The sequence below is a fragment of the Oxyura jamaicensis genome, chromosome 5 (genome assembly GCF_011077185.1).
Source record: "Oxyura jamaicensis isolate SHBP4307 breed ruddy duck chromosome 5, BPBGC_Ojam_1.0, whole genome shotgun sequence".
Classification (NCBI taxonomy): domain Eukaryota; kingdom Metazoa; phylum Chordata; class Aves; order Anseriformes; family Anatidae; genus Oxyura; species Oxyura jamaicensis.
The window spans coordinates 57,550,001-57,838,358 of NC_048897.1; the positions used below are offsets into that span (position 1 = coordinate 57,550,001).

The 288,358-nt window shown below is 37.2% G+C and overlaps 2 protein-coding genes and 1 long non-coding RNA gene across 3 annotated transcripts; 1 reads left to right on the forward strand and 2 right to left on the reverse strand.

Moving 5' to 3' along the window:
* Positions 1-44,062: 44,062 nt before the first annotated feature.
* Positions 44,063-79,594, reverse strand: LOC118168547. The gene is made up of 5 exons (XR_004751642.1): positions 79,536-79,594; positions 62,617-62,763; positions 60,382-60,484; positions 59,581-59,709; positions 44,063-44,168 (listed from the first exon to the last, which is right to left on the reverse strand). It is a non-coding gene; the product is annotated as an uncharacterized LOC118168547 (long non-coding RNA).
* Positions 79,595-88,219: 8,625 nt separating this feature from the next.
* METTL15 (methyltransferase like 15) lies at positions 88,220-186,227 on the reverse strand (the record flags this gene model as incomplete). The annotated part of the gene is made up of 6 exons (XM_035328627.1): positions 88,220-92,439; positions 101,192-101,370; positions 103,696-103,887; positions 145,691-145,827; positions 184,711-184,990; positions 186,106-186,227. Coding segments are annotated over 6 exons (1,356 nt in total), but the record flags the coding sequence as incomplete, so codon positions are not given.
* A 226-nt stretch (positions 186,228-186,453) lies between these two features.
* KIF18A (kinesin family member 18A) lies at positions 186,454-226,824 on the forward strand. The gene is made up of 16 exons (XM_035328908.1): positions 186,454-186,820; positions 187,560-187,717; positions 188,814-188,918; positions 189,839-189,949; positions 195,543-195,740; positions 200,309-200,485; positions 201,357-201,431; positions 201,695-201,804; positions 204,811-204,973; positions 208,481-208,645; positions 209,795-209,916; positions 211,301-211,539; positions 221,937-222,417; positions 222,752-222,856; positions 224,890-224,999; positions 226,555-226,824. The coding sequence occupies exons 1-16, from the start codon at positions 186,493-186,495 to the stop codon at positions 226,701-226,703; spliced, it is 2,796 nt and encodes a 931-aa protein (XP_035184799.1). The 5' UTR covers positions 186,454-186,492; the 3' UTR covers positions 226,704-226,824.
* Positions 226,825-288,358: the final 61,534 nt, after the last annotated feature.

Here is a 288,358-nt window from a genome sequence, read left to right on the forward strand (position 1 = left end):
TTCACTTTTATTAATTAGATATGGACAGTTTCATTTAAATGTTGCTCTTTGCTCCTCACAATTTAGAAGCGGTCAACTAATTTGCAAAGTATTTTATCATCAGTTAACAAACAGTGAACTGTAAAGGACAAATTTTAACACTCCCTTATCTGCATGACTGCTTTTGTTCATGTGCCTAACAAGTTATTGCCTGAAGAAAATCCATTCCTCATAGTTCAGTCAAAAAAAAAAAAAAGGAAAAAGAAAAAAAAAACACCACTGTTCAGATTGTGAGGAGAGATGCTGGCCCTTTCTGTGGTGAGAATAGCTGAACTATTCATACTGTCATCATACTATTAACACCTGCATGAAAAGCTGGCTGTACATTTACTTGATAACTAGAAGGGCGGTAAGCTTCTGGGGAGGGCAGTATTCAGCTGCTACAGATCAACTCACTACTCATAATTCTCCAAAGTTTTCTTTATCTAATCTTATCTACTTTGGCTGCGAAAACTGTATCAGATCATGCTTTTGAACAATTACGTTTAAGCACATGGCTGCCAAGTTTTACTACCACACTGGACAGGATGGTGGTAAGAAGATTCTAGAAAAAATACTATGTAATGACTCACGTGGAGTTGCTAATAATATGGAGGTCAAAATTAGGTCAACGGTCTCATCACAAGCCCTTTAAATCTCATTTTCTTTTTCAGGTAATATATATTCCAGCATTGGGTTAAAGGCGCTCAGCCTTCACTCTGTTACATTTCCTTGTGGTTGGTTGGTTTTTGTTTCTGAATTGAAAAGACTAAAGAAGACTCCATTTATTCGGGATGTAATTCTGAACAAGATCTTGCAAACTGGCGGTGGCACATTCCCTTCTAGAAGGTAGGGAAAAGCACAGCTGACAAGAATGTTTGTCAGCAAGTACCATAGACACGGAACAATATCAATTATAAACTTTTATTACGTGCTTTTTCAAGTACCCACAGCAGGCACCACAGCAAAACCAGTTTTGTTGAGATGGCCACAGATCTCAATAGCAGTAATACCTTTGCCTGTTTTGTTAACCATGTCCCAGTCATCTAGTGACTAATCCTTTTGTTTTGATATTTTGTCAATGTCCAGAAGCTCTACGAAAGCTTACAATAAAATACAAATAAAAAATAAAAATAAAATTTAAAAAGCCTGTTTTCACTGTGCTTTTTTTTCTAGCTGGATTGTAGATTATGGCTGTATTGTACAAGTTGTTCTCACTATTCTCCCCACCACCAAAAAAAAAAAAAAAAAGGAAGAAAATGAAAACAAATACTGCTTAGCCAACAAAAAATACCTACTTATTCTCCCCCTGTGCCACAGAAGTCTTTGTACCCAGCATGTGTCGCACAGTGTAATAAAACCACAGAGTTAACTTCTTGCCAGAAAAGAGCTATGAGTGTCTGGGCTGTGTGTGAGTCACGGCACGATTTCCGCCCCCCCGGTTTGACCTAGGCTATGGAGTCCTCCACGCTGACTCAGCAGCATCGACCAAGGTATTGAAGAACTGGAAAGAAAAGAACTTGTGTCGCCCTGTTCTCATCCAACTACTACCTGCAACACAGATTGACACGTAAGGAACACTTTATCCTTAAAGAATCCTCTTGGGAGTTGGTACACGAGCGTGAAGTGCTTTCCTGGTAGGCACTGAGAGCTACCATTGTTGGACAGACTACTCAGACCTCCAATTACTTCTGTCTGTACTTTGACATTGGGTCATGAGATGAACTTAAAGAGAGAAAGTTTTATTGGTGGGAAAGGACCCAGAGAACGCGTTTCCTAGCAGGGCTCTTTCAATCTCTCCAGGCAGCAAACCTAGGTGCTGGAGGTGCCATAACTCTGTCCCTAACAAGGCACAATTGACACATGATATTAGAGACATAAACAATTCTAGGAACCTTACTTTGAACAGGTAAATGATGGACAGTGACCTATTCCTTGAAGTCCTCTTTTTTTTCTTCTGGTAATCATCTGTAGTTTGCTGTTTGTAACTGTTACATTTTGCATTCATAATCATTATAATAACATATTTTTTTTATCTTGAAATCCAATCAGTTTCCTACATTACAGTATGTAAACATACCTGTTTATACAGTCACACAAAATTACAGAAATTAGAAGCTGTTAATAACTTCCAATTAACTGTAATTGATATTATCACCATTTTCCCATCTTACATAAAATTATTCTGCATCAGAAAATACAGAAAGAATAATTTAGATGAGAGGAATATGTTGTCTTGAAATGACAATTGAAATCGATGAGATACTAAGCTTTAGCAAGTGCATTGAGTGTTTTTCCCCCATATACAAAATATGAACACTATTCAAACCCTATGAAAACCTAACGTAATAAATTTCCATCATTTTAGCTGATAATTCCGTAACAACATATAAAATGAACAAGATTGGTGAATGATCCTAACAACAAAGGAGGGGAAAGAGCCTTTTAAGTATTATTATATCATTTGACTAATAATGTTTCCATATGGAAAGTGTCTCCACACTTAGAAAATACTTGAAGACAAATACTGTCAGATAAACAGTACTTGAGAAAGGAATCCTGACATCTTCCATGGTACCCTGCAGAAAAGTCCTGAAAAGCTCATTCCTGAAAACCATTTCAACAGAGCACAAATGTGATACTGACACCAGTTTAGCAGAGACAGCGCGGAGAACAAAAACCTGGGTTACTGAGAGGGCTTTGTGAACTTGTATGACGCCGTAGATTTCACAGAATCATCTTGAAAAGGTGACGAATACTCAGTCTGTCACCATGCAAACTCTATGGCATATGGTCAATAGATTGTTAGTAAATATTTAATAACATGAAACATTAGCCTCTGACACAAAGCCTCTAGTATTACAAAGAAGCAAAGGTACAGCAACAAAGCACGTGCTCTTTCTTGACAATGGTGCTGTGTTTCAGGTTGCCCCTACCTACAGACTAAAATTAAAACTCAGTCTGTTACCACAGTGTAACACAACTCAGCAAAAGAGGCCTCTGTAGAGTTGCTTTTTAGTTAAACCTGGCTTCTATGCTTCAACAGCTTGACGGCAGTGTAAGAGTATATTGTTTTTGCTGGAACATCTGTCCTTCAAGAAACAATTATTCCTACTTTAAAATCTTTGCGGTAAAGCCATTAGAGTTGGGGTGTGTTTGGCTTTTTTTTTATTTCTCTTTGATTATCTTCTAGTTTGTGGCAGGTGTCAGATGGACATGTAAAGCAGGATTGGTGCTTCTGTGTTAACAGAAAGGTATAAAACATCTGAATTTCCTAGTCACAACTGCTGGACTTTATAAAGGACTAATTAACTTTTTCTTTTGGAGCTGCGACTTAAAATCAGAATCACGAGTAAAAATAGGTTTGGCAGCTTCGATTCCAGTGGAACTCCATCAGTAGAAAATAACATTTTTGGAAGCTCTGTTTGCTGGAATGCAAAATGCCCACATTCAGATATACCGTGCCAGAGTTATGTGTGATATTGCCAGTGCTGCCAATCCAAATCCCAAAATCCTTGATGCATTTAAAAATCTTTACTTTTAAGAACAATGAACATGGAGTGTTTTTTTCTCATGTTTTCCTATTATTTTTTTTTATATATGTAGGGTCACACTCGTTTTGACCCATTCTAATTTAGCACCAAAAGGCTAAAAATATAATTTCTTCAGTGAAAACCAAAACATGAATGTCATTTCCTGATATCCACAGCTGAGGTTTTAAGATACCAAGTTCCTTAACAAAAAGTGGTAGAAGATAAAAAATACAAGAGGCATTATGAAGACTGACAAAGCCACATTGTACGTGGACAGCATATGCCTGCCAAATTTCTGTGATGGAATTAACCAGCCATCAGAAACCTTTATCTCAGCCCATTTGCTACAACCACTCCACTTCCCTCTAGAAGCAGGAACCTACTGCTGTACAGACTTACTACAGAGTGGATGCATATGAGGATGGATAAGCTGGATAAATTAGTTTTTCTGACTGGCTAACGACCGGTGGAGTTCAGAACATATGCCTCAAAAGCTGTTATCCAATAACACTTCTTTTTTTCTTTTTTTTTTTTTTTGCCAAATTAAATTAAGCAAGGGACCACACATTTAATATCAGCATTTTAGATTAAACATTTCTGAAATCTTAAAACTCTCCTTGTCCAAAGAAGAGGCAGAGTTTTTATTCCCAATAAAACAATTAAAAAAAATAAAATAAAAAAAAAAAAAACAGAACCCAGCCTTTTTAAAACTAAATTCACCCTGCACTTCAACAACGTTTCTTTAGGACAGTCAAATCCCCGAACTGTAATTATGCCTCTTTACGTAACATTATAATCCTTAAACACTTCACCCAGTGTTATCTTGCTGTAAGTTATTTTCTGGTCAGCTTACTTATTTCAGTGCTTCATTATTCATAGTCAAAATTTCAGCCAAACTAAGAACAAACACATATGTAATACTGAAAAAAAACCCTGGCATCCACTCAAATTAGTAATAACATTTTGAACATTTGTTATTTAAGTTTGTTTAATTCGTTCCTTCTTAAAGTGTGTAACAAGGCAACTTGTCCTGTGCATCATCATGAGATCTTCCATTACCCAATCACCTACCAAGAAAACATGAAGAAGTCATGCTGGAATAGCATCTGTTAGAATGGTGAAAGTTCTGCTGTAATTAAAGCTGAGACTGAGCACAAATAAAGCCCACTAGAGGGCATAAAGCAATAGATATCGTGATAAAAATCATAATGAAAACACTTTGTCATGACACTTATTGATTTCTTTTATGATAAAAAATACAGTGAGAGGACAAATTTATGTTTACTGGAACATTAAGAAATATTAATAATTGCTTGCCTTCTACAACAAAAATACTATCAATGGAACTGCTGAGGACACAAGCTTACATACGGAAAAGTCAGGTAATATAATGAAGTCAGGTAATAAAGATTATAAATACAACCTTAACTCTGCTCTTTTCCTTCTCAAAGAAATAGAGTGAGAGAAAGATAAGAGAAAGAGAAAAGTAACAATTTTCTACTTTTTAATATTCAAAGTGACTATGCCTCATTTTTGTTAACAACCATTAACAAGACATCATCTTTAAGAAGGAGACCTGGCCTGGAAAATTTCATCTGGAAAAGTGAGTACTTTGGTAAATTATGGGTACTTCTGAAAGGTAGGTTTAAAAATGCGTGCATGTTTTTAATCATAACAGTCATGAGTACTGTAACCTTTACATAGAGGCTATTGCATGTTTCCTGCATGTAAAAGAACACTATTTAATTCTTCTCCACAGCTCTGTTTGAGAAGCACAATACAAATACTCAGTGGTTTAATTTTTTGAACAGCTTTGCTGTATTGGTTTGTGTTCCCTACTTGACAAACGTGGAAACTGAGAGAACGAACTGTTAAATGACTTTGATTCATGGTCATGCAAGAGAAGACAAGAGAATTTCAATACAAGAATTTCGGAGTCATCCATCTACTTGCCTTTATGCTAGGTGTACGGCAGACTTCAGTGTTCTCAGAGAAGACAATAAACATGTCTTGGGTATTTATGAAAGCCTCATTTTAAATTCACAAAGGACATTTATATCTTCCAAGGCCCTGCATGCATTGCTTTCTTCTAACATTCACTCAAATACATGTATTCAGTTACTAGATTCTAAATAACTTAAAAAACGTCCAGGTTCTTCATTTACTTGCATTACTTGAATTTAAATGCAAAATCAAGTGAAAGATACAGTCCCACTGGAGAGTGTCAGGTAGTTGTGAGGGGAGGCAGAAGTTTTACACCTCAGGGAGGCAAAGAGTAACCAAACAGTTAGGTGCAGAAAAAGGACTCCATGTATAACTAAAAGTCACTTGCATACATTTTTTTTTCTCAAATTAAGAGAGAAGAAACATTCTCTTATATAGGCAAAGAAGAGAATGCACTTCTGGTTTTAAGACAAAAATTAAGAGCAAAAGCTGGGCTCTGACTACCACTTCGATATAAGAAAAGCAACATGTGAGCTGAATCACAGAGTGGCTAAGGGTGGAAGTGGCCTCTGGAAGTCACCTACAGCAAGTCCCTGCTACAGCAGGTGGCTGAGGGCTGTGTCTGGTTGGGTCTGGAATCCCCAGAGATGGAGACAACACTCCCTCCGGGCAACCTGTTACATTGTCTGACTGCCCTGAGCAAAAAAAGTTTTTTTCATGTGCTTAAACAGAATTTCCTGCATTTCATTCAGTCTGAGACCATTACCTTTTGTCCTCTCACTGGGCACCAACCAGAAAAGTTTTCCTCCGTCTTCTTTGTTCCACCAATCAAGTATTTGTATGCACTGGGAACACCTCGCACAAGCCGCATCATTTGCAGGGGGAACAGTCCCAGCTCCTTCAGCCTCTCCTTATGACAGACGCTACAGTCCACCTCTCCTCATGATGCTCCAATCCCTTAAATCATCATTATGGCCCACCCTGGATTTGCTCATCCGTGTCTTCCTTAGGGAGGCCCAGAACTGGACTCAGCACTCCAGCTGTGTCACACCACTGCTGAATAAAGAAGAATCATCTTCCCTGACCTGCTGGCAATGCTCTTCCTAATGCAGCCCAGGAGGCTGCCAGGCTTCTTTGCTGCAAGGAGATATTGCAGCAAATCATGGTCAGACTGTTGTCTGCCTGGACCTTCAGACTTTTTCTGCAAAGCTGCTCTCCGGCTGGTTGGCCCCTAGGCTGTACAGGTGCATGGTTGTGTTTCTTCAGGCGCAGGATTTTTCATTTCCCTTTGCTGACCTTCATGAGATTGCTCTTTGTCCATTTCCCACAGGCTGATGAGGTCCCTCTGACCAGCAACACATCCATCTGGTCTATCAAGTGCTCCTCCCAGTTTTGTATCATCTCCAAACTTGCTGAGAGTGCACTCTGTTCCATCGCCCATGTATTTATCTGCTTCTGGATGCACAAGAGGAAACAAAGGCCAGGAAATTGATTTACAATCCAAAAAGATGTCATTTGCAGACAGTCGGATAAAGCTTTCTGCATTAAGGAAGGCTATGAAGCAGGTCATTTGTCCTCAGCGTAGTGTTGATATATATTGATAGTTATTCTCTTCAGCTTTCCAGCCAGACTGTTCCACAAATGGGAACTTATCTCTTTGTGGTAGCCAACAGACCCAAGCATTAGATGTTAATTATTGGTAGCAGTCAAATTGCTACAGGATTTCAGACAGAAAGTAGTCTAACAAAAGATCATCTATGTCTTTGTTTCTTCTGCTGTCATGTTTCTAGCTGTGTAGATGCAGCAAGCTTTGCATGTTGTCCTTCGCTGCTGTTTAATTAGCTATTCCATGTACCCTGCGAAGCCATTCCCTGCGTGCTTTCTCTGCATGCTTTTGCGTGCTTGCTCCTTACTTACCTGATGTTGAAGTGTTCTTTAACATCTTACGTAAGACATTTCAGCAAAGGGATACTGAAGATGTGACAACAGGATGACTTTCTTTGTGGATAATGAGTCAGATTTGGTACCTTTGCATTAGTCATTCAGGCTTAGTTTTCATAAGTGCCCCAGTCACCAGGATAGCTTATTTTTGTTCAGTACTTTCTTGATGTGCTTTTACACAACTTCAAAATTAATTTGAGCTTCTGAGAAGCATCAGTCTCTTTGACGACTTAAATTAAAGCCTATTTGAAATGGAGTATTCTTGGGCCATAAACATTTTTTAGCTAATTATTATTACAAAAATAACATATGGCTGAGCTGCCATTTTGCCTCTAATGCGCTGACCTCAAAGATTGTGCCTAGAAAGCAAATTATGTAATGATACATGGCCTTTCATGACTGCTGTCCATAAGCCAGTCCAGTTAGGAGCAGCAGTGGGACATCTATTTAGGAAGCATAAAAATGCTAAAATGTGTACATACCTATTCCTTCTAATACAATTTTAAAACAAAAGTTGCTTCGGTTAGTTGAATGGTAAGGAAAAAGCAGATGTTACTTTACTCATTTTAATCCTTACTGAGAAACATGTTATCTTATTAAAATCCTATTGGAACACTAGATGATACTCATTCTGTCTGTACTCATATCCCACAATAGCCTGAAGTTGTTTCAAGGGTTTGGTTTGATTTGATTGTATATTTTAATGCTTAAGCAGCAGGCTTATTTGTTCGTGTAAAAAACATGTTTGGCATTCCAACTTTAAAATTAAAATTCCCTCTGATACAACTTGAATGCTGAGTTTCAAGCATGAGGAGGCCAAAAATAATATTTAAGCATTCCTATAAAAGACAGGTTACATGGAGAAGCCAAAAGCTTACTAAGTTCAATCATTTCTACGCTATCCTAACTAGTAACACAAGGATGAGAGAGAGTGTAAGAGAATGCCAGTCTTTTTCTGTCTCTTTATAAAAATGAGGATCAATGATACAATTAAAAAAGCCCCTTGAAAAGTCAGGTATCTGTTATGTACACATGCCTACCATTAAGAATAAAGGTTTTATTCTCTGCCAGAACAGAATACCTTTAAACGTAAGCTTATGGCTTTGATAAATTAGGCTACAACAGTAAAGTTGGTCATAAAACAGAATTCCATACCTATCAGAAATTCTGAAATACTTTTCAAGCTTGTTAAAAAGAATCTCTCTCTCTCCCTCTTTTTAATTTTAATCGGGAAAGGACTTTTAACAAATGTTCCTAAAGCTTCTGGAAGCAACAAGTCGACTTCAAGAGCCTGCACGCTGGGAAGCCTGGAATCTGAGAAAGCTGAAGACAATGTGGTCTTCCTACAGGCTTCCCTGAAACCTCATTATCACTTAGCAATTTTTGTGAGGTATTCCATGCAAAGATCACAGTGGATCAGTTTCAGTACTGAAACTACAGAGTCTACTATAAGACTTTTTTTTTTTTTTTTTTTTTTAAGTATTTTTAAGATCTACCTCTTTAAGGTATTCTAACATGTCAAAATGAAAGTTTCTCTAAGTTCACTTAGATAGCAAAGAAACAGAAGGAAGAGTTAATATTCCTAACAGAAAATATCCTTCCCTATCTTGTTGCTGGACAGTGCAAATGTCAGAACATGAAAACAATCTGTATAAAATTGGTAACAGTTATTTGATCTTCTCAATTATTCTGGCCAAAGATCAAGCATTACAAAGGACTGCTGGAAAACAGAAGATGCACTACAGCTTAGCAAAAACCATTGGTATCTATCACATTGATGAACTACTTTCAGTCAGGGACTAAATTGAACACTCAGTCGCTACAGAAGTTGAAGATACTAATGAAGTACCAAGTCATTGCAGCATTAAAACTCGGAGATCTCGTCCACATCTATGATGAAAGCTATCCTGTTCTTAATAACCACAGATTACATTCTCAAGGGTACCTTTGTTGAAATCTCCCTTCTGAGAACAGTTTTTAAAATCACTCTGTAGAACTCTTCATTTCAGTCAGCACCCATCAGCGGCAGCTGAAGTATCTCACCGTAAGTATTTACTAAGTTCTTGGATTAGACAACTGCTTGCTAAAAGGTGGAAATCGTATCTCATGAAACGACGTTGTGGAAACAGAGAATAGCAGTATTTGTTTACACTTGCTACAAACCATTTTGTTAATCTTAAGCAAATATTGTTCCTAACATGATCAGAGCCTGCCAAATGAAGCCCTTCATCCAGCCTCATTAGGTAAAACCCAGCTTCTTCAGGCAGTTCAACGAACAACTTCATTTGTTGCCAGGTTACTCCAGCTCTAATTTCATTTGCCAAAGGAAGGTCGGAATCGGCATGTATCTGAAGATGCCACAATGAAAATGAGCTGGCACTTTTTACTAAGAAATTACTCCCATTTGATGATGAATTTACAAGACAACACAATGAGTAGTGGCCTGAAATCAGTTTGGGACATAAATCAGCCCGTGACTAACATGGGGTTTCTCAGGATACTCTGAGAAACAGCCCCACCAAAGTGCGTGCTTTAAGAAGAGAGGAGAATACAGATGATCTTCTGAGCTTTCAATTTAATTGCTGCCACCAAATTGATAAGATTAATTAAGAAAACTAATTCTGAATTTCCACCTTCCGTGTCAGAACAGAATTCTGGTCAAGTCATAAAAGATCCAGTCTGTGCCAGGGGTATTAGTGGTACTAGAAAAGCATCTTTGAAAACTATTACTTTCCAAGTATGTTGTAACTCTAGAAAAGTATGTAAAACTTTGGATTGAAAGGCAATCTTGGGTAAAATGTTACATTTTATTCTGACTCTATTTTTCTACTGACACTATTTTTGGTACAAAGAGTTCTTTCTATTGCAGAAAATATATTTCAGACCCTTTGTCCTTGCCAGACAGCAGTAGAGCAAACAGCTCCCCACCACCACCTTTTTTTTTCTTTTTTCTTTTTTTTTTTTTTAAAAAACTTAGCAAACTAGGAACATACAGCAGGGAGATGAGTAAGCAGGCAACAAAGGTATGTTTTCAACTTCCCAAAGATATAGCAACTAAATCTACTTCATTAAAAGAGAGCTGTTCCTTTATATTCTTCCTCCCTATCCTGGCCACTGGCAAAGTTGCATTATTATCCTATGAGTCATTCCTTCTTCAAAATCTCTCTCTGGGTAGTACTTGTTAATTAAACTTTCTCATCCTCTCTTTCTCTCTTACAGTTGTTGGCAACAGTCTTGTATCCTCTCTTTTGAATAGCCGTCTATATGTAATCTCCCCTTATTAGAGTGGTAGGAAGGAACTGACTATCTTTTACCATGTGTGCCTGTTGAGCATACAGTTACTAATTATATCAAGTATGCCTCGTGAGTGCTACTGGTGATTTAAATAGTACATTTTCTTCATCTCTTTAGGACAATGTCATCTATTGTACGATGTTTCTATCTGATTCTTTGGTGGCATTTTAGCTACTGAACTTGAAAAGTTCTTCAGTTGCATAAAGAAAAATGTGGAACATCTGTCCCTTTTCTGTGGATGTGACTCTGCAGTAGCAAAAGCAGCCTGCTGTTCAGAAATGCAGAGTAGGAAATTAAATGTCATTTGAATACGTGTGGTAACAGTAGCCTGGTGGCAGTGCCACAGCCAAAACCAATACTCATCAGTGTTGTATCTAGTAAAATTATATATACTGATTTCTTATTTCAATTTTATGAAATGACAGCAAAATATTTTTCACTAAAACTAGGTTTCACTCCCAGCCATACAAACATACATAGCTATTTCATGATGTCTCTGTCCTATAAAATATATGGAGAAGTAACTGAGCGTGAACGAATAACCTGGGTACGAGTGAAAGGATAATATAGCTGTTATTTATACTCAGTGAAACAAATTCACAGGCTGGCTCTGTAGATGTCCAAGAAAGTAGAGCTTGTATCTTTATCCAGGCATTTACTGCATTGCTCTGTACAGAGTAACAGCTCTAGCTCTATGAATATGGCAGGGTAGGAAAAGTTAAAAACAACTGAAAAATAGCTGATTAATTGGAAGAGCAAGGTAAACAGAGAAGTAAAAAGGCCAGAATGAAGCCGAAAGATCATCAACTGAAACCAGACCTCCACTTGGAGGCTACTGTAGAAAGGAATAATTAGAGAGAATGTGAAATCTGAATTGGAAGGTATAAAAATTTAGCGGTAGTGATTTAACCTAGGCCAAGGAAATCCTGGAGCAAAACCAGGGCAAGAATCTACCTCTTGGAAAAATCAGTCCAGATCTCATCCAGAAAACCATCCTCTTCATAAGCAGAGACAAAACAACACAGATTTCTGCACCCTGGGTTGCTATGAATCTGCCTTAACGCTGATCTGGTAAATCCTTGAAGGTCCCTTTGAGGCCTTCGTTTCTATGGATTTAACAGGAAGATAAAGATAAGGAGAATGGGCCATTATATGTGTGATGTTTGATCTTTTTATTTCTGTCATGTATGAACATCAAAAGCATTTGTTGGGACTGCAGTTGTCAAATTGTAAGCCAGCATGTGAAAACAGCTGTCTATCCTCAGCACCAACAAACATGAATAGATCTGTCATCATAATTACAGCTCAGAGCTGGATTGTCTTCAAATACCAACAACAGTCTGCACTGTGAGCGATGTCAAATAAGCCTGACTCAACTGGTTTAGGATCCATTTTTCTAGAAAACGTAATGACATTCTCTTCTACAAAAGGTTGCAAAAGTTTCTGTGTAACAAGGTCTGTTCTGTCTGTTAGTCTCTCGTGCTAAATGTTTCATGACCTGCTATAAGAAGTCATTCTAGAAATCATAAAATGATTTACACATTTAATAAAACAATTATGCAGTTTATTTATGTGCACATAATTTTAACTTGATTACACTCCAACAGTATTATTTCCATATTACAGCAGTAACTGTCTTCTGATATTACTCTACGGATCTCTTACAAATGTGTATTTCTACGGATACAGCAGCTGAAGGGGGTTATAACAGAATACTGAGACTCTCATCCCAGAAAAGCTCTACTTTGGCAAGAAGTGACTGAGAGGTGTCTGAAAGTATCTTGTGACTTAGCAGCGACCTAGGCAAAACTGAATTGGGAATCCTAGGAACAATAAAGTTCTGCAATGTAAATATCACACTGTCAACACAGCTGGTCAGCAGACGTATCGTGAATATTATGCTTCTTAGTGACAGGATGAGGCAGAAATAGGCTTATTCCAGGTAAACTGCTAGAGTCAGTCATTTCTCTTGGGACACAGGAGAAGAAGGAACCAAAAGTATGACTGTGTGAATCAGTTACCATTTGCTGTTCTGAACCAAACCTATGTGACAGGCCTGCATACTGACTTTCCTCGGGAAAGCAGATTACAGTTTTCAGATGTGCAGATTATAACCGGACATCCTGAAATTACAACTTCTAATATCTGTTTCATTGCTCAATAACAAGCAAGCTAGGATACTCTGCTTCCCAGCACACATTACTCCTACATTCCTGAATTATTTCGATTATCATAACAACCTACCATACAGTTAAAGTGTAAAAGCATTCCAGTGAAGTGAAACTACTAACAACTGGAATTACAGGTCACTAATATTATTATCCATATAAATCAGTCTGGCTGTACAGAGACAGCAAAGACTTCTGCTTCTCAGTCTTCTAGCCTGGGGAGTTGCACATATTTGACGTGAAGTTTTGTCAATTGTGCACTTTCATGGCAAGGGGTAGTATTTTCCATGTGGAAAGTAAACTTTTCTTGAATTACTATATGGGGACATATTTTTAGAAGAAATAGACATATTTCTAAAAGAAGCAAACAGGGAAGAGGGAGAAGAATTCAAAAAAATGGAAAAGGAGGGACTCTCTATGGTTGGCTGGTAATTTACTAAAAGGATAAACTAAGAGAACTCAAGTCCATTGTCACAGGATCTAGATATTAAACCCCTTGCTTGGTTTGACTGTATACGTGAGGTTAACTATATAAAAAACATGCAGGCACAGAATCTTAGAATCATTCAGGTTAGAAGGGAGTCCAGCAGCTCTTTTAGTCTATCCTTCTGCTCAAAATCCAGGGAGCATCTCTTAGTTTGATTCTATTTTTAATATGTGTATGTGTTCCTGGAAATATGAAGTATGTTCTGTTGAATTTTTTAATTAGAAAATACATAGTCATTGTTTTATGAAGACTTCTCAACTTAAATTAGTCCTAAGCAGCTCTCGGAAAAAATTGTAAAGGTCTTAAAAATCGGTAACTATTTTAAAGCTCTCCCATCCCTAGAGGGTCAACGAGGTCACAATTTTTAAAAATGAAACTCTGGATTTTGGCTCTGTCATTAAATGTAGGCGCATTGTATAGCACTTACTCATGTAAACCGAATAGCTGGAGAGCTATGACTTGTAAACTTGCCTACTGCAATAAATAACAAAACTCAGGCACAAAATTAAAAGAATGGTTGAGCCCTTTCTGAAAGCCTGTTTACCGAAACTTAAGCCAGGTTGTAATTTAGGCAAATACTAATGGTATTATCTAATGGTATAAGAAATTAAATAGTTTTAGCTAGATAAAAAATACCTGCATTTGAATACACGCATTTTCCATCAGATATTTTAAAACCAAACAACAACAGTTTGAACTTGACATTCATTCAGGAACTCAGCCTGCTCAAGCTTAATTGAGGTTGTAATGATACAACCTAGGATGACAAAATATATGAGGTTTTACGAAGACTAATTCATACCAGACTTTGTGCATTAACACACTTAAATTAGAAAAGCAGTGCTATCAAACTGATAGTTACCAATGGCATAAATGAGGGAAACTGACTGAAATAATATCTGGTGATGACTGCTCTCTAAGCTGCAGCTTGCACTGTATGAGTTCCAGCCTAACTTCCATATTACTGTTATTTTTTTTTCCATCCCTCTCCCCAGCAAGCCCAGCTATATATATGCCCTTGTTCACTACATATGGGAACCAAAGACAAGTAAGGAAAGCTGTTGCCCATTTCATTTCATTTGTATGATACAGGTAGAGGGTTTCTCCCTCTGCCCCAGGACTCTCAGAATAGATTGTGCACATTTTGGTGTTTATAAACGCAAATATAACCATGCACACACCAAGACATGCACACACCTTATGTTGCATAATGTAACAGCAAATGTGGCATTAGCTTAGATTCAGATGAGCACTGAAGATGCGAGTGTACATTAAGCAAGGATGTGCATCTAAAGAGAGCTCACTGGTGCTCTTTGGGAGTGATTTCCACAGATTTTTGTAGTTGCTGTATATACACCTTGTAGATTGCGTCAAAGAATTAACTGGAGCTTCTAAACACTTAGAAGACAATGCAGTAATGTTATACAAGAAGGAATAGAAGCAATGTAGGACTGTACACATCTGTTGGCCTTCTGAAAAATGAAACAATTTATTAATTACTAGCTCTTGTTTAAGCTGCCATCACTCTACAGAGATGATCAGTGAGATGACAGGAGTTAATTCACGTTCCTAAAGGCCTTTTTGTTGTCATTGTTTTTGTTTCTGGGACACAAGATCTCAGAAAGATAAAAACAATGTAAACTCAGCATAAGTTTACACAGTTGTTTGTTTTTGTTTTTGTTTTTGTTTTTGTTTTTCCTTAATTTTTAGGTTACAAACAGTAAATCAATTTGTACCAGTTCAAGATCTACTGCCAAACGATGATGCAAAGCCATCTCAAAGGCACCTGTATGCAACGTATGACATGCTCATTTTTTGTATTTGAAAAACTCAAGTAATGAATCCATGACAGAACTGAAAAGTCTGATCGGTTTAGTCAGAAGCTTGGAAACTCAGAAAAGGGGAAAATGAGGTTTTCTATGAAATATTAAATTCCTGTGTACCTTTAGAGTACTCTAGAACCACAGTGACTGAGGGAAGGTGATTACTTCGTAGGCCTGTAATCCAGAAAAGAGAACTTGCATTTCAAAGAGGCATTCTCGTATAATACGGTATTGTTCCCCATGACTAAGATTTGCAGAATTCTTTTCAGATTTCTCACAGACATATGTGAGCAATGTGCAAAGAACAAAGAACAAAATACGCTATCAAATCTGCTAGTGATGATCTCAAAGTCAACAGGTATCACATTACTTGTAGGTATGAAGCTGAGCTAAGGGAAGACCTTTGAAAAAATCAAAGAAACCTATTGTCTGTGATATAATAGGGCACAATCATCTTTGGACTACGCAACATAGCAAGAATAAATAGATATCCCTAAGAAAGAGCTCCTGAAACTCACTCATCTTTTCTGTGAGCCTGTAGAGGGAAAGAAAGAGAGGATATGTTTCAATTCCACCCTGACTAAATGGAAATACTTCTGTAACAGTCACTAATGTTTCTTAGATATTCTCTTTAATCACACACACAATAATGTAATTAAAGGTGCAAAACACTGAAAAATTAAAGGCTTGTCTAAAGAAATGGTGATTCACAAAGAATTGAATATACAAAACTTGGTTTGAGTCTGAGTCATGTGGAGCTCAGTGTACTACTGATTTTTGCCAAAGGCAGTTGTAATAATGTTGAAAAAGATTAAAATTTTAAATATGATTAAACTCATTAAGAACTTGTTTTGAAGCTTAAGTGGATATGGCAGTAGAGGAGAGGCTTGGATGCAACTGTGAATCATGCCAATTTCACTTTGAAAAACTGCTCTCCAAACACTTGAGTTGTATTCTGGTGTTAGGAAAATGAGCTAAACCAGTTTCCCAATGTAGTATGCCTGTAAAAGTGAGAAAGTTCACTGACCCATAAATACTGTTTGCTATAGCGCCTTTTCAAGTCCTCTCTCCTGCCAATCATGTAATAACCTGAGACTATATTTGCAACTGGTAGGGAATGAAACTAAGGAGCAATGGTTGAACAAATTAAATAAGAAGTTTTTCAGTTTAGAAAGTTGTCAGGAGCTTGTAAACAGGTATTAAAGATGTGGTATGAGCCACATTCTGGAAATGCCATTTTCTCATTACCTTCTATACAGCTTATTTAGATTATACAATTTCTAGACAATTAGATACAGATACAAGGATTCCCATTTCAATGAAAAAAAATAATTACAAAATTAGAGAAATTGATTATTATGTATACGAAACACCATTATGATTCTCTAACAGTTTCTACTTCCCTTGATAAAATTAATGAGCACTTCAACTAAAAAAAATATCTATTTTTCCTGCTTTTTTGTATTACAAGTGAACTATTCAGAATGATTCTTTTCGTACTGCTGCTAAAGGAGTAGAAGCAACAAGTTGTCCATAGCAATGATAACCTGCTTTTGCCTTTAATAATTACAACTGCATTTGAGGCTTCCATTAAAAATGCTGGTCACTGTCATTTACTTCCAAAACAATAAGTATTTCCTTAAACAACTGAAAAAGGAAACCTTTTAAACAAAGGTTAGAAATAACCAATTACTTTCCTAAGTCAAACACAGTAAAAGAGAACAAGGCAAAGAGAACAAGGGAGGTCGTACTGGAGCTGGATGACAGCCCCAAGGTTTAACTTTTCAAACTCAGGCATTCACATCTAAGAATGACACTTGGGAAATTTTACTGCACATGAACAAGTTTCTGTGTTCAAATTAGCAACTACTTTTGCTTCCCAAAATTGGCTTTTGCTCCCAGAAATATAGGCTTAAAACCCATCATTTGTATTTTTACGTTTGAAATAAAAACATTTGTCCAGAGACTAAGATAAATATTCAATGAAGCTGTAGTCAAAACATATCCACCTGGATACCAGAACAGTCTTGTGGAATTTTTTATCTTGTGTAACGAAAATAAAAAGTCAGAAATGTAATATAGAAATAATCGTGTGTCTGCCCAGGAAGATCTCTTTCCAATGTAGTTCCCATTGCAGATGAAGAATCAAAAGAACATCACACACTTTTCAAATTATATGCTTAAACTATCCTTCCTGTGAGCTTCTTTTTATACTTCAACAAAATATCACAAAGACTACAATCTCTTTGTTATTTTCAGAAATACAGGGAATGATTGAGGTCTCCAACAAGCGGTGATGTGTTTCTGTTTTTTTTCCTCTTTTTTTTTTTTTTAAGTGATTCAATTAGAAGAAGTATTCAAGATGACTTTATTAGAAGTCCTCAGAAGTTATCTGCTTTCAATTGATCCTATTTGTGCCACAAATAACACAATCCTTTCCAAACAACTTCCAGGATATATCAAATGAAATCATTTTGCTACATCTTTAGATAACTGTTAAAAAGGAACATCATTTTTTGTAGAGCTTTGTTTGCTGAGGAAACTGAAATTTCAGGAGATTCAACAGTTTCTTTGGAATGCTCATTATTTTTTCATTACTTAAAAATGAAGGAAAATATACAGATCAGCAAAGTTCATCAAAACCTCAAAAAAATGAGTTTGTTTTTTAGATAACGTAACTTTGACTAGGAAGAAAATCAGAAGATATGCATTGCTTCTCACATTTAATGTGTTGAAATACCAATATACCTGCAAGCTACTTATTCTGACCTTTCTAGTTTTTAATAACTATTATTAATAGGAAGTACCCCTTATTTTCACTAAGTGTATTAAGGAATGTATCTTAGTAGACGAAATCCCCTTTTCAGAAGCCCAGATTGAGTTATATGAACCATTCAAACCACACTTAAATTCAAAGGGTTGTGGTTTTTTTGGTTTGTTTGTTTTGTTGTTGTTGTTGTTGTTGGTTGGTTGGTTGTTTTTAAATGAACCTTAAAGAAGTAGGGAAACTATGCCACAGGTTTATAGAGCCAAAACTTTGGGCTCGCATTGAACTGAAATATACACATTTCATACCAAGCTTTTTTTTTTCCAAGGCAAAATTGATTTAAATGTTGAACTCTGAGACTTTTTGAATTCTAAAGAGTACCTGTAATTTCTTATTTATACCATTCATAAAGGAAAGAGTTCTGACCTTGCAAACCATGCCTTTAAAAGTGGACAGTTTTGCATAACATTAGGGAAACTTTTGTGTGAAATTGTATAGGTTTGGGTCTAATTAATGGCTATCTTCTCATGGTTTTCATTGGAAATCAGATGAACACTCATCAGGACAAAAGAGCAAATCCAGCAATTATATATCCAGTTAATTTCAAATGACAAAACGTAGGGTAGAACAGAATATTACTAGTATTGTAGTTGACTTTTTCTAGCTCAGTTCAACTCTACCTGTACCCAGCAGAAAGTGTCCCATGCGTTTGAATGTGTTACATTGAACTTTCAGTGAAGGAATGAAATGTGATTAACTGTAAACATGTATTACTGAATTGGGGCCTGAAAATAAAAATAAAAGATGCTCAATTTTCTCAGTGATAGTAGTTTGAGGAAAAAAATGTTAAACCATTTTAACTGAATAACTCCCTATTTAATTTCTAATAAACAACAATTTGGTATATGGAATAGACCTCGAAAGAGAGCCATTATGCTAATGCCAAGCAAGCTGTGCACACCTGCAAAAGTAGTTTCCACTTTCATACATAGCTCTACTCAGTATCTTAAAACTGTTCTGATGCAAATGCACATCTTTCCCTGAGCCTCAACTAGCTCTGTAGCAAGCTGCAGGTTTCCTAAATGCCTTCAGGTAAAAACAAACAAGCAAAGTACAGAAAAAAATAAAAAACACATAATCTTGCCAATAGATGTTAAAATGATAATGCTTCTTTTTTTTTAAAAAAAATGGGATAAATAAGTGCTAAGAAAGATGATTATTTCTGAATCACAGAATACTGTAGCAACAACATGCTTATCCAGAATACACTATTTATTTCCCCCTCAAGAAGTTTCCTTTGGTAACGTGAAGTTTTAAAATGGAAGTATTCTCTTCACCTTCCCAGATGAGTTCCTACACCTGCCTTTTCCTCCCAAACTAAAGATACTACTGTGCAATTACTCAGTATTCTTCTGCATTTTACCAGAAAGAAGTCTGGAAATAGAAGACAATGCATGGAGTGAAACCGTTTCTGTGCAGTTACATGTAAGTATAAAATAAATCCTGAACTGCCCAGTTTGAAGAGCTGTATGTGCCTAAATCTAACCTGTGTTCAGAAACAACACATTCATGTATGCCAGGCCTCTGAAGAGCCAGGGCCTGCTAGCTTGGGGTGGTTCACTTTTCCTCTGTGTAAAATGTATCCAAAATAGTAATAATGAAAACAAATAACTTGGGATACCACAGCACTGAGGTACACCTTGCCTACAGAGGTTTTCTATTCATTGTTCCTAGGACTGTCGTTGTATTTAGGCAAATCCTGCTTAACGTCACTAGAGAATTTGTTCTGGAAGCTGATATCGCACCCAGACTCCTTTCTCCAAGTGAATGTCCTTAACACCGCACTAAGCAGTCTCCGTTTTGAATACTTACTCTCTCTCATTTCTTCTCAAAGCCAAACAGATCTAAAATTGTAGGTCATTAGCATGATGCAGAAGAGCTCTATTGTCCAAAACAGATGATGACCAAGTTCTGACTGCCTGCTTACCAGAAGCTGGACATCCATGCATCTTTCCACCTGAATGAGTGCACCAAACAATGGACTTGTTTATAGGAGAGAATCATTAATTTAAAAGGAGGAAAAGCTGTGAAAAGGGTTCAGTTCTCTGAGAGTAAAATGGTCAGTGTTTTACTTTTGGAACAAATTTACAATACATGGATTCCTCCTAGAAGTCCTGAGAGAAGAGGAGAATTCAGAGCCTACAATGTCTTCCATATTTCCTTTACAAGCTGAAGCAGGTCCCACACTGGGATTCTGCCTAATCTCCTTCTTGTACTACTATGCCAAATTTAACATTCTGCATACCATTTATACCTAAAGGCTAGGGGCTGCAGTCATTAAATGCTTAAATCTCTATTTCAGTTGCCATTTGTAAAAAAAAAAACTATTTTCCTTTTACTTTTTATCTTCTCTGATGCTACCTATGAAATTTCTTGGGGTCAGCCATTGCCCATTACTACACGCTCATTGCAATGCATTTGTAGGTACAGTCACATTACAGATAAATAAAATAATAAATAGTTGTCAGTAAACAAATGGTGGTCCATATTGATGTCAAAGACTACCTGATCAGGCAGAAAGCCTGAATCACCTTCATATTAAATATGACATTCTCTTCCTCGTTGTAGCAAAGGATTCATTTTCCTTACCTGCTCTCCAGTCCAACAGAGAATTTAGGAAGGGTATGCAGCACATGATAACATAATAGAAATAAAAAGGCAGAATATATCAATGAAACCAGAAGCAAAAGCAATTCATGATGTAGACTCCTTCATACTTGCCAACAACTCAAAAAAGTTGCAGTATATGAGTTTGTAAAAGAAAAAAAAAAAAAAAAGTTGTCTATTCCACAAGCTGTTTTGGCCCCTGCCTCGTGGCTGCCTGACAGTAATTTAGTAATTCTTGATGTGAAAGTTTGTCAGATGCATATTCCAGGCAATACCTCCTCCCCCTCGTTGAATCATACAGGCTGTGTCCTAATCAAATTATATTTTTGAAGTGTTTCCTCACTGAATCCCACAAGATTGTTTCTCATATTTTCCCCCACACCTGCTTTTTAAACTAACTATCCTGAGGCTGCCAGCAGAGCCTCCTTTCTTCTCTCTCTCTCCCCCCAGCCCCCACTTTCCTTTTTTTGGAGGGGGGGGGGGGGGGGGGGAGGCAGGAAGAGAGTCACGTAGTTATGTTCGTCATTTTTCAGTCCTGCACAATCTGCCCTGTCAGCTGATAATATCTAAAAATATCACAAAGACCAGGACTTATTTCTGTCCTTTCACGTTTGTACCCGTGCTTTCTATATGGCTGAGAAGGAGGAGATGCTATCTATTGATGGCAGGAAAACACTTGTGTTTAGATCTATTGTACCCTGCCAGTTGGACTGTCACTGACATTCCCTAGCACTCATGAGGAGGCTCCTTGATCTCTTCCAGCAAATACAACTGGATGGCTTCTGGGAGAAGCAGAAGCTCCCCCTCACAGGCCAGGGACAGAAGGCTTGCTGGAGAGCAGCACAGCAGGGACACAGAATGCTGACTGAGGTCAGACATGTGGCAAGCAACCTGTCTTTCGCCCACGCTGCAGCCGTTTGCTTCCTCATCATTGCCCAGTGCTTATACACAAGGACAAAGCATCCCATCCTTGGCTGCCCACTGGGCACCTTTGCCTTTCCCTAGCTTACCACAAGCTGGTTGCATCATACCTGGTTTTTCATTTACAATGGACTCGTCGTCGTCTTTTGAACTGTGCATTGTAATAACCACGTGCCACCTGTTTCCTCACAAACTGACTTGCCAGGGCACATCTGTTTCACTTGTGCCCAATCATTTGCTGCAGCAGGCCCTATTTCTGGGCTACAGCCTAGTGCTTTTCAGAACTTTTTCCAGCGCTCTGGCAGCATGAAGCAGCTGATAACAGCTGGTTGTCCCGATTTGCACCCACAGTCCTTCCGTAGATCCCGACACAAAAGCACAAGGGGAGACAGGCTCAGAGGAGAGGTGATTAGGGAAGGAAGGCTGAAGTGGAGCTGTGGGGGTAACAGTCTTGTGGGGTTCAGTGTGCAAGCACTTGGGTGTGTAACTCGAGTAGGACACGTCCAGCACGTTGAGCACAGTGGGCAGAAGGTATTGCCAAGCCTCTAACTGTGCAGCATAGGGAACGGGTGACCTAAGTACAAATCAAAGCAAAGTTAAGATTGCCTTCAGTAACCCTTGGGCTTGAACTATTTGCCACACACCCTGAGATAAATCAAAGGCAGACGGTTTCCATTGACTACTTCCCTAGCATAGGGCTGGTCACAGTCTCTCAGTAAACATGCCTAAAACACCTACCAGTTCTGAGGGCTGCTCTGCAGCTGCCACTTCAGCTCAGGCTGGTTCCAGCTCCTTCTCTTTCTTCTCACAAATTAGTATTACTGAGCAGAAACATGCCATACAAGAGATAGATTATCAGTTGATAGATCATATCATGCCAAGGAAACATTAAATCTCAGTTCCTGCACCTAGACCCTTAGAAATAATAGGGTGTCAGAGACAAGCTGAAAAAAACACATTTCTTTCCTAAGCAGAAATACCAGTGAATTATCTGAAAATCCTGATTGTCATGGATCCCAGGAACACAGTCCCATTCTATTGGTGGAAATAAACTACCTCTCCGCAGCAAAGACAATGCAAACAAAGGAAGACAGACATGCATCGCATTAAAGACTCCAAAGATGGACTAGCGGCTTCACTGAAAACTTTGCATATTCTTTATCAGCTACTTAAAAACAAGCTGTACGCAAACTGAAGCAACCTGGAGCTTTAACTGTCACATTTATTTTTAAAAGAATCTCCATCTAAGATGACATGAGACACAACACAGCATCAATCTTTATCTCAAACCAAAGGAACTAGATTTTAATAGGAATTGGCCAGGAGAAAATGGAAAGGAATTTTGAACAGATTCTGAAGCCTTTTCACAACATGTATATAGCAAAAGGCATAAAACAAATCTATAAATGGGTATATTCATTCTCATTCTGAATATTGACTCCAGGTCAAAATCTGCAGTGGCCTGTATTGGGTGCTTTTCTCTTCCTTTGTGTTCTACAGGTCTGGGTTTACGACTGAGGGATGCAATTTTACAGGGCCTACTAAATCTGCTTCACCATGGGATGTACACCAATAATAATGATGGTTCTGGCTTCACACTTAGGGGATAGCCTGATGGTGGACAACTGGTTTTCTTTAATTAAGGATTCTTTAGGAAGCAAAGCCCACTGTGTCAGGACCACACAACTGTCAGGAATAAGCAGAGTGCACGTTTCATAAAAGTTTTTTTAGCCTTTGCACTTCAAAAAGCGTTAGGCACATTTCTAGAGCTTGTTTGAAAGTTACACTCTTGAGAAAAAGCCTTATGGGCTTGCCAAGTACTGAAGATGAACTGCCAGAACTTCTAGAGGCTCTATTTTCTGATCTAGCAGTCAGCAGTGAACCCAGCTATGCTGTCCTGATTACTGGTAGAGAAACAGAGTAAACAGGTCAATGAAAATTTGTCATGCCAAATGTTTGTCTGGACATGATGGATGGTACTTGGGAAACCTCAGCTAGACTTGTGGGCTGCCATATAGCCTTGGCAACAAATTCACTCCAGCCAGAGCACTACCTGAATCTATCTGTACAAGAGGGTAACAGCATTTTTCTCCTTCTCCAAAGATTTTTAGAGATAAAAATCCAAAACCAGTACTAAGTTCCTATGATAAGTCAATAAGTACTGCATATATGATAGCGTTAGATATGTAACAGCTGGACTTTCACCCTAGTTCAGCAGCCTAAACTGAGATTAAATGTCTGAACATTCTTCCATTTCATTTACCATGTCTTCAGGATCACCATGTTTGGTAGGCATTTAGAGTTACACACGGACAGAGGCCATCACACAGCCTCTGTCACAAACATACACAATTTATCCTCATACCAGTAATAACTCTGTGCCCTTTGATTTCATTGAGTTTTGGTGCATCTCTATCCCAGGACATATCTACTTCATGCCTGAGTCCCACCAGGGACATCTGTTTTTCCAGTTAAACACAGAGTGGGATAAGCCCTCCCAAAAATTCCAGGCACAGTCACAATTAGCGTTGTGCATATAAGAAAAAAACACAGATATGCCCCAAACATTCATCCTGATTGTCGGTTAACACACTGACATTGAAGAAAAGGGAAAGTTGGTGAGACTGGTTGGTTTGTCAGCTACTTTTCACTGGAAGGGTTCCTAAGCAGCTGAAATAGGGACCAGCAAGAAAGCAGCATCAGGGATATTAGGTGGGTGCTAAAGAGCCAGTTAGGCCCATCTAGCCTGTACAGAGTCTGTGGGAGGATCCAACAGCAGTTGTAGCATGGACAGAAGCTGAGTAGAGGGGAATAGGAAAGAAAGAGGCCAGACATGGAAGGGAAACTAGCTGTTCGAATTACTGTTCATTGTGTGTAATAGGAAACACATCATCTGGCCTGGTGAAGCTGCACCACAACTAAGAAACAACCAAATAATTTGGAGAGATTGACAGCATGTGGATGGTCCAGCTTGGGGAAAAATCTGTGCATGTCCTAAAAAGAAAAAATATCTTACGACGAAAGGATTCAGAGGCCTAGCTTCATTAACAGAAGACAAGACTCCCTGAAGACTGGAGTATACCCAATAACAGAAAGTAATGACTAGAGCATCAACTTGACCAAGAAAAAAAGAAAAAAATGATAAGGAAAACAAAACAAACCAACCAAAAAAAACCACAACATTTAATCCTTATATAGTTTTTTCTTCCTCCACTGCTACTGCCCACCTCCCTACAACCACTAGTCACTACAGATGTCATCATTTTTTCTTGACTGTACCACATTAAGTTACAAGTATATATGAAATATACTACATACACTGTCCATCTGAATAAACACGTCCAGCCAAAACTAGAATAGAAAACAAGGTAGGGGAAATATTGAGAAATACCAGCTATAAATCAGGTTTATATACTATGTGTTCTTGTCTCACAGCTGCCATCCCCAGTCCACTCCACTATGCTGCCTCACTGAGTTATTACATCATTCTATCAACCCTTGAGTCAAGTTACCTCATTGAGTTAACATTTGCATATTTATATCTCATCTAAAAATACCTGTAAACATATGTATATAAATACTGTATCCCACCTGCCCATCAGCCCCAGTCACCTCCCACCTCCTGCTCACTAATAGCACAGTCCTGCATCACCTCCCACTCAGCCAAGCAATCCTGTGCTAGCTGCTTTCGACATACTCACAGCTATATATATTTATGAGCATGATAAAATCCTTCTGCAAAGATAACATTTTTTGCAAGAGTTACAATGCATTTTAGAGTCACTGTGATGCTATTTTTTTTACACCTTATTATGTGATACATTTACATATATACGTGTCTTAATAATTCATCTAGTTATGAAAAAATATACCACAAACTATAAAAGTCAGCTATATTTATGTAGGCAAAACTATATATCACAATAATTAAATTCTTAATTTTGAATTACCAGTAGATCTTAGGAAGAAATGAAAACAATGATTATTGTATTTCTAGGAGCAATTATATTCTGGTGTGGAAAGACACTCTTCTGATTACTTGCATTTGACATATTCTGTATCAGAGCCTAAATGAAACCATGAATTCCTAGTGTTACTATGCCATCTATCCATTCCTAGTACAGTGCAGGTATTTTCCAAACCTATCATAGAATGATTTTCTCATGATGCAAATATTCAGTTTTCTCCTGCGTTTATTGTGAGGCTCTTCAATTGCATAGTACTTGATTTCACTATAAAGAATATTTCAGGACTCAAGCTGATTTTTGTTGCTTCATTTCATCCTGTTACACTATACCAATCATTCTAAAATAAAAATTCCCCTGTTTTGGTATTTACTTTTTCAAGTGCATGTTAAGAAAATATCTTTTTGCTCCATTATTTTAATTTGGTGAAGTTAGACATAGCAGCTTATTTCCACGGTCAGTCAATTCCTTCTCTCTGGTGAGCTGAATCAGGGTCTAATGCATCAAGGTTTAGAAGCTACTCCCATCCTTCCACTTAAAGAAGCAAGTACTCCCAAACCTTATGAACTTAAAAGATGTTCATAGTTCATACGGGTAATAGCTACACACATGAAAAGTTCATCAAATTCTCAGCGCGAGGTAGACGTGAGAGTCTCTCAGAACAGTTTGCAAATACATGTGGGCTACAACATGGCTGGTTAATGTGGATTTACTTGGTACAAAATTGTGCTGTTTATAGGGAGTTTAACACTCCGCGCTTGATAGAACATCAGTTGCTACTTGCCTGACTGTCAGATGAACATGTAAATATATAAAATACATGAAATATAGATATTATATATATATATATTTACATATATGAAGCGCCTATCACCATATTGATAAACACTCTTTGGAACCACTCTGATGGAAGGGGTAAGCACAGTAGTTGGCCTGTTAGTACCTCAGTATTTGTGTTTCCAACCAATTTAAAAACAAACAAACAAAAAGCCACAAGACTTTGCCGTGGTCTCACGCTCACTGAAGTCTGGAACATCTCTTCTGGATCCCTGCAGTACCTATGGAGTACCCAGAAAATGTCTGGAGGTTCAAAATTCAATTCATGCAGCATATTCTAGGCAGGAATGACTCCTTAAAAGATCTATTTTGTCTTACAAAGAGAAGTTTACAGAAACTTTTGAAGCACTATAACTAATAACTTGAAAACACCTAGATGTTTTCTGAGAACAAGGCTGGGGCCAGTCTCTCTCCACCCCTGAAGAGTCAGCAGCACTGTTCAACTGAACATTAGACACCTAGATTTTCAAAACCACCACTTATTAGCTGCGTTCTCATACTACACACCAAAAGCTGGTTACCAGCCAGAGAGCCTCTAATAAAGTTTTTGTTTGGAATGTTTAGCTTCTAGATATTAGAAATTACCAAGAAAGCAAGCAAAAATGTAATGTGATAGTAACATGTATGGTAATACTGTAACTATCTCCAGTAAAAGAAGAAAAAAAATATCCATTCAGGTCCTTATTTTAATCCTCTTCCCTTCTTCTCCTTAGAGCTCAACTAGATTCCATTTGTAGGGGTCCAAGTATAGGTCTACAGGATACCAAAACCGATGAAACCAATGTCGTGGGATGCTTTTTTTTTTTTTCTTTTTGTTTTTTCTTTTTCCCCCGAAGATCTGAGCCTGAATCTTAATACAGATTGTCTTCCAAAGTGGCATGAAAACAAAGTACACATTCCAACGTAGGAGGCAAAAAAAAAATCTAGGAAAGCATTTTAATTATGTTTATGCTTTTCAGTGAGCATAATAATAAGTACAGACAAGCAAGTAGGCAGCAACAAAACTCATGGGGATTATTTGTAAACTGCTGTAAAGTTAAACTAATTAATTAAGTGCAATTGATATTCAGTTGCATTATCCTCAATAGGCTAGAAGCAGGATTTAGCTAACATGGACATTTGTTTGAAATGTATTTCTTTACTATATCAAAGGATCAAGACCTCTCTTAAAAATTAAAAGTCATCGTTTCTCTGCACCATGGAGGTATTGCAATATAAAATAGTAAATAATGGCACTTAGTTCATTTTTAGGCAAGTATGTTTGCTCAGTTTTAGGCAAAGGAAAAATTGTTTAAATAAGTGAACCCAGATTTCAATAGCTATAAAATCAAAAGGCAGAAAAGGCAGGTTTCACAAATTATAGCTGAAGACAAAACCAAGGAAACCCATTCTGTTAAAGGGGGATCCTTCATTTTGCCACAGTGCAAAACAGCCTATTTTCTGTTGTAACATTTTGCACCTTCTCTTGGCACCACAAAGTTCTTGTACATCCCAGAACATTCTACAATCACAGCAGATGACCAGAAACGCTGCGTTGTATAGCAGCACATTCCCCAGAGGTACTACAAAATGTAGAATTCAGTGTACCAGACCTAGTTTAAGAACGTACATCATCCTTGAGGTTTTTCAACAGCCAAATGTTAACATTAACTAATGAATTCTCCCAACACAGGGAGAGAACCATGATCGCCACTTCACTTTGCAAAAAACAAAGGTGCCACACTCGCAGTCAAGAATAAGTCACTCAAAGTTAATGGAAGCCTACGCTTACCAAGTGACAATAAATTTACAGACTTTCTCATTTCTTTATCAGGCCATATTTATACCTGCTGTTCTGAACGCCACATTATGCCCACTTTTGCTTTTCTTGGTTGCCATCCTTTAAAAGGCTCACTGAATGCCAAACTTAAGCTTATACATATCAAGAAATTCTGTCCATAAAGGATAGTGGGAGTTCCATCTGTAAGTCTTCACTAACTACTGTGGTAATCATTGCTAATCACCCATGTTTCCAATGTAGTCAATATAAATAATTCCACAAACAACATTTGCAAAGTTCTGACATGTGGCAAATGTTCAGTAGCTATGTTTAGCACATGCTGGATAATCCAAGTTCTTCATACACATTAAATTAGCAATTTTGACTCATGATAAAAAGAAAAAAAAAATAAGATTTTTAGAATCTCTTTCAACTATAAGAGGAAAAATGTGTGTCATGCAAAAGCGATAATACTTGCAGGAAGAGGTGCCTCTTTAATATAACAAGGAAGATACTTTTTCTAGTTTTGTACAACCAGTGTTATCACTAAAGCTATTCTGTTGTTCAGCAAAGAGGAATCCTTTGGTAGCATATAGCTGCTACAGTTGTTCCTACATCATCTCCTCAGCTAATATTCTGAATACGGAAACAGTAGAAAGGAAACTTGTAAGTTGATATCCAACTGTCAGAATAGTCCCTTAGGGAAAGAGCAGACATGCTTAATGTTATTCCTTATGAAGGCTTCCATACTTTTTCCAAACTTCTGCAGCTTTTATTAGCAGAAATTCTGGTATTCGCTCCCTTTGGGGAGGAAATGCTCAGTTGTTTCTCTTAGAGAAAGTATCATAGTTATATTTATCTTCTGTGGAGAAAGTAGAGTGGCTGGAAAATGGAACGTCTTCCTACTAAAACCTCAAATTTTGTCACATAAATTTGAATATTTTATTTGCTAATGCTACTACAGTGCCTTATGCTTCCCAGCTCGGATATTCTCTCCTTTTACGCAACACGGCCACTCTCAAACACTAGAAGACCGGCGTATGATGAGAACTGTCACCTACCAAGGATCATAGGAAACGTAGTTCAAGGAAAACTTCACTAAGGGCAGCAACCATCTCCTCAGTGACACTACGGCAGAAGAGTCACATAAAAATTAAAAAAGACCACAACCAAAGTGTTTGGCTGAAATACGATGGGTATTAGTATGTTTTTCGTTTTTTCATTTGTTTTTGTCTGCAAAAGAAAACTAAAGAGTGCAGAGGGACTTTTGAAACTGTAGAAATCTAAGAGGTGAAAATAACTTTCTTATTTTAAGACTCAGGTCCTTATCTTTGTGATTACTAACATGGCATTTGACAAAATAAGAGACCGAGTAACTAAGAAGAGTACTTCCTCAGGGTCAACCACTGAAGCAGTGACTAAACGGAAAGCTGAATCAAGTTAGAACATCGTCAGAAGCACAGAAGAGGGATGGAGGGTTGGGGAGAGGAGAGGATTGTGTGAGCCACAGCTCTGATTGACCTTAAACAGCCACAAAAACACATCATAAACTTCACCTCTAGAAAGAGCCACCTTACCTCTGCTCGGACTGTGGCAACTTTCCTTGCTGTTGTCACTTTTTACTCCCAAATACATTTCTTCTGAAAGAAGAAGCAGCATTATGCCTAGAGTGTCCTTATTCCTCCAAAAAGCTTTTGTCTTGATCTTTCTTTTGTCCAGCTTCTACACAGCTATTTAGATGAACACAAGTGCTCAACAGAGTTGCAAAGCATACAAGATTAGCATTCCTCATCATTATATACATACCTATTATCACAAGACTCTTTCTAGATGACAACAAAGAGGCAGAAGAAACGCTAGGTCATACTACATCAAGATAACTTGTTCTGCAGTGGGGCAACTGAAATGTTCTATAAAAGACTCGCTTTCCTTTACATATTATTTGGATACTGGTTCAGTTCCTTGTGTCTGATAAAATGCAGATTCATTCCAGGGGTATTCAGCTGTGGAAGAAATTCCACAGATTCCCCTCTCTTGCAGGATCTCAGAGTGTTAGTAAACATAACAGACAACCAATCAGTCAGGCTACAGTAACACAGGCATCTCCAGAAGGCAGTGAGAAAGCCTTAAATAAAACATAGTACCAGCCTTCAGTAGAGTGCATTGAGACAAATGCCAGGGATGTGAAAGGTGGCGCTGGGATTACCAATGACGTGCTAATGGCTGTTCAAGCAATCTCTGTGCCTCCTTCTCTCTGACTCACTGTCTCCCTTTGGAGGCTCCTCTCACGTCATTAAGGGACTGCGGGTTATTCACAGATCACTGACTAAACGCAAGCTTTAGCTTCCCGCCTGCATTCCCCTGGTCATATGAAAAGGACTGAGGTCACTGCCAAGCAGCCTTTGAGCTTTTTATCAATAGACCAAATTGAAAAAAAGAAAAAAAAAAAAAGAAAAAGAAAAAACACAACAAAAAACCAACAAACAAAACAAAAAACCCACACACAACAACAACAACTTGAGTACCTTCTGCTCTCTTGTTTATCTTTTCTCCCCCTGAAAGCAGGACTTGTCTTTCTGTATTGTACTGTTTTCCCCAAAGGGTTAAAAATTCTCCTGATCATGGCAAAAGTTGTTTTATGTTTTCTAACTCTTTCCAGAGGCTTCTGACTAATAATGCAAGATGAAATGCATACGTATATATAAAACTCCTAAGTTTTATATGAGAATCCAGTTTCAGGAAAGTTATTAGAGAAATCTTTCGTTACGATTAGAAACAAATGAACCACAAGTCAACCTAAACATTTTTCTTGTACTTACACACCTGCTTCCAATTACTTTTTACAGGGTGCAGTGATGCCTTCTCACATGCTTTTTGTACTACCACTTCAGTAGGAAGCGCTGCAGGCACTGCCAGCGCAATGCCTTTCACTCAAGCCCCTTCCAAGTCTCTATTATCACTCGCTTAAGTGTTATACTGTTACTGATTTTTTTAAATTGGATTCCAGGAGTTAGTCATCATTTCTCTTATAACTGTTAGGTGAAGGCATTACATCCCTGAATGAGACAGGCACAACACAGTACTGCCCCAGTGCAGATACTGCAGTATTGCTTTAATGGTCGCTTACATCGCCCACGGTGCCTTTTCTCCTTTCCACGTGGGAATAGTCTGTACTACAAAAAGTATGTTTGTACTAAGTTAACTGCAAGAGTATTATGAGAATGGAATTTGTAAGAGTATTATGGAATGGAATTTGTAAGAGTATTATGAGAATGGAATGAGTACAATTAGAATCTACACAGCAAAGGGGTGTAACATTTGAGTGCAGAGAAAGCAGCAGAAAGAAACAACTATTTTATAGAGGATGAGGGAAATGAAGGACTCAGACCCCATGTTTCAGCTACCAAACCAGTTCAGCACATACAAGCAGCAGGTCACAGGTGCAGGAGTGTGACCCACTCCTAGGGCTTTTACATATCATCTTCCTGACAGCTTCAAGGGTAGTTGTCCCAGATCACCTTCTCCCCATACACATGCTCCTTCTGTTGCTTTTATCCAGGTACCAGTTTTTCACCAGTAATCCTCACCAGATGTTGCACCATTCCAGAAGTCAAGATGGCACCTTTTTCTGCCTACAGCCCTCTTAAACAGAAGTGAAGAAGCACATTCACTCCATCACCCTCTGGTATTCCCCGACTGCTCAGCTAATTCATCAGAAAAACCTATCCCATCACACTTGGTATCACAAAACAAGATTATAATTTTCCTCCAGAGATACTTTCTGCTGGTTGCCAGGAACCAAGTTCAGGAGGCTCAAGCCTCTATTGTGCATAAGCACCTCACATCGTAACGGCAAAAAGGGTTGGAACGAGGCTGTATCAACCCCAAAATCAGGGAGAGCCTGGGAAGTAGGAAGTGTAAGGGTAGTAACAGACTTAATCTCCTTAAGCTTTTCTGTCTGCTAACACTGAAATGGAGACGGTAACCTAGAGATGAGACAGTCAGCAGAAAACACACTCGGGACTACAACATGTTAAACCACTCGAGCAACATTTTCCAGACCGTATTTCTTCGCACCCCAGCACAGCCCATTAAACGTAGTCGTGGCAATGAAGCAGACTGGGGAGGATTCTATTTTTCATCTCCTCCCCAGCACTCTGCGGAAGGAAATACCGTGCCAAGTTCTCAGTTTACATTTTGTGACAGGGTGATGCTCTTAAAAATTAGCTGTACCCTCCACTGAAAGTATAGTTTTCTGCTGTCATGACTAAATCTCCTGAAATAACAAGTCAGTTTATTTTCACACCCCACAGTTCTCCGTGGTAAAGAAACTCCAATTTATTTTTGTCTCTCTTCTGCCTATTTTCAACATTTGTGACACTTTTACTTTATAAGATAAACATTTGAAAAGGAAGACGTCGCTGCACTACAGAAATGCACTTTTATCACATTGGCTTTTAAAAGAAAAGTTCAGTTCTGAAAGGGGGGGGGGGGAATCACATCATCAGAAAAATGACTTTGGATAGTTCTGTGTATGAATTATTCATATTCTACTTTATAGTCCCCTTTATTCTCCAAGAAATATCAAATGATTCAGCAAGCCTATGATTTTCTGTTAATCAGATGTCTGACACTATACTCAGGCCTGACGATGGGCCAAAAGAGAAAGAACTTCTGTGTGTGAGCTAACTGCAAAGACACCCGACAAATCCCACTCAGTTGCACGTCTTCATGTAATAAGACGTCCAAATGCAGCCTAATTATAATAGTGAAAATGTTGAATTCCATCTACTGATTTATAGCATGACCAGTAAGACATCAAGAAGACATCATGGCTGCTATTTTGCTATTTCCACCAGAACCACTATGTACAAAATGAACTACAGGTGGGGAAAGGGCAGGTAACAGGACTGACAGGAGATGTTCTTCTTTCATTCAAACCCATGAATGCAGCTTACATGCCCTATAGTTTATTTTTCCAATGCATTTCACATATCATCATTGTTTGTGGTAAAAGATATAGATACACAAATGCTCCTTTTATAGGCACATATTTGGAAATAAAATGCTTAGCTTATCTTTCTCATGCTTCAGAAAAACAACCTAGACAGCTTTCTCTTTAGTTTGATGAGGGTTCCATAATGTGATGTTTTACAAAATCGTCAGTAATACAGAAATGGAGAAAAATACAGCATATTTGTCTGGGTCAACACAGAAAAACTGTAGCATGGCCAACACTGCGTCACTTCCAAACCCTCTAGTCTTAGGACCATTCTTTCTCTCTCATTTTGGCAGCTACAAGAAACTGTATTACCACCTCTGCCAATACCTTTTACTAATTCTTTAGCTCTGTTAGTAACAAGTTGTAAGCAATATTGGACCTTAAACTACTGAGGACGAATTTCTATTCTTACCAACAGAAGCACACAATCAGATAAAAACTATAATTCTGACCAGGGATTGTTTTTTTCTGTGCCACACAGGAAGGTTTCTGATTAACGAGCAGAATGAAACCAGCACCCCCACGTTAGAGTAAGAACGTTCCATGTTAAAATTCAACTCATCTAAAGCTCACTGTGTTTAAGGAACAATATTCTTCTCCAGCCCGGTTCTCCCCATGCACTTCTCTTGTTTTCCTTCCACCTGATCAAGCAGCAGCCAGGTGAGCCCACTCACCGTTTTGATAACAGCACAGTTTTACATTAGCTCAGCTGTAGCACAAAACTGTAACCTTGAGTAGGTCTACACAGGAAGGTAGACTCCATGAAAGTGTTTAATCAGCTTAAAACTAGTGGTCTAGGTTTTATATAAATAAAAACATGTCCTTATATAAACAGGGTGCTTTTCTAATATTGCTGTCAAATTTAACATTTTTACATGGTGAAAACTCTGACATATGTATGACAGATCGTACACATTTTGAAACCGTGACGAAAAAAAAATGTATCTCCCTTTGATCTGAATTTAACCCAAGTGCTGCAATATTTGAAGTTTCCCACATTCTATGTGAGATAAAACAGTAATATAATAACCTTGCTATATTTGAAAAATAAAAACTAAAATGATGTATTACTGCAAGGGAAAAACAAACAAACAAACAAACAAACAACAAAACAAAAAACTATCCAGTGAGATTATCAAGTAGGGTTTTGTTGTTGCTGCAGTATTTGCTGGCTATTGCTAATAATTGTTGTGATTACATTTATGTTTTTTTAGCATTAAGATTTAGACTATAAAATACAAGATTATAACAAATAAAACGTGTTTTCCATTATTTTCAATTAACATAGGCTCTTCAAACTTTCAGGGCCTCCATGCAGATTCTATTTGATTTTATCATTGTGATCTTTGTGTACCATCAATGTGCTTAGGAAACTAAAAAGTACCAAAGTAAATCACCATATTAAATTTCTAACCTAACCCTTAAAATCTGACTAACCATAAAACAGGATTATGGGGAGCAATGTAAGGTAGACATACGGACTGTCTGAACTAGACAGATTATACACCCACATACAAGGGGTGGAAGAGGAAGACATGGAATATAACGTGGCAAGAATAAGCTACAATAAAATAGACTCTACTGTGCATACCTCAACTGTAGCATTCTTACTTGTTTTGCATCTGAGATACTACTCCAGGAATGAGAAGAGCAGGAAAATCAGGCACTCTAAGAATAAGAACCAACCCATAATAAATTTTGTACATTAATTTTTGAATCTGCACCTTCTTCCTGTTCGGTGGCTCAGCTCTGCACACAGCAGCTGTCCCAGGACCATCCTAAATTGCAAGCCTCCTATCACAGGCAGAGCACAGAGAACAGGGAACTAAAACAGTCAAAACCAATCACTTCCTTGCTTAACTCGCAAAGTTGGTACAACGGTTGCTGGCTGATTCATTGCTGGCTGGAGGGCATCATGGTCTGGGCTAAAGCTGACAGAACAACAGACAAGTATGCTGTAGAACAAAAGTTTGTGTTAGTGGCTGGTGAGCGTGCCTCCCAGCATTAATTGCCTTTCAGTAGTTTGTTATAGATGAAGAGGATGCACAGCATAGCATCATGATAGCATCATCAGTGATGAGCAAATCAAACAGATGATAACAAGTGGCAGTTGTGAAGGAGAATAATGAGAACACGAGATATGTATACAATATTTATTTTCTGTGAGCTTTTAAAACAATCACTTTTCTCCAATACTAGCTATATTATGTTAATTAATGTTACTAGAGCTCACAGCTACGGCTTTTCTTGGCAAATTGTATGAAACAGATGTCTAAGCCTGAAGACACTGGCTTCTATTTTTCCCCCAAATAGTGAGCTGTTAGCATTCTTTCTGCTACTAACATATTGAAATCTGCTGCCATTTTCTCTCCTGTTGTCTACTGTTAAATCAGAAAATACATTGTTGGTTGGGTGAGAGGGGGTAGATATGTTAGTCCAAATTGAGAAGAGATTTTTTTTTTTTTTTTATAAAAAAAAAGAATAGATTCTATTTCACAGCATTGCCACCTCCAAAAGAATACACCGTGGGAGAGGATGCTGAAAGTATTTTCAGCAATCAATGAGCAAAAAAGGATAGTGCGTAGTAAGCGCATGTAATAGGGTCAGGAACACGTCAAAAGAGATGTTCTGTTCCATGTCTTGTTAGTTTCTTTTGTTACTGCTAAAGCTAGTTAGAAATTGAAAGCCTGTATTCCAAAATTTTGTTGTTAAAGGTTTCTATTAGGAGTATCCTAAGGAAATCTTTTGATATTTTTCCAAATAATAATGATTTCTCCCCCCTCCCTTTTTTTAATGTTCAGAAAACTGTATTTACTGGACATTAATTCTGTTTATTGAGATTTGGTATATACAACAAAAGCAAAACATGACAATTTAAATTTGTATATTAATTCTAATAATGGTAAACCCATGGTTCTCTTCTGAAAGCTTAGGAACTGTGAAAAACGAGTTTACAGAATGCTTTGAAAGTAAGGGCAGAGGGAGTGTAGATGATTTGAAGATAAAAACAGCTAGGTAGTATACATTAAATCCTCTGCACTATAATATAAATAATGTTAATTTTTTAATATTATTTAAATATATATATATTTTTTTTATTGACCGATAGCATTTCTCCAAGCAAAATCAACAGTTGCCAATGAAATGTCTGTTTTATGAAACGTCTCTCAAGCTGGGAGGACTAAATCACAGTGAGAATTAACCTCAGAAACAGTTAATTCTGTAACCACTACCCTTATCCAGGTGGCAGTAGCAGTAACTGTCCCTTATTGCCACTACCTCATCAGGTCTGTAAATTCAGGCCATCACTCCTTGATGAAAAGCATGTTCAACAACTTCACACACTGTTCAACTGAGGGGATCAAGCACAACATGGAAAAAACACAAAATGACAATAAAAGAGCCAAACCTGAAGAGACGTCACTCAGCTCAGCTTTTTCCTAGGTCAGGTCTGAAGAAATTCAGCACACAAACTGGGTTCTCAGTATACATTCCCAATTCAATTTTTATCCAGCTTTTCCAGATAGAATAATAAACATGATGTTCGTAAGCCCGTACTTCTCCATCAGTTACCACAGAAAGAACATGCATAACGCTGCCTATTTGTTATTGAAATTACATCCTCAGATGTGTTTAATGAGGAATTTTTTATGTGTCTCAAAATCCAGTGGCAGACAAGCGATGATACAGATCACCATGTCCCAGAACGCATTGGCATCCTGCAAGAAAAGCCTAACAAACTAAATACATCAGCAAAACAAGACACATGAGGAGTACTGAATAGGTGCTTTCAACTATGTTGGCCAAAAAAAACAGAGGAAATACGTTTGTTTTTAAAAGTCTGCAAACTTGACATGCTAGTTTTATAACACTAAGCTGTTTGGAATCATGCTGCATTATTTTAGCTTAGATTTGCCTTACTGGTCTTTACAAGGCAGAGAAATATTTGCAAAGAGAAATATTTTCAGTTACAGAATACGTGAGAAAATGGTTACTTGGAAAAACTGAAGTTAGTTGTTTTGTGGAACTTTGGCAGACTGACACTGCATTCAATTCTGGGAATTTGGAATTAGAAAGATAAAGAAAGATATGATGAACTCAGAGAAGAGCCGCTGGTAGAGAAAGGGAAAAAAATAAAAGAAAAAACTCAACAAGTACAGTTTGGTGAACAATACAGGGAGATTTTAAAAAAGTATGTTATCTGATAAGTGGTTTCAGATGCTTGACTGTTCTAGTCAATGAGTAGGGCTATTTACTATTGGGAATTGCATAATTCACAGTAATCTGGTGAAATTTATAAATCCCAGAAGAGGCAACAGATTAGAGAAAAAAAAAAAATCTATTAGACAAATCCTCCCAGGTCAGCTGACTTCAGTTAATTTAAAGACAGGTTTCTAGGCTAGGCACAAGGCTAGAACACAGCAGTTTTGGACTCCCTTACCAGGTCTGCTATAGATATCACATCAGCGTGCCCCGAAGTGGCTCATCTCTCCTTGCTCCAGTTGTGCTTTACTAAAACAGGGATAGTGGTACAGCCACTTTCTCATTCTTTGTTTCATCTATTTAAACCATAAACCGTTTAGGGGTAAAATTACTTCTTGCTATATGTTCATAGAAAACCTTGCACAGTGGGACCCTAATTTCAGTTGAGCTCTCCAATTGCTGCCATAATACAAATAATAAATGATAATGTATTAGACCACCAACAAACAGCCCTCCAGTTTAATCAATGTAAATCCTCACTTGAGATAGTTAAATCTACTTCGGACTTTAAAAATATATTTCAAGGAATAATCCTGTACCAGTAGGGGCATAGCTGACCTATTTTTATCTCTATCTCCATGAATCACAGAAGTTAAAATGGACGTATTACAGTATCAAATGTCTATTTTGAATGATATAATAGAAGGAGAAATCTTTTGAAGTTCCTTTTCTTTCAGGCACAGCTCTACATATTAAGCACAATGTTAAGGCGCTTATCTTTGAAATATGGAATAAAAGCTGTTGACCTTTTAAACACGAAATCTTGGGGAGCTTTGTTATGGCTTGGTCTAATTATATTACAATGGTTAGAAGGTAATCTCTTATGTATGCTGTCTAGACACATCATCTCTTATCAGAAATCTCAGGGAAAAAATTGCACCTATAGCAAAGCAGTGATGTAGCAATCTTTGTTGAAAGACCAGGATACCATGGCTTCACGACAGACAACAAGAGATGCATGACATTGCTAAGCAACGCTATGAGCTAGGGAGGTTTTCTCTGGCTTCATACGGTGTGGTAGTTAAGGAAGAAAGAGCAAAGAAAAAAAGGACAAAAACAACCAAATGAGGTGAATAGTGTAAGAAAGAAAGCAAAATAACAAATGGGGGAAAAGGCAAGAAAAATAAGTGTAAATTAGTAAAGTAATTGTATAGTATCAAAACTGTTTTTCTGGGAAAGCCACAATGTTATCGCTTTCTAATTAAGAAGTCATAAAAATCAATATGTTCACCAATGGATCATTCCAGCTAAACTTTTATCATCCTGTTTTCCTCTAAAGTTTATAATCACATATGGATTGGACAATGCTTCTTAAAGTAAACTATGCTTTAAAGGAAATCACCATTTCTTAAAGCTCTTCTCCTGCAGGTAGGCTACAGAATATTTGAAAACTAAACAAGTGGGCTCAAAAGTGATTGACAAAGGTTTAAGCAATCTGATAAATGGTGAAAATGTTCTCTTCTGCAGCTCGACACGTTATTTGCACTTTTCATTTTGTCCCCATCTTTTCCCTGTTTAAGGTTAATTCTCAGATGATGATAACAGGTTTGTGTCTGTGAATAGACACTCCCAAGTTTTGTTCTTCTTTTAATAGAAATGTTTGCTACTGCTAGTTTAATCTCCATGCAGTCAGTGCTGTTAAAAGTCTTCCCACCAAAACAAAAATCCAGCAAATAACTTTTGAAAGTATGGCTTGAATTGTTCCTAAATATAATCAAATGCATGTTCACTTGCAAGAGAATCTATTTTAGAGCAAAGTTATTATACCATCGTGCTTTCAACTGAATTATAACAGTGCAGAAATTTAATTTTCCAGATCAAATCTTCCAAATCCCTTCCCCCACTCAGATTATTCTTCACTTCTTTCTAAGATCCCTAGTTCTTGTGCAATTTTTGTTTTCTGCCAAAGAAATGGCATTTGGCAAAAGATTAATGAACAATTCCAGTCAACGTTTCTCTCTTATTCAACACTGAGCAGGTCCATTGTCACTTTCTGTACATACAACTCCTTTCAGGAAAGTTGTATTTCAGGAGTTGAAAAAGAGTGGATACTCCAGATTTACCTTCAGACCTGATTTTCCATTGACTAATTCCCAAATAAACTAAAGCTAGCACACAGACTACAGAATTGTGATCTCTTAACTCCTTTACAATAACTTGATAATATTATGCAAAAACTGATGAATGGTATTTCCCACTGTGATCTATAATTTTTTAGAGGACTATCCAAATTAAACTATTTAAGATGTAGTTATAAATATATATACCAGACAAAACAGAACCTTGTCTTGCAATTGCTCCCCCAGCTGACAAACATTTTTCAATAAATAAACAACTTAGCCATTTAAAAATAGAAACCACAGACTAGAAAGCAAAATATCTATTTGACACAGGAGTTCATGCCTTCCTATGCTATTTTAATTCAAGTAAGTCTAGAGTTTCTAGTTTTGTAGTGTTTTGTAAACATGGGATAAGAACCACACAAAATTAACTTCCTCAAGGAAGAGTATCAAGTACAGACTAAATAAACCCCAATTTCAATGTCACTATACTTGCTTTTTGTCTGATTCATTAATAGGAGCAAAAGTAATCTTGGTAAACAAGCAACAACTATAAGCAGACTCTAGGCTTCAAACCTGTAAAATAATACTACTGATGAAATTGTCACTTCCTGACTATTATTTTTGTGTGGGAAGACTGTTTTTATCCACAGTTTTCTAAGAATTATCAGTCTTTATTAAGTGCCTACAATGAGTAGCTTATTTTGCAGTGTCTGTCAGCCCAGAAGTTGTTTAAATACTCTTTCCATTTTAATGAAAACATGCTTCTTATCTTGTTGTTAATGGCCAAGAAGCATGTTCTGTTAGACTGAAGACTCTCCACTTACGTATCTGGCATCGTTATGCAGGATTTTAAATATGATAAATTAGACAAGCTTCCGCATTATAGTCAGAATTGTCAGTCCTCTCCCTCTTTCTGCCATGCTTCTAAACCTCTCCTTCCCCTAATACTGTGGGACATCAGGAAGTTACTCCTGAAGTCCAAGAATTACATAAGAACCTTGCAAAATATTGTAGCAACTTTGTTAAAGGTACTCCGATTCAGTTTTGTGAATGAGAAGTGGCTTTCGACCACACGAGGGAGCTCATATTGTTCTGTTATGTGCAACTGCAACTGTGGAGGCTCACGAGATAATTGGCTTTAAATCCATTTGGTATAGAAACGAGAAAGGTCATCAGATATATTTTAATAGCCAAGTACAAATGCGAGTTTAAATTTAAATCAGTCTTAATTAAAGAATTTTTCAATTGTTCCAGATTTTGTTCAACAAAACAAAATGCCACATTTTAACTCTATTTTTGATAGGAAAAAGATTTATGGTTTATATCTGCTGCTCTTCTATGAGTAACTCTATAGTTTCAGTGGGACTGTTAATGGAATGGTAGATCTCTATTGTTATGAATAATGGCTGTGAAATTCATCCTAGCTCTATACATAATAATAATATACAAATGCTAATGTTCCTAGAAGAAATCTCAGACTCCCCATCAAGCTCTACCTTGTACTAAATGCAGAAGTAGTGACAGAGTTCTTTGAAGGCTTAGAATACTCTGGAGCCTCTTACCACCAAAATGGAAAAAAATAACCAAAAGAGCAATGTGAAGAAGACAAATGAGCTTGGTCTTAAGACGGAAGGCATCAGTTGCTGTGTCTGCAGCCAAAAAAAAGACCTACAATTGCAAAACCCAAAACAGAGAAGCTCCAGGAAACTGAAGCAAAGATGCTGGGAACACAAGATGTTAGTTATATTACCAGAATGTGTCCTCCATGACTGGACTGTTTCCTGAAGTCTTTTTACTAATACTTATACCTGTTGGGTTCTAAATGTCCTGAACTATGTGGCATTCATCAGTTCCAATGTTCTTCAACTCCATTGTTTAAAACTTCTGAGATATTTTTTTCTGGAACTCAGTCTTTTTTTTTTTTTTTTTTTTTTTTTTTTTTTTTTCTTTCCATTTTCATCTCTTTACTTACAGGCTCTATATCTTGACAAACAATCCCTCTCACTTCTTACTGCTTACCTCTTTCAAATAGTAAGCCTTGTTATTTTATCTATGCACATCCACACAAAAATATACACACACACACACTTGAGGGGCCCTGGAGCTGACAATTATAGCCAGACATTATAGCCATGAAATGTCAAGAAACTGATTCAAGCACAAAATTAAGTAGTGGAGGTGGTTTTTTGCTGTTTGTTTGTTTGTTTTGTTGTTGTTGTTGTTTGTTTGTGGTTTTATTTGTTTGTGGTTTTCGTTTGGTTTCTGCAGGTTGTTTATTATTATTATTATTTTGGTGAAAGAAAGGATTTCATGGATGGCTTGAGATTAAAAACTTTAAAATTTTATCTGAGATCTCAAGCACGGCTTATGTTTCACTGGCAATAGTTCCCCATGAAATATAACCAGTTGCATATGTGTTCAGAACAAAAGTGCAAACATGTATCCTTTATATCAATATATTTTAGATACTTGCCTGTAACTACTCATTTCTCGTGGCTATTTCAACCACTACTAGAGTTTTCAACAGGAAAATTTATAAAGAAGAAAAAATATCAGAAATATTGTTTCCTGTGCAGATGTCTTTCAATGTTATTTAAACATTTTTGTATTGATGTATGCTTTACTTTGAAAAACAGAGAAAAATAACAAGACTGCGGTCTACTGTACACACAGGTTTAGCCACAAGTTGTTCCAACAACTTGCTGTAACATAACAAACTTTCCTGAAGCATGTATGTAGATCATTAGGGGTTTAAACTAAGTGCTGTTTATTGATTTTAAAGACCAATCCTTTCTGCACACAGCTCTTGGCATATTCAACCACAATCCATTTTATCCCTGATAACTTCCCTGAAGAAAAGTGTACCACCTCCAAATTTGTACTATTACCATTACTGAATTGAAAAAATTATTAAAGACACGAAGATATGTAACTCCATGCAGATGACTTTGTGTGCATCGAATTTGTCCAGAACATTTTGCTACATTGCAAATCTATACACGTTACTTGGTTTTATTGTGATACAAATGCCATTAAACCCCTCAGCATATTTCTCCATGTTTTGTGCTAATTTACATTTCAATTCTGTTGATGTGTTCTCAGTAAACTGCAGAAAATCAGATTTGCTTTTGTTTTAAAACAATGTAAAATATCATTGGTAACTTAATAAAAGTGATGCATACATTAAAAAAAAAAAAAAAAAAGAAAAAAAAAAAAGGAAGGAGTAAACTAGCAAAGAAGTCTCCACTTTCTTTTCACTCCAAATTAAAACAGTAGTTGAGGAGGAAAAAGAAAAATCTTATTAAGGTTAATGCTATACACATTTATGTAATAAAAGCATAGCTGACCTTTTCAAAGTCCCCAAAACTGCCAGCTACTGTAAGGCTTTCCATAAAGTGCCTGCCAAATTGACAGAAAAACTGGCCACCTTCCTACAGTTCACATCTGTGTTCAGTTTGCACGCAGCAAGAAGAACGTAAGACATCAAGTATATTTGATTTGCACCAATCTGTAACATTATTTCTGATGAGAAACCTACTTTATCATGGGAAAGCAACATAACAGGGGACCAGTATTCTTAGCTGTTAAGGAATATTTTATGAATAGTAGTGCAGTTGAAAATAGAACTCACTTCTGCATATTAAAGTCAGTTAAATCACTTAATGTCTGACACAAATATTTCCAGTATAGCAACACTAGAGAGAAAGTACCACCTCCAGTTTTTTACTGTCCTGCGGCTTGAAACCCAGTCCAAACATGGAAAACACTTGCAAGACATGGATTCATTATTAATTATCATTTAATGACACAAGCAAACCACAGCATGAGCTGGCAAAAGAGAAAGCCTTCTAAAGAAAGGAACAATAATACAGTAGTCTACTTTGGAGTATGAATTTTGCAGTTTCTGTGTGAGATCTTCATTACAAGGCGTGATCTTGAAAAAATCCTGATTTTTTAATGAATGCATTTGTGTTAGCCCACCAGACCTTTTCCTACAGCTACACAGCAGCAAAGAATCAGTTCAACCCAGCGCCTAAAGCTGCCGTAATATTCCTGATTTACTCTGAGACACAGCTGTTTCAAACGACTGCCATGACAGCCCTTTATGTCCTCTCAGAGTTCCCAATTCAAATCCATCTACATAGACAGTCTCAGGACTCCCTCATCCTCAGCACATCTGACTTGAAATGTGAGTTTACTTTCTTGCAAAAGGAAAAATGCTTGTTGAATTTTGGTAAATGCTGACTCAGGATGAAGAAGTTGTGTCATCGGTGTCATGCAAAGACGATTTAAATACATGATTCAAAACCCTTCTTATAGCCCAAAGAGTTGTATAAGAACATTTAAAACATTATTTTACATGTTTTAATGGTCTTAACTATTGCTATCTCTACAAAGTCCATGTTTACTCTAAAATGTTTTCTATATCTAAAAGAGTGCTCAAAGCTTGACCAGCAGTAATACAAGTTTACAAGCAATGTAGAGTTGCTGACTCTTGATTGTTTTGACACAACCTGATGTTTACTACAGTCAAGATTGACAAAGAATTGTCAATTGCTTTAAGATAGAGGGTTAATAAATAAATCAGCATATGAAGCCCTTACCTTCCCTGCCCTAGAGACACTCCATGCCACGTGTAACTTCAGTACTCTAATCCTAGATGTCTTTGGCAAAGCTGAAGAAGTTGCCCTCTTCCTTTTGGGTCTCTACTGTCACCTGGAGAGATAGACATAAAATGAAAAAGTATTTCTGATTGTGGGTTTTCCACCTGGGACATCCTAAACAAAATTTCCCATTATTAGGTAGGAAATCACCACTTTTTGAAAAATGAACTTCTCTTTCCATTTCCCAAACTGAATACATTTACACTCACTAATTCCACATTTGGAGTCTAGCCACCACTGCCAATGCTAGTGTTTAAATACAAGTATAACGCTTTATTTATTTAGGTTTATCATGAGAATTAAATTTTCTATCTTTAGTGAAGTGGTTGAAATATAAAAGTTCCAATTGCATTAGGCAAATAACCATGAAATATAAACAATGTAAATCTATCTCGATACCAGCCTTGACAATTGAAAACTTGAAAGATTTGCTTCGATGGTAATTTCTTGCCCTTCATTTAAAAACTTGAACAGGATACATTCTGCTCTTGAAAACCATTCTTAAAAGATTTAACAACAACAAATGGAAAAGCACTAAATTAAAAATCAAGTATTTTCCTGAAATCTGTGTGTTTTGTTACTGCATCAAAAATGAATTAAGGATAACCCTTATCTGAGGAAAGTACAAAAAAAAATCAGTAAATTTTCATTGGAAAATAATTCAAACAGGAACTGGTCTGTATGTAAATAAGGGCTTTCACTGAACACTTTTTTTTTTTTTTTTTAAATCCTTGTCCTAGCTTTAATAGTTTAATTGTTCTCAAATAAACTTTGTCAAAGAACAAAAGGAATGTCTACACTTGCCCTCACTTCAAAGGATAGCTGTATATTCTTGTTCCCATAATTTTGATGCTATTCTAGGCTAGTGTTTAATCTAAGAGAGTATCTCATATGAACGTAGTCAGGATATCACTGGGAGATATTCATGTTTTCTTATGTGTCTTTAATGGAGAAAAAAAATTAAAACACTGTTATGATTTACAGCTTGAAGATTTCATGTTGAATGTGAATGTTAGCCCACAAGCTTTCTCATTGAAATTTAAATATTCCAAGATAGGATTAATTTCCACACCTTGTTTATTTTCCATAAGGTTAGCCTCTACGGCTCTTTGACAAAGATTTTTTTTCTTCATCTCCATACAAGAAAAAATAACAACCAAAGCCTCTGAAAGACAAGTGGGAATATCAGTCTGTCTGTCTGGGACTCGTATCTAGGCAGAGGACAGAAAAAAAACACATTAATGACAGCAAACTCAAGGCAGGACACCAAGAAGCCAGACATGAGGAGTCCGCCATACATCTAAAGAAAAGGAACAGAACAACCACAGTTATTTTACTAGTTAAGCAAATGCAGATATTTTCCAACTTACATTTCTCTGACGCAGTGGTCCTGCTCCCACAACAAACCTAATTAACTATCAGGGAAATATGAATCAGCTCACATTTTCTGTGACCCTCAAATAGATTGCAACATGAATCTGCCTAATGTCAAGTTTTTTCCCTGCGGCAGCATACATCTCTACATATCTTTGTTATGTTCCAGTGCTGAAGTAAAAGTGGTGTGAAAATGAACAAAATGAGTTCATTTCTGGCTCTGCCATTCTACTCTCCACTTGGGAGAAGCTTGAGGCTTTTTGCTTTGTCTGGTTGGGAGAGCTTACCTTCTATAAAGTAAAAGCTGCTGCCAATTAATAACCAGGACAAAACTTCACAAAAGTAGAGAGGTCAAATAATTATTTTTTTTCATTTCATCTCAATTATTCTCATCTCCTCCAGCTAACTCTCAGATCTTACAGGGTACTTCAGGCTCAAATATTTGGTATGGAAGGGCAAAGAAAGAACTGAATGTGACCTACCAGCTTTTTCCAGACTCACTCCTGTTCTCACTCTTGACTCATTGCTCTTCCTATATTACAGTATTTTCACCTGGTTTTCCCATAAACTCTTGCACATAGGCACAACTGCAAGCTACTGAGTTAGGAACTTAGAAAGCCACAGAAAAGGAGTCTAGTGCCAACATTTGTGCTGGTTTTTAAATGCCAGAACACTAGGACAGAGAGAGGCAGATTGCCATGTCAGGCGGAAAGCAAATAAGCCCCTGGGGAGTATTTGACAAACATTAACCTTGGTGAATTGGACTACTGAAACATACTTTTAAAGATTCTAGCATCTGTTTCGATGGATATTTGCATTTGTAATATGGATACCATCATAAACATAACATAGTCCACATCTAACACAGCTAAATAGTGATTAGCTTCACTACAATCAATAAATAAAAATATGAAAAAAAAACACTAACATTAAAAAATATTATTTTTATTTTATAATTTTAATAACCAAAACTACAGTTAAAAAAAAAAAAAAAAAAGAAAAAGAAAAAGACACTAAAGTTAAAGTTACTTCTGGTATGTGAGCAAATGATGTACAAAAAAGCAGGCTTCCTAGGCCTGTACAGTACACCCAGCAGCACTGGCTTCTCAGCACAGTCAAATTGCTCTGGAGAGATTGGTTCCTAGTATGGGACAGGATCTGTTCACTCATGCTCTCTACTGACACGACCTGCCAGGTGAAATTAGGGACAGTACGGCTGCCATCTGTGTGCAGCTGTCCTTTTTGGACTAAGAATAAAATGTGAATTTACCAAAGAATAAAGATGTTTTGAAAAGGTTTTGCTGCATGAATTTGGTTCCATTCACTAACACAGGGCTGCTTCACAAAGTCCATTGGACCAAAAGACCATTTGCAAAAAGTGAATCTAAAATTTCTCTTTAAAATATTTACCACATCATTTAAATTGTCTGATGCTCAGCTTACACAGATAAGCAGCACTTCATGTCTTAGGCTAGTAACGAGCACAGTATGAACACGTAAATACTTTCAAGCCAAGTGGAAAGTCCTCCGTACCCCTAAAAAAATAAAATACATCCCTCTTCTCACACATAGTCAATTGGTCAACTTAGAAACTTAGAAACAACTGAATTTCTTTATCTCAAAAGAGGCAAAAAAAAAAAAAAAAAAAAAGAGAGAGAGAAATTAGAGGTTAAAAATCTCAACACGCTTTCTCTGCATTTCTCTCCCCTTGTACCTCTCACTAACAAACTTCAGAAAGTACAGGCTGGAGAAGGAGCATTGCCTCAAAGTGCAGTTACTGAGCAAAGGTTCTGGAGAGCTTTGGTCATTTCCCAGGTATGCCACAAGGCTTTTGTGTGTCCCTAAGTCAGTCAAATTGTTTCCATTGACTCCAGGTAAAAGCATTTATCCTATTTTGACTCTACTCTTCATATATGTAAACTTGAACTACTATCACCTTCATTTCTTTGCTTTTTCTCTGTTCTTCTATTTCTAGAACCAAAATTAATCAAGTTGGGTATTTCCATTATTGTCCTTTTGGATGTTTTCCAGTAACAAAGTATTATGTATAAACACTCATTGGTGTTGGTGGCTCATAGTGTCTGTGGTTTAACACAAGGCCCCAGGTGCCATAAAATCCTGTTATAGAAAGCACTATACACACCGGCAAAGGTGTCTAACTGTAACAAGTCAGCAAAAAAGGATATAAATAGCTCAAAGGATTAACAGAAATTTCTTGTATTAACCACAAATCCATCCAAAAAACATATGATGCATGTCTCACATAGGGGGGGCACATGGACTGACTGTTCATCGTTACCGCTTTCAGAGATGTTGTTGGTAGACTTGGCAGTAAGTCTACTATTTTTTCCTTTGGAAAGCTGATTATCTGACTTTGCTGGACACATTCTAGAAAGTTTCCAAGGCTTTTGTATGTTCTAATCAGAGACTTTACTCCTGTATGTGTTCACAAGCAGGTTCATAAGCTAGAGACCATACTTGAAACAAGGCACTTTCTCACTACGACATATCTCTTCACGTTTGCATCACATTTGTATTTTTAGCTTTATCCTAAGATACGCGTTTAAAATCAGCTGTCATCTTTTCAGATTTAATATTATTCAGGTGCATATTTACCTTTAGCAGATCAGGTCTCTGGAGTCCTCTACGTATTTATCAACAACTTCCACAAGGCTTGGGTTGTTGTTTTAATTATATTTTATAATTTAAAATGTAGTAAATATTGAAATTATATATGTATTTAAAGGCATGGAGAACATTTTGGAAGAAACCAAAGTTTTTTAATGAATATTTAACATTAATTTTATACTTTAAAATATCTCTTAGTAGAGAAACTCATGCTTAGCCAAACACATAGTATTCTAATTTAGTGGAAAGTGCTTTGCTTCATTTTCTGTATCTATTTACCAAATGTGGTCAGAAAGCTCATAGAGGAAAGAAAAATTATCTAACTATAGGATGAATACCTAACATATAAAATTTACTTATTTACTCTGAATTACCATAAAAGAAAAACACAAATGCATTCAGATGGACTGAAATTTGCAGTGGCGACCAAAACGGATAAATAGGCGCTTAGGCACTTATTTTAACAATGACACTCTAATAGAAACATTTACCACACCTATATATATATATATATTATGAAAGCTTAGTGTAATAGCTACTTGAAGAAGATAAATGGCTTAAGAAAAGTAATGTTAGACAGTGCTGGAATGGATTGAATGTATTCAATTACTGTATCTATTGTTGTAGCAACAATAATTTCTCTAAATTGATTAATGCAAAATCTAAAACCCAGCAATGTCTAAATAGCACCTGAACAGCTTTATTTATCTGTTTGTGCAACCATGTGCAGGCATGTTGCCAATATTCAAACATAAGCCTTAAAGAATTATCTGAGCTCAAACCTAATGATCACTAATACACACAGACTAATTATTGGACAAAACTGTTACAAAAGTTATTTTCTATGACTAACTACGATGCACTATGAAGTTTCTAGGAAGATTCCAACTCTTTCAGCTTATGGGAGTCAGCAGCAATTTCAAAACACTGGGAACTGGATGTGCACAGGGGGCTTGGATTATAACTACCTGCTTTACTTTTGCTCTGTGTAAACAGTGCACTGCATGCCTACTAATCCTTTGGTCACTTTGAAGCAATCTATTTCCTTTTGTTGCTCTTGAGATCTGGAAATACTTTTGACATAAATGTTCATGAGAGCTAGAGTAATTATTTTTTTCAGTGCAGTGCCTTGCATTTCAGCAAGCCTATTCACATTCACTAAAGGTACCTGCATTTAAATCCTTTGGTATGTGTGGGCCTCGATCAGAATCATGTATCCAATTACTGTTGCTTCACAAACAGTTCTGTCACAAACCCAGCAGAGCAAGCATTGTCTCCCATCTGTTAATCACCATAACATCTTTGTGCAATATGATGAGGTAGGGTTTATGTCTGGAGATGACTCTAGCTCCCTCGTCATTTTAAGATTTAGGTTTTCAGAAACCTGCCAGGAGAGACGTTGCTCGGCCAGCAGTGTGTGGCTGTCGTCAAAAATAATGAAATGTATTGCCCACTGGGGTCTTTGCCAAGAGTTTCCTTCTTTTTTCTATTTATTTAAATGGTTCTTATCACTAGATATGCAGGATGCGCCCAGATGAGTACAAACAGAAGCCAGATATATTAGATTGTTTTCTTGATAAGCCATTGAACTTTTAGTTAGGTCCTTGGCTCTGTATTATTCTCCTGTGTAACCCTAGATGCAGAGCTTGAGTAACTCATGTGTAAAATAGAATAATACACCCCTTTCCCAGCACTTAGCCTATGCCTGTTCACTTCAAAGAAGGAACTGTCTTCTATTCAAAGCCTTCTTCTCCCTGTATTAATAGTGACCTGACTGTCTTAAAGAAAATACGTCAACAACATTCACTATCCATATTGCGTTACACAGCACCGAAGTGAGAATCAAACTTCAAACACTAATAATGCATATATGGCTTTAATGTGTTTCTTCTCTAGGTCAGACTTATTATCCTCATTTTACAGATGGAAAATCAAGACGAGAAAAGGGAATGTCATCTCCTTTGCAAGGTCACTCAGTGTGTCAAACTTGGTATGAACTCAGGATTTTTTGGGGTAGCACTCGCCACTCTATCAAAGAAGGCAGCGCTGATTTTCATCATGTGAAGAATATCCTTAACAGAACTCATGAAAACCAAGATTCAGTACTTCCCTAACACAAAATTCTATCAAGACACACTTATGCCACATGATAATAGCAACTAATAATGAAAATACCAAAGTGACAAAGATAGATTTTGTCATAGTAAAGAAAGTCAAGCTGTATTGTAACAATTGTGTACTTATTTTTGGAGACATTTCAAAAAATATTCTCCTTCTTACTGATGTCATTGCTTTTCTTGACTTGTGGGATGCCATGGTGGAAAAAAGGATAACTAACTGAAGCTTCAGCTGTGATGGTGCCTTAAAATATTGATGCATGGTTCTTACTTCTCAAAGCTCACAGCCAAAATAAACCACAATGGAACATATCTATAACAATAGATAAAATACAAAAACTGTACTGTGCACATTAGGATTGCTTTCCACCCAAAAGAGTCAAACTCAAAATGCTTAAAATTAAGGATTTCACAGTCACAATATTTGTTTGTTTCTTGGTATTCCTCTTACAAAGATACAAACAGATGAGAACATTCATGATTTCCCAATTCTACCATCAAATGCTTTGCAGAGACCTTTGACTATAAGCTTACGTGGGAGTAAACTGAAGAGTTACTTAAATAGCAGTGCTGAACTTAACAGCTCAGCAATGTGTGAACATTCTTTAATCTTGATCCAATAGTCAAATCATGGCCAAGATAATAGCAGCATGGGTTTATTTTGTATTCATTTAAGGTTTTACACTAGTACTGGAACAAAGCCACTTACAATACTCTACCATAAACACATTCCTTTTCCCTCAATCTCAACATTCACCTCTCCTACCTCTCTAAATTGTCAGACAAAAAAGCAGAACTTTCATTACATGCCAAAGATAGGGCTCCATGAATCTCCATCTTGTCCACCAGTGTCCTCTGAAAGACACCATGATGCTGTGGCTGTAATCACCAATAAAAGAAAAAAAGAAAATAATGGATTGAGAAGGAAAGCAAGGGAGAAAAAAAAAAAAAAAAGGAAAAAAAGGAAAGCAAAATTGCCATTTCACAGCAGGATTCCAGGCATTCCAGGTACCACTCAGCATATGCCATGTGGTAAACGATAAGCATACTTATGAAGGGCATCAATATGGATAGGGGTTTGGAGAACAGCATCATTAAATGTATTCTGCCAAACAAGTGATAGTCTAACTAGGGAAGAAAGAAAAAAGAAAAAAAAAAAAAAAAAAAAGGAAATCTTTAATCTTTTTAGAAGTCCTGAGGAATAACTACAATTTGCCAGAAATCAGACTTGATGTGAATCATTTGTCAATCAATTACAACAATAACTGAACATGATAAAGCAGATGACTTTTTCTCAATGTATCATAAATTTGATACATAATTATCTTATTTCTTATGAGAAAAGGGTGAAAACATCAGTCTGTACGTAATGCAAAATGTGTCACATTCTCTCACCATATTCATGTATAAGTATGCTACATAACAGTTTTGTTCAATAATATCGGTGTGTCCAGCTTTATCAAAGAGAAAATACATACCTTTATAGCACACCCAGACAGGCCCCACATTCCATGCCAATGATTAACTTATAACCAAACTGAAAGAAATTCTGTTGGGAAAAAGCATGCCAAACTTTTTTTCTATTACATATACACAAGACTATAACAGAAGGAAAAAAAAAAAAAAAAGAAAGGCTCAATTTTTAAGAATTTACTACCCATTCTTTTTTTAAAAAATTATTAATTAAAAAAAAAAAAAAAAAAAAAAAACTTAGTAAAAGTGCAGTGCTGTGTATCAATTTTTTCAGACATGGCAATCAGTATTTCAGAGTATGCACAACATATGATGTAATGATTCAATGTAATAATTGTGATTATACATGAATAGGAAATGGGAAATATACTGCATTTTAACAATATTCACTTCCTTTCCCTCACGTTTTTTTCTCCAAAATATTGGAATAGTATCAGATTTATACTTGAATTTTTCTTACACAGAATAGACTCATTTATGAGATCACATTTTTTTCCATAGCAACCAACCTTCATGTGAGAGATTCAAGATGTGTGAGCTTAATGACAGGTGAATAGGAGCAGGAAATGTTAGAGATGTTAAGAAGGAGAGAGTGGCATAGAACTGTCTAGTCTTCTAATCTAAAATTGCTGTGAAATTCTGTAAAATATCAGCTTTGGTAAATTGAGAAATAAAAGATACTTTTCTCACATTCATTATTCACATAATAGGCCAAAGCATGATACATGAAGACAGAAACCATTTCCCAGCTTCCAAAACATGAGGAAATTTGACATCTCATGTGTTTTCCTGTGATGTCATTTTAGTCAGTGTTAAATATCAAGCTGCATGTAAAACTACTTTACACAAGTGGAAGCCACAGACACGTTTCAACTAAAATCACCTTTAGCAAGCAGAATGTCCCTCTGTGCACAGGGCCCTGGCTGGCAGATTAAGGCTTACAACTAAAAGAAGGCTACGTCTTACAGACCACACCAAAACAAGGAAAACTCGGGAAATGCAACTATTCCTGAAGCCCCAGGTTCTCGTTTAGTAACTTTTATTTATGTGGGGCCTGTCTGGGTGTGTAAATGCTAAAAGATGAGCACAAACACAGGGCAGTGCCAGTGACATTTTCAGCCCAACAGAACTCTTCTGGAAAGTTCAACAATGCAACGAACTAAAACAAGCCTGAAGAAAAGCTTCTAAATCAGTACCACTCTGGAGACAGATGTATGAACTGTGGAAATTAATAGCTGACAAACAGAAAGGAGGACTCCAAACTGTTAGATATGTAGAGAAATTCATTTACCATTAGCTTGCCTGTCATGGTGCACGATTGGTGCTCCATACAGCAACAAGCCATTCCAAAGAACAAAATAAAAATAAAAAAGTATCTTGAATTACTCTAAAAACGTTTCCCCCAGCGTACCATAGCAGTTCCTCAAGACCAAAGCTCCAAGCTAGGCAGTATCACTGAACATCCTTGTGCGCCCCAGCCTCAGGACACCCACCATGGGGCAGGCAAGGAGAATGCCAAGATGGCGCCCGGCCGGCCATATTCTGCCACCTCAGCACTGGGCAGTGTTGGAGCTGAAGGCCCAGCGGCCTGCTCCATACACGGCACCTGCGCGACCAGCGAGCAGGCCACTTCCAGGCCTCCAGGTGCCTCTTTTGTTTATTTATTGTATTTTATTGAATTTTTAGTGTATTCACCTGTAGGAGCATCGATCTGCAGAATTTTTTTTTTTTTTTTTGGCTTCCAGAACCGGAAGCATGGGATTAGCACCACAAAACAGGGAAACTGTTCCAAGAGATAAATGTTGAAGTGGATTATTCTACTTCTGCAAGTGTCCTTTTTCTTTGTAATGGGCTGAAAATCAAAAAAAGCCCTGGCACAAACAGAGCCAGTGTCAGCTCAGTTACTAATGCCGCCCTGCTGCAATTTGAGGTCCCATATGTTAAACAGGTTTATAGGAAGTTGGGAGAAGTTGAGCTCAATTTATAGCATGTTGGTTTAATAAAGATTAAGTTTTCAGAAGCCTGGGTTGACCTACCCCTAGTCTCAAGCTGGCCAGCATGAGCTGCTAGGGCATGCTGCCACATTCACCAAGCTTTCCAAAACAAACAAAACCAAGTCTCATTCTAGTAGCACAGATGAATCAATGAAAACTACTGTGCTTCGTTGCCATTTCTTACAAAGGTGTTATAGATATGCTTTAATAAATATTGACATATTCACCTCCCCTAAAACATAAATAGAAAAAATCCTTATAATCAGTCCCTTTAAGTAAGCAACTAAATTCTAAAGCCAAATCACTGTTTTCCTTCCAGCCATAAGCAGAGCTACTAACACATTTCATTAAATAGACAGAAGGTGAAGAGAGGGTGAAGTGACAGATAAAATAAAATGAATTGTTTTCAAATTTATTTAAAACTTTTGCTCTTCTCTCATGCCTGTAGCAGGTGAAAATAAAGGAGATGTAAAAAGAAAGAAGCTGCTTAGCATCCTCCCTAACACTATAGGAAAATTACATGTTTCTTCCTGAAGAGGTAGTTTAGCACAGTAGGATGTTCTTATGTTGTGACAAGATAATGTGTGTGTAAAGCACTCCTATAATTTAGCTGTCATACAGATGCGCCTACTCAAGTGCATGTGTGTCAATGGAGAATTAGCTTTGATCTGTAAAATACATCAGATGGTTTCTGTTCCTTACTCTGAATCAACTCAGTTTGATAAGAAATTAATCTGACCATCTTTCTTATAGCTATTGTCAGAATGTTTAATCTCTAGAACTGATGGTGTGACTGCATGCAGCTGTATATAGACTAAAAACCTAATGTCAACACAGATAAAAATCACTTATTTATTTATTTATTTATCTCAGCATTTCATCTTTAGAACATATTAGAAATTTAAGGGCCATCAGGTTAAAAAAACATCCAGCAAATTTTGTGGCAGAGAAAAAGTGTAAAATTTAATCCTGAGCAGACACTGAACTGTGGAACTGAGAAATATATTTTCAGTAATTTCAGCATTACTGAAACAGATGTTAAAATGGAATAATTTTTATGACTATTCCTGCCAACACTATAAAGACTCACTTAAACATGCAGTCATGCATCTATCTCCTCTCTCATCTAAACATCTGCAAGTTTAAAGAGGCAGGCAGGTATGTATGATGATATGGATCCTTAAGCACATCAGCAGAATATAGATTAAACTGCACCTGGTACCAAGCTTTTTCAATATAACTTTTTTTCTTTCAAATACAATTTAACTTCAGCCTTGACTTAAGTTCTTCAATATGTGCTTCTTCAGACAGTCAACATACAAACAGAAAGCAAAGCTGACTGAAATTTCCAGTAATAAGATCACGAAGAAAGGAAAATGATATGCACACACTATAAAACTAGGGTGAAAATTTTCATCTATTTTGAGGAGTTAGTATCCTTTGAAGTTGACATTTGCTTTGAGGGACTGGGATCTGTCTCCTACTTTCCTCATTTACCTCCTGCACATGCTCACTTAGATACTCAGAATGCTTACTTTAAGAAATTCCAGTGCTCTTTCTACATTGAGCATGTTTTAGTCTCTGAAGTTTAGCTGCTGATGAAATTAATCTGTAATTTTTCATTTGGCACATGGGAAAAAAAGGCTAAACGTGAAATCTGATAAAAATGTCTGCTTAAATAGAGTCTTAATCTCAAGTATTCCTCAATGCCATGTGAACTGTAGCCCTCCAAAGGCTTACCCCTAGGCACAGACAAGTCCTTAATTAAGAATCTAATGGCAGAGATAGCCTTCAGACATTTAATGCAGCACAAAAAAAAAAAAAAAAAAAAAAAAAGAGAACGTAGCAGGATGACAAATGAAAAACATGCCCATACTTGCTTTTAAAGGTAAGCATGTTACATGTTTGGCTCCTCCTGTCTGAGTGTTTGCTTGTTTTTAAAGAATATTTTTTTGAATGAAAACATCGATTTTGAGGAATATATGTCTTTACTGCTAGTACTCCACTTCCATAAATAAATACACCTATATGCTCACTTAACAGATATGCTAATATCAGTGAAGGAAAATTAAAAAAAAAAAAAAAAAAGAGAGAGAGAGAGGAGAGAGAGGCTATGCACATAGATAGGTTAATTCAGATTCTAGTGAAACCCAGGTGATAGGACAGCGAAAAATGAAGTAGTAATAAAAAATGTTAAGCTTCAACTTTTGGAGTCTAGAGAAGAACAAGAACTGAGTAACTGTGGTGAACAACCAGAGTCAAGTCACTTGGACAGGAGACCGGGAAGCAAGAAACTGAGTCTCTTCCTCAGCCTGCCCATGTCCATGTATGAGTGTGGGTAGCTATTAGTTGTACTTCTAAGCAACAGTTATAAGTCTGAATATAAAAATAAATCTAATTCTGACATTTGCAAAATATCTTCTAAAAATGAATCTCAGACATGAAGAGGACGCAGACAGTTACGTCTGTAGTTTCAGCCAGACAAGGGAAGGAAGAACAGTGTTTCACGATACAGCATTCAGGATTTGTTGCAAAGCCACAGGAATCAATAAGCTTTGTCATCAGCTCTTTGCTCAGGGAGTCAGCTCTTCTCAAATCAGCTCACCTCTATTTTCCCAGTGATACCAGGTTCTCCTAACTGCTTATCTGCTTTCCCTCAGGCATCTGTGTACTTCCTCCTTCACTTAGCTAGGAAAACCCTCCCTGCAGAAAACAAACTACCACCCCCCTGTCTTCTTCAAGTCCCCCCTTTACCATCAGACAGGTGGCAAACACATAGATGGTTGGTGGTTTGTTGACGACACTTCTCTCCCTCCTGGGAGGAAATAGCTACTTTACTTTTCTTGCCTTCTTTTTTGCCTGAAACCCCCATCTCCTTTGTTCCTTTGAAAACAAGGGAGGGAAAAAAAAAAAAAAAAAGCAATTGGGAACAAAAACCCCAAGGTTTACTTTTTTCTTTCTTTTTAAACTATCTTCCTGTTTCAGTGGTCTATCATCACTGCCTTTTCAGATGATTCTTCTGAGATCCTGGACTTCAGACACATGCTATCATTATTAAATGTGAGTATAAAATACAGTAGATGGGATTTCAGCTTGATCTGTATTCCTGGCAGCAATTGTTTTAAAGGACTAGTAGTAACAGGTGTACACAGAACTAAATTTGAGTAGGATGAGATTTGTTGTGAGAAAGAAAGTACCAAAGTGGAATGCAAACCTGCTAAAGACTACATTTTTGGCTTAACCATGAACAACAAAAATGAGATGGCTAAAAATGCATGCACGGACTTTTGAGTCCATTAAAAATGCAGCACTGAAGTCTGCAGAAGTTTATTATATAGAAACTGTAGGTTTGTTTCTGGCTTGAAAAAATAGAAATTTGCAAAGCCAGAATGTGAGTAGGCAGAAAAAACTTAATAGATTTGTCCTCAGAATACATTCAGAAAGAAACTTGTATACCTTGTCATATAAAGAGTTTAATGGCTTTCAGATACACAGTGCTGTCCAATAATCAAACAGAATTAAAGTGCAATTAATTACACAGTTTGAAATGAATGTATTAGTTACTTGATGGTACCCTAGTAGATTTCAAGCTGTATAACCAAATTAGAAATTGGAACCACAGCACAGCACGACTTGCGATATGCACAGATAACAGACAGGGGCCATTAACTGCCTTTATTGGTTTGCATAACAAGAATTCACTGAAGAAAGAGCTACAAATATGTGAATAATATACTGCAATGATGGTGAAAATAGGCATTCCTTACTCGCTGATGGAAAGTTAAGTGCAGTAGCTGAAGAACTAATTCCTAGGGCAAGAAAAATTGGGCTAACTACCAAACTATAGAAAACATCAAATAAGCACTGTTCATTTGATAAATGTTTGAAGTCACCAGATGCAAAATGAGCCAGTCAATATTTTGCTTCAGAATGTGGAGTGTCCTGATACATTTTTGTTGCTTTAAGCAAAATAACACACACACTCGGCTATTTTATAGCCAATAGTGAGCAAAGAATTATGTTGACATTTCCAAATGTTTCATAGCATCTGATGTACAGAGACGTGATGCACGATACCCATCCAGCTGCCTCAAAATAAAGCAGACACACATGCAGACTGTACAGAAAAGCTCATCAGGACAGGGGAAAAGAATGAACTTCTGGACATGACTTGAGAGCCTTACAACAGGCCGCCACTTCTGTGCAGCCAGGAAGCAACGTTCTGGTACTCATCACAGTATTTATTTATTACTGTCATAAAATAGGATTCACGGGATTTAAAATTTGACGGAGTTACATACCACAAATCTTTTACAAGCGGCAATATGGTCTATAAATTTCCTTTACTTGCACAACTTTTCTAAAAATAACACACAAAAAACACCATTTTGATGTAACTCGGAGATTGCCACTCAAGAATGTCCTTCATAACAAAAGTTTTGAAGACAATTAGTGCATTAGAAATACTAATTCACTGTTTTAGAAAAAGGGTAGACCTGTATCAAATGATTGAAACACTAATAAACTAGATCAAAGTATATTTCTATCCATAAAATTTAAATGGACAACAGTATAGAGATATCTCATGATAATGTCATAGTACTTGTGGAAGAAACATTACAGATCAGCATGAAAGACCACAGTGTTCCTGTAAATGGATGACAATAAAACTACCCATTTCCAAAAGCTGACACCTGGAAATGCACAAAGAAATCTTCAGTCATCTTCTAGGTAAATTATCAGGGAATCAATTAGGTAGGCTGAAGCTATTCTTCGTTAAGCATAATTAATTGCACAATTCCATGATGCTCATAAGCAACATTAGCTAGTAAAATAAGACTGCTATGAAAGAAACTTCTGTTCAGCGTCTAGTGTTGTGCTAGACATCTCTGCAGTGCCAGCTATCTTAATTAATAATTATAATCTGACCTTAATTCACATCATTATAGAATTTTTGCATTAACATAAAAGACAGAGATTTCTTTCTGACAGCTACCTTAATAAAATTACCGTACTTATTGCTTTTATCCACTACTACACTATACACAAACATTACATCACATACTTGGCTTGTATCCAAGTCTTTATGCCATATCCTTGTGCAAATGAGCTTTACTTCTGTCAGTTATCATTAGATTAATCATTTCTTAGGTTGACAAAAAATAATCAATCAACAATGTCAGGTTGATGGAAAACAAAATGGAGAACCAACTACTGTGACTGCTACCCCTAAACCTCTGCTTGGCACCACCGCATGCTGTCCTGTGGAAACCACTGCTTAGACCCGATTGTACAATCAACAAAAACTGTGACACCTTGAAGTCATTAAAAACTTGATATGAAACTTGCAGAACGTGTGAGGTTGCCAAAGATAGTCCAGTCCTGTAAAATGATGCAGTTCTGCAAAGTCTGCCACACTGTCTGCGGAGCTGCTATAGATTTAAGACACTGGCTAACCTTGGTAAGATCTGCCATTGCTGCACATGCTTCAGGGGTGCACGTGCAGGTTGCTTGCCTCTCCCCCTTAGCATGAAAATACTGAATCAACTCATTAACAGTGTTGCTCACTGGGTAAGAGTGCTGTGGTTTGCTTCATGAGGAAGGGATTTCCTAATTGGCCTTTGTAACTCTCTTGGCTTGAAGACTGACCTTTGAAAAGTAGTGTACACTGCTAATGTGTCTATGCCATAGCAAGCTACCATAAAGGCAGTGAGAATGCTCCTAGACACACTTGGGAAGAAAAAAAGAGAACTGCAGTCTCTCTCACTGAACCCATGAGGTCGTTATGGTGGCCTCTGAGAGGACCACATAGCACAGGATTGCTCTATGTCCCTTGGAAAAATAATTGAAAGAAAAGACTTCATTCTCCAAATCTTACCTTTAACGCACAGTACGTTCCTACTCAGGAATGAGTTTTCACTTTCTTTCAGCTGGCTCTGTTAATCCTGAAACTTAAGTACCAGAGTACAGGACACTGCTCAAACTGTAACACTGGGGTAGCGCTGTGCTGGGGAACACAGAGGGGTCAGAAAGTTATTACAACAGTGCATCAAAAAAGATTTACTGATGTTTTTTTTTCAACAAGAATACCAGGAAGCAACATAAATTTCTTCTAATTTTAAATATAAGTATCAGGCTTAATGTCCTGTACAGTTTTTCCTTTCCGCGCACGCAATGCACTAGTTCTAGGGCTTTTTACACACCTCTACCTATGAATCTATGTAACTCAGTGCCTTGGACAAGTGTGCCATTGGATCTAGCAACTGTGAAGTTAAAACATCTTTTTTTCAAGCTTTCTTTTGACCAGGTCTTCTGTTGTGAAAAGAGAATGGCAACTATATTTGTACAGAGGATTATAAAGAGATCCTTCTATAGTTTAGGACTAAACTTTGTTGAAAAAATTGCATGTTCCAGCGTAGCCCCAGTGAATCAGCTGAAAAGTGAATATACCCACTGTAGTTCCAATGGTTGAATTTACCACAATTATTCTCCCCAAGTTTTAAAATCCCACTGAAAAAAAAATATTCATCTCAGCCATGTGCAAATAGGACAGACCTGAAGTGATAAATACATGTTCTAAAATATCAGTAGAGCATTGTTTTAGCAATTTACAGCTGAAGCAGTAGGAAAGAATGACTTTTAAGCAAAGCAGAGATACAAACATCAGTGTCTCCCTTACCGTTTTAGGATTTGGTATCTACTGAAGTCAACAACTTGACCTTGGATTTCAGTTGGCATTGATAGGTTCTTTGCAACTTCATGACTTCGTTCCCAGCTGGTGACTGTTTGTTGATTTTTTTAATAAACAATTAAGAAACAACAAAATGAATCACAGTGACAGTGAGATACAAGAAATAAGTAGCTTCCCAGTTCAAAAATATTATGAAACAATGAAATATAAATTTACAACAAATTCTATTACTAAACTTTTTTTTGTTACCAGCAACAAGCTTTAATAGCTAGAAATATTTACTTTATTCATTGTCTCAATTTAAGTTTTTTTACCTTGCCTGGACTTCAGAAGATTCATATTTTATCAACATTTTTATTGTGAATCAGTGAATAGCAGGACTCCCAGCTGGACTCTTGCCTCTTCTCTTCCTCTGGATTTGATCTGACTCTCATGAGCTCAGTGTTGCGTCATTCAGACAAAAAAACATTCAAATAACCTAGCCTTAAAGTGCTTCACCGAGAAGTCTTTTTTTTTTTTTTTTTTTTCCTCTCCCTCTTTACGCAGAGTATGAGCTGTGTTCTTATTAGCATAGTGTTCAGCCAGCTTCCTGAGCTTCCTGTCTCCCGCCCCCCACACTTCTTCTTTTACATTTAGGGCCAAGGTCATTTTTACATTATCTGCTACAGACTGATTTTTAAACACACCAGCCAGATGTTATTTGCTTTTAAAAAACATAGCTATGGAAAGTGTTTTAAGTAATAACAAAAGAAATATGAGGATTTTAGAATAACTTTTAACTAATTCAAACTAGGAGGGGAGTTCACATGATGCTGCAAAAAAAAAGCAGTTAATATATCATGTTAAAAGTACAGAACTCTAGGGAGCAGCAATCCTGCAAATTCTGCAAAAGCAGATTAAAATCTTGTGAGTGAATGAAATATGATGACTGAAATATTAACAGTGTTATTTATGACATTCTAAAATGCCTGTCCTAACAACAACTTCAGAAGCATCCCCCCCTCACTTGCAAGGAAACGTCTACCATAAGTTTGTAGCAAGATCTATCTCAATACAGTGAAAATCTTCTTTTGCTCAACAGTGACAGCTTGATGTCTCTTGGGAGATCACTGATGTACACTATGTATTTACAGCTCACTTTAGCTGTCCTGGGAGATTCTGGGAAGCTAGTCACAGACCCCATCTCATACTTACTTAACCGACTACTTAAATAAAGAACTGAACTCACATTTTAATCTTCTGCCACAGGCAGCCCATCTCAAAGGTGCCCTGGTGAAACCATCCACATTTTAGTCTATCGAGTATGAATGGTATTTGCTTTCCTGCACCATGCAGACACAACCTCACAAGTCCCTTCTTAATCTCACATTTTTTGACCATAAAAGTCCACCCCTAAAGAACCAATGGGCTGTAATCACAGCGGCTCCCACAATGCTCAAGCTAATGCCATGTGTTGAAACCTCAGCATCATGGAAAGCTTTGTTTTTCTCTACAAGCTAAGAGGATAACTTTTCTCATTTCTTCCTTCCTGTTACTTGTCCCCTCTCCATATGTAATACAACTATATTTCAGGATGTTAATCTTAAGATCTTTTCAATGCTACGGTCTAGAAAAATTTTCAATCCCACTTTATAAATGGTAGTAATTCTATCCAAAATTTAACACTTGAATTTCCTACTGGATGAAACTGTCCAATCCCAGGAAGTGCTGAGAGCATTTAATTCAGTTTAAAGGGGGACTTTTACACAAGAGTCTTCTGCAACTAGCTAAACTAAACATTAACAGAACTTGTTTGCTTTCCCCGTGGCCACTGGTCTTTCTGCATTTATACAATTATATTATCTTTTTCCAGAAAATGGATTGCTCCCAGCTGTCAGCTGGACTGATCTCTGGCCCATACCAGCTTCTTTGCGTCCAAGAAACTATGGGGGAAAACTCTATCTGACCAGGCCAAACAGAAGATGCAAGGCAATTCTAACAGGAAACAGCACAGGCAATCAAGATTCAGTGCTGGGAAATATTCCCTGTTACTGTTGGACAGGAATTACATCTTGGCACTGCCTATAAAACATAAAACCCTATTTAGTGCAATGCTAGCTATACACTAAGTATTTCAGGGCCAGATAAAAGCTCTTCTTCTCCCTTCTCTTTCAAAAATGCTACATGCAGTGCTCTCTCCTTTCATTAAGATGGCTGCAAACAAATACACAGGAAAAATATTACCTTATTTTAAAATAGACTTTTCTCTTGAGTCTAGAACTTCAAAAAGATCTGAAATAACTTCAATTTTGCTGCTGGCAGCCTTGTGTTATTCTCTGAGATAATACAGCAGGGCAGGTTGTTCCAGCTCATTCTTCTGTTCCAAGTTCTCTAAAAAGACAAGAGAGTAGGGTTTCGTACGGAACCACTGGGGACTGAATGGCAACGTTACCAGCTCCTTGAGCGTAGTAAGAGTGTAAGATCCTTTCACTAAAGAAATAGTCACATAAAAGATATAAACACATCATGAAAAGACATACCCATGCACCAATGAGATTTTTTAACACATGAAGCAGACGTGCACCTGGTTGTGAGGCCCACACGTTTTATGTTCAGCATTTGGAATCTTCATTATCCCAGTGTACAGCCTAAACACAATCTCGTTTATGAAAGCCCTAATAAAAAGTTAGGAAGCTGCTCCTCTGAATCAGCTCTTCTACCTTTTATCCCTTCATTTTTCCTTTCACTGAAATCCAAGTAAAGGGCCGTGATTTCATATGTGCCTGCCCCTGGTGGGTTACCACCTGTTTTGCAGCTGGTGGGCCTCTTTCTTTGCATGAGACAATCTTCAAAGCAGCCATTCATTCTGACACCGTGGGGCAAATTTTAGTCCCACTAAAACCTATTGCCCGATTGTCTTCACACACCATAGCCACAGCCCATGCACTGCTGCAGTGATTCCAAAAAGACAAACTCCATAGCAGTTTGGAAACATGCTTTATTCATCTGAGATTTAATGACCTATTTGCTTTTTCCAGAAGACTACATGTTGTGACATTTTGCTCAGTCTAACAGATATTACAGACAACTCTTCTTAAAGCTGTGACCCTTATTTTTGTTTGCTGTTTTTGCATAATGTGAAAAGACGTATTAAGAGTCCGTCCACTAACACTGAGAATTACTGCAATGGATTTATTCTTTGTCTAAGTATTCTCTCCACATACATAAATTTCCAATGAATCTCATCTCTTTGTAATGAAAACTCACATAAAATCTTCTCTTACAAAACAATTGCTTATGCCCTCATATTTTTCCTGATTTGTGTTTGATTTCACTTTTATTGTTGTTATTGTCCTCTACCAGCAAATTTATTATATTTAAGAACCTAAAGGAGAAGTGGGTCTATTCAGAACAAAAGAATAAGGGCATTTCAGAGATCATTTTTGTAGAGTAGCTATTGTTACCATGATTTAACTTGTACTTAGAAGTTAAATGGTAAATCAGTAGGCCAAATTCACAATGACATATCCTAAGACATTATGTTTCACCATATTAATGGAACTTAAGTAATACAGGTTTGCAGTTGCCCAGCTAAGTGTGGAGGCCGTTTATGGTTTCATACATGACTTCTGAAGTTCACGGTTAAGTTTTTCTTCATCAGAGCAAAACCAAGATGTTAGCACTTCTTGGACTTCCTCTCCTATGACATTTTTTCCTAGGATGGCAAATACTATTGACCGTTACAACTGAGGTACTGTAACGAATGCCTTTGGAGTTATGTTGCTATGGCATGCTGATACATGATGAGAGAAGTTACACAACTACTCATCAGTGACTGACAGTAGCTGGTCCTTCCTCACCACTGCAATCCACACCATGTAGCAGCAACCACCCTAGCCGCATGCATTTTGATGTGACAGGCAACAATGGTCTGCATGGATGCAATGAAGTGAAAGTTGCATTCACTCTGCCCTAAGAGATCAGAACAAACAGCAAAATCCAAGACAAATGTTTTTCCTAAAGATATCTGTGTTCGCTCTACAGCTATAAATGTCCCTCTCTCCCTCTTCATCTCTCTGTTTCTTCTGTCACTTCTATTTCTAAAAAGCATTATTTTGGAATGCATTCTGTATGAAAAGTTGCATTGTGCTCAGAGGAATAGATCACTGACCCACAAAAGCTTCTGTATGGTTACCAATCAGCCTTTTGCGCATACTTAGGGATTCACCAAAGCTATCTAGGCTGAAGAAATCTTATCAAAGTCTTTTGTATTATACCAACTGCAGAAGCATCAAGGGGAATTTTATGCTAATGATTCTCTTTAATCTCCATATAATTCAGGCCAGCTAAAAATAGATCTTTTACAAACAATGAATCATCATGACTTTAAGTGGATGCAGTTCCGCCACAATAAAGTCAAAATCTCTGTTCTACAGCACCTTTCTTTCCTCTCCAACTAACAACCACCCAACAAGCCAACTAACAAAATTGAATACAATTATTTTTTCTTCATCCTTCCTAATTCAACTGTCAATATCATGACCAGAGTCCAGTAAAGAAGTAATTCCAAATACCATAATAATTTGAAGGATAAAACTGTATCAGAAAAGAAACAGCATTTACCAATTTTTTAGAACTAAGAAAATTAGACACAAGATTGTCAAACCTTGTGGCAGTAGAAAAAGCCAAAGTAATTTCATTTCTGGGAAAAAAAAAAAAAAGGAGAAAAAAAAAAAAAAGTAAAAAAGTGCCTACTCCCAGAGAAGGCTGTAGACCTACTTTCACTGCTGTTCCACCTTCCTGGAATGTGTGAGAAACCAGAGATACAGGCAGTGACTGAACCTATTTGTATGATTAATTAGCGTCCACGCAACCTTGCAGATGAGATCTGTCTCCCAGGATTTCACTCAGTGGTATTTTATATGCAAAGATTTCTCCCAGTATGTCACTATGAGCAGACAAGGAGCTTTGAAAACACTCTAAAATAAGGCAGATCTGTGCAGGGAGGAGCTAGTTTTGTACCTCTCCTTAGCCCACTTTACTCAAAGCTACTACCACTGAAGAGAAGTAGAAACAGGCATGTTTAAATCCCAAACAGTAATTCATCTGGCAGCTGAAAAACGACTCACCTCTCAGCGACAATATAATTGTTTCCTAACACAGTTCTTCTGGATTCCTTGAATTTTACCACCACCCTTCTGAAATTCCCTTAAGACTAATACATAAGATAAAGGTTTGTATGCATTTTTCTTAGACAGCAGGTGGAATAAATGAACAACTAAAGGGCAAAGGCCAACTATTAATATCATAGAGGTTTAGGGCTAAGCGAGATCCAGGTGTTGGCTGATGAAAAGTAACCATGAGACAAGCTGAAAGATTGTTTCCTGGACTTTTAAAAGCCTCCATGCTTGAACTTTTCTGACATTTGCTTTTGAATCTCATTATATTTTATTTCATACTTTCCAATGAAAGTTAAGAGTATTATTCCAGAGTTAAATTACGTATCTTACTGATCGTACAACTTACCTATCAATTTACCCAGATTTCAACCCAAGGACCATCATGGTTCTGATGTGGTAGGGTCCTATGTGGATGTCAATCTCGGGCAGCATGAGAGCAGGAAATCCATATAAGAAGCAATGCCCCAGCTATGCTATGGAACCCCTGTGACTCCATTCCACGATGAGGTATTATAGGTATTTTAAAGGCTACTTCATTTTTAAAAGTACCGTTTAAAGTTATTACAATATATACATACCATCAAAGTCAATGGGTACAAAGAGCTAACCAAAGTCCTGAGAAAGCATTAGGCGTAAAACAACATACCGTTAAGTGGTGTTTGAGAGACCATGTGTTAAAAATAAGAGTTTGTCAATGAAACTGAGGGAGAAGTATTGTCTCAAATTCAAATACAAATGAATGCTAAGAAATATGAGTACAGGAGCAGAAGTAATGTAAAGCAGTATTATAGACCTGACCTGTCATTTCATGTGTTGAGTAACACCTTACTTCCTAAATAAGCATCTTATTTTTTCTCTGATTTCCACTGTACCTGGGAAGAAGCAAACTCATGAGAAATTATACTGCTATCTACTCTACTGTACAGGTCAGAAGGCTTGTAACAAGATTTCCTTCAAATATCTATGTTACTTTTCAACTAACTGCTGACTTCTTATCTCTTCTAGACTGTAATCTAGGCTTTGACCTGTACTATGGATATGCAGAAACAAAAGGAAAAAAAAAATTGAAAGCACTTTTGCTCAGCTGAGTAATTTAGTTGGGTAACTGCTACATGACAGGTAAAAGAATCCAGCTTCCAGACAAAATATTTGAAAGCTCTTATCTTTCTTTTACATTTATATTTATTTTAGCTTTCATCCATATTTTCTTTTTCTTTAAACTACTTCTAGTTTCCTCTTCCAGTTTACAGCAGTCACCTTATTGTCAAGCACAGCCTCCCTCTGTGCTAATCATCATCAAGTTACTACATTCATAGAAGAATGAACACTGAAGTTTGACTCCACTTGTTGAGTTACTTCTAAAAATCAGTGCAGCAAACACACAATTTCAAGGACACAATTACATAGCAGACTCTAAAGTCAACTGCAAGACATGCAGTAATCTGTGGTAAGCCAAGATAGACCACACTATAGGATTTTTACTGGACTTTATGAAGCCTTGGAATAGCCTGCTGATGAATGCTATTCCTGTGTGAAGTACACACACACACACATATTTAAGGACAAACTGTAATTGCAGTCAAAGAAGGGTGATAGTGAATTCCTTCCATATTTCTGAAGGAGTCCTTAAAATGTGCAAACACGTCTGGTGTTCCCTCTGCTCTGAAGCATTTGAAATATATTCTGCCTATTTCACAGAATACTTAAGTGCCATGTAGAGCATTATTTCTCCCTGCTTACACCTCTCTTTGAGTAATTTCTGAGGACTAAGAAATCCTCAGAAAGGTGAAAATCCTGAGGGCTTACTGTCATTGCCTAACAATCTAGGATATCATTTTACAGAGCATGACCATGCAAATTGTTCTTTAAGCATTCTTGACTCAAAATAAGCATGACATTTTTGAAACTTTTAGGCCTAATTGCCCAAATGAGCCAGAAATAGCCTATTTCAGGTGGGTTAATTCACCTTGTATGTGTTGCGAACCAAGCATGTCGGCATGGTTAACTTGCACAGAAAATTCCTGTAAATTTCCATGTAACTTTACTCATGTTCGATACGCACACACATTGTTATTCCTCTGAGTTTACTTTCTCAGCAGTAAAACACACAAATTATTTTCTTACATTACTTAAATTTGCTTACAAACTTAAACTTATGCCAGGAAAGTCTTTCCTTGAAGATTTTCCCCAAAGCTTTCCAGATTTGTATACTTCTTTATATTCGTCTCATATTGTACACCATTTTGAATACACTTGGAGCATGTTTGTAAAGACTGGTGGTACAACACCTTAAATTCTGAATTTACTGATTACTTTCAAGGAAAATGAACACTATCTTTGCAATAGTCCCTCGGTAAATTATGTTCTGTGCTGTTTTTCAGTAGCATACATACCCCAGACAAATATGAGTACAAAAAAAGCTAGATATTTTGCTTCCTAATTTTCTTCCATACCATTGGCTGTTCCATGAAAAATAGAATGCATTTTTTTTTTTTTTTTTCAGAATAAAACCTGTTTTTTAAGTTCTCTCTTCACAGAATGTCACATTGTGCAATGAGTTAGAAGCAATCATACCGCTATCTCAGGAGAGTTGGGGGAAAATCCTACAGTAGAGTAGCCTCCTAACAAGACTATATATAATTGTGAAATCTGTGAATAAACTCCCTTAGGAAATATTAAAAATTGATCCAATTTGGTAGATTATTATTAATGCTTTCAACTAAATTAAATTGAAGAAAAAAGTCATGCTTGCATGTTGCTTGCCTGATGGGCAAATAATAACAACAATATCCTTACTTTGCTGTCATCTTCATTTTTCAGCTGCTGAAACCTTTCAGCTCTAAATAGAAAGACATGCTGAAAGTTCAGAAGAAATAATAATTAGTCCTCCATGTTGTTTTGTGATTCTTCCCTATGCTGTCTTATTGTTCTTTATTGATGATGACACCAAGCTGTGTGGCACAGTGACAGAGGGACCTGGACAGGCCTGAGAAGTGGGCTTGTGCACACTTCATGAGGTGCAACAAGACCAAGTGCAAGATCCTACATCTGGTATGGGGCAATCCCAAACACTAATACAGGCTGGGCAGAGAATGGATTGAGAGCAGTCCTGATGAGAAGGACCTGGGGGTGTTGGTTGACAAGAAGCTCAACACGAGCTGGCAATTTGTGCTTGCAGCCCAGAGAGCCAACTGTATTCTGGGTCAACATCCTTAAACTGAAGGAACAGGTTCCTTTTGCTGCCTCTGCAGAGTGACAGCATAGTAGCCATTTGTAAGCACAGAGCCATTTGTAATGCTTCTTTGAATCAGTGGAAATGTCCACAGGAGTTTCTTTGGCTTTGTATTTTTAGGCACAATGCTCTGTCACTTAATATTTTGGAAATTATTTATCAATTCATTTCTCAGTTTATACATTTCATAGGCTAAAAATGTTACCAAAATGGAAGCAGATCTCCCAATAGAAATCTTTGCCAGACATTGTCATTGATTCTGTTATCTTGTAGAATACCACATTACCAAAATAAATTGTAGCAAATCTGCCACGAAGGCATTTTCAGGGAGAACACTGCGAATCAGCCAGCCCGTGAACCATACAGAATATGCTGCAATGCACATTTTGTAATGTTCACCAGAACTGGGGACATCATAAATCTCTGCCAATGCAAGCCTTTTTCATCAGCACAATTACAACACAACAAATATCTGAAATTTCTCCTCTCGTTTTGGCATTTCTTTTACACAAGAATTTAAAACAACAGATTAAAGGGCAGATGACAATCAAAAATTGCAGAATTAGTTTTCCTCAATTTAGTCATTCAGCTGATATCTCTGGAATGTGTCTCTTAGTATAGCTGTAGCTATATGAAGTTATAAATTTTAAGAGTTTTTTAAATGACTTTTTTCCCTCAAAAGCATATTCATAATCTTTTCTTCCTGAGGAAAAACACATTTTCAAACAAAAAGATAACAATATTAAAAACTGTAGGCTTCAGAAATCCATAGCATAAAAACAACTTACATAACATTAATGACGTTTTTAAGCACCTGACTGAAATTTAATAACTTAATTCTCTTTTTGAGGTGTTCCTACTATGTCAACACAGTGCACAAGTTAATATTGCCATTCTGATTAAAAATCAGATTATTCCTTTTTTTTTTCCAGAGCATTCTGATCTTAACAAGGTAATGTGTGCTCAGCAACACGTAACTCAAGAACATGGTCAAAAAGCCATCTTCTGCCTCCGCTCACATAAAAAAAGGAAGTTGAACCTGTCTATTTTGAGTTTATTTTGGTAATATACTGTGGCATGTGTGTAAGTGTCGGGGGCCAGAGGCACACCAGTTACCAATATTATTTCATATCAAGATACTGCTGGATGTTTCAGATAGTCCTGTTACAATGAGTTCTATACTTCAACATATCTTTATCTCACTGGCCTGCTAAAACAATGCTTTTTTTGGAAAAAAAGCAATCTATTTTTCAAGTAACAGATGGATAAACAGATGGGTGGAAAAGTCCACTGAATAGTGTGTTGGCTGCCTGTCATTGCCTGCATGACTGCCAATAAATATCATATGGATTAAACCTGTAAACTAACACGTCCCTATTTAATGAATTCTTTCAGAATGCTATGTGTTTACTTGCCAATGCCACTATAAATGAAATGCCACTTCGGATAAGGTAAATTTCTGCAAGGAGACCAAACACCTAAGCACAGCTTGTTCTAAGATTGATAACAAAAAGCAAACAGGAAAGGAAGCCCCATGGTAAAAGTGTGTACATTTTTACGGATTAACTATGAGAAGATACATTTTGCACACCTGAAACAAATTCCTGGAAATACCTTAAATGCAAGTATGTTTACATTTAGTATAATGTTTTCCTACTGCTTACATGTCTTCTTGTTAACAACTTTGTGCTTTTGTTTTCAAGGTTTGCATGAAGGAAGAGCGCTTAATTCAGTAACCAGCCGTGAGATACCCACTCACATCCAACCAATGGCAGAATAAACATTTTATCCTCTTTTGAGATACTCTTCCTATTTGGGCTAACATAAAAATAATGAAACAAATATTGAGATGAGAGTATGAAATTCCATATTTACTAGCACTTAGGCCTTTCACATGCATCTTCCATTACAAGTAATTACAACTTGCCTGTATGCCAAAGTCAGCGTGGCTGCGTGGAGTAAAAGGTCTCTACTTTCTTTAGGGTGTTTATTGGCACAGAAATTGTTACATTTAAAAAGGTAGTTCCTTCATTTTGCTTCCAACCTACTGTCTAATATTCCCTGAGTAATTCCTAGCTTTTGCACTCAGAAACTGTGGATATTTTTTTTTTTTTCCTTCTTCTACAAACCATTACAGATTTTACAGAGAGGTAGAACTCTTACAGTTTCAGTTCCACAGGCCGGGAAATAAGATGGAGAGAGATTAAACAATTTCTCCAGACTGCACTGAAAAATCTGCCATGAGGAGGTTCAGTTCTCCAGAGCAACAATCTAGTGCCTTACTCCTGAATTTTTGAAGCCAATACAAAAGCAAGTATTAAAGCCGAAAAAAAATGACGTGAATTATGCAAATTAATTATTAAAATTGCTGTCCTTTTAATATATTTTTTTCACAGGTATTAGAAATAGATTTGCTGATTTGCAAAAACTTTGTTAAAAACAGTATTCCTAAAAAGAAAATGCACTTGTGGATGTCATAAATCAGAGTATGTAGATGTGCCAGGATGCAAAAGAATAGAGGAAAACAGCAACAACAACAAATCATTAAGAAAATATAGCCTGATAGCCCTGTACCAATAGATGATGCAAACATTTCTAAGAACGTATAGACAATTACAAACACTAAGAACATTTTGCAAAACAATCAGACATACAAACAGGGATATGTGTGGCAGAAGGGTGTGTCAGAACATGGAACTGGTTATAGTTTGAACAGGAAACAAACGGTGAGTTGAGAACATCTGAGCTAAGGAAGACGCGATGAAGTGAAGCATGGAATTCAGAAATAAATTCTGCCATATGAAAGTATGCGTCTGAAGAAGAGAATAGCAAAGGGTTGAGAGAAGGACCCAAGCTGCAATGTTTGTCCAGTTCTCTTCACTGTCAAGACCAGACAAAGCCAGGCACTCAGGAGCACAGCAACAGACTAAAGGTATAAACCACTCAGGGGTCAGCACATTCCCGTTACCTACAGCACATCATGTAACAAAACACAAAATACTGGGGTGATGTAATGAGCAAAAATAAATAAACAAATAAATAAATAAAAAAGCAAGAGATTTCAGATTAGGTAGGACCCTACTCTGCTATAGGAGCTGATACCTAAGCAGAGATGGTAGACAAGATAAATTCAGGGCAACCTGTTGATGCAGGATTACACAAGTGTATGTGGTGCTGAATTCTTAGTGTAAATCAATTAGTTGATGCCTTCTTTGAAAGCACCATAGAAGCCTCTGAATATACTTTTTATCTTCAGAGTCTTCTTTACAAGGCTCTAGTACAGCCAGCAAGACCGTAACGCCGAGCAGCCCTGAATCCATGCTGCCAGCACTCTTAGTGTACCCAGAAACAGGCAAGCTTAGTTTTTTAATAGCCAGTTATCATTGCTCCAGCTTCCCTGGGTATACGAGGCATTTGTTTGTGAAGAAATTACCTGGATTCAGTCTTGCCTAGGGCAGGAGAATTCCTGAATGGTTGGTTGAATTTTCTTATGCACTAGAACAGCCTTTTGAGTGACTGCATACCTCTAGTTCTGACTGAAGGGGTGAATTAAAAGTGGAATATTCTCTTTTAGGGTAATATTTCATGTCTATGCTTCTTGCTGTACACGTAGTCATCCCTCCATGTGTGAATAAGCCTTCCTGTGAAAGCGCTTCTCTGAGCATATTCCTGCATATTACTATGATTGACAGAATCTGTCAGAAACCACAGTGAGATTTTGGCCCTCTTTTCCTTAACTCATGTATAGCACAGAGTACAATTTTTTAAAGAAAAAATGATGTTCCTAAAACCACTAGAAATATAAATGAAATATGATTGAAGAAACAGAGGTAATTTGTAGTTTTTGTTTGTTTGATTAATTTTTGTTTTTTACCCCTCAAAATGCATTTCAGATTTCAATAGAACTGGAAAGTTTCAAAACGAATTTTTGTCCCACTCCTAATTTATTTATTTTTTAAAACATAAGTCTCCCATTCCAAAAATAACTAAAATTCCACAGGAGCTTAGATTAAAATTAAATGAGGCTTAGATGTGTATCTGAACTGATTTTTATTCTGTGGCTGGTTAATCTCTAGGGTTTTAGGAATCCTTGTGTCCCAGTTATTTAAGGCGATTCAAAGTCCCCAAATCTGACAGGATCCAAGACTTGAAAATACCACGGTACACTACTAATGCACTTCACTGAACATGAGCAACACAAATCAACCAAGCGTTCTCAGCCTTGTGGGTACATACAGATCGAAAGCTACTGCTGCCTGGATATTTTGGCATCCCAGTAGGGATAGGTTACCCCATGGACTAACAGCCAAAGCAATTCAGGAAGGAATTATTCTCACAAAAGTGAATGCAAACAGTGCAGGTTGCTGCTGGCCTTTTCTTCTCCTATTCTCCTTTTTGACCATTTGATTTGTTCTCAATAGCAACAATCAGACTTCTTTTCCTCTGTCACCTGTAGGATTATAGGCAATGTGTATTGGACTCTTCAGTCTTGTTTATTCAACACACATTGCATACGTTTGCAGCTAGGTGCATCCATTTTCTTCAGCTCTCTAGCTTTTGGCCTTATGCACCTGCCTCCAGCAGACTACACAAGATCAATAGCAATTCCAGATATATTCCTCAGGCAGGTGATACCAGATTATTATACAGGTTGATGCCAACTTCAGCTGAGTCAACCTGAGAAATTATTTCAACAGATACACAGGGAGTTTCCCTGAAACACAGCCTCATTAAAGACAGCTGAGCCCCAGTTCCACCCTGTACTGCTAACATCTGTAGAGATTCCACATGCAGCAATACTCCCTGGGTTAATTTATATAGATTTATCTCCACTGCACGACAGCTGACTAGTTTTGGAGGTCATCCAGGATACTCTGCCTCCTTAAGGCCTTGCTGCTCCCACAGACAATGCAACTTTCAAGCTGTCCCCAGTGTTTAGGAAGCACTCTGGGCATCTTGTCCATGCAGACGAGTGAAGGTAGGTTACAAAGCCGCACATAGGTGTTGCCATGCCTCATCACTGGGACACAAAACAGATATATTTTTGCTTCCAAAATATAGCCTGTTCATGTGTTTGTCCTTCAAACATCAAAGCTGAGTTGCTGCAGAGATGCTCTGGTAGCCAGATAGCAAAACCAGGAAAATTTTAGGGTCTACTTTAAAATACAGTATGTAGTAGGTCTATCAGATGATCCTTGACAAGATGCAAGAAACTCTTAAGATTTTAATGACCCTTAAAAATTCATATTGCAAGTGTGCTATTATTTGGAGAAAGTGAGAGAAAATCCACAAAACATAAAATTCATGTGGCCTTGTTCTTGTGCTACTAAAGCTGACACGTTAATGTTGTATTTAGACCCTGAAGCTGTGAATCTCCTAACAGCAACAGTCACACCAGAGAAAATAATAAACAAAAACCCCAAATCCTGACCAGTATCCTATTTTATAAACCTCCTTGTTAAAGGGCTCAGCATCTAAAGTGACAGTAACCCCAAAGCACTTTTACTTTATTTTTAAATCACTGCTGTTTTCCTTTGTTTTTCTTTTTCTTTATGTCAAGCTACGCCAAGTTATTAAAACTATCTTTCTAGGACAAGAGCCTACAGGAAAATAGTTCGTAACATATGAGCAATGTGGGCTAATACAAATTTTATTTCTCTTATTTAATGTCTTGGTGATTCACATTAAATCACCTTTTAAATCTATTTGCTGATAGACTAAAAACAAAAACTAACAAAACACCTGAAAAGAATCTGCTAGTCACACGCCTAAAAATGAAAATAAGAGCATGCAGGGGTTTTCAGGGTGTTTAATTCATTTTTTTAAAAAACTTCTATAAAAGCAAACAAACAAACTAAAACCTTCAGAAACTAAGTTCTTCCTTCATTTGGCTTCAGCATTTTGGTTCTAATTAGAAATGATGAAGAGTCATGAATGGAAGGTTTACTACTTGGAGCTTCTGGACTCATACATATTGGGAAAAGATCCTCAAACTTATTTTGTGGTTTCAAGTGATTTAACAGAAGCTTTGAACTTTGGCATGTTTTTTAAGCTGAATCCCTAGACCTTTGATGAAATTTTCAGTGTATTAATTACAGAGATGTTTAAACAAAACTGCCATTTTAAGAATTGAGCCTAATATTACAAGTACCTTAGAATTTGATCTTCCCAAACATCTCCCCTAATAAATCCCTCCCAGGCCTCCAAGCTGTGATTCAAAAAAGAATAGTTCAGGGGCAGCAGTATGTTGAAGCCTTGAGTCACGCACACTTTGTGAAAAGAGTTGGTGTATCATTAAGTAATACAGGAGGAAAGAATAATTGATACGAGCCTAGTCAGCCAAGAGAGGACAAAGCCTGCATTTTTGATGTGTGACTCAATGTGCTCTTCAGCAGCAGCACTGCAGACAAACAGCTCTCTGCAGGTCCAAAAGAAGAGAGGTTTTTTGAGAGGAGAACGTGGAACTTTTCTTTGGTAACTTCCAGCAGCATCTCACTGCTCACATGTAAATATGAGTTGCAACTATAGAAGAGAATTCAAAATCAACCACGGCCTCCTTGTTACTTTTGCTGCACTATCTCTACAATAAAAAACAGAACTATATTAACTAAAAGATCCTCATGGAAATAAAAGAAACGTATTTTAAGTGTCACTCACGAAGAAAACAGAACTTAGTAACTTCATTTGCCATCTCAACTGTTATTTTTGCTACAGAATTTCATCTGCTTCACTACATCCCTGTTCGTACAGGACTCCTTCAAACAGTGGTCACATAACACAGCAATAGAAGTATCAGCATAATAGCTGTTCTTTTTAATTCAACAGTAACACAGATGGGAAATACTCATTGGCATTCTTAGGAAGAAAATGGGTTACCATAAATGCCAGGAAAAAACAGAGCAGAGCAAGGAAAAAGCAGGTGACTCTACCAACATTTTCCATCTCCTTTCAGATTCCTGTATATCAGGCGCAAGTATGAGAGCTTAATTAAGTAGCTCCTGCACAATCAAGCAGCCTAAAATGAGAAATAGACTTCTTTCAATTCATTCCCCTACCAGTATAGAATCATTTCTTACATGATAGGTGCTATTCCTTCATCAAGTCTAATTTGGAATATCCTGGCAAAACCACCTCCACATCTACTTTGGAAAATTACTGGGGTTTAGCATGAAGTTTTTCATTAAGTTTCCCATTATTTGTAATGTATTTTTTTATTTATTTATTGACCCCCTTCAGACCATCCCACATTCCTTTCCTTCCTGCTCTTTCTGTGTTTCAGGTATTTATAGTTAAATAACACAGTTCTTTTTGCAACGGTCACTCATTAGCCAAACAACTTAGTTGTCAGATGTGGACAGATGCAAGACAGTATTGTAACACATGGATTAGCAAGCGCGATTCATTATCCTTGTTCACATTTGATACCAGGTTTACAACCTGGTATCTGAACCTACGAAGGTGCCATTTAGACCAATATACTTCACTTTTGTACCACTTCTGCTTTCAGCTGAGGATGTTGTATAATGCTAGGGGCCTATGGCAGTAGGATGTGAAAACTGGATTTTGGTGAGATACAGAACAAGAAAATGTATTTGTGAAGTGTGTGATAAATAGCAGGGATGGGACTGTGCTATATTTATGCAACCATCTTGATGCACAGATAATGTATTAGTGTTCACTAGCCTGCCTTCTTCCTGCTTAAGTTACAGGCCTTATTTTCCCAAATACTGTAAAGATGGTTACAATGATTAATGGAGCATAATTTCTTTGTGTATGTGTGTGTACACGCAAAATATATGTATACCTACATATATATCTACATATATATCTGAATCTACATAAATAATGTTGTTAAAACAATGCAGCTATATAAATTTTCTGCTGAGGTATTTGAGTATGGAATTTATCCAGAATCCTTCAGTATAAGACCTTCAATGCAAGCAAATTCATAGCTTTCAGGTGTCACTTACCACTGTAGTGCTTTTTGTGTTGTCATTAATAGCTCTGCAAAATGGAAGTTTGCTCTAACCTCCAGCAGAGCTGGTCCAAATTAAGAATAAATAAATAAAAGTGAGATGAAAAGTGTGCCAAAAATGTTTTCACTATTTTCTATATTTTCATTTGGAGTAAGGAAAAGCAGATTTTCCTTTGCTTCTCAGAAAGATTTGCTTGGTTTCAAATACACAATCTGTTCTATTTCCTTCAGCATTTTGAGTGAAAATGCTTTATGTTTTCCAATAGGCATCATTCTGACAAGGCGCAACATTCTTACTAGGAGTAAGGTAATTTCCAATAAGCTGAACATTATTACAGTAACCTGAAGAGTAGAGGGGGACAGGACTTAAACAGGGGAACGACAGAAGCTGAGAAGAAATACTTCATCTCTTGGTAAGCAGCAACTGAAAGACACTACCATATGAAAGCTAATCTTTGTAACGAGGTGTTTATCCTTGCAGTCTACTACTAAACATTTCAGCATCAGTAAAGACCTTACAGTGGCAATTAGCACCATTTCAAACAAATTACATGACTCTGCAATTCATCGCTTAATTGATACTTCACTCAACAGAAGGTATTTAACACTCACATAAACCAGAGTTTTATTAGAAATGTGGTGAATGTTTTATTTTATGGACAAAGTAGCATGCTAATAAAGACCAAGCTAGAAATATGACCCTATTTTGAGACTATGCTGGTGCAATGACACTTCTGCCACAGAAACTATATTGTAACTATATTAATAAATGCTTTGGTTTCAGTCAGTCCTCTATATGCTTGCCACTCAAATGATGTGATATAAGTGTTTATAAATACGTAAATCTAAATATATTGATAATCACTTTTCCCTGGTCATAAGTGACTAAAAACTAGGACTATAATTCAATTTAAAAGATTAAAGAGTGCAACATAAACCACCTCTTTTGCCCTAAACTAACACTGGAAGGTGAGGAAATTTAAAGGTACTGTATTTCAAGTTAGTTGAAGTTTTGGCGTTCAGCATTTCTCCAAAGCCCAGCAGGTTATCTAGTATCCATACCAGAACATCCCAGTTTAATCGACTTGCTGCTGGCCAGCAAGGAGGCAGGAACTGAGCTAGGAACCAAGCCGAGAGCCCTGCCCGGCTGGCATCTTATCCTCTGGCCAATGCTGTCTGGTTAGCACCTAACTTGCTTTGAGTTTGATCAATATGCAACTTCACAGCAACTACACGGTACTCTGCAATACTGCATTCCCACTTCAGGTCTCTGAAATGTCAAGTAACCAGTTAACTGTGTAGCACAGACAAAGTACATAATTTTTCTGCTAACTCCAGCTCTGTGGAATAAACTGTACCACTTTTAGGAACGGCTTGCTTCTCTATAGGTTTTTTTTTCTTTTACCAAGAACCACACTTCTCTTTTGATAAGAGGATGAGACTCATTATAACGTACTGGTAATATCTATGGCAGATGGATTGTTGTTAACGGGAAGACACAGTCAAGTTTATATAGGCAGGGAAACCGTAACTCTATTTTTAAATACAGACTTAATTCAATTAAATAAGGATACCTTGAGCTTTACAGAAAACAGTCTGTTGAAACAGGTGATAACACTGTTATTTTTAAGCCTTGGGAAAGCTTAAATAAAGAAAATAAGACGTAATTAATGAAACATGTTTTGTTCTCTGCCAAGATTATAAAAGAAAGCAATAGAATATTTTTGCAAGAACATATTAAGCGCACTCATGAACTAATCTTGAAGGAAAGGAATCTTTCCCAAAACAGCTGCTTAGGTTAAAAGGAAGGAAATTACTAAACTGAATCATGTATCTGTAGGGCTCATGTTCATATCAAAAAGTAAAATAATAGGACTCCATGTCTTCTGTGGTTGCTACTGCTTTTTTTTTTTTTTCATGTTATTCCTTTTATTTATTTATTTATTCTTTACGGAAGCTCAGCATGCAAAATTAAACTCTCCTATTAATGAGAATGTGTTGATTCTTGTGGGTGAAAAAAAAAAAAAAAAGGCAAAAAAGGCAAAAAAGGCAAAAAAAAAGGCAACTTCTCCCCACGGCTGTTCATTTCAGCTAGTTTTCATTTATTACATAGGCCTGAACATCCTGAACAATCAACTGAATATCCAACAAAAACAATCTGAAAAAAAATCAAATAAGTTTAAGTTTTCAATCATTTTTAATTCTTTGGTGAATGAAGCTTGCTAAGAAATAAACATTCCCTTTTCTAATTCATTGTTCACAAAATGCATTTTTGTGTTTAGTAAGAATCGTTGTAGCCAGCTACACACAGACAACAAATTTAATTTCATTAAACCCACCCACAGTGCTGGGCTGCACTTGAACATGAGCACCTACTAATCTGCCCCTCTGGCTGTAAACAGCACTGAATATAATAAAAGTGCACCTAGAGATGTCAGGAAAACATTTACCTTCATTTATAATTTGAGCAGAGATAGAGAAAAAGTAGGACTTTCTCACAAGTCCCTTTCAAAGCCCTGTGTTGGCTGTGACAAAGTTTTCTATTTGTTTCCCTACTGATAACTCAAATAAGGAACAACGAACAAAATATCCACCAGAGTTTGACTCCTGTTTTGCAGCAAAATCACAGAATCGGGTGAGGACACAGAAGGAGGCTGGTGCCCCATCCCACCTGCTCACCCAGCCTTGCCTTGCAGGACAGTTTCATGCCCTCTGCTTCTACTGGTGATGGTGATCTGCAAGGGCCAGCCATTTCTGAACAAAATGCACAACTCACCTTGTGCATTATTCGGACTCTCTGAGCGCTCACTCTTCATACACAGGAGGCAATCTGCATCGGCCTCATGAAAGGAGTGCTTGAGAACAACTACACCTGTTTGCACAGCAGCTTGAACTGCTGGGGGAGCTCAGAAGAGCCGCTCCCCCAGCAGCTGTGTCAGCAAAGGACACCCGTGGTGACAGGTGAGTGGAGAAGGCGAGAACGTTTGGGTGAGCCCTGCAGTTATGGGGAGCCTGCAACGGAGAAAAGAGAGGTCACAGAAACACTAAGTAAAATATTTTAAATAATTTATGAAAATATTAAGTAATATGCTCATTTCTGCATGTGGGCACACACACACACTTCAGAAGCTCCTGTTTGAACATCAGAAAGAATTTCCTATGTGAATTTAATTAGATTCTGAATATTTTTATACACATCCTGATTATTTGGAATATTTCCAAAATATTAGGATTATAATTAAATGCATACACAAAATTTTGGGCATTTCTGTAACCAGGATTTACATCTTCGCTTTTGTGCATGGTGGGCCTTGTCACGGCCCACTGGCCGAACAGCTTCAGGTGAGGAGCTGTACCATTCATTTACTGTTGCAGCTTGTGCAGCTCATTCTAATGGTAAAAAACACTGAAGTTAAGGGCTTTCAACCATCCATAACGCTATGTATTTTTTAAGCCAGAGGCTAAATCCTTTCCAGAAATGTTGATACATCTTAGGGATCTGTACTTTTTCCCTTAGAAACAGCTTTTTAATTAACTTATTTATTTATTGATGAGAGTAGATGATAGGAAAGAAGCAAGGGTAATAAAGAAATCATACATTCCCAGCCTATTAACCTCTGCTATGCAATAACACACAAAAAATCTCAACTTGTTTTTTTTTCCCCCTCTCTAGATAGATAAGGCAACACGTTTTACATTCCACACAGAGAAGTAAACATCCTTGCCAGCTACATTTCTGCAGAAAATGAGCCCTGGATCAATAGATTTGTGTATTTACAGACATCTGCCACAGATGATGAATCCTCCTGTAGATTAAACTCAGAAGAAATGACAAATAGTTGTTGGCATGTTGCTGGAGATTGGTTATGTTGCCATTTCCCATGAAAGAGTTCAGGATTCTAACAATCTTTAACCTCCTTGGATGAAACAACAAAACAAAACACTACACTATTTGCCAAAACTGTACTTGTCAACTTTTTTTTTTTTTTTTCCTATTTAATTTAATATTGCTTGTGTGCTCCCCTGCTGCTCATCGCTAGCTATTTTAAATAATTCTAGAGAGGATAGTATAAAAAAAAGTTATAGAAAGAATCACAGACATTGCAGAGAACACAGTCAAAGACAGAACACGAGATAGTATTTAACGACACTTTAACATGCTTTTATGTCACCTGACATCGCATTAGGTAGAATATCAATGATAAAAAGCCAAGCTGCTACAGAGTTAAGTTAGTATGTTCAAGAAAAGGATAGCATGATAGACACAGTTACTTTATCCCAAATGCAACATAGTCATTGTAACACACTGTCAAGCTAATTAATTTTGCTCAACAAGGATTAACAGTTCTGGTTTAATTATCCTGCTTTCATTTCCAAGACTAACATGTCATCTGCAGAGGTTTAACTAATCTAGTTATTAAAAACAATTCATATGAAGTGATTATAGTCCGTGTTTAAGCTAACTGTTCAAAATGAAGGTACAGCAAAGCCCAATTCTCTTTTGATGAAAATCCTGTTCTTCTCACGCAGCACTTAGGCATCTGACAACTCTTCATGCCCACATACACCTTATCTAAGCATTTTGCTGAGACAAAGGAAAATTAAGTTTTCACGTTGTTTTCTTGCTACAAAGGGCTGGTATAGCATGAACTGGGGATGCAACCAGTCAACCACAATTCCCTTCTCCCTCTTTCCCCACTGGGCTTTGGGATAACAGCAGTAGCGGTGGTGAATACTAATAGAGCTAATAATTATTACTAAAGCCGGCATCCAGTAGCATACCGGGTACTAGTCACACATTCTAATGCTTCTCAAGTTTTCTCACAGTGACGCTTTAAAGCCTGAGACCTTTTTGGGCTGTTGGATCTAACGTTGGGTCAGACCCCATATATTTGCTAACTTCCCACCAGTGTAGCATAATCTGGGGTAAAAATGAAAACATGACTCAGGCAATATACATTCACAGAATTTCACAGAATCACAGAATTTCTAGGTTGGAAGAGACCTCAAGATCATCGAGTCCAACCTCTGACCTAACACTAACAGTCCCCACTAAACCATATCCCTAAGCTCTACATCTAAACGTCTTTTAAAGACCTCCAGGGATGGGGACTCCACCACTTCCCTGGGCAGCCCGTTCCAATGTCTAACAACCCTTTCGGTAAAGAAGTTCTTCCTAACTTCTATCTATATATCTATATATATCTATATATCTATATTTAATCACTGAAAGTGATAATCCTGAAGAACTCTCTTTGAAATTAGAAGACGTAACCCCCCAATGTAACCTGCCCAAGAACAGTCATATGCAGTATTCGTCTCCTTGAGATCGATAAAATTTGTGAAAAATCAGTGATTCTCCACTAATAACCCTCAATCTTTATCACACCTAAGGCAACTTTATATTGCACAAACACCAATTATGCTGTGTACTGATAGAGGTACTCCTCAGTCTCTCAATATCACCGAACAATCCTTATAGACTTCAGTCTACAGTCAGTCACATTCAAACGTCCTATTGCTTTGTCACTCAGGATTGCTTTAGAGGGTCTTGGAATTTTTATTTGAAATCAGTTAAGGTAAAATACATTTAATCTTGTATTTGGTGCAAGGAAAAAAAATATTTTATGCACATAATTTAAGGAAATAGAGAATTCATATTACACTGCTTCAAAATACTCATGTAAGGTTCATTCTGCTCTTCTTTATCCACAGACTTTTGAACTATTAGCAAGTCAGTACGACCAGAGAGTTTAATGTGGCCTGAAGAAGTAAGACTGGGTGGCTGCTCTCTCACAAAAGGGAAATGACTGAAATTATAACTTTTTCTTTGAAACTGAAACAAACTGGATATCTCATTCTTCAACACAAAATAAGTGTGTGTCTTCCAACTCACCGTGACAGAAAGAACAACAATCAAGATAATCTGAAGTAGTCCACATAAGGCTTTAAGATGAAGCTATAGTTTATAGTTTTCCTTATTTTAACATTCACAAAAACATGTTCCTTTAGTCTCTTATCTTCATCTTCTGTGCTTTTTGATTGGAATCCACTAAGTTGAGGTAGCTGTGAAGCTGGGACCTTAAATTGCGTGATTTCAAGACCTTCCGTTTTAACAGAAATTTGGCAGCTTTCATAAATGAAGAAAATGTTACACTTTCCAAACACAAATTTCATTAATTTCAGTTTTTCATTTTGAAAAAGTTGCGGTAGATTGGTTTAAAAAGATGCTGGAAATGACACTATGGTCATGAAAAAGCAACTAACAGCCTACGAACCTCAGAGCTCTGGCTCCCTGAACCAGTCACGCTCACGTTCAGGGAAGTACCTTGTACATCTCAGAAAGTTCTGTTGGAAATTACTGGCTCTGGCTATCAAGAATAAGGAAATTCCTCATTGGAAAGACTGTGTTTACAAAGTTGTACTTAGAAACATTTTCTTTTATGAATTTCATTCAACTGTCTGTCACCTTACAGGGATGTAAAGCAAAAGAAATACTTTTAAGGAGCTATTTGTAAAGATAAAATTTAAAAGACTTTTTACTCTTTCGAGAGTGTAAAAAGTTGTGTAATTGAAGATCACCTGACTAGCTGATAAATCACGCATTAGCCTCCTTTTCTTCCCCTCCAAACCAGTGCCATAGAGTTTTCTTTTGTCATGGTTTGGATTTGTAAATACTAAAGATACACAACAACTAATACTAAAAGTTTGGCTCAGATTTCAGTTTGGAGAACATTTAGGAGAAGCCCTAAATATCATCTCATGTTCTCAAAGTCTGTGCATTAATTGAAAAACACAGACATGTGATCCCTGCCTATTGTCCTCGCTAGACAGTAGCTAGAATTGTAGCTATACAGCTTGCAGTGCTCAACAAAAAAGCCAGGTAATTGTATAGGCACATGAAAAACCAAGAGGATCTCAAATGGTCGAGGGGCAATAATCTGTGAAGGTAACATGCATTCAAAAAAGATTTAGGAGAATAATGGCATACCCAGATGATTTCTGTGTATTTGCTTAACTACATGATTCCATGATTCCATAGCAATTCCTTGTAAACTGATAATTAACAGCATCCTCCAGTAACGTACATGTTAGTACCATGAAAGAACGATGGCATGCAAGCAAGGTGACAAGTACAGAATCATTCCTGTACTCCCTTCCACACTTCACTACACACATGCCTTCAACAGTGGCAAAAAGAAGGGAGAAAGTGAAGGAGCAGAGCCCAGGTAAAACAGGAATCCCCAATTAATCTTTTTTTTTTTTTTTTTTAATCTCCATGATGATCAAACCAAATTGTTAAAAAATGGGAAGTAAGGCTCCAAAAATGATAAAACAATACTTAAAAAAAATGGGCTACATTAAGTTATCATAGATTCTCACAGAAAAGAGATGGAGTTCCAATTCAAATGGTTTTCTCTGCAGACATGAAAGCTGGAAATCAACTTTAATGTTTCAGGAAAGCTGAGACTCTCGTGCCCATGGGAAAACTTGGAACACTACTGATGACAGAGGTAATAAGTGCTGTCAACAGTGAATCTGATGTGGTGATTTGAACATTTTTATATGCAAAAATAAATAAGATCACTAGTTTTAATAAAATTAAAATTAGTAATAAAATTACTGGATTTGACTTATAGAAAAGAAAACCTAACCTGAACATAGGCACTTTATTGCCTTGTTATTAAATGAAGAGGAACAAAAGGAGAATGTGTGCTGAGAAGCACCTGTTATTCTGCAGGCTACAGGATGTGATTGGAAATCAGAGCAGTTAATGCGATACGCTGCGTAAGAGGGAGCACGACAGCCAATTGCTCTGCTCAGTAGCCAACCTTGATGTTGTACTCCTAATGAAAACAATGGCTTCAAAGGAGAAATAATTAAATGATGGCAGAAGTGATTAGATCTGTATTTCCTCATCAAAGTTAAAAACTAGAAAACAAAAACAAAAAAGCAATGTTTTCTTAATATAAGAATATATTTGAACAAAGGAATCAATCCTCTTTTTTTAAAAAAAAAAAAACTTAATTTTTTTTTCTTTTTTTACAAAACCTACTCAAATGAAGCAGAAACCTGAAAACTAAACTAAGACTTGGATAGGCTGCATAAAATATTTGCCAACTATAACTGAGGAAGTTGCTGAACTACAAAAGAGTATTTTTCAATATGTTGCTGAATTACTGAACTATTGGGAAATGTGGTATTTATGGAGGACATTGCTTCCATTGGGATGTAATTGGATCTAATAGTCGCTGTAATTAACTTCATTAATTATTTTTTGGTCACAGAAAAATGTTATCTGTTGCTGGTTCCAGGAAAGTTTCACTGAATTTTAAAAGAAAAATAAGGTAGCTTGTCCTGGGTCTATGCTGGGGAAAAACACACACACAAGTTACCACATTCAAGCAGGAAACAGAAAATACCCCCACGACCAGTTGTTTTCCAAAATAACTAGAGCTCTATTAATAAAGCACGAGCTAATATGTCGTTGCTCTAAAAAGCAACATATTGTAACATTTTAAGGGAAGGTTCAGATTTTAATCTAGGCATCAGTCACCACGCCGTATCAGCTACAGAAGTGCTTCCACCCAGTTGTGGAGGGCGCAGCCCAATACCAATGTGTTTACCTACACAAGAAAAATTGGCAGGGTCCTGGTGTGAAGGCTAGTGTGACACATCCCTAATCATCTTCATTACTTTAGTTTTAAAATGCTATTAAGTGCAGTACAGCTATACAGCATGGTATTTGCCAAGCACATTTAATTAACCTACTGATTTATAATTTTGCATGACCTGCTAGCTTTTAATAGACAGGTTAATAGTCTGTACTGCAGTTACCGACTGGTAACTACAGTAAGGGCACAGTTTAGGTCTTGACCACGCATGTTTGAAATGAGGGCAAGTTTTCTATTACCTTTAATAGGGGCAGCAGCAGTAGGGATGGAACCCCCTTTCCTCTCAAACAATATTTCTGTCACCCTCCTGCTCTTTCCAAGATGCACAGTAAAACCTTATATACCAGCTTCAATTTCAAGGACTTTTATTTTATTTTTATTTTTTTCTTAATCTGAAACCCACTGCCACCACTATTAAGCCCTTGTGAAATGCAATGTAAGATACACCAGTGGAACTACCTCTGCATCAAAAACTTTGTTAATTCATCATTATCGTATTCAGTTATTATAGTGTTAATCCCAACAGCTAGCCCGGACTGCCCCATACTCCGTGGACCCTGTTTTGTGGAGTATTAAGCCTTTTCAGTTTCCAAAGAAGCTCACCCACTAGCCTGTTGGACTCATCTCTGCACTGACATCTCTCATTGCCTGCCCCAAGATTTCAACTCATTCCCATGACAACTTTGAGAAACAGGACATTTAGAAATAAAGTATGCTTTTAACAAAGATGTTCCCGTAAGTAAAGGTTGCAAGATCAGGCTCTCAGATTGTACATGTATTAACAGGCACGTATGTGTCATTACTTTTGAAAAAACGTATTTTGCACTGTATTACAAAAAAAAAAAAAATTATGACATACTCATTTTCAGATACTTATCAGCCAGCACTGTCAATAATCCTTATTTTGGTTCTTTGTAAAGTCTATAAGAGATATTCTTAAGCATGAAATTACTTTTGATTAAAAGGAGAAAAATAAATAAAATGCAGGAAGGGTGTGTAGAAACAGGCATAAAATACAGTTTGAAATTAAAAAATAACTTTTCTGGCCTAAATTGCTTGTGACTAAGTTGTTATTAAGTATTTCACACATTTTGGTATATGAGTTACAGCACTGTGCTTCAAGATATTTTTTATATGTATTTATTTTATAATTACTGACTTGTGATATATAACCTTGTTAATGTTCTTAATATAATTACAGTTAAAATATGATGATGCTGAGATCATAAACCTAGACGTGACTTATTCTGAGCTCTACTATATGTTCAGTGAAAATATGAACAACAAACACCCTAAACCTGAAGCAGTATACATTTTCTCTGCCAGAATCACATCCACATATTCAAGCTAACTTGACATGTAAACAAATGACAACGGGGTACAATAAAACCTAAGTTTTCACTCAGGTGTTATAGCATGTATGAATTCTAAGATGTGATTTATGTAACATCATTTATTTTCATTTCACTGTCTGTTGTAACCCTTAATGTTTTACTGTCTATGTAGATTTTTCCACCAACACAGAAAATGTTTCTTTCATGAAGTCAACAAAAACATGAGGTAGATTTGCCACTGCTACCTCTGTAGAAATTGTATGGGCACTAAAGAACAGCTAGAATTTTTGTTCATATGTTTTATTCTAATAATAATTTGCATGTGTGAGAATAAGGTTTTTTTCTTCTGCCCTTTGAATTAGGTATCTTGATTGACATATTTTCAGATAAGCAAATAACTCACTGTTTGACAGCCTTTTTTTTTTTAAAAAAAAAAAATGCAGTTAGTGTAATTTAAAACAACTACTTACCTGTAAGAAAGAGTTATCCACATCTTTTTGTCTTGCATCTCCATGTTGACAATAAACGTGCTGTTACTATAATCATTTGCAGGTGCACTCCGAAGAAAACAAAGCATAGGTATTCCCAGGACAGACAGAGGGAGCTGTATCTCCAGTTTTACTCCTTAAAGATAGCTATAAACAAAGTGTCAAGTTGAAATTTGCAAACAGTAAAAACAAATTTTAAAAAATCTCCAGCTTGTTTTTGACTGAATATCACAACCAAACAAATTAGGCTTTAAAAGCATCAGCCGAAATATGATTTTCTTAAAGATTAAGGTACAATGAAAACATTTTATTTCTTATAGCTTCTGTACAGTAAGAAATTCAGGCAGCCAAACACTTGATTTTTTATTTTTTTAGCTTAGACTTCCCTATGAACAAATATTTCCCCCTCTTCCTGTTCTAGTGATGCAGAAGTATTGGAAAACATGGGATGTCATCAGCAAAGTATGTCTAAAAGAATTAAATATTATGTTTAATAAAGTTGGATGGACTAGTATTACAGTGCTCTGAAAAAAAGAAAAGCCCTTCCCTCTCATTCTTTTTCTACTTTCATTTAAATTGTTTGTCACATTCACTAGAGCATTGCGATTTTAATTAATCCACAAAATCCTGCGTAATTCTACTACATGTCAGGTGTAACAAGGCCTCCACATTTGGTTATAATTCTGAAAGACTTATAAATATAAGAGCATATTATTCAAAGCTAGCCATTGACATAAAAAACCTGCTATATATATATATATATATAAAAAATGCATGGATATAAAGACAGAATCCCCCAGTCCACCCAACAGCATTTGTGATCCCGGTGCAAACAGCTCTAATTCTACTGAAGAGCCTTCCCTGGAGAGATTTTGGCTGCACAAGAAAAGCAGACCTGAACTCTTTATTACTTTTGTTAGAGATAAAGATGTTAGGTAGGATGGACAGCAACAAATTGGTTTATGAGTTCATTACTTCGCTGTTTATTCAAGTTCTTCTAATTTTTCACAAGTACTTTTGTACTCCACACTATGACAGCTAATATCCAAGTTATTTTAAAATGTAAATTAATCAAATAAAATCACCAACAAACTGCATCTCAGACTGCTCATTGCAACCATCCTACCCCTGCATGTCTCCTTTCCTCAGGGCATACGTCCTCATGTTTCCACCCTCACGGCACTGTTATACTCTTTAGAGCATAAACTCTCTAATTAATACCATGTCTCCTCAAATATGAAGAGCAATATCATAGCAATTATTGTATGAATCATTAATAATGGTAGAAATGCTACTCTAGAAAGCAGAATGCAAAGCCTTATAAAACACTTGCTACCAAAGGACAGCCATTTGACAATAGTGGGTATATTGAAATAACTCTTTTCTCCATTCACGCTACATTAAGACCCTTCTCCTTCAAAAATCTGTCAAATTCCACAAAATGTACACAAAAACTGACATTTCCAACACACATCTTTCCCAGTCAATTGCCAACCTCAGTAGATGCGACTATAAAAGGCTACTGAGAAATTACTCAACTACAGTAGATGTAAAAACAAAATTTATTCCTTATATTACTTGAAAACCCTTTATGATTAACCCTTCATATTCTTAAACAATGAAAATTATAATCATTCTTAGGAAACAATACTGAAACAATAGTTGTCAGAGGGCCCTCATACACTTACACAGGCTTTAAATGCAGCTAATTTCTTAAACTTGATGCTTTTAAAAAGTACGGTATTTGTACTATAAAAACCTTACAGCATAACTGTGTCTGGTTTTCAAGACATTATTCTACACAAATCTCTTCTTTCGGTAGGTACTTTAGACTGCATATCAACTTTTTAAATTCTCTTGAGTAACCCATTAAATCAGATTTTAAAAATAATTTCAATATAAAGTACGTTTACAACGCACAGGAATAGTCTCATAGTTGGTTTTTGACCTTTTATTTTTTTCCCCACACACTTCTGAGTACTAACAAGACAAGAGATATTCTAGCAATATGCTCTGCACATACATATTGCTTGGCAACACCACCATCTTTCCACAACTACTACTTGCTATTCTCTACAAATATTGAACATATTGGTCATTTCTGATCTTCCCATCATGTACAATATTATGGGATTGCCACATTCTCTGTAAACATAGGCTACAGTGTTTTATTTGATTGGTTTCAGATACATGATCCTGCATTTGACTGATTTAAAATTAATATTGCTCAGGTTTAATAGCATTTCTTAGAAATGATACATAACTTGTATCTTGATAGCATGATTTAATTTTCATTGAGACTGTAATTTTCTACCAGACACCATCTCCTTCATATGAAAAAATGTTTTTGGTTATGGTAAAAAAAAATATAATAATAATAATAGTTCTCCTAACACGTGCAACGTACCACAATAGGAAAGTTTAACATATGTTGGAAAAAAACAAAGGCCTAATATCCTTCACGTAAAAGAACTTCACCTGCTAAACAGAAATGAAATGCCTAAAGATACAAGAATACTTTGACTAAAAATAAATGGAAGTTTTTTTTTTCCGTGGGAAAAAAATAATGAAAATTCTGTTTTCAATGAAGCAGAAATTAAATTCAAGGACTCTCCATATCTCAAGGCTGAAAGTGAGAAGACCTTGAGAAGAATGAAACAGATCCAGTGTAGAGAAGAGCTCAATGACTGATGCACTTCCATGGCCGTGCAACTCCAACCTGAAAGGATTTGCAACCTTCATCATCAAAGGTAAGGTCAGGTCTCCTACCTGAAGCAGAAAATGAAGAAGTGAATTTACAACAACTGGTATACCGTAGTTTATCATAAGAGTCTGTGCCTTTGAAATTAGATGTGGGAAGTGTATTTTGTAAACACATTTTTAAGCATAAGGAATTTTAATGTCTTCACATAGTTTCTGCAAATATTTACTTCTACGATTGGATGTTCTTGTCCTCATGCATGTTCCTTAACAGTACATAGCACTGCATCGTAACTCTTTTAAGCCTATGGTAGAAGCACAATTTCTCCAACCTACTATTAGAGTACATTTCAATATGGAATCTTAACTAAAAATAACTTTTGATATTTATATTTAATGCTTGAATGAAAAAATATCTATTTAAGGTACAGGTTGTTGTCTCTACGATGTCAGTAAATAATATTATTTGAAGCAGAATGCTGTATTTAATGTTTAATAACACATATAATGAAAATGGGGAAAATATTGAAATTTCAGAAGTGCCCATCATTCAGCTGGTATTTCAGATGAGTGATCTATGTTATCATGATTTAGCTTTACCAAGGAATTAAATAACAGTCAGATATCAATATACTGTATATTATAGATGGTGAATGTAAATTTCAATTGTTTGTGTCAATATAATCCCAAACACTCCAGTGAAATAATCAACATGAAGAGGAAGCTTGATGAAAATCAAGTCTGGAATGATCCAATCAGTGTTTCAAAAGCTAGTGAAGTAATAATTTAGCTCCAAGCCAGAAGTCATATTTTCTTATTCTATCAGACAAGCTTCCGGTTCATTACAAATGAAGTCCTGCTACAGATCTGATTATGCAAATAAGGCCTTTTTTTGTTTGTTTGTTTCCTGAAGAGATAAGTCAGAGGTCAAAGAAGATGAAACTTACGGTTTTATCTGATCATCATTAACATACAAAAATAGCAAAACAATGGTCTTTTAAGGCCTAAAGCTAAATCCAATTCATATTAACTTATATAACAAATATATCACAAAAGTAAATTACAAATTTTACTGGCTAGGATGGAATCCAAATAGGAAACTGGTGTCTGTAGGCCACTTACTTGGTAGGTAACTAAGCACATCTTAGTAAAATATCATCAGCAAAGGAGAATACCACAGAAGTCTCACTATATCCTGTTTGATGGGTTCATAGTAATTCCATCAACACACAGAAGTTGTACTGCATGGATGCACAAAAGCACGGGTTGCAGGAAGAAATCTAAATTATCTAGTACAAATCTTCATGGTGCTTGCTCACTGCTAATAATGTCTAAATGCAATACAGTGGCCTTTTAAGTAGCTTTTTTCCCCGAGATCAATTCATTATTTAAAAACCATAAACATTAGATTACCAGGCTATCACTCAGATGTAAATATTTACTTATTAACCAAGGTAAGAGCTCATTCATAAATTCCTGGATTAGACATTACATAATGATATCAGTTTATTTAAGACCTAGCTACAAACATAGCTCCTAGCTACAAACATTCATGCAACAAATCAACAGACACAGAAATTGAAATATCATTAATTCTTAAGCTAGTTTAAAAACTTGCTCTAGACTAAACCAGTAATCTGACTTAGTTTAGTGAAACCAACCCCCATAAAAACATGTCTTTCTCAATCAGCAATCAGAATTTAGTCTGTTATGTCAGAGTTCTGAATTTAATCTAAAGGGAATATTTTAACTACATCAAAACCATAGTTTAAAAAAAAACTTTAGTTTTTACGTTATTTTTAAAAAGATGTCTTTTTGTTATAATTAGTGACACCCACTCATCTAACTTATTTTACCAGTTGATGTTCTATATTACATCCCAATTAAAAAGAAACACAATGATAAGAACAATTTCTTCCAACAGTCTTTTCCTTTTTTTTTTTTTTTATTTTTTTATTTTGATATTATCTGTCCAGGTAGCCTTCTGGAAAATGAAATTTTAGGAAATTATACAATTATATAATGATAAATTGTATTTTAGAGTTTAACAGCAGCTCTTAGCTTGGCTGACCTCCCTCTTGGGTTTGTTTGAATATCTTTGGCCTGAGGGGTGAGAACTTTTTTCTGTATAAAAGTCCACTTTGAGTTGGGTTTTCCATGGAGAAATTCTTGTGAGTCATCTTCTTTGGAGGAATTTTTCAGAGCTTGTCTTATCTTCTGCCGTGAGCCAAGATTGTACTTTTCCGTCATGTCTATTCCATGAAGAAAACGTTTGATGATACGATCTTCTAGAGAATGAAACGAGAGGGCCACTAGGCGACCTCCAGGTTTTAGAAACTTCTCAGCTGTCTTCAGCCCTATAAAGAGCTCATGAAGCTCATCATTTACAAATATTCGCAGGCCTTGGAAAGTTTTGGTGGCAACATGTGTAGGTCTCTGAAGCAAGTCTTTTCGTGCATACAATGCTGATGCTGGAAAAGCACCTGTAATACATTTGAAAAAGTGTATGTTAGTATTTTGTTATTTCTACACTGCTAATCTGACATTAATCCACTCATGCACGATGAATTGAAAGGAAAGCATACTTACAACAGAACCCTGAGTAGTGAGCTTCCTTCTTTAAAAGATATATTTCCTGCTTTGAATCACCTTTAAAACCCTATTAAACTGAGCTGGCTTGCAGTTGAGTGTTGTTTTTTCCTATAGGAACTGCTTCCTGCAATGCTTCACAAAGTTAAAATGCAAAATGATAGCTGAAACCAAAACGGGGAGAAATGAAGATGGGCTAGATAAATCCTATACCTTAAAACTCAATATAACCACTGCCAATTAATTGTTTGAGGTGGTTTGTTTTATGCTTTTAAGGCAAGGAAAAAAAAGGTGGACACAAAATTTTAACTTTTGCCTTCTACATTATTATGCATTATTCACATGCAGAGATTAAATGAATGTTTTACATTCATTTACATACAAAATATAATGTTTATCTAGTGGTAATTATCTTTCAATTAATTACTGAAAACTTAAAAGAGACGTCTTAGTTTGGAGATAATAATTGTTGACCATTACACCTGTGTTCCCTCAAATGATCACAAAAGTACCTTGATAAATTTAGAAAATGCAACCGGTATTGTTGATTTTTCACACGTTTATATAGCAGAATGTGTCAAGGTATGAGTTTTTTGAAGAAAAATCACCACTTTAAATAATTTTGACTGGTGGCACAAAATTCCCTCCTCCTCCTTCCCCAAAGTTCCTATGAGTTATGCAAGTCTCTTTAGAGACTGAAATTTTCACAGAAACTTGAATAATAGCATTATTTTATGTATTTTATGCTTGAATCTTCATTATTGGAGTACAGAGCAAAGAAGCAGAGATTTGATGGATCAAAGGGACTAAAGTGCAAGAGCCTTACAAGGTCTATGAAACCCAAGTAAACTTGTAATCTATTATGTAAGCGAATGCAGACATTTTATAGCGGCACATAAGTGGAAATAATTATTTCTCGAAAGAAGAGAACCTATTAGAGATAAGGCAATTCATCTGGTATGTGTGTATTAGAATGCCTTAATTCTATGCCAGTGCTAAACTACAATATAATAAGGCAATGGGTTTGAAAGAAATGCAGTTCAAAATCAAGCAATTGATATTCTGCATACTGAAGTAAAAGACAGAAGCATGATGCCTCTGAAATAAGTTGATTACATTCACATTTATAAAAGTGATTGAAAAAAATTAATAGAAATATCAAAGTTTTTTCTAAATTTTTGCCAGTATGCTGGCACAAAATATTGTATTGGTGGAATTTGTCAGAATTTTAAAGGTGAGATTCTACTTATGTCAGAAAACGTATGTTCAACATCACAAACACAAGTGACCATCACTGTTAAGCAAAGGGAGAAGCCACTAATGATATATAAAATGGAATCATTATTAACAAAGTTATTATCATGTATGTGATGTGTCTCAGGTGCATTCCTGCATACTCTATTTTCCCAACTACATTTTTTCTCCTCTGACTCTAATGACAAAAATGCATGAATTAATTGAAAAACCCCACCATAGGTGTTTCCTTCTTACTGCTGTCTGAATCCTTCAAGACAGAAGTGGCAGCAGGATGCACTTCTCCCAGTGCACATTACTGCACAGGGATGTGCGGCTTAAACTCTGCTTCACAATAAAATAGATTTAATCTCTGGGAACTTGGCTCCTCTATCAGGTGCGGACTCTAGGAAAAGTTACATTAGCTACCTACTCTCATTTCTGTCTTTGAGACCACCATGTTTTGTACCTTATATAAATCATAAAGGAATACTTAGTGATGCTGGCACACCAAGCTTGTGCTACCTGGCACAATATCCATTTCCATATTTTTTGTATATCTAAAAACAGGCTCTGATTTGAAAATGAAATGCTTCGAACAGCCACTGACTGGCATTTATGTGTGAGGAAAATTGTCTCTTCGTGCATAACATAATGGCATGCTGTGTGCTGAGCAAAATAAGCAATTTTCTTTACACACTTAACACCTACAAATACAAGTAATTTGCTCAGAACTCGAGTAGTTATTAAACAAAACAGCAGTGTTTAAAATTAGTATGTAAAGTATCAAAAGAATACCACAGGACATGCATATTTCCATAGCATTCACTAAGTGACTAAATCTACATAGCTTCATATTATCCTTAAGCCCTGTCTTAGGTTTCATTTAGGATCGATTTTTTCTTCAGGAGAATTTCAAGTGGACACATCAGATACTTAGGTATCATCGGGATTCAACTACAAAAGCCATGGAATCTTGACTAAGAAATGACAGGTTGGGAAAACAATACCACACAAGTCTCTTTCTTCTTCCAAGCATACATTTTCAACAAATGCAAACGTACCTCTCTCTCCTTCCCCTCTTCCAAAACCAAGCCTATTGCCACCATGTTCACTCTGCTGAAAATAGCTGTAACTGGAATGAAAAAGCACTGTTTCCATACAAAATATTTCCTACTAACAAGCTAGTGGGTTAGAAAGCAGTGTGGTTGTTGTTTTGTTTTTTTTCCCCCCTCCACTTCAACTGGTATTGTTCTACCAGCTTTATGCAGAACCTCCTTTCTCTTGCCACCTGCTGAAAAATTTACAGTTGTGATGTCAAGAACATCGGTTTTACACTTTCAGTTTTGGGCTGTTACTATCGGGAGCTGGTGTTCACCTCTCAAAGCAGATCCACAGAGTTTTTAACTTATTAAAAATTCATATTTTAGCAGCCTAAGCATTTAAGCAGCCTAAGTACTTTCTAAAAAATACCGCTGGTTTTCTGCGGGTAAGCTGTTTCTGATATTCTAAGAGTATTCCATCTTCCAGAAGTATCACAGACACAAATGAAGCTAACCCACTAGAGTACAGCATGAAATCTGGGTACAGAACTGACTGTGCTTATTTATTATATGTGCTTATTTATTATATATTATATGTGCTTATTTATTGATTGGAAGCCTAGAATGAGAACCATTATTTGAACTTCCACAGCCAATCTCACTGGAACTTTAGTAAAATACCGAGTTTTATGTTGTATGTCATCGGAATATCTTTTGGATGAACTCTATTCATATCTGAATGGAGCTGATATAAATATCTGTTCTATTTCCAAAATGGTTTCGTAAAAACTAAATGCTAATACTGGTCAGATTTTTAGTAGTTCTGATCACACTGATATTTTGCAATTGAAATACTGAGTAAATAAACTAAAGAAATTAGATGCTTGGGCTACCAGCACGACTAGGACAGTGGCAAGTCTTAAGAAAGTTCTTTCAGGTGTCCTGCCATGGATGTTGAGTATCAAGTCTTTCTCCAATACTCTTCTATGGCAATTAACTGTGCTTTGAAATATCTGTAAAGTAAATTGCAAAAGTGAGTCCTTGTAATACGCATTTACAAGAAACTCTGAGGAGAATTAAATAAAAACCCTAATATATTCTGCAAGTATAATAAAACCTTACACGCCTCAGGTGAACATGAGAAAACAGCACAGGAGGACATATATAATGGTACCGAATACTGGTAAAGGATACCTTCCCACTGGTAAAGGATACACCAGGAAACTGGTATAGAAATACAGACACGGCAGTTTTATGCAACCAAAAAGATTATCTAAAACCAAAATGTCTTCAAGTTCAATGGCCTATAGGTCTGTCTTTGGAGACTGCTATTAACTAATAAATGTCATTTGTGGTAGGGATTTCTGTCATACAGGCCTTCATCTCTTTACTAAAGTCAGTAGATATAACCTATGTGACAGGGGTGAAAAATAATTCTACCCCGCTCTTAGCCCTCTGGTATAGTTAAATAGAAACCTACTTGTGCTTACTGATGAGGCACAAAATCTACCACCCAGCCCCCTCCAATTGTTGCAACAGTAAAAGAAAATCCTTCCTGGTAACAGGCTGTACCATGTACAAAAACATATATATAAAAATCTGTATGGGAAGCTTGTAGAATGAATTTCATTCATAAAAACACCATGCTTCCGGCTAGATGACTGGTTTGAAATCCCAGAGAGAGAAATTACCATTTTTAGTTTTGGGATGCCCTTATGCTACTTACACTTTTAAAAATCTAATAGATTCACAAGTTAAAATGTATTGAAATTCTTAAGCTTGTGAATGAAATTAGCAACGTGCTGTGCCTGTCAATATGAACTATTAAAGTCTCCAGAGTGTACAAGAGTGGGAGAGTTTAAAAATTAATTCAGATCGTGCACCTGTTTGCAGGAATCCGTCTGTTGAATTTGCATTGCATTTAATAAGTTTCTGTGACGCAACTAATGTCCTTTTGTCTAGGCTCCCTCAGTACAGTGTTAATTCACACACATCTGAATTTCAGGCAATATTACAAATTCCAATCTGATAATTAAAGTATACCAGTGTGGAACAATCTGAACAAGACTGACTTTAGCCATTAAAGTTTTTTAAACTTTTCACAATTCTTTAGTATCTCACCATCAATTCCTTTCAAGTTAAGTCCAAATGACTGCATAATCTCAAAATGACCTGCTAATAGATAACATATTTCAATGCCATTGAGAAAAATTAAACTTTGAAAACAAATGAATAGATAACAAGGTATATTACCCACTAGAAAGAAAAATTGAGCAGTAGTACAGAGAAAAAAAAAAAAGAAAAAAAAATTACAGTCTAAAGAATTTCACTATTTCTAACCGGTTTTCCTGCACATCCAGCTAATACTATCATTTCACAAGAGAACTCAACGAGCTTCAGCAATAGCCATCAGGAAGTACTTCTTAATTGACTTCTACACATCTATTCACAGATCTTCAGTAGAGAACCACTGTTCTTTAGTATTTACACAGTGTTCATCTTTACAGATAGCTGTGTGAAAATTGTAAACAGTGAGTAGAGTTTGATTGAGCTACAGGAAGAGACGATATTCGCTTCAGTGAATTATTTTTAAAAAAATCCTCCTTTCCCCTGTGTAAATTGCAGGATCCACAGCTTACTCAGACATCTCCTTATTTAAATGGCTCAAAAGCATTTTGGAAAACATTTAGAAAAAATAAGCCAAACTTTTTTTTTTTTTTTTTAATTTTATTTTGTAGGACTTTATTCGATGGCACAGTAAATTGAGAGATGACTTTCAGGCATCATGCCAAGAGTTAGAAGGAATTATTTCGTTGAATTGGAACAAAAGACTGTTCTGTTTAACTAAGTAATCACTTGGATACCTGAGTTAGCCCTAAGTTGTTGTAGGCAATCTTGACATACTAATCTATTTATAATTTTTTCAAGCTGTACCTTAAACCTTTAACTCTCTCCAGTACAAACTTCAGAAATGTCTGAATGATTTGTGACTGTTATAGAGCCTTTTGGTTTGCTTAGTTTTGTTATACTTCATTCTTAACTCCCAATCAATTAGCAGCATCAATACACCTTCTAACTCCCTTTGTTTGTTTGTTTCCTGGATAGCATTTGCCTTTTCCATTTCAGGCTAGTCCAAATCTAACTTGGATTAATTGGGATCCTGGTTATCAGCTGGAACTTAGCACAAAAGTTTAGAGTTCTGGAAAATCTTAAGCCATAGTAAACCATAAGATTTTAGAGAAATACAGGTAATATGTGAATTTTCAGATACTCACATCAGCAAATGAAAAGATACAGATACCCAGCCTCATTGGCTAGACTGTTTACATGTTTTCTAGCTATTTAGCCATAGGCAAACAAAAAAAGATCCTGTTCTGGAGAAAAAAATTATGGTCAAATAGAGTCTGTAAAGTCTAAAATGCAATATTTTATTTTTCTAATGAATATATATACATGTATATATATATTTTTAAGGACTTGACATTCAACTAATAGGTCATAGAGTTTACTCTGCTTAAATCTTGAATTAGTCAGGGTTTTTCTGTGCTGTCCCACCAAGAGGATTCTGTAGCTGTGATCTCTGGTCCTGTAGCTATGACTTATCTCAATAACTTCATGGATGTAAATTTGTAGTAGAATATATACTGATGATAAATTGAACAAAATCTATTACAGTTACCAGAAATATTCTTAACATATTATCTGTTCAAAAACTAGCAAGGATCCACCCTTGAGCTCCTTTACAGAGAGATCAGATTAAAATTTTAAGAAGTTCTACCTAAACGGGAATAAGTATAATAGTCCTAAAAATTGTTTTAACTACTTGGATACTTTGAAAGAAGCACACAAAATACATATTTACTGTCTTAGCAGATATATGTTGGATTCATTTTCTTTGGCATTCATCTTATCTGATGCATTCCTGATTCACATATCAAGCTGCTCTTCAAATACATCAGAGTTTAAAGTGAGAACAAGAATCCCCTGTTGTTTTCACAGAAAGTGACCGTTAGAGGATGACTCACATGCAACCCATTAAACGTGAAGGGATCTTTGATCAATCTCTTTTATACACTAATAATTTTATTTCTTGAATTCAAGCTAGTTGGCAGAATTATTTTTGAGGTTGCCATGCTGCTTGTTTACAGCATACAACACATTACATCTTTAGCATAGCAATATGGCTGCTCTAATCTCAATAATGGTATATTTTTAATCAATAGTTTTTTCAAAGAGCATGTGATACATCTGAAAAAACTGGATTATTACTTCATAAAGTGGATGATAATGATCATTTTCGAAACGCAAATTCTCAAGTTTTATTAAAGACTCATATATTCTTTAATATTATTTATTCCCCACATTCATTATCCCTACTACACATTTACAACAGGGGCTTATAATAGCAAGAATCACAGAATCATCTAGGTTGGAAGAGACCTCCAAGATCACCGAGTCCAACCTCTGACCTAACACTAACAAGTCCTCCACTAAACCATATCCCTAAGTTCTACATCTAAACGTCTTTTAAAGACCTCCAGGGATGGTGACTCAACCACTTCCGTGGGCAGCTTTGGCCTTTCTAATTTTGTCCCTACACATCCTTACAACATCCTTATAATCCTTCTGAGTGACCTGCCCCCTTTCCCAAAGATCATAAACCCTCTTTTTTTTCCTCAGCTCTAGCCATAGTCTCTGCTCAGCCAGGCCTCTGTTCTTCCGTGCCTGCTCATCTTTGGGCACGTGGGGACAGACCGCTGCTGAGCCTTTAAGATTTCCTTCTTGAGGAGTGCCTGGCCTTCCTGGGCTCCTCTGCCCTTCAGAACTGTCTCCCAAGGGACTCTGTTAACCAGGGCCCTGAACAGCTCAAAGTCTGCGCTCTGGAAGTCCAAGACAGCTACTGATCCCCCTCCAGACTTTGCCAAGAATAGAGACCTCTGCCATTTTGTGGTCTTCAGGTCTTTTAATTGTATCAGCTAGACTTTGGGCCTGGTTTAAAGAGGACATTTTGCTCAAGTATCCTGATTTATACAACTCAAAGCCTTTTAATTTGTTTGTGATCCTAAAGCCATTAAAACTTCATATTAAACTTCTTAAACTTACTAAGGTAGGCAATAATACATATTAATTACTAATTATCACAATTACTAATCACTATTCTATTAGTTATCAGTAATTATATTTTTTATTAAAGTTACAGTTTAAGTAGAATTGAATAGAATAGTTTAGTTGGAAGTGCCCTACAGAGATCATCTAGTCCAACTGCTTGACCAATTCAGCGCTAACTAAACATTAAGGCATATTGTTAAGGGCATTTTCCAAATGCCTCTTGAACACTGACAGGCATGGCACATCAACCACTTGACTAGGAAGCCTTTTCCAGTGTTTGACCACCCTCAGGGTAAAGACATTTTTCCTGATGTTCAGTCTGAAGCTCCCCTGGAGCAGCTTTGCGTTGGTCTTTTGCTTCCTGTCATCAATCACCAGGGAGAAGAGATCGGCACCTCCCTCTCCATTTCCTCCTCTCAGGAAGAATACACAGTTTTATGAAAACAATATATTTTTAAAGCCTTCAGGATACAGATAAAACTTGTAACACTAATCTTTACTAAATGTTAAATTTAAGTCTACATTTAAAGGAGTCAACAATTTAGAGTATTTTGTGACAAGACCCAGTCATTTTCATTTCTTGGTTAAATAAATAAATAAAAACAGCCTTATATATTCTATCGTTAAGGCACGGTATAAGTATCTTATATTTTTGCTTGAAAATTTTCACTCGAGAACACAAATGTGAAGGTTCTCGACGTGAGCACAGCTCCTGTCTAACTACATTTTGTTCAAGTTGTTTACAGTGAAGAGCAAGTAAGATGAAGTGTTTCAATAGGCGCTTCAGGCTGATCTAGTTGGCATTCACAAGGTGAAGCAAGCCACGTATTGCTTTACTTTTTGCTTCCTCATTCTTTAAGCAGACAGAATGAATCTAATTTCATTCATAACTCAAAACTGCCATAGTACTTCCCCTCAAAGTATTAAAATGTAGAAATTTAAAACAAAGAGATGCATATGACGTATCTATTTGAATGCTTATCAATAGCTGGGACAAATAATTCCCTAGGCTGCTGTCACTCTGTGTTTCAATTTCGTTGACAAAATGATAAATCATTTCATGTAAAATCTATTATTAAACTAATCGGTGAAATACAGTATAAGAAGTGGGATCTTACGGGGGAAAAAAAGGAGAGCTGACATCAGAGCTGAATAGGCAGGATTAGATCCTGCATGATTTCAAGTACAAATAGATCCCTCTGGGACTTTGGGGATTAATATTTTTTCTCTCTCAGCCACTGCGAAGAATTAATGAGGGTACCTGCAACAATGCTTGCAAGCTGCTGAGTTCTGGTGATGGGATATATGCTGCGTGCCTGAACGATGGCTGAAGCGATTTTCTTGGCGTGCCTCTCCTCCCCGTATGTTCTCAGGATGGACGCAAGTGCCTGTTGATCTAAAGCATTCACAACATCAGCAGCAGTGGGCATGTCAGGGTACCTACGCACAAGAAGAGCCAATTAGTTCACTGACGTCAGTTTTCATTGACAAGAGGTGAAGCTTCATAGCATTGAGACATAAAGTCAAACACACACACTGCATACAAGTGCCTTTGAGGTTTTCAAGTAAGAGACAGCAACCCTATGAAAACAGATCTCGTTTGTACCTTTTAAATCCTACTTCTGGCTACTTTAAATAGTTTGTTCCTTAACATCAATTAAAACAGCTGAAACTTCTAAGTGCGATCATAAACTATGCCTAATGAGTTAACAGGAATAAATACATTTCAGTATCATGCTGAAATGGAAATGCTGTGTGACTGTTCCTCTTTAGACATCTTTAGAATATAAACTTGCCCCTTATGGGTTCATTTTAGTCACCCTGCATTATATATTGTTTTTTATTCGGAACTGATCTCAGAGATATTTTCTTTCACATCTCCTGCTATGAAAACAACTGCTTATGAAAATAGTTATAATAGTTGTAATAACTTTACTTTTCACTAAAAGGTGTAAGAATTTATATCCAAACATTGTTTTGAGAGAATTCAAATGAGATAATATTGCAAATGAAAGGAACTGTTAGAATTGAAATGGTGTAAGTCGTACATATTTATTTATTTTTAAATTGTGTCACTATGCTATTGAAACAGTTCAAAGTATTTTATGAAGATCACAGAAGTGTTTACTAACGTGGAGAAAACATATAACCTACTTAATAAATTCTCTTCCTGAAAGACACTAACATGCAGAATATTTTTTCAGGCATTCATTACTCTCCTGCAGTATCTTATAAAAGATAACAAAACTTAGAAATCAGAGGCAAGGAGTACCATAGCAACAACTGTAGTGGAAGGCTTTTGCTATGCCACAAGTAGCCTTTGTTCTTATATACTGTTATACATATGTATTCTCACGATGCAAATACGAGCCGCAAGTTCAGACTTTTGAAATCAGAGGGCACAGTCCCTGTAGGATCACGTGAGCTTTTTCTACAAAACCGGAAAAAGGCAGCATCATGAAATTTGCTGTGTTAAGACTTAAATGTTAATGTGTTAAGACAATTGCTTAGAAACAGAGGCTTCCATAGTCTTCACACAGGCTCTATGTGAACAATGAAAGACCAAATGACATTTCTTAAGACTACAGGTTCATCAAAACACAGGACAAAGAAATGTTCGTTTTCTTAGTAATGCATTATGCAATTACTGCCATCATCCATAAAACACAGATCTTTGTCTTTTCGCAGGAAAACCACAATGCTATATCAGGCATATATTAGGCTGTTAGAAGATGAAAACTGCTGCATAAGTAGAAAATGGCATTATACCATTGAATTTCGTGCTCTTCAATGAACTCAACACCAATTCTGATCCTTTAAATAGAGATTGTTTATTTAGCAATTTATAACTTGACAATTAAGTAAGCCTGATGTGCTTCCTATGCCTCCTACACAATGTGAAAGGAAACCTGCAAGACTGCTAAGGCAAGCTTGCAATACCTAATGGATTTTAATTGGCAGGTGTCATGAATGGGATTTTTTGTTTTGTTTTGTTTTGATTTTTTTAAGTTACTTTATATTCCTTTTACAGAAAAGTAACTGGGTCAGATGGCCATTGCAGAAACCAAATTGGTCAAGTGGATATTCCACAAACAGAACATGTAGCAAAAAAGGAAAGTGATTGCAGTAAATTGCGAATTGTGAGCCTGCAGATAGTCAGAGAAACTGCAGAAATAGAAGGAAGACAACTGGCCTCAAATTAAAAAAAGCATGGAAGGCTTCATAGGAACCATGCACACCATACAGGTCTTGAGGCAACCCAGCCAGTTATCGTAGAGAGAAAAACCATATTTAATAATCTTCCTTTTGCACTCACTTCCCAATTAAGGGAAAAAGACATTCTAATTAATATTTGATTTTTTTTTCTAAGCCTCCGATCTTCCTTGTGAAATTCAATACAGAAAGAGAACTAGGAAATATACCTCAAGGCTCTAGGTAACTCGGTGTCCTGTCAACATATTTGGCAGCTTTTTTTGCTCTTCACAGTGTGTCTTACAGCAAAAGCTGTCCCTGTAACTGTACACCATACACACCAAAAAGTAAAATTTTAGCGATAGAGTTAAGAAAACATTATTGGTTTAATTAGTTTAATCGTCACTGTAACGTTCCTCTTATCTAGAGAGGGAAAAGAACATAATCAGGATTTTAAGTATTAAGACTGAAAAAAGCTTTGTGGCATAAGATGTACAGTACATTTGTGCAAAATTAGACGAGGTTTTATGATGGCCATTCTCTAGCTTAAAAGGAAATGACATGCACACGTACCTGTCACCATCCATCCTCATGTCCAGAGGTCCGTCCTTCTGCAGGGAAAAACCTCTTTCAGGTGTATCAAATTGCATAGAAGAACAGCCAGCATCCAAGAGAACTCCATCTAGAGTCCCTGGCTCAACTCCAGATGAGATTAACAAGGCCTCTGACTGGCTAAACTGTCCTAGAAGAGCTCGAATTTGTTTCCTGTAAGAAAATCACAAATAAAAAGCCTCAATTTTAACAGTGCAGTGCTCTCCTCTTGTATAACAGGAATTAGATAGTAATGCTCACTTGTCTCTTAAGCAATAGGACTATTCCCAAAGTAATAGTTTAGGTACATTTCACATGCCAGCATGCAGAACTGATCCAACCCACTCATCAGTAGCTATTTAAGTTTGTCTTCCTTCCTGCTTAATCTCGAAGTACTCCAAATGCTCACCAGAAAAAAAAAAAAAAAAAAAAATCAGCAAGATGACTTCAATTTCATTTCTCAACATGGGGGAAACCAAAGAGACGACTTCAACATTTGATGGGAACACCATGACCACCACGGTATCCCCTGCTCTGCCTCAGTTAAGTGCAGAAAAGAAGGTTCGTTTCTTGCGCCTACAGGAAACACTGACAAGATGGAATATGACTGCCCAGCCTTGTGGCTAATACTTATTTGCTAGGAAAAAATCCTTGGTTCTTGCTGTGGGACAAACACTTGTTTTTAGGGAACATGCTAATTAAAAAATCGTTAAGCAAAATCAGGTGCACTGGATCATAAGCAAATAAAATATTTAAGTGTAGGCATTTGAACACTGGTTAGAGCAGAGTTTTATATATGTTTTTTGTGGTTTGCATTCTTCTTTCTTCATCTTTAAGGTGTTTCTTACTTAATATTTCTGTATTGGAGAGAGAAAGTGAAAAGAAAAAATATCTCTGGAGTGCCCATCTCTTTCTTGAAAGTGTGTCTACGCTTCTGATTCTGGTCTATTTATAAAGTGATCTACAATTAAATCACTTATTTACTCATACATTGTTAAAAAAAAACAATTTCACAAAGATTTAAGAATGTTAACCAGTGTGCTGCTGCACTTCTAATCAGTACCCGGAAAAAAAAGAGGGAGCAAAAAAAACAAACCAACCAACCCACTGACCAAATACATTTCTGCCCCTAAAAATAGCCACTGACTCCACATCAGAGTTTTGGTAGTAGTTTGAGGACCTGGGGCTCCTCAGCCCCATGGACTACTGTTCCAATTATTCCAAGGCCAGCTAAGTTAACTCACATCATTGTCAGAGTTACATGGGCAACGGAACGGATGGAGAGCGCAATTCTTTGCTACAAAAGAACAGCTGCCTGCATCTCCTTTGAGATGCCAACATCACAGTTATTTCAGAAAACAAACAAACAAAAACAACCAACACACTTTTTCAAAAAATCAGCTTCAGTCTAATCCTTCTTCCAGGTCAGCTGAAGATCAACACAACTGGCATTATGACAACCTAGCAGACTCCAGAGATTACCTTAAAAGAGACTGCATGAACAGAGAATCAGAAGTACTTTTGCACACATCCAATGGGAGTAAGTAAGAACATGCCATGAAGGAAAAAAGAGAAAACATTAAACTAAAAGGAAGAAGCTATGAACACACAGCCATATGGAAGAACGTTTAGGTATATAGTGGTATCCTCGTTAGAGCAGAAGGAATCAACATAGTACAAAAACTGGGAAATACCTTGAGTGAATGAATTTCATGAGGGATATCATGATCACACATAAAACATCTGAACTGACTACTGCCCAGTACATAATTAAATGCAACTATTCAGCTTAATAAGAACTGACAGTTCCTAAAAAGCACTATCATCTACTTAACATAGTTTCATTTTAGCTAAATAGTTACAGCTTTGAGACTACCTTTCCCTTCAATACAATACAAGGAATTTTCTTGAAAACCTGCACTTTGTCCAACGGGGCAGTGTTTCTAAGTTTATAACTTGAATGAAGGAATCAACTTTACAGTTCTGTATGTGGGAGATGAAAATGAACGAGATCTGGAAAAAAAAAAACAAAACTAAATTGTTATTGTCTAGTTCCTCTGGCAGTAGTCCATATTGGCGGCTATGAAACAATGCTGTATTGTGCTACTAATCCTTCTGAAAAATTATTTTGAACTATATTTATGTCTTGCTAGAAATTTGGTTATATTTCTTTAAAGAAATCATGCATATGTGGACTGCCACTCCTTTGTGATTAGGAAAAGGTAATTAAACGGGCATATTTGATTTAAGTTGAAATTTACAATTTGGGGAGATAGATGCTTCATCTGGAAAATGCTTTGGCATTCACAAATAAAGATAGAAAAAAAATAGATTGACATTTTGATGTCAGCCTTCAGCTGCATGATACATACCCTCCTGTTTGTTATACACTTCATTTTGTATCAATAGTTGATACAGGTCCCTCGGTCAATTTAAATCTTTACTAAAAGCAGATGCCTTTCATGAGATTATAATATGACTATATTGAAACAACGGGTCACTTCTCTGAATTCTTTTTACTTTGTGAATCCTTAACTTTAAACACCTTGCGTATCTCAAAATATTTTAATTAATCACACCAAGTACTCAGGTATGAGCAATCATTTATTACCTTATGAAAACAAATACAGGTACCAACTCTTTTTTTTCCATAGGATGGTAACAATGATGATAGTGATGGTAAGGACTAATCTATTAGATGATGAGCATGACATTTATTAAAGAACAGTATTTCATGAAGCATTGAGAAGCATTTATTAGAACATAATAAAGCTCTTCCCTTGTCTACCATGCCTCTGTTCAAATCATAACCGCCTGCTACGCACGATTTTCTCCAAAAACTTTTGATTTCGTCAATTCCTTCTACCTTCAGATTTCTGTTTACATAGCCTCTAAGTTTTATTTCCAAAATAGCCTCAAATAAATATTCAAATAATAAAAACTGCATACCTACTCTAAAAAATGTTTCCAACAGTCACAGGCCTTTGGCTCTCCCAAGGAATGTGAAAATTCTTTACACTTTTTTTTCCAGTGGTCCAACGCTTAGTTTGTGCATTAGTGGATTTATGTTCCATGACCACCCTTACCTAGAGTGCAAATCTGTCCATTATCCCCTTTGTCCTAATATATTGCAAAAACAGTGCTTACTGGAAATAGCAGGAAAGGTAAAGTGAGGAACATCCCCAAATATCAGATAAAATAGCCAATTTCATGGTTAAGAAGCCTGAGAAAAGTATGCATATCCAAACATTACAGACCAAGACTGAATGGAGTGGGGGAGATTGCAGGTAGTCTTGGGGATACTAAAAAAGCCATCAAGACAACAAGGATCACAAAGAGAACATTTCAAGTATTGAAGGTGATCTTAGAAGGTTATAGTCTAACTAAAACCAATTGTCTCTTGCTTAAGAGAAAAATATTTAAACTTGGTAATTGAACGCCATTTTACATATTCCAAGTATTTCAGAAACATAAAACCACTATGAAGAGCTGGTAGCCCCAACCTACAAAGGGAGAAATGAGATGTGAAAGGTTTAACACCGAGTGAATTGAATATATTTAGAAAGCAAAAACAATTAGATTGTGGTCTGAGGATGTAAAAAGCAGACAATACTCTTTTTTTTTTTTTTTAACATCATTGTAAATTTTGGTAAATTTCCAACTGTTGCCATCATGCAATCTTCTCAAAATATTCAGCACGCTCATTCTCCAAGAACATAAAGGAACACTGGGAACACGTGGACAACCTAAGTCAATTTTAAAAATAATAAGTTATTTCATCTGCTACGTAAGTTCTTGGGGGCCCTAGTGGATTTTTTGTAATAACAGCCACAAGAGCTTTCAGATTTCTTGTACTGTGTGCAATAGTTTAAAAATAAGACACAACCTCAGGTTCAAGACCCTCTGTTCAGGTCGTAACACAGTATTTTATTATTATTTATACTGTGACACATAGCAATGCAATGCTGACCGACGGTACTGGATTCACAGTTATCAGTTCTATGAAAGAGCCAAATCAGAAAGAGAGAAGAGTTCAAAGACTAACGTAATTTCAGGCTCTTCTGCTTTCAGTTAATCTCTGGCATTTTACAATGCTTTATAAAAATATTTCTTATTTCACTCAACTGAGAGGGATGTACGCAGAAGAAAAAGTAAAGCATGAATAAAACTTTTACAAAATAAACAGAGAAAATCTTTTCTCTTATCTAGTTTCTCTGAGTTGTCACAGAGGTTGCTGTGACATCAATCACAAAGTAATTTCACAGAAAACCATGATTATGCTTTCATGGTGCTTCAGCAGTTTTTTATGTGCATATAACAATACTTGCTCTTGATCTTTCACCATTGCTACCCTTACAAATTCTACGTATGAATACACACAATGTCAGGAAGTGCTGAACTCTTGCCAGCAGCTAAAGCTACCTTCTACTCAACCAGAGTAAATGGATTCTTTGAGAGAACTGAAAATAAATAAATAAATAGATAGATAGATAGATAGATAAGCTTTTCGGCTACCTCTTGCCAATGCACATGAATTGAGGAGACCAATCCTGTACTTTGATTTACCAACTGCACTGAGACTGCCAGCAGGGGTGCCAATTAGCACCAGCTGTAATGAGGACATTAGTACAGAGCTGGTTTGATCGCACTGACTCACTTCACCTAGGTCACTCAACAGCTGTCACACAACTGTGACTTCTACTCATTGCTGCTCTGGATCAGACACCTAGAAGCGAAGGACGAAGCACACCATTTGTAAATCCCTGGAACTTTCACCATCCCACCTAGGAATTGCTATGAGTGTTACTCTGCTTCAGTGCAACCCCCCTCTCTGCATATGCATCTCCATATTCTCTAAAAAAACTTTTTATTACCTTTGGCAAATGGAAATTGGCAGTGTTGATGTTTGCAAACAAAAAAATAGTAATAAAAAATTACATATAGCAACTTATAAAGGAACCTCGTCATTACATTTCCAGCTTTATTGTATATCTTTTTGAGAACTAACAGTTCAGTCTAGCTTGGGTTTTGTATTACAAAATTACAAAACCAAATCACCACCACTGATCTAACAAAGACCTGAAAATAGGAAGAAGCATGTGTGAAAAACAGCTTTCATAGAACCAAGGAAGTTCATCTTTTCAACTTTCAGGGAGATAATCACAGAAATGTCATTTTAAAGTTTTCTGCAGTTGGTGAACATTTATGTACCACTTGCTCCAACTTAAGATTTGGGACAAATTAAAAGATATACGTACATTGTAGAACTTAAATGCTTTTTTCCATATACATTGAAGACATCACACAAACAAAAGCAAACAAAAACCCCTTTTATGTTAACCTGCAGAACACTCAGTATCTTACACTGTCAAAACTAGTATACCAAAGATGATTACACTTGCTTTTCTCTTTCTCTGTGGCAGTTGCCCTTCTTCCACTTCTCATACAGCCTCCTATTCAATCCATTACGAAACTAGTTATTTACTGCTTTAATTGCTTTCCCTATAGCTTCCAAAAAACCTTCTCTCCTTCATACCTTAACAACAGATTCCATAAAATGATGCTGTCTTGGCTCCTCATGTCTCATTTAATCCAGACACCAAAAATTGTGTCTATTGTCCTCTCAGACATACCCGTAAGAAATTTTGGGATGCCTGAAAACAGATTGCTCGTCATTTTAAGGTTCGTTTTTACTTTTATCTAAAGTATCCATTCCACTGCTGTGTCCAGCAACACATTTTTAGTCTAAAATACCGCCCGATATTGAAGGAACTATAAATACTGCTTTAATTAAAGGAAAATAGAAACATATTTAAACAAAAGCATATCCGAGATGATTTCCATACAATACACCACAAATCTCACCATAGTAAACTTTTTATTTTTTTAAATGAAAGATGATTATACTCAAACCTGTCAAAATAAAATATGAAAAAAAGTAAGGTACTAATGAACTATGTTAATCTCTGGCTAAATTAAAGATTAAGGAGGTAATTTCTTTCAGGGCAAATGGAAAACTAACAGAATAAGACTGGTGATTATTGAAGCAAATTTCAAAATTATACCCCTCACCAAAATTTGAGAAAAATATTTGTATGTTTCTTAAGTAACACAAAGTTTTGCTGAGTAATAGGAGAAAATTATACTATTTTATGCAATTTGCAGCTAGTCAGAGGTAAAATCTTATAAGATACGTAACTTTTTGTTATGCGTGCCACCTTTATTATGTAATATACGTAAAATATGTAATACGCTGTTATCTTTCAGATGTGCCAAGGAAACCAAACCATTAGAACAATTTGCCTTTCATTCATGGGACCTGACAGTTCAAAGAATAAACTACCAGCCATGAATCATAAATCTTTCTCTGACTTTACATTGCACTACCTGGGGATTTTATTTTGAGAGATACTTCAGGTTACCATTCACATCAATCAGACAGCCTAGTTTACAAGGTTCAGTGGACATAATGTGAAACCAGTTGAATACCTCTATCAACATCTCGCATCTACCAAACACTCATTGTGACCCTCAGCTTTATTAAGACTGACTTTAAAGCTAAACAGCTTCCTTTACACTTCTGGTGCATTTTGTACTAGTATCCATTCCCTCTCCTGTTTGCCTCACATAACCTCCACAGAAGACAGTGCAGCACAAATAAAGAAAAAGACAGACTTGAAGTTAGAAACCACTGGCTCGGCAGAACACTGAATCAGGTGGCCAAAACGCCAGATGAACTTTCAAAAATGCTCAACCACCATGGTTCTACTTTCATTCCAGCACAAGTGGACAGTATAAAGCATAATTCTGAAATAAAAGACTTACCATAATAATTTCAATAGCCAACAAAACCACATCAGCCCATCAGATCCAACAGGTATTTATTGCATAAAACAGTCAAGCTGACTCGTATTTCAGATCTCCTGGTAACTATAATTACTTAAATAATTACTGCAAGAAGATTTGATGGTCTTGCAGCACTTCTACTAGCAGTTTACACAATCTCTTTTAAAGGGTGAATGTTCATCTCATTCATTTCTATTTCTAAGAGCATTTTTCACTTAAAAAAAAGGTAGTAAAGTAACATTTGAATTAATAAATCTTATACATTATTTCCCCATTCTTTCCATACTAGAACCCTAGAAAGATATTTTTATACAACTCCTGTCCAGACCCCAAACCCACACAAAAATTCATGCTTTCATTAAAGACACAATACTGCTTCACTGAACCAAAATAAATTTTGCTACTGGCCTTAGAATGAAGAAAAGTTACATTTAATTCAGTTGCCAAAATCCTGTAGAACATGGAAAGAATTTCTACATATATTCCAGAATATCCTGTATGGGTGATAGGTACAAATCGACCTTAGAAACATTAGAGCTGTGTAGAAACATTTTTTAGCTCCTTAATATAAGAATATTAAAAACTGTAGCAAGAATAACTGTAGATATATTTTTTTTCAAAATGCATGGAATGAGCAGATCATATCAGCTAGCATTCCCAGTGCTAATGCCCTGTCTCAGTGGAATCTGAACCTATATTCAAGATTTGAGACTAGGGACAAGGGACAGAAACAGTTTTATCATTCAGCGAGGTTTACTGATCAATTACTTACTGTTCAGTTGGGATCAACTAAGGATAATGACCAAAATACTATATATTAAATGTTATGGTTTTAAACATCAAGAACTTGTTAAACAAATTCTTTAGAAGTGTACTTTCTCTACTAACTGCTTTGCCTCCATGAAATATTTTAGTTTGTGCTGCCTAAATATATTTCTGCCTTACCTTACAGTAACTGTTCTCTGCATAAAACAGATATTAATGAATGAGGCATTTTTACACATAATAGAATATCAGATCAAGTAATTTTTTCTAGCAAAGAAAATCCAATCATTAGTGTTCAGTGCTTTCTCCTCATAATGTGCTCATAATTTCAGAAATACATAGTAATCTGTTCATAAACAAAGGATTATAGAGAAAGTGCATAATTTCTGTGTAGTCATTTTATAAGATTAGAATATAGCTATCCAGCTTCCAAGAGTTTTCATTCATTAGTTGAACAAAAGGTTTTATTTTTTGACATTTATCTGCATATAAAGCATGAACTTGAAGTTAACAGGATGTACACGGATGATTTAAAAAGCAGAATGCAATGAACTGTCAAAAAGGCTACTCCTACATACACCCACGCATTCAATTGTTTTAAAATGACTCCTATTACAATTCGATTTACATTTTGTGAGACTGTTACAAAAACATAGACAGAGAGCATGTAAAAAGCATCTCTTCATCCTCCCTGCTGAACCAAATCATAAAAGTAACTATTGTTAAATTTTCTTTGGCTAACAAAGCAAATTTATACAAAATTTTCCCACATCATAAATTCTGGCATTCATGGAGAGAGCTTGCTCAAGATTGTGCATAATTGTTGCTTTGACAGACCTGCTGCTACTGATACTTGGAATATATTTGCATAGCCTTTGCCTTGTTAACAAAATATGAGTCTAGACCTTGAGACTCCATGGTAATACTATGACATAATAAATGGAAAAACAATCTGAGCCACAGAAGCTTTTTATTTTTTTTCTTAATTGTTCGGCAGCTGACAGTATCGGGGTGGCCTGACAAAGCCTTACAGAATTTTTATTTCCTTTGACAAACTATTTCTTTGTTTGACATGGTAGTTTAAACCCTAGAACACTAAGGATGAATACATCGGGCATCAAGAATTTATTACAAATGAAACAAGTAACTTTTTCTTCCCACCCGTCAGTCTTACCTAAGCTATCTCATATAAAAGCATGTCTGCATTCCTAATTGACTCCCTCCTTAAGCATTAAACTGTCTGCGCATCATCCAAGCACCTGGACAGTGTGTGTCACATCTCCCCACTATATATGCCTAGTTGTCAGAAGGAGAACTATGAGGAGCATAACACGAGAAGAATGCAAATAAGGACAGAAGTGAAGCAGAGGCATCATTCAACTGGGAATCACAGAAGTCACAAAGCCTTGCTCTTCCATATCTTTGCATGTACCAGGTCTTAACCTTTTTGAGACAGGGGAATTACAATTGTGCTTAAGAATAAAAATACAATCATATGATTAAAATGCTGTCTTAAAATACAGTTTGGCAGCAGTTCGTTTTCCCAGAACCTCAACCTTTTCCCCCAGTTTAAGAATTTCAATTGCAGAACGTGATCATAAAAATGTAACTAGTTTGTTTAGGAACTTAAGATTTTATTGCTCTGAAGATAACACTTGGCTAGCATCCATGTAGAATCTTAACAACAATTCTGTGTTAAATTCTAATTCTGTTATGTTATGTAGGAAATATCTTGTAAAAAATCTGGCAAATTCAACTAGTGCATTTCGCTAGTGACAATCTTGTCTGGCAATTGCTGTTCTGTGTATTGACATTTTCCCTTCACAAAAGTCATGAGATGCTGCATTCAAATGGACTTCCCTCCTGCACAATAAAGAACCAGAAATTCTGTAAATTATCTTTTAACTGAACAGAGGAAATAAGAATAACTCATGTTTTTGGTGAAATTTCGTAGTTTCAACCACTTTTTATATACAAGAACTACATGTACAGTCTAGTTACAGCTTCAGATGACAACACAAACTCTAAAGTTGTGAGTATTTGGAGAAATACGAGAATAGTTGAACTGAATAATGTTTAGTTCTGAAAGTATATGTGCAATTTTAAATTACTGATCTGTTGCTCCTCCGTGGGAAAATATATGCAGTTGAGATTCCTTTTTTTTTAATAAAAAAATTGCACCATTTGTGAAACAAAAGAAATACTGAGGTAAATGAAAGCAGTGTATCACTATCCACCAAGTGTAACAAGGTAACTGAACAATTATACAATCAACAAAGATTTTTTAAGCAGCCAAAATTTATAGCTTAAGTTTAAAAAGTACCACAAAAAAGAACCTGATATGGAATTATACAAATGTGGTGGCCAGAAGCTGTTGCATAAATCCATTTATACTATCATGAAGCACGATCCTTAAAAATGAATAACCAAAGAAGTATTTTTAGTCAAGTTTCAATTAACCTAGAAATACTATATCAACTTAATTAAATTCTTTATAAGTATCCCAGTAAAGGATGACCAAGTTCATAGTGAGAAATGGAAGTTGAACAGAATAGCATATGAACCCATGTAGTGAAGTGACAGAAGAGAAAACTTGTATGAGATTAAGCTTGTCATCTGGGCATGACCATAAGGACAAGGAATGTGAAGTTTTATTTGACCATAAAACGAACAGTAAACAGCCGTGCGAACATAACCACAAAAAGGGAAACAAGAACGTACAAGTCCAAAGTATCTTCACTAGAAATAGAAAAGTATTAGCTGTAAGACTTCATCTGGAGTATTGAATGCCATTACGGGAGCCTTAGCAAAAAGAGAGCAACTCAAAGTGGAACTGGCACAGAGAAGCTCTAATAGGATGACTAGAATGAATGAGAGCTATAAGATGAAACTAAAAAAGAAAAAAAAAAAATCTTTTTTGTATGCAAAACAAGTCTAGAAGGCCAAGAATCTACATTAATATTCTCCATTGAGTATTTTAAGTGCCAGGGAGAGAAAAGAGCTAATAGACATTAATCAACTATTAGTTAATTTTATTTAACTAAAATTAAATTAGGTAACTACTATAACCGGAAATTTAAAGAAAGTTTCATATCATGAAAAATTAGACTCTGGAATAGCTGGAGCACCGCATATAGAACTCCTAATTACATTTTAAGATAGAGCACAGTGAAGGAGATTAAATTATGCAGTGGTTTGTAATACCAAGCAATTGGATTCATTGATCTAGGAGTCTCTTACAGCATGTTTATATTTGAACAGTTATTGTAATTCTCCGTTGGAAAGTTCATCCCCAAAGTGTTTGTTTAAGATTTTCAGAACACATACACATCACGTATTTTACATGTGTACAAACATTCTCCAATATAGCACCCCTTATATTTAGAGAAATGCATAAATACAACGCTAATAGTGAAAAGGCTTCTTTCTATTTATTTTTCCCAATCAAAGTGATGACCAGGGATTTTGAACAAAGCGTAAAGTAGATATTGACTGGAAGCTTCTATTTTCTGATAACAAACTCAAAAAGACACTGATTCCAGATAAAATGATTTTCAGTGTTTTTAAATTCAGAAAAGAAAGCAACTCCCAGAGCCCTCTGTTGCTAAAAAGGATGATTAGAACCCCAAGGTCACCCACTTTTGTTCATTACTGAAGGAAAATCTCAGTATCTATTTCTCCACAGAGAGCAATAAAATTGTTTAAAGGCATTAACTTAACATGATATAAAAAGAAAATTCTGCAATACTCAAAACCAACAGCAACAACAAAAATAATACCCCAAAGCAAACAAAAAGGAGCACCAAAACAAAACCACCTTACTCCAGAGGTAGTTTAACTAGATTTCTTTCCAACTAGTATTAAGGAGGATTGGCTGAACCTTGCAGCTTCAGTTTGATGGCTTGGTATTTTGTAGGCCGTACTTCTCTCTGTTTTTAAATACATCTCCATGTATTTCATGTAGTCGCCTGTTCTCCAATTTGACTAATTTTCTTTTGCACTACTAGCTTTATTAGAGGCTAAGATCTTAAAGGTAAAATGATTACTGGTAATTTCCATGTGAAACAGAACGCCCTTTGAGACTGCCAGAAAACACACAGCATGAACTTGGCAGGCTTCATAAAACAAGTACGGCCTACTTTGGTATTTATTTAAACCGAAGCTTTTCAAAACTGGAATTACGTAAGAATTCATTTCATACGCAGATGTTCAGACTGTTACAGGGAACTGTTTTTGAGGGTATCATTGTTCTACCTGAGAACCACAGAATCTGAGAGCGGTATGTCAGAAGAGACCTCCGGATGCCATCTAGTCCAATCCCCTGCTCAAAGCAGTCTAATCAGATAGGATTGCTTAAGGACACATCCACTCGAGCCTTGAACACCGCCAAAGACAGAGATTCCACAACCTCTTTGGGCAACTTGCTCCAGTACTGCCACCCTTATGGCATTTTTTTTCCCTGATAACTAATGGGAATTTCCTGCCTTTTAACTTGTATCCCAGACACTCTAAAGGACTCCAGCTACATGGTGGCCCTTCAGGCAGGTGAAAAGATTTAATGCATATTGTGCATAAAGTTGGTAAAGGGACTTAGATTATTTAAGTCTTTGAGATCACTGATCCTGTTTTGTGAATATTTTTCTCAGATATTTAAAGATAAACTCAGAGTTAAGATAAAGCAATCTTCAGCATCTTTAGTCCAATTATAAAGTAAGCATAGTTCGACACATCCTCTGGAACACTAATTGTTAACTACGTTTTATCACTCACACAGCTGAAAAATTAGTCCTGAATCATTTACATCTATCTTTCATACAGGTTCTTCTTCCATATCTGCGTACTAACTAATAGAAGAGTTTTTGACGTGGAATTATTGTCAGGATATTGCTCGTCATTACCTGAGGACATGAAAATATTAAGAATCAAACTGCACAAGGTCTCAAGGACCTGTATTTTTGCACAAGGTCTTACAACCTGTATTTTTGCATATTCTCAAAATAACTGAATTTTACTTACATGGCTTATCTTTGGAAGTTTCAGTAAATGGAGTTTCATTGCTCTCCATGTGCTACGATACTCTTTTAGCTAAAAATTTGTTACCAGGTAGCACAATTCCCACTGGGAAAAAGTAGTTTCATTTTTGCTATTATACAAATATATTTCTGTTCCTGTTCACAAGCTGAGCTACTGACTCCAATATAACTACAAATACCTGTACTTCAGGAACAAAAATACACACACAAAACTTTGCCTTGGCAAAACCATGGGTAATCCATTAAGATCTTTAAAAGACACTAGATGGCTCCACTGGTGTTCCTACAGTGTGCTCTGGTACAGTTCCAAATATCCCTTAGGAAATGCTGAATACCTTACTATTTTGTTTCTGCAGTATAATGTATTACTTATTCTCCCCTGAGGTTACATACCATAACATTAAGTATAGCTCCATTTGAAAAACTTCCACAAAAGAAACTTAAAAGACACAGTATTTCCAATAATGAAACATCAAAGGAAAGTAAACTAAATTTAACCGAATCATCAAGCAGATTTCTTGAACATTAGGACAAGCATACCTCTGATTTTACTCTACAAAAGTCATAAACTTCACATCGTAAATTCCATCCCCGCCACATATGTTCTTCAATATCAATGACTTTCGTGTTATATTTACATTATGGATATTAGATTTGTTATGAAGCTTACAGTTTCATTTGATTTATAAAAGTACTCCCCAAGCAATGAAGAAGCTATTGTTCCATCTTACAAAAGACTACAAAAAACGTTGCCCAAAGAATTTCCTCTACAAGGCCGATTGCTCAGCCTTCATGTATGTGAACAGACTTCGTACATAAAGCAGTGCTGATGTCATGCCACTTTTGTCCATAAAACCAATGAGTAATCTGAAAAATGGATCAATAACACCTCACTATGAAAGATGCTGTCCTGTGAAATGCAGCTAGGAGGAAATTCTTCACTCAGAAGGTGGTGAGGCACTGCCCAGAGACAGGTTGCCCAGAGAAGCTGTGGATGCCCCGTCCCTGGAGGTGTTCAAAACCACGTTGGAAAAGGCCCTGGGCAACCTGATCTAGTGGGTGGCATCCCTGGGGGTTGGAACTAGATGATCTTGAAGGACTCTTCCAACCCAACCTGTTCTATGTTTCTGTGATTCTGTCAGATCGGTAGGTAAAATGCATATTTTGTTACATTTTTTTATTATTATTATTCTTATACAGGAGGAGCCAAGAAAGCAAATTAAGCCAGACAATGGCTTAAATCATGTCCAAAATGCCTTGGGGTCTTCCCAAAATAAGCTCCTTTAACATTTATCTTTATTGCTTGTTTGCCTGATACCACCTGTTTGTGGATCACTGTGTATCTTATATATGTATCTTTTATATGCTATATTGACTGACATTTGTTTTTTTTCTCTCATAATCAGGAAGCTGGCACTCCAAGCCCCCTTATCAGGGGCACATGTGTGTGGCAGTTACACACAAGTGTTTTAGACAGGAAAGAAATGATCCTTTTAGACAATCAGCTGATCACCTTCACTTACTGGACTTTGGTTTGCATCACAGAATGGTTTCAGAGCACATGATTTGAATTCCTGTCCAGAGACTGTAAAGATGAAGATGAGTGCTTGATACACTCTGAGCACTAAGGAGCATACAGTCCTTATCATATCATAAAAGTATTTGACAGCAAAGATTGCAAAATGAACAAAGTCTGGATGCCAGCTTGAAAGCACCTCCGGTGGTGTTGTATCACAACACAGCTAACACAGGCATGGCTTACCCATTTCTGAAATGCGGATCTGGGAAATCATACAAATAAAGATGTCACCATCAAAAAGCTGGTGATAATCTAAGGCTCAAGTTTCCAGTAGTACCTGGCTCACTTTATGAAACACCTCAAGAAAAAGAGATTTTGAGAGTGCATCCTTAATGCTTCCTTGAAGTATATCAATGTATAAGGAACAAAAAAATAACAAAGATATGCATATAAGAGTTTTGCTACAAAAAGTCTCATGAAGCCTGTATTTTGACTAAGAGATTTTTTTCTTTTTATTTTTTGACAAAAATCATAGGCTGTAAGGACGGAATATAGAGCATAATTCGTGTTAGACCATGACTGTTCAACTGAACTATACAGCAAACTAGGAAATTATGGAGATAATTTCTGTAAGCTGCACAAATGGTTTAAGAAACATCAAACCAGTCTGTAGCCAAACTAGACAGTAACCCAACGGGATTTTTACAGGCACCAGTACTGGGCCTGATACAACTGAGTCTCTTGTACTTATGAAACAGTAATTCGATTATTTTTTTTTAAGCTTCCAGGTGGCTCTGTTCAACGGGATACCCTACATTAGAACATGTTGCTGTTAGGAAAAAGGTAAATATTTCACAACATAATGAACAAAAGTCAGATAAGCAAAACTAAGAGTCAATTATTCCACACTATGCAGAACTAATTAGGTCTCACCTGAAGTACTGGGCTAAGCTTCACAGTGGTTAAAAAAAAAAAAAAAAAAAGTATTACACAAACTGACAAAGATCCAGAAACCAACACAAAGGTGGTTAGAAAACATGACTCATATGGAAACACTGAACATCGTACTTTGTTTTTTTTTTTTATTATTTATTTCTATAAAAAGAAAGCTGGAGGGGATCAGGATACCTATCTCTGTAAGTTGGTAAAAAGATGGCAGTATTCAGTCATTCTGCACGCCAAAGTGAGACCAAGTCAAGGAATACTTCACTAAAACCAGCAGCAAAGCAACTCTGAACTAGGTTTTAGGATAAATTCTTTATGTGTAAAACACGCAAAATCATATTTATGCAATTCCTGTTACTTCAAGAACACTTCTACAAACGGGAAAGGAAACCTTCATTTTAGGAATTCCATCAGTATATTTGATTTTGCTTTATATCAAGAAAATCAACTAGATAGTTTCTAAACATTGTTTGAAACCCATGTTTTTAACATTTATCATTTATGTGCTCCAACTTTCTTTTTGGACATCACTCGGGGTTCAAGTTGTTTCATTTCTTTGTTTGCTTAGGAAACCTGCATTTAAATTTAAAATTGGTAACATCTGTTTTCATGTCTTAGAAAAAATGACTGATCAATTTTTTGACTATATCATTCCATTCTCTTTTCTGTCTTATTTCCTGATACTTCTGCTCAGAGTGCATCAGGGGGGTCTTTCTTTTGATTTATCCCAGATTTCTCTGTACTAATATAAGCAGAAGAGACCTCTTCACGCTCCTATCTCCTATCCCTGCAGTCAACAAGTATGATTTGTAAAAGGCAGAGATCACACTGCCCATTCTATTTATTAGTGAAGTGACTTTGCATTAATAAACTGGATTTTGGATATATAGAAAATCTTCTGCTCAAGTCTATAAAGTCTTCTTTGACTCTTCTTTCTTCAATATCACGAATGCCAAAGTATTCTTGGTTGCTCTAATAAACTGCAGTTTATATAAAACATATAAAACCACCTCTGGAAATCACAAGAAATATTAAATCATTATTTAATCTTGGTTTTCATTTTTAAAGACCTGTAACATACAGAACCCACATTTCTTTTTTTGAGAGTGTTATTTCATTACTTATCACAAAATTACTTCCTGAGAAGCAGTTACCCCAAGTTACTCCAAGTCATTACCCACAAAACTTGAAATATCCTTGTTTTTTTCCTGTGTGCACACAAAGTGGCATGGGACTTTTTTCAGAAAATCCTGTCTGGTCAAATGCACCCTGAAGTGTTACATAGGTTCCTGTAAATGAAAATAGTGGTATGAAGATCTTTAATGTTATCAGACATAGGCAACTATTTCACATTTCAAATTAGAAACTGGTAACTTCATCTCAAAGCTGGACACAGATGTTACCAAAAACAAACACTCCTCCCTCAGATCCCCCCCCCCCAAATAAAAGGGTGGCTCATTTGCAGGAGACTCCGGCCTGTGCAAAAGAGCCAAGGCTGAAGTGAATTGCGTATGCCGAGATGTGTTTTCACTGATCGATTTCATGCTGAAGCGGACAAAGAGGTGTAAAGCTACAGTACTTTCCATGGCAACTGTAGGAGATGGCACATATATTTTGCTGTAGAGCAAAAAATGAAGCAAGACAGAAATGCACTATCATGGAAACAATTTTTTCCCCTCTCTAAAAAACAAGCAAACTTATCTTTCACTCAATATTTCCACCCAGAACTAGATATCCTGCAGACATATCCTGTGGGCTCTCTAAAGCATCTTCTTGGCTATCCCCTACTTCCCCACAAATTTTAGCTAGTGATGTTGAATGGTCAATCAATATTTAACTTCTGTTCTTTGCCATTTTGGCTGTCACGTTCCACATTTATATCTTTTCCATTAATTTCACCTCTGACTCATATTACTCCTCCTAAAAATGTCCTACCCCCTTCAATCATGAATTATTCAACACACTTGAGTTTCAGTATACTTATGACTTTGCATTTTTCTCAGCAAACCTTGCACACAGTTTTTGTCTTCTAGACTAGGAAGTCTAGAAGTCTCATCCTTTGATTGCTCTGTTTTTTCAATTGTCCTTATACTCATGATTTTCCTGCTCTATGTCATTTTCTTCCCTGGTTGATCCTTATATCAATACAAGCCTATAGGTATTCTCTAGAAATTGCAATTTCCGTGTTCCTTGAACAAGGAATGGATGTTTACCACAGAAAAAAAATCACTTCAAAAGCCTTTCGAATTTTCTAAGGGAAGGAAGTCTCTTTTAGGACCCATTTCTTGACTTTATTTCTCATTTACCAAGAGGTATAAACCAGAGTTACGAGCCATACTTCTTTTCCAGTACATCATAGCAGACAGAGACTAAATTAAACACTGTCATGTTCAGTACACACACATTCCGTTTAAGTGGTATGAAATCAGCACAGTTTCACAATTCTGCACAAATGAAGATCAACAGATGAAGATAATTACCCTTAAATTACAGTTTTCCCAAACTGCAATTGAAGTTAGAGGGCTGAAATACTGAATTGTGGATATGACTCAGTTCTCCCCCAAAAGCTACCACCACAACAATGCCTCACCAATCAGACTTTGAATAAATAATCATTTGTGTATCTCGCTTCTGTAGTCAATCAAATTCATGATGTAACTGTGAATGTTAAGAAAATAAAAAAAGGAAATTAATTTGTGGACCCTGAATATTCTTCTGTTACCTACTTTGTTCGTTTCTGTGACAATCTGAAGACTATATTGTGACTGAATTACAGATATTCAGTTACAAAGGTTAATGTAGGTGAATATTCTCAAGCAGACTGATCTAAATGATGTTCTTGATGGTTTTTGCAAATGGAACACTGAGAAAAAAGGAATTACAACTGTGGTGAAACTTTGCAGCTATCCCCTTTATTATAACCACATCTGAGCAAAGAACACAAATATATATATTATAGATAGGGGAATTTCTTTGTGGATTTTTTTATTGAAGAACTTTATCCCATAATTAATAAAAACCTGCACATCAGGGATATCCACCTTGCAGGCAGCTAAATTTAGTGGGTTGTAGCAGCCTAAATATGAATTCATTTTCAAAAGTTAATCAAAGTTACATTAGTACTTTTCAAAACATTACTCTGATTTCCTTATTCACTGAAGTTTTCAAATGGACAATCTTGTTCCTGAATCTCACACCTCAAAGTAGGAAGTGAAATTCTACAATCACTATTCAAAAGTGACTGTTTCAAATATCATTTAAATTGAAATATTTGTAAATTACTAGCACTCAGAAAAGAGCATTTTGTTGTAATTTTAAATTTGGATTAACATTAGAGTGTAATTCTTAAATTTGAAATCTATTTTTCTGCCTTGTAAAAGAAGTCAGCTGAAGTCAACTTGCTACATAGCGAAGATGGGATTGCAATTAGTATTTCTCCTTATTCTCATGGACATTTTTTTTTAGCATACTAAGGCTGCAAATCTTTCTTTTAAAGCTAAGTGCTCACATTTCTAGTTACCCATCTGTACAGAAACAACTAGCTATCAAGTGGCTTCAAAATGCACATACCCCAGTGAAGATAATAAGACTTAACCATCTTCATGAAGCACACAAGCATGAACAAGTGAACTGTCCACCACAAAAATTCTTAGAAGAAAAAAACCTGAAAGGATCGTAAAGGAAAACAACCGTCTTCTTTGATGGATCTCATTCAAGCTTCAAAGCATGGATTCTGTTATTTCATGTCAGAGTCCACGCAGTTCATAGAAAACACTTAGGCAGATGCAAACAACATGCACACAGCAGTAGCCAAGAAGGCTGCTCATTTTTTGGCAGACTTAATGTCTGCTTTATACATCTGCCCGGGCAACAAAAACCTTTCTCCCTCTATAACTGCCTGCTTGCCTTCCCCATAGAAACTGGAAACATCTCATGCAGCTTGCCTTCTCTTCCAGCCTCTAGTGTAGCTTTTCTCCTTTTTGCGTTGATGGCCTCCAAATCCCTCCACCTTTTAGGCAGTCTTTTTGTCCAGTCCCTTGGGCAAACAAACCACTTTGCTGTCAGCAACTACTTTCTTCTAGCCTGTATGATTCAATGATTTTCTCAGTCACTACACTGAAAGAAGGTTTGTCTCCATTAACTTAATAAGGTCACTAATGCAGAGATTGATACAAGGCAGCGGAGCCTCTGACGTGCTGCCTGCTCTCCGGCTGCGCAGCACCCAGGACACCCACCCAAGTCACAGCGGACAGCAGGCAGGCCTGTCAGCAGCTCCACGCCTGGACAGTACAACTGCAAGCACAACTTGCAAAATCCTCTTTTTCCCCCAAGGCTGCTCCTGAGATGGCTGTTCATCCACAATATTACCCACATTACAAGTAGGAAATGCAGACGCCTGATACTTTAAGATAATGCAACCTCAACTCACTTGGATAACTGGGATGTAGCTGCTGAACTTATGGAACTTGAGTTTGCAACCACAAGCACTTATCCAACATATTAAAATTGGTCTTTTAAAAATAAAAAGCTTCAGGTAAGTATTTTTACAGGAAACTTTAAAGAGACGCACACGATATTTCTACTACTGATCTAAAGAATACAAGATCATTAATGAAGTGCAACAGCAATTTCTTATATAAAAGAGCATTCTCTTCAAAATTTACAAACTAGTAAAGCAGCACGTACAAACAGCTGTTTCTTAACTCTTGTGGACAGGTGACTTCAATGCACAAACACCCAGTGCACATTACCAAGCCCCAGGAGATCATCACCAAAAATGACACAGCAAGACAACTTGTCTGCTGTAGATGATGTTTGGACACAACGCCATTTCTTGCTTCTGAACACGGACGGTGATACTAACAACCAACGAGGAATACGATGAGATCCTGTAACACCCTCTTACCCGGTTGTGCCATGACACTGTATGCAGTCCATGCAAGCACCCTGAAGTCTATTATTACCAAAATTCAATTTTTTTGGAAAAAAAAGCCAGCCAGCAACAGAAGCCTCAACTGAAATTTCTCTATATTACTTTTTTTTTTTTTTTTGTTGCCCCCTCTCCCCCAATTTTCTTCCATTCCCCTTGTATCTCCCTAATTTTCTCTACCTTAAGTTTTCAGCCCCTTTTCACATCCTGCTGAAGCTGCCAGAAGGACCTGCAAGCATGACTCAGCTGTAATTGCATTAAATTCTAATAAAGGCTCACACATTTGACAAGGCAGCCTAGCTTAACCCCTGACTCTGAAATACACACGTACAGCAAGCAGTCAATCTGAAGTGTGGCTCAATAGTATGTTTTGTGAACTCTGAATGCAGTAATTCATATTTTTATGCTGTTGTTTTTAGAAAGCTACATTTAGTAAGATATAAAAAAGATCTCTTCCCTTATTTCTATATTGAGAAAGAATCCTAATTGGCCAGAACCAGTCATAAAAATTTAACCATGTTTCTGAAAACACGAGTGCCAAAGGGTAATGCATTGCTAATGGTTGCCAGTGGAATAAATAGCAGTTCTGACGTCAAAACTTTGTTACACTCCAATAACTGGCTCACTTGGGGTTTCAGGTACAGCAAGTTACATGTCAGTTTTAAATAAAGTTATAAAAATAGAATACATGGTGAACCATATTGTCACTATGCAACCCAAAACTACATGATTTATGTCTAATAAAATGTTAACAAAGGTGATAGATGGCATAAAAATAGTATTTTCTGCCTCATAATATCCTCTTACTTCGATATGAGAGGGCAAAACAAGGCAGATATTATTTCTCTTGCGTTCTTCAAATGTATGGCCAAACCCAAAGCACGCAATTTCGAGTGAAAGTGACATTTTTTAAACATTTACAGTACCTTTACCCAAAAGACAGTCTAGTAAAACTCAAGTTGAAAAAACCCGCACTACAATAGCTCTTTGTATTCCTTCTCTAATAACCACACTAAGTAGCAAGTGGCTTTTCCTTGCCTTTCAACTCCTTCTATAGAGCAACTACTTAATAAAATACCCTCTCTACATTTAATTTTGTAAAAGATACAAATCATGGGCCACACTACTACAACTAATGGTTTACAGATCAGTGATACAGCCACCTAGATGAGGGACAAGACCACGGTGCACACGCAGAGCTTAACTGAATAAACAGAAGCTGGAGTTTGCAAACTATGGTTGCATTCACAGGCTTGGAATGGATAAGGCGCTTAAGGCAACACACAAGGCTAGAGATGGAAAGACTGACCTGAGAACAGGTTCCCCAACCTCCTACCTGGGGTCCCACATGGATAAGGCTAGCCCAGCCTGATGGGCTAGCCTTAAACATGACTCGTCTTTCCCTTTCCAAACCAAAGTCTGATCATGTAAGTTTGCCAGAATATAACCATAAATGACAACATTTTTCATTTTAGCTGAACTGCTTTGAGGGACTTCCCCAAATGACATCCATCATATCCAAAAGTAGTCTGAAGAAATATGCCATTTTACCAAAAGCTTCAGGATCATCTAATGGAGCACATCCAGCAGTTTGCAGTTCTGGAGCTGGAACTAGATGTGTGACAACAGTTTTGACGACTACTTGGAAGGAGGTAAACGCTGTCCAGCAATTAAGACCTGGATACAAAATGAATGCTATCCTGAATTCTGCTAGCAGGCCTTCAGCCTCACCTAGAGGGAACCTGCAGTTTCCCTCTTGTGCACATGGTTCAGTTGTGGCTTACAGAATTAAACTGGAGGGACAGGGCTGTATGATCTTCCCCAAGCATACTCTGAACTAGAAGTGGAAAGGATTTTTCCTGCCATTATTCCTCATGGGTGTCGGCGGTCGGTCCATGGTCCCATCCAAATGGACAAGGAGGTTGGTCATCAAGAACCACTGATGTGATGCCTCCCCTGCTCCTGTCTGGCAGAACCCCATCAACTGTTCATCTAGTCACAAGTAACTGTTTTCACGTGAGCAGCAGGTTTTGTTCTTCTATCTTTTAGAGGAAAAGCTACTCTATGCTACTTCTCTTTCTGTGCTACTAGGTACTCTATGTACTCTACACTTCTGTGATACTTTGCTACTTGTATTTTCCCTCTGAAAATTTGGGCAACCAATCTTTTATTATAAGGTTTAAGAAACAGAGCTTTCAACTCAGCATATGCAATCGTTTGAACATTAATTTAGATGATAGTAAATAAAAATTCATAACCATGTTAGCATTTAACTCCTGTTCCATGTGAAAACAAAACACATTAGGACAGTTAGTGACAACCTGAAAAAAGTAACCTGCAAAAAACCTGCCAAAGGGAATCCTTACATATTGATTATCATGAGCACCCAAGGGGTGGCAAAAATAGCTTACGACATATACTTGAACATTTCCACTGCTCAGTTGTCTAATCCATTTTCAGTACTTGATCCTGAGTGGAAGAAAGCTACTGAGAGCAAAAAGTGTCTCCAAGTACCTTTTAAATAGTAAATGGTATCCTATTTATATATCGCAAACATATCTTTTTTTCAGCTGCAAAATAGTCCTAATTTTCCAGTAAGTTTTTCCCCTCCAGTAAGTAGAAGCAAATGATAAAGAGAAAATGAACAAAAAGCAACAACTATCCTTTCAAAGTACAAAGGACTACAAACACTAAATTTCTTTTGTAAAGATAGGGCAGCTGTTCATCTTTCCAATACAGTTCATCATTTTACTTGCCTTATTTATCTAAATTGCAGCACACAGGACTCTCTAACCTTATTTTCTGACACCGCAGAATAACCATTACATTTTAAACACAGAATTGTCCAAAACCAGGGACCTAATGTTTTTTCTTTGCTTGTTTTTATAAAATCAGCTGGTGCACCTGTCTAGGCTGGCAAAACAAAATTCATCTCAGGGGGGAACAAGTGTGTTTCAGCCACAAGTTTTTGTGAAGAATAAACAGCCAGACTGGTGACACAGTCATCTAAGATTTAGCTTGCCAGGGGCAATGATGAAGCAGCGCACATTTGCTGCCTTGGCCATGTCCCCATTTCTATCTGTATCTTTAATCTTGTGCTGCATTGAGATTTCTACTTTTTGCCTTCTCACTGGGGAAATTCATGTTTAAATTCCTTTCTTATATGGCAAAAGTGGCAAAATATCCTGTCACTATGAATGACATGGCAAATACTTCACCCGGTTAAAAGCCACTACACAATTACCATTAGAGAGAGCAGAGGAAAGAGCTCTGGAGAAGCACCTGGGCAGGAAAGGGAAGGCGCGAGTGGCAGCCCTGCATGACACATATCCTTCCACTGCCCAATTTTCGGCATCTTTTATGCCACAGTGCGTTGCCATCATGTGATGCCCTCTTGCCATCACCTGACGCAGCCCAGAAAGCACTTCTTGAAAGCAACAAGGGGCTCAAGAGCAAGAGATTGGCTGTTTCAATCGATTCTTTTCCCCCCAAGTACTTTCCAACAAGAGCCAAAGAAAATGTGTAACAACTTGGGACACTCACTCCTTGATTCATTCATGTAAGACAAATACTTACAACTGAAAACATAAGTGTATCTTAAAACTCGTAGTGACTCCACAAATTAGACCATAAACAGAAATAAGCAGTATCAAAGTTGACAGAACATCAACATGCTGAACAAAGGGACAGTCCTCTTCCAAGCTGCTCCACTTCAGTCTGAGTTCAAGTAAAGACCTTACACAAGTAGTCCGTGTCCTGTTTCAGTACATAAAATTCTATTAAAAAAGAGGTTTATTTTTGATAAATTAAACAAGAACATTGCCCAGTAGTATCTGCAGAAGGTTATGAGACTTTGCGGACAACTTCCAGGCTTTTGCAACTTTTCTACATGCTATAACCTTCTATCACAAATGTAGTTTGTTCGCAATAGTGTATTGTCCCAGAGACATAATATCTTTTAACTATAATTAGCAACTACAGATTCTGTGGATGGAAAATAGTCCTCCCACAATTTCTTTCACCTTCTTTGTGAACATTTTACTAACAGAAGCAGAATACAATCACCACTCATGTATATATACAATTTCCATTTTATATCTTGCAGAACTTTCACTGTGTAGGAAAAAAAAAAAAAAAAAACAACCTTAATTTTGTAATTTTGTTAGATATCAACATTTCATTATCTTAGCATGTTAGCTTTAAGTCAAAGGTTCTTACATTTTACAAAGCACATCCTGCATCAAGAATTCCCAGTTTCTTTCTTTTCTGGTGAAAAAAAAAATAAAAATAAAAAATAAATCCTTAAAAAATATTGACCAAGTTTTCAATACTTCAGTGCCTTATCAATGTAAACATTTACTTAAAAAGGTATTCTAATCTTCAAAGCTAAACAGAATTTACGTGTTTTTTTTTTCGTATGTATTTAATTTTAGAGGCCCTACCTTTAGTATAAAACAGGAAAAACATTATTTGTACACTCTATTCCCCAAATCTATTAATACATAAAAATATTAAGCGTAGCCCACGTCTCTGTTATATTTGAGGACCGATGACCATGGAAGTTGATATGCTCAATTCCTGCACTTTCCTTAGTGTTCTACCCCCCCATTCCAGTGTTAAAACCCAATAAATTACTTTACATCTTTATATAACAGCTTTTAATGCTATACTAAGAGGAGAAAGATGTCTGAGCAATTAGAAGTACGATGCAGGCATGACAGTACGAAGTATAAAGGGTAATTGACTCATCTCTTGCTTCCTCACTGGGAAAATATTTAAAGAGACATAGGACATTAAAAGATAATATTAAAAGTTATAAAGGATTGCCTCTAAAATTAACAGTGACTTGAAATCCACATCCATCCAGGCAACCTTTTTCATGTTTCAATGCCATTATTATTTTGAGAGGTCTTTATGTGATCCTCAGAGCAAAAATAGCATTACACAATCTTAATTAAATGGTTGAAAGATAATTATTTTTCCAAGTATAGAATTTATGACATTTTACCACTGTGTCTGCACAAGGCCTTAAAAAGAAAAAAGTCTGAAATGAAAACAGACTTATTATAACATTCAAAGTGTTTTTAAAAGCAGGAAACACTAGGAAAAAATGAGATTTTCTGCTTTATGATTCTGAATGCCAGCATAAAAAGAATCACGAGCAATTCCTTAAAGTGCAAACAAGAAGATGGACCAGAACTTGGGAAAGAAAAGAAGACTTAGCACTCTCTCCTGGAACTGTTTTCATGGCTCACACAGCAAGGATGGAGAACTTGAACAACAAATTAAGAGATGGAGTTTACAAAAACTGAAATTGACTAAACTCAAAAGATAAACTCAGATAAAGGCAATAAAGGAAGATCTTGGTTAATAAATTTAACATAAAATTCAGTTTTCTGCATTGTGCTTTTCTTTGGTAACCACTTGTGCTGTTGGAAAACTCCGTTATGACCCTAATGTTAATATGATAAAATAATGTGTTTACTTTAAAATCCAATCAAGTAATGCAACTAATTTTCTGAGGGGGGGGCGAAGTCTTGCTATTCCATTTCTAAGGGGCAAACTTAAGTGTCTTGCAGTTATTTTTCCATCAGCAGATCTCCCATACAAGTGTAGGCCCTCAAGGTCTGAAATTATGATTTGCGAGTGCTGGGCCAGTGAAAAGAATGGCTTCTTTGCAAGCAACAGGAAAATAGGGAAAGATTCTCTCAGTTTGTTGAACCTACAAGACTCCAAAAACTCCTAAGCAAAATCCATGGCTGACAACATTGTTTTTCTGCACAATAGCATAAATAAACGTAATTTTGCTCATGCTGAAGAGTGACAGACTCTGGTGAAAATTCCAGGACCAATGAATCCACATAAATACATAGTAATAAGCCTACGTTTAACGCACCTTTCCCAATCTCCAATAAAATGTAACATGGAACAAAATAGTCTACTACACCAGTTTATCTGTGATGGATAAAGACGATTCATCAATGAAAGTTACCCGAGCAAAGTGCTGGGAAGCATTCATTTTCCAACGATGAGCCATAGCTTAAGTAAAGAACAGAAGAAACCTTGCAAACAAAGCTCACAGGGTGAGTCAATCCAGCTAAGAAACGGGAACTCCTTTAACTCGTAACTGTATTCAACATTTTAGCAAGACACCAGAATGAAGAATTAGAAACTACTTTGCTATGCATTCACTTGACACAACAAGAAATCATTCAACATATTGAAAATATAAAATTCGAAATGTATTTTTTACTAGAAAATCACACAATGTATGATCATGATACATTTGGAAGATGATGTGAAATCATAACATATACTGCATACACAAAACCATTTGAGTAGTACTCATTGCATGCAAACTTTATTAGACAGTTCCTATTTGTTTAGTATAGCATGCATCAAATTAACCATGTATGCTTTTTCTGTTAGAGCCACAAGAGCAATTTTTGAAAAACAATGATTGCAATCAGAGGACATTTAACTTTCAAATTCTTTCCTTCTCCTAACTGAGAATAAAACCAAAATACCCACTGGTTTAGCATTTCAATCATCGAGACTTGCAACAAGTATAGCCTTCAAAGAACTTTAAGATAATCAAAATTTAGTTCAAGAATATTAAGACATTCGTACCATTACACACATCTCCCAAAGCAAAAGAAATTCAGCTGCCTTGCAGTACTGTGGATTAAGGCTCAAATGCATGAACTTCACCCTTGTAAGAGGCTGGTGAAAGGCTTACAAGACACCTACACTGCATTTAAACTTCCAGCAGAAAACACTTAAGCAGTACAGGAGCCTGTAAAAGCATGGGAGAAAACTCAGCACCAACTGCAAAAATTAATATTTATAATCAAATTATATAAGTAACACTACAGGAAATCTGTGAGAAAATTTTGTAGTAAGAGAAATATTTGTCAAAAACAGGAATTGCCTAAGTAGGGGCATTCTTGGGGGTGGGGGGGGGAGGGAGGGGAGGTGGTGGGGTGATGAATATAATCAAAATATATCCCATCATTTCATAATCATCAATATTTTGCCTGTTTAGAAGGCTTTAGCTATCGTTAGTTAAAAGGTTACAAAAATAATCTTATTGGTAAGGATCCTGAGGTTTAAAAGGAACATAACAAGAACACAAGAAATTATACTCCAGACAGAAACCTTCAGCATGGCCACAGAAATTGCTGCTTTGTTGCTCTTCTAGTTTTTACAATATTTGAAGATACAGTGCCTTCCTGCTCTGATGACATCCTTCAAAGAGACTTATAACAGGAAAAAAAATAAAAATAAAAATATTAAGACTGATAACCACTTTAGTGTATGGTCTTGAGAAAAAGCCATACAGCAACATTTGATAAATGGAGTAATCACTGCATTATATAAAGAGGCAAGTTTAGGTTCTAAACAAAATTGCAACAGAAAAATCATTATTCGAATTGGCTCTTTATATTCCTTACAATAAAACAAATTTGTATAGTATCAAGTGCAACCAATAAAATAATACTTATTTTGACTTCTATAATTTATTTTTGTTCATCAACATCAATTACACTACAGGCTCCTGCTGTTTATTGTCCTGGTCGATTTTAAGCCCTTAGGTGACTTGTTAGCAAATGATTTGGAAATAAAAAGTGACGCAAAAAGCTGTGTAAATCCTTATTAATCGTTAACTCACTCTACCTTCAAGCCACCTGCAGTACCTCTTAAAGTTGATTATGGGATAGAAAGACGTCAGAAAGCCAAAACACTGAGAACATTCTGGTTCTAGTTAAAGGGTGCACATTTTTTCATATAAAGCTCTATTGAAATGGTTGTTCAAGCTTAAAATATTCAAAGAGTTTGGCTGAAGCGCTTTAGAGATGTGTTAAATCTGTAACACATTGTGACTGAAATGAGCATTGCAACAGGGAAGAACAAACAAAATATCTTATAAAAGATTTTGTTAAATGCAAAAATGATAAAGAAGCACCAGTCTAATAACTTCCTTCCCCTCCATCCTGAATATCATCAACTAAGGGTATGACCTAAAGCAATCAAGGTCTACTTGACTTTTTTCTTTAAATCACGTAATTCTAAAATAAAGTAAAACTTAAACATCCAGTCCTCTCTTACTCACACAGCAAACTATCCCAAACCACATGCTACTTTAGACAGGGACTTTACTTCCCAATACAGCACTGATTACCAAGAAGCACTGAACCTTGAACCACTATTTTTTTCTCTGAATCCCAAAAGAAAACAAAACAAAACAAAACAAAACAAAAACTCAAAATTTGCTGTTTGAAAAAAAAAAAAAAAACTTATAATATTGTTGTTTAATATTTAAAGGATGTGGATTTTGTTGTTGTTGTTGCTGTTTTTAAATAAGGACATATTCAAAACCACTTCCAATCTGTCACAGTCATTTGAGGATTTGCTATCATTTAAGACCATAATGCAGCCAACATTTTTTTAAAGAAACAGAGTAATTTCAGAGTCCAATGCCAACAAAAAAAAAGTATAATAAGTATAATGCTTACTGTGGAGTTAAAGCAAAGTTGTCAAGACACAGTTGACTTTAATTAAACTTAATAGATCACTTCAGTAACTGATATGTTATGCAGGTCACACCCCTTCTCCTCATCAATAGCTTTTAAAGACAAAAATATAAACTACAACTCAGATTTGTCCAAGGCAATTTAAACGTTTCAGTTTGAACCATCAGAAATTACATCAGGCTACTGGTACAATAGATCAACACGTGACTTGCACCTCCAAGTCTGGCGACTTTTTCTCCAGTTGCATTGGAGCTTCCTTTCAGAGGGAAAGCTCTGCATGACCCGCCAAAGGAATGGGCTGAGAGAAGTCTGGTCAAAGATAAATATAAAGTCCCGGACCTGGGACAGGACAATACCATGCACTAGTACTACTCATTCCAGATTTGAGGAATGACTGCTTAGGTGGCAACTCTTCAGAAGAGGACCGAGGGCCTTGGTGGACAATAATGTAAACATGGGCAAGCAATGAATCCTGGCAACATTAAAGACTAACTTCATACCGGGCTGCATTGTGACAGCAGGCTGAAGAAGTGATTATTTCCCTCTCTTTACTCAACACTTGTGGAAGCCACCTCTGGAATATACTGTAGAGCACTAGACTCCTAAATGCACAAGAATGAAATGGGACAGAGCCCAGCAACAGCCACTGAGATGGGTAGGTAATGACCCATGTGAGATGAACCTAAGGGAATCAGGTTTTGTTAGTACACAAAAGAAAAAGCTGAAGGGGTACCTAAATGTAGTCGTAAGAAGTTGCCCTTTACATTCTTGGAGCCATTATCCATAACGTTCCCCTAATTCTCTCTAACTGAAACAAGCTTTCTTGCAGTGCAAAGTTTCACAAAGTGACAGCATGCATTTTTTTGGTCTTGCTAGTCGGGAAAATAAACTTCCGTTCTGTTGTGACTCTTTTTTTTTCCCCCTACAGAACGTTAAAAGGTATTAGCATAATTTTGTACATTATTAGTTTTTGGATTAAAGATTATTCAAATTACCAGAGGGTCACATTTTAATACAGAGCTCCTCAAGCTCCTCTACTTCTTGTGTCAGACTGCTGAACTGGGGTAAGCGTGCTCTTCTGTTCCATACTGGGAAGGTCAAACATTGCTTCCCCTTACTTAAGCTGTACAGCAAAGAGTCAAAACTCATTCTGATGCTCAGTCAAGCTAAATTTTTCTCTTGGCTTTAATGGCAAATTATTGTTCATCAGGAACAGCTTGTAGTTGTGAATAAGTTGAAGGATGATGAGTTACCACCTCAAACAAGCAGAAAATACGGTAACATGCAGCAAATCTTAGGAAAGGGTGGGAATAGACAATGGAGAAATGGATTAGGCTTTCCCTGGTAACAGAAAAGATTTTTAATGACTGCGCCCTCCGTTTCACAGGAAATAGGTTTCTAGTTTCTTGTAAGGGGCAGGTTTTGTACAGGTTTTCAGGTTCCCATGTTAACCACTGGAATTAGAAAAATAAAATGAAATAATTAAATAAAGCTTTCCCAGAGATAAAAATTTAGTGGTTTAGGGAAAGGGAGTACTTCTTCTCTTCTTTCCTTCCCCAGCCTGCTTCAAGCCAAGTGTTGGTGGTAGGTGGTAGGCACTGATCACCTTTAAGATTGATGACTAACAGGATTGTCATTATCAGAAAGAATTTGGTTCTGCTTTCTGACTCAAATTTTAAAATGTAAGATTCAGAAGCCTCTAACTTTCTGAGAGAAATCAATGTAATACTGTATAGTAAACAATACTAATATAGATAGCTTCTGCTGTCAAGACATGACGTTTGTAATAGTTCTTAGAAATCTGTGTGCATCAAGAATTAAAGCCATTTAACAGCTGGTGTTGGTCTCAAACATTTGCACCGTTTGGTGGTGACGAGGCCACAGGTTGCCTGCATCTAACACTTTCTTCACCAAGATTTTTAACAGAAATTCTGAAATCTCTCTATCCAAATCTTTACTGCTTGATCAAGCTAAGTTGCTGCATTTTTCAGGCAACCAAGCACAAACCCAGCAATTAAATGTCTGATTTTACTTTCAGGCCTTTGAATATTCTGTACAACACTTGGCACAGCTGAGTCACAAAGGCCAAAATCAAATTAAAATGCAAATTATGTTTATTATTATGACAAGAAAAAAGTAGAAGTACGTAGTCAATCTCAAAAGCAATTTGTTTTAATGGTCTATGTCACTTATATGCATGATCCTAATCTAAGGTAAGAATAATAGTATTTAAAGTGCAATGACTCAAACAGAAAAATAATCCCAAGTACAAATAATTTCTCCACATGTATTTCGTACTTGGTTAATTGTAGACCTCAATACCGATACAAAAACGTGTCAGCAGATATTTTCACTTAGTTACCAATTTTCCTTTTTTTTTTTTTTAGTAAATTAGAAGAAAAAAAACATGAATTCCAGACTATCAGTTCTGTTGTTGTTGCTGTCATTACTTAATAAATGACACATTTAGCTTAAATATCAAGAGAAAGACAAGATTGATTACTGACAAGAATCTTTTTGTCCATACATGCATATCATCTCCAGCTTTATAAGAAAGCGCTGGAGTCTTCTGCTCTCAAAAATTATAATCTATCTACCAATAAAATATAATTTTTTGTTTTGTCATCTGATACAAAAAGAAGTGTGTCAATACAGCTTGTGTCCTCTAGTTTTGTAGACGTGCATCAAGGCTTCCTATGAAAACCGAGATAATTATACAGCTCTTGATAATTAGCAAGCTAAAATACTGCTGCTGATAAATCTGAAGATACCATCGTCTCAATAGGATGAAAAGATCTGTAGAAAACTAATTACCAGGTGTACAAAACTTCAGATCAGAATCTATGTTCTCTTCCCTTCCTATCACTCATTAAAAAACAGAGAGAATCTAGAGTTTGCTGTTATAAAGAACAAAATAGTTAATTAAAACTTAATGGAATACTCATACTATCAGTTTTCTTTGTGAGAAACAATTTTAATAAGCACCAAACTGGCTTGTTACTCTAAAGAAAACATGCCTGATACTGAAGTGTTCAGCTAAAATGCTTTAAATGTTTATAAAAGGTATTTCTAAATATATTTGCTTTGCCACACAGCTCAAAATGTTGAAATGAGAATTTAAGTTCAGCAAACAGAAAATGTTTTACATGTATTTTAGTAATGCACTCATTACAAAAATAATAGAAAGGTACCCTAAGTCATCTAAACATCTGTCAGAAACTCTCTCATCAAAACCAAGAATACGGAAAACTGGCTGAAAGGAAAAGTCGATGTCTACTTCATAGATCACGTAAACTCAAAAATTATTTCAGCATCATAATGATTTACTTAAAATACATACAGATTTGTATACATCTGTTCCTTTCAGAAAAAAAAAAAAAAAAAAGAAAAGAAAAAAAACAAACCTACAACCCAAATAAAGCTGCACTGAACTGTCCTCAGAAACACTCTAAGCACAAGAGCTGTAACATTAAACTTTAAAGATGTTCTGAGCACTTTTATACCACGCTGATATAAATGAATTAAGAAGAACAATATAACATATGTCTGAAACTACTGCTGGTTAAAGTAACAACTGGCATTGTACTCTATATGAAGTTGAGCTAGCAGATAGATATAATGTCCATAAAAAATAAATGCGTATATGCATATTTGCATTGCAAAGGAATGCCATTCACTCACATCCAGCTCCGTATACTTAACAAATACATATATACATGGGTTTTGTTTGTTTGTTTGTTTTTTCCCAAAAGCTTCTTATCCCTCTTAACGTAAGAAATAAAGACCCTTTCCCTCTGTAAGAACACTTAGCATTTAATAGTATTCCTAGAAACACTGATAAAAAACTGTGATGGAAGAAAATTTACATTCAACAGAATGTCTGTTGGTTTCTTGACCACCATCTGCGGTCCAGAAACTGTTGTTCCTCTGGCCAGAAGCATAGGCTGCTTGGCCTATACTTGCGCTGTCTAAAAATGTCTAACACGATTCAGATTCATCTGCAAGCGATCATATTGACTGCCCTGACCTAGCAGTACCTAGAGCACAAAGAATGAAAACTGATAAAGGAAGCAGGAATGAATCACCAAAACAGAATCCTTTCCACTACATTTTGGACGAGGATCCATCATCAAGAACTTTGAGGAAGATGACAAGATGATGCATCTCTCAATATTAATTTAAATTCTGTGAAAAAAAAAAATATATTTTAAATTCTGTGAACCAACATAAAACACTATTTTATGGGATGTGACATCATGTACTACCTTTGAATACTCACTACTGCCCACTACTTTGTCGGAACAAATTTTTCGTTTACTATTACAATACCATAGAACAACAGAATCAGTAGGTGAATGTATTTCAGAATCCTATTGTGCCTTAGAAATATTCAAGACCACCCACTCACATCAGACTACAATCTACAATCTAAATTATTTCTATCTACTCTACCTGAAGCAGGAGGCAGAACTAGATGACCTCCTAAGATCTCTTACAATGGGAATGATTTTGACATTGTGCAAAAAGTTGCCTGAACCAAAACTGCCATCCAAATAGATAATTATCAGTTATTCACAAAACTCTAATTTCTGCTTAATATTGAAATGTAAAATGATTCAATAATAGTATCAGGAAACCAAACCAAACCAAACAAAAAAACACATGAGAATAAAGGTGTTCATCATTTTAAACCTGATGCTTGGAAACTTTATTTCAAAGCTTCAAATTGGCCAACATCTCTTCTAACATTTTCCTACGAAATTAATACAAAGATTCTGCTTCTCTCAAGATTATTCAGATCAACTTGTTCTAAACTAGGAAGATATAAAAGGACTGTCCTGCCTCATCTGACTGGAAATCACAAAGTCAAGCACTGGCACATCAGATGTTAAAGATCAAAGACAAAAACCCAAGTTTATTAAATGACATTGAAAATCATATTAATAATTAATATAAACAGATATTTTGCCAGGCTAAAAGAAATAAGCATATATAGTATAAAAAGGATTAATGGAATGTAGTAAATAGAATGAACATTTTCAAGTCATTCTCAACCTCTCCTATGAAGAAACGCTGAGAGAGCTGGGGATATTCAGACTGGAGAAGGCCCTGGGGAGACCTCATCGCAGCCGTTCAGTACTTAGAGGGGGCTTACAAAAAGATGGAGAGTGACTTTTTGGTCAGACAGGTAATGATAGGACAAGGGGTAGTGGTTATAAACCAAAAGAGGAGAGATTTAAATGAGATGCTAAGGAGGAAATTCTTCGCTTAGAGGACGGTGAGGCCCTGGAACACATTGACCAGAGAAGCCATGGATGCCCCAGCCCTGCAGGCGTTCAAGGCCAGGCTGGATGGGGTCCTGGGCAAGCTGGTTTAGTGGGTGGCATCCCTGCCACGGCAGGGGGTTGGGACTGGGTGATCTTTCAGGTAGGGACCCAAGTTGTACTATGATTCTATGGTTCTCCAAATGTTTCTATTGCTAAATATATGCTTCAGATGAAATACCAACATAACTACAGGCCTCAAAATAGTGCCGTTTTACATAAAAATAAAGGTAGCACTTGGACATAGTTGCATTCTTAAAAGACACCTTACTCCTTTTAAGATTTCAACAGTGCAAATAAGGACTTTGCTTATATAACCAGTATGTGAAATTTAAACTCAGCTACTAATGTTGGAAATGGCCCGTAGCCATCCCACCTCAATGTGAGACAGATCTTGCAAATTAAGTAAGAGTCAGGTCAGGACAGTATTTGGTTGCAACTGAGGCAGAAAAAAAAAAAAAATAGAGCTCTGAAGTGATTTGGGTAAAATTTATAGTGTTTAAATCCAGCAGATAGAGAGCATTTCCTGTCATTCAGCATTAAAAATCTGGTATGATACAGTGCTAAAAGAATTCTGTTATGTATAGATGTGAAATGTTGGTACATTCATCAGTTCTTCAACCCTTAACATCCCATACCTTGAGCATAAAAAGCTCTGCTCCAGCCTTCCAAACACTCATATTACCCGTTTCAGTCAGTATGTCCTGCCCTCGCTGAGAGTTTAAGGAAGAGCTGTTTTTAAGGAAGAGCTGTCTGGCTTCCCTTGCATAAAACAGTTAACAACTCCTCCTATTGCAGCTGAATACCAGTTCTGTTACTGACCTATATGGACAATACTGGCACATAGCAAAAAAATAAATCAGTTCAGCACCCCGTTCTGGTATTCCCCGAATGATGCAGTGGCAACTCGCACTTTCATGCACATGACCGCTCTGTAAGTTTCAGTGTATGAGCTATTAACATTATCTCTTCTGAGGAGAAGGATAAACAGGACTTTTATATTTTAAAGACTATGGATAAATACGCTTTTGGCTGAGTAACACAAAGACACCACTTTGGCATGGGGAATGGCAGGGGGAAGCATTTAGGTAAACTGTTGCATGCAACTCATTCAACCTTCTCAAGCTTCAGGTTGACACCATCTTGTCTGCTAAACCAGCATAGACAAAAACATTTGTCATCATTTTATGTTACCATCTTCATTGCGTTTTCCTAGTTACGTCTTCCTAAACTTCTAAAACCGAGCTACGTGTTTTTAAAGAAACACATGGATTTCTCTTCCACCTCCTTCTCTAAAGAGTTTCTGTTTGCCTACCTGGTCTTAAATCACACTACATTTTGAGGGTGCTTGGGAAGTTTGCATGTAAGTTGATGTATGACAATTTCCAAATGAAATGTATTGTTCTGTTTAAGCCAAATATATATATTCTGCTTATGTGAACAGACATACAGACCCAACAGATGAAAGGTATTCTCCAGAATGCACCCTATTTTATTTTCTTAGGTGACAATCTCACTTATATTTCAGTTTTTCAAATATCTTTTATATAAAAACCATAAAATAAAATAAAAAAAGACTGATTATACCACACAAAATACATTGCACTACTCAGTGACCAAACTTCAATCTCTACCTTTATTCCTTGAGCAAAAAAAAAAATCTGTTGTGCATGTTCCCAAGGATAGGAACTTCCCGTATCCACAGAACACATCACAAAAACTTCTGCTGCCCGTAGGATACTAGGAATTACATAGGACCAGGCTATGTAACTATCGCTTGTAAATAACAACAAAAATTGTTTCTTTCTTATTATTGGGAGTTTCTCAAATTAATCGACTTTTCTTTTCCTTTCTTTTCCTGAGCCACTCAACAATGTGTAAACAGACTAACTGTGGCTGAGGATTCACTAACCCTGCCTCTCCTCTCCTCTCATACATACTCTACACTGCACTTCCTTTCTACAAAAACACATTTAACACGTTTTGCTTTTTTCTTCTTCCCAGAAGGAAATATACTATACCATCTTTTTTATTGTAATGCTCATGATTTCTGCTGCATGTTTTTACACTATAGTTTGGATTTCCCATCTTTTTGCTGTTGTCTCAATTAACATATTGAAGAGTTGATGGTAAATGAGAGCAGTGGTATAAGCATGCCAGCACCATAAGTTACTCTGTTTACATTTTACACGCATATTAGTTTTAATATAAAACTTGAGATACACATTTTTGGAAGTTTTATAAACCACTTATATTCACAGCAAACAAATTATTCTGCTAAGAGACTAATTAAGAAATTAAGAATATGGTCTTGGTGAAGAAGCATCACCATTTGTTCCATTATCTCTTGATTTAGCCAGGAAATAACCAACAAAATATTAATGAACTGGTCTTATCATTGCATGGCATGTTAGTCACTCCATCTCAGCTCCCTCATCTAAGATCCCTAATGAAAACAATAAACTTGTATTTCACAATTCCTTGGCTGAGATGTATTACTGTTCACTGTGAGTATGACTGCAATAACAGTTTGGAGTATTACCACAGGAATGTTAAGTAAATTAAGAAAACAATCCAGTAACGTCTAGTATAGCTAGTTAACACCTTCAGTTACATAAGAACTTGATGCTGAGCATAAACTACAGAAACACACATACACACACTGTGATGAACATTTAAAATAAACACTGAACATTGTACTATGTGTTTCTTATGGAAATGGTTGTAAAAAAAAATCCCCAAGTTGAATTTCTGTTACCAAAGCTGCCCGGAAAAGACTTCCCCACTTTTCTTTTTTCTATCATTTACTGCTGAGTATTGAGTACCCAAAAAAAGAAGAGATGCTGTCCTTGTTAAGCTTACAAGGAACAGACTTAGATAAATTAACTAACAAGTTGCTTCAACGGGAGAAAAAGAATTCCCTTCACTACAAGAAGTTTCCCTTACAATCAGGCAGCCTGTTTTCCTCCTTTGCTCGATTTTAGGGAATATTTACAGGAAGAGGGAAAATTGGCACTTCTCTTAAGGAGTGGGATTCCACTATTCTGGCTCAGCTGGCTTCTTCTGTCAGTTTAGTTTTATTTTTGCCACAGTACAACCCAATGCCATTGGCCAGTTTTGGATACAGGGTTTGCAATGCATAGCATTACTTTTCTGCTGGGACCACTGAGAAGGGGTTTATCTGTGACAGCAGTACGTACTCTTACGTAACAAAGACTTCATGAAGTATCCAAATGATCAGACCACAGTCTGTACCTGGTAAAGATTTTGCAGCCCATACAATGATTTCAAGCACCATCATGTTTGCAAGGCAAGAAAAATTAAGAAGTGCACACACAAAAAATTTACCTGCAGTGATGTGATGTTAGTAGTAAAGTATCTGTAATTATGCTACATGAGAAAAGACTGACACTCGACCTGACAAGAAAGCCCTAAAGCCAAGTTTTAAAAGACTGCAAAGAATACAAATGGGGGGTGGGTGGAACAACTGTTAAAAGTAGATTGCTGCAAGTGGTTTTATGTGTCAGGGTAACTTTGAATTGGACCCAAACTTAAACCAAGAACTCAATGTATTGAAGGATCAGAACATATGTATGAAAGCAAAGGTCATCCTGAAACCTGGGCAGCTTGAGCTTCAGCAACAAGAAAAGGAATTTTTATTCCTTGTGCTTTTGCAAGGAAATGTATGTGGTCTTGTTATCCAAACCAACCTTTTAGGGAACAAGCTAAATGACAAAAAGCACTATTCGAATGCAATGGGATCTAAAGGTCTTTTTAGCTCTCTCAGTGACATTTCTCCATCTCCTACTTCAGACAACTCATTTATCTCCACTGCCTGCGGGTGAGGGGCAGCCACATGTTGACATACATGGAGAAATCTTTAGAAAAAATTACAGCTATAGATAGCATTTTCTTGCTTACATACAGTTAAGGCATAGTTATAATGAATATGCCTTGGTTGCACACTTAATTGTATTCCCCTGATGCACTATAGTCAAAGTTAAAGAGTAACCTATAAAAATAATATGTAACTATAAAAACAATGTATTATACACTCAGTTGCAATTCACAAGCACTTAAATAAGTTTATTGCAACTAAAGAAAGTTTTATTTTCCCTAGAACTTAATGAAATCAATTCTATTTTTCCCAGAACAAAGATACAGTTGATGATGCTATCCCACTTTATCTGTAAACTTAGTGTAACCCTGAAAGCAAACCCATAAGCACCACAGTAGAACTACAGTAAAATATATTACAGTTTAATTATATAAGATTTTTTATTTTATGTTATGATTTATCCCTACTTATGGGACACGATTGCTTAATCTGTGCAGAGAATTCCAAAGAGCGTATCGTCTCCTCTGTGTAGGCTTTGCGTAGGTTTCTCATACTTAAAAGCTTGCAATGATATTGGTTAATTGCTAGATTTCAGCCACCTCTCTAACCTCTCCCTTTCAGTGGGTGTGAAAGGGTTTACTTGTAATATATATTGCTACTGACTGAATTTTATCTTGTTCTCCTGGATTCTCAGCAGCAATTCCCAAGTTAGAGGCTTCCCCAGAAAGCACGTCAAAGGATTCCCACCCACACACTGAATATCTAACAGGCCCCGACCTATTTTCTCCTTATTAAAGCAGCACTACATGCTTTAAAAAATAAAAATAATAAACAGAGAAGCTAAATGAATGCAAGAATTGCAGTGGGAACACTATCCTCTTTGGATTTTAGTTCTGACAAAATCACTACCAAGAAGCAAAGAGACATTTAAAATACAAACATCAAATATATTTTTCCAGTGTTCTCATTCAGTGACTTATTACTCCAACTGGCTTTCAGCGAAGTACAAGGGGGACTTCATTTATAAGTTACAAACATAGAAAAATCTTCTAATTTAGCTATAGTTATGTTTTCCAGCCATTTCTTGGGGCATATTTCTTGCAACTTGAGCTTTAACAATCTTGTAACTCAGTGACAAAAGACAGGATATTTTTAAAAAATTAAGCCCCAAGGAGAGTAACAGTTGAAACTATATCATTTTACTAAGATTCATGAGTAATCAGAGTAAGCAACAGCAATTACTTCTGTATATTTATAATTAAAGGTTTTTATTTTTCTTTAAGTAGGATGGACTATAGTAAATGCTACAAGACCGAAGACAGATCATGTAGTTGGTATGTTGGAATTTATTAACATCCTCAAAAGATCAAACAAGTATGATACTGTATTTGAAGTGCTAACAAAATGGCAACAGAAAATTCAATGGCTGCAGAAGTCTCAAATTGCCCACTGCACTCACCATTTCAGACATATTGGAAATCTGATTTTACTGCTTACAGTTGCATAACAGCCTTTTTTTTTTTTTTTTTTTTCCCTCTTGTGCAGTCAGCTCCAAAGGAAGTGAAGCACTTGAGTAAGTCAAATAACCTCTCCCAAAACAGAACTGTTAAATAGAACCTAAAAACCCTATGGAGAACCTTATACTTCTGTGGTGCAGGTCTTCAGTCAGTTATATCTTTGGCTGTGCTTCTTACAAAAGGGACAGCCCTACTTTTCTCTCAGCTTGCAGCTGCATGCAGCCATTAGCATCTTCATGATAGCAAAACTATTTTTGTGACTGTCTGGTAAACCAAATGAGGGAACTAATTTAACTGACAGTAAACCTGACCAGATAAAGATTTCAGTTGGATGAATTCCCTGACCCTTGGTGCCAACACAGACTTGCATTAATCCTCTTATCAGAATTTTATCGATTTCTAAAATAGCGTGGAAAATACACAATAAAAAAAAAAAGAAAAAGATTGACCATAATTTAATGAATACCAAAAATCAACTTACGAAAGCTCTGAATCTTGTAATATAATTACAATTGATTTGTTAGCAGATCCTAACTTAAAACTCTTATTTGTTACTAGTATACCTGTTCCTGCTCCTGCCCTCTTTTAATTTTTTATGCAACTGATATCTCAGGGAAAGCAAATTAATAATGACAACATATTTCAGATAGGAACATTCTTTTATCTTAAGATGGCTAATTTAACTTTCAACATTAGCTATCATAAGAAAGATGTATTTACCTTTTGAAAATCAACCCACCTGTTCTTTCCAGTGGGAAAGATGCAAGATGATTGAAAACAAGAATACAGCTCTGTATCTTACAAGACACATTCAAGTAGCATGGATTCACCTTTCAGTCATTAAAATTTTTCTCTAACAACAATTTAACACTCATTTTAAGAATCCGCTACCTTTTAAGGATAACTTGCATCTCTAAAGGTAGATAACATTTATATGTTTGTAGTCCAACTGACCATGTTTAACACGAGTGTATGAATAAGAGCAGGAACTTGAAGAACTACTTCGTTTATAATACCATAGTAAGTTAAGTCAACAGTAATAATATATCAATTAAAGCTCATTTTGCAAGTACAGAATTAACGATGCCAGTCACTGGCAGAAAAACATCCAACGTGAAAAAACTCTTCATCTGTCTGGAAAATACACTTCCTTCACATCAGGTTTGCATAGGACACTTTACAAATACATATATAGAGAGATAGGGGAAGGTTCGATATTGTATTATATTGCGTGGATGTTTCTGAAAACTTTTACATACAGCATTAGCTTTAATCTGGATTCTTACTTTTATTTATCTGTGACAAAATGAAAAAGGAGGCTTCTTAGAGAATGTTACAATTTCAATGGCATTCAGTGGAATCTATTTGCAGACTTAGTTTTAAAAAAAATACTGACTTTCCTTGCCTATAACCTCCACACAAATCTGTCAAAAACAGCATTCTCCTCTAATGGAGAAATTACAGTTAAAGTAGGAATCCCACAAATGTATAAGCAAAACCTATACGTCACTTCAACCCACAAAGAATTGAAAATTTGGAGAAATATATTTAAGTGGTCTTACAAAGTAAGATGACTATAAAACTATCTACGCTTTCTTGTCACATGCTTGAATTTCTCCCACTGGGCCTCTGACAATGGCACATGAAGAAAGGAATGCACAGTTAAACCATTCTTAAGAGAAAGCAAAAAATACCTTCTACATTGCTTAAATAGTATTGCTGCCTTAGAACTCCTTTTCATGCAGGGAAACATGACAAACCATGTGTTTTCTACATCCACTTCTTTCGCTTTTCTTCATATTGGAAAGATTTCCCTCTCCTTATGAAAAATCTCTTTTGATATAAATACCCTTGCTACTACTCTCCCTAAACTTAAGTATGAATTCTTCTATATTATTTAGTTTTGTATCTACATATTTTTGTTTCTTGGTGAAATTTAAACAATAGAGTTTCCTGAAAAGTATATCCATATCTACATATTGCATACTTGTGCATAAATGCACTCATGCTCTGACTGGGATATTTCTTGAACAAAATAAAGAAACAAGACCTTTGTATAACTAAAAACTAAACATTGGAATTTAGTCATTGTTCATTTAGCAAATTCAGTACTATTTAACAAGAAAATTGAAGCATGAACTAGTCTTTATACAGAAACAGTGGCTTATTAGATTGGTTAGTAGCTTTTGAAGTCAGTAGCACAATTGACACAATATTCAGCAGGTGTAAAACTGAACTGTCATTTTAAAAAACAATAATATTCATAGTGATCTATATAGAAATTACAACATTAATTAATTTTAAAGTATATAATTCACTCCTCGGTTGTGAAATATTTATTTATTGGCAAAATCATGAAGTATATGTTTTTGCATAATTTTGCCATCAGAATAATCTCCAAGGAAGCAGGGCATATGAATTCTTTTTAAAATATAAATTTTATATTTAAAATTGGCTACTAGAACCACACTTAAAGTTAACAGAGTACAAAATACGCATTGAACTCCAAAAAAAAAAACTCAGAAAGACCTGCATACAAACATTATAAATAAATTCAACTGGTTCTCCTCTTTAATGAGGTATATACAGACATAATGTTACGCTACAATACGGGGTTACAAACTATATATTAAAACTGTGAGATTATTATATTGTATATATAATACGACAACACAGTAAGTGTCAAGCTTATCTCAACCATGTTTAAGACAGGAAAGACAACTTACGGGTAAGACTCTGAAAGCTGCTGAGCTATTTTGTAAGCTGTGGGGTCCCTGTCTAGTGCATACACCGTAATGTCACTGGCTTTCTCTAGAAGAGCTGTTGTATGACCTCCGGCTCCAAACGTCATATCAAGGAAACACTGTGGAATACAAAAGACAACACCATTACCTTAGAATAGAACCATAATAAACTGATGATTTAAAGCTTCTTTTGTTCATCTTTCTCATGTGCTTGAGGAAAATATACCTTTCAGTAGTCCCAAAATGTCTTTTTGGAAATACTTGCAATTCTGCTCAAAATATGGAATCATTTCAAAATAACCTTTCTGGTTGGTTGGGACCCCCCTATCCAACCATAACAGACGTACAACCAACTACAACTTCACACTCTTTGCACTTCTTTCCAGTCTGAATTAAGAGGAAAGCTACTTATTTCAATGCTTCATTGAACTTGCTTGTACTGAAGCATATAAAGCCAGGTAAGGCATGGGGCTGTAGGAAGCAATAAGCACCATCTGCTTTGTAAGTCTATCTGAAAAGAGGACTTGTGGATTTCTGTATCAATAAAAAAAAAATACACTACCATAGTTTTATACCAAAGATTAAAGTGTGATGGCAGCACAGCCACACATATATCCTGACTGGGACTGACCTGACCAGTGCAGAAAATGTAAGCTTTGAAGGCAGTGTCATTGATTTCAGGTTCACTGTGCAAGGACAAGGGCTATGTATTTAGGTTACCAAAATACACTGAAGCCCCAGCCTGCTTTAACTTGACTACCATTGTGACATGCATTAACTAAACACAGAGTAGTACAGGAATTTCACAAGAATTACAAGATTTTCACTGACAACAGACAATCACTGCCATCCACTCCATTCCTCTGCACTAAAACTAAGGCACTTGGACTGCGCTCAGATGCACAGGTACAGAGAGCCCCAAGTTCCCAGAGAGAAATACAAATTTCATATTCCCACCATCAAAATTTGACGAAAACCAGCAACAAGAGACTTGGTCTCATATTTGAGAAGGGTGATGCTGTCATCAAATCTCACACAGAGATAAGATGACTTCAAAGAGCTGGCTGACTCTCAGCCACACTCATGGAAGAGAACATCTGGAGAAAATCATTTGCCTGTGAGGAAGGGAGACTGCCCTACAGTTTCTGTAGACACACTCCAGGGAGATTCCTCAAGTCAGAGTCCATTTGACCACCAGGCTGACCAGGAGGCTTCGCAAGCTGGGACATGGCCAGCCACCTTGTAGCAAGGCAGGCTGGCCTATCGGACCCTGCTGAAGTGAGAAATACAAGAAAGCAAGCTAGAATTCAATGGTGTTTTAAGTTTTTTTTGATCTGTAAAACAGCAGTACTGTTTTTAGAAGCTGCCCCATATACTTTACTCCTTTAGGCTGACAACACTGCTACTTAACTACTTAGAAGTCAAGAACTATTTTGTTGACAGAAATAGCTGGCTCTTCAGTTAGCGATTCAGAGGTTGTATGACTGCACTTCCACTTCAGATGTATTTATTTCCTTTCTAAATTACTATGAAAGTATCTATAATTCTATAGTCTAGGGAAAACATACTGGAGTTTAGAAAAGAAAGAGATTTCTATCGCTTTATAACAGTGTATTTTAACCCAAGTAAAAATGAGAATAAAAACATCTACCCTGGCTTCTCCATCTCTGAATTCCCATAACTGTCTCCTCTCTTTATTTAACTGACCTCTGCTGAAAGGGGCAGAAATCCAACTCCATGCAACTAAACTAAACTAGAATAGATTCTCCATATCCTCCAATATGAATTATGGATTTTTTCACCTCAAATTATTTTTGAATATGAAACAGTGTTTAAAAACTACTTGTTGAGAAAAATCATATTAAATTACACAGAATTCATGTTAACTAAACTTATTTGCAAAAATTACACACTCCAAATCCTTTAAGGGAAATTTTGTACTCTCTCATAACAAGATTCAACCACAAAGTCCCTTTGGATAAAAGGGGAAATTCAGAGGCAATGAAGACGAGAATAAGGAAAAGCACAGACATTTTTCCAGAAATAGTTTTTGGAAAACATATATAAGAGCTTCATTTAAGGAAATCCCTTGATATTTTTATGGAAGTCCCATAATAATAAAATTAACTATTTATGAAATTGTACATTTATGAAACTAACAACTGATATTAAATTGCATCATTCATATGGAGAACCAAAGAACTGACAGGATATCATATATTTTTTTCTGTGAGCAGTATGTACAAGTCAGTTCTGTTACTCAAACACATCATTTAATCCCTAAATTTATTGAGGACTTCAAAACCTGTCTTTAAATGTTGCTCCATTAGAAGTAAGAGTAACAGGTTAAAAAATATATCTATTAAAGCACTAAAAACACACAGACAAAAACAACAACAACAACAGTCAAAAAAGCCTTCAACATAATATGCATGTGCACCCTCCAGTAACTTCAGGTGCAGGGTATGGAAAGCAACTCTGACTTTGCATTACACCACAACTATTCTACCAAAGGCAAGCACCACGGTATGCAGAAATATTAACAAAGTCAATTCCTTTCCAGAAGCACTCAAAGAAGTTGTAACAAACAACTTCTTGAAGTCATCACTCTGGCACCCAGTTCAGGAATAGTCTGACCCCAATTCTCTCTCCCCTCAGCTGTGACTAAGGATTATTGCTGCCTTTGCACAGTTTCCAAAGTCCTTGCATGCAAAAAAATCCCAGTGGTGTGCGACAATTTTTTCTTGTGCAAATACGTGCTATGACTACATCTGGCTGCCCAGAGAGGTTGTGGAAGTCCCTAGAGGGGTTCAAGACTGGATTAGATGAGGCCCTGACCAACCTGATCTAGTGGGTGGCATCCCTGCCTACGGCGGGGGGGTGGAACTGGATGATCTTTAGGGTCCCTTCCAACCCAAGCCATTCTATCACCAGGTGGTGAAGCAAGAGCAAGAGTAGCATGCCTTTTGAGCAAAACACCTGGTGCCAACGACGTAGTGCCCCTACTATATATATGTCTCCACAATCTATTTAAGCATTCACAAAACTGAAACAGACAGGAAAATGTAGAATTTTTTTTTTTAAATAGGTAACTACATACCAGAGTTTAGCTAGATTTTGAAAATATTTGCATACATTAACTGCAAGCTACCAAAAACATTTCTTGATCATTATTGATAAGCTTCAGGGAATTCTTCTTTCTCTTACAGGGGTCCATTCAATGTGTTGTTTGTTTTTTTTTTGCACTGTACTGTTACTTGTAAGATCTTGGTGAAATCCAATACTGGATATTGAATAGGATATTGAGCTAATTAACAATATTTTATTACCCCTCTTAAATGGAAATTATTAATGTAGGAGTATAGTTGTTAACTCTGCATTTAGCTTAAGGAATTGCAAACAGATAGCATGACTTCAAAGAAATATCAAAGAAAATCCTGCAAGGTGAAAACTCATGCAAGGTGAAAACTCAAAAACAACCTCATTTGCATCATAATTCCTCTTGGAAAATATAAGTTTAAACAACATGAATAACATCATCTCAATTGAGTCTGTTTTTCTTTTTGTCATTGTTGTTATTGTTGTTTCTTGTTTGCTTTTTGTTAAAAAAAAAAAAAAAAAAAAAAAAGAGGAAGAAAGAAGTACTCCTATTTGAAATCATAAGCTAGAAGTTTACTACACGAGTTTCTGAAAACCTCAGCATTGCCTTCCTGAAAGGGAATTACAGTGCTGTCAAGGAAGGCATAGGAAGTGATAAAAGCAAGTAGATATTTATGTCTTCTTTAAAAAAAAAAAAAAAAAAAAAGTCTGGAACAATTTTATTCCACTCAAAGTCACAAGTAAGGTGAAGTTCGAAAACATACTCTTTCATATTATTTTCACTGATAGGCTTACCAGTTTGCTTATTGTTTGCACATCTGCTCTTTTTCCAAATATCAAACTGTTCTTTGGTGAACTCTAAAAAGTATTATACCAGTTTGATCCTTTGTGTCTTTTCTCTCACTAGCAAGTTTCAAGGTCCATTATTTTATCAAGTTTGAATAGCAGAAAGCATGGCAAGGTGGAGTTGGGGACATTTTTTGCAATTATATTGAGACAGCTTAAATATTCCCCCAAAGGAATTTTTGAAGATCTTGTGGATCCTGTGTCAATTAAGAATACTTATCTTTATTATTTTGCTTAGCAATCTCACCTTTCCTCACCAACATCTGCCTCTGTTTTCACTAATTTTAAATTTGATTAACTTTAAGCTCAGTAAACCCCTTACACATGCTGAATATTAATGAACCATACAGAAGGTCTTATACAGAAACAGAAAATGAATACTGGCAGTGCAAAGGAGAAGAAAAGAGAGGATACGGACTGTTGTACAATGACACAGTGACAAGCTCTCAATATTGTGACAACATCTAAAAGCCTTAGTTAAGAATTCAATCAAGCATTCACTGCGAATAAACACATGCTCAAATTATATTGGCCTTTCTTAAAAAAAAAATAAAAAAAAAAATATGGAAACAAAACCAAAAACAAAGAAGAAAAAAAGAGATGGGGGAGGCAAAGGGAGACAGCTGAAAACAGTAACAGTCTTTAAACTGAGATCAGGACATAAAAAAGGAAGCAGCTCTGATTCAAGTGGAAGTGACTGCAGGACTGAATACACAATGCTAGATAAAACACTGCATCACCAGCATTAATAAAATAGGCTTAAGAATTTTTGGCATCCCAGCAAATCTAGGTAAGGCTAAATTAAGTACAGCCTAGCATAACTTTCAAGGTAAATAAAGACCTCCTATGAATAATCTTTGAATTTGCTACACTAGCAAGCTAGAACTCACGAAGATGCCTCAGTCCAGTTGTTCCACTCAAAAGCAACATTTTGCATCTAGAAACTAATAAATAAATAAGTAAATTCACATTAAATAATCAAATAAATTAATTCTACTACTAACACAAATATTTTGGAGCATTGATCAGATTTAAAAGTAATCACTATAGCATACTGCTTGATAATTATCTTTTAAAATATATTCCAGTCATCTTTCATGCCTGAGACAAAAGAAAAATGCTTCATTTTTTTTCTTCTCCTTTCTCACCTAGTAGTTTTTAATCAAATAAAATTAAATGACATTTTATCCTCATGGTCCTATAAATACCAGAGAAGATTATTACATGAATTCCTCCAGCAGTGACTCACCATTCCATTGTTAAGTTATGATAGCCCCATCAGAGTTCCCCTTGGGAATTTTATAATCAGTTTGTGACTGTACATTTTAGAAGCCATTCGGCTCCTTCATGACACACAGATATCAACAAACAAAAACTTTATAGCCCTCATTTTACAACTAGCTAGCTCGCTCTTGGAGAGTTACATAAATACAAGAAGTTCATCGTCCTTATTCTTCATACAAAACTTTTCACTGACAAGCGATCTAATAAATATATTTTAAGAACTTCATTTTCCTATGACTGAAGTCATCTGCAATTGTGCTTCTGATTACGTACCAATTCTAATAAAATGTACTCCATTACATCTGATAGCCTTTCCAACTACTTTTCTTTTACTGTGCAACAAAATGAGACTGGAAAAATATTAGGAAATGTAAACTCAAATATGACATTCATAAATTGAAACTACATGAGGCTTCCCTTAAGAATATGTAAAATACTGGAACTAGTGAGAAAGCTTGTAACTTTTAGTCTGTTTTCTGTTTCTGTTTTTTTGTGTGTGTGTGTGTGTGTGTTTTTTGTTTGTTTGTTTGTTTGTTTTTAAGGGAAAGAGCTTTGTCATGTTCTAAAAGTCATCTGCTCCTTTAGATGTGTAATTTGTTCTACTAACCTTAATTCTTTCAGGCAGTTCATGGTGATGCTGATCTTTCAAAAAATGTTTTGTTTTTTCTTTCTCTTCCTACACTGAAATGATCTCAAAGGGACTTGGGCAAATTGTACAAAATATCCAAGATGAGTTGGAATATGGTACAGGAAGTCCTATGTCAAGCAGTCTTCTATCCCAGGTAGGAGCTCTTCATTAGTAATCTCTCTCTTTTTCACCGACATGGCAGACCAGCCATTTGCCTTTCAGCCCAAACTCTTGCACCTTGTCACTTGATGTGTAGATACCACAGCAAAAAGCTACAATTCACTGGTACACACAAGGCCTTTTCCATTACTGTTTCCAACAGATGAGTTTCTTTTAAAAACTGAAAGCCCATTATTCCTAAAAGAATGATCTTGCACTGCATAATATTTTCTTTAACCCTCCAGCCCTGTTTATCCACTTTTTAAAATCTAAACAGCATCTCTGTCCCCTAATTACAAAGACCATCCTCTCTGCCATAAGCAAGTGTTATTACTTGAACATCTTAATGCCAAGATCACTGATAATATAATTCCAATCTCAAATCCGCCTTCCTGGGAAAATGCAGGGTTTTTCCTCCAGTACTATTCTGCACTTTCTCTGAAGACCAACATACTCACAGAAGGGACAACTGTACATTTACTTCTCCCTGATATTCTTATATCATATTGTTGGCATTTTTCACTGTTGTCTGAAGAAGTTTTTCTTTAAGTGGCAGTCATTCAGATAGAGCAGGATAAGGTGCTTAGCAGAGCATTTCATAGAATCTTTGAATGCTTTGGGTTGGAAGGGACCTTAAAGACCACCTGGTTCCAACCCCCATGGGCAGGGACACCTCCCACCAGACCAGGTTGCTCAAAGCCCCATCCAGCCTGGCCTTGAACACTTCCAGGGATGGGGCAACCTGTTCCAGAGCCTCACCTCCCTCACAGGAAAGAATTTCTTCCTTATATCTCAACTAAACCTACCTTCTTACAGTAAAGCCCTTCCCCTTGTCCTTTCACGGAACTCCCTGCTGAAGAGCCCCTCCCCAGCTTCCTGTAGGCCCCCCTGAGGTACTGGCAGGCCGCTATGAGGTCTCCCTGGAACATTTCGGAGTACATCTGTTGTAGTACCCTCCTCACAAATTAAATGCTCTTAAAACTCAAACACAGCTGCAGCATATCACTTGGAAGATAGCGAAGAAAGCTATCGTGTCAGTAAGAAAGGTAGGCCGTGCGTGGAAAGACGTGCTGCTATTACAGGTTATTACGGTGCATGACCGCTATACCATACAGAACCCACTCAGCTTTGCCATTTGCACTGCACACACCACAGATGGTACAGAGGCAGTTCCAAAGGGAAAGCGCTGCTCACTGGTAAGCCAAAAGAAGGCAAAAGTATCCCGTGTAAGTCAACTCTTTAAGCTAACAGAAGAATATACTTCCTGATCTATAAAAAAGCAAACCAAGACTACTTGTTTTCAGAATGGCAAACAAGATAAAAACAAGTTTTAAAATACAACCAGAAGAAGAAATAACTTGGAAGCGACACATACTTTATGGGTTCGTATCAATGTTATATATGAATATAATAGTTCAACAGTGATACAAGCCTGATGTAGGACTTAGCACCCAAAACTGAGCTTCTTAAACAATAAACAAAAATCACAGAAGTTGCCTGTGGGAGGTACAGAAGCGAAATAGATCCACAATTCCTACTGCCACAGCTGGGACCATAGCCCTAGCCATAACAGTCCTTCACCCATCACACTACATCCAGAAGAAAGAATAACAGTTACCAAATGAGCATCTTCTTAGTGCTTACACAACATGTTTGTTCTGAAAGTAAATGGCGCTCTCTCTACTTCTTACAGTCTTGAAACAGCTACCACAAAAAATACCAGAGTACTGATTTATTTGAAACAAACTATGCAAAGAAAAAGAGAAGAACAACAACCCTCTAGCATCCAAACTATGCTACCTGGCTTTTCAGGCAAAAAGAAAATGCCTGGTATCTACGGGGTGAAGGAAGAAAAATAAAATGAAGGAAGGCTTCCATGCAACTGAGACATCAAATGTCAAAATCTCAATAATTTTTCTTGACGTATTGTTATACTGGCTATTATAACAAAAGTAAGTTCGCAAGAACAACTGGTTATCTGACAAGAGCAGTGACATTTGTCCGATACGAAGGCCACCGTTCACTAGTATGTTCCAAACCAGTCATGACTGGGTCACAACACCTCTCTTGGCTTCCACCCATCTTCCCCAGAGGGATGACAAGCCAGCATTTGTCACAGTAAAACAGTTTCTATATTTGAAATGAATGCTAGTGTTTTCTTTTAAATAAGAAAAAAAGGTCAAGCTCCTAGTATGCTTGTATTTTGAACCGAGATGCTTGTTATGCCTAACAATAAATATTCAATTTATTATTGCATTGGCAGGCAGTGTTAGTAGGTATCTAACTAAGCACCTACTCTTCTTTTATTTGCATCTACCCGATCATTTTATGAAAAAATAAAATAAAAAATCCCAAGAAAAGTAATATCATAAACAAAATAATCACCACATTGTGAGACATTTTTGCCTCTTCATTCTCCTGGTATTTCTATGATGAGTCATGTTCTCTAAACTTGTAGTTTTCTGAATTTCCCTGTTATTCACAATAGAAGTCGTTCATTGTCACAACACAACTTGTTTTCCACTCTGCTTTATTTTTCATATATCAACCCTTAGTACATTAAAGTACAAATATATCTGACCTCTTGTTCAAACATCTTGAATTTGCCACAGCTTACAATTTTAATACAGTGTCAGAATACAAGAACTATTTCATATACATGTAAGGAGAAAAAAGTAAGGAGCGATGAGAAGGAAATCTACAGGTATGTCTTGTTCTAGCAGTATTATTTTTTTTCAAGGAATAGCTGATCTATTGTATTTTTATTATATTTTTTTATATATTTTTATATATTTTTAAAAACTAATCACATTATATTTTTAAAAACTAATCACCATAAAAGTATGATTAATGTAAATACATTAAAAATAATATCTGGAGTAAATGCTTCTTGATAAAATGCATATAGACAACTGTTTGGGCACATGTTGTAAGGAACACAGTGGGACAAGGAAGATGCTATTCTCAGTTCCTTGATCTTTTCCTTCCCTTCCACAAAGTTCAAAATCCACCTCAACAAATCCAGCTCAAAATTGAGAATTGCTTTCTCAGTTCTGATGTTTGTTAATAGCAAACTTGTTGAACCTGCAGTTGCAATAAACACAGAAAGAAAATGATTCAGAAATACAAATCTACAAAATGATGCTTAAAGGAAGGAAAAGATATATCCAAACTTTACTGTATTCCCTTCCAAGCCTCTAAAATGAAGGATTCTCTGAAACTACAGCAGAACTTAATCATCCTGGGGCAAAGGATGGAGATCCATCATAGAGATATAAGTTCTACTCCAGCAGGCTGGACCGAGAGCATACAAAATCCTCCGTGGGCTTCCGGCAGGAGCCTGTGGTAAATGCTGCTTTTAGAAGGCAGCCTTTCCAAAATGACAGCTCACTCTATATCCAGCCTCTACTTATACAGAATTAGAACAAGTTGTAAGGCTGGCACAGAGAATGAATGGGAACCCCTGGCTGTGAAAGTATCTGTCCTGACTGCAACAGGACAGCTGGAGCAAGCTCACACATAAACACACATAAATATACACATCTCACATCTCTAATAGCAGGAGTAAGTACCATTTTAAGAATTACACTGCTTAATGAAACAACTTAAACACATTCATCCTAAAACTATTCTGCTCTGTAGCTTCCTTCTTCCAAGCTAGAAGTATTAGCTGATGAGAACAAACAAATACAGCTAACCCAATTCCAAATCATTTTCTGATTGTTAATTAAAGACCAATTAAAACTTCAGTCAACGGGCACACATTTTCAATTGCAAAATGCAGCTGGTCAGTATTTCAGAACATGGGAGAAAAGGCTCCCCTGCTTTCAGATCTGTAATACTTACTGAAATTATGAAGCAAACACTTCGCTCAGACCTTTTTAAAAAGCTATTGACACATTCTTTGAGATACAATAAAAAAACTCATCACTTGTAAATTTTTGAGGTTTTTCTTTGATTCTAGTTCATTTCTGCATGATTTCTGCTATGCAACACATAATTACCATGCACCTTCAAAACCCAGTAATTTATGGCTATGTTCAACTGCCTTAATTTCAAGGCAACTGTCCAACTGGTTCAAGAAACAAAAACGTATTCAGAAAATATATAAAATCTATCCTAATTGCAATAAACCTCTCATGTCACAACATGCAGCAAAATACTGCACGATAATTCCAGGAATGGAAATATACTATGACTTTCCCATCCAGCCAACACCATTTCCTAGAAACATGTTGATACAGCAATGAACTATTGAAAAGATACTGTTAAATGTTTTTTTTTTGTAAAATTATTACAGTAATAATAAAACTAGTCTTCTGAGTCAATAAAGATTAATCCATTCTATCCAAATTATTTTACAATCATCTCCAAAAATTGAAGTTAACAGTTTTCTCCCATGCCCACTCTTTACTGTGTACAAATATATATATATATTTATTTTACACTGTACAAAGAGAATTAATTCATGCAGCCAAAGCAGTATCATGGAGTACCTTAACATGGCGAGGAGTCGAGGAGCTAGTTTCATAGCTAACAGTTGAGCTGTTTCTGGGACCAACACAATTCAAAGTATTCCCACAATGTCAGAACCACGTATTTGTTACGGAACGTGATTTTTAATCAACAGAAAAATAATTACTCTGACACAACAATATGCTCAAATTCAGATGTTTTTGTAAGAAACCCAGGGAAAGGGGAAAAAAACGTAATCAGTACAATTCTCCTATCCTCTTTCTCCATGTCACCACCTAAGCACATACAACACAGGTCTATCACAAAGATTTCCATAAACTGTTAATTTTGAATGAAATTATGTCAGTAAACAACCATGTTAAAAAGTTTGATACGCCAGCTGCAGTAACTCAAAAGGCAAGCCAGCCATGCGTTCATATTCTCCTTTATGTTTATTTTTTTTACATTACAGAAGGAAACACCTCTCCTAAACATATGTCACATATTCAACATTTATTTGCATGTTTTACAGCAACTACCTTTAAACACTAAATAGCCGCTGATTTATTTATTTTTAATACTAAAGCAGACAATCATCATGTCATCTTCTTTCCCATGTGGGCGGTGACATCTCTCAAAGAAAGTTTAAAATTATTTTCTGTGAAGTACAAGAAAACTTTGAACGTGAACCTTAAAAACTGTTATTTGAGGTATAAGCAGAAAATCTTTGCTCTGCAACTCATCAGTTTTGAAGCTGGATGTCAACATCTGTTTGAGTAGTTTTGATAGATTGTGTTTACTACCAAATATAATGGAAAAGCAAAATGAAATTTTGGACTGTCTTTTTCTAATACTCATTCTGAACAACAGTAAAAAATGGTAATAAACACCAGGAAGCTAAACCTTAATTTTGAATAATTTAAAAGGCACTATTGAGGCATAAGACTGTAATTGACAAAAGAGAAGGAATTTCAAATCTTTTCATATAGAGTTTATCGCAAGTAGCTTTTGGCATTTTAGTTTATTCTTACGATTATGTCTGAAAAAGTTATGATGATCAATATGTGAAAGAAATCAGAAAATATCACTCAAATGAATTCTGGCCTACTTCCCTTAATTCACTATGAAAATGTGAATTAAAACAAAGCACGTTTCTTTAAAAACTTATGAAAATTGACATGTACAAACAAGAAAAAATAACTATTAATAGCAGTGTTATTGCACGTTTACCTGTCACACATAGGTGAAGTCACTTGCACCAGCTCAGTTACACGAAACAATCCAAAATGTCACTGTTGACTTTGGTACACCTCATTATGGCAACAAACAATCTATTTAAGAGAGACTAATGGAAGACGGATCACTTTTCGTCTGAAAGACATATGGAGTCTCTTTCCTGTCAACTGAAGTTCACGGCAGGACTCAATTTACAACTCCGTTTGGAGTAACATGCTTAAAAACATGCAGCAAGCAGAAATCTCACAGATGATCTCCTATCATTAGATAATAGATATGTAGCTTTGTAACACTATAAATGACAAGCACTGATAACAGCCCTTCCATTAAATTATACCATTATATCAAAGTAGCTTAATGTAAATACATACTCAACGTGATGGTACTACAGCAGTCAATGTCAAAAAAACACACCATGGTATTCTCAAGGAAATAAGGTATATTGAAAAATGAAGTATTTATTCACTCATCTTAGGCGGAAGTGTAAATATGAGATCATGAATTGTACACAGCTACCAATTCAACCATAATAACAAAGAAAATGGTTTTTTATTTTCATTAGTATTTCATTCAGTATTATTTCATGTACTATTCCCTCCTCATTAAGTAATGGATACTTCAAAAGAAATTATACCTTTTCAAATCCATTTCAAACGCGTATTATTTTCTGTAAGAGGAATTCAACAGGCAGCGATCTGAGCAAAATATCCCACTTGTTTTTAACATTATTCATGCAATAAGCTCATTAACAATTTTGCCAATAACCAACTCAGAAAGTTCTCTGCTCTCCCTCTATGAACTATTGCTTAATTTCATCTGTTGTAACTCGTATCTGAGCGTATTAAAATCGGGTTTCTGAAACTCAGTACTGAAAGCTTTAAGTCACATAAGCAGAAGCCCTAGGTAACACAGCACGTGCAATCTCCTAAAGATGGTTAGCCCCCCAACTCCACGAAGCACTGTTTTCTACAAGGCATATCACTAAAAGTCCATTTGATAAGAAAAGCTTAAAAACAAAACTCCTGTGTTCCATATACTCCCTGTCCACAGAAATCCACCATACCGCGGTATTAGGAGAGTATCTAAACTGCAACCATGCAAAGCACATTTATACACTCTGAACAAACCTATCATGCGATTGAAGTCTTAGTCAGAGCATGCATTCTGAAAAACGACATTGTTTGTCCTGCCACCTTGATGCTTTTGTTTTCCCATTTCCAATGATTTCATGTGCATAAACTTCGAACTCCTTACGGTGTTTTTAATTTTTAAAATGCACACACACATGATGGAATTGGGGAAAACGAAATCAAGATGAGTCACAATTAATTCTGGTCCTCAGGATAGTGAAGCTCAGCTGACTTGCAAATGAAACATAATACACTCTGTGGCTATTTTTCCTCTCTTGTTAAAAAATTCCAGTTTGCCCAACAAACTCAAACTATTCATCATCCTTCTTACTCCACAGGCAGCTTAACAACAACACCTGTATCCTTCAGTGCCACCCTGTTACCTGTCCTTCATTTTTAGCAGAGCAGTGCTCTTGAACTGCGGACTGGGGGCACTTGCAATAAAGCACGACTCATTACCAGCTTTCTTTTTGTTGTCAGTGAGCAAAGGCACATGGGTTCCAGCTTTAGGATCAGTATTACCTTGAAAAGGTCACACCTGTAGACTTCTTGCTTCCTGCACAAGGTATGTGCAGGATATATGGGTATATGGGGTACAGCACACAGAGGTGCCCCAGGTGGCCTCGAGCGGCAGATGCTTTTCTACTTGTAGCTGTTTGGGTCGGTGATTTGAAGGGATCATTAGATGCAGTGTTTGAGCCGTTGAACAACATATGCATAACCTCACCATGCCAGCTCATGTTAACCTACCATTTGCTCCCCTTATAGACTTGTTGAAAACTGGGTTCATGCTGCCCACTGGAGATCGTGCAAGGAAGCAGACGAAGTGTTATGACAAGAGATGTTCTACCAAGATGCACAGACCGCTGCAGAGGCTGCATTGTCCAGGGACGGGCTCTAGCATAACAAGGTACTGTAGACTGGCATGCCCTAAGAGCCACAGGAGCGCTGGCATCTCCAGACAGTAGTTGATGCTCTGCATCTTTGCACTGGATGCTAATTATGTCTGCTAATATTGTGACTTAGTAAAAGTTTTGTTACGCTGTTATGGTAAATGGTTTCTGCGCGTCATTTTTGTACCATGCTGGTCAACCACTCCATGTTTTGGTCATGTGAAGATCTACCAGTATCCACAAGTAGATATCTGAGTAGATAATTAACATAGCATGAGAAGTCATATTCCATCAATTTGACCATCCGCATTGCTTACAATGCTTGCAGAAAGAGAGGAAACTGTGCAGTATGAAGTTACTACTTTATATCATAGCAATATTTGCAGTATGGCAGCAAGAGTGCTAATAAAGTTTATCATTTAGCTGTCACTGCTAAACAGCAGTGACTTTTTTTACACCTAAAACTTAAAACTGGCAACCTAACCCCAGTAAAATATATTTTCTGAAAACATCTTGTACAATTTCTAGAAATTTTACAGAATTTTTAGCAGAAATAATCTGCCTGAAGAGAGAAAAGATAAGTTGGAAGCGGCAATGGAAGAACAGAGAATGCCGGTTGAGTTATGATTGAATGCTGGATACATTGGTGATCTTTTCATGAGAGCAAAACAGTATTTTTTGGAACTAGAGCAGAACTCAGATGTGTATTTATGAACTACAAAAATATTCTCAAGTTATTATAATGTTTGATTTTGTATTATAACATCTCAATTCTTTGCAGTGACGGGCTTTTAAAAAACTTGTAATTTTATGTATATTTTATGGCAATTGCATTCCATACTTTCAAAAGCCCTATGGAGTTGCTTACAAAGCTAGAGATTGTCTTTCTGTAGCTGAGCACAGCCACTCTAAAACAAGCATCACAAACATAGTACATTTTTCAAGTAATTAGAAATGCAGTGCTACTAAACTTCATAGAGCAGAGAAGATTTAATGACCTCCAATACAACGCAACTTGAGATGCTCACATTCTCATCTAGTATGCAGGTACAATACTCTAATACATAATTAAAGAACAGGCAGTTACTGATTTATATTTATGTGAGATCAGCTTTACAAAAAGGAACATACTTCAAACTCGTGGGCAATTAAAACCAGATTAATTTCCTACCACAAATATGAGTTCAAATTCCTAGTGAGAATAGTAGGAGTTACCATTCACTTTAATGCTCTTTACTACATTAATACAGCAATCAAAACACGATACAGATGCTGAGAAAATTTCTGTCATTTTCCACTGGCAAAAATAATGAGTTTAAAAACCTTGTATAAATACACCGATTTCATACAATCCATTGATTATTCATGCAATCCACTGATTACAGAAGGCACCTACTCTGCTCTTCAGAGCATATAATCGAACACCAGGAACTTCCAACGTTTTGTTGCAACTCTGCAGCTGGTTCAATACTAGTAAGAGTCTTCATCAGCAACATATAACTACAGTAATAAAACATGCTTCAAGTGTTTGCAGCATTGACATCAGTCACTGAAAAAGAACGTGTCCATAATTTGTGTTCTGAATAACCATCACTTCCTTTTTTAATGCAAAAGGCACTCTCAATTGTATTATTGAGTTATTTTAACATAACACGCAATGCTGGAATTTACAGCATGCAATCTCCTAAATAAGCTAGGCAAATTTGTTTTAGTTCCTCTATTTCGTTTTTTAGAAAAGACTTCCCGGTGTTAATTACAAAAAGAATAAACAAGAACATTAAGTATAAACTGTATTTTACATTAAAGTTGTTAAACTAATTGCTTGCTTTTCAACATGACGGAATAGATACTATCACAAGTTCTTGCCAAAAGCTGGAAAAAAGAGGCAACATACCAGACTTCACATCCTGACAGAACTGTATGAGGTAAGTACTACCTGTGCTAGCATGTTACAAGAGTGGGAGCTGATTTGTCTCACCTCTGTTGGTTCTTCATTGAATCACAATGCATAGAGCGACTCCATCTAATTTACTTAGTTCTAACACAGTATTAGTTCAAAACATGATAAATTAAAAAAAAAAAAAGTAGTGATATTTAACATGCTATTTTTATATACCTAAATATACCTATTTTTAAAAAAAAGACCTAAAATACACATGGGAAATAAAATGAATTTAATCACTAACAGAGTGGGAATATAGAAGACTTTATTCTTTCCCCTTGTCTATGGTTGCCTGCAAACAAATTGTTTTACCCTGTTTGGTTGTAATGATGCTTGCATGCCATGATCATGTACTAGAGGCCAAAGGAACAACCTTTATCAAAACTTCGTTTTACAAACTTTACACATACAGTTAATTAAAAAAAAAAAAAACACACCTTATTAAGAAGTTAAGACAAGATCAAACAAATGAGTGCAACAGACAAAGTAGCAAAGACCATACAGTATCAGCAACAATTTCATGTAATTAAATTACACAGATTAGTAGTCATCTCCCTCAGAGCAAAGCAATTAAACACGTTTATCTCTAGTTTCATTCACCTCCAAAAGACTACTCGTGGGTTAAATGACAGAATCACAGACTCGTTAGGGTTGGAAGGGACCTCTGGAGGCCATCTGGTCCAACCCTCTTGTCTTGGCACTGGGCACCACTGGAAGGAGTCTGGCTCTGTCTTCTTGGCATCCTCCCTTCAGGTATTTATACACCATGATGAGATCCCCTTGAGCCTCCTCTTTTTCAGGCTGACCAGTCCCAGCTCTCTCACCACATCATATGAGAGGTGCTCCAGGCCCTTGATCATCTTGGTAGTCCCTCTGCTGGACTCTCTGAGATACGTCCAGGTCTCTTTTGTAACCCGGGGGGGGGGGGGGGGCAGAACTGGGCACGGTATTCCAAGTGCACCTTCACCAATGCTAGTAGAGAACAAACACTTTCCTTGACGTGCTGGTGATGCTTTGCCTCATGCTGCCAGGAATACCTTTAGCCTCTTGGCAGCAACAGCACATTGCTGACTCATGCTCACCTCGGTCCTTTTCTGCAGAGCTACTTTCCGGCCAGCACATACTGGTGCCTGGGGCTGTTTCTCCCCACGTGTAGGACTCTGCACTTCTTGTTGATCTTCATGAGACGTTTGTCAGCCCACATCTCCAGCCTGCCAAGGTCCCTGTGGTGACACAGTCACCTCCCCACCCCAGTTTCATGTAATTTGCAAATTTACTGAGAATACGCTCTACTTCATTGTCCAGAGCGTTGATGAAAATGTTACACGGGACTAGACTCAGTATTGACCCAGCACTAATGTTATCAGCATGCCAGGAGTGCTCAGCTATCTCAGAATCCACGTGCACAACTAGATGGTTCTCTAAGTTTGACAGTTGTTAGTTTTACCGCGTCCCTATCAAAAAGTTAGCTGCACAAGAAAAATAGTGAAGCAATTGTTTTGAATCCTCTCTTCCACAAGCAGGATTCGAGGCACCAAAGCCTCTTTTTGGATCTTGCCAAAGGGACGAACTCATTCTTTTATACAGAATATCCTGATAGCCCTCACTTGTTTCGTTCCTTATGCAGAAAGGCACCAGAAGTGTACACTCTGAACACAATACCAAAGAAAGATGGAGTCACTTCCTATATCATGTAACACACAGATCAGGATAACGCAGACTAGACTGGACAGAAGCAGAGAAGTCTAGAAATCCTGACTGTCACGTGAGAGGCCTTTCCAGCAATAATCAAATGCTGAGCATTCAGGCTGTGAATACAGCAACAATAGGTGAAGACATATCATGCTGCTGAAACAACTGGATGATTTTCAAAACTCCAGTTATTTTCTCCAGTGTTTATCGGCATTGCAATTTTCATAACATGACTGATCAATGCACTTAGCGTGGCCCAGTTCGCACCAAACATTCAATCACTCAAACAGAAACAGGAGTAAAAATAAAAAAGTTATGTTACAGATACAATTTATTTTTTCCAAATACTCTCTATATGAAATCTTATGTAATTCTTCAAGCTGTTAAGCTTATTTTAAACAGGGAGAATTCTTCTCTTTTAAAAATGCGCTGTATTTAGCCACATACCATCTTAATCCAGGCTGACACACCCCGTTACTCTATCACCATACAAGCCAAATACAAATGAGAGCTCACTAGGCAGCATAGCAGGCCGATCTAAGTCTTGAATTTTTTTCTGAAGAATGGAATCATTGAGGAATTGTGGTATCTCCTCTAAATACCATAGTTATGTCATCACCCTAAAAATCGTTATATGCAGGAGCTCAACACCTTAACGCAAACCTCAGCCCCTTTATTTCCTTTCCGTCCGATGTTACGACAGATCATTCATGCTACCTTGTATGCCTTATTCAGTAGCAACGAGTAAGATCACAATGCATCAGGGATATTGGGGAGGTCACCTGTACAACATGGGATAATACAGTTATACAGTTGTATCAAAAGTTATCAAAAAAAAAAAAAAAAAAAAAAAGGCCAACCTGAATAGACCAACCCCCACCTCGCTTCAGCCTCCTTTCAGGGACCTGCAGAGCGCAATAAGGTCACCCCTGAGCCTCCTCTTTTCCAGGCTGAACAATCCCAGCTCCCTCAGCCGCTCAATGTCATGCCATTGCACACATGACTACAAAGGATTATTATTGGTAATAATTCTTCGGAAGAAGTCATGTCACACTACCAGAAAGAATCCACATCCCATGTCACCCCAAAGTCTACACGTGATTTTTGACAGCATCAGCCATCAGAAATGTTATTCTTAACTCTACCTGTTTGAAAGCGGCTCAGTGACAACAGAATGGAGAGAAGACAATTTCACCCTACTCTATTCAACAGATTTCACACTTCTGCTAAGAAAGCATTGAGTTCTGTGCCACAATGCAGGATAAGAAGCGGTAGAGACCACCTAGAAAATCCAAGCAATTTGATAAATCTGTTTAAGAAATCGGGGAAAATAATTTTGAAGCTATGAGGTAACAAAGAAGACTTCAGATCTCCATACTTGAATAATATAGGAAATGTGCCTTGCTTTGATGAAGAAATAGGATGTATAGGCACTGCAACTTAAAATATCTTCCTTAGGTGGGACAGACGGGTACACTCCCTTAACTGGCAGATAAGCACAAATACCTTCTTCACGTCTTCTGGTCAAGATGCACAGACTTTTAAGCTACGTATATAAATAGCAATATGCAGTCAGATAGGAACATCTCTAAACAAACTAAGTCTGTCAAACTCCTAAAATATCGCTGTATATAATATCCTTTCAAAAAAGATAAAATACAAAAGAACAAAAAAACTCTGAAACACCTGGTAACATGAAATTCAGGAAAGTGCAGAATGTGATGGGTAAGTATTTACACCAAAACTTGTCAGCCAAAGAACTTACTCAATGTCACCAATAAAATTAAGAAACTGGAAAGCATTTACAAAGTATTTTTTTTTTTCAAAAAGGAACATTATTTTTAGTCTTTCTATTCTTTCAACATTAAGATTTGCTCTAATTTCAACACAGACACCAAAATTTAGTAGTTTTTACAGGTAAGATATAATGGTTGCTTCCAAAAGCAAGGAAAAAGGACAGCATGTTCTCACACGTGTCTGGTGATAGACATCTCTGGTTTTGATGATCAGACCTGGGTGCCTCAAGTACTGTAGAGAGAGTCTAACCAAAAAGCAATTGCTATTACCATCATTTATAATTATTTATATTCTTTTACCCATTTTTTTTGTCATCAAAAAAATCCTATAAACATCTTAAAGGGTAGTTTGGCACGGTAACTAGTAACTACAACCTCAAACTTCTAAAATGACATGGATATACATTTGTTGTGATAATAATAATCACACAACAAAAATTCTTAATACTTGCTTTGAATAACTGGATGGTTGACTTTTCTAACTTGTGCCTTGCATTCCACTGTCTTGCTGTTAACACGTATTAATATACTATTCCAATCAAGAGAACCTATTGCAAACCATCTGACTGAGCTAGGAAAGTTCTTTACAAAACCATAAAGACCACTGGGCTGATAGCATGTTTCCAAGCGTACTTACTGAACTGTTTGTTATATTATTTTAGCTACTATAGCCTACAAAATTATTCTAAAATTGGTACCTTAATTGTTTGTTTCATGCCTCAGTAGGTGTTAAATTTAATCTTCTGGATTTTCTAAATGCCAGCTCTACCAGGTTCTGAGCACTTACTCTTGCCCACTCAGTATAGTCAAGAGAACGAGAGAACTTTTGCCTAACATTTTCTGAAATGATATCTTAATTCTCCAAATATACTCTACCAGCAACCAAGAGATTAACAAAAACTTCAAGACTGGTGTTTCTGATGCCATATAATGACTTTTTATTTTTGCCTGCCTGGAAGAGTTAAGTTTTCTGAAATAACTTTTTTACAACAGTTGTAAAGAATAACCTTAATCTTGATCTATCATAGCAAAACAAAACCTTCAGCTGTAACATGCAACACGCCAGTGCATACAGAAGGAAATCCACAAATATTTCACTTTGAAGTTCTGAAGGGAGCATTGTGTCCTACATTAAAAAAAGGCATGACTTTATATTACACAGTGTATGAAAATATTCCTGAATATTTTCTCTACCTAAAGCAAATCCAATCCCCACTACTGGTACAATGTTCTGGACTTCTATACTGAGAAGCAGAAATCCCATTGACAGGTCACAAAACTCATGGCTTCACCTCCACTACATCAGTGTAGAATAGAGAGATTTTGACCAGCAATATTCTAGCCCAAAGTCTGAGTAACTAAAGAACAAAAACATTAGTACATTTGTATATACAAACAGCGTGTGGGAAACAGGAAGAGAGTAAAACAGAAACTATCACCACCTTGATCTCTGTAGCCAAGACTGTATGAAGAGCAACACACTTGTCCAAGACAAGCCATTAACATTTAACAGATACCACATCACACACCTTTGTCACTGAAGATGCTACTACCACTATTAATATACAACGAGTATGGTAATTCCCAAGTTACCGAGTTTAAAATCCAAGCTACCAGACTCTGCAACAGAAAACTCTTCCCAAGTCTTCTGCATGGTGCAAGAAAGGCTTAGCTGAAATGGAAAACTTATCTGATGACATATTATCTAGAAATTGGGTAACTCCAGTAGAGGTTTATTCTCTTCCGTGACTCAAAGGTGCTTCTCTGAAATTGAAAAAGATGTTTTGAAATATGCCGCACTTTCCCTAAAAAATTAATTTTATTCTGGGTTTCTAGGATAGATAATTAGGTGACCATACTCAAAAAAAATCTAAGCATCTTTGCAAAATGATGAAATACAACAAATACCGTCATTAAAAAAATGTACATTTACAAACCTATGAAAAATGTACCTATTAAAATACATTTTTAACGCTCAAGCAAAACCAAATCAGCAGATACTTAGACGTAGACTTAGATTAAGAATACAACTTGGGGAACAGTAAGAATTGCTAGAGAAGGAGTAGAACTGGATACAATCAAGGTAAAGAAAACCAAGAAATGACGGAAGGAAACCTTAAACAAAATATATAAAGATGGCTGAGAATGGCCTGCATCAATAAGCCTTGCACTCCGAGGAGAAAGTTGATGCAAGGGAAATTTACAACACAGAAAAAGAAAATAACAGTCAAAGAACAAATTTCAGAGCTAACTGTATGATCATTTCAGAAGAGAACAGAACACCTTCAGTTGCTGTCGCTTCATAAGAAACTGGGCTTACATGAGGACAAGAAGATAGGAAATGAGCAAAAGGAGTCCCTTAGGACACATCTCTCTGGACCAATACAACATCCAAAGGCTGCAGCTATTTTCTGTGGAGGACTATTAACATTGCTTTTATACAGCTGTAGCAGATGGTGTGATTCACTTATCTCAAAATACAAGAGCTCAGGGAACCTGATGATATTATCAGGCATCTAGTTAGAACAAATAAAAGAAAGTGCTTTTCATGCAAATATTAGAACTATGGGTGTAACACTGAAGGGAGAGGGGTAAAATTTAACAATTTTTTTAAAAAGAGATCTAACATGGAAAAAAGGCTGTGCCAGTGATATTACATGACTGCAACCCTCAACTCTTCTCTTCCCCCATGGAACTCCCTAAACTGCTGTCAAAAGCTTCAAGGTGCAGGGTGGGGAAAATTATTTGTTACTGTGCCTTTCTGTAAGACTTGCATTAGCACCTCCTGTTGAACACTGCACAGCTGGCAGGTCTACTTTGGAGGTGAACCAGAACTGTTCTACCGACGGTCTTGTGGTTTAGCAAGACCTTCAAATCTAAAGATGTCAAGAGATAGGAAAAACTGGTCAAGATAAAAAGAACTAATATGAAATCAAAACATCTTCTACCTCCTCCTCTGGTCTCTAGAAATAAATCTCTTCACCATCCTAGCTTTTTTAAAAAAAAAGCTTTAAGAACAACAAACTCAGTTGCACTGATCGCCACAATTCATTCAACTTTTCCCTCCACAGTTCTCAGCTGGAGAAAGCAGGAGTCATGCAGAAAAACAGCAACATTTTATATTTTAACAGCACAAATGATGAAAAATATGAAATTAAAAAATAAAACCTGCTTTTCTCCCGAGACCCTGAGCTTTTTTTCCCTTAATGAAAGACAGCATCAACAAAGCTCTATCCATGACGCTCATCGAAGAGGCAAAGCAACTGCAGAAAAGGAGGGAGAAAGGCTCCAGAGATCATCTGGGGGTGATGGAAGGCACTGGGATAGAGAAGCCAATTTTTATAACACAGCAGGGTACAACAGAAGGTCAACATTAGAAATGAAAACTATCAAAATTGAATATAAAATCTGCTAGTCAACAGAAAAATAGTACCTTTTTTAAAAAAAAATAAATGCATCATGCTTACAAAAGTTTGAGAAGAGGAAGAGTGAGAAAAAATATTAATCTGTGCTAATTCGACAGTTCTTAATGATGAAAACTCAAAAAACCTCAAAGGACTCTAAACATCTGTAAATTCACAGGCATGATAAAGAGCATAATTACTGAATATGTGACCTAACAAGAGAAAAAAACCCTTAAAGTCAGTAGCATAAAAACCATAAAGAGCATGGATGCTAACGGCAATGGCAGGTCTATTTAACAGAAACAAGACCTTAAAACACACAAATTTTAACAGCAGAGTACAATTAATGTAAGTTGCCAAAAACAAAATACTTTCCTGGGATGTCAATCAGTAACACAGAGCTGACAACTGTGCTTTAATTAAATTTGAGACTGTTACCAATTAGTTAGTCTAGAGCACTACAGGCTTCATGCTGCCTATGACTCAGTGCACTGACTCATCCAGTAAAACTTTTCTTACACAAGAACTATCCAGGCACCCACAAGGATGCAAGATCAAAAGCAAAGTAGTTTCATTGACCTTCTTAGAGAAAGTCTTGTTTTACATTTAGATGACCAAAGGATATACTGACACGACTGTTCAATAAGTTTACCAATCAGAGAATTTCAGGACTAGTGTTTTAATTCCATTTTGAACGAACAGCTCAAAAATCAAACTACAATAAATGCTTTGTACAGGTTGAAGCTGAAGCAGCAGATTTTAAATTTGCTTTTTCATAGGCTTCTCTAGTAGCATTATTTATTATTCATAAAATATCTATCATTTTTCATTGAAAGATCCTGTTTTCTGCCACATGAAAGTCCTGAACACTCGGAGGCTGAATTTTTTCCGATGTCAGAAGTAATATCTTCAGCCAATGGGGGATGGGAGAGGGGTTGACAAGAAGTCCTCAGCCAATTCCCTGGGTAGGGAAAAGACAGGATTGTTCAGATTTTGAAACTCCCACAGGAGTTCTGCCATTGCACTAAGTAGTACTGGTATTTTCCAGTTCTAAATTTAAAAAAAAAAAAAAAGGCAAATGAAGGGAGGATAATCCTAGGAGAAAGTCCTTTTGCTATTCTTGTGAACATCCAAAAAATTAAGCTAGATTTAAAGGCAAGACTTCCCAATGGTTCTTTCTGAAATCTTAGCTATGATGTCTGAGCTGCTAAGACCAGAGTCTTGGAAAAGACCAGCTCTCTTACCCTCTCAGATCACACTCGAATAGCATTAATACAGAGGGAGCAATCAGTTTGTGCATGCTGAAGAGCAGATGAAGAGCAGAAGCATCCTGAACCAATGCATGCAACTTTCTGAGAAGCCCTAGAGTACGTCTCTATAAACAGACTGACAAACCTATTGCTGTTAGCATGTTGTGTTCACAGTCATCTCCAGCTGTAGCTGCACATTCCTGATACAGTCTTTGCATCGGCTCTGTTGTCACAGGCGGTATCAGCTCACTTATTCACCTAAAAACCACTTGCAAGTACAACAAGTTTAGGTGTCAGCGCACTCTGTGGCTGCACAATCAGCAGAGCAAGAGGGGAAGTGAGACCATACAGCCAGCAGCAAGCAACGCACGGCTCTTTGAGGTCTGCCAAGCCGTAACAGAGGCATCACCAGACAAAGGTTAGACTTCTAGGACTGGAACACAGGCTGCAAAAAGTATGGTTCCGGAGGGTTAGAACAAGCATGATTCTTGCAATTCAGTAGAAAAGAATCTTAAAGCATGTTTTCCCCAGAACCTGCACAAGGATCTAGAAGTCCTAAGACTGAACATGATTTTTTACCTACTGGAAAAGTCTCTAACTCCATGGGGAAGAGGCACACTTCATCTCCTTCTCCCAGTTGGGTCAGAATGACAACCTACTGACGAACTGTACTGAGGGTATGGTTTCACAGGACGCTAAGTACAAGGGTCAGTGGGAAAGAGTTTGACAGTAATTACTCATAAGCAAGTCTTTGTGTTGCTAGTGCATTTCTCCCAGAATTGGTGCTTACATCCATAAGCCAATTTAACTTACCAGCACAGCACAGAAAAATAACTCAGAATAAATGCTGTGTTGCTTTATGCCACGTCGCTGTCAAGAGGGGGACAGGAACACGCAGAGTAGATGGGGATGCATGTCGAACAACAAGGCAAGACTTGAGTGGCAGCAAGCCATTTTGGGTGGCTTACCTCTTTGCGCAACCATGACCTAGACAGCCTAGCTCATCCAGCAAACCCTGTAGCAATCGACTCCTCGATTTGAGGTTTATTTTCAAAAGCTAAGCAACACTGGAAGCTGCAATACTAATACCGGTATTTAAGGCATGCACTCGGCTGACAGATGAGCACTGGAACCTCTACCACACAGTTCCTGTACAACACTCAAGAGGTCACTGCGCCAATCAGACAGGGCACGTTACTGGCTCTCATTTTTCTGGCTGTCCAACACACACTAAATCTGCTTTCCAGACATGCTGTGGCTTAACAACTGCATGTGGATGTGACTCCAAAGCAATAAACCAAATACTGAAATTGAGATGTTAACCTCTTTGAAAAAGCAGCAAAAGGACGCTTTTGCTCGGGCACCCAAAGATCCTTGCGTAATTTTGATACTGATGCTTCTGTAACAAAGTTCTTACAGCAGAAGTAATAATACTCTTACTTTAGAGGAAGCTATAAAGATAAATCCTCAGTAATGAATTTGAATAAATATATCATTGAAGATACATGCAATGACTATCTATGAGGAACTCAAATATTGCAGGGACATAATTCACAATGTAAAACAAAACTCCGCATTCAAAGCAGTTTTTGAATAGTGAACAGCAAATAAAGACGTGGCGTTGTGCAAGAACAGAACAACATAAATAGCTTATTCATTCAGCATCCTCTGGCCATGCCTACTTTAGCAGGCCACTAGAAGATTCTCAAATGGCAAAGCAAATCTTTTTTTCTGAGATGCTACACACATGCCAACACAATTTACTTCACATCAGATCTACCTTGGTTCTTTAGGTTGAACATGTGTTAATAGCTGGAGAATGAGGCGCCCCCCTGGAATATATCTTCTGGCTTCGTCTGAAAGAAACACGGTTTATATACTGCCATATGAACCAAACTACTTCAGACAGAAAGAATCAATACGCTCTCTCAAAACTAGATACTTTATCAAAGAACTAAAATGGTAATGCAGGTAGAACCTCTATCATGCTAAAAAAAATATATTTTTACCTGTAATATTGCTATATACGAATTTAGAGATCCCAACCCTCAGTATCTGTTGTCTTCAAGTATTTTCTAAGGGGATCACACAAAATGTAGAAACAGCTGATGCAACCTGGAAAACCTCTTGATGCCACAATTACAACTGACAAAAATTAAAGAAGTTAGTTATGCTCTATTGCATTATTTAAACCCTACAGATGGGAAAAAAAAACAGATTCATAAAGAAAGACAGCTTCATTCCCAGATTCAAACTTTGCTCACATTTAGAATTAAACTGAGACATAATTGTAATTCTCTGAAAAAAAAAAAAAAGGAGAATCATGAAACAGCGCAAGGACTGTATATACTAATTCTTGACAAAGCACATTGCAGAATTATCACCACTCTCAAAGGAACTATTTGTTCAGCAGATTCTCTGTCAACTTTTGCAAAGTCAATCATTTGGAAAATCGTTGTGGAAGCATCTGCTTTTCAGTATATGTATCCGAAGTCAACCAGACTCAATTTCTTGAAACTCCTTCACCGGTATTTAACATGTATGCCTAATCATTTAGAGAATGGTTTACATATATTTGATCCATCTCAAATGATCAGCAGTTTTTCTGTGCAGTTATTACTGCTGTCAACTCATGACAGTTTGTTTTTTTCAGTCTACAATTTTTATTTTTTATTTTTCTTAATATAGTGCTACTCTGGTATAGAAAAGTCAGAGGACATAAATGATATCTTCTGTGCTGAGATGTATTTTTCATGCATTTAGTTTAATATGTTTTTTGTAATACTTGTATTACAGTCATTACAGTATGACTGTATTACTCCGGTCAACTTTATGTCTCAAGAAAGGGGTAAGATCAGAAATAAAATACAGGCCAATGTGTAATTCAACTTTTTTTCTCCTTTAAGTCTGCATCTGTACATATAATACCTATTCAGCTGGAAACCAATGGTCAGACCAGTAGTTGTATAATTATAGATTATATGATTTTTTTTAAAAAAAGGTGTTTTTTGTTTTTTTTTACACATTTGCTTGAAAAGATATACTTAATATCCCAGTATACCAACTACAGAGATCCCAAAATACTGCAAAAAGTCACCTTACTAAGCACTGTGTTTTTCTATAGGCCAAGGAAACTCAACCTATTTTATCAACCCAATACACTGTTTATGTTTTTATTGTACTAGATCAAATCTGTCTGCAATCAGTAATGATAACCTACACTGAAGCCAAGCTCAAAAACGATGAAGAAATTCATAAAGATAATTATTTATGAAAAAGAAGGTAAACTTTTTAATATCTCTCACCAAGAAGTAATTCAAGAAGTACAGCAGAACTTAATTATCTGAGAGCGTTTGCAAAATTCCTCAAGACGGGAAATACAACCTGATCATGTCACCACAATAGAATAATCTAGATGATCCTGCAAATATTTTATACTGCCTTAAAACATTACATCTTGGACATCACTTCTAAATGATCTACGCAACATGAAGGTATGCCACGAGTATTATTAAAAATGTGTTTAATAGAAAGCTCTCTAAGAAGAACTATAATATTCAGAAAGAACATAAACAACTAATTAAGTGGGAGTTCTGACCAAGCAGGAGTTTAGTACTTCAGAAGTAAGTGGTTTACATTCTACTAATAAGAGCTTTTCAATAAGATAAAATTTCCCACTAAGAAGAGTTTACTTCGTCATCTGTATTCCTTCCCTAGAAAACTATCTGCTTACAAATTCAAGGCCAGCAAAGAGGTCTGCATTCAGTCCTGCTGAACAGTTACTCATCTGTGAAATTCTTTATTGAAAATAAACATTCTATACTCCACCAAAATATACACCATCTCCACCCATTTCATAACTTTCCTGATTTCAGAGAACGGCATCTTAAAATTGAAAAAAATGTTTAATCATATCATATTTCTAGAACTACCAGAAATTTAGAGCTATTTTTGGTTTTAAAAAAATCAATAAAAAGGATTTATCAATTTGAGATCATTTTTTCTCAACGACGTTAGCAGTTCAGTCACCAAAGTACTAGCAGGTAGCAATTACCCATGAGAAAACAGAAGACTTCTATGAATCTTTCCCCTCTTCTCCTGTCAGTGGGTACACCTGCTGCTAGAAAGAGTGATATCTGTTCTAAGACCATACCTCATATAAGCAGAAAGATATGCAGCATCTCAAAGCAAGAACTTCAGATGAAGCTTGAAATGTGAACTACCAAAGTCTAGCTGCCTACCCGTGATTAATCCCAAAGCAACTATCTACAAACGTTTTTTCAGTTCTACTGAAAAAACTACAGTTGATTCAAGTTATAGCTTACGATGAATAAGGGTCCTCCATCCTCCTAATTTACCCTAAATTTGTTTACCTCACCTACCACACATAGCAAGGATTATCTGGTTTTGCACAATGACCTAAGAACTTATGTCTTCAATTCCTGTTAAATATACAAAAATTAAAGAGGCATACTTGTTTTATATGACTGCCAAAAGGCAGGGCTTTTAACATTATTTTAAATAAAATGGATTGTTAAAAAACGTTGGCACAGTGAGACATGCTATAAAAGTTGGTTACTCATGGGACCATAAAGATTTGTTAGTAGAGAAATTTACTTTTAGAGAAATGCTAGAAGGGTTTTAGTATTTCTCTAAATAAATTAAGAGAATGCACATGCTTAAAATCACAGCTGAAAAAAATTATTAAAACACACACTCCCCTGTTATCCACATGCAAATAAGAAAAATTACCCTAGAACTAAGGAAATGAGAGGTCAAAGATACTCCTGCATTTTTATCAGGATCTTTTCATACCATTGCAATTTACTGGGAAGCATTATTTAATCTTTAGCATGCTAATAATCTTTCCTTCATCTTATGAGAATATAAAACATTTCACAAAGATATTCTGTTTCATAAGGTAAATCAGCCATCTGTTTTTAACCTAGACAGCATATATTTTGATTCTTATTTTTTGTTTCAAAACCTGCATTGCCACACATAAGGGAAAACATTATTACAAGGCTAGAGAACCACACAAATCATAAAGACACCTAGATAATCTGAAGGCCTTAGCCCCAGTCCTGAAAGAGCTGCATTCTGCATTTGCATTCTGTTACTCTGATGGGAAACTCTAAGAAGGAAACATGGCTTAGTACTTGAGTTTTAATATCACCTCATCTTCAATAAGAAAAAAAAAATAATAAAAAAGCTGTCATGTCTTTATATAAAGTTATTCAACAAAAAATGAGAAAGAAGAGCTTCTAAAAAATAAAAATATTTGTGGCAAAAAGTGGTCAAGGTCACCCTCTAGAGTAAAGCAGTCATTCCAATCTTCCCTGCAGCTGCAGTTGAAAACATATGCAAGATAAACCAAGTTCTCCGAACCTTCTGCATGCACTACCATGAAAGTGATGTTGATGACACTGATACGGAATGTATTTGCAGCTACCTTCTACACACTACCTCAGCAGAGGCGCAATTTCTGCGTCAGCCAAATCTTGCTCAAGTACAAAAGAACTGAACTTGACAGTGGAAATAATACAGAGGATATAAAAGGTTTTATGCCTCATGGCATCACCCGTTGGAAAATAAAGATGACCAAAAAAATCTTACTGTTCCGGTATCTTGCAAATGGCAATATACCATACCATACACACCACTTTTACAGTATCTGCTGAGGAGAGGAGAAAGAAGCAAATAGAAACAACTAACAGTTCTACCTAGCACAAGTCTTTTATCTATGTACAATGTTACAAGTAACTTCAAAAACATAAGAACTGATAGAACTGGACTGCAATTTTCTTTTTTCCAAAACCACATTATATGATGGCACCCATAAGCAAACATATGAAACGATAAAAAGGGGGTTATATTGCAGAACTACAAAAAGAAATGCAAATAAATACTTGGCACTTCGCTGGAAAACAACGTTCTCCCATGATACATCTTATTAACTGCAATATGAAATGATTTTCCAGTACTGGTCTATTCAATGACTCAACACAATGCCACCATTACTGGCCATTTTTTAAATTCATCTGTTTGGCACGTTAACAGAGGACACTACTAAGCTGTACTAGTATACAGTTGAAACACCTACAAGATCACAGACTAGGTCTACATATTCAAGCGCTACAGTAACTTGTACTTTCTATCAACAACATTCCAGCTACATCATTCCACACGGAAAGGAAAAAGGGGTGTTACAAGTATGGTATTTTGAAGTACTCAATCATTCAATATCCTAGAAAATAATTTCAAGTAATATTTTCTTCAGAAGGGTCCAATCTTTGGATTGCTAAATAGGAAACAGCAATTTCATAGGCAAGACGATCCCTTCTTCACTTATGAACATGTTTCGTATTAAAACAATAAAAGACAGTTTACCTCCTCTTGGTTATTGTTTAACCTTCTTTACTTATTTTTAAGACTCCATACCTTTACTTCTGATCTCAATTCTACAGAACATACTGGAATATTCCACACACAAATATCAGCGATTTATGGCTTTCACAGTCAGCAGCCGCAGGTCCTTCGTAGAAGCCCAACAAGTGTCTGTGAAGTGGTAAACCACGCTGATCCTCGGAGGCCGAGAAGCAAAGGGAGCTGTGCCACAGACCCTCTGTTGCACACCAAGTGGCATTCCTTGCACAGTGGGAAACCTGAGAGCCAAATGCTGTGTTTCACGTAACTGAGTCACACATCCAGCAAGCAACCAGGTCTAGTGGAAGGTGTCTCTGGCTTGGGTTGGAACTAGACAGTCTTGAAGGTCCCTTCTAACCCAAGACATTCTGTGATTCTGTTACTGACAGGGCTTTTTTTTTCCCCCCCAATGTTGGGAAGGAAAAATAAAAAAGTGCTTCCCCCTTAAATTGGAGACAAACCAAGCACACACAAACCACCACCACCTGCCTTTGTCACCTGCTTTTAGAGAGCTCAACTAGACTCACTTCAGTATGCATTATTTACTTTACTCGTTTTCCTAAGAGTAATACTGTCTGGAATGAGATTTAATGACATTATGACTCAAGCGCACCATTATTAACATTTCCATATGAAATTAAAATTTCAATCTCTGAATGACTTCAGCTAATCACTAGACTTAGCAAGGCAGAGTTGATTTCCTCAGCTATCTTGGAAAAAAACTTCTTTCCTCAATTATAACAAAGGAGATATTTAAGATGCAATGAAAATTTTACAATGGCTCAACTGCAAATCTAATCCGTTCTTTAATATTTATGGTCAGTGAATCCAAAAAAGTCATGTAGATGTTCTGGATACGTCTTGGCTGCCAGGTGCCCACGGCAATTTTACCATAGAGAATATTAGATAACACAACTTGTTATAAAGAGGGACCCTGGAGCAATATTAGTTGACTTCTGTGTTTTTAAGTATACACTTTAAAAAATACTTTCTAAAGTATTCTTCCAAGGTGCTGAGTACCAGCAAACACCGCTTGAATAAACAGAGATGTGCTCGAACTCTGGGAAGAAGAAAAAAATAGTGAGAAACAGACCACGCATTCAGATGATTTCAGATACCCATTAATTTTACATATCAAGTTTGGTAGTTTAACCTTTGAATTATTTCTTTATGCAGAACAAGCCTGCACAAACCTAATCAAAACAGAATTATATTAAATAGAAATACAAGAGGAAAAAAACTGCAGATCTTTCCCATGCTACAATTATGATCTTAAACCCCTAGTAATATTTTGTGGTAGAAAGTCTGTATTCCTGTTTGCAAACCAGAATTCAAATGTTTAATAAGAAAGCTTAGCCAAAAGGCTGACTAAATAAGGCACACAGTACTAGATGGGGAGGAAATGAGTAGCTACATATATTAATTATCACCCTTTCTGGGATCACAGGCTCACTCAAGTTAAAATTTAAAGGGCTTAGATTACTTTCTGGTGAATTTTATTAGTTTTCCCCAAGAGGTGCAAAGACTAATGCTGTCACAACAGAAAAGGAGAGCATACACAGCGTCATTACAAGCTGAGTCACCCCAAAGCATTGAATCTTGCTTTATTATAACACAGACTCTTAAATAGTCTCCTGAAACACTATCATTCGTTATGGGATAGAGTGATAACAGCAAGCTAACTCAGTATTACAATAAAATGAAATCTGGCGCATCTGTGGAGTTGATCTCAGTAGGCAGAGCAAGTTCCCTCGCTGGTCTCTTTGGAGATAGCAGCTGCAGGCTTCCCTTCCCCTACTGCAATAGAGAAAGACGCACAACAAAGTTGGTGAGAACTGTCTTTCTGTTGTTGCTGATAACATTTGGATTTGCCCGCTGAGAGCCATGCTGCAGGTGGGAAGAAGAGGTGGTTGGGCGGACATCCAAGAACTATAACCAAAAGACTCTTCCCTGTGCAGCTGTAGCCATCAACCTACTCTTCCCGCCCTACCTCCCTCAAGTTTTTGAATTACTTTCTCTCTGCAGTGCAGAATCTTCAAGTCCTGAACTAAACTCTGAGAGGACTTCTTGACTGTGCCTTGTTCATACCTTGCCATTTTTCAGCCCCAATGCAGGAGTACTTTTCACTTCCTGATATCAAGGGTCTAAGCACACAGCAGTACCAGCTTCAAAACAGAACAGATGTGCAGCCCTCTCAAATAAATCATGCGTTTTAATTTGCCTGTCATTAGGCAAGTTATGATCCCTCTATTTTTTCAGGATTTAGAAGACAACAAAGCAAGAAACTCCAGATAATTAAGAGTATGACTGGATTTTCTCCACCCCCTCAACTAACAAGCTACTCATAAACACCATCTCCCGACTTGTTTTCTTCCCTGTCCCCATTTTTCCTCTCAGGATGGAACTCACCCAGATCCAGATACTGCAACACTTGTATGACATTTCTGCCACTACATTTTTAATATTCCTTCCATTGTCTTACTGCCTTCTTTAAACTGCTCTTCACAATGTGAAGCACACTTGAATCAGTTAAACTTATGCAAATGAGGTCTGTTATTTCACATCCCTCTGTAAACACTAGCTCTATAAGAACAGGCATTATTATTACGCAATAACAGGTATTTGGAGAGTACTTTGTGCATATCTTAGTTGAAATTCTTGGAAACTGTTTTCCATTTTCATACACTACCTTCAGAAGTGGTGGGCTTTTTTTTTTCTGAAAATAATATTTTTGGTGAAAAGAATATTTTCAAGTATTTTTTTTACTTCTTCAAGTATGATTTTAGTCAAATATTTTCAACAGTACTCTCAACCCGATAAAGAGATTCATTTAGCAAGCTTCCTATTACACGTTGCAGAAAATGTTTCACAAACATACACGCTCTACACACTTTTTGTTACACATTTCCTTGCACAGCTCTGTTCCAAAACCTGGCTAGTCTTTTTCATAAATTCACAGTAAACACAACCAGGAAATCAGGCAAGATAAGTCACTGAAATGGTAGATGGTACCCAGAACTACATGGTCTGCTGAAATAAATCTCAATACCCACAGTAACACTAAAGGACCACAGAAAAAGCACAGTCTGTAATTTTAAGAATATTTTCAGAATATCTCAATATTACGTTTGCTGTCTTCTGCAAATTTCAGTGCCTTCTTTCCCATTTTACAGAAACTTGTCTATGTAATCACTGTATACATCATCGTGCTGTTGCCACAGAAAAATTAACCCTACAATTTGCATGTGGCAAGGTATTTTCAGCATGCTTCCCATGAAAAAGATAAAGTAGGTCTACTGCTTTTTGTTAGTAGACCTACATTTATTTCACAATTCAAGGGAAAAATGGGTTTAAATGATAGAAACACTTAGTTAAAGGAATGCAGTACTTTTCCAAAACAAGCATTTCAGCATTTATCTCATGATGTAATGAATATTTTATGCCAAGCTTGGTATTTTGGCTGCACCCTACAAAATGCCTCATCCAACCTGAGAACGCAGAATTCATTTTTCCAGGTCCCTTTTCAAATTCCTATTTATCTTGGAGGCACTGTGGAACACTTGAATTTTGGGAGCCTTCACTGTAAATGCATTGTTCCAGCCAAATCATTTGCAGATGGCTTTGGAAGTACTGCGCTAAGTACGCTGGCCACCAACATAGCCACAGAACTATTTATACACCATGAGACTTGGAATCCCTTTGAACAAAACAGAAGTCCACACTGCAGGGTGCTGTACAGAGGAAAGGTGTTTTTTTGACCTTAAGAGCTTATATTCAGTATAAGGCGAAAAAAGAAAAGGAATATTGTCATATGGACACAGATATAAAGAAACTAAGACAACAACTTCAGAAGAATAGATTCTGCTTTTGCACACTGGCAGTCCATCTCACCTTCATCTGATTGACTGTGACCCATTATTTGGCTAACTATCTCCATGCAATAGGAAGGAAACCGTTTGCCGTTAAAGATAACAAAAAACGCTTTTATAAATACATCAGCACAAAAAGGAGGACAAAGGAGAATCTCCATCCTTTACTGGATGCAGGGGGAAACTTAGTTACAAGAGATGAGGAAAAGGCGGAGGTGCTCAATGCCTTCTTTGCCTCAGTCTTTAGCGGCAATACCGGTTGTTCTCTGGATTCCCAGTACCCTGAGCTGGTGGAAGGGGATGGGGAGCAGGATGTGGCCCTCACCATCCACGAAGAAATGGTTGGTGACCTGCTACGGCACTTGGATGTGCACAAGTCGATGGGGCCGGATGGGATCCACCCAAGGGTACTGAGAGAACTGGCAGAGGAGCTGGCCAAGCCACTATCCATCATTTATCAGCAGTCCTGGCTATCGGGGGAGGTCCCAGCTGACTGGCGGCTGGCGAATGTGACGCCCATCTACAAGAAGGGCCGGAGGGCTGACCCGGGGAACTACAGGCCTGTCAGTTTGACCTCAGTACCAGGGAAGCTCATGGAGCAGATCCTCTTGGGAGTCATCATGCGGCACTTGAAGGGCAAGCAGGCGATCAGGCCCAGTCAGCATGGGTTTATGGAAGGCAGGTCCTGCTTGACGAACCTGATCTCCTTCTATGACAAAGTGTCGCGCTGGGTGGACGAGGGAAAGGCTGTGGATGTGGTCTACCTTGACTTCAGCAAGGCTTTTGACACCGTCTCCCACAGCATTCTCCTCAAGAAACTGGCTGCTCTTGGCTTGGACTGGCGCACGCTTCGCTGGGTTAGAAACTGGCTGGATAGCCGGGCCCAGAGAGTTGTGGTAAATGGAGTCAAGTCCAGTTGGAGGCCAGTCACTAGTGGCGTCCCCCAGGGCTCGGTGCTGGGGCCGGTCCTCTTTAACATCTTCATCAATGATCTGGACGAGGGCATTGAGTGCACCCTCAGTAAGTTTGCAGATGACACCAAGTTAGGTGCGTGTGTCGATCTGCTCGAGGGTAGGAAGGCTCTGCAGGAGGATCTGGATAGGCTGCACCGATGGGCCGAGGTCAACTGCATGAAGTTTAACAAGGCCAAGTGCCGGGTCCTGCACCTGGGGCGTAATAACCCCAAGCAGAGCTACAGGCTGGGAGATGAGTGGTTGGAGAGCTGCCAGGCGGAGAAGGACCTGGGAGTGATAGTGGACAGTCGGCTGAATATGAGCCAGCAGTGTGCTCAGGCGGCCAAGAAGGCCAACGGCATCCTGGCTTGTATCAGAAATAGTGTGACCAGCAGGGCTAGGGAGGTGATCGTCCCCCTGTACTCGGCTCTGGTGAGGCCGTACCTCGAGTACTGTGTTCAGTTTTGGGCCCCTCGCTACAAGAAGGACATCGAGGTGCTTGAGCGGGTCCAAAGAAGGGCGACGAAGCTGGTGAGGGGCCTGGAGAACAAGTCCTACGAGGAGCGGCTGAAGGAGCTGGGCTTATTCAGCCTGGAGAAGAGGAGGCTCAGGGGCGACCTTATCGCTCTCTACAGATACCTTAAAGGAGGCTGTAGAGAGGTGGGGGTTGGCCTGTTCTCCCACGTGCCTGGTGACAGGACGAGGGGGAATGGGCTAAAGTTGCGCCAGGGGAGTTTTAGGTTAGATGTTAGGAAGAGCTTCTTTACTGAAAGGGTTGTGAGGCATTGGAACAGGCTGCCCAGGGAGGTGGTGGAGTCACCATCCCTGGAAGTCTTCAAAAGACGTTTAGATGTAGAGCTTAGGGATATGGTTTAGTGGGGACTGTTAGTGTTAGGTTAGAGGTTGGACTCGATGATCTTGAGGTCTCTTCCAACCTAGAAATTCTGTGATTCTGTGATTCTGTGAAACAACGATGCTCTGGATCAGCAACATCCAACAATGGCCACAAAACTTCAGGAAGTGATAGACTACTGTCTTCAAACCAATTGCAGAGCTCGAACAACACTTCAGCGATAAAAGACCAATATGAGACTGTCAGCAGTATTTGACATTTCCTTCTTTACTTTAGAAGGCCATGCTCACACTCGTTCTCAGCTGAAAAAATATTTTGACATTTGGATGCATGAAAATAGTAGCTGTCACAGGAACAATGAAATACAGACCTGAAAGACTGAAAGGAAAGCTGGATGTTTAAGAAGTATCTGTCTCTTTCTAGAAGCTAGATGTCCCTAATACATTATTTCAACAACAAGAAAAAAAAAAAAAAATAGGCCTTCCATGCAAGCTGGGTAGTAAAAAGTAAAAATCAAAGAGGGTACCTCTGGCAACATGTGGCAGCTAACTTAAGAAGATGCAAGCCAAGATCTCTTTGAGGAATAATATTTTTTTAAAAAGGTAAAAGCAGCATAATACGCTAAAAAGATCATCTGATATTAACTGTTTCTGGTGAGTCACTGAAAGACTGGAAAAAAGGGAACAATCTCATTCGTTCTTTCTCACCACCAGTTTGATCACCTACCATTTCATTTACACATATAAAAAGGAAAAACTTCCAGAATTGTCATAACTTAGATGATGCTCCTAGAGCTTACCCTATCTCCATTCTAGACTATTATATTTAACGTAACACCATAGGTGTCAGCAGAATACAAGTTTTGCCATTAAATCCAAGTAGGGTACAATATTTAGTTTTGCTCTAGCTGAAGTTTAAATATATACATAGTGGGCTGTTTGTGCTGGACTACCAAAATAGTTTCCTAGAGTTTTTCAGTTTGTAAGAACCCTTTTTAGAAGACACTCATAAGGATTTTGAAGTTTCATACTAAAACTCACTACTGTTGAAATTGTCTTATCGCTACAGCTTTATGACATGAAAGACAATAGCTAGTGACTGTTGCAAAAGAAAAAATAGGGAAAAGTAAGGTGAAAATAAGAAAAACATACTTGCAGATGTCCAAAGACATTCATTTTGAAAAGGTACGTTCGGTTCTTTGCTACCTTTAAAGCTCAAGAGAACACGGAAAACTCCATCTGCCCCAAGAACTGCGAGACCTCTGGTCAAGTACACGTAAAGAATGCTATCAGACTGAGAAGGCTAAAATGTAGTTTAGTTAATAGAGTAAGCTTAAGAGGGAAATTAGTGGTGTGTGGATTTACTGCAACAGACTTTTCATTTAAAAGTGAGGTAGATCAGTAAAAACTGATTTGTACAATGTGTTTCCAAGAAAGGACTACCAAAGGGACTTTGTAGAAACAAGATCTAAAGCAGTAAAAGGAGACACAAAGTTAAGTGGAACTACTATTGCTTAAATCCCTGACAAACAGATTCCACAAAGATGTCAGTCAACTGGAATATTCAGTAGGAGGGTACTATCTTGATCTCACTTGTGACTCACTCTTAAAGTAACATTTACCTTCTTAGCAACCCCTGTAACTAAAATGAAAAACCCATGCACTGATCAAAAGCATAGGGAGAATGTTACCTTTCTATCTGGATTTTCTATCTACTGGCAACTCCTCGCCTTAGGACATTACAAGAAATAAAGGCCCAGATCAACTTCTTCTCATAACAAAGAATATAACTGTGTTAAAACTGAGCAAAGGAAACCTTTGTGTACGTAGGAGAGAAGGTAGAAAAGCAAAATCCAGGATATGAACGTTATGTTCCCTGTTCAAAAGGAGCAAAAACAGATTCACAGCATTCCTAGTCATGACTTCAACCATAAAACATAAATTGATGCAACAGTCCCAGTTCTACACCCATGTTAACGTAAACTGTACCAGCACTCGTGCAATGAAAAGCAGTCTCCATCTTTGTTTAGAATTGCTCCAACGATGCTTGCTTTAGCAAAACTCAGTTGACACACTGCGCCCTTTTGCACACTACTTATTTTCAAGATTTCACTCCTCAGAAAGCGCTGCAAATACATCATTTACTGTCTCTTTTTTAGAAAAAGAAAAACTGAAGTTAGGTTTTCATTTTCAATTATGCTATAAAGGTTAGTAACATTATAAATGTATCTGTTCAAGATAACGCACTGGTGTTTTTATGTCTGGCATTAGTGGTTAACCACTAGCACAGGAATCTCTGCAAAGCAACATATATACACGTGAAAATATCCCACCCCAATAATAAGGTATTTTACATTCATGAATATTTAAACACTCAAAAAGCCTTCAGAGACCAGTGTTCTCTAGAGTTTATAAACAGGAATACTTTCTATTGTAAGTTCCACTCAAAACAAAAAACAAAAAAAAATGTTTTTGTATCAACAACCAAAGTTGAATAGTCCCTCTGTTAGCCTTAATTCTTATTTAAGTACAAACTTACATAACTGAAAAAACATTACACATAACGTCACAGTTTATACATTCCTTGTGTGAAAATTTGGTCATAGTTCTAAAGTTTAGTGATGGGACTTGATAAGTCAGTTTGACTGTTGGATTCAATGATCTTTAAGGTCTCTTTTCCAACCTAAATGATTCTATCATGTTTTTTAAAATACCTACATACATTCTGTATCTCTTATACAAAAAGCTCTTCACAAACCGATGATATAAGAATATATAAGAATTCCCGGCTACTGTTAGTAATTAACACAACCTTCGAAATGCGGAAAAAAAAAAAAAAAAAAAAAGCAATCTAGAAAGATTGCTTATTGGGCCCTATTGGTTAAATTCAGGCATACAGATAACAAATTTCTATTATTTTAAATATAAAACATCATTCAAATTGCAAAACAATTTAGACACTTCAAAAGGTGGAACAGAGTCTTAAAGAGCACCCCTTTATTTCTCTAAACAAATTATCACTATACTGCACAGATTTTTGTGGTGGATAACTACTGAATGACAGATGCTAATCAATTATTTAACTCACCTGGCCTGACTGGGGGGATAAACAATTAACAACCTCCTCCAGCATCACCGGTATGTGTAATCTTCCACAATTTTTGCTTTCTGTGCTTTGAGACAACCCTTCAGTTTCATTTTTCTGTACGGCTTGGTCCTTCGACTCACAGTCTGAAAAGTCTTCTGCTGAAGAATGGATCCTTCTGGTCAAAGTAGCTACCTTTACTGAATTCAGTTTTATATTGCGCAGCAACAAACATTTGTGAACTTGGCAGAGATGCCAGGATAACATTTTGGAGTTGATCAACCTAGAAAAACAGTAGATGTTGGGAGTTACTTTCAAACAAATATTTAAAACAGGAGGTCTGTCTTAAAAAAAAGAGGAAATGCTACAATCAAGGCATTACAGATCCCAAGATAGGTGGCTTTGCAGAAGTGTCACGCCAGCAAAGAGTCTGAGAATCCCTCACTCCAACTTTTATCAGAACGTTGAAGCTCATCTGCCAATGAATCGTATCTGAGCGACAACGGCTTTCTTTTCCTAAGGAACCCCTCCTTTTCCCTGCCACTGCCAGGACTCTAACGGCGCTCCAACGCCTCAGAGATGCTCGCATTAAATGACTAACCACATCCGAGCGCCACCAAGGCTGTGACGTAGCTGTCACGTTGCTCCCAGCTCCAGCAGGCACAGCGACACCTGCTCCACACAGGAGCACTCTGGTTGCCAAGTTCGACGTATTTGTAGCCAGAAGAGGCAGGGAGCTATCAAAGAGCAGTGTTTTAGGTACTGCTACAATCCACACAAGCAGTAAATAATAAGCGATGAATTGGAACACATAAAAAATCAGTCAGAAGTTGAATATAGGTAACAATAAGGCTTTATTTGCAAAATGTCTCCTTTCTTAACACCGCCTGCAGTAACGTATTTCGTGCCCTCACTTGCGGGCAGCACAACTCCGAACTTTGACGTGAGACCTTCTGAATAAATAAATGGATCACTAACTAACTAAACGTGACCCTGTATTGATACCATTAACATTGTAACTGGACACAGGTGGCACAGCGTAACCTTGAAGAGAGCACTTGGAGGCCTTGGGTCCTACAGCCTCTCCAGAGAGCTGACCGCATGGACGGGGGGGAGCCCAGCAAGGCCCCCCCCTCACGCCGCCTGGGGCTGCTGAGCTCCCCGAAGGCTCTACCCGCCCTGAGGGCACGGCACACGCGGCTCCGCACAGCCGGGGGACTCCCCTCCCCTCCTGCGAGCAGCACAGCCCGCACCAGCCGCCCTGCGGGGCGAGGAGGCTGCGGGGGGCAGCGCCCACCAAGCGCGGCCCCAACGGGACCAGGGGCGCCGAGCCCAGCCCAGGCCCCTGACAGGAGCGCGCGGCCCCGCGCGCGGTGCGCGCACCCGCCACGCACTTACCGCTGTCGCCGTCGCCCTGCTGGCGTCACGGCGGCGGCGGCCAATGAGCAGGCGGGGGGGGGGGCGGGCCGCTCGGGTTTGAATTCGGCGGCCGGGCAGGGCGGCCGTTGGCGGCGGCCGGAGGTGAGGGGCGGCGGCGGGAGCGGGAGGGGCCGGGGGCGGCCGGCGGGCCTCGGGGCAACGCTGCGGGCTGGGCCGGGCCAGGCCGGGCCGGGCCGGGCCGGCGGTCTCTCGGCTGGCTCCGGGCAGTGCCGCGGTCTCCCCTCGCTCCCGCGCGTATGTTTCACCTGCCGGAGCGTTCCTCGGTTTGTCGGTTGCAGGGAAGGTTCGGGCGCTCGGTCCGAGGGGGCCCTGGGAGCACAGCGGGGGGAGGAAAGGCCCGCGGTGATGTCTGCCGCCAAGGAGGAAGATGTCTGCAATCACGTGAAGGTGGTAGTCCGCGTCCGCCCGGAGTCGCAGAAGGAAAGGGATGGCAACTTCAGCAAAGTTGTTCATGTCGTGGACCAGCATATCCTGGTCTTCGATCCCAAGGAGGAGGAGGTTGGCTTCTTTCACAGGAAGAAGCTGGTCCACAGGGATATTAACAAAAGAGCGAAGAAAGATCTTAAATTTGTGTTTGACGCTGTTTTTGCGGAAAGCTCATCCCAGCTGGAAGTCTTTGAGCATACTACTAAAACTGTCCTTGATGGCTTCCTAAATGGCTATAACTGTACAGGTAACCTTGCTATTCATCTCCTTCAATTCAAGGAAAATCGCTATATTCTTTAAAGTTTCCACGTTTGTATCCATCTGCTGCAGAGGCCTTTAAAAGACTGACATTTAAATAAGTATTTCCTTTTAATTAGTCGATAAGAGAGGTTGATGCTGCTTATGGAAGATACCTATGCTCTCTTTTGAGAAAGTTTTCTTATTAGGGTTATAACAGACTTCAGAACCAGTTTAGAAATAAGTACATTTATGAGAGGACTCTCAGGAAAGATTTATTCAACCAGAAATTGTTTAATTGTTGTAGTGAATGTGTTCACCTGTTCTATGAACTTTGCTTTTCAAGAGCTTGTCTTCTTAAGTGGCAAATAGAACATTGTAAGGGAAATGCAATAGGTACCTGCAGTCAGTTCATGGTTTAGTGTTAAGAGAGTAAAGATTAATACTTGCCATTTAAGTTGCCTGTGATTGAACTTTGAACTGAAAATGAAAAAAGAAATGACTTTGAAATAGTTTTTTGATGATTATAGAATCAGTACAGTTGGGAAAGGCCTCCAAGATCTTCCGGTGCAACCATTTGCTTACCACCAGTATGGTAGCTGTAAAAGACCAAGCTTAAGTGAGAGATTTGATTGGGTTATGAAAACAGCTGTACAACACGATAGCTATGTGCATGTTCATTTGAAGTCTGTGTTCCTGATTGGCTTGACTTACTGGTACAAAGTATGTGTTTTTGTCTTAAAATTCAGTGCTTGCATATGGTGCAACAGGAGCTGGAAAGACTCACACGATGCTAGGTTCTCCTGAAGATCCTGGAGTGATGTATTTAACCATGATGGCACTTTATAATTGCATGGACCAAATAAAAGAAGATAAAATATGCAATGTCGCTGTGTCTTATTTAGAGGTAAGTTAGCACCTGGATTTGGTACGTTGCATTTAATAAGGTGTAATTTGGTAAAGAAGTCTTTTTTTTTCCCTACTCCCTTCACCCTTCTTATAAACCATTCTGGAACTTCATAAAATCTGTCCCTGATAGGCCCGGAACTGAACTGTGCTTTGCACATTAGATGTTATTTGTAGGTACCTTTTACCGTCTTACGGAAGCCTTCACAAAAAGGCCAGTCTCTTCTAGCATACTAATTAAACCCTAATGATTCCTATCTTGCTGATTAGTTGAGTTTCTTTGAACTCCTGTTAACGTGTACGAAGAAAATCTTGTCAGGGATATATTTCAGGACTTAAAGATTAAAATCCTGTAGGAGCCGAAATTGCACAAGGAAATAATATCTAATACTTTTTCAGTAATGTTAATTTCTATAAAGATTGCCTTTCAGTTTTACTGTATCCCATATGGATGAAGTTTTTCAATCAGACCTGCTATGCCACTCTTTAGCTTTCTTCAAATATTCCCGTTGTTCTTTGCTGTTGGCTTTTTCTTTCCTATCTCCATCTCTTTTGCATCACAGTTCTGTTCTTACAAGCACCTGTCTTGGCACTGCTAATATAGCCAAATTATTGCTATATTCTAGCCCCCACAAAATCATAGTAGAGGAGTAGTTAGTAATGAGGGGGAGGGAGGGTGGGAAAAAATGTGGTACTTTAAGTGCTTCCACAGACTAAGAATTAAAGCTATTAAGTACTTTAACAGAACTATTTTTGGATTAAGTCTCACTGAAGTATATATATCATGAAGTGTAGTCGGTGATAATCAACGCTTTGTATTTACACTTGGTGCAAAAGCATTTTTTGTAAGAAACTCTTTTTTTGTGAATAGAAACTAAAGATTTACTAAGAGTTCCATTTCAATGGCCAAAAAAATTCATGGAAATAGAATAAACAGAGTGTTTCAACCTCAACGCAGGAAAGGTGTTTAGCGTTAATTCTACAGAATTAATGTTACTTGATCTTAAAGATGTATTAAAAATATGATTTCTGTTCCAACTTAATCCCGGCAATTAAAGCAGCATAGTTTTTAAGATGTTTTAAATTCCTTTTTAAAGGTCTACAATGAACAGATCCGCGATCTCCTGGTGAACTCGGGACCTCTAGCTGTTCGTGAAGATACCCAGAAAGGGGTGGTAGTTCAAGGGCTAACGTTACATCAGGTATGTAAATAGATACTGAAACTCTGGAAGGCTCATAATATATGAGGTAAAATAATGAAGTTGTTATCGTGGAATGAAAACACTATGCAATCTAGCAACTTTTTTGTGTTTTTGTGTATGTGTGGCGTTACTCACTGGTAACTTTGCCTGCAAACCTAATAAATGAGTTATTCAAAATCATGTTAAAAAGCCACTTGGATCGATGTCTTGGACAGAAAATGATAAAACATTTCTCAAAATCATGGCTTTATCAAACAGGCACTGTTGATTTGATGTTTATCTTCAGGTTTGTTTGTTTTGTTTGTTTAATACACCTTAGTATGCCTTAAAGGATGTCACCATCTTCGGTGCTGTCCGAGTGCTCAACACCTCGGAAAACCTTTTGCCTAGCTCTCAGGATTTTTCTGTTTTTAAATAACGTACATAATCCAAGTTTGTTTCTTTTCCCAGGCAAGCACAGCATTTTATTTTTTGGCAAAGTTAGTGACACAACTTAGTTCATCAATCTGTTAACTAACTTGTCCTCTTGCAGGCATTTAGGGCCTGTTATATGTGCTGTAGTTTTCTAGCTTTTGTGTGTAGATTCATGATTGAAAAGCAAACAGTCACATTAGTTTGGCTCATTCTTGGAAAGCCTTCTTTTGCAAAGCTTGGGTCTTCAGAAAAAGAATACTATGTTGCTGTTTGATGAAAGTACAAGAAAGATTAAAGGCTTCTTAAGACTTTTTGTTCTAACTATAGAGAACACTTGTAGGTTTGTTTAAATTGAAGTAACTGTACCTTTGAGTACCTCTGTATGTTTTGGTTGTTGTTCTTAGTGTTTCTTTAAGGTGAATGTTGATGTATCTTAAAATTGCTGCAAGATCTTGTATAGTTAGGATAAATACTTTTCTCTTTTTTGCTATGCTCTAACTTTAAAGCCTAAATCAGCAGAGGAAATCCTTCAAATGTTGGATTATGGAAATAAAAATAGAACACAACATCCTACAGATGTAAATGCCTCCTCTTCTCGGTCCCATGCTGTATTTCAGGTAAGACAATATAGCACATGTACACAAGTATCACTATAAGCTTTACTTATTGTCAAAACTTGAATAAAGCAGAAGCTTTTTTTTTTTGAAACAGTATCAAACCTTAATTTTGATGCGCAATTTTTTTTTGAGCTAAAAGTGTCCCAGTTAACTGTTCTTGTTGAATTCTTGTCCCAGAATGATTAAATTTTTAAAAAGTAAATCCAATGATAAGCTCTAATTGCAATAGTTCAAACTGCAGACCTTAAAAGAAAGATCTTTTCCCTGAAACTGTTGTTTTGAGCCTTGAATAATTCCCTATTATAATTTTGTCATCAAAAAGCTGTTTTTATCCTTCTTTGCTCAGTATTTTTATACAAAGAGTATTGTACAGAATATTACTGTACATCTGACTATAAACTGAGTGTCTCAAGCAGCACTTAGCAATCTTACTTCAGTTAATCGTGATTTTTCCACACCTGAAGATTTCTTAATGTCTTGGTCTGCATCAAGTTTTAGAACAAGTAAAGTGGATTTTATACACAAAATATTTGAGTGACATATGCTTGGACCATCAAAATGAAATGCATATTTTGTTGAATTCAACAGACGAGGGTTTTGCAGGTGTTCTACAGGTGTGCTAGAACTGAAGATTTCTCTAAATATTGCTGTTTGCAGACCATCACGTTGTTGTTTTGACTTGTCTTAAATACAAACCATTGTATAAAATGCTCTAGAAATGGGTCCTGTTAGCTGAAACTTCTTGATCCTTTGATCCTTTTGTCTCCTGCAAAATACACTATCATCTATCATTTATACGTTGCTCTTCTGGGTTGCAGAATATTATAAGCAAATTTGCAATCTGGTACTTGCGTTACAGCTCAGATATAATTTAACTGTTAGGCAGGTCCTAACTATACCTGGAGACTGAGGTAATGCTTAGTAACTACAGTCAAAAATTTTTATTTTGATGTAGAAGATGGTATGTAGAAGATGGTAATACAAATAGCTGTAAAATAAGTACTCCAGAGCTTTTGTGTCAATGCTAATGGGGAAAAAAAAGTTAAGAGCCGATAAACATTCTACGTAGTTTAGAATTAATTAATGCAGCAAATGTCATTACCACTCTAAAAGCTTCTGTTTTCCTATATATGTTAGATTTCTGTTTGAAATTGTCCTTTTGGTTTTTAATTTCCTCTGAGGTCTTGCTTGTGGTCATAAATTTAAGGCAATGACTTCTCACGAAGTTTAGGTCAATAGCTGCATTGTCACCTGTGTGTGCCATCTTTAATAAGGCACAAAGTGCAGTGCCACAGAAAGAGATCAGAGCATGAACTGCTGACTTGTGTTTCTTTGCTTTGGGCTGAACTGTCTTGCCTCTCACCTTTGCTTGGCAGCAGACAGTTGATTGTTGTATCGTTGTATCTGGCAGGCTTTGGATTCTTCTCAGTTTGTTTCTAAAAATGGCAGGCAATTAAAGTAGATGTTGCAGCTTAGTTGTATTTTAACAAGAAGGCAAGCAATTAGGTGAATAGGGATTGTTGGAGAATTCATCTTCTCCAGCCCATGTTCTGTTTCCTCTGGCAAATAGATCTCAGCGTGGATATATTTACTTGTTAGCAAAAATTGCTTATTCACCAAAGAAAACAAACTGTATGAACAGAATTAGTATATTTGTATTTTACCACAAGTTTGTTTGAGTGTATGACAAAAAATGCGTTGGTATGCTTATGCGGACTTCATTTTTTTAATTTCATTATTGCAAACTAATTCTGGATTAGAGAGCAGATATGAAGGAAAAAATAAAGGCTTGCAGATGAATGGATTGTTTACTGGTTGGCAATAAAAGTCAAAACATAATAAAAACAAAATCCTGTCATATCTAGATAGTGTAGAAACAGCAAATCTTTGTGCCTGTATACGTAAAAAAATATTTAGCAAGTAACTTTTTTGTAATACATTGAACAAAAGTGGCACGTTCATTGAATTATTTTGCAATACTACTCAGAAGTTCTGAGGTAGCTTCAATTTTTTTGGGTGTACAATAAATACACTATAAACCACTGTGGTACATCAGAACAAATAATTCTTTGAATGTTTACAAAATACTGTTAGAGTAAGCATTTGACTTGAAAAAGCAAAAGAAATACCTGACTTTTCAGGTTGCTTGCAGGAAGCCCTGAATGATTTTTCTTCAGAGCCACTTGCAAGACAGTTATTGTTAATAAAATTTTTAAAACTGCTAAAACTAGTTTACTTACTTGTCTTTGAGCTTGACAGAGCTGACGTTTTATTCTTGGACTATTCTGTTTCAAACTTATTTTATTCCTTATGGGTAGTAGTGGCTAGAAGAGTAGTCTTGGTTGCATGAACTGTACCTACTGTCTCTTAATCAGCCTCCATATGCAACTGCAGTCACTAAGATGGTGTGAACTTGATGTTCGTGGATCAATGTCTGGATATTCAAACTCTGTCATGAAGTAAAAGGCATTTCATCATAAAAAACTTAGTATTGCCATGGCCTTGAGAAGCATATTCTGCTAAGTACTCAGCATTCAGCCGGAAGCACAGATCATTCACAAAAAACATTGACTGATTTTGTTCAAGGATTCAACAGATCATCAACAGATTAGTGTAGCTAGCAGAAACTTTCTTTGCTGTATTTCTCATTCAATTAATTATTGTAATGAGATAATCCTGAATGCTCATTTTCTTTATTCTACCGTTTGAGATGATCTAGCTGTCAACAAAGGTATTTAATTGCTTTCACTTAGATGTTCCTTTCTGTCAAGTGATGAAGTTATTGCTAGTAGTCATGATTTCTTTAGTTAGGTAACTGTGTATCCTAAATGTATGATTTATGTAAATAACTACTAATAATGAGTCTTCAAAGTAAAAAAATAAGCTGGTGCAGCCTTTGAGTAACAGCTCATTTAACAATGAATGGGCTTTAAGCCTTCTTCACAGAAGTGATTTCATGCTTAGGGTGAAGGGAGAGGCAGTATGTCGCTTACAGGAATTCCTGTGTAAAAGTGCTTAATATGAATACTATATCTACATGAGGCACTTCCAAGTAGTAATACTTTTGGAAACTATGTTGGTCCAATGAATGCTACTGGAAGTCTCACGTTTTCGTTTGTGTACTGATTTAAGCTATGCAAATTCACAACCATAGGCTCTTTCTTTCAAAGGGGGGGATCTCAGATAGGCTATCTACTTGAGGCACTTATTAATAGTGTTGACATCTCCAAGAAATGATATACTAGTCTGCTAGTGCTACAAGTAATTGTTTGTTAGCTTGTTGCATCTACCTGCATTGTTTACATAAGTCTGATGTTCTGAAAAAGTCTTAGCTGCTTATTCCTTATTTTCTCTTTGGTTCCACAGTTGTAAATGAAGAGAAATCCCTATTGCTGTCTTAGTTCCTCTTCATTTTTAAAATTTACCTAACTTTTAAGCATTACTTTTGTTTGTAGAGATCAGATTCTTTTATACTGGCTTTGGTTTTTGTTGTGAACTTTAGTGGTGCAGGATGTTTTCCAGAACTGACTGAAGAAGTAGTGAAGTCTTGGCCCAGGACATTCTGAGCCTATTTTAGAGGTGCAAGTTTTATCTTACTGTACTGTCTGTCTCAAGTTTGAAACCTTTATCTAGGTCAGGCAGTTACTGCATCTATAAGTAAAATCCCAATTGCCACACTGTACTGTTGAAAGTGTTCTGCTGATGGACAAAGAAATGAAAAAGATGATGCTTTGGGGCGTTTCCTATATATTTTGAGTTTTTATAAAAGCTTGAATCATACAATATATGTCACTCCACCTTTTCCTATGTCACTTGACTTTTCCCTTCATGTTACTGGATTTTGGTCAAGTGCTACTTGGCTAAGAGTTACTTTATCAAGATGGATAAAGGGAAGTGTTTTTTCTTTTTTTCCTCTTTTTTTGTATGTTTGCCCCACTGGAAATAGTACAACAGGGCTTCCTTTTATTGTTTGATGTAGGAACATTTCTATTTTGTATTGACGTAACTTTTGTACATGTCTTAGGAATTTTATTCTCATCAATTGGCTTCAGTCCCAATACTTGTCAACTTTTCTCTATTAGAAATTGCTGTGATGACTTCGTTTTGCATAAGCAAAGCTTAAAGCTACTGAACTGTTGAGATATTGTCTTCATTAGGCATTTAACTTATGTATGGCAACACTTTGCCAGTTCAGTCTGAAAGTGCATTTATGGAAATGTCAAAGTGTCAGCCTTACAAATGGCAAGGTACTCAATGTGAAACAGGAAATACAGAGAGGGAACTGTGGAGAAGTAAAAGCCATCGAAGGATAACTAATTCTTAGTGACTGCATAATCATTCTCTGCCTATGTGATTAGAAAACAGAACAAGAACACCTTCACTAGCACAAGGGGTAAGCGTATTTGGTTTCTTGTATATTTCCTGTATGTTTTCCTTGAAAATCCCTGTCAAGAAGGGAGGAGTACAGGACTGCAGGGGTCACAGCTCTCCAGAAGACCCTGGAGTGGTATGAATTTCCACAGTAGTGGATGAGTATTATACCCCTATTAATGATGGCTTCGAATAAATTCAGTCTAAATTACTGCAAGTCCAGCCTTTTTCTTGTACAACTTATCCCTATGTGCATCTTTTTGACATATTCTTAAAGGTGCATTTAAAAAGTGAATACCTTTGAGAGCTGAAAGGGTAATAGTGTGGTATATATCTGAAGTGCTGAAGAAACAAGCTCTTTTAGTTATCAAATTAATTTGAAGCTCACCAGTTTGCCACTGTTTTAAGGCCACAGCCAGTCATTGGCCCATTCCCCCACAGTGGAGTATGGGAGAGAATCAGAAGGGCGAAGGTGTGTGGGGCAGGCCAGCTTGTGGTTTGAGATAGTCGCTTAGGTAACAGAGATGCAAGAAGTGAAGTAAAAGCACTCGGGTTCCACCAACAGATCGATGTCCGGACACTCTTCAAGTAATGACTATTTTGGAGAAACACACCATTTAATCCCTGGGAGTGACGTTGTATGGCACAGAATATCTTGCCAGTTGCTTCAGGTTGGCTGTCCTGGCTATGTTCCCTTCCAGGTTCTTGAACACCCCAAACCAACTTGCAGGGGTGTGCAGACAAACAGAGAAGGTCTTGCTGTTGCTGAACAAAACATTGGTGTTAAACAGCGGTGCAAAACTATTACAATTGATCACTATTAATAGCAACACTATTACAGTTGATCAGTGTAATAGCAACACTATTTTGTTGCTATTTGATCAGCTTTCCCAAATTTGAAAGAAAGCAACTCATGGTCTGCTGTGAAGAAAAGTAACTATGTCTCAGCCAAACCCAGTGCAACCACACTGAGCTTCTTATTTTCCTACTGGTACCTGAAGCAGATGAACGTGAGGTAAGTCTTAGAAACAGTTTCGCTATGTTCTGTTAGGCCAGACTGCCAGTTGCTGAGTACATAAAGGTTTAACTTAGGCTCTTAAAAGTATTCCAGGGACTATTTCTGAAGACAGCTGCTGGACTGTAAAATTAATTTACTGCTTAGAGTAATAAGAGACTGGTTAGTGGTTACTTCTTAATTTGATCTTTTTTTTCTCCCTTGTAGATTTATCTAAGGCAGCAAGACAAAACAGCTAGTATTAGTCAAAATGTGCGCATCGCCAAAATGTCCCTCATTGACCTGGCAGGATCTGAACGTGCCAGTGCTACAAATGCCAAGGGGGCTCGTTTTAGAGAAGGAGCAAATATTAACCGCTCCCTCCTAGCTCTCGGAAATGTCATTAATGCCTTGGCTGATCCAAAGGTATGTACCGATATCCTGTGCAGTCTTCACCTCCTAGTGTTGTGAAAACCCTTCTTACTATGTTTAAAAATGTGACGCTCTTTGTGGTATCTGTTCTGACTCCTACTGTATCTTTAGAATTTCTTAGTAGGATATCCTCATGAAATATATCAGGAAATGTACATGAACAAGGTACAAGGTCTTTCAACTTGTAAGAATGTGTAGAGTTAGGGGCAAGGGAGGTTACATACAATACACACAGAAATACCTTAAAATGGTATTTGCTGAATCATCTGATGCAACTTAACTTTTGTCCCGGTAGTTCCAATACCAACAGTAACTTCCACTTGAAAGAGAAACAAGTTCAGAGTGTCCTTATGTATTTTCTTTCTGCTGATATTGGTGGCTGGAACAAGCATACCTTTAATTAATGGATAATTGATAAGTCAAAGGCTTACTTAGTTAAACTACAGGGAGATTTTTCCCATGAATAAAAACATGGGAAATGTCTTGGTTTTTGTTGCTTATGCTCAGAACAGAAATACTAAGGATTTACGTAAGTTTAACTGTTGCAGATTCTGCCTATTTGGGGCTAGTCATTCCGGTGAATAAATATTTTTTGTTTTATGGTCAGTAAGCCTAGAATTTGTATGGCTATAATTAGAAAGGTACATGACCTCCAGTTACCTTAATGCTACTACAGATTAACAAAAACATTTTATGCAGTTAATGAAGTTTTTTTGCTTTATTCATTTAATAAAATGTACTTTTCTCACTTCCTGCAACATCTAAAACTATAATACCAGAGCTAATGTACAGTATTGAAAATGATGATCTTTATATGATTTTCCCTTCAAGTTCTCCTTGCTGTCAACAAAGTGTCAGGGCATTTTGTCTGCAGCTGATATCCTACCATGGATCGAGGCTGTAGTGCTGTAAATAGTTACTTCAGTATCTTACAATCCAGTCTAGCAAAATTCTTCAGTTTACCAATTTATTTGAAGAATATTTAACATCTTCAGATAACTCCAGATTATGCATTGCTCATTTATGAAATAGAACCCTTCTAAGGCCTGAAATCCAGGAAAGCTCTCCTTGAATATTAGGGATTACGTGGCTGACATTTCTCACTTGATCATTTTCCTTTAAGGTTTCCTTGTGGATTTTCAACATCATCTCCTGGATAGCTAAATGAAAGAAAGCCCTGATGGGAAAGGCTTCTCAAAAAGAGTTTTCTTAGGATAGTTGCACGTTATTAAAAAAAAGAACGTACCTGCTTAGCTTACCCACATTTTCCAAAATCCAGAGGCTTATGCGCTTAATTTTAGGGCAATCTGCTGTGTCCATGAAATTTAGCAGTATGTCATGGTCACTAAAAGCTTGTTTCATGCGATCTTTTTTGCTCACTTACTGGCATTTAAACAAAAGATCTCTTTGGTTTCTTGTTTAACTTCTCTTACCTCTTAATTCTTTCTGTTTATGTAAAACACATTTTACATGGTAATATCAATTAATAGCTAGCCTCCTAAGCCTTTTTTCAACGTAGTGCTAATTCATTTGAGGATTTACTTTGTAAACTTGGCAGAAGGGAGGTATGTTTTGTGTATGGGTGTCAACCTATTAACTTCCAACTTTTAACATGAAATAATCAAAAATATCCTTTGGGCCGGGGGGAACGCCTGGGATTTTGGCAAATGTATTTTTGGGAGAACGTCCTTCTTCCTCACCTCTATTTATAATTAAAGACTTGGACTTAATGTGCTTTGTACTGTCAACAGCATGAGAACTGTAACCGACATGTTGAGAGGTAGTTGTCAAATGTTTCTATCGAGATGGATACATGCCAGGAAGAGGCTTCATGGACATACTTGCTTTCCTGTTGCACCAGTAGTTACTCACTTCTGTCGTTCTGTATACTTGGAATACTGTAAGCACTTTCTCCTGTTTGTCCTAGGATTGGTTCCTTAAAGTATATTTTAATACTGCTACTAACATTCTTACCTGTCAGTTAAAGTATGTCTTTCTTTCTAGTGTTCTCATCTTATCCTTGTATACTCTTGTACTTTTTTGTACGTTGTATACTTTTTCCTCTGTGATTAGGGAGAGCCTTGAGTTTTCTCTTGTTCTGTAGAGAATGCTATGTTCTTTTCATCTTCATTTCCCTTATAGTTGCTTCTGGTTGTAAACTGACTTGAAAGAGTCCACACTGAACCTTTTTATTTCCTTTTGTCTTCCTAAAGAATTTCCTGTTTTCAACAAGCAACTTTTTAAGTGTCCTTATTGTAATATCCTTTTGGTCAGGATCTGGGAAGTACAAGTCATTATTTTAAGATGAAGAAAAGCAATATGCAAATAAAAAATATACAGAATGTCACCTGTTCAGTACAAAAAATGATAGATATTCAATAAAATACTTAAAGATAGTGATAAGGGTATCTTAGCAGAATTGAAATGAAAATAGTTAAGATGGATGCAAAAATGAGTTATTTAACTGGTTCCAGTTGCTTTCCATTTTTGCCATTAAGGCCAAGAAAACAAGAATTGGAGGGTGTGTATTACTGCTGGGTCTAGGGAACAAATCTGCTGTCTAGCCAATTGGATGGGAATCTTCCAGATAAGCTGCCTCCATTTCCTCCCCCAAATGCTTTCTGTTATTGAAATTTTGATGTATGTATAGGAAGGCTTTCTTTGCTATTGTGGAATGGTTTCCAAAGGTATGGGTCACTGTACACTAAGCTGTAAGTTAAAAGAGGGGTTTCAAGAGAACTTCCTTGCTCGATCTGCTGGATTAGTTAAATGTGAGGACTGTTAGCAGAGGTATGAAGAGCAGAGTAGGATGTCCCTTCAGGTGATAGCGAGCTGTTAAATCAACTCACTTTCAAAACCACCTCAACAGTACAGCCCAGTCAAAGGGGTAGTCCTGTCAGGTCTTCCTGCCTCCAGATAGTTCTTAGCACTTCCTCGCTGGTGTTAGCAGTTGTGAAGCCATGCAATTAAATTAGGAAACAATGTTTTTGTATTGGGTTCTGTTTGTTGGTGTTTATTTTGAAGGGGTAGAGGAGGTACTCACTGTACAGTTTATTTTTGTGTTCTTCTACCTGCTTTGTTCATGGTAGTGAATTAGTCGCCTGATCTGGCTCAAGGGAAAGAGGGGGAATAATTATGTGGGAGGATGACAAAACATCCCAAACTTTTACCAAACTCAAGTTCAGTGTTTACAGCTTACACCCCTTGGTCAGCTAGCAATTTCTACTTTCAAATATGCCAGGGAAAATGATTTTGCCAGGGAAAATGCCACAGAGGGCCAACCATGTCCTGGGGTGCATCAAGCACGGCATCGCTAGTAGGTCAAGGGAGGTGATTGTCCCGCTCTACTCTGCGCTGGTGCGGCCTCACCTCGAGTACTGTGTGCAGTTCTGGGCACCACAGTATAAAAAGGACATGAAACTGTTGGAGAGTGTCCAGAGGAGGGCTACGAAGATGGTGATGGGCCTGGAGGGGAAGACGTACGAAGAACGGCTGAGGTCACTGGGCCTGTTCAGCCTGGAGAAGAGGAGGCTGAGAGGAGACCTCATCACAGTCTACAACTTCCTCGTAAGGGGGTGTCGAGAGACAGGAGACCTTTTCTCCATTAACACCAGTGACAGGACCCGCGGGAACGGGGTTAAGCTGAGGCAGGGGAAATTTAGGCTTGACATCAGGAGGGGGTTCTTCACAGAGAGGGTGGTTGCACACTGGAACAGGCTCCCCAGGGAAGTTGTCACTGCACCGAGCCTGTCTGAATTTAAGAGATTGGACTGTGCACTTAGTCACATGGTCTGAACTTTTGGGTAGACCTGTGCGGTGTCAAGAGTTGGACTTGATGATCCTTAAGGGTCCCTTCCAACTCAGGATATTCTATGATTCTATGATCAAAGCTTTTATTTCCCTTCCTGCTGCCAGGAAAAGCTGAAGATTCTCCTCACTACCCTGTTGGAGTGGGAGGCAGAACTTAGAGCCTGTACCACTGGCATAAAGATGGCATGTTGATTTAGTTGGTGTAGGTGGCTGGTCCTCACCAGCCTTTGCACTGAGATGGGTATTCTGTAAATGTAACTTCAAAAAGAAGCTTTATAAGACAAACTTGGGGTTGCCTGGAGCAGATGCAGATTTTCTATCCTTGTAGATAATCAAGACCTAACTGGGCATAGACCTTGGTAGCTTGCTCGAGCTGATCCTGCTTTGAGCAGAGGGATCCTAAAAGGTCTTTCCCAACCTTAATCATTGTGAACTGAAATCACGTGAACTGAAAGTAGTTTAGCGTAGCCTACCTTTTCTGTTGGTTTCTCACATCACAGAAATGGTTATGTATCCTAATACCAGAAAGTAACCTGGCTAATACCTGTGCTATGAAGGTATTAAACAGTTCCAACAGGAGATAATGCCCAAAAAATCCACTTAAAAGGTAATTTTGAGGAAGATGACTTACATAAAAGAAAAGTTCCAAGGCTGTTTGTTGCATTTAATGGTGTTGATGAAATTGTAAACAAACATTTGAACAGATTGATATGTAAAATACAGTTGCTTAGTTGATAATCGTTTCTTTCTAGAGCAAGAACCAGCATATTCCTTATCGAAACAGCAAGCTCACACGTTTATTGAAAGACTCCCTTGGAGGAAATTGCCGAACAATAATGATAGCTGCTGTTAGTCCTTCTTCTATGTTCTATGATGATACTTATAATACACTTAAGTATGCAAACAGAGCAAAGGATATTAAGTCTTCTGTGAGTATATTGATATTTATTGATCTTTTGTCGAAGTATTATATATTTTTCAGGGAAGGAGAGTTATGTCTTTCAAAAAGTGATTTTAATTGACTTCATTTTTGTCTCAAAACTTTGAGTTAGCTCGTTGCTGCGGTCTACGCTTCGTTATCTGGGTGTTCATTACTGAGGCTGCTGCTAGTTCGCGAGATCTTGTCTTGTGAGCCTCAAACCTAAAAATAATATTCATATGGTAAAGTTCACAGCCAATTTCAGTATCTTGCTATTATGTTCTTGGAGAACTGCAAAGCACATGCAAGATGTGCTAGCAGTTGTCCAAGAGCCAGTCCAGTTTTACCACAACCAGAATTCAGCTGGAGCTAAGCTCAATGAGATAGTCTTGATAAATGAAAAGCTGCTGCAGCATCCTGTCTTCTGGTCTGTGGTACCCAGACTATTTTGACTTTTTTCATAATCGCTTGTATTGTAACAGCTGAATTTCCTTTACGTAATATAGTCTTGACTGCAGTTTCCATTTATTTCATCTCTTTTCCATTTTGTTTCCCGATAATGTAAAGATAACATGTATAATAAAATCCACAAGGCATGTGTCAAATAGTAAAACTAGTCTGAATAAATGCAAAATGCACTTGCATCTGTAAATGTAATTATTACTGCTGTTCTGAGGAAAATTGCTGCCACAGGTATGCAGTCAATTACTGCAAAAGCTGTAAGAGGCTCATAGTTCTCTTGAGCAAGTCAGGAATGTTTTCATCCCTTTTTTCATAGTACAGAACAAATATAATTATGTAGTATTTAAACACAGTGTATTTAATTTACAGGGAAGCTTGAAGGCACCTTCATAAATCCTATTTTTTCCTTTCTTTAACAGTTGAAGAGCAACGTTGTTAGTTTTGACAGCCACATAAGCCAATATGTTAAAATTTGCAATGAACAGAAGAAAGAGGTATGTCAAAATTTATTGTGAAAAGGTTGAAATACTAATGGTTGTGAGTTGGAATTTAAAAAAAGAATTGTTGTGGTTATTAAACCTAGAAGGTAAGTATTGTCCTAATGTTCCTGTTTAGGCTTTTGAAGTAAGGGATGTTTTGTCTTTCAAAAAGAATAAAACTTAATGCTATTTATAAAGTATTTCAAGACAAATGTGTAGAAAGATGGTTTAAAAAATCAGAAAATAAATTCTAACTAAAAGGTACCTTTTTCTTTAAGATCATAATGTTGAAAGAGAAACTGAGAGCATATGAAGAACAGAAAGCAAGCGTTGTTAAAAATTACGATGCTGCAGTACTTTCAAACCATCAGCAAGAGGAAATAAAAAGGTAAACTGATCACATTAAGATTCCTTTAAAACTGGAATTGGCATGATTTATAAAACTACTTGTAGAATAAATGTTTTAAGTCTTAACCTTATTTTGAGTCAATACTTAGCAATATTACTATGAAATGATTTTAAGTCATCTTGAGCTCAGATCTAATTTCTGCTGTTTTTCTTGGGTTTTTGGAAGGACCCTCACCTGGAAGTACTATCTTTCTAAAAGACATCTAGTTAAAACTGAATTGTGTACGCGTGCACATATGTTTGCGAATGCACATGATTGTGTCTTACTAGACAAAATCTAGTGTTTGGGAAAGTTTTGGTAGCAAAAACTTTAAGGGTGAATCTTGTCTGTATCTGTGGGAGATTTGGATATCCTTAAATTTAGAGTACTTGAAAAATTTCGGTAAAGCATAGTAAGTAGTAGAATTGCATGATGTGGATTTTATTGTTAAGCCAAACAAAATTCTAAAATAATTAAGATAGCGTTTGGTCAATTATTGACATCGTATCAATTTGGGGCAGGGCAGGAAGGGACTGAAGTCAGTTTTCTTCCATGTGTCAGGAGACTTGGATTCCCAGCAATACCTTTCTGAGCGAAAGACTTTCTAACTGAGGTTAGTATTACACACACTGTGAGGTGTCAAACGTCATTCAGGTTATGTAAAGTGCATTTTCAAAAGAACTGTAAGTTTCAAAATCAGATTGATACTTCTGACAGATTTTCTGCATATTTTTATATAGTAGAAGTCTTTAAGGTTAATTTCACTTCTGGCGATTTGTCCTTTATTTCAGCCTACGTGAGATGAGAAATAGTTAAGGGCAAGGTCTCAACAATATTTCTTGAATGTTCTGGATATATTCTGTGCCAAGTTATATAAGTGGATATTCCAAAACATTACAGAAGTCAGACATGTGCAAGAAATTGGCAATAAAGTGGTTTGTATGCTTTTTTCCTCATAAAGATCTTTTCACGTTGATCCTACTCAGTGTGATCAGTTGATTACCTCACATCGATTTACAGGTTCTGACAGTATTCTGCTACTTTCTCCCTTCTGTTTGACACAGAGTAGAAAGACTGACTGCAGCTTAGTATTTCAGTATGTCTTTCTATGATTTCCGCTTCCAGTGTGATCTGGACAACTGATTAGTTGCTTCTAGTTGCTTCTCCAAACCCAGATGTCTTTCCTGCTCCCCCTGAGTAAAGCTTGGAGATTTGTTGTCTGCCAGACCTTCAAGTCTTGAGCCTGTTGAGGTAGGCAATGAACACTGGCTTTGGAGCTGCCACCTACGGGCCCATGCTCTCTCTGAAACTAGGTACTCCAGAGATGTAATCATACTCTGGATGGTCTTACAGGATCAATCTCTCCTTTTTAAGTGAAGAAGAATGGGAAAGATGGATCCATGAAAATTATGATCATTGAGAATGTGAATCCAGTTCAAAGCAGGAGCTCTGCAAAGGCTTGATACTCCATCTGGGGGACACAGTTTATTTACTGGTAATAGTTCTTAACGTTGACAGAGTATGAGTTAAGAGCCTATTCCAGCCTCTCTTAAATTATGCCTAGGGTTTTACTGTGGTGTAAATAGAGGATTTACCATCACTTCTCAATTACTGTGTTTCCCAAGCAGATGGGAGCAACCATGTTTCTATGGATACTACAGAGGGAAAAAAATTCTCCAGCCACTTGTGTAAGCATTCACTCACAGGGTGGATGTTTGTATAGATAGTAAAAGTGTAGGGTAAGAACTCTGTAATTCTCTGCACCAGGAGTATTTTATTCCTTAAAGAAATACTTTAAAATCCACTGCATGTATGTGTGTGTGTTGGTACAGATCTCTTTTTCTGCCAATACAATAGCGTTCTTTAGATACTGTGGGGAAAAACTATTAAATCTCTGAAATTAGAGAGAAGAACATTTGTTTTTTTAAATGCAAGCAATAAAATACCTGAATAAAACACCTGGGGTTATTCAGAGACTTTATGAAATAAATTGCTACTTCTGAAACACCTTGGCAAGTTAAGTATACGGCAAGAATGTCTTCAACTTGCTTTCTACTTGAATCTGTGCTATTTTATGGTATTTGTACAGTATTTTATGGTATTTCATACTAAATGCTGCGTAACAATCTCACAGTTTGCGCATCTTGAGAACATATGCATGTTAAGTGGTGCCTTATGTAAGAATTCTTATGGTGTCATTTTTGAGGCATACGGTATCTTTTTGGACTATCCTGGACTATACTTTCAGTATTCAGGAGTGAAGCGAAAAATTTTTGCTGCTGAAACTAACATGACAATATGGTAATGGTTCTAGGCTTTCTCCTTATGCTTGTTACTCTAACTTGTATTGAAGGCTAGAAATAAGCAGATTTTGAGACCATTTAAACATCAGTCTCCTTGGAATATCTAACTACCATCAATCACTCTTCCACTTACTAGCCTAGTGAATGGTAAAATATGTTGCATGATCTGAATTTTGTTGTACAATTTTGATCACAAAAGGACAATAGAATCCGAGGAAAAACTGAGCAAATAAAGATCCTGTGTGGTATTTCTTTTTTTGAGAGAGAGTAGGGTGGGTGTTTTTTTTTTTGAAGGAGATGTTATGTGTCTATGGCAACAGTAGTCTAATCTGTTTAATAAATCACTATACAAAGTAGAGAACACAGCTTTTTTTGTATCTTTTGGAGGTAGAGCTAATAATTGTGTGAAGAGGTTGGAGAAGTCTGTTTTGAATCCCAGCGTTGTCTTCATAAATACAAGGTTTATTTTTAGTGACCCCCTTATACATTTCACAGCACGTTTCTAGTCTGAGTATATGAAACATTTACTGAAGCACTGAAACTCTTCAGTGCTATAACAAGCTTTAATTTGTCTTTATTTTCTTTATATTTTATTAGCTAGGACTTGAAACTTTGCCTCCAATATAGAGGGTGGTCTTTAAACAAAAACAAAGTCTAAGCAGCTAATTGGATATTCTTCATTGTGCTATTTTGCTTCTAACAGATACCAAGAAATCCTTAAAAATGTGTTTGCAAACCGTGAAGAAATCAGAAAAGAATACCTGAAGCTGGAAATGCAACTGAAAGTAAACACATTGAAAACACATTACCAGAAACAATATCATGAACAAATCCAACTAATGTGCTCTGAAGAAAGAGTAGAAAAGGTGAGTTGTTTGCATCTTTGTTTTTGCTATAGTAATACATGAAATTTGCTGAAGTATTTATATAATTTAGTGTTTCTATATAATATTAAAATGGGACACACGGGTCATCACTTGGAAAACATTTTGAACATTAATACAGAAAGTGTATTCGTGTCATGTATACTTTTTTCCCCCCCTTCATACCAAACAAAAAATGCTGATGTGCTTTTCACTGTTAATTGTGAAAACTTTTTTCAACTCAGCCTTCCTTAGATTTGTCATAGCTGCTTGGTGCCTGACTTGGGAGACTTGTCATGCTTGTGTCCAAAACCAGTGTGTTAGTGTGTGGATGGTATAGCCACAGAAGCTGTTCTCAAGTTAAGAAATAGGGTTTGTTGTGACAGATCCGTTCCATAAGGAAAAACATAAACCTCGTGCTAAACAAGGCAGGCCCTTAATGTTGATGATGTTTTGAGTAGTCACTGTGAAGATTTTTGGCTGTCTGCTTGAGGGCATGTGAACCAAAATCATGTTTCATTGCCTTGAAAAAAGAATTTGGAACTAAGTATTAACTATTGCTGTTATACAGCATTGAAAGCTCATGTATTTTTTGAAGATGAAGGTATATGCAGTATATTAATTTTTCTGCTACAATGTGGAATGCATGTTTTATGTAGGTATGAATTTGAGGGTGGGGCTGATTTTGCTTAGTCATAGTAACAGTCTGCATTTGGCTGAAAATGATGGTTTGCCATATGACTATTTTTCCTTGGTGATTCACATGAAATTTGGTCCTTAGATAAATGTCAAAGTGAAAATATGTCACACTTTTTGCTTGTCATTAATGAAGATATTTCAAGTGACTAATGTGTTCTAGAACTCTACTTCCAGAGTTTCTGTGGCATAAAATGTTTTTTGTCTGTGCTGCATTAAGTGTGGCTTACAATGTAGCACAGTTGTGTATTCATTAGGAGGGTTACGCCTAATGAACTTAAATATGAACGTTTCTTATGAGCTAGTGTTGAATGCTAGCATGCTACACTCAAATGTTGTTGGTTTTGCCATGGGTTAGCTTATAGATGTGATTTACTAAGTCAAGTGTCACTGTACAATGCATAAATTATTAACAAGAGTAAGTTGCTGTAATGGTAAAACTTGATGTCCTTTTGAGACTACTTTGGTTGGAACAAATTGGATTTTAATTTGGAATCCAGTCATTTGATTATCAGAGTGACTGCTCATGTTTCCCTTGAGCACTATAATGCTTGTGTTCTCCCATGCATTTTTACACACTTGCTGTTTTCCAAAATGCCTCGGGGCTTTCTTGCTAAGATACACTGAGGCTACAGGGGTAGTTCTCAATTACTAATTTTTAAAGGATGAGTTGTACTTCTAAAGCATTCTGAAGTTTACACTTACTGGTTTATGCTCAGTAACTAGATATAATAATGGTGATAGGCAAGTCAACACAAAGCAAATGCTTTCTTTCTTACGCTTGAAAAACATAAATTTGTTTTTTCCTTCTTTCTAAAATTATCACTTAAAATATTCAATATATGAGTTCGGGTTACCTTCACCTCTGTTCTTCCAAATGCTTTTTTGATACAAAAAGTTAGATACAACTTGCCTTGTGAAGTTCAATCCTGCACCAATCATGGATGACCATGTTCCATTTCCCACATAACTGCGCCTAGTTCCAGCTTTTTTGTAACTTGGGCACTGAGTACTCAAAACACTGTTTACATACTCCTGCCTAATTCCCGTTCCTCCACTCTGTTGCCTCTTTCTCTGTCTGTTGTCTTTCTGTTCCCTGCTAGGTGTATGGTAGTGTTGTCCAGAAAACCTTTGTGCCAGTAGCAAAATGCAAACAATCCCTCTTAGTACGTAAGCACATAATATAGAGCTGTGCCCATGTGTTTTAACTACTTCACTGAATATAAGCAGGTCTTGACTCAGTTTGTCTCGATACTTTCTGCATCAGTTTTGCAATCTGTTTTTTCTAGTCTTTCTTCATAAAGGCATGACAAAAACTGCTACTGAGAGGGGCTTTAAAAAGAATAGATTTAAAATAGCTTCTGACACTATCGTGATTTTTAACTGTCACGAACAGGAGGGTATTCCTGGAAAGCAGTCAGTCTGTCCTGATTACCATTTTTCTACTTGCCGCAGTTGTGCATGTGGAACCTAAAACTACTTGTTGAATATGTCCCAATTCTTCAGTCTGGGAGAGAAAATTTCTTCTCTCGTGTGACTTAGGCAATTGTAAAACTGAGTAAGTGCCAAGTGTCTGGGCCAGGAGAATGTGTTCTAGAGGCCGTGCTCTGGCTCAGATACAGCTATTATGCCTAACCATTTTTTTTCCTGTTTCAGCAGAGTAATATAACATGTCCTTTATTGACAGGAACCTATTGGAAGGGTGGGATATTTTCAATACCACCTTCAGTTGTAATACCTCTCCTGTACCGTGTAAAAGCTGAAGACAAGTATGCAAAACAACGCGTTTGGATTTCTGTTTCAGTGGTCTTGAAAGCTTTCCGCTGGCCTTGCTGGCCAGAGGGAACTGTCCAGTGGTCATTGGCAACTTCAGTCTGGTGCTTAACTCTTCTTCCTGGTACCTTCCCTAAAGGAGCTGACCTCTTACTAAGTGTCTCCATCTTCTTTGGGTCCTCTTGTCTTTGTTTTTTAATTTAGTCTGTCTTATCTTCTAAATGAAATTCTGGCCGGAGTCTAGTCTGGCCCTGGTGTTCACAAATAGTTCAGGTATCTTTACCATGCTGGTACTGTCTTCGGCACACCAGCTGTTGAAGTAAGCATTTCAAAAAGTTAGCTTAGGAAATGCATTCTGTATCTCCCCAGTATTCTGTATCTCCACAGTATTTTTGCTGTTTTCTACCGTATGCTCAGAAGGACATCAGAGTAACTGATGCTTTGAGCAACATTAGGAAGCTACGTTCCTACTTTTTTCCTGTTTCTGTACCTTTCTATTGGCAGGTTTCAGAGAAGCATCAGAACAATTCTGATGCTCCAAGATAGAGGGTTTGCCATTCGCCAAGTATTTTATCTTTAAGTGGGCTTCTTTTAGTTCATGTTGCATTAGGAAAACAAAGCAGATAAAATTATTTCATCATATTGATGCTTTAGTTACCTAAAAAATATTAGGTTATCTTGTATCTAGAACTGTGTATACGTGCATGTGCAGTTTTTCCAGTCTCTCTGGTTTGAGATAAATATGGCCTAGAACGCGTTGATGAAAAAACATACTACTCTTGAAAGGAATAATGAAATAACTGTACTCTCTGTATTGTCAGGGTTTTCAGGGAGGAAAAAAAAAGTGTGGAAACTTTTTTAAACATAATTTAATTAAAGCCTATAAGGAGAATGTGCTACTTCACTGGTGTTAAACAGGTCAAATATGTAATGTGTTTATGTGCCGTTAAGTATGAATGTATGGAAATGGTTTTATGTACAGAGATGTTACAGAAGATCATTTGAAAGCTGCTGCCATAAACAGTTTTTATTCATTTTTAGGCCACTTCTAAGCGGGATAATAGGCTCGCAAGGCTTAGAACCTGCTGCGCACACATGCAGAAGAAGAAAGAGGAGGAGATGGAACGCTTTGAGGAAAATTCCAATTGGCTGCATCGAGTTGAAAACGAAATGCGCCTCCTGGGTCAAGATGGGAGTATTCCAAAGGTAAAATGCCTTCGCTTTAAGAGCAGATCTCATGCCTTGTAGTGAACATCTGACTTGAGCTAAGAATTTTTTGAACTTTTTCTTCTCTCCATCACATTTATGACTTCAGCTTGAACAGATTCTTACACGGTGTTCTCAAGTTCTAGTGTTGACTGGTTTGGTTCTTCTTCACTAAAAGTACTTTGTTCATACAAACATCCCTTGTTCATGCTAGTGTACAAAAATCCATGTTAAAGGTAAATAGCTATGATACGGCTGAGCGTTTCAGACAGCTGCCACAAAGTTGATTCTGCTTCTGGCCTTGCAGTTCTGTTCTTAGCTCCTGATGCTGTCTAAGCATGTGACAACCTAATTTTTAGCCTGGACAAAAAAGTTATTTTTGGGGGGGCACTAGGTGGGAAGGGAGAAAGAAGCGGGAAGCTGTGTTAAGTTCTCTGCCAGGTTTAAGTAAGTAGAGAGTCAGTTTAGTGCAGCCTCACATGAGCACCAGAGCTGGTAGAAGGGAAGGGGTGGAAGTATGTGCAAGAAGAAAGAGAAGAGGCAAAGAAAGGCAGGGGTTGTTCCTCCCTACATTTTGGTTTCAACTGTCAAGTACATGGGCTCAAATGGTGGTGTGCAATGAACACTTTGAGTCATATAATGGAGCATATATATATATATATACACACCCATTAATGCCTGTAATTAATTTGGAAAATATGTTGGTACCTTAAAAGTAGTGAACTTGTAAGGTATTTCACCAAGATGCTGGCATCTCAGAAAGGTAACTGAATATAGTAAAGACTTGATCCAGACAACATCACTGAAATATGCAATATGCATCACTGAAATATGCAGCAAGTACACAGGAAAACAGGAAAGCCTGTCTTTGTCAATGCACACATAAATAAACATATATGCCTGTTGGATTCTTAAAGGTAATTACAGTACACCCATTGATTTGTCAAAGGAAATCTTCAAAGCAATACTGATATATGTAAATAAAAATCAAAACATATGTACTTAATACCATAAAATTAAATAATAATATAGATCCATTCTATCTTTACTTTTCAATGTAGGAACTTTAATATGATTATTTGTAGATAAAATTTGAGTTTCTCACTTTCAATTTGATATGTTTGTTGTTTTTCTTGCTGATTTCCTAAGGAACTATGTAAAGATCTTCAGTGTTGCCATTTAAACCTAGAAGTTAAGGACCTGAAAGCACAAATTGAGCACATGTTATCACTAGTGTCCCTTCAAGATCAGCATTATAAGCAGACGGAAAAGTAAGTATGGTTTCACAGCAGGCCTGGTAAAACTTGCGGTTTGACATTTGTAACCTCTGAATACATATCTTGAGAGTTTAGTTTTAGTTAGAGGCAGATTTTTTCTCAAACTTTTCTCTCTGGGTTAGCATTTTTTTTTTAATAGAAAGATACAGAAAACAATGACTTGATAAATCTTGGGCTCTGTCCACTCCTGTTTAACAGATGCTACAACTGTTCTCCTTCACTTAGTAGTTCTACTTCATTTCTTTCTCTGCGTAGTTTTTACAAATTGTGAATAGGCCAGGGTGTCTTATTTGTTTTATGTGTGTTATGTCTTACGTGTTTTTATTCATTTTAATTCTTTGCATTATAGACATTAATTGCTTTTACTTGTATTCAAAAGTTTGCTATTAAACTGATGTATAGGTAGTAAGACTGAAAAAAACAAATTAGCAGGTAAACATCAGCTCTGTTACTATCAGCCTCTTCCATCTGTTTGAGCCTACCTTCCAGGGTGCAAGATAAGGAATGGGAAATAATCACTTATGTTGAGTAAATACATACATTAAATTTATAACAATCACTACAAAATGAAACAACCATCTTTTAGTCATAATTGGGACAAAAGACTGTTACCATAAACATTACAAAGACAAATACAGAAAGCTGCAAAATTGAAAAACAAGACTTTGAAAACCCCATGTTGTTTGTAATTACTAAGTTTCTTCTTTGTTTTTTTTTTTGTACATAGACATTCCCTGTACATAGACATTTCCTTGTCTATAGTTTGAACCTACCATTTCAAGTCTTGTAACAGAGTCCACAGTTAATAAATTTACATGCTCAGACTGGAATTCCTAAACTTCTGCCAGTTTTATTTGGTCTGCAGATGCACGTCGATCTTAATGTTTTGAGTTCTTTAAATAAAGATCCCAGGGTCTAAATTTATTTTGACTGGACTTGTAATAACGTTTTTTGCACACTCAGTTATGATGTGCTTGGTTTAAACTGTTATTCAGTTGATATTCTTCATTCATTTGATAATGAATTTATAAAGTCAGAACCAGAACTCCATGAAGATGTACTGACTGTATTTCTGTATTGTCTGAGGTATCTTACGCACTAAGAGGAAGAAACTGAGGATCTTGGACACTGATGGAAAACTACTTAGTAAATGCTTAGAGTGAAATACAGGATTTTGCTGAAGAGAAAAATTGGTCTACCTAGTCAAGAATATCTCCTCTTAGTGTTACAGTATGCCCCAAAAGTAAACTACACAGCAGAACCAGGGGGCAGGAGAGAACAGTAAAAACATCTGTATTACTAACAGTGGCAGCAGTGCCAGTTAAGATCAGATGAGTTGGATTTATTCATGTTTGTCTTGCCTCTTGTCGTTTTATAGAGTACTAAATACTTTGCTTCCCGTTCTTCGCAAGCAATATCTGATGTTAAAAGAAGCTGGTTTGTCAAATGCTTTAATTGAGACCGAATATGGGGAGGTTGAGCAACTGATTCAAAGGCAAAAATCAGTAGTTTGGGCTGACCAGACTGGAGAAGAGGAAGACAATCAAAACCGTGAGCTAGAAGTTTCAACGATTTTTGCATTTCCAGAACTTGTGAACAGACAGAACACCCCATGCTGTAAGTATATAAATTGTATTGTATACTTAGTACAGTATCTGTGAAGTTTATTTTTCGAAGAAACAAAGGTCTGAGTGTCTTGATCACAGAAGTGACTGTTAGCTGTATCACGATGGCCCCGTGACTTTTTTTATAACTATGTAGCTGTCTTACCTTGTTTAGATTTTCCTACTAGCACTCAACACGCTAGTGCTTTCTGTTTACTGGTAATAATCCATAACAATGAAAGACTATGATAGGTAACAAATGAATAGCATAATAATAATCTTTCAGTTTCTCAAAAGTTAGTTGTAACGAAAGAGCAGTGACCCCGGAGCACTGTGCAATTAGATTCCCGCTTCCTTTAGCGTTCTTCCTATACACATCTTGCTCAGGGGTTGGGAATTACTTTGCCCAAACTTTTTTTTTTACCCTGAGTCCTCATTAAATGTCTACGTGATTTTGCCAGGTATTTGTACCACTAATCTTACCCAGGAAATTGGCCTTCCGCATCTAACCGTATACAGTGTGAAGTCAGATGGTGTTGTCTGGGCTGTCCTTCTCAGGTGTGGAGTATCATGTGTTTGTTTTAGCGCTTGGTGAGAGAAAGAAAGGAAAGAAGTGGCATGTTTACATGCTATACTTCCTATTTATATGCTATACTTCCTGCTCAGCCAATGCTAGTCAGAGGTTCATCAAGGTATTATGGATTGTTGGCAAATTCCTGTAAAAACATGCTGTAGTGATGAATGGTACTATCTGCATTTTGTGGTGTTGTGTGTGTTAGGAGCCACAATGCATCTATGATATCATACTAATGGAAAAGTGTATTCTGCAGGGCTTTAAGATGTTAATAGTGGGTTTATAGAATTGTAAGTTGGCAGAAAGAAAGCAATACAGATTTCTTTAAACTACTTGTAAAATAAGAACTCAAGACTCAGACTCACGTGCAGTGAGTTTCTTTTTGGATATCTCTCTTGTAAGCGTGCAAGACAAACATAGAACAGTGATCTTAGCTGGTATTTACATTATAGGCATATTTTTGATATACTACGGTCCAAGACTGATAAATATGTGGCTCTTCTGTTGGGGGCTGGGGTGTGATTTGTGGCGAAATATAGGAGTATCAGAATATAGATCAGGTGAATTTGATAATGCAATATGCAACTAAATACTGACTGTAGAGATGGTATATTGTCCTATGTGTGATACGGTTGTCATAGATTTCAATTCTGCAGCTTGCTGACTCTAGTAAGCTTTGTTAGAGTTTTTACTTCATCTACTTCTGTACCACCTTTCTTCAAATGCTGTACTGTAAGAGGCCAGATCCTGTCCTTACTAGGAAATACTAAAATGATAAAATCACTGCATCAATTTTACAGGAACTATTAGGACATTAGCATTTCACTCTGTTAAAATTAGTAGATTTTAAATTGTAGGATGCTGTGTAGATCTCAAGTAGAGATTTTTTTAGTTATAAACATTATTGAACTGTATGTTTACCTAAGTAAAAGGATACTGCATTTTACAGTTAAGACTGACTTTCTTCTCAGCCACAGATGTCTCTGCCTAAAGATGTTCAAAAAATCTTTGGTTGTATTTTTATTTTTGTTATCCTGTGGGAAAGAACATGGGAAACTTTTCCTTCCCTTCCTGCTCTTATTGGAAGCACGAGAAAATAGAAGTAAGTGTCCTTCAAATGGAAGTTCTCTAAGCTTTACAGGAAAATCTATGGTAACTTATGAAAAGATACATCTCAATTTCATTTATTCCCTTCATCTGTTTGTGTGCTCTTCCATTTGCTTTTGACTAGCTGTATAAATGTATTGTGGTGCTACTTAGGACTTTTTCCCTACTGAAACTCCCACTGAAGTTTTTGAATTATCATGAAGAATCAATCTTGCTCTCCTTTTCTCATTGGCAGCTTAAGTTGTTGAGATAACTTGAAATAAGTTTTAGCAGCTTTTTCCTCAATGCTGCTATTTAGTGTAAGACTTTTCTGATCTGTGGTTCTACAAAAATATCTAGACATAAGTAATAGTAAAGAATAAGACACGTTCCAACCAAGTACTAGTGTACTAAGAACATATTTGAAGTTGAGGTTGGATTGAATTGACAATTGACTTTGCATACTGGAAGAATTTCAAAAAAATGAAGTTCTAAAAAGGATTAATTGGGATTGGGCCTTCAATTATTTAATTATAAAGGTGATATAACAATTAAATAAAAACAGTAATAGCTCTGCGAGGGGAAAAAAGAAGCGCTTCTTAAACTATATTTTTATATCATCATTTTAACCTTGATGCATTCTTTCCTAAAATAATACTGATGTTGGCACAATAATCCCTACATGTTGGGAGGTGGGGGTGGAAAAAAGTAATCCATTTATCCATGGGAAAAAGTGTACTTAATTTTTTTTAATAGAGCACTAAATATAATGATATAGCTCTTGAATTTTGTTTGAATTCACTTTTAAAATACTTTGAGCTATCAGTTGATATTCTATGAAGAAACATTTCTCTTGGGCAGAATGTAACAAAACTATTAGAAAAAAAAATACCATTAAGCAGAAAAAAATACATTAGCATGGGGAAAATTTGAAGTAGTAGAAGGGCAACATCCCAATCAGAAGTAGGAAGGATGTAGTAATTTCTTTTTTTCCTTTAAAGATGAAATAAATTATTCAGGAATCCAATTCCTTCTCCCTAAAGTCATCTCAGAAGTATGCTTGGCAAATGTTAGCAAGAGCTGACCAAAGATCTTAGTGAACAAATAAAAAGGAAGATTTATACAGATCCTCTCACACCTTTAGCATGTTGATTTTTTTATTATTTATAATTTGTTCAAGATGTTGGGAAGCAATGTTCTGCACCAAAACCTAACAAAATAGTGCTACACAGTGGTCATTTTTCTCTTATATAAAAATCTGTATTTCACATACAGCTATTGCATTAGACTTCAGCTTGTCAGCAGGAAAGAGCAAAACTTTCCTGTCATTTCTTGTGATTTTATTCTTTTCACATTAAGTTGAGAGTGGTGTTTTGTTTTTTTTTTTTTTAGTCTTCTGTTCTGTGTAATTGTGTTATCCTGTGACAAAAGTTTATTCTCCATATAACTTTAGGGAGAAGAGTAGAAAAGTTACGAGGTATCAATGAAATGATTCATTCTTATGAGTCGCAAGTCTAGAGTTTAAGAGGAAGTGCTGTGTACTAGGTCAGCTGGTAACAAAAGTGATGAATGGCTGTTGAACTTATGTTAAGATATTGGCTATTTGCTAGAATATATCTAGAGTTATTTTCTGTATGAAATACAGAATAGAATAGAATGAGATATGTGGACAATACCAAGTCTTCAGTGTAAACTTGAAGTCCATTATATAACTCTTGTTGAAGTATCTAAGATCCATTCAAATAGATTTTCAAAAATACAAATATGCACAAACATCAGCAGTTGAAGGAAACCATTAAATGGTGCATGTCGTGAAACATGAGGCACTAATTGCAGGAACTCGATTTTTAGTGATACAGTAACTTTTTGCTGGCAATTTTTAGATAAAATCATGACATTGTTTTAATGCAAAGTAATTGTTATTGAGTGTTTTCACATGAAAATCAGAATGCTTTAGGTCAAATAAATAACTTTCCTGCTCATAAGTGCTGTCTCCAGAAGTCCAAAGGAGTTGAATCATTTTGGTAGTTGAAGAAAAGCTATGAAAGCAGGACCTTAACTTTTTATGGGTTACTTCATTAACTACATTCTGTTACTTGATCCTGAAGAAGAAACTCAAGCAAGTAAGTGACGTAAAAAGACTCTAAAAAGAATAAAGGGAGAAAAGGTCACAGTAGCAATTTTTATTCCAGATCTTGTTAAAAATCTCTCACAAAAACGAGTCTTGAAAAACAAATTCAAAATTTGGTTACTTAATTAAACATTAAAATTATTCATTAACACCTTAAAGTGTTACTGAGATTCTTATAAGATCCTTTTCTCTATCAGGACCTTGAAATTAGTGTAGTATTTGAGTGATGCGTGAATGTTTTTCTAAAAGACTTCGTTAAGTTGAAAACCTCCCTGATGTATTAAATACTACAAAGTAGTAGTGAGAGAGAAAAAGACTGAAACTGTCTGACCATTCATTCAAAATGTGGTTCTGTGGTCAAACTAGCAAAATGGTAATTCTTGAACTAAAAAAAAAATATTTTTTTTTTTTTTGGAGAGCGCTAGTTAAAACTTGTAAGCTTTGCCACGGTCTATGGAGCTTCTCATTCCAACATACTGTACATCTTCAAGGAATGTTTTGTAAAAGATGTAAGAAACAACCTGAATCCTGAATATCTGATTATCCTTATCTGGTTGTGTTTTTTTCTTCCTCTACCCCAGGATTTTGGGAAATAAAACAAGATGAAATACACTCAAAATTGATAGCATGTGAAACATTTCAATTATCTTAAATTTCAGTTTGTTCAATGTTAATAATTTAATAATACTGAAAAATATCTATCCCACTGAATTTACTTTGTGTTTTACATTGCTTTGTGGTTAGGTATCTTTGGTAGTTTTAATTTGTTTTTAAGTTAAAAAAAAACTCATTCTTACCCCATGACTGAAAACTTGGCAATTTCAGAACCTCTAATCTTGCTTAGTTTCACTTTGAAGCCTTAATGTGGATTTTCAATAATATCTAAACAATACTTTGTACTCGAATGGATATTTGTTTCTGAACAGTTTTGTGAATGTATATTCCTATTTAAGTGTTTACCCATACTATCTTCATAACTTCACTTATATGATAGAACTGTTGTGTTGTCCACCTAAAAAGTGCAACCTCATGAACAACTCAACCATCAAATGAAGCGCAAGGTATGAAAACAACATAAGTTAATTTAAAACCACGTTTAGGATGATTTTGGGTCTGGTGCTCAATGGAGAGCCATACAGGATACGTGGACTGATGGGTGGAAAGCTATGGCTGCTATTTGCGAGTATTTCTGTGAATGGGAGAGTTCTTGGCATTGTTTCAGGCATCCCATTTCCGGAAGCCTTACGGTGCATTAGCATTGAGAGAATGGAATTGATTTACAGGAAGAAAGAGGAGGGGGAGGGCATACATTACTTTCTGTAGTGACAAACATCCGAAAGTGAAGTCAATTTATTTTGAGTGGCAGGAAAAATTGGGGTGTAGTTCTATGCAGCAGATGATTTGATTAATAATAGGAAAAGCATACTTCTTGTATATAGGGAAGATTATTCATATGTTGAGCTGCTTTTTCACACTGTACTGTATGACTGCGTATTTTTCTCATGCCGTATAAAGTAGTACTGACCACTTGGACCCACTGGAATGCAGACTGGATTTTACCTTTTTTTTTCAGTTGACAGTTGCTTTTTGCAAAACTGTTGTTAATCTCACCTTCACAGTGAATATGAAATGAATGAAAAGGATTCACTAGACCTCATCTGTAGTGTGGAATTGCATGAGTCAGATGTTAGAATAAAAATATATGATTAGTAATGGGATCAATGGCTGGTCACACAAAAACATTGATTGAAATGAGTATGGACCATTTAGCGCTGTTTCTAGAAATAATTCCCTTATACATATATTAACATCAGTTCTAGAAGACAAGTCTTAGCTGTTATCAGTTGTCTTGTCACGAACTCGTCTCTCTTTGTGGCTCATGCAAATACTGCTCTCATTGCTGTAAATATCTGATATTGCAGTTTCTCTCCTGATAAATCTTCTGAGTACCCTTTTGGAACAGATAATAAAACAAACATCGTACTGTTTGGGTGGTTGTTGCTCAGCAGAGGATGACTTCAGTTTCTGAATTGAGTGGATCTGGTAAGAAAAAATGACAGCTAAGAAAATCACTGTCAGTTATCTATTATAATAATCATACTAAAATTAAAGATCATTAAATATGTATGTGATCTGTTCTCTAAAATATATTGGGATTTATCCTTCTTTTTTAAAGAGAAGTTGTAACTGAAAGTACCAGCTGAGGAAATAGAACTTCTAAATTAATCTTTTACGCTAATTCATGAGGTTAACGACAGATTTTTCTGCCAAGTACATAGTGATTTGCTTTTGGATAAGAAGTATGTGAACTTAGTATCAGTGAATCATGAGGATCAGCTGATGGAAAATATTGAACTGGCCATAAAATTTGAAGCAAACAAACCATGAGCATAACCTCCTTGTGTTATTATGAAGTAGGTTTGGAGACCTTTGAAGGGATTTTTGACCTTTGGAGGTCAGAAGTGTTAAGACAAGTTATTTTTGTCCGCTTGCAGTACTAAATTTTCTTTAAATAAGAATGTTTGTGTCTATAAATCTTAACACGTGCCTTAGAATATCACTTTTTAATAATATTGATAGAACTTTGAAGGTATTAGAAAGTAGAATCTCACAAAAAGCTGAAAGTGAGTTTTTTTTAAAGGTGAAACATCTGTGGAAATGACTATTTGAAGTAGTCTAAAATCTATAGGATTGTGTTTGTAGCATCTATTGTTGTCAGATGCCATTTTATTTAAACTTCTCAATGGTGGGTATTTAAGTATCCCCCTAAAATTAGTCAGTAGCTTCATTATTGTCTCTACTTATTACGGCAGACGCTGAAACACTGCCATTTCTTTATTTTGTGGGTTTTACCGATGTTTTGTTTTTTTTCTTACTGTATTCATATTTACTTTAGATTGCAATTTATTGAATCTGTATACTGTAAAACAGTGAGCTAGGAAAGGAGGATGCTTTGTTTTTAAACGCTAATGACACACTTACGGGTTTAAGTGGAACTAAGTTAAATATGATGTTGCTGGTGATGTCTTCGTTTACTTGTTTACTGCGTTAGGGACAACTTAATGCTTTCACAGAAAGCTTTGAGAAGGGGCGTTTCTTGAATATTTTATATGCTTTCCACTACTTAACTGGAAGGGAGAGTTAGCGGGATTTTTTTTTGAACTTGTTCTTACGAGTTTCATTCCAGAAATAAGGTTTTTAAAATAGGTCTGAGTTTTTACTAACGGCTTATGTTTGCCCTACATAGAACTGTTGCAATTGTCTTTTTATAAATGCTATGTGTATTACAGTATGAAATGCAGCTCATTATGATGAAATTCAACAAATTATTAATGTTGGCAATACTTTTATGTTCTTTACCTATCTCATTCATGGTTTAAATGCTTGCATTTACAGTTAATTTCAAAATGCTTCCAGTATTTGGTCCTGGAGAAGCTTCTAAAACTTGGCACTCTCAGCAAAATGTTTCTCCATCAGACTTCCTTCTTAGTAACTTCAGGACATTAGCAAAACCTCACTGTCTTACAGTAAGCAAACTTTGTGAAACTGGAAGCTCCCTGTCATAATGCAACAGCAGACAAATAGAATTCTAACAGTTATTTTTCCCGAAACACACACTTTCAAATGCATATAAGCAGAAGGAAAACGGAATAAATTAATATTTTAAAGTGTCTTAAAATGTTTAATGGATAGTTACTTCAATGACTAGATTGGAATCATTAGATAAAGCTTTTTCTTTTATTTAAGAATATAAAGCGTTATACGAGAAAGCTGTGGTCTCAATTGTTGCTTGCGATGACAATTTTTTTAAAGAAATGTGTTCGTCTTTTACATAGAGGAATATTGCACTCTCTCAGAAAACCAAAATTTAAGAGTGAGCAACATAATGAAGCTTAGCATTGTTGATAGTGTAACAGGAGTAGATGCTGAAAATAGTTCATAAATGAGTTTCTTCCTTGTTTCCAACAAATCCTGCTGAGTCTTGGAGGGAAAACAGAGTTATCAGCGTAAGTTTATAGTATTTCTGGTGGTTGTTAGTTATTTGGGGAACGTGCAGGTTCTGTCCATGTAAGAACGTTCTGTGACTGGAATGAAACGTAACTGCTTTCTAATCTAGTACTTGACTACGACCCTTTCGATTTTACTGCTCATGAATATTGTGAAATAGCTTCTCATAGTATGTGCATTAACCTCTAACGTCTCAACATTTTGCTGCACTTGATCTGGTGAAGGTTGATTTGCGAATTCGACTGAGACGAGTTAGAATTTAGGAAACAAATATATTTTGCATCTTAACAAAAGAATCCCTTAAGTAGTTGGTATATAACAAAATGAAATGTATGTGGATGCACACATGCGTATATGTGCTCATGGTTTGGTTGTTTCATGTCAGGAAGTCTTCTGAGGCCCGAATTCTCCTTGTTTGTTTTGCAAAGCTGCAAGCAATGTAAAAGAACAGTAACTGTTTGCATAACTGTCTATGCATCCTTTCCCATAAGGAGTTAAGCTTAACTTAACCTACTTTTGTTGTTTATTCATTGTTGGATAAGATGGTGTCGTGTATTTGTTGATCTATAGTAGTATAAAGGCTTTATCTGAGACTGAGCCCTTGAGTGTGGGATAAAAGTTTATTTTTCAATGATTGCACTACAAAATTAAGCTAAAGCAACAGAGTATGTTTGTGCCCTATATGCAAGTATCTAACTTACTTGCTGCTTTTACACACTTGGATACTATCCATTCCATCTTCCCAGAACAGATCTAAGTTTCCTGGTAGTCCTTAGATCCTTTTCTACCTCCTCACAACTCTACACAATTCTAATTTATATCTTCTATTGGTTATAATCTCCTCTGCCTGGTCACAAGGAGTCCATCATATGGTATGTCTAATTCCAAAATGTGTAGTGATTTGGCCAGGAGAAGATGTAAGAAGATGTACGGGGGGGGGTTGGGATTCTTCCTTTGTCTGAATGCGTTTCTTCAGTGAGTCTCTTATTTGGCTCTTTTTGCTACACCGTATGATGTGACACCAGTTAGGAAATAGTCATTCTTAAGTCTTGTTGTCTATAGCAAATTAGGTTGTAACTAGACAATGAGGTCAAAAATAAACCAGGAACCAGTGCTGAGAAATGGTAATGGGTCAGAGAAAGCATACAATTATTTGAGTGTTTACTTTTGTGAGAAATCAGACTTGGGTAAGGGGGGTGATGGTGCAGAACTTCTAATGATTTTTTTCTTCAAAGAATTCTTATAGATCTGCTAAAATACCACATGTTGGGTGAATGACAGAACTAAAGTTGAGCTTTCTGAGGAGTTAAAAGTTAACTTTCTCATTCTGGAGCAAAAGGACTATGGAACTAAAGCAGAAATAATTTGACACTGCTGTATGAATTACCATTGTTAATTCCTGAGTAATTTTCAGCATAGTAAAAAGCATGAGATCTTTTTACAATGTAGTTCCTCTTAGGAATGGAGTAGGCAATGCAGAAAGGGGAGCTATGATACTGTGGCTATGGGCTGAAAGGGGGCCAGTCCATAGAAATTTTTAAGGATACTTGCATCTTATTCTCTTCATTTGCAGAGCACGTTGAATATAGAAGCGCTTTGCATTTTGACAGACTTCAACCTGTGATTTGTGATAACTCCATCTTCCTCCCTCCCGTAATTTTTTGCATTAAACTACTGGTGGGTTGACTTAAGCCACCACTAGCCTAGCCATTTGAACTGTGGTCTGTGATTTTAAGATTATTCTCTTGAAATCTGAAAGCCTGAATGTAAAGGACCTTTTCCCTTTTTAAAAAGGACTGTTTCCCTTTTACTTTGGAGATGGCTTTTCATTGCCACATACTTAAAAATAAAAATGACGCATCAAGATAAAGCATAAATCGCGATGAATTGTGGCAATGGCCAATTGCTGCTGTATTGCATAGCTTATGTTTTAGACTGTTTCAGTTGTTTTTTTTAAGCATATGGTTTTGTTTTCCATAGTTGATATATCAAGATTAACATGATCCAGGTAACTGCTGCCTTCCTATTTTGTAAGATATTGTCTCTTTTTGTAATGTCAAAGGATTTTTCTTTTGCTCTTCTGAGCTTAATCAGTCTTCTGTAACAGTCTCTCTCCTTCTGTATGGTACTTGCTAGGAAAAATAATGGACGTGATGAGGAGACAACTGTAGATTACTGTGATGGTACCATCTTAATTTAAGAGTTGTCATGATAATGTGATCATTTTCAATACTCTTACTCTTCCATTCCCTGTTGTAATATTTCATATCTTAGTTGTGATGACTTATAATATCTTTGGGATTAACTATATCAGTCTATGCATATTTATAATATTCTGAGTGCCACAGAACAAATGCTGCCATCTGGACAATGCTGCAAAAGAAATAGAAGTTATATGATCAAATTAATGTTTAAATGAATAGAATCATAGAATGATTCAGGTTGGAAGAGACCTGTAAGATCATCTAGTTAGTCTAACCTTTAATAAACAGTATTTTCAATAACATGTTCATATCTAATAAATGTATTTCAGAAGCGAACAGGAGGAGAAAAAGCAGTATTTAGGTAGTAAAAGTAGGTAAATGTGCTAACCACTGACTGCGTTGTGCAGGTACAACTTCTGGTACACCATCACCAGAAATGAAGAAAAATACACAACTGGTGGAACTTGAAGTACCGCAACAGAAGAGAACTAGGCGGAAGCTAATGGACTCTCCGGTCACAACTCCAAGTCCTGCTGCATCCAAGCGATACAGACTCCCTCATCTGGAGGATTCTCTAAGCAAGGAGGTTCGCCCCATCATCTATACGCCAGAATCTTGCAGAAGATCAGTACAAAGCTGCAGTATGCAGACTGTGGTAAAGCAAGACTTACACCTTTCAGGCCCTCAGGAAGCGAATGAATGCAATACAAGTATGCAGCTGAAAAAGGCCAGTGTTATGGACTTGACATGTGATGTTATCCCAGAGTGTGATGAAGCTGATGTGGACTCAACAGTAATCCTCTATGAAAGGACAGGTGAAACAAATGAAGCTTCTGTTGACTCATCTGTAAAGCAGTCACAGCCATGCAGCAGTAGCATTCTGCAAAGGTATTTTCCATTGATGTGGGAAAGGACTGTTACCTGGTCTTGTCCAATTTCTATTTTCCAAACGTTTTAATTCTGTTTATTTTCAAAGAGGTAGTTTTTGTCATTGATGTTAATTGAACTTGTAACATCTGCTAATATTTTGAAAATTGAACCTTTAATTATAACAGGTATCAGATTCAATTCTGCCGTTATTTGAAATCCGTGTTAGTGATGACAGAGTTTTTTTGTTTTGTTTTGTTTTGTTTTTTTTTAAAAAAAAAAGGGGGGGGGGGGGGGGGCAATTTTATCTGACTTCTGTCCATAACAGGTTTTACTAAATATCATTTGATTTCAGATTTGGTCTCTCTTCCTTGAAAAGCAAAGATTCTACCTCAATACTTGAGAAGCCCTCATATATGGCAATGACTTCTGCTGCTGAGAGAAAACGAAAGGTATTAAGGTGAGGTTAAACTAACTGTGCCGATCCCACGTAAATCAGTTGGTATTCATTTCTCATGTTCTTAGTTCAGTTTTATGTTTCAAATCTGAAAACCTGTTACACAAGTCATCTGAACCGACATACAAGATGTTTTGACTCATATGTTCAACAATTCCGATGCTTCTTTCTTTCTTGGCAAGCTGAGCAGAATGTCATAAGCTTTCTTTTGGTTGAGGGGCTCTGTTATTGTAATTGAACAAGTACAAGCGAACATTGTCTTCCATGTTTACTGCCTATTCAGAATGGGAAGATGTCATCCAATTCTGAAAAATAAATTCCATTCTTAACTAAAGATATAACTTGAAAATGTTAGGCTTTTGATGGTAGGCATTAGACTACCAAAACACCAAGTACGGAAAATGTTTGACAACGTTTCTGTAGCCGGTGCCTATATTTTTCTGATAATTCATTTGCAGTCCCAGTTATTGTGACTTCTCTTTTTTTCATGTGCTCTTGGAAGAACTCCCATTTTGTCACTTGTCTATTTAGATCTTTGAAAGACCTGAAAGGCATTTTTAAGGAGCAGTAGAAAAGCTAGAACTGAATAGACATTGAATGGAATTGTGTTACTTTTTGGTTGTTTGTTGTTGTGGTGTTTTTAATTAGCTTTGACTTTGTTAGTGTATTTGCAGGTAAGCTATCAAGTCAGTACTGATGAAAGAGGTCATTTTTTGGTTTCAAAGTCAAAAAGATAAAACCTTTTTTTTTTAATAAATCATAGTACATCTCACATGTTGCTGCTCAGTGAGGGGAGCTGCCCCTTAATAGGTCTTGTAAAGAATGTGTCAAAACTATTAGAAACAAGTTGCATAGGCATGTCACAGGCCATGGAAGGAACTTCAGTTCTTGGTGGCTTTGTATCGCTGTTTATGAGGAACTAAGAGGGAATGAAAGTTCCTTACTTGTGAAGGAGAAAAAGATGCTTGTGACTTTACAGAGCATGCCTTCTTTGACTTCCTGTTCTTTCCTTTTCTAATCCCTTGGGTCTTTGGTGCTTTCCTTGTGTTGAAGTAGTTCACTCCAGGCATTTGTCTCCTAGTAACATTAGAATAAAAATATAAATATCAGACACTTTGTATGCTGTAAATATAATTGGATATGGTACTACTGTTAGGAGATAAGAGACAGTCTGTCATCATACAGAGTCTGCTTTTACCAACTAGCATTATATTCTTATAAGTGTAAGTTATCTTCAAACAAGCATCTAAGACTGTATTTTAGGACTCGTACAAGACAGGCATGTCTTTGCTTGCTGTGTATTTTTGGTTAGGCAGAAAACTATTAGGAAAACTAAAAGAAGTTTAGGACTGCAAAGTGAGATAATACAATATATTGGGGGATGGGAAAAGCATAGAAACTTGAATATAAATACAGTTAGCTTGTTTATGAGGCTGTCTTACGGAGTGAAACTAGGGAAGTAAGCAAGGCAGATGCATAAGGCTGAGATGATGGGGGGGTTATATCTTTCAGCGCAGATCATCAGTGCGTCACATGAAAGGGTATAAAATACAAAGATGTTTTTCTTAGTGATTTTAAAGCTATAACAACATCTTGCATCTTAGCTGAAAAGTATCATCTGCTATGAAGCCACCCAGTCCAACCCTGGAGCCTGTAGAAAAATACTGTAGTGATTTTTCTAAAGAGTGACTTTTTCAATGAACCCAACTTGGTCACTTCAAGGATTTCATACATACACACATTTTTGTGTATTGACCATCAATCTGCCTTCTGCAGTCTTCCAAAAAAGAAGGGGTGGGATGGAGAACAGTATCTATATATATATATAGATAGATAGATACTATTATCTATACTATTATCTATGATATATATATATATATGTCATAGATAAATGAGTTTATTCATTGCTTTCTGTTGTGAACGACCAATACTGGCTAATATAATTTGATGTATTTTGCATATTGCAACATCTACATTTCTGTGGTATAGCTGATCACTTGACTGATGTCAAACTTCTTTTCTGGCTATTTTTCCAGTTCTACGTCAAACACTGGGTTAGGTAGCCTGAAAGAAGAAGTTTCTGCAAAACGTGTTCGACAGGAGATTGTGTTAAGCAGTCGAGTTTTGCGAGTACCCAAAATGGCAGGTAAGTGTCAAAATTTGAATATGCAACCCTGCGTTGGCAATTACGTTTCTACAGGAGGTCCAAAATTTGGGTTAACACTTATGGTTTGGGCAATTTAACAGCATTGTTCTGATCAGGATCACTACACTAAGCCATTGGCTTGAATAGTATATCTGATCACTTGCAATAAAATTCTGAATATTGTCTAATGAATTATCTGGATAGCACCTAATCAAAACTCAGTATTATTACAAGCTTGGTGAGGAACCCCTTGTCCCAGGAATTGAGGACTTGGAGCAAAATTTTGCGCTTGTTGAGATATTTGTTATCTGGTACCAATTTTCTTTGCCAATTGTAACTTAACAAGAAACAAAACCCTTTCAACATTTTCATACCTGTTTTCAATTGTTTGCTTCTTCTTATAACACAGCTTTGATTTGGTTTTAAAGAGGCTTGTGAGTTTTTTTTTCAGAGATTTATTCTGTATACTTTAACACTACTTTGAGTCAACACAGTATTTGAAGGAAAAAATAAAGCAATATTTCAGAATCACTTCTGAACTTGTTTGGAACTATCAGATGGTATTCTGTGGAAACTTGTAACAATTGTGTGACTATAAGTACATGACTTGTGCTTGAGGTATATAAACGTATCGTAACAATTTAAAAAAAAAAAACTTTTCAGCTGAGGGGCACAAAGCTCTTCAAAACTTGAAAAAGTTTGCACCTTTCAGAGTTCTTGATGCTAAGTTGCTTGGCACCTGCAGTAGACCAATCACGTGACTCTTCTCACTGATAGTACACCAGTTTTACAGTATATATGTGCTTTTGTGTAAGAACCAATGTGAGTGGAAAAAGTATAGATGAATACATACTAGTGTTGATTCATGAAAAATTGTGGCCTTATTAAGAGTAATGTTTATAAAAAGCGTAAATCTGATGCTAAGCTTTGCCTAACCAATAGTTACTTATTTTCCAAAGTACATTCACGGTTACATCAGTATCAATTTCTTCTACTAAAGACTGGGTTATAAGCTTAGCCAAAATCACCCTCTACACTGGTACTATTAAGAAACCATGTAGTGACGTACCAAATTCTAAAATAGAGAATAGATCTTTTATGATCAGTTAAACTTTGAAAATTAAATACATCTTACTTTCAAAAGTATACATTGTAGGAGAAGAGTGAAACATCAAATCTCTAACAGGAAGAGTGACATTCAGATTGAATTTTAAAAAAGTTTCTTCAATGATGTAATGTTCATTTTTTTTGGTACTATGTACGTAATCAGGATTAATGAAACTTTAATATATCTCTGCATTTTTAGGCTGTGCCATTTTTATAACATCTCATGTGTCAGTTGAGAGTCCTATTGTTGGACTTGTAGGTAATTAGCACACTGCGTCACTGAGCTGAGTGATTACACTTTTCATATCAAAAATAGGCTTTCAATAAGGGCAAGAAGTATGTGCAAAAGTTCTTAGGCATGCTCTGTAAAGGAGATTGAGGTATGAGACATTGATCCACTGAACATAAGCATAATTTGACCTATTTGTAATGACATTTTCTTCACTAGGAATTGGAAGAAGGAGTTGGAAGGAAGAACGGGCTGTGTCAAGAAATCTTGCTAGAAGCCTTTCTGAAGGAAATGTAGCACTTGGTGCTAAATCAAGGACATCAAAAAATCTTCTACTTCATGTTTGCAAGAAAAAAAATAGGATTTAGGTTCATCCGTAATTCAAGCCAGTTTAATGTAAAGCAAGTGAGAACAGTGACTTTGCTTTCCCTCTTGTGAATTTTTTTGTCTGTCAATAAAGATGTCTCAGTAATACAGAACTTCAAAAAATCCAGTTATTAAAAATAGCAGGATTTTGTTGAATTCTAAAACACAAATTCATTTGTCTCCTGTTTGAAAGCTTACAAATATTCTCAGTATGAATATGAAATTTTATTTCAAGTTGTGAATGGAGAAGTGCATGGGATATCTTTCACTGTAGTCTGAGTTTTTCCCCTGTGTGTATGACTAACAGAATAATACTTCATACAGTGCAAGTCTTAAAGGCATTCAGAGGTACTGTAACTTTTTGAAATAACTCTACATTGCTCACCTATATTCAGTCTTAATTTTCTAATAATTTTGTGATACAGAAAAATTATTTGGACCTGCTAAATTTTCACTGCGATTTCATAAATTTACTAAGGTTTTTCATTTGCAAGCATGTGAAAGATGTTAATATTGAAGTGTATTCATGATGAGCATTAGGATGCTATTTTATTCTTAGGTAACGTTTTTATTGTGGATAGGTAATACCAGTGTAGTGCCAGGAGACAGAAAAATCTTTACAAAAAGGGTTTTAATGATGTATTATGTCTAAAAGTTTAGCCTGTGTTTTTAACCTTTTACTGAGTTGTAAATGTTCCTGTTTAGTATTTCAGTTTTGAATTCATTTGTAAATAGGATAATTATGTTAATAACTTTGAATAAATTTTGAGTTATAAACAAAAGCATTACATGAATTGAAAAATGTACTACGTGAGTCACATTTTGACAAATTATATTAGTTCATACTGTATGTTTGGATGAATGATTACTATTCAAAGACGAGTAGGTTTATAGTTATGTTGTAACCCTGACAGCCTGCCCACCCTTAGCAACATCTTTCTGGCATATTTGGTCTATATAAGTGTAGGTGTATATATATACTTCCCCAAGCTGAATGGAACTAGAGGAAGAAGTCCAGTAACCAGTTACAGTGGAGTTAAACAGCTGTCTGAATTCAGCAAGCATCTTACAAGCCAATCAGTTAAGCAGCATGAAGTATGCTGCAGAAGGTTCTGGCATTCAGCAATAGTAATGGACTAAAGAGCTTCATAGGTGGTGGTTGTTGCCGTTGTTTAATCACAAGTTGTCCTTTGATAGCAGAGAATTGGGTTATGTGATCTAATAGCTTTTATCAAATTTGTTGTTAAAAATATTTCAGTATTGCCACAAGATTATAGTTTTATACATGTATTTTTTGCTCTCTGTAGTCTTTGATATTCAGGCAAACTAATACAAACCTTCTCAGTTAGATCTCTCCCTAGCTGTTGTGTTGACATGGTTATTGTTGGAGCATTTTCAGAAGACTTCAGAAGAAGGAGATGGTAATTGCATGCATAAACTTTCAGGACCGCTTGTGGGAGGAGCAGACAACATTGCAGAGGCTTTCTTCATCAGAAAAGTTAAAAGAAATAATTCCTTGAAATAGCATTGCTAGTTAAAAACAGAGGTGAGATATTAAATTCTCTTATATGCTTTTAGAATGCAAATATAGGTAAGATAAAGTCTTTGTGGTGAGCACAGGTTCATACTGATAGCATAATGAGGACTGAGGAAATGCTGGGTGTTTAAAAGGCTGTTATGAACAATGTCCTAAACATAAGATAAGCATTAAAAACGAGTTTGGGACTTGACCACATCCCAGCCAGATGATGTAATAAATTTCAGTAGAATGAAGGGGGTGGTGAGGAAGTCATTTTAATACTTACCTACTGTGATGAACAACAACATTTAGGGATTAAATTAAACTTATGGTTCTGGCACCAGGTACAGCTAGAATTGTGGAGACTAATATGTTTTTCATTTGAGTTTTTTTCTCAAGTTGTGCTTAATACAAAATGTGCATGGGAGGCTCTTATTCACCCTGCTTCACATCTGCAAGAGGCATGTTGGCCTTTGCTTATAGATATAGTTGTAATGCACGTTGGTTTTATGACATGTAAGGCTCAAAATAGACATTTTGAAAAGTTTTTAGACAAGCTTGTGCATGCAATGTCTTGATGCTCAATACATAGAACTGATGAGATCTTGCTTGCTGGTTGTGTGGTGGTTTTTTTTCTTGCATACCCCTGAGAGGAATTGATTTGATCAACTTGCAATGCTTCCAGAGACTTAAAAAAAAAAAAAAAAAAAAAGTAAGGTGTTGAGAAAATTAGCGCACAGATGTGAGTTGACTCCCATTCCTGCTCAGGAGTATGTAGTCAACATATCAGTTAGATACATTGACTACAAGAAGTTCATTAGTTGGGTATGCATTTATAGTTGATAACTAACAAAATAGTTTCCAGCAATTAGAAGATGGAAGCAGGATTTTTATTGTTCAGATGGCTGTTGATTACACTTCTGCATTATTAGTCATACAGTTGTTGTTACATGCTATGAACACATCTAGCACATCTAGACTTCGTGAGCAGAAGGTGCTGAAGAGTACATTCCACATAAATTGCTGGTACAGAACTTCTCAGTGCTTAATGTGTTTTTTGTAAGACTGCCAATTGTTTCTTAAGTAGAAAGCAAAGAGTATTTGAGGAGCAGAGAAGCTATTACATAACTGATTTTATTTTCTTGCCTATCCGCATTGCCTGTTACCTGTTAGCTTGCCTTTACAAACAGAGTAATAGTTCTTTAGGTGACATTTATCTGAAGTATACATTTAATTGATTTCGTTCTGTACCATGCATTAAGTCATGCCAGATGGGAGGTAAAGGAATATTGTGCAACATGGTATGACCCCGGCTGAATCAAAATTCAAATTTCTTAAGTCAACACAATTTTGTTAAGTGTTTTTTTTAAAAAAATAAAAAAATAAATTTAAAAGTAGTTTAACATAAGTTCACTGGAAAATGTGCTCCTGACATCTTAGATACCTAATGCACCACAGGTAACGAATGAATCACCTTACTTGCTGTGAGATAAATGACAACTTGGGTATGTTTGGACATTTATGCACGGCAATACTAGCACTGATCTGGGTTAATCTTGTTTTCTTAATACCAATACTTGGTATATTTCAAGATGTTTTTACTCAGGATAATGTGAAATCTAAAATTCATGGTTCTGTCTTATTTCATGGATCCTTCATGAGTTCAGTGTAGCAAATCCTTGTGTATGAAGGACCACTTTCTACAAATGTCTTGTTCTAGTGTTTCTACAAGTTCATGTGATAAATGAAAGAAAGATAAAACCAAATCTGTAGATATGCGATATTCCACATCATTGCAATTTATTTTGGGAAAGGGCAAGAACAAAAGTGTTATACCCCTACTTATTTGTAGAAGACTTTCTCTTAAATGTTTGAGGTTACAATCCACACCTCAAGTGTATTTTGAAAATAAGTACATATGTCATTACCATCTGTGTGTGTAATTGGTGAATTGTATTGACTCGAATATGGTAGTCTTCATGTTAATTTTATAAATGCTCTTGCGTAGCTCCAAAATTAGTACCAAAATAGTGTGCTTGTAAAATATTCAGGATTAAAATAATCATTGGTCTTTCCATGAAACTAAAGCAGTCATGAAACACTCAAAATGCCTGAGAATATTACCGTGCACCCAAAAGTATATTGCTGAGGCTTTATTTAAGATCTGGTCCCATTGCAAAATTCTTAAGAAAAAAATACAAAGGCTGTCGTGTATAGTTTGTATTGTGACTCATTTACTTATTATTGCAGGAAAGTGAATTTAGAGGAGGTATCTGAAGCATAGCAAGATGTTGCTAATCAGGCTTGGGAAGCTATGAATCCTTGTTTCTGGATGGAGTTGGTTACAGGTGAAAGAAATGCATGGAAGAATGAGAAAAACATGGTTAGTGGGGCTGTAGAGACTACTGAGCCATTTATAATGGACTCATTACATCTTTTATACACATTTTGCAAAACAGAAAACAGTTTTCCTATCATTCTAGGCAGGTAGTAAATTTAGTATAAATTTAGTCATTCTTTTCTAGTAACGACCTTTAATCTTAACAATGCTTCAGTGTATTTGTGCCAAGTGCCCAGGCATTTTGAAAGGTAAATATGTCCATTGATTTTGTAGAACTTTAACAAGGTTTATTACCCATCATAGTAAACCAAGAGTTATGTAAACTTGTATCCAGACACACCTATAGATTTTAAGGTTATTTGAAGAAGACTCTCCTTCTCACACCAAAACCAAAACAAAATCTGCTGTCCTGTCAATTTGGTGAAGCACAAAAACATGCTTGGGTTATTAGGAAAAGTCACTTTTGCAGTAGTGGTGGAAGCTTCTGCACAAGCCTGAAGCTGGGTGAAGAGATGAACTCACTGGGACAAATATTTGGTGAGTTAGTCCTACATTTAAAGACTGATTATCCTCTGCTGAAGAAAGTCTCCTGCACCTTTGAGTTTCAGTACTCTGACTACAGAAGATAACAGGTAGAACAGGTGGTACTGGGGAGCCTGACAGCATGGTATAAAAAGCAAGATTTAAGTTAGCAGAGTGGTCCATCTTGAAAATCATTTGGACTTAAACGTAGTTGTATTTCACTTGGATTAGCTTTTTTAAAATGTCTGTAAATAGACATGAGAAAAATAATTTTAACAACTTAGACAAAGTAAACATTCCTAGGAAACTTATCTGCTAGAGCTGTAAAATGTGTTCTTCTCTGCAGGAATTTGTAAGAGCCTTCTTAATAGAGAGCGGATGTGTAATGGTAAATGGCCCATTTTATTTCTCTGCTGTGTAGTGCTCTTGGGAAAATTATTCCTGATTTCCCCATTGCATTAAGTTTAATTGTGCTATACATATTAGGTATTAAGGTTTTATGTAGCATGACTATAGTACATCGAAGTACTACAAGGGAGTGAATTAAATATACATATAATTCAATATTAGAAGCTCCAATAGGGCAAATCAAGTTTTAAAACCACAGACAATGGAATGGTTTGGGTGGGAAGGGACCTTAAGGAACATCTAATTCCAACCACCCTGCCCTGGGCAAGGGCACCTCCCACTACATGTGCAAAGCCCCATCAAGCCTGGTCTTAAATCTTTCCAGGGACAGGGCAGCCACAGCTTCCCAGAAGTAAAGAATTTCTATGTAATACCTAATTTAAATCTCCCCTCTTGTTAAACCATTACCCTTTGTTTTATCACCCTGACAAAGAGTCTCTCCCCGGCTTTCCTGTAGGCCCCATTTAGGTACTTGCAGGCTGCTGTATAAGGCCTTCTTGAAGCCTTCTCCACACTGAACAATCCATAGAAGTGCTCCAGCCCCATGATCATCCCCCTGGACTCTCTAAATACGTCCATGGCCTTCTTGGGCTGGGGCCCCCAGAGCTGAATGCAGTGCTCCAGATGGGGTCTCAGGAGCAGAGAAAAGGGGGGCACAATCCCCTCCCTCACCCTCCTGGACATGCTGCTTTTGATACAGCACAGGATGTGGTTGGCTTCCTAAGCTGCAGAGTGCCAGCTCATGTTGAGCTTCTCAACAACCACCTTCCCCAGATTATCCATTATTCACCTCAGGGCTGCTCTCAATCCATTCTCCACCTAGCTTGTGTTTGGAATTCCCCCAACCCAGATTCAGGACTTTGCCCTTGGCCTTGTTGAGCTTGATGAGGCTTGCATGGGCCCACCTCCCCAACCTCTCACAGTCCCTGTGTATGGCATCCCTTCTCTCCAGTGTGTTGACTGCACCACACAGCTTGAGTTCATCAGCAAATTTGTGGGGTGCACTCAATCCTACTCCCCATGTTGCTGGTGGAGATGTTAAATAGTACCAGTCCCAATACCAGCCCCTGAGGAACACCGCTTGTCACGGGTCTCTGCCTGGACACTGGACATTTGACTGCCTGCAGCTCTCTGAGTGTGACCATCCAGCCTCTTCCTTATCCCGTGTGGTCCATCTGTCAAATCCATGTTGTGCAGGACAGTGTCACCAGCTGTCTGCCTTCCTCAGCTGATTCATTCTACCTCACTGGAAACCTATAGTGAAAATCTGAGGCCTTTAAAATAGAACACAAAATAGTTTTCTGAAATCTGTGACATTCATTGTTTTCTGATGGTGAAGGAGTCGCAATAAATATGGAAATAGTAACCTCTGTATCTTTTGTCAGAATACTAGAAATCTTTTCTGTTCTCCCTTCTGTCCAAATGGGAATGATTATAACTAGAATGTTTCCACTTTGTGCCTCTTCCAGATGTGGATGTCAGAGGATGAAAGTCTGACTAAAACAATTTTCACTTTGTGGTTGAAATTGTGGAATACCACCGTTGCTGGCATTGTTTAAACTGAATACATGTAGTTAAATTTTACAGGGTATTCTAATAAATAAGATGATGAAAACACAGTTTTCACAGCTATCTAGCAAATGCATTTACAGGCTACCCTACTGTGAGTTTTGTTGAGGCGGTTGGCTCATTTGCTTAAAGGTATGTTTAAAAAAAGAAAAGACATTCAGATTAACTTTGTTCTAGCTGTTTCTGTGTACAGTCATTATCCAGAGTTGGGTGCTGAAAGAATTGAAAACTCCTAGTGAATGAGTTAAGCGTATGATGAACATGAAATACATTGACACTGAAATTCCATAGCTAACGTCCTATTGTTCATCCAGCCTTCATTGTGACAATGGCGTAAGAGAGAACAGCCTGTAAAGAGCAGAGAATGCAACAGGCATTAGACTTGACACTCTCTTACCTACCTGTGGTTAAGGGGGACTACAGTGCAGATTGCACTTTAAGATGCCAAAAACAACATTTGGCCAAGGCCTCAGCAGCACATAGGTGATAGCTCAAAGTTTATCTGTTGCTCTGTAATATGCTTACATGGAGCATCCTTAATAAGAGAAATATTCCCAGAATAGTCACTATGCTATTTAACTAGGGAAGGGAATACTAAAGCTGAAGTACATCTGTTAGAAATAAGCTGTGGAAGGTGCAGGTAAATGGTGAAGCTGTTCATCTCAGGCAACTGTCAAAGCAGCTTTGGAGGGGCAGGAGAAAAAAGCAGAAATACTTAAAAGACCAAATAAAGGAGGCAATTAAAAATGAAAATGTGTGCATTTCACTTCTGGAAGTAAAAATACGAAAGCTATGTTTAGACGAGGAAAAACAAACTGATTTTTAAAATAAGTTTTAGAATAACTTGCTAAAGGTTGGTATTTAATACTTTTCATATCTCTTCCCTTGTTTCTCAGTAAAAAGAGCAGACAAATAAGAAAAGGCCCCAGTGGAGTTGTTAAAGGAACTCCTGAGATAGGTTCCATGAGACTTGTTTGCCAGGTTTTTTTTGTCTTTTTTTTGTTGTTTTTTTTTGGTACAGTGAATTGTCATTTGAGGTGGAAGAGATTCAAGGCACCTCTTAAGTTTGCAAAGGCCACAGAGTTGTGGGAAGTGCAGTTGAGGGCAGGGCCAACAGGACCTTTGGAGCCAGTGTGGTGGCGCTGGAGTGCAAGAGTACAGGCTGAAGCAGTAGAGCTTGCTTTTAGCTCAACATAGATAAGGCCCAATGGCAGCCTTGCAGTGTGTCAGAGGAAGTTACTGAGAAGACAGGGCAAGGCTCTCCACTGAGGTGCATGGTAGAAGGGCAAGAAACAGCAGTCATCAATTAAACTAAAGGTGTTTCTAAGGGTAAGGATAGCTAAGTGCTGCTATAGGTTGTTCTGTTGGCTGTGGAATCCATGTCCTTAGAGGTTTTAAAAACTGATGGGCAAAGCCCTGACCAACTTAGTCTGAAATCAGTGTTGACCCTGTTATGAACAGGTGGCTGAAGAAGATGACCTTCCAAGCTCCTTTCCAACCCGAATGATCCTACAGTACAAGAGAACAAGATGAATTGTCTCAAACTGAAGAGCAAATAGAAGGTATGTTAAAAGCAAGCATTTAAAAGAGTACTGGTAGATCTATCTTGCTAGTCAAAAACACTGAGGGTCAAATATGGAGCAGCTGAATGCATGACGTGAGATCTATCACTTCAGTTGTCTTTCCTATCAATGACTTGAAATAGATATGAACTTTTATTTTTTAGCTCAAGGGATCTACACAAAAGTTTAATGAATGTAAAAAGCAATTTGTCATACCGTAACACAGTCAAAGTGTGGAATAGCTAGACCTATGGGCAGATATAATGCCAATATCTTTCTGTAGAGGGAAGTCATGTCTCATAGATCCATTAGATTACTTGACAAACTCTGAGCTTATGATGAAGATAAAATTGTTTGGTGTAGTCCACTTCCAAAAGGCTGTTAGCAGCTACCTTCTGCAAAGCTATTAAAGTAACAAAGTTGTCTTTGGACAAAGGAGTTCTTCTGGGGGCTTGTTAAGTGTTTAAATGTCAGAAAACAAAAGGCAGGAATAAATGGTCAGTTTTCAGAATAGATTACTGATATAATTGCGCTAGTTCCCTACGGTTTAATAAATTCACGAATAATTTAAACAAGAGTACAGTAAACTGACAAAATTATTGATACTGAATTATTCAGGAAGTTAAAACAAAGCCTAGGTATAAAGACTTGCAGGAGCATCTCAGTTACTGAGAGTCTGGGCAATAAAATAACAGATGAAGTTGAATGTCAATGAATGCAAAATAATGCACAAGAAGGAAAACAACCCAAACTGTATATACATGGCAATGGGTTCTCGTAATAGATACTATGACTCAGGGAAGGGACCTTGGAGTTAGAGTAAAAATACCATGAAAACCTCGGCTCTCTGGTGAAAATAGCAAGAAAAGGAATAGCAAACAAGTCATTTTGTAAATCCTTGGCATACCTGTATATTATGAACTGTTGTCCCACAAGTTTCAAATAAACATAGTAGAAATACAAAAAGAATGAAAAGGATGAGAGGAGTGATTAAAGTGCTGAACAACTGGAATGAAAGGAATGATTAAATACTTTGGGATACTTCAGCCACGAAGATAGGTGATTGAGGAGTTATGATAAAGATGTATGAAACTGAGTCATGGAAAAAAGTACTAGGCAACAATTATTCACTTTTTTACTGTACAAGAATTAAAGTGCAGGTTTGAGACACATGAAAGTTCTTAAGTACATAGCATGTTTTATGATAGCACGTTCTGTAATTTAAAACTGGTGGGTGCCAGAAGTTTTGAGTTCAATGCAGTTGGGCCATCCAAGGAAAGAAATGGTTACCAGGACCTATTGAACATAGAGACTGTTCTAGCAAATAGCAAGGTAGGAGGGCAAGTACGGTGTCCTTAGTATGTTTGGTTCTGGTATTTCCATTAGCGTCTGCTAAGGGCGCTACCAGAAAGAAGATATTGGTCTCCCTTGACTTGTAACGTTAATGAGACTGAGGTGTTTTTTTTTCCTATCATAGGTGTTCTTCAATGCGAAGAGGCTAGGTTTTCCCTATGTAGTCAACAGAGGCCTAGAGAGGGAGGAAGAGACATGCAGAATGGGAACCAGATTTCAAGTCCTTTGGCAATACGTTGGCCTGGCAGGCAAGTCTTGTTCCTTAAGGACCTTCAAGTTTGTCACTAAATCTCCCTCTTCTTCCAAGTTGATACTTACTCTACAGAGAGCCTACCCTAGCAAAGACAGAGATCTAGGAACTATATTGGCCACCAATTGACCTAATATCTAACCTCAGCACAGCAATGACTTCATATAAATCAGGATTTCCCAATGGGGGGTGGGAAGAGAGAAGGGGGTGTGGGTTTGGGGGGATGGGAATGCAGACTGCAGTGAAGAATCCACATATCCGTATGCCAAAAAATGCAACAAAGCTCGGAAATAATCATTTTCGCACAACCATATTGCATACTCTGGCTTTTATGTATTTGGGGGAGGGGGCGGGGTCTGGTTCTGAGTTCCTCCTCCTGCTGACCTTAAATCTATGCATTTCTTACACTTAATATTTTGTGACAGTTTGGCTGTTGTTCACATATTAGGGAAAACTGAGAAGTACAAGTGTATGTTGGACATTGTGAAAGATAGAGGGAGATTGATTTTGTAATTGGTTTAGGATATTTAATCTGAGACTCAGTGAGACGTTGAAGATGAAGAGTTTAGGATTTTAGAAAGAATTATGTAGTAAGTATTTTTAAACACTGAAAATTCCACTGGGAAGTATAAAGATGTTTTTTTGCCTCCACACAGTTTTTACATCCAGAGACGGGGGGTACTATGGAAGTTTGCATATTGCGTATGATGAAATGGTAAAATACTTTATTGATAAAGCAACTCCAATGTACAAGGAAACTGTTTTGCTCCTAGATGGGAAAAGGGTTGTCTCTTTAAATTAGTCTGAAACACACTGAGGATTGTTTTATTGGAATATTTCCCACAGCTTTATACTTTATACTTTTTCTCTCTTCTTGAAAAGGATCATTTCTACAGGGTCTTACATTTGCTTGAAAATATGTTTAAAGACATTTCAGTCACCTTGGCTATGTTTAAAATCTATTTTCCTCTGTTAGTTATCTCCTGAATCTTTTTTTTCTCTTCACCACGCTCATCCTTCTCCTAATAACAGCTCTGCACCACCATGTTTGTTCAATTCTTCATTAGGGATTGCAGAAGCTTAAGGAATCAACACTGGAAGCAAGATGTCATCATTTCAAATCAATACAGTACTCCCTACTAAATCTTAAAATGAGCAAGATGCTTTGTCAGGATCAATAGAAGCTTGACAAGCTGAGTTTGTAGAATAACATGATATTGTTAAAAGCTTTTTAACTGCCTCCTACTTGGCTGTATGCAGTAAGTTTAGCTTAAAATACAGAATAGTCTGTTTAGTTCTTGTTTCTTGTGTATTAACCTGTCTTGCAATGTGTGTACGACACCTTTCCACTGGGCGCGTGCTGACTCGATGCTTTTTAGTATTGCTCTACAGGAGTAGATAAATTAAGTTTTCTAATTTGTCAAGTTAAGAATCTTTGAAAAAGTAAAGATGGTTTTTATGTTTAAAAACTAAAATGAAATGTGTCAGTATGTTCTAAAAATGTTGTAACTTGGCATTGTTGCTTTGTACTCTGGATATGGTCATCTTAGGACTGTATACAAAGCAGAAAATAAACTTGGTTAGGTAAATAAACCTAGGTGAAAGAAATAGTCATTTTCAAAGTTATCCTCTAAATCTTTGGTTGAACAGCACTGGTTGTCAGATTCCTTAGTTCCTCTATTGAGTCCTGGTAGTAGGAATTGGTCTACTTTAAAATCCTGTTGAATTGCTTTGTAAAGAAGAATTGTATAAAAATAGAAACTATGCAAGAATTAAGTATTAATTTGATTTCTGTTGCACAGCGTTACTCTTCTGTGTAAACTCCCTGAATTCATGCATGTTGTGTTGCTTAGAGATGGTTCTTACAGGTTCCTTTTGCACAGTCACGATGCACCTGTGAAGAATGTAAATTAGCTCTCCCCTCTGCTGCCTAATCAGATTTGCTTTTCTCCCCTAGTCAAGTTCAGCTCTTCATTTCACATTTCCTAGAGAAACAGGGTGGGGGCATGGCAGCCAATATGAGTCCTTTTGATAATGTAGCTTGCTGCTGTGATGAAGGTACAGTTTTTCTTGTTCGGTTGGTTTTGGTTGTTTTGTGGCAATTTATTGGAAAATAAACATTGGGTCTGTTTGAGATGACTAAGCTTGGGCTTGGATTTAAGATTGATAGCAGTTATAGCTAAAATACAAAGTAAAAATGGCAAATCTGAACTAAACATAAAACTGTACACTTTGATAGAGGAAGGAGAGACTGAATGTGAAGTATTTCTTGTTATATGAAAAAAAAAAAATGATCGAGACCAAACTGTCCAGTTTAATGTTTGTTTGTTGGGGGGGGGGGGGGGGGGAAAAGCAGAAAAAAAACGCTTGTCTTAGCTTGAAAAAAAGAAATGCTCTTTAACTTATTTAGCTGATGAATGAAAAGCAGTTTGAAATTCCTTTGATTTCTGCATATTATTAAATCCATATCCTGGACTAATGCAGAGCTCAGTATTTTGTAGGGATGAATACCAACATCTTTCCAGTTACAGATAGGAAAAATCATGTTGAGACAAGTGAGGTAACGTGAAGCAAATCATCATTTTGGTGACAGGCCAAAGTTTAGAACTAAACTTTCCAGGCTCTCCCTTTTGTGTTTTTATCTGCTAGGCATCTTAGGGCAGTATATGCCTGACTGAGTTGTGAATAGAAAAATCTATTTTGACATTTCTTGAGGAATCCAGCTGTTCAGGACAGTGAATCTGATGCTCACTCCATTGTCTTGTAGTCGACGGGAAATAGCTTGTGAACTGCGTGCTATACCTCGTTAAAAGAAAAAAAAAAAAAGTTGCTTTAGATTGAAAACATCAGTTTTAGGTTCTTTATATCAAGGTTATTAAACAAATATTTTAAAATATTTAACAATTTCCCAGCCATAGAACTTTCTCTTGGTACCTTATCCAGAAGGCTTACCCTCTGGGTAAGCTATTTATAAGGGAAGGTGTAATAGCTTAGCAGATTGGAAAACAGGATTTCAGGGAAACTTTAAACAAGGAGAATTTGGGCAGCTTGCCTCCAGGAAGCTGACAGGGAAAGCTGAGGAGTGGTTGGTATGACCTGTTTTGGATGCTGTTTCTATCACTGCCATAGGGCAGAAGAGATTTGTGCGTGGAGGACAAGCTGGAAGCTGCACTGGAGGAGAAAAATCAGCAAACGCAGAAACTTCTATGTCTTTATTCTCATTTGTTACTGTACGTACAATGTGAATTCAAGTGGAAATCCAGGTTCTACTGCAGGCAATAGAAAAACCCCTGTATGTTTCACGAGTATCGAAGTTTTTTCAGTCTGTGTTTTCAGGTGACAGATTTTTCCTTTAAGAGCGTCTTTCTATTTTCATGCCTTAGTAAGCATGTCTATTAGCCATTGCTGATTATTATGATCTGCCATAGAGAACTATGCCAAAAAGTTCCTTTTTACTTGGTCCTGGCAGAGGTGTTTTGCTTGCTTTGTGCGTTGTACGTGCCTGTCCAGGAGCTGCATGAGCATGGTATAACATTTTACTTCCTCTTTTGTTTCCTCTTAACATCATAACCTACTTTCCTTCAGTGAGGCCTTTTGCAGGCATTAGTGACAAAACACCAAAATGACAACTGAAACGAGACCTAGAAACTTAACTTGCAGAAAGATCAATTAACTTCTCTTTAAATATTTTTAAGTAAGTTCTTTAGGAATTGCATTGCAATAGACTGTCTGAAAACATAGCCTGATTATCTGAGGTTCCCTGTAATTTCTTCCCTCTGCATCTGGGAATGTATGAGATGCACACAGTTCTCATACAATATACAAAAAGGCAATAGCAATATTGTTGGTGTGTACAATGGTTTTGATGCGTGTATTCAGCTAGGTAGCAGCGCATACATGTCTAAGTGGATAAAGCTCCTTTGTTCAATCTCGCATGCATAAGAACTTGCCAGATGAGAATGGAATTGCTAAGTTTGAAATTTAGGCATTGAGGAAGTCTCTTGCAGTGGAATAGCTTTCCAATTTTAGTTATAATGAAAGAATTTTTTGGAAAAATATCAGTATATTTGCAATTAAACTGTAATTCTGTCTCATGGCTTCTCTCTGATGCTGATGTGTCTGTATGTTTTCCTCAGTCCCTGCTCTAAGACTTTTCAGCGATAAACAGAATGTTAACACATGGTAATTTGTGCCAGTACAGCTCTTAAGCCTTGCACACAAGCATCTAACGTAGTTTTCAGTTGAAACAAATCATACGTATATTTTTCTTCAACTTCTAGCTCTTTTGGACTTGATTTAGTCATGAGTCACTCACGGAGGACATTGGAGCTCTACAGGAAATTCATTTCTTATGCAAGGTGGAAGCAATATTGTGAAAGACACAGAGGAATATAAAGAATAATTTTGTGATTTTGGCATAAGAGGAGCATGGACTTTAAGCCACAGGGTTACTTTAAGGCAACAGGCGGCTGAGTTCTGAGTTCTCCATTTGAGACAACTGATGTTTGATCTTAAAGTGTTGAACATGTTGAACATTTTGTGTTCATAGCAGTAACTGATGTAACCAGGTTCTTCACTCTGAACATATAAAAAGGCTATAAAAAATCTTAGCTATTGGAAAACTCAGGTCCTAGGCTTTCAAAATCAGCAAAGATAACTTCTGAATCTTTTGGCTTATATCTTAAATATCCCATTCCCCTTGTGTAAAATGATGATAAAAAATATTCTCTTACTTCAAAAGGGTGTTGAGAGGACCAGTTCATTAATGTTTCCAAAAATCTCAGATACTGCAGTGAAAGTACCATACAAAATCCCATAAGGATATTAATAATTTTGTACTCATTGTAGGCTTTGGGTGATAAGTCAATAAGACACAAGATTATGTACCTCAGCAGAAGTACAAGAAGTATAAGAAGCAAGAATGTTAGTAGTCGTCCATTCAGTGAATGCTGTCTGCTCAAGACAGTATGCTAGGAACTGTGCTAAGTGTTGAACCTGTGGAGGAAAAGATTCCATGCCATAGGGAATGGGAATTTATGGAGATGAATTTATGGTGCGCAGGCATTCATAGGAATGCAAGTTCTTACCTTTTGAGAGTTGACCTTCAAGTGTTCTCTTAGTATAAAATTTACTTAATGCTGTTAATGTGAATTGTCAAGCAATTGAAATAGAGAGAGCTGTTTAATGATGCAGTGAGAGGATCAATAGGATTCTCTCAGGGACTCTAGATCCTTCTATGATCTTAAGAGCAGTCCCATGTCTTTTGAACTGAAAACATTGCATTTCCAGTATCTGCCAGAGAGAGCTTTAAACAGTGCGCAACAATTGTGGGGGGAAAAAAAAAAAAAAAAAGGAAGCTGGAAAACAATAAGAGGTTCAGGTATTGCTGTGTGTTTGTGAACACTGGGAGGCATCAGAAAAAAGAAGAGATGATCTTGGGTGGATGATGCCACGTCATGGGCAGAACAAATGGATTTTTCATCTGTAAGGTGCTGAGGACTGTGAAGTTACATTTGTACCTGTAAAATTTCAAAAATTTAGAAGTCCAAAAACAGAAATGGAACTTGAAACTAAAGGAAGCTTTTTGATGTTGCAATATTTATTTTTTAATAGTTAGGCTGTTTCTAATGAACACCAAGTATGTTTACCTATAAACTGTATGCTCGGCAAGAAAAATTGATACATAATGCATCCTTGCCAAAAAAATACCATTGGGTATAGGTTTGAATTAGTAAAATTGAAAGTTGAAATGAGTTTTTAATTTAAATTCCTTGTTGGGGGCTTCAATTTTTATTTTAATAAGTTATTTTTTACCGAACTGTCTTAAAAAATGCCTAGAAAAAAAAAAAGAAAACAACTCACAGTGTATTTTTTTATTATGAAAGGGAATCCAGGGACAAAAAAGAACACTTTCACTGTAACAAAGAGAATTAAATCATGTAAGACTCTGCTCTTACAGAATTATTGTTATCTTTGCTATCATCATCGTCGTTTAAAACCCTTTTTCTACACTAGGTGATTTCTTAGTTACTCAGACTATTTTTAAGATAGCCTTTACATCAAGTAATTAAAAGACACATTAAATAACAAATAAGCACCCACTATAATACCCAATAAATTCACTTCTAAAAGTTCATGAAATTGATAGTAAAAGATGATCATGGTAAAATTGTTTAAAGTTATGTGCAAGAAGTTAGTGGATATCCATAGCTAAGCACTACTGAAGATGTTTAGGTATAACCTTAGGAGTAGACTTGGAATGATGACAATCTGCTACTGAAATTCATAGAGGAAAAAATGTATATATTTATATATAATTACTTGATACAACTATATCCATGAGGTAATGAAGCAAGATATTAAAAAGACTACCAGGCTGTCACGATTTTTTTCAATGCATAATTTACGAAAAGGATGGGTGGTAAAACAAAGAAATAATGCAGGCAGTTGGATGGGGCCGCTGGGAAGAGTTGTGGTGATAAACTGCACAACTGTTCCTGCAGCTCACAGCTACACTGAAAGGAACAATGCTACTGCTGTTGACAGAGACCACTCAAAGATGGTTTTAATACTTTCAGACATAAGCTAAGCTATTAATCCATTCTTTTTTTTTTTTTCTTTAGAAATTCACAGGAAACTCTCTGGCATGTTATGGCAGCAGAATCTACTTTCTTCTTTAATGAAACTCATTGTTTGTTTGAAAACAAACTAATTGTTACTGGGAGAACACATCTTAAATTCCTGTTCTCACTAATAAATCAAAGACATACTGTCAAAACTTCATTTCAGTCTCTGGGAGGAATTTTCTTCATGCAAGCAATTAGGAATCCTTGGCTGCTCTGCAGTTCAGTTGATTTTCTCTGTAAATACAAGTTAACAAAGGTTAGTTAAGGCCACTGTGGCTTTTTGCTTGCTGCTGTCGCAGCATGTGTTGGACCATGAGCAATGCTGTATTCTGATCTCTCTTACGTCTAGACAGATATTCATAATGAAATAGATGTCTGGATAATGAAGTAGACTTTCGCGGTCCTAATGGGATTGAAGCCTACAAAGGATGGAAAAAGAGCAACTTGCATCGCACACTCCAGGGCCACTGAATTTCACAGGTAAGATGAGCACAGGCAGTCAGACTGGTTTTGCCTTATAGCCTCGCATTCTCTCCACATGCTCAGCCCCGCTTGACCTGACTTGTACTCTCAAGGCTCAGTTTTTGCAGGGCTGCACAAGCACATTGACTGAGACAATAAAAAGAAGCTTATACAACTCTTAATCGAGTTCCAAATTCTCTGAAGTATAGGGCTTTTTCAAAATCTAATTTCAGTCTTTAGATATTGTGCAAAGCTGTGATCTTCTAGTGAATGATGGAGCATGTTTTTACTGGTATATTTTTATGCTTCTTAGCACGTGGAAATCATTCCCAACCGAAATAAGTGACTAACTCCCAAGGCTTGTTATTTTACATATCAAGAGTTTCTTGAAATAGTAAATCAGATTGGAAGATGCTCGTGTGATTGCTAGTAGAGGTAAGAAGTGGTGGGAGACACAGGCAATTGTTTTATGTTCTTAATAAAGTTGTACAGCTAAAGAAAACATTACACTGATGTCATAAACAAGCTACTAGGCATCTGTTGTCTTTGAGCTTCAGAGTATGACAAAGTTGCTACAGAACCAAATTCCAGTGAGAGAACAGAAGTCGTGGGCTCTGACCTTCTTTCTCATTTATGGGTAAAATTTTTATTTTGTTCCTTGCGTTTGAAGAGATCCTGAAAGCTTTAGGAGGTAGAAAAGTATTAACAGAATTGCAGAAAACTTTAAGCATTTCCTTAGCGGTCTTACAAGGAGGTTGCTTCGAGGTACCTGGGTTTTATTTTCACTGGATTGTCTTGAGCAGAGCGCAGACACAGACTGTGCGTAACTCTGCATGTGCCAAATGCAACTTCCAAGTAACTCCACAAAGTTAAATAATGTTCGTAGGTCTCTCATTCAAAGCTTCATGGCTCAGTGTTGCCCAACTAGCTACTCTGTATGAGCATAGTAAACTTGCATATGTATTCAGCAACCATCCATTATGCATTCTCCCTTGTTACTGATGACCTTTCATAACATACCTGTGTGTTGGGCATTCATCAGCTGTAATGTGATCTATAACTCATGTAAATGTATCTCTGCAAAGCCCATTAAATAATATATGGACCTATTCAAAAAGTACAACAATGGGGGGGAGGGGGAGGGTACAGATTAATGGTCTCTTCCTTCGTTTTGATAAATGTAAAATCCTAATTTGTCAACATTTCAAACATTCATTTCTAAAATTATTTTTGAAAGGAAAAGTTGATAGTATTAATTTGCTAAAAAGTACACTTCTAATGTCATTTCATTAAAAGTATTTTTTTTAATATTTACAAATACGGGTATAGCTTTAAAAAATAAAATGGAGGCAACAACAGAATAGAATGCAGACATCTCAGATGCCTTGAATTTAAATAATAATAAATTAATCAGCATCCACATGTAAAGAAATATGCATTGCGCACAGCATTTACTATAAACATGTGTAAAGACAGGAACCTTTTGAAATCTTCAGCTTTACTAATAGCATTTCAGTCAATAGAACTGTTTACACTAGCTGAAATATGCCCTATGATTAATAGGGCATACAGTGACATGAATTTTCTGATAAGATATATCACTGAAAATCATACGAAATAATATTTACATTTCAGGATACTTTTAGAGGCAAGAAAATATGTCATCTTGGACAGGTAGGCATGAATTCCATACATTTGGCTTTAGAAAAGAATGTAGAAGTGAAACTTACGAATTTGTATTAACTGTGATTGAGTCCTTTACTCTGAATTGCTCCTTGGTATGCAGATGGAATAACTGTTCTGAGCTTCTATGGGCTGCTTTTTCTGAAATTGTGTAGCTGTTGTTACAGTATACATGTATAATAAACTGAATGATAAGTATTTAGGTTTTAGCAACATGTAATTTTCTCCAAGACATAATGCTCATGTAAAATTTTTGAATGAGCATTCTGCCAAGAATGTTATCATAGAAGTTATTATAAGCAGGAATGCATTTAGTTCATTTTAGGAGAATAAAAGGAACCTCAAGGAAGTCTAGAAGTTCCAACTTTTATTTCTTTTTAAATTCAGAAACGTGCTTTATAATGCACAGGAGAAGGACATGGCTAGGCTAAGCAGGAAGCATAACCTATAGAACAACACCAGATATCAAGTAATGTTTAGGGGGCAAATACGTATAGATGGAAACGGTGGCTGAATGAAGTGCTGATTTATGTTCATCTCTGACCGGACTGAAGTTCCCAGCTGCCATTATGGTAAGAGTCGTTTTTTGTATTAACAGTATTTGTGCATCTGCAATGAGGTCCGCAGGCCTATTTTTCTGGAAACTAACAGTATTTAATACAATTAATTTAATTGTGGCTCAATGGTCTATCCTACTCCACAGAAATTTCTAAGGCCTTATTCGTCTCACTAATTTAACTAGAGCAAATTGGATGCATACCCAATCTGGCCAGTTATTTTAGTTTTGTGGGAATATCACAGTGCTTTGGTATGCATATAAATGACTGATAGGGTGTAAGTACGCTGCTTCTGGTCTAATAGCATTTATCACCTATTTTAATCAGAATGTTTGATAATCATCAATAAATTATTGATAACGTGTCAGTAAAATAAACACCTTACTGTATCTGTATCCTAACATTCTTATGGATAAACAACTTTTAACAGTGTTACTGAGTCAGCTTTGGGTGTTTTTAACTTTGAGGGGAGTTGAAGAATGAATTCAATCTGAAAAAGGGATTTTACAGTAGCTGTTGTTTACAGATGGGAGATGGGCAATTCATGCAGTTGCTCCAAAGTCCTATGCAATAATACCCTTCCTTCCTGTTGGAAGGATACAGCTCATACACTTTTTACTGTGTAACTTAACTTTGTTGAAATTAGCGTGTAACAGCTATACATTGCAAACCGTAACGGTCATGCAAAAGCCGCTGTGATGTTAAAGGATGTTTCTGTTTCCTTCTTATGAGGAACAAGTTTCAAAATATTGAATTTTTAAATAATTGAAAGATTGCATCTCTCCTCTCAGTGGACAGAGCAGCAGCTGTGAACTCACCTGATGGGATTTCTCCTCCTGGTGGTTCTTCTAGACTATGTGATTTTGGGCAAAAATCACAAACTTCCTTAATGACCCCCCAGTTTTGGGTTATTTTGTTGATGGGTTTTATTTTGGTTTTGAGAGGAAGGAAACATGTAACTTAGACTGATATATTCTACCTGAGTCACAATGTTTATTAGGTTCTACAAGCCTCTTAAAAAGAATACAATAAGTTTGTTTCTCTTATGTGGATTCCATGTTAATGTAAGTAAAACAAGATATGAATGCTGTTGTTTTTGGAGATGAAACGTACCATGGAAAAGCTACAGAAATTCTGTAAGAAACTGAACATTTAATGTATCACCTATGCACTTTTTGGAGTTTATTTAGAGAGAAAAAAATGAAAATTATTATTCTGATCCTTTTAGCTGTAAGTAGAGATCTATCATCTATTTGACAAAGCTGAATGGTTGCTGTTCACTTACTGGCATTTTCCTGTGGTTAGTTAGTTATGTTATGGCCCATGCAAGAAACCTACGTAAGTGCCCACCAGCAGCAGAAACAGCACCACAGGAAAGAAGCACTGTAGCGTTTCTTTACAAATGGCCAAATGCAGGTAGGGTTTCTATTGCCTTTTGTAAGGTCAAGGTATGAATATGGGAAAAGAGATACTTGATAGAAATTGAAGTGTGTGACAAAGATACCTGCTGTTACAAAAGATACTAGGAATTCCCCTCGGAGGAAAAGACTCTCTTGACAATGCATTTATTGTTCCTTTTAAGGAACAATAATTAATGTATTAAACAAGAAATTACAATTATTATTTCTTTTAATTTACTTGTATTAAACCTTAGGATACATTTCAGAATAGCAAATGTATAAATTCTTTCTTAAACAATCTGTTAACTGTAAACAGTGCCAACTGTAGTGGACGGATACCTGATTTAGCTTTAAGTAAACTATACTGGGCATCTTCATAGTTTGGTGTTCATCATAATTCAACTTAGTATTCTGTAGCTAGGCTTCCGTTAAAAAAAAAAAAAAAAAATTGGAGGAAAAAAAAAACATATCTAATGTTCTTATTTAGGCAAATATTTTATATAAGTAGCAACAGCATGTATTGCTTTTGAGAATAAAAATAAAAATTAGTGCATTCCTAAATTGGTAATAAGGATTTAAAAAAAAAAAAAAAAGAGAGAGAGAAATATCTGAGCGGAAGAAAACCTACTCTTTTCTCCTACAATGTCTTTTTAATGCTGGGAAAAGTATACTTATCTTTGGTTTTGGACATGAAATACAATTTCAGTCTTTCTAACCTGTGTAAGAGAGGTCAGATAGGCCTTGTTATCCTGAAATTTATCACGCATCTTACAGAGATGTTTAAAACCCTTTGTCTCAAGCAGTATGCGTAGAAGCATGATGCAGGAGAATCTCATTTCTAGTATCACAATTAATAATTAAATAACTTGCTGAAAGGCTAATCCAGTATATTACGTGTTTACTGTTAAGTTAGATTCAGTGGCTAAAAAAAGACTCGTTCCCACTTGAAGGAAGATGTCTCAGCTCCCTCATTTGGAGGCCAGGTTTCCTGAATGCTGGAGCATTCTACCTGTTACCATTAAAGGGCAAAAGGAAGGACAATTGCAGCATTTGAAGCTTTTTGATCACTGGCAGAGTGGCCTTCGGAAATTTAAAATCACTAAAAAAAATAAAAAATTAAAAAATTAAAAGAACTTTCATTTTTCTTTTTTTTTTCTTTTTCTTTCCTTTTTTTTTTTTTTTCTGAGAGAGACTAGTAAGCATGTTTCAATTAACCCTCAAATAACAACCACAGTTTAATGTGCAACTCATACACCAATTGAAGCCATGCACAAGTAATCAACTTAATCTATCAGAGAAAAGCAAAGGCATAATGATTAGTAAAATAAATCCTTTGTAGCTTTCAATTACTATATGCATTCCTGCTAAAATTTAATCAATGCAAACCATTCCAGTTAGCATTTCTATCAATAAGTGTCATCTTTTGATAAGCCATTTACTTAGTTGCTTTCTCTGTGTAAGAAGATGTCACTCTGTAAGAAGTAGACACAACTGAGGACTTTTTATTATTATTATTATTTATTTTGCAATTGAAATACCGGGACTGGCCATGTGCTATTACAGAAAAAGAAAGGTATTTCTTTCTTTTTTTATTATTTATTTGACTTTTCATAATGCCTGATCTCCACTTGAGGACTTGCTTTTCTCATTGCCTCAGGATTGCATGTGGTCATTTCTTCTCTGGGTCATACCAGTTATATTTAATTATTCAAACTGTCACAAGTTGAGATTTTTAATATTGCATGAAAGACGCAATAGGTCACAATTTATACCTGAATGTCTGTCCCTAATTATGTGAATAGACATTAACAATGTCAGGTATACACATTATATACCTGACATTAACAATGTCAGGGTCTTTTCAGCATATATTTTAAGGAAGTGTATGTGTTTTAAGGTAGAAATCTGTTCTTTCTACAACTCTCATGATATTTTTAATGACATACTATTACGCCTAAATGATGGCAGTGGCATGCCATATGCAAAATCTTTGTGGTCTTCATCTAACGTAGTTCGCTGATTCAGTGGCCACCAGACTTGCCCCATCATCTCCTGCCAGGATACTTAGTGCTGTCTGATTTTCCTGTTACTCAGAGAAGGAGGAAGAGAGTTAAGAAGAAAGCTGTGGCTGCGGAATTAGCAGAGGTCTGCATACTCTGAACTTAAACCTGAGCTATAACCTATCTGCCTTTTTATGGTGATTGCAAATGAATTTGCTAGCATTTCACCCACGAGCAGGAATTCTGGTTTATATGGCTGTTGTTTTCTGGTTCAGAAAGCTATGACGATGGGAGAGGAGCAAGTAATTTTCAGCCCAGAGCAGAGCAGGCTGAGGGGAGGCCTCATGGCGGCCTGCGGCTCCCTCACGAGGGGAGCGGAGGGGCAGGCGCTGAGCTCTGCTCTCTGGGGACAGCGACAGGACCTGAGGGAATGGCATGGAGCTGGGACAGGGGAGGGTCAGGCTGGGGGTTAGGGAAAGGTTCTGCACCCAGAGGGGCACTGGGACAGGCTGCCCAGGGCAGTGGTCATGGCACTGAGCCTACCACATTTCTAGAAGTGTCCTACCACATGTCTAGAAGTGTCTAGAAGACAGCACCGTCAGACACATGGATTCATTTTGGGGAGGTCCTGTGCAGGGCCAGGAGTTGGACTCAGTGGTGTTTGTGGGTCCCTTCCAACACAGGATATTCTAACATTTCCAGCAAGGACCTAACAGCTAAACTTGTGGAGTCAGCTTTAGGACAGATAGTGTTAGTGGGAACCTCTTGCTTTTAGTTTTGCCTTTTTGGAGAGGGAGGCAGGGGAGGGACAGCCTATCTGCAGATTTTACAGGGATTTTTTCCCCACTTATGTTGAAAAAGATTTTTTGTGTCTCAGAGGTCATTGCACCTCAGAGCTTTTCCCCCCAAAATGAGAAACTTTCCTGCAGTTTCTCATTCAAATACAGTGCTTTATTATTTCTTTTAAAGATGAGGAAACTGATGCGCAGTGAAAAGCTGAAGTATTATCTGACTTGTCTAAAATCTCCAAGTCAATCTGGCAGCATCCAAAATACTACATTGTTGAAAACATAAAACCTTGTTTCTAATGCCACATGATCTTCCTCAGTTTTCTATTGTTCTGGTATGGATTATGAAAACATGCTCCTTGAAGGTGAGGGTGGGTTGTACAGTTTTGCTAGAGTGTATACCTGCCTATGGGATAAGTATCAATCTCTCCCTGAAATCACCCAAGTTTTTGTCTTAATCTGCAAATATTTATTTTACAAAGCCATTATGCTGAGAGCAGTGGCTGATGTCTCTTGCTTTTTGTTAATTCATATTGAAAAATAATTGATCAGATTCAGGTTAGTGGATTTAGTTTCACTCTCATCAAATGACAGGTATTGGTTGCTAGATACAACACCTTAGCATCTGATACTCTCGAGGTGGCTAAACAGGCACTATCTCATTTCTTTTCGGATTAGCATTCAACAACAAATCTATTTCTGTTTCAATGCAGAAGATGGTACGTTAACCTCCTAGCAATATTCAATAAGATACTGGAGCCAAGGCTGCATCTCTAGAAAGTGGTGGGAGAAATAAAACTTTTGTGTTAACATAATAGAAGTGTTATGCTCTAAACCTCAGACAAACACTTGGTGATTGCCCCTCCCTAGCCTTATTGTAGCCTGTGAAGACCAGTTTTGCAGTGCCAACAGACTGGCTCTCTGCTGGTGTCAGACCAGCATCTTGATGCCATTGCTCGATTGACTGGCCTCAAGAAAGATGGCCTTATTTTCGACCTAACGGAGGACCTTTATTTTCAATTTTCCAGTACATGAAGTGCAAGCGTGTCCACCTGGTTATCCTTACTCTCTTGACAGAAAACCAAGAGCGGTACTGCGATAATCCTGATTAGGGGGTGTACTTGTGGGGAAGCACGGACTTTGGTGCAGCTTAGACTTCTGGATGGGGTTCTGCCACTGTGGACTGTCAGAGCCCTTGCACCACCACCTGCACAGATGAGAGGAGAGTTTGTCATTGACACTAAGTAACTCCTGTGTAAGGCTGTTCTTTAAAAATGTCTCTTCTTTTTTAAGAAAAAGAAAAAAATCATGACACCTGATCCCTATGTCAAAGATTTGGCCTTCAGCACTGATATGTAATAGCAGAACATCTCTGTGTAGGAGTCTTTAAATAAATTCTTTGAAATAATAATAATAATAAAAAAAAAAAAACAATGGACCAGTATTTCTCAATGCTAGACTCTTGTCTATATGAGATACTGAGTTCATGAAATACTTTCAAGTGACCTTTAACCTGTCCATCTGCTTCACGCTCCGAAAATCCGCGTCCTCCCCCCTGCCTCCCATTTCTGAGCTCAAATGTGTCTGTAATTGGAGTAGACACCAAGACAGAAGTGTTTCCAGGCTATCTGTGTTGACCTTGGTGGCGCATGGAACCTGCATGTTTGGTTGTGTGATAGCTTTGCTTACCAGCTTTCAGATGTCACCCTCATCCAGTATGGGAAAATTGAGCCAAGATCTCCATTATTGGGAAGAAGCTCTGATTATCTATACAATGGCAGGCATGGCTACTTCTAGGTGTACTGTTTCAAAACAGCAAATGCTTTTTTGTTGCTCTCAAGCACAGTTCATTTCAGTGATACGTGTGCTCCAAATGCTCCCGTGATCCTTTTTCTTTGCACTGTATTCTGAAACAATAAATCTGTCAGACAGGAGGGATGTGTTTATACTACACCTGCTGTTATACTTGCAGACTGACAGCATGACAACATACCACTGTATTAAGGTAGAAAGTCCTGTCTAGAGTGTAATAAACTACAGTTCTGCTGCAATTGTACCATTTGTCATGGCTCCATAATTACAGGATATCAAAGCAATAATGAAACATGATCCATTTTCTGCTAGCACCTTTCTGGTGCTCTCCTAGAGTACTTTGTGGACGAGTCTGAAGGGACACTATAATGAGGTGGGCCTCAGATTAGGTGCTAGTAATATCATCATTCAGGTTCAGGCCCTGGATTCCTCAAGCAGATTTTGTTTGTTTTCTTCCTTTTTCCTTTTTTCTTTTTTTTTTCTTCCATGCAGGTTGACCCTTTGTAAATAATGAAAGTGAGAGAAACCCAATCTGGTAAACTAATAATTTAATAAGTTGGTTAATTTAACATGAAAGAAGCAATAAGAGACAAAGATTCCTTGTACTGCTCAATTGTTAGGTGGTCTTCTATGGCAAATTGTTCATCCAGAAATGTTTCAAGGTAAGCTTATGATCTCAAAAGTACTGCAATGGGCTGTTTGGATGGTCTGCACCATGATTTGATGTGCGCCCAGTGAGGTGAGGCACTGAATAAACTTCTTGCAAAGTATTTCATGCTCTGAGTGATCCCTAAACCCATGATAGGGAAAATGAGGGACTATGATGACACTAACGTTTATTCTCAGAAAGTACAGAGAGCCTCTGCAAGTCTTTTGTGTGTAGAGAAAAAGGTCTCTGGCTAAGCAGAACTACGGAAGAAACTGTATGTGACAAAAGAGAAAAACAGTTATGGCTGTATCCCTTCAACAGTGCAAATATAATCTCTCTGGAAATTCAGATGAAAAGACTTGGTTTGATTAAAATAGCTTCCTCTTCTCATTTAAAAATGCAATTCTATAAGCTAGATGGAAATTGGAGCATAATTGTATATAAATATAAGGGCTGAGTATCTGAGTATGTGCGCATATGTCTGCATGTAGGGAAAGAGAGGAATGTAAATAAAACACATGAGGAATTATAATGATTGCTACAATTCTGATCTTTATTTCCATTTCTGAGAAGTCACTTAATGCTCTCTTTCTGCATAGAATATTTGTTTAAAGACCCATTTGCAGTTAATGACCATTATAGGCATGAGTTGTGAATTTCAGTCAAGATACTGAGGATCAGTTATGATGTGTATGGTTATGTGACTGTTGTTCCAGCATTTCTGAGTTTGACGTTCTTAGTGAGAAACTTCTGTAGCTTATTTCCAGGCATGGGATTAATTTTGGTTCCTCAGCTGTAGGAGAGTGTGGCTACATGCTGGCTGCCTTTGTCGGAAATGTGGTGGTCTCTTCTTTATCAGGAGCTGTGGTCTTCTGCTGGCTTTCTGCCTAACATGCCTGATGGGGCTGGAAGCTACCGGTCAGGATCATGTTTTGTCTGCTGCATAACAGGCAGGCACTGGAGTGTTCTGTAACTCATTTGTAGGGTTTCCCCACTCGGATTCTGAGTGTGCTTGTGATGCCTGCATCCTCTCCTTACAGTCTTCTCAAGCAGCCAGGATTTCCCCAAGCCCACGTACTCCAGGTTTCTGTCACATTGCACAGCGGGTGCAGCCTCCTAGCACTCCCGATTTATATCCACAAAAATTCCTAAAATCTGCTCTCACACTAATGAGTAGGAGGAATTGGTTTCATACAGGCAAGTATGCGTAGTTGACACTTCTGCTCCATGAAATGAGTAAAGGCTATAGTTTTCTTACCTTAGCTCCAACACGCAGCATGGCATTTTACCTGAGTATGTGGAGGATGTAATGGCACATCTGTAAAGACCAACTAAAGATTAGCAAACACATGCTTTTAACAGGTGCTTCATGTAACTGCTCTGTGCCTCAAGCGGATTACTTGGCTTGACATTCGAGTACAGCTCTCTCCTTTCAAGTTGCGTTTTCCCTAACCGGATTTGAGTAAAGCATCATCTCAATATCCGCATCATAGCATTGTTCGAGTTCCCATTTCGCAAGGCAGAGGAAGGCAGCTCCACAAAAATCCCATCCTAAAAGAAATTACAGTTCCATGTTAATATATTTCAAATGGAAATCGTTTTCAGCTTAATACCCTGCAGAATCTTAGCTCAAACTATAATCCCTGAGTTCAAATATCTGAGATATAATGGTGAACGTTTGAAACCCTAAATGGAAGCCGAGAAGCTGAAGATGAGCTTGACTGCTCTGAGTCTTAAGAACTTTGTAGCTTCAGCCTCTGCTTTTTGTAGCTTTCTGTGCTTCTAACTGATCTTTTTAAAATGAACCTTTGAAACAAGAGTCAATTTTATGAGCTTCCTAAATTTAGATAGTTAAAGTTTTGGTGCCTGTCAGTTTTGTTCCAATCACACATGCACACAAAAAAAAACACTTTTCTACTAATGTGACTTTATTTTTTAATTATTTATTTGTTTTACTTTTAAAAATACTGTTTAAGAAAAAAAATTGCGAGAAAAAACTTTTCAAACACAACAGGTGTATTGCAAGCATTAGAGCTTATGTGTTAAATAGTTAAAATCGTTTAACATCAAACCTCTCAAAAGATTTGTAGCAGCTATTATAATTTTGAAAACACTATGTTTATTCATTTTGGCAAAATAGTATGTGATGAACAGAAACTACAGCTATGCAGAGCTTGGTTACATTTCAGATGCGTGCATTCCTCTTGGAGAAGGCCGCGCAGTATATTCTGATCTGGCATCCTAAACTGGTTGGGTAGATCTAGACATAAAGGCACAGAACTAGAGACTGTCATCTGGTGTTTGTTTTTAATAAGCACCAAATTTTGTGCTTTAGGGAATGCCTCTCTACAGGGATTTTAGAAGATTTACAAGCATTACTGCATAAAACTACTTATACTTAATCTACATTAGAGCGTTAGTATCAGAATCGCTTTCTGTGCGAGTCTACAGTAAATGATAGAGCGTTACCTATTATCACATTACTGCATCAGTTTGTATTCTGGAAGTCTCCAGTTACTTAACAGTAGACTCCCTTAAATTATTTATTGTTATTACATGGATTTTCTATGATAGCAGCTCCTAGGATCTTTGTGGACCCAAAACGTGTGTGTGTGTGTATGCACACAACAGAGAAAGCCCCTGCCCCCAAATACTTGCAAATTAAGATGGTATGATACATATACAAAGAAACGAGACAATATTGGGCGGTGTAGTCAGCAGAGGTTATGCACATCAATTGCCTACCTTCTGTTTTTGTATGCATAGTGGAAAAGAATATACCTCATGGTAAATGGCAGCAGATATGTCTTAAGTAAATGAAAGCTGGTAGGTGAATAGAGGGGTCTTCAGAGCTGAAAGTGAGTAGTTCAGGTTTGATGCAATGGGTGAAGGTAAGAGGAGCAGCTAGCGTGACTCATGCAAAGGTGAAGTGACATAGGCAGTCAGGTCAGGAAAATTATCTTGGTAGAGCATTCAGGGTAGAGAATGAGTGGGGCACAGCTGCACTTGTGAAGGTGCAAGAGTAGGATGTTGCCATATTCAGGATGGTAACGTTTTGGTTAAGAGCTCTGGCTGTGTGAACAAGTAGTAAAACTCCAATTTGAGGGATCTTATGCAAAAAGAAATGATAGATATTAGATAATCTGGACATGAGAATTTAGAAATTTAGAATGAGTCTGCCTCTATGTTTGGGAAGGAGGGGGAGGGATCATTAGCCTTATTTGAATTTTTTTTTTTTTTTTTTTTTTTTTCCTTTTCCAGCCCCAGCTTGGGAAAGCTTGAATCTACAGTGTTAAGATACTCCAATTGGAATGACAAGAGTCAGCTTTGTGGCACATCTCAGTATTCTGTTGTTTCGAGTTCCAAATGAGGTGCCAGTTCAAGGAATTTCAAAAGACTATCAGTTATACTTCAAAAAAAAAAAAAAAAAAAAAAAAAGACAAAACTTCAGGCAACCAGGCTTTTAGTGAGTTGAAAAAACCTTACTAAAATGTACAGAAAATTAGAAGTGAATTAGAAGGAACTGTGGATTCTTATTTAATAAAACTCATAAACTTTAAGCTGACTTCTTTCATTTCTTTTGCTGACTAGATATTTCTGAATACTCGAGACTGACACTGTTCACATTGAACATGTTTTTATGGCCCTGATAGCTGCAGTTGCTTTTTTGTTGATAATGTGTCTTGTCACAAGGCCATAGTTTTGAGTTTTATATCGCTCAGCATACTGGTATCAGTGTTTTGTAGCTTATCATTTTATCACTATTTGATGCTACTCCTGGCTACGGATTCCCAAATGAGTGTTTGGCATCTTCATGGCTGTGCCAGATGGCTACAAGTGGTAGTAGGAGCATCTTCTACTCCTCTCTATACTTAACAAACGCAGTCTGCTTCACGATAGCATTTTTGCTGCTTTAAGTCTGAATAAATGCTTTAACTGGAAGTTATGGCACCTTAATCTGTAATGAAAAATCAAGCTGGAAATGACATGGTCTCACACTGAACTGATAACAGAACTGAAAATAAAGCATATGTTTTTCCAGATCCAGCTTCATGCAAAACTGATATACTTGTATGGGCACTTGAAGCTGATTAAGAATATCTGGCTCATTCTCCAGAGTTTAAATAAGAAGAAGCTTAATAGTTGTACACGTTCCCGAAGGGGCTACTACCTTGTCTTCCATGCAAAGCATTGCCTTCTCTTTGAGAAAAGCTATGTTTTTTTAATTTCAGCTAGGCTATGTACTGACAGTGAAGCACGTTGTAATTTTTGTGTGATTTACCAGGTCAAGTCAAAACCTCACTGCAAAGGAAATTTCACTTCAGTCTAGTGATTCAGCAGGAAAACTACAGTCTGCCTTGTCTTTGCTAGGATATTTACTCAACCAACTCCAGTTAAGAGTTTACGTTTTTTGGTTGGTCTAGACATGGCTTGAGATCTGTAAACCAACTTCTTGACCTCTGGAGTCTGCTTGCAATTGTTTCATTCCTTCAAATGTTGTAGGTTTACTTTATAAAACATTAACCACTTTTATACACTTCACATCTAACTTCTCTTCAAGCAGACGTGATATAGTCTTAATCTGGTATCATTTCTGCCTTCTGTACTGGGTTTCTATCTGACTCTTGCTTCAGCATTTGCTTCCTAACCTCTCATAAAGTGTATCAAAATTGCAGTCCAGTTGCCTTCCATTAACTATATTTTATTTGTATTTGTTACCTTATTCCCACAGTAATCTTCAATTCAGAGCAGAGAGCTGCTTTCGGTGAGAACTTGCCCTCACCTAATGGTAAGTACAGAGCCAGTCTTGGGCAGTAAGGATGAAGAAAGAAAATAAAATTTAGTCATTTAAGTAATGTTTTTGTTCAAAAACACACCTTTGGTGAAATTTCTCTGGCTGGAATTTCTGGTCAAAGCAAAAAGAAAGAAACCTGTTCCCAAAGATCTAACAAGCCATAGTCATAGCACCCTCCTGTGAAGTCAAAGATGTATATATTTCTCTATCTCAAAATTGAGTGTGGATGAAATTTGTGTTTGTTTTCCCACATTTGGGTTCCCAGGTAACTGAGTTTTTCAGGCGAGAAGAGAGGCTCTTTTCCTCTGGAGGCAAAGGAAGAGGCACGAAGAGGAAGTCCTTATTTTGGTCAATTTCTGCTGCTGTATTTGTTTCTTCCACTATATTTTCATGTTTGCTTTTTCCAGTATTTCTCAGAGGATCTGGACTGTTGTTCCCAAATTACAATTGGAAAATATCCGTATATTTTACAGAAAATATCAGACACATTTTTGGAAGGACATTGTGGAAACACTGGGGCAGTTCTAAGTCACCCAACCCTTTGCTGTATGTAGTGGTTCTTCTGCCAAGGAAAGCTTGTCCCTTGACCTCCGTTGACTGTGTGGCTAAACCAGAAAGGCTTCTCTAGAATAGTAGAAGCAGGTAGGGATGTATCATCTGGCTTGGAGACAGATCCTTGCCAAAGGTAGGTACTAGAAGGTTGACTCAAGAAATTACCGTGTGCAGACAGGAATTACTGAGAGCCTGGAAAAAAGAATAGAGGGATATCAAAAACAACATCTGAAAGCAGCAAACATTTCTGTCTGTGGAGCAGGATCCTGCAGAAGCAAAGGAAGATCAGTCATTCCCTTATCCCTCTCTGTTGGTTAGAAGCACTGGGAGGTGGGAAGGGGAGGCAGCCTAGCCCATTCTATGTAGTACTCCTTGTGGCTGCCTCCTCAGTCCTGTAACCACATAATTGGAGTATGAGTATGGACTCTGCCATGATTTGCCGCTGTAGTGAGGCTTCACATTTTTGCTTTGATAACATTTTATTTGGAACATGCAGTAATGTTAACCAAATGCAGAAAAATATCTAACCTTTTGCATTAAGACAGGTGTCTACTTACAATATAAACATCCATTCTCCCTTTAACAAGAACCTCCTGCCTATAAATGAAGGTTTCCTCTTGGGAAGTTCTTAAAAGTTGCTTTGTTTTTATAAAAATAACTAAGTTTTGCTCTGTGCCATGCTCTGGGAGGTAGCAAAAAAAATGTCAGAAAATGGGCACGAAGTTCTGAAAAGCAAGGGAAAACAACCATTTAGTATATTATCTTTACTTATAAATGTTGCTTTTGAACTTCCTGAATCTTAATCTAAGGAGTCTATTTGTGTTATTTGGGCTGTAAATTATTTGTGTGTTTCCCCATATTTTATGGTACTGTTTCTCAGCTTCCTGCGAGACCTCATCAGCTTCCAGCAACGTGCTGAGGCACTGCTAGAATCCACCAAAAAGGAGGGGAGAGAGGGCTAACAAAGTGGCACTCTGGGATTTGTACTAGAATGAATTGTCAAAAATGAATAACTTGAGGGTATTTTCTCTCATTTCTGAAAAGCTCTAGTAGTTTTATGAGAAAAAAATAATTAACCACCATTTTTATCCTTCATTATTAACGGTAAATCTGACATCTTTATTTTGTTTTGATAAATCTTAGCAAAGAACTCTGCCATCTATACGTCTTCGTGTTAAAAGAAGGCAGTCTCCCAGAACATTATTTCTGGTATTTTGTTCCATTCAATTTAAAGTATCTCAAATAAGGAAGGTAACTCTAACGGGATGTGGAAGCGAGGCTGCAGCCCAGGCCATCTCACTGCCAGGTATTTTTTCCCTGTGGAATTAGCCAAGATAGTCCCCTTTTCTTTGCATTCTATTATTGCTAGTGCTGCATCTCTCTTAATTCTTCTCCCTGCACTGTATTCACCCTTCAGGAAACTAGAGATTGTTTTTTGACACCTGCAATTTTGCCAAACTGTGGCCAAAATCAGATTGTGCAACACGTATGTCAAAGAGCAAAGGCTGAGCAAACCTTCACAGGAACTGTAACGTGCCCAAATGCTGTGTGGAGTCCATTGTCTCCTGTGGTATGCTTTGGCAGTGGTGAGTACAAGCAAGGTTTTTCCATTCCCCTATCTGACTACCATTGTCAACTCATGTTTCATTAGCTCTCCATGTTTCTTGTAGTTCTGTGTTACTGTTTTTTACTTTTCCTCAGCCACACTGAAAATAATGTCAGTACTTCACTGTTATAAATCCATTTATAGTTGCAAAAAGTCTGCTTAGGTTCTCCTGCAGTTTCTGGAGAAGATCTTCATTTTTAAATTGAGATAACTAAGGCAGAACGCTGTCTTATGACTAAGAGGATATAAAATGTCACTGATGGGGCTGGAAAGTCTTTTGCAGTTCTTAGAACAGTTGGGATTTAGTTCCTCCTCTGCAAGACATATATCTAGAGACAGAAAGAGATGAGCAACCATATGGAAGTGCTTGAGAATGGCTATCTATTAAATGGAAATTGTTCTTCTTGTGGACTTCTTCAAGCTTACATCTGCATTCTTTACCACTGTGGAAGATCCTAAGCTTAGTCCCAAATTTTCTGTGGCTGACTTGTGGTCAGATTTATTGAGTAGGGTAAGCTGACTTTCAGAAAGTGTAAAAGACAAAACAGCAACTATGGGAATAAAAAGAACATTTTTTTCATTGTTGGCAATTTCCTTGCTATGACTTTTTGACCTCATCCCAAGTCAATTAAATACCTCGGAGGAACTGGAGTGATTACAAATCAACTTGGTCATCCACCATTAGGTGGATGGAGAACATATCATAAAAATGAAAAAGGGTTTCCAGGGAGACCTCCTCAGTGAGTGACTTGTCCATGAATTGAAGATCAGACCTTTACACGGGGCAATTTACTGGTTTGCTCAAGTGTTCTCACACAGACTTGGTGCCCCTGGATGTTCCTCTTCTGGTACAGTAGTGTCAAGTCAACCATCAACACGCTCAGCAGGAGTCCTTCTCCTTCCTTGGCTTCTCATCCTCTGGTCCAGTGCATCATCTGTTAAGTCCTTTGCTCACTCCAGACTGGAGAGAGAAGTCATTATCGGGGAAAAATACTTTTTGACTGTGGTTGATAAGGAAAGGAAAAAGCAACAACAACAACAAAAGAGCACTAAATGAAGATGATCCTGTTGACTACAAGAACTATCTTTGAAGATTTCTAAACAATGAGAAACTTCAGTTTGTTTTCAGCATATGCTCCCAGGGGAAGGTCATCTGATTCATATCCGTCAAATGTTGAAGGGATGAGTCACAGTCAAACAAATCACACTTTTCTAACTTGTCTTTACACATACGGGAAGGAATAATCTCTCTTCATTTAAAAGGACTTTTTTTTTTTTTGTAGACAACACTCAATAACTTAGCCCCATGTTATCTGTTTTCCTTGAATTATGAATATTTATTCCTCTCCATATCCATAAATAATACATAATGTACAGTTGCCTCATTCTTCTCTTACGACCTTTATACACATCCTGTACATTAAATCAAACTACCTCATAGTTACAAAAAGCTCTAATTTCCAACTGAAACTTAATGCAACACCCACAAAAATATTGTCTTCAAATAATAACTAATATCAGATGTTATATTCTTTACTGCCAGTCAGCTAACATTGGACATGAGCAGAAAACACGCTATTGTAGAAGAAATCGGTTTATGCCACAGAGTGTAAGATGCGATGAAATGTGTATGCTCCAGCACATTATGTTAGTAATCCTATGGCTGCAATGTTGGTATAGAGGTGCGGAAAATCCCCACTGAGTGCAATACTCCCGACAGGATGCTGTGCAGATGCAGCACCTGCTTTTTTTTTTTTTTTTTTCCTCTAGAAAAATCTCTGAAGAAAATGTGATTGCCCTTTTGCTCCTCCTTTTGCTTCTCCTTGCATGGAACTTGCTCCAGGGTGCATCACCCTGCAGATGAGGTTTCACTTAGCATATACGTTTCCTTTGCTTTATAAATTCTAGTGGTTAAACATGTTTCAAGAACGGCATATGTTGTAGGTACCTGTTTTGTGGTTGTATTGTGTATCTCAGCACACAAAAGTGCTTACTGCTGCTCCATGCTACCTTCCAAAACACTGACACAAGAGGCAAAATGGCTTCCCATTGCACTGGACCAGGAAGCTGTGTGAAAGGTAACCCAGAAAAACAGGTGCTACTGTTCAGCCAAATCCCCTCCTGTCTGGGAGTTATTTTCAGCCACCTTTGGGAGGGGGCAGACCACTCTGGGGTAAGTGTGGGGTGACTGTTAGGCAGTGATGGCTTGAGCCAGATGAAAAGCTATTTATATTTAAAAAAAAAAAAAAAAAAGGCAGGTATGCTCTGAACTGAACTGTGACCTGAATGTAAAATAGATGTGTTTGCAGAACGTGTTCAGGAAATGAAATTAACATCTCTATTTGCAGGGAACTGAAAACTTAGTTTTTGCTCTCCTAATGTACACTAAACTGCCTAAAAAGTAAATCTGAATGAGACGGCTGTTTTAACAACAGTCATCTCTCACCATTTAAAATACTTTTATTTAGATTTATCCCTATGCATGGGAAACAATGCTCGGTGAACCTGTACAGGTATTGTCTCAGCTACTATACAGTAAGTATCTGGATTGCTGTCCAAAACCTAAACTCTCCTGAGTTTGATAAATATCCCCATTTTAGAGAAAAAGAACCCTGATACACACAGAATGTATCCAGGACAATTAATCATAGAACATATCTGAGGCCAGAGCCAGATCTTCTGACTCACAGTGCTTCCTTGCAGTTGAGAGAAAAAACAACAACAACAAAATATTCTTCATAATTATGTCATACTATTATTTTTTAACATAGTGCAAAAGAACAGTTTAAAAGTTTATATGAAGTTTCTCAGTATTTACTAATTTCATTGACAAGCATGTTTTTAAAATATGATGTATTTATGTAGTAAACAAATGTACAATTTTTTTTCGTTTTGTTTTGATGTATGAAAAAATTATAATTACCTTAATATCTTTGAAATATACCTTATGGGAAATGCTAGCTTTTCATCTTTTCTCATGAATCCTAAAATTCCATGTTGCTAGAAAATTGGACCTGTCTATGAAAGAATACCAAAATCTTTCCAGCTCCTCTGATTTTGAATGGCCATTTTCCAAGACAAAAATTAGTTGAGAAGAGATTTAAGATTGAAACATAACTCATGGTGATATTAAAATATGAAGGAACAGTAAGAGGAAAACCCTCTAATGTAGATCTGCTCATGGGGCTAACTTACCAAAATGCAAGAAGTTTGGGGCCTTTTTAATGCAAATTGTAAGCTTCTTCATTCCAAGGTAATTACAGAGCAGTTTTCCTAAATACTCCCATTTGAATCCTTTGGTCAATTCACATGAAATAAAACATTATGCCATTTAGATTCATCAATGGTTTTGAAATGTCTTTTTCTTAATACATATATATACATATATATATATGTATATATATATATATAATTTAAAGTAGAATAGTTCTTTGTATATTTTTAATCATTCTGTCTTATCTCTTATGCTTCTTCACTCTCCAAACAACTATAATTTTGTGAACTATAAAAATTCTTGTGCTTATAGGTCTCAGACTTCATGCTATTTATTGCCCTATTTTTTTAATCTTCTAGACCAGTCTTAAAATGTACATCATTTCCTGCTTCTAAATGTTTAGCTAAATAGAACTTTCCTCACCTCGGCTGTTGCCTCAACACTTTTTTTTTTTTTTTTTTCCCCACAGTACTCAAGTCCAAAAGTATTTGTTACTGGGCATTATGCTTTTGAGGATTGCCCAAATATATTCCAAAGTCCAGCAGCATGGTTGAGGATTTTAAAACAACACTCAAAAGGTGAGCTGAGTTCTCTTGATTAACTGTACATGCTGTGCTTTTGACAAAATAATCCTCTTAGATGGTATAAAATACCTTACTATCTTAAAGCCTTATTCTTTGGTTATGATATACCTTGTAAATGTAAATTTCTTTGAAGCAGTTGTATTTTAGAAAGATTTAAGTAACACTTCAAGCAAAAAGATAATAAAACCAGAATTGTTGTAAAAAGGTACCAGAGTATAATATAATGCAAATGATATACAAAGGACAAATCATGCAGATTTGTCAGAGAATCATAGAATGGTTTGGGTTGGAAGGGACCATCAGTATTCCTTTGACTGATGCAGGTACTCCATCAGTAGACTGGTCAGGCACAGTTTGCCCTTGGAAATTTATGTATAATTTGAGTATAATGAGCAGGCAAAGCTGAGAGAGCTGGGGCTATTCAGCCTGGAGAAGAAAAGACTCCAGGGAGACCTCATAGCAGCCTTCCAGTACCTCGAGGGGTGCAAGAGAAAAGCTGGGGAGGGACTCTTTGTCAGGGGATGTAGTGAAAGGACAATGGGCATTGGCTTTAAACTACAAAAAGGTAGATTTCACTTATATATAAGGAGGAAATCCTTCATTATGAAGGTGGTGAGGTGCTAGAACGGGTTGCCCAGAGAAGTTGTGGGTGCCCCATACCTGGAATTGTTTAAGGCCAGGTTAGATGGGGCTTTGAGCAACCTGGTGTAGTGGCAGGTGTCCCTGCCCATGGCAGGGGGGGTGGGATTAATTGTTCCTGAAGTGTCCTTCCCATCCCAAGCCATTCTATGACATACACAGAACCTTGGTGATATAAGTCCAAATTGCTGGAGTGGCGTCTATTCAAGGAAAAGTATTTTGCCCCGTGTTTTCAATCTGACTGCATAAGTGATCTTGATACAGTGAATCAATATTTCATTATGTGAGAAAGGTCTCCAACATAAATTCTAAAGCACAGAGAAATTAGTGTTAAAAATAACATTTCTTCCTTTTCTTTTTTTTTTTTTTTCATTTAGAGGCGTGCATTGAAATAGCACAAGGTGATGTAATAAACAGACTGAATAACGTGTCACATTGCTTTAAAACAATGGATGACTTCTAATGTCTTCATGCTACTATATTTGCAAGAAACCCTTCTGGAGCCCTGCTTGAGAATTGCTATAATATCAGGTGAATTCATGTTGATGGCTAGTGCCTATTATTCATTACTTCCAAAAGGAATGACAGCAACTGGATACTTGAAAAGAAATACTGCAGTTGATGATTTGCATCATGAAAAATGCCAACACCAGATCTGTTTTGGTGTCCTTGAAAATCTGAGCTTTGAGAAAATTAAATGTGGAGTCCAGCACTGTGTCCGCTTGCTCCCTGGACAAGGGAGCCCAGGATGTATTTGAGGGGATCAAGTGCACCCTCAATAATTTTGCAGATGACACCAAGTTAGGTGCCTGTGTCAATCTGCTTGAGGGTAGGAAGACTCTGCAGGAGGATCTGGATAGGCTGGACCGATGTATGAAGTATGAACTGTATGAAGTTCAACAAGGCCAAGTGCCGGGTCCTGCACCTGGGGCACAACAACCCCAAACAGTGCTACAGGCTGGGAGATGAGTAATTAGAAAGCTGCCTGGCAGAGAAGGACCTGGGAGTATTGGTTGATAGTTGGCTGAATATGAGCCAGCAGTGCGCTCAGGTGGCCTTCTGGCATCTTGGCTTGTATAAGGAACAGTGTGGCCAGCAGGGCTAGGGAAGTGATTGTCCCCTTGTACGTGGCTCTGGTGAGGCTGCACCTTGAGTACTGTGTTCAGTTTTGGGCCCCTCGCTACAAGAAGGACATCGAAGTGCTGGAGTGAGCCCAAAAAAGGGCAACGAAGCTGGTGAGGGGTCTGGAGAACAAGTCTTATGAGGAGCGGCTGAGGGAGCTGGGATTGTTCAGCCGGGAGAAGATGAGGCTCAGGGGTGACCTTGTTGCACTCTACAGGTCCCTTAAAGGAGGCTGTAGAGAGGTGGGGGTTGGTCTATTCTCCCACATGCCCAGTGACAGGATGAGGGGGAATGGGCTAAAGTTGTGCCAGGGGAGGTTTAGGTTGGATATTAGGAAGAACTTCTTTACTGAAAGGGTTGTTAGGCATTGGAACGGGCTGCCCAGGGAAGTGGTTGAGTCACCATCCCTGGAGGTCTTTAAAAGACATTTAGATGTAGAGTTTAGGGATATGGTTTAGTGGAGGACTTGTTAGTGTTAGGTCAGAGGTTGGACTAGGTGATCTTGGAGGTCTCTTCCAACCCAGATGATTCTGTGATTCTATCCCAACAACCCATCTCTATTTCATAGTAGACAACCCTTGACTGACAAAACTCTGGGCGGAAAAGAAGACCATGAACTCCTCCATCCAACATAGCTGGAATTATGAGACCAAGTAAGTTGTTGCTCCATGCTCCTCCTGCACAGCCAGTTTCCCAGGTAATCTTTATTTATTTATTTATTTATTTATTTAAAGAAAGCTTTAGAGAAAGGGCTGGAGGATGTGCCTCTGCTGGTTTCATGAAGAGGATTTAGGCTAGTGCATGGTGCCTAGCGGGTGGGATTCTTAGGCTGAAATCTCTTAGACGTATGCTTTACCATCCAGTGATTTCTCTGAGCACCAGGATTTGTAAGAAATGACGGCAGGGCCACCACCCACCTCTTCCTCAGCTGGTGTTGCTTAGAAGAGCATATTTCTGGGGAAACATAGAAGCAGAGCAGAGTTGTGGGTCACTAACAAGTCAAAAGGCCAAAAGTTTAGTGGGCAAAGACTGGCATTAATATGATATAAAATGAGACTTGTGAGAATTGTCTTTTTAAGTTTAGCAACCATAGCAATTCTCAAGTAGGATTAAGATGTCCAAGTCAAGATCTCTTCTTTGTAATTTTAATGATCACTGGCATTATTATAGAATTTACTATTTGTGTAGGGGTTAAGCACAGGTCAATGAATTATACTAAGCAACAATTTTTGCTTGCTTACCAGAGCTTACTAAGAAGAGTAGATTACCTCTCCTTGTAGTGATATACACATGCAAATATTTTTAAATGGCAAATATCTAGCAAAACCTTTATTATTCATGTTAAAATATTAATTTATTTCATACTCTGGTCTTTAGATGAGTATTCTGCTTGAATTTATTGAAACCTTTTCATATAGTTTATTAGAAGTAGTATATTCAATTAATCTGTTTAATAATTCTTTACTTACTTACATAGCAGTTGAATAAATTTTGTAGTAGAATGAGGTGTGAAGATGATTTACTGCTCCTGCATGTGAGTGCCATTTGATTAGGAGATGACACTTCACATGAGTAGTTGTGTAGAGAGATGTCAAGAAATATACAAGAGCTAAGCTAACAAGGTCCCCTGGAAGTGGATAGAGAAGAAGGAGGAAAAAAAAAAAAAAAAAGGTTAAAAAAGTTTAGGTATAGGATTTAAGTAGCTAAAAATTTTAAAGGTTCTCTTTATAGACTCAACAATTTGCTAAATTTAAAATAGTTTGAACTCTCATATTCATGGTGTGTTTCCACTAAAAGCTGAGGAGATCAATAAGGAAGGAAAGTATCTTTCAGGAGATCAGTGCACTTGGAATTTTGGTTATTAAAGGCTCTCTAGGTTTCAAAGTTATCCCTTAAAAATGTTACAGAAGCAAATGAGTCATCCTCCTCTATCAGGAGCTAAGACTGTTCACATGGGAGGGTTAAGAGATGGAAAAAAGTTTATAGCAAGAGGATTGCAATAACCTTGGAAAATAGTGAACAGAAATCTATCCTCGTTCTCCCATCATCCTTCCTCCTTCCCTCTCACCCACTCCCCTTTAGCACACAACTTATATAGAAATGTCATTTCAATATGCAAAATTAATTTTGATTAGAAAAATGAACATGTTTTAGAACCTGATTTCACTACTCATGCTTAGATGTGCAGTTGGATATTTAGAAGTCAGCAAAGCATCACATTATTTTAAGCGTGGTACTTTCATGTGAATAAGTTGAGCTGATCATGCAAGACACTGAGTGTTGCTGAGAAGGTCCTCGGCAAATTTTCTTCCTCCTTTAATCCCCACAGACATGCAAAATGCTGTCTGTATTATGGATGTCCATTGATAAGGAAGTCCATAAGCCACTGCAACATAAACAGTGAGAGAGGACTAATTCTCTTCTGGGTTTTACAATGATAATAAGTTGTAGATACTTCTTTGTCACTATTGTTCTTTTTGTAATGCTGTCTGGGATCTCCCTTAGAGAATTTCCCCCAAGGAGGAAAAAAAAAAAAAAAAAAAAAAATATTTTGCTTCTACCCTCTGCACATCCGTTGTCACATTCAAGGATGCCTGCCAACGCAGCTCAGCCTTTTGTAGTCAGAAATTCATTTTGAAACAATGCTTTCCAATTTCTAGCTAATCTGGAGTGTGTTATTCAAACCTCTGATGTATGTAATTTCACAAGGAACAATGTAGCCAAGTACACAGAAGCCTTGAGCTGGCATGTCAAACAAAATGTTCTGCGTTGGAATTGAACATGATTTCACTGTGATTGAATAATTAGTGTTTTGAGTGTTAGTCTCTGAAGTTTTGCAGTGTATTTCAAAGCCTAATTTTAAAAGTACATACTAACACTTCCTGGTTATGACTGTAGAACAGCTGTTTTGTGTAAATTAATGGCAAGTGTAAAAATTCTAGCTCTGTTTAAGTCAGCTGCGTACATCTCTGGAGTTTTTTTGGCTTAGGCCTTTCCACCTTCTCCTTTAGGATACAACCTTCTCCATCAGGGTTGGAACTTTGTCCCCATTGTTTCCAATAACAAATTATGTTTTAAATTTACAGTGAGGTCTGTAGCTAAAAAGGGCCTCTTGACACTTTCTTCTTTGCGAAACGTGGGCCAAGGTCATATGGACATTATGTGGTCTGCCAGTTCTTGTGACTTCAGTAAAATCCAGCAATCTTCCAAAAAAATCTCCATAAAAAGCTCATGACAGAACTGTCTGGGGAACTGGTAGTCTTTTACAGTAGCTGGTGGGACAAAAGAAGGTCACAGAAGTTATAACTTTGTTACTTGGCCTAGGAGCTTAAGTTCACAAATGCCTGCTCTTCGGTCCGTCACTTTATTTCAGGAAATGCAGCTGCTCTGGCTGCAAGGCCGACAAGACTACCCCCCTTCACATGGTGGACACTCTTCTGTTTGTGTAAAGTCGCACTCAAAGAAATGATCAAACTTAGAGTAGCCTGTTGCCCCACGCTCTGCTTGATTTACTCTGTAAAGTATTACTATGCTACGTGATATAAGACCCATTTTCTATGTACATCTCTCCCAGGCCTGCCACCCAACCTTCCCTTTAGAAACAGCAAAGAAAGGGTAGATATCTTCCTTTCTGTACCAGGGAATGGCGGGTAGGTGGAGAGTGAGAGAGGTACAAAAAGGGACAAGACTCTTCTGATTAGCTACACTACCAGTATTTTATCCTCTGCCCTTTTTAGCCACTAACATACAAAATCATCGTTCCCTCATCAAGCGAAGCTGGTGTGCGCGGTGGCAAAGTAGGTCTTAATTCAGACAGTGGGGCTTCTCAGATGATACAGGGACGCAGGATTTGGAGTTGAGTCTGTGATCATTATAGATGGATTATGCACCTTGGTAGTCTGAAAATTCATAAGAAGGATTTAGAAGCTCCTGTTGCACAAAGCACTTCCATTCCATTTTTAAAGAAATAAAATATTTTGTTATTATGTGTACTGATAAGGGCTAGTGTTAAAAGTAAGGTTTTCTCCATCGGGAATAAGATACATTGCTAGGGAAACAAGTGCAATAGCTTGTGCAGTGAAAAGGCTGGTCCTAAACTGCCTGAGAGAAACTTCCCAGTCCTTCCTTCAGCTATATGACATTTTAATAAATACTTGTTAAACACTGCAATTCATCCAATTGATTTTCAAGGCCGTGGGAACTTGTGCAATACACTGAAGTTGAAAATACCAGGAGTTTCATTTCACTGGGAGAAAAATTTACACATCACTCCCTGCTGGAGGGCACCAAGGTGTTGACCCCAGTGCCGTGTGCCAAGAGCTGGCTGGAGGCCAGCCCTGCTGTGCCCTGAGGGGACATGAAGCCAGACCGTGCCCCTGAGGGCCCCCACACCTCCCCAGACCAGGTCCTCGTGGTGTTAGTGCACAGAGCATCACTGTGAATTTATTTTGCTGTTAAAATGGTCCTCTCCTTGATTATCTGTGTTACAGTAGCACCTAGAGGAATCCGGTGTAGAGGGGCCCCATTGTCTCCTCTTGCATGTCCTACGGCTGAGCTATAATGCAACACAATCTCTTGGGCATGAAAAACATTTTTTAATTAAGCAGTTAGAATACTGCATTATTTGAGGATCATTCAGCTTCTTCTAATCCTTATTTGATTTAGCTTTATTTCACTAATGTACATTTCGCTGCTTGTTGTTATCTTTCTCTTTGAATCTGCTTAGAAATCCATTTACTCTGGATAATTGCTCCTTCACAAGGCACTTTTCAGTAATGTTCAGCACAATGATCTCATGTCAAAAGATGATGTTAAAATAAAGTGACTGTCATGATAAAGTCTTTTTTAAAAAAGAATTAAAATCCACCATTTGTTCCTGTTTCCGATTATCCTCCATTACAGGTAATGAAATAATGTGAACAAAAGTTATAAAGATCATACTAAAGGGAACTCAGACACTCATCAATCATATCAGAAACTACAGCCATGATCTTATTTAGTTATATATATTGCTGCAGTCAGAACTCAGTTGTCTGATTACAAGAAAGAAAGAAAGCATCAATATTGTTACTGAAGTCTGGAAGTCATTTTATTCCCAAATTAACATTGATGATGTATCCACATATATTGAGTGTACACTTCCTTTATCAAAATAATTCCTGTGCCGTAAACAGAAGGAATTTGAAACTACTGCCTCATTTTTTTTTACATTTTGTATCTATATGCCTCTTACATAGGATGAAAAAAATCCTGTCAAAGTGACGGTTGTACAATTTCTCATTCAAGTCCAAAAAATGAAGTCTGTCTTTGTAGACTTCGATGGTAATGACCAGTAAAAACCATGACTTATACACAGGATGATTTCCATTCTTGGCAAATGAATGGGCAACTCCTAACTCATCTGAACTCTCAGATTCAGGGTTGAGAATACTAACCTGCATCATATTTTCATCAACAAGCTAACATCTAACGTCAGAGACAAGCCAGTGGTCTTGAACAAGGATGCATGGAAAAGGGGACACATTGTGTTTTATACTGTTTGTTTTGACTAGTAATCATTTTGTCATGTGTTTCTGCACAGGTGTATAGTAGTATATGTTGAAAAATATTTTAAAGTTATTATTAATATGGCTAGTGTTGCAAGATTTTGCTAGCTAGTAGCTTATACTAGAGTTTATTAAAGCATCGTAGTCACGGTTTACAAAATAATGTCTTTAATCTCAGCCACAGACCAAGGTATCTGTGATTAAGGAAAGTCTTACCATCAGCTGAAGTATAAACTACAGTTAAAGGAATCTGGGTTGCAGACTGAGACTGGCAGACTGATTCATTTTGTCATTTGTTGAAGATCCCTAATTTGAAAATACCTGTGATTTTTTTTTTTCCAGCAAGCACGATAATGCAATATGTCATAGGAAACCCCCAACAGAGACAATGAGGATGAATAGGTAAAAATTGGTGCATGTTTCTGAAGGTGGCAGCTTGTTGAGTTCAACTCATATCAGTTGCATCTGTGATACCGTATGTATTTGCTGCTTTTAAAAATCTATTAGCTGCCACTGCGGGCCAATAAAGATTCACAGTATTTCAGGTTGGCCATGAAAACCTGCTAGAGATGTTATTATAGGGAGAGCACAGGAGGGAAATAATAGCACATCCCATGACCAGCACACTATAACTTCCTGGAAAACTCCTTTCTTGTTACTGTACTTGAAACGTACCTCTGTCCTTGCTGTGGTATGAGAATAGTAAATAAGGGTGAAGTATAGTCTTCAGAAACATTTTCTTTCTTTCTTTGTGTGTTTTTTCTTCTTCGTGTGTTTTTTTTTTTTCTTTTCTTCGTGTTTATTTTTATTTTATTTTTATTTATTATTTTTAATTTTTATTTTTTGCTTGTTTGTTTACTGTGGAATTACTCATGCCTCACTCTGGGAGAAGCAGCAGCCAACTACCCTTAAATAAGAGAAACTTGTTAATATAACCATAATCCGATGCTAACAATCCTGACGGGAACCTGTTCTTTGTAAGTGGTCCTAGCTAGGAAAAATGATTGCAAAAGTGTTATGATTAGACTTCAGCCAAATTTCTTAGGTCATTATCGGCTTAGTTTCAGGACATTTTACAGTACAGAGCAAGGTAGATATTAATGTCTGTGGTCAATGATATGCTTGTAATAGCCAAAGTGCTACATGATAGTTTCATGGGAAGATTGATGCTGCTGTCTCTGAGATGTTGCTGACTCATCCATGGCATCTAATGGATGCACTTCCCTGAATTAATTCCTGCTTCCAGTTCCATAAATACGGCTAAACTAAAAGATACCTCTTAGGAAACATCCTGTCTTCGTCTTAATGTCACTTACTCCAATGGTTAATTACTCTTACTGTTAAACATTTGCATCTTATTTCTAGCCTAAATGTGTCTAGCATCAGATTCCAGTTATAGCTTATCATCCCTCTGATATTTTTTTGAAAAGCTGTTTCCACTTCAGAGGCATTGAAATTAATCAATCTTTTTCAGTAAGATTTCAATGATAACAATATCAATCTTTTCAACAGAATAGCTTTTCCCCATTCAGCAAAACTTTATTTTCACAGTAAGGAGACGTTTTGAAATTGTTAATAGATTTTTGTAATTATTTTAATTCTTAAAACAGTGGTAATGTTTTAACTTTGATGCTTCAAAGATGCAAGGGAGACGAGGTTTGCAGTGCATGGTCATATGTTTTACAAGACCAATTGTGTCAAAAAAATTGACACGTAAAAATTCCCTGAGATGAGGAAAATCTTTTATGACCAACAGCTTATCTATTTATCAGTCAGTTTAATAAGGGGTATTACTTTTCCTTTCAAGTCTTCCATCTTGGCAATACTTAACAAAAAAGACAGGAATGTTTATATACAGAAGAATGTTCAAATATTTTCTATTTCTTTTTGAGAAAATTGATCTGCACAGAAGTTATGAACTTGTTATGAGTTCAGCTCAGAGATAAGTCAAAAAGTTGATAGATTTTCTGACAGGATAAAACTGTTGAACTATACAGAATCTTCTGTTACAGTTCTCTCTCTTGTCTTTCATCACCGCAAAATTTATTAAAGGAAATAAATACCACTACATGTAGCCAGCAATAAGGTGTTAGAAAAAGTTGTAAAAAAAATCAAAGACAGGGAAAATTTTAATAGTCAATCTTTATAATTTCTAACAGTTTTGGAAAATACTTTGTCACCAGCTCTGCTATTGTTGGAGGAGGCAGGAAATTGCATTGGGTGATTAAAAAACGTAATTACTCAAAAAAATACTGTTTAAAATACAGCAAAGAGGTGTGGATTCTTTCTCATTCACAACATTTACTACATATTTGACATTTGAGCTGCTATAACTGGGAAGAGATGAATCCATCCTGAGGGGAAGGATGTTATTTCTACAGCTAATTGGCTGGCTGATGCCTTAATTCATAAAGCTGTGTGCCTGCTCTCATTTACCATAGCTAAAGATCTCAGCCATTTATAGCAGGCGATGAGGACAAGAATACTTATTTTTCCTGCTTTCTTTGAAGTCCATTCTTAAAAATCACTGAGATGTAAAATTCCTTTTCAAATGATTCTTTCAAAACTCAAGCACCATTAAAAATATATATAATATCAAACCTTGCCTAATAATCTGTCACACGGTGACTGAGAACAACTTCAATTAAATCTTCTTATTAAGTGAAGAAGTAATTTACACTCAGATTTCACAAGATGAGGTTAATGTAATTATACTAGGGATGTTCCAACAATTGACAGCTCCCTGTAGCCTTATAATCACCTGCAAATTAGTAGAGGAAGAGCTCTGAGTTCCCATTTCTTCTATGCACGATGAATATGGAAAGCTAAATAGGGACATTTAAATAGGGAGGCTACAGCTTCTTTCTGGAATTTTTTCACTTTTTTTTTTTAATGGTAATAGTTTTCCTCACTTTTATTTTGTAAATGCACTCTCTATGCTCTCATTTCCACCTGAGTCTCCTTGCCAGAATCACAGAATTGATGTTTTGAGCGGAGACATAGCACAGACATCTGCTGCTGCTGGGGTGTCAAGCAACTCCCCCCTCTATCCTGGGGCCTGAGCATCCTGTACCTTTCCCTCTTCTTTGATGCTGTCAGTTAAAGGGAGAAAGACTGCACCTCAGCCACACTTCCAGAGGTGACATTTCCCACCCCCAAAGACTACTCTCCAATTTCATACATTGTATTATTATTTTTTTAATGCAAAGTACTGACAGTTATCATAACTCAAGTGCATTGGTGTTCTGCTTGTTCTTCCATGTGGACCTCCTTATCTTGCCCCAGTGTAGTGTTCAACTTTATTTTACTGTTTAATGTTATTGATTATTAATATGTAATGTTAAGATCCAAAAGGAGATTTAAAAAAAAAATAAATCAAAATGTCAAGCAATTATATATAATAATAATACATGGTTATTATCTGTGCACTGTAAGATTTAATTTGGAGTGTTTGTTTTTTCTAGTTAAAAATCCTTTAATTTCTATTAATTTGAAGTTCCTTTCAGTATTTTGTCCTTCACATCTGATAAAGTAATTTTGTTTCAAGCTTGCACAAAAAAATTCTAAACTGTGATCTACATGTAAGTCAAATTATACTTCAGAAAATGATTAGCTTATGATTTCTGAAAAAATGTTTGGGGAAAAAATATGAACAATTCACAGTTCAGACACAAAATGAGCAAACTGATGTACACTTCAGTGGTTAAAGCAAAGGTGCCAAGATTGTCTCAAAGAATAATCTGTATGGTAAATTTAAGTCTGGTCCATTCGAGAATTTGCTATTATACAGGGTAGTGAAGAATTCTAAAATGTTCTGGGACATGTATGCACTGTAAATTCTTATAAAGACCAGATATTTGCCTACTAAAATAGGTAAGTGTACAACTTTACAATCTCATGAAAGGCTATTGTCTTTTCTTTGTGAGGGTGGAGAATGGAGAGAAAACGTGAGACAGGGTTTTGAAATATTCAGGTATGAATGTTGGGATAACTAAATATTATTTTAAAATTTACATTTTATACTAAAAGTCATTTACTTGTGCATCCATTAATCCATAGATTAGTTATGCAGCATAAGGAAAAATCTAGGCTGAAAGAGAGGTCTTTGAGGTACTGATTTTCTCCTTGATTTCCCTGATGCACCACAGCAGGACTTTTCTTAGTGATATTTTATTCATTTTTCTCCTCTTTTAATTATCTTTGATTTTTCTTTTCCCATCCTTCCTTCCATGCTACGCCACAGAAAGTGCCTTTGTGGTGAGCAGAGGGGAATTCCTTCAACATATTTCAGGGAGCATGAAATTCAACCGGGGATTTTGCTGTGAAGGCTAGAGATGAAAAGTGCTAACTAACAAAATCTGCTGGAGGGGAAAGCATTTTCTCACTTTCATAATGAAATATTCATAGTGTAACACTGTTTCCCCCATGACAGTCATAGGTGAATCCCAGACTGAACTTTTATGATCTCTAGAAACGGGACCTTGGCCGTATCCCTTCTGTCAAGCTTATTCATTTCATAGCGCTGGATACAAAACGCACTCAACCAGCCGCATGGTTACTAACTCCTACGTGTACACTCTCTGTATTTTGTGACTCAGAGTGACATGCAAAGATCCCTCTGCCACAGGCCTAATTGTCTGGTAACATCCCGGGAAGACACCCGAACCTGAGCTACTCAGCCCGTGCGTGCCTTTGTACCACCGAGGACGGACTGAGCTTACGCCCAGCAGTGTGGGAGCCAAGTGCTGAGCACTGGTTGCTGCGTGTTGGGAGTCACCCCGTGAGGTCTCCTGATTTAAAGGTTGTCTCCCTGCAAAGGTAGACGACTAGAAGATATAAGTAGTTTTTTGTATATTTTTCACTTGTTCGTTTGCTTTAGGCTTGCTTTGTAAAGGCAATCAGGGGGAGAACCAACCAACCAACCAACCAAAAACACCACCTTTGCTTTGAACTAATGCCAGAACAAAATAAAATATCAAAAATAAATCTCACCTCTTCATATTACTATGCCATGATAAAAAGCTTAAAGAAAATAATTGGTTATAGGTTTTGGGGTTTTGTTTTGATTTGGTTTAAGCCTGTTCGTTGTTTTTTTTTGTTGTTGTTTGTTTGTTTTCCTTTGTTTGTTTTTGTCTCATCTATTTTATTAGTTTTGTATAATCAATGTGGAATGTATGGACTTCCCACACGGCACATCTTCTAGGTGCTGGAAGGTAAGCCCGCATTATTCTAAGGCCTGCCTTAATTTAATTTTCTTAAACTGAGAGATGCTGAAATAAAGCTACAGGGATGATGAACAGACACCTCAACAAAAAAAAAGATGGATGATATTCTGATGTTAGAAAATGATTTATTAGTCTCATTAGTATTAGACTGTAATTTATTGGACATTGTAGAGTGTACAACATGTGACACAGATTGCATGCAATTAACAAATGGTTGGAATTTCAAAGCTATCCCAAAGGGGCAACATGAATATATTCATTAGCAACCATCAAATACATAATAAATATATTCATCGTCAAAAATAAGTTGTTCCTTTCATAAGCTATGTTTTGTGTATATTTGTTTATACATGTGGAATAAGGGTAAACACAGAAAATGTTTTCAATTTGTTAGGTGATATAAGATAATCCTCAACTTCTAACTGGAAAATCTGCCTCTCCTACGTGGGCATACTCAGGGTTTGTACAAGGAGTGGGAATACATACAACTAAATGCTTAGTCAGATCCATGGCTTACTGAACTCCATTCAAGCAAGGGAAATGAAATGTTCCATGTTGTACTTTGAAAGACTCTTTCTATCTGACCTCAAGAAAACAAGTCGACTAATTTTTTTGTGGCTTAATTTACGTGAGTGAAATTCCGCTTCTATTGAAATCAATGACATTTGATTTGTGCTTTCAGTGCTCTCAGTGAGGCTGTAATTTCACATCCATGTGTACACTGTGACTGATGGCCTCTGCCACATGCAGCTCCAGGTAGTGTCATTTATATGTATTTGTCTAGTGCCCAAATAGTAAAGGCTTGGAGTGGCTAAAATGAGCCAACAAGCAGGTAACATAATATAAAAAATAAATGATACCTGATAAACAACTTTGTATAGGAGGATGTTTGCAATTGTGTGAAAATGAGATTTATACAGTATGAAAAAAATATTGTTTAATGACTTTCCTGTTTATATGGTTTTAGTCTGCTGGCAGATTAAATTGTCAGCTCAAAAACAGCGTTACTAATTTTCTTGATTCCTCAAGGAATTTAGGAGAGCTAAACAAAAATTATCTTGGTATGGATGTTATCAATTTAACTGAACAAAACAAAAGTGACTTACACATTCCAGCTTGGGTTGTGGTTTGGTTTTGTTTCTTTTCTTCCTGGAAAAGGTTGCTATTGTCTTTGTCTGGGTTTTCCTCTTGTTCCTGTACATATGTTGTTATTCATCGTTCCCAGAAGTGGCAGATAAAATAAGCAGTCTTCAGGAAACATAATGACCCAGCTGAAGAGAGCACGAAATGTCTTTGTCTTATCTTTCAAGCCCCTGACCTGTCAATGGGCGAGAATCCCAACCAGTTTCTGTGTAGGGAAACCCTTCTCTTTGGATGATCATCACACCTGCACAGCTTGATGAGAAAGAGACTGCCAGTCTCAGCTTTGCTCTTTGAATCAATTTGCCAAACTCAAAAGCAAATTGTAGAAATAAGGGAAACAGTTCTAAAGCAAACAAACAAAAACAAAACTACCCAGAATTAATGCAGAGAAACAGAAGCACCTAGAGCTATTTATTTGTCAAATCCAGACAGGCTATATTCAAGGACAAATACCCAGTGTGTTCAATTCTAGATTATTTTACGTTTTTTTCAGATTTAAATACTCAATGGTAAGGCAGCTGAAAATGAAGGATGACAAAAATAAATAAATAGAGACCCCCATATACACACTGCAATGTAGAAAATCACCAGATTTCAAGTAGCTAAAACAGGAGGAGGCATTGCAGAGAACATGTTCTTGTTGGTCAGTTATAAAGTGAGATAATGTTTGGGCACGCTTTCTTTGTTTTATAGGGAAATTAATTTATCTGCAGAAATGTTATCCCTAAAGTGTTTATTTATATTATTAAGCTAGGACAGCTTTGTGTAAGCTTGCAGAAATAGACACAGAAGCTGAGTGAGAACTGCCTGTGCCCTGTAAAGAAACAAAACCCTTGCTACCACTCGCTGCTTTTGATTAACATAGGAAAAAGTATATTTTGAGCAGACCTGGATGCTTAGCGTTGTGATAAGAGAGGGTATGCATTGCTGTTGCTTTCCTACAGTAACTAGCTACTTGCCACATCAAGTGTCTTATCATACATACCAGCTACATGTGAGATAGAAACTTCTCTTGGCACAGTAATTTCAGTTACAGGATAAGAATCTTGGATATTTTTTTTGTACAGACAAGAGACTGCATATGCCAAACCCACTTAATGATGGTGACTGTAACGAATGCTATAAAAATGCTATTTTAAATCTTAAGTGCTCTTGCCTTCAAGCCCAGTATTGCCTTGGGGATTTGTATAAACTATAGTGAAAAAATTGGTACTATAAGCTGTATATATACCTGCATATTTGGTTCTATAGGTCCTGTAAATTAACTTTTTCCACAATAGGTGAAGTCCACACTTCAGTGCTACCAACCAAATGAATTGCATTGCCTTCAAACTCCCAAGTAGAAATAGAAAACTAATATGTGTGCAGGTAAAAAGAGTTTCAGTGCATTTCTTCTCTGCAGACAGAAGATCTGACATTGACATTTGCAAAAGGATGCTAAGGCCTGAGGAGTATGACTTGGAAATTAGATGAGAACATAAGGAGCTGGGGGGGAGAACTTCGGAAACTTGAAAAAAAGTTACAAGCGGTATATTAATGTCCTTCCTCAAGGTACAATGTTGTTTAACCCAGCACACCAATTAGCTGTTTCCAGCCTCTTGTCATTTGTGGCAGCTTTAACCTTATTCTCTAAAATGATAATGCACTAAAATCAAACAGCCTATTAATGCTGCTAAAAACCTACATTGTGTGTTGTTTTTTTTTTTCTATCCAATTTAGTTATGTTTAAAGATTTGTCAGTTAAAACAACATCTCAAAAAGACGGTATTTGGGTCTTGAAATTTAATATTGCGTGTGTTTGGAGAGCCATTAGTGGCTGAATCGTGGCACCCTTCATCTTTCATTCCCGTCAGAACTGCGTCGTGCGTCTGCACTTTGCCTCAGTATCTGCCTGGGAATACGACTATTACTAAAGCAGCAGATTGCAGCCGCTGTTTTCCCCCACTCGAGAGCATCCTCCAGACCATCCTAACCAGACAATAATGAAGAATAAATGCCTGATGCCCCAATCTGGTAAATTGGATTAAGCAATTGAGCATATCCAAAGAAATTAAATGTAGCCAAATAACTCTGAATGGCTTGGGAAACTGTAGTGGTGGAAAAACTATAGGATCCTCGTTTAAAATGTAGATGTATTAATTCCTGAATTAATATTACCTTAATCTGCTGGCTTTAAGAGAAATTCTAAGAAATACAAATGTTGGCACTGGACTAGTATCACATACAATACACCTGCATCTCGGTGAGCTCTGTCTGTGCTGATATTGGCCACCTCCAGCTGTTCCACAGGCATTTATCCCCTGCCCTGTGCTCTTTGTGGAAGGTTTCTGACTACCCATAGCAGACTGAGCCCGCTCAGAGGAAGAAGAGGACCTGGGGCTGTCAGCAAGCCACCACCACTTCTTGTCTCGGCATGTCCAAGCCTCATAGCTGCGTCCCCGCACTCGAGCTGTTAGGCCGTGCTCTTTGCCTCGGCCGTGCAGAGCCCGGGCCCTGCTGGGAGAGGACACCCCGCTGTGCACAGACCTTTCTGAGGGAGGTGAGCAGGGCTGGGCAGCCCGGCTTCAGCTCTCTGCTGCTTCCCACCTGGGCAGCTCGGCTTCAGCCCTGGGCTCAGCTCACCCTGCCACATCCACCTGCGGGAGAGCTTCCTCCGTGTCCCGACTGCTCGAGCGTTGCAGACAAGGCACGGCGTGCCAGTCTGGCAGAAATCCTGTTGGGATTCCCCGTCCTTTGCTGGGAAAGGGAAGGAAAAGGGGTGGCACTGTGTGTGTGTGGTGGCTCCGCTCTGGTTCAGAATCACTAAGTGTCTCTGTGCCTGGGCTTACAAGGAGATATTTGGAGCTGAAAAGTGCTCTGCTTCTTAACTTCCTTCTTTCCATGCTCACTGGAGGCTTTTGGATGCTGTCTGCCTATCTTTCATCCCCTCTGCTCCTAAGGGGTTATTTAGTCCTAACTGCTTGACATTTACTTGGCTTTGGGTCTTTGAATGAACATGAAGCCAGGCAGGGAAAATCTTCTGGCATAATTTCATCATAGACGTGGTGATGTTATAGATTATCCTATTTATTTTCTTTTTCATATGAGTAATAGAGCAGCAAGAGTTTAGAAAAATAGTCCTGGCAAACAAACTCTCTTTATGTTAAATAATTTTTAAAAAACGACTTGAGGAACAGGATTGAAACCATTGTTCACTTAGCAGCTGTCGTGTCTCCCAGCTCAGCTGCTAAGCAGTTAGGTAGGAAGTAGAAATAGCCTGTCCTTAGAATGGAAGCAGCTAGCAAACCAAAAGGTTCTTTCACCAATTTGAGAATGAGATGAAATAATATTTTAATTTCTGTAATGTCACTGTTTTTCTTTTCCTTCCTCTCAGCTGTGCATCGCGTTTTTCCTTTCATAGCTAATCCACAAGGGTTTTAACCATGTACTACAGAGATACTACGTAGAGCTATTTCGTGACCTGCTACGTGACAAGGGGCCCACGATGAAGACACTGTTTTCTGAGCTGTTCCAGTGGTAAGTTTTCTGCAGACATAACTGCATATGCACATTGCAGATGTTTGAAATGTTCGAGTCCAGGCTCTCCCAGGGAAGGCCTATTTGGCCCACTACAGCTTAGTGTAAAGTTGCCCAAATTAGCTCCAAGTGAGCATTGTCTCATTCATATCCTGGACGCTAAGTGCATAGGGTATTAAGTACTTTGTTCAGACCAATTCTCATTCCAGTGTTAGCTTATGGATGTGTAGTGAGAACTCCCTTGGTTGATGCAGACACACATTTGATTTCTGCCCAGAAATAGAATGTACTGGAAGTTTCCGAATAGTCTAATTTTCTTGGGGGTGGGGTGTGGGGGTGAAGCCTATATCTGTGATGTAAATATTTTCATTTGCTCTTCCAGGTGATGTTAATCTTGCCAATGTTTTGAATGTTTAAGTCACTGGTCTACTGTCTTTGTATTTCAAAGTTTGTCCATTTGACTGGGCTGGAAAGAGGTTGGAAGACGCGCAAACAATTTTTATAAATGCATTTTACTGCTAGAAATGTGGCATTTGCATTTTTACCTGGAAACAGATATCACAGACCTGTCTCACTAGCACATTTAGCTCTGTTTCTTTTCTGAAATCTAATACCTACCTATGAGCTTCAGTAAGCTTCTTTGACATAGCACTAACAAAATGAAGAATGTTCTGACAGTAATTACTTGTTGGGAAACAAATAAATCACAAATGCTTATGGATCCGATTTGATTAACCATAGAATTTTCCTTCAAAAAAATATAATCCTTTATCTCTTGGCTGACTAAAGAAGGTAAAAATTTGGAGATCTGCTGTACTGATATGCTGTCTAAAAGAGTTATCCACTCTTAAATTGTACTGCTCAAAGGTAAAATCAGCATTTCAAAGTTCAGAGTAGACAATCATGAATGTAACTTCCTTTTTATTTGCGTTTTCAATGTATTATTTTAGGTATAAAGCCAAAACTAGAATTCTGTAAGTTTATCTTCTTCAGAAACATTTGGAATCTATTTCTTCAAGAAATCAGCTGGGCATCTGATTGTCCCGTTTTAGAGTAATTCTCCTTAGTTAACACCTCGCAGTTTCCAGGCTTTGTTCACCTCTGGAAGTACAAAGGAGTGTTGTTTGGGAGCACACAGTAAGAGAACATGGTCCTCAGAGCCCAGAGTGAACTAAATCCTCCAATAGGTCAGAAGCATTTATGGCTTATTATATAAACAGTGACAAGGATCAAATAATTTGCACTGTGGGCTTTCACACGCTCTAGGGAAATTGCTGAAATTATTAAAAAAATACGGGAAATCCTAGCAAGTAATCCATCACTTTCACAAATATTTTCCTCTTTGCAGCTAATTCCATGCAGATGTGCAAGAGACAAGGCAAAGACGCTTGTGTTTGAATTTCTGCTAAAAGGTGAGTTCATTTTTTTGGTTCTTTTTTTAATATTCTGCCATCTATTGGTGGCTATAGGTGCTCTAGGTGCTGTGCACAGCACTATGAGGTACACAGGTTGGCAACACAATTCAGTGTCCCTGTCTCTCTTAATTAGCACAACCATTTACTCTTCTTCCTATGTAATTAACTCTGCAGAAGTTCATACGGCTCATGTTATGTTAGGGGAAGATGTCAAAGCATTATAACAATTCCACTGGTTTGGGGTTGGCCTGATGACAAAACAAACTTTGAGATTTTGGATTGTCTTCCACTCTAGCGATACATCTTAAATCCTGGGGCCTCTCCTACTGGGTCTAATACAAACACTATCTGTAATGCTGTGTGGTAAAAACATTTATCTGCCAACAACATTTCTGTCTATCTGAAACTTGAGGCATTAATTATTTATGTTTATGGTGTACGTTGAATAGAATTGGTTATTCGTTATGCCTGCAACATATTTGGAGAACCCGTTAGTTCTTCAGATATAATATCAATCTTGGTTAGCTCTTTATGTTCAGAAGCAGAGAAAGTTTTTCTTTACCTTGAGGGAACCCTGGGTGAGCTTGGTATTTGCTCATGTTTTTTGAAGATGAATGGGAAAACCTCAGGTATTTTGATTTTAGTAGAACATACCACATATAGACATATTCTTTGTTCAGCAATACATTCAACCAACCCATACACAACAAACTTTTTTCTCATTTTTAATTCCCCATATAAGTTAAGCATCACTTTAAGGATTTCATTATGGCAAAGGAGGGAGGGATCAAAGACTAGGACCAGCTGGTTCCTTAGCGTTTGTTATTTGGGGTTAATCTCCCTTTGAAGATTTTTATCTCTGGGTGTGAAACTTGAATCTCTGAAACAGCAGATGTGGGAAGGGTTTGGACTATTGGGTTGTTGCTGGATGTTGAATATCTTTAGAAAACATGAAGGGAAGAATCAGTGTGAGAAGAAACAGAGCGTTGGAGCAGGTAAAAACAGGTCAAATTTTCTAATTTGGCCATTAGCCAGGAATTCCAGTCTAGGTATAAGCTGAAGATGTCAGAAACAAAGACACAAAGAATGGTAAAGGTGCAAAATAACCAGAAAAGGTGGAAGAGTAACACAGAGTGAACAACACAAACATTTACCCACTGATTGACTCTCACAGGTATTTGTGCATTTAAAAAAAAAAGTCCAAACTGTGACTGATAAGGGCAAACATGGAAACTAGGAGGTCCCAAAGCATGCAAACAGACAAACAGAAACTCTTTAAGCATATTGGAGGGTAAAGATAGAGGTTACAATATGACAAGTTGGTTACTAGAAAATAAATGTGGGACATAATTAAGGACTGCTGCTGAGGAGCTCATGGATGTACTTCTGTCAGTCTTCTCTAGGGAAGCTGTAGGGAGGTACCAATTTTCCTCAGGCAATAAAGATGACTCTGTCCTGGACCGGAATGTGGCTTTAATACATTCTGCAACAAATAGTTCAGCTGAGGGATAACAAGACACCAACAAGTTAGGCAACAGAAAAGGTGTGGGACTGTTTTTTTTTTTTTACTCTAAATTTGTACAGAGTTTTAACACATTTCCATGAGAGTAGCTAATATGCATTAGATACAGTGGCTGTGGTAGATATATTTAGAATGAATACAAAATAAAGCTGTATTTTCCAGTATCCTCTAAAAAGAAGGACAACCCCTATGAATTACAAGTTAGTGATCATTACTTCTAGGAAAACCTGTAAAAACGATCATTATAAGTAGAAGCCTAAAACCCTTGGCAGTGGAATGAACTGAAAGAGGAAAACGAGCCTCATGCTGAAGGAAAGCTGTACCTCTTTAATCTCTTGATTTTTTTTATTTTTATTTTTTAATTCACAAATGATTGGTAAGGAAGTAGACAAAGCATGAAATGGGAGGTAAAGTGCTATTACGTTTAAACTGGTTAGCAGATGGAAAATAGAAGCAGCTCTAAATCTAGGCATGGCAAAGCATTAGGTGTGGAATGACACTTGAAGAGATCAACAGGGAGATTTTGGGGGCTCCTGTCTGTGTAGAGCCTTGCTGAGTAAGCCATTGAGCCAGCACAGGCACAGCTTCCAGCAGAGGGGGGAAGGTCCATGTGTCTTCAGGTCATGGAGTAAAATTCAAGTGTTCCTCACTACCCTTGGGCCTTCCAGCTAGCTACACTCATGAGGAGGGCTTTATTTCCATGCAAGGCTTTTATTTCCAATGAAAGGCTTTAGGCTTTATTTCCACATCATGCAAGGGCTTTTAGTTCATGTAGACAAGCCAGACTTCACACAAAAGCAACAAATTCAAGTGTAAGTGCCCAGTAAGCTTTGTTTTCTGTTGTCGGCATGACTCAAGCCTCTCCCACTGCTCAGTTGTGCTCTGATTTCGTGCAGTAATCTCTGTTCAAGGCCTGTAGTTACCTGCAAGTGCCACGATTTAGTGTTTAACACTTAGGATTTCTCTGTGTTAACTCAGGTGCCTTTTCCCAGGTGGCTGCCATCAGCTTGTCCTTCATGGAGCATTGTCTTATGGGATTGTGGAAAAAGAGAGGCAAACAGCTTTCTCGGAAGCACCCAGGGGAGCTCTGCAACCCCGTCAGACCCATAGCTCCCTAGCAGGTAACACTAGAGAGGGTGAAGTGGACAGGCAGAGCCTCAACAAGGGAAACGAACAGGTTAGGGAATGGTGCCTGGAAGCTGTTGTTGGTATATGGATGTCACTGAGCATGGGAACTGGCCTCTTAATTAATGAGTTGCAACTGCTTTGCAGGAAGGCTAGTGTCAGTGTAGTATCAAGCCACATGTCTATGCAAGTCTCAGTTCAGTGAAATTCTGTCCAGTATTGAAAAGCAAACAAAAGGGATGAGAAAAATAGTAAGTGTATACATCATGTGGGGAGAAGTATAAAAATATGATGCTATTTTACAAATTAGTCATTCCCTTGTTTTGAAAGTGCCGTTTTTATTCCTTGTCACCAAAAGTGAAAGGAGACTGCCAAGGTAGAAGTGATTTAGGGATGAAGGAGGAAAATGATGGACTTTCACACAGAAATGTATTCATCTAGAGCTGACATAGCAACAGCTCTAGATACTTTATAAAGTGTTTGGAAAGCCAATTTGTGCAGTACTGGGATAACTTGTTAGGTAGTTTTTAAATCTGAAGAGAAGAAGAGATGGCTACCAAAAAAACAACCAACCAACCAACCAAAAAAAACACACATACACAGAGAAAACAAACAAAAACTTGTGACAAAATTCTTACCAAATTTCCATGAATTAGAAGCTAAAAAAAAAAAAATGGCATGAGGGGAAACACACCATTTTCCATAGCACACATATTGACAGATAAACAAAATAGGCTCTATCTGCACAACTCCATTTACACATGTACTAGCTGTGAAAAAGAAGGGTCTGCTTTTTAATATTTATTCCTAGTCAGCACATACAGGTTTATATATTTGTAATAAAGTGACCAATGTCATCAGCTGGCATTTCTTCAGTCATCTGCCACTGTGCTCTTTGGTCGCTTTGTTACCTCCTTTAAGCAGCTAGTAGGCAAATTCTGGACAAACACGTCAGCCTGTGAGTAAGCAATCTGTGATACTTTGGAGAATCACTAAAGACCTGGTGTAGGCTTCGTACACAGATAAAAATTGAGAAGCTATCAGGATCTACAAAACTCTCAATCTGCTGGTTATTGACAGCTGAAAATATAACAGCAATGATGGATTTGACACGAGTATTAAGTCTGTTGTGACAGAAGTTCATTGCTGCTAGTGTTGGTACTCTACGTGTGATGGTTTGTGAATCCACTTAAAATGTAGATTCACACCCACGTGCAGTAAATGTAAACTCATGTCCCGTTTCATGCAGAATGTCCACAGCAGAAAGTGCCTCTGCTGACCCATCTGCCAAACAGACCACACAGCAACTCATTTATTTCACTAGGGAGGAAGAGGGAGATCGTGGAAACTGAAGTCTGCAGCACATATTTTCCTTCTCAGTGCTTTTCTTTTATCCATTTTCTCCAGCAATTCAAAAGAGTTTGTCGTGGGAGTAATTGATGTAGCCTCTGACACAGATTAACGAGGCCAGTACAGTGTTCATTTAGTGATGGCGGCGGGACTGATGCTAAACTTATGTATTACCATTTTGGTGGCGAGGCTGTGAGTAATGCCGAAAAGAAGCGTATTTTACTTACAGGAGAAGTTTCCTAAGAGCTGATGCTCTTAATGGCAAGCGAGATTAGCAGGGCAGACCCCGCCGGGGCCAACCAGGGGCCATGCTGCAGCTGTAGCTCACCAGCCTGGGGCTCTCTAGAGGAGTGTCGAGAAACCCAGTGCGGCTCCTGTGCCAGCCACTCCTAGCCACGGGGCAGGGGTGGAGGGCCGGGAGAGTAAAAGCATGTGTGGGAGCAAACACCCTCCAGGACTGCGCTCCGCAGATGTAGAGCAGACTCTAAACATCTCTGAGTGCAGGAGGGGCCAGGGAAGCTGAGGAAAAGGATTGGGTAAATCTCTCCTTACAGTCTCCCTAATCCTTCCATGAAAGGGAGAAGAAGATCAGATAGTCTCTCTATAGAATGTCAAAGCCAACCTATGCGGTTCGGTTGCTCAGAGAGACTAAATGCCCACTCTCGAGTGAAATAGATGTGTGTGTGGAAGCCTGCGGCCGTGTCCCTCCCTGCACTGGCAGGTTTTGGAGCACTGCAGCCTCCTGCAAGTGGCTGTGGGCTGTGGGACTGTCACCCTGGGGGACGAGCTGTAGAGCTCATGAGCTCACCTCTGCCAGCACCCTGCTCGTGCCTGCCCCAGCCGGGCCACGGCTCAAGGCCACCTCTGGCAGGAGCAGGAGTTCTCTCCTTAATGGATTGGAGCAGGTCGCACCTGGCCATTTTCTCTCGGTGTCACCGATCGGCATCTTTTGGCACTGCTTATGGCGTGGGTGCTGCTCCGCTGGCCAAGCAGAAAGCACCCTGCTGCTGGCTGCAGGCGCGAGCCTGTGGCAAAGGCAAACGTCTTCTCACACGCAGCCCGGGCAGCTGGGGGAAAAATGAGCCTCTGCAGTTCAACTGCAGGGAAATTTCACTTGTTTCAGGTTTTCAATTAAGTTTGTTTTTATGAGCAAGCTCCTTGCTGTTGTGCTTTGCCACGCTGTGTATACTGAAGCTGAATATGTCATCAAAGGCCACTGACTGCTGTTGCTCCCGAACCCAGCATTTACAGCTCATGGATAGGACTTCTGAAACTGTAAGCCAGTTATATGATAACCCACCAAGACTTAACTTTGTGACTCTCTTTCTACAAATCAGCTGCAATTACCGTAGATAGCAATTCAACGTGTCTTGACTGACTGTGCAAACAGTTTACGTACGAAGCAGTCACCTATTTTCAGCTTACATCAGCAGATGAGGGGGGCAGCATGGGCACAGTAGCCACGTACAGATGTCTGTACCACAAAAGACTCTGAGTGGTGCTTTAAACTTTGTTCATTCCAGTGAAGTTAACTCATAAGAAGAAGCATATGTGGATTACAAAAAATAAAAGAAAGGTACGATTATATCAAATATCATTCACCCCACACCTTACTTTTCAGAGCCAGAACTTGTTACAATCCTTTCTTGTTCAAATCACACCCCAAGACCTGGCTCAGGTAAATTTCGTCTGCTAGTTGTCCCTCTTACACTGCTTAAACTTATAAATATTTCTGGCTCCACTCAGAGAAACACCATTAAAGTGTCATGGCATGGCCCAGTAAAGACTGTTTTTATCTGGCCTTTAGCTTTTTCTGGGTGTAGTTACCAGGGATGACATTTCTCATGCTGAAGACTGCGACAAGCTGGTTTGTGAATGCATGTGAAAGAAACATGGTGTAACCTGGGGAACAAAGCTAGTGGGAAATAGGCTGTTTTGCCTTTTTTTTTTTTTCTTTTCTTTTTTTTTTTCTAAACTTGTTTTGTTTAGAGTGGTTGAAAACAGGAATTCAAAAATTGGCTAAGCATTATTTGGGTGAAGTAAGCAGGTCTGTCAGCCTGATGTTGGTGATGTGCTTTTAGCCATCTTCACAAAAATCTGCTGAAACCTGGCCAACTTGTAAATCCCAGCCAAATCTGTTTGCCTGAGCTCAGTGCCGTGTGTGAGCAGCGGCTGAGCTCCGCAGAGCCTGTCAGCACCGAGCGGGGGGCCAGGGCAGCTTCCCTCCGCTTTTCCCTCTGACGGCTGGGGAACAGACCACTGCCAAGCTCTCCTCCTCCTGGTGCTTCTCCCATTGTAGGTCTGGAACGAAATAGTTGTGGTTGCCTTTTATGTTTCCTGTACTGCACTTCCCACAGTGGTGTCTGAACCTGATGAAAGGTTGTGGGCTGCTGTGTAATAATAATAGGAGTAATAATTTTGAGCTGCGCTCTGACGATATGGTAGTTAAGACATTGTTGGGAGGCAGAAATGCTACTGTAACCCAGCGGTGAATGTGCGATACCTGTCCTTGTCTGAGCCAGTTTGACTTGCTACAAGTTGCATGAGCAGCGAGATGAGTTCTGGATTTTGAGCTCTCATCCTTTAATTGTCCGTAAGAAAATATCCTAAACTTACGTTTCTTTCTGGCTGCCTGCCAGGCACGTAGGTTTTTTAAGACAGTTTACTGTGCCAGGGGATTTTTTTTTTTCACAATTTAAATTTGAATGCCTTCAGTATAATTTTTGAATGGGATTAATTCTTTAAATAGTCATATGAAATGAAACTCAGAAGACATCACCGATATCTAAATATTGCAGTGAT

Coding starts and splice junctions, on each gene's coding strand:
- KIF18A (XM_035328908.1), top strand. CDS start 186,493: ATGTCTGCCGCCAAGGAGGAAGATGTCTGCAATCACGTGAAGGTGGTA. Junction 211,540..221,936: donor CAGACAGAACACCCCATGCT/GTAAGTATATAA, acceptor TGCGTTGTGCAG/GTACAACTTCTGGTACACCA. Junction 222,857..224,889: donor AGAAAACGAAAGGTATTAAG/GTGAGGTTAAAC, acceptor CTATTTTTCCAG/TTCTACGTCAAACACTGGGT.